The sequence below is a fragment of the Crinia signifera genome, chromosome 2, assembly GCF_055691185.1.
Source record: "Crinia signifera chromosome 2, ASM5569118v1, whole genome shotgun sequence".
In the NCBI taxonomy this organism is placed as follows: Eukaryota; Metazoa; Chordata; class Amphibia; order Anura; family Myobatrachidae; genus Crinia; species Crinia signifera.
Genome location: NC_139218.1, coordinates 310,036,212 through 310,324,569, shown reverse-complemented (window position 1 = coordinate 310,324,569; position 288,358 = coordinate 310,036,212). Strand labels below are relative to the sequence as shown.

Here is a 288,358-nt window from a genome sequence, read left to right as displayed (position 1 = left end):
TTAAAACACCTCAGTATAACTTAGTGGCCCTCGGACTTCATTGAATTTTTTTATGTGGCCCACTCGGTCTTAAAGGTTGAAGACACCTGGTTTAAACTTTTTTCCAATTCTGCCGGTCACTGTCCCCCACCGCAATCTAGTGCTTCTACACAGCTCTACGCTACTCCAACGGACACCGCCAGCGCTCCCACCGGCACAGTCACCCCAAACTGTTGTTGCCAAAAGAGTTCCCTTCCCCACCCGCCCACCGATTGCATTTGAGCGATGGCATGTGGTGAGAAACCACATGCCATCGCTCATGCAATTCGATAAATATTATGTGCAGCACATATCTATCAATGCAATATGCAACACGGGGCATGTGCATCGTGTCAGGGGACCCATTCTATGTGCATACAATCCTACGATTTATCGCACAGATGCGACTGAAATTGAAGGATTGTGTGCAATATCGTTGCCCATACACTATGGCGATATTGCATACAAGATCACTGCCCAACCCATGTGGTTCACAGAAGCTAACAACAACCAATATATTACTGAGATCTTCAATGGGTGCAATTAATCTAGAGATGTTGTACTTCAGGAATCTATAGTTCTACAGATATACACATAAAAACAGGAAAACATTCCATACTGTGATACTATGGGGGTTATTCTGATTCTCAAATCTAACTCTCTCTGCACATGTTACATCAGCCCCACCTGCATTGCATATGACTTTGTCCATTAGGGAGTGATTGTGCCTTTTTCCGAGTGAATCAGAATAACCCACTATGAATCCACTTTTCATAATAGGAACTCATACTAGAAAGAGTAGCCTACTAGGCAAAGTAGACTAACTCGCATCATAAGGAGAGGCCCATGCCCTGTTGAATTCAGGTCTTACTGATCCTTCTCTCCTCCTCCAACTTCTGCCCTCATAAATCTCACCAGTGCTATGTTGTGGATAGATGGAATAGAAATGTATTTATTAATTCCAGACAAACATCCAATAAAACCATGCGCGGATTTAGGGGGGGGGGGGGGGGCACCCGGGCATGTGCCCCCCCCCCTGTAATTTCTGACACTTTTTATTTTTTTTCAACTTTAACTCCCACCTGCCGCCAGAGAGCATTTACAGCCGGGCAGAGAGCAGAGAGCTGCCCGGCAAGATCAAGAGGACAATGCAGCAGCCCTAGCTCTCGTCCTCCTGTCTCCTGGCTATTTTAAAACTTGCGCTGCTGCAGCAGCCTGTTGGGTCCGCAAACCAATCGGACCTCGTTCGCGGTCCGGCAGCCAATCAGGAGACACCACTCCTGATTGGCTGTCGGACCGCAAGCGAGCTACAATTGGCTTGTGGACCCGGCAGGCAGCAGCGCAAGTTTTAAAATAGCCGGGAGTGAGGAGGACAGGACCTAGGGCTGCTGCAGCACTAATCCAGAAATCCATCTGTTCTCTGCCCCTGTGCCCGCTATGCTGCACAAATACTGGGTGCCCACTATGCTGCACCAATACTGGGTGCCCCCTATGCTGCACCAATACTGGGTGCCAGTGTGCCCACCCCCGCACCGCATACACACTCACCAGGAGTCCAGGACCCACTATTCCTTTCTGCATAAGCATCATTGGCCTGGACAAAAACATTTTTTCCCACATGCCAACACGCATGGAATCCCACTTGGCAATGAGCATGGAATCCCACATGGCAATGAGCATGGAATCCCACATGGAAATGCGCATGGAACCCCTGGCAACGAGCATGAAGGTAAGCAGCACTTATGTAGCATAATTTGTAATTGGCATTATGGTGTTTGGCATAATACGTAATGGACATATTGGTGTAATCTGTGTAGCATTATGTGAATTTTGGCTTCATCTGTGTTGCATCATGTGTAAGTGGCGGGTATAATGAGGTCTACTATTTTCTTGCATAATGTGTAGAAGTTGTATATGGTGTGGTACACTACACTCAAGATTACGCCCCCTTTTGAGTGGCCCCACCCCCTTTTTCGGCGCTTCACTATTAACGCCAAGGTAGGCCTGCATACTTTCAATGCCAGGGCCTATTTTTAATCCCATTCCCACCCTCTATCTGCTCTACTCCCCTCTCTCTCTCTGCTCTCCTCCTCTCTCTCTCTCTGCTCTCTGAGCGTGCACACTGGCACCACTAACACCCCCCCTCCCCTATCTTGGTGCCCCCCCTGAAATTTTTTCCTGGATCCGCCCCTGAATAAAACGTTGGCATCCTGACTGCTGTCAGAAGATCGGCGATGGAAATTTGGATGAATCAGGATGCCAAAGCTGGCTTGCAGCAGGCGTCGCAATGAGAAACTATGTGGGGATCCGGAGCAGGTGGGGTTAGGCCAGGGTTGCCTACCTGACCCTCTCCTTCAGGGAGAAAATGCTCTGTTCCTGGACTTCCCTAGTAATGTATGATTGCCATCACCTGTGGTGAAACGTCTTTCTTATAAATTACCCAGCTCCCCACAGGTGATGGCAATCATACAGTACCAGGGAAGTCCATTTTCTCCCAGAAGGAGAGGGTCAGGTAGGCGACCCTGGGTTAGGTTAAGGCACTAGTGGGAGTACTTAGGGATAGTGAATTGGAAAGTTAGGGTTAGGCTGCTGGGAGGTTTAGGCACCTACATGGGGGGATAGGTTTTATGGCGGGGTGTGGAAGTTAGAATTAGGCAGTAGCGGTCAAGGTTAGGGTCAGGCTGCAGGGAGGGAGGGTTACAGATAGACTGCTACAAGGGAGGGTTAGGGGTGTCAGGGAGAGGGTTAAGACCCCCATACACTATGCGATTTTGGGACGATTTTATCCGATTTCGGCACTTTGTGCCGATAATCGGGTGAAATCGGCCCAAAATCGCAGGTGTGTGATATCTGATCCGATCCGATGCGCGGTCCCGTGCGCATCGGACCGGATCAGGGAGGTCGGACGGTCAGTACATACGATCACGTTCGACCTCCCTGTATGCATACACCGGGGGAGCAGTGGGGCGGGCAGCGGGTCCCTGAGTGCTAAGCTGGCGGCGCCGGGGAGTGCTGACCTGGCCGGACGGTGATTATTATAGTCAGAGGCGTAACTACTTTTTTTGCGCCCCCCCGCCGGACATTTCGAGCGCCCCCCCCCCCCCGAAATATTAACCCCCTCCTTACCCGTCCCCATTGCCGCCGGCGCTTCTGCCTCTAACCCGACACACAGATCTGTGTCGGGTGACGGGCGGTCCCCGGCTCCGGCTGCAGTGCTAATATAATAACAGACACTCGGAAAATGGCTGCCCCCATACAGCATTATGGGGCGCCCACACCTGCCTAGCGCCTCCCGGCCACCGCGGGGGCTGCGGGACTATAGTTACGCCACTGATTATAGATATCAGCACAGCAGCGCTGCAGGACGGGATGCGCAGTGGCGGGTATTAGATTTTTAAATTCCTGTCAAATGACTAGCCGTTCTCTGATTGGCTGAGCTCTCAGCCAGCCAATCAGAGAACGGCCAGTCATTTGACAGGTATTTTAAAATCTAATACCCACCACTGCGCGTCCCGTCATCTATAATCATCACCGCCCGGCCAGGTCAGCACTCCCCGGCGCCGCCAGCTTAGCACTCAGGGACCCGCTGCCCGCCCCACTGCTCCCCCTGATAAGAGCACCGCCGCCCCCTGACCCTCACCGCCCGCCCAGTGGCCCCCGACATGTGATAAATCGCAAGCGATTTATCACATGTCAAATTTGGCTCATCAAGTGCCAAATTGTGTGTGAGCCTCCCGGGGAGCTCCCGGGCGGCTCACAGGAGAATTGGGTCCGACTTGTCCTAAGGACAAGTCAGCCTAATGTATGGGGCCTTTAAGGTGCGTACACACGGGGGGGAGATATATTGCTAGCAATATATTGCTTGCAATATATTGCTGAGCAATATATTGCTCAGTGTCTCTTTTTTCAACAAGCGACCAGAGATGGTCGCTGTTGAAAACGAACCTCTGCTGGGGGAGCCGCAGAGGTAATTAGCTGGTCGCAGGAGCAAGCTCCTGCGACCAGCGATTACAATGGGGCAGAAAACGGGAGCGCGCACCCGTAGATTTATCCCCGGGGCACACTCCCAATCACTGGCAATATGGTCGCCTGCGACCATATTCCCAGCGATTATAGCACCTATCTCCCCCGTGTGTACACAGCAATAGTATACTTATCTGACCTCTGTCGAGATTCCCTCCTTCGGGATGCCGGTGTGTTTATTCTGATTGCTTATTCGGGAATGCCTGGCTTTTATCGTATTACTGCCTTGTTTGTTCACTTTGCATGTATGGTCCAATCTAACCTTGTTATAATAAAGATGTTCACTATAACACTAATGCATACCTCCCAACATGACCCTCTCCAGGAGGGACACAATGCTCTGTTTCTGGACTTTCCTCAGAATGTATGATTGCCATCATCTGTGCTGAACAGGGTAATTGATAAGAAAGGTGTCTCACGACAGGTGATTGCAGTTATTCATTCAAAGGGAAGTGCTGGAGCAGAGCATTGTGTCCCTCCTGGAGAGGGTCATGCTGTGAGGTATGCTAATTCAGCACAGGTTCTTATAATAATTCTGATAACCTTGGCATATGTATCCTGTATTAAGGCTGGCTACTAATGCTGTCTTTACAGGGACACACAAATAATTACAAGTCTCAAAACATAAAAAGTAGCAATAATAACATATATCTATTGTGGAGTCTGTATTAGGATTCAGCTACTGCAGGCCTGCACTACACATTGCTTAACACTTGCTGTAATTAAGGGGTAATTGACAGGTCACAGATAAACGGCATATAAATTGTCAGTTCATTGCCTGAGCCCTGCAGGAGGCCCTGGCTCACCACTCAGAAGTGATGAGGAAATGATCGTGTTGCCATAAAATATGGGAGACAATAGACAGAGAGCACTGTGACACAATGTCAGTTCCCTGTGCGCCGCATGAGACATTGTTATTTGCATCAAACTGAGCGTAATGTAAGGCTGTCATTAGACCCCATGTTTCAGGAATGATTCCAATTAGTATTATTATGTGTAATTGGAAAAAGCAGTGTCTCCTCCACATTAAGGCAGTAATTTAATAATGGTCAAAGTGGATTTATGAGATTTTATCAGCCGGAAACACTCACTTAAACCAGTGGGGGTTTGTCCAATAACTGCCTGATTCAGATTCAGTTTGATTCAATTATCCCCTAAAAGTGAAACCTGAGTAAGTTAATTTCTGTAAATCTATGGGCAGACGCATAAAGAAACCATAACGGTTTTCAGAGCCAAGAACTGTACAATGGCAATCATTATATCACTAGATGTCCTGGTGTAGATTCTTGCCTGTCCCTTTGAAAAAAGAAAACTCCCAATATAGTGCATGAGGCAATTATTCAAATTAAAGTATTAATATGTAATTTCATTTTTTGTGTTACACCCCTCTCATCATTTCTAATTAAAAGTTCACATAACCAGACAGTGGGGGAAGAGTCGTTGGTACTTGTTTCCTTGCACGGCGCCCATCTCGTTGATTGTATGCTTTAAGTTTAAGGCACTTAAGGCATACAATCAACGCGATGGACCCGTTTTTGTGTCAATCACCAGCTAATTTGCCGATGAAAGACAAAATCGGGTTGATCGCGTTTTTTTAAAGTGAAAATCGGTTTGATTGCGTCGGTCGCAGCCCATTATAATGGCCCGCGATGCGATCAACCCGATTTTACATAGGTGACAATGTGAAATGGGCCAATATGGCCCATTTCACATTGAATATGGTTAAAAATGATGTTTAATGCCCCCTCCCATTGTTAACGCCACCCCACTATTGACGCCAACCTGAAGCGTGGCGAGCACAGCGAACCCGCGTGGGGCGGCGGTACGCGTCCTCCGACCTTTTCATACCCCTACTATCCACGTCGGCGTATCCGCGAGGGGACGCGGATACCTGTGAAGCCCACGAGGGGACGTGGATGCCTGTGAAGGTATCCGCGTGCACTCGCCGCGCTCGCCACCCTATATGAAATCAACTCCACGCCGACGTGGATAGTAGGGGTATGAAAAGGTCGGAGGACGCGTACCGCCGCCCCTCGCGGGCTCGCTGCGCTCGCCACGCTTCGGGTTGGCGTCAATAGTGGGGTGGCGTTAACAATGGGGGGGGGGGGGCATTTGAAACATGAGGGGGGGTTTAGTATTAAATTGGGGGTTTTTGAGGCTTTTTACATTGAAATCAATGTAAAATCGGGTCTCAGGGACCATTTTACATTGATTCCAATGTAAAAATCGGGTCGATCGCATCGCATGCGATTTGGTTGGCATGCGATGCGATCGACCCGATTTTTCCGACCCGATGGATACAATCAAAATCGGTGGTGCCGTGCTAGGAAACAAGTACCGAGTCATCTATAAGCAGGACAATGTCTGGCTTGTCCTGTGGCAGACAATATTAATTTAATGTATATTTTGTGTTACATTTAAATGGATACAAGTTTCAAGAAATATAGAGGAGCAGATATAAAACAAAAAATAGTGATTTATTTTTCTATTATTATAATGTCTTGAAACAGATTATTGAGTATGGGTTGCCTGTGTTTTCTGATAATTTCACCATCATACAGACCCTAAAGGAGCATACACACGGTACAATTTTGACTAATGGTGCGTAAACGCGGGGGCAATTATAGCAAATATCACTGGCAATATGGTCGCTGAGCGACCATATTGCCAGTGATTGGAGTGTGCACCAGCGATAAATCGCCATGTGCGCGCTCCCGTTTTCATCGCCTGAATGTTCGCTGGTCGGAGGAGCATGCTAAGGGTAGTATTCAATGTTTTATCCCCTTGCCAGCCGCTCGCCCTATTCAACGTTCCGGGGGAATCCTCGCCATCGCAGGACGGCGAGGATTCCCCCAAACAGTGAGACACACGGCTAATTCAGCAAACCTGCTGTATTTAGCCGCGAGTCTCGCTGCTTCTGCAGCCGCATACGCCGATTCCCCCTCGCTCCGTTTTTTGAGCAAACCCCCACTGGTTTAAGTGAATTGGCGTATGAGGGGGGTGAGTTGAATACTGACAGGGCAAGCGGTGATAGCGAGCAGGAAGCCCTGCTTGCTGTCACTGCTCGCCCACGGCATTCATTGCCCACGACATTGAATAGATCCCTATGTTTTCGACCAATATGGACTATATAGGCCAGGGCTGGGCAACACCGGCCCTCCAGATGTTGATGAACTACACATCCCAGGATGCTTTGCATTAGTTTTGCTATGTGGCCATGCTGAAACTGATGCAAGGCATGCTGGGATGTGTAGTTCATCAACATCTGGAGGGCCAGTGTTGCCCAGCCCTGATATAGGCATATGTTGGTGACAGTGATGGCTCTAGAATTTTCTTCTGGGGGGGCGGTTTACTGTTTAATCTTGACTCTCCCCGCCTCCAGTCTGACTCCTTCTCTTCCAAGTCCTGACTTCTCCCCTTCCCCGTTTCTACAGGAGCCTCAGAGGACCCTATATCAGTGGTTTCCTCACTTTTATAAATCACAGTGCCCTAGAATATCAGAATTTGATTTACGGCACCCCTAGGCCAAAAGTTTCTTATTGATACATTTTGAAAAAATATATTAAATTAAGTAAATTGTGCTTAAGGGGGAAATTTACTAAAGGAAATTTGTAAAAAAAATAGGTGTATTTGTATCCAGAAATACACTTATTTTTGACATTTACTATCCCGAAAATACGGCAATTCATATTGGTATTGATGTGCTATCAATACGAATACAAATTGCCGTATTTTCGGGATAGTAAATGTCAAAAATAAGTGTATTTCTGGATACAAATACACCTATTTTTTTACAAATTTCTTTAGTAAATTTCCCCCTAAATGTCATCCTTAGTGTTACGTATGTGGTGAGGGAGAGGATTAGCTTATGTTTGTACACATATTTTATAATCGGAAGCCCCAAACAATAGTTTTACTTATTATACTGACCAATTTGAATTACTCTTGGACCACCAACCTGAGGCACCCCTGCAAATGTCCCAAGGCACCCCAGGGGGCCACGGCACACAGTTTAGGAACCACTGCCCTATATTCGATCTATATCGAAAACACTGTACAGCGGGTGATGCATTTCCCCCATATATACTTTCCTAATGAACAAAATAAAAGTGGACCATCTGACTTATTTATTGAGACAATACAGCCAGGGGCAGAACTCTGGGAGGCAATGGAGTCATCTGCCGCCGGGCTCCTGCTCCCAAGGGGGCATCTCTCCACCCCTGTGAGTTTGAATCAGTTAATTGAAGGTTGTTGATATCACTTCTGTGGCTGACTCCTCCTCCTCCTAGCAGGACCATAGATGTCACACTCTCTTTATTCTAAACATAATATCTATAACATACATACACACATGCATGCATATATTTATATAAGATGGTGTGTGTGTGTGTGTGTGTGTGTGTGTTGGGGGGGCACCAATATTTATCTTGCCTCCGGGCAACTGGGACAAACTTACGCCACTGAATACAGCAGATTTATACAGCGATAATCTGTGCAGCGGGTGCACTTCCCCTTGCAGAACACATGCACACAGACGTGAGCAGCGCAGGCAGGAGCGGTGCACGGTAAGGCTAACATACGTGTCCCCAACCTCCATATACGGTATACTGCACACCCAGCAATGCCAACATACATGTACCCAGCCACATGCAATGCATTACTGTACCCATATACACAGCAATGCTAACATATATGTTCCCTACCCCCATATACTGTATACTGCACAAACACACGCACAGCAGTGCTAACATACATGTACCCAGCCACATGCACTCATGTCCCCTACCCCCATATACTGTATACTGCACACACTTCCTTCCATAGGCCTGCGCACAATGGGGGTTATTCTGGTCATTCGCAAGGACTGTACATTTGCGCGGGGATCGATATTTGGTATATGCGCAGCCGCATTTCTGCGCATGTGCATATGCCGGGTGTGTGCGGTCACAGTGAACAGACTGAAGGCGTGGGTGTGGGTGGATAGTCGCACCCTTGGAAATGCCCAGTGTTTCATGGGCATTCCCCTGAAAACGCTGGGCATTCCCATGGCACGGGGACGTGGGCACCAGGGGCGGGCAGCTGACATCACCGGATGTCAGCTGCCTGCCCACTTCCTTCTGAATGCCCACGCACATCTACGGTTACCTCAGAGTAAATTTGCAGCCTTGCGAATCAACCAGAATAACCCCCATTGAGTGTTAGGCGTGCACAGGCACACCGTCATCCATATTAGTTTTTTTTATTTTATTTGCATGTACTGTTACATAGAGTAAATAGAGGATTTAAACTGAAATAGGCAGGAGAGTATGATGTGGTTGAGAGATGTTTATATTGTAGCGAGTGACAATAGACAATGGTAGACACGCCTGATTGGCGGAGTTAGATACACCCAACGGGTTGGTGTTAGACATAACGGTCATAACGGTGGTGCTAGACACACAACTTTGACGGCGCACCCCCTAATGACTCTAATCCTCCTATGACTCTGCAATACATACTATGATACCTACAGATGTACCGGGTGTCATCTTTGCTGGCGATCCGCCAGCAGCATGCTGCTGGCGGATCGCCAGCAACACGGCGCCGCCATCTGACTGTGACACGCGTGCATCCCCCTCGCACGCGTGTCACAGTATCCGGGCGACAGGGCGGCAAGGCGGACGCATTACTGTCCGCCTCCCGCTCGAGGGGCAGGGGGGGGACCCGAGGAGGCTACGGGGGGGTGCGGTCGCCCGGTGTGGGCACCGGGCGACCGAGGGCAGAACCGTTGGAAGAGGACACGCGCGCACCTCGTGCGCACGCGTCCCCTTCCGGCATACAGATGGTGGCGGGGCAGGGGATGGCCATGGCGACGCCATCGCCATCACCTGCAAAGATGAGACCCGACCCATCTGTAGATCACACCTAGCTCTAGTCGATGCCACACGCTTTAAGGCAGATCAAATACTGTATGTACTGTGAGTGCCTACTCTCTACGAAAGCAGCTGCTGGGAAGTTGCACCCCCTGGGTGCCCCTCTCAATCCGGTTCTGTATCATCCTTCACTGTCATTATTCAAAAAAAGAATGAAGTAGTCCACTTTGCAAACATTGATCTATACTTCCTGAACTCCTTAGACATGCTTTTCCTATCGTCAAGCTTCCGAAACAGTAGCAATGCCTTGCTATAGCTGATTTCTCTATATATTTTCCACTGGAAAATGATTGCCTGAATGCCTCAAACAAAAAGAATACTTTCAATGAACCTAAAGTGGGGCCATTAGCTTCAATTATGTCAATGGAATATACAAATCAATGGCAGAATATTGTACTTTTAAACGAAACAGTGCTAATATGATGTATTTGATTATATACACATCTTACTTACTCATTGCACTCATTAACTGATCACTCAAGAGGCAATTTGTATCCTTTACAATGGCCTCATTTTCTTTTAGCTTTTTACATCTTGGTCTCCTCACTTATGTACAGCAGTGGTTCCTACCTCAGTGTAGGAGGGGGGCTGATGATGGCCAATATGGCCAATTCAGCCCATAGAAGCCGTCTTGGGCTGCACAGTAAGGCAGGGAGTGGCTTCCTATAGGAAGTCAGTTCTCTGGCTATCGCAGCCCAGGCTGGCAGTCCCGAAGGGAAAAAACAATAGGAAGTCATTGCCAGTCGCCAGAGCCGGATTAACAATGGGGCTGATGGAGCTACAGCTCCAGGCCCACTCTCTAAATAGGCGCATTTTATAGCTGAGGGTCAGGGCTTTCCAACAAGCATGGCCCCGCGTTGCTAGCCCCCCGGGAACCGGAGATACCGCCAGGCAAAGCTGGAACGTTTTCCCCATAGGATAACATGAGACCTGCTTATTCCGACCCCCACCTGGTTCCAACGGCATTACAGAAGCTCGAGGTTGATCTCAGTCTAACTCAATTTGATACCAGGTTGGTCCATATGGGTTCATTGGTTCTAGAGATATTGCGGGTAAACCGATTTTTTCATGTTTGAAATGTCATTTCATGGCTGTTCATGTTGTTTGAGGACAGATTTCTCAGGAACCAAATGGCCCAGTTTCACAGGACCAAAATCATTTGAAAATCATTCGAAGCCCACATGTAAATGGGTCAGTTGGTTCCGAAGATAATGCTGGTTAACTACCCCTAATGTTTAAGGGGGGGGGGGGGTTAGTTTTCTCTCCTCACACCAGAAAATGCAGGAACTAGGCTGGTGTAATAGGGGCCAGCCCGGGTAAATCCCTGCATTTTCTGGTGTGAAAGGGGTATTATTTCAAATAGCCGGGACCTGCATTGCTCTGAATACAGCGGGACAGCCCCCTGCTCTCTGCCTGGCTGTCAATGGCTGTCATTTCTGCCCAGCGGCGGCTGTTCTCCAGTTACCGCAAGCATGTATTCCCCCTTGGCAATGAGCATGCAATCCCACATGGCCATGAGCATGTAACCCCTGGCAATGAGCATATACGTAAGCAGCACTTATGTAGCATAATTTTTAATAGGCATTATGGTGTTTGGCATAATACTTAATGGACATTATGGTGTGTGGCTTAACATGTAATGGGCATTATGGTGTAATTTTTAATGCGCACCTTTGGCGCGCAATGCCCGTTTATGAAGCATATTGTGCATTATTGCTTAATCTGTTTGGTATAGTGTGTATTTTGGCTCAATCCATGTGGCAAAATTTTGCCTTAATCTGTGTGGCATAACGTGAATTTTGGCTCAGTCGGTGTGAATTGTTGCTCATTCCATGTGACATAATGTCTAAGAGGCAAGTACAATATAAAGGGGTTACTCTTTTGTTGCATGATTTGTATAAGGGGTATATGGGGTCCGGTATGATATGCTGGTGGTCGGAATCCCGGCGGTCAAAATACCGATGCCGGAATCCCGACCTCCGCAATGCCGACAAGGGGGGCTGTGGATCGCTCCTCCTTGCGGGGGACACCCATAAAGGGACAAAGTGCATTGCAGTGGTCGGGATTCTGGCATCGGTATTTTGACCGCTGGGATTCCGACCACCGGCATCCCGGTATATGGTGTGGTAAACTTAGATGACCACATAAAAGGTGCTGAAATGTTGTCTATCAAGTTTTGTCTTTCAGTATTCTTTTTATTACTGGAGTGCCGCCTCACCCCGCAAGTATCTTAGGATTTTAGGACATCGGCATCCTGCGGGTGCACCTTTTGGAGGGCACCCGCCAATATATCTCCCTGCATTTTTCCTATGCCAGCCCCCTGCCTTTTCCAGGCATATATAATTAGTTGAAAGTATTTACACAAATAGAGACCCATGAGCAGACCGCCCAACCAGAACACTGGTCACGCCCCCCACATTATTAAGTGCTGGCCACAACCCCTATTATTGCGCATAATAGGCCCTTGATAATTTTCAGCTCCAGGCCCATTTAGACCTTAATCTGGCTCTGCATGGGGCTCTGCCCACATACCTTTTCACTTAAAAAAACCCCAAAAAAACATGCAGCCAAATGTACTAACTAGCCTCTTAGGGGACAGACTTGTGTGTTTGTGTTGTGACAGAGGTGTGTATGTGTGTAAAGTGACAGAGGTGTGTATGTGTGTAAAGTGACAGAGGTGTGTACGGTTTCTGTGTGTTTGTGTAAAATAAGTATATTTTTAAATGAAGTATACAGTATTGGCCCAATGTACTGGCCTCTGAGTTCACTGGCTGTTTGGGGTGCTGGCTGAAACTGAGGTTTTTTTTAAAAGGGCAATTATTTACAACTAGGTGATTCATCACGCCCTACGGGCGCTCTTCACACCGGCGTAAGGGGCTACGCCCCTTAATTTGTGAACATTTGTATTGTGAGAAATATGGTTAGAATTGTATGAAAGATGCCCTGTATTGCAGCTTCTGGCAGTGGGTGAGGGTCCAGCGTGGCAGCACAGGAGTACCGGACGGTGGCCCTGAGTCAGTGTCTCCTCCTACTGGGTGGGAGTTAGGGTGCATGAGAGCAGGAGGCTGGGATATGAGGCATGATAGGGGTATGTGGGCAACACAGCGTCAGCGATTACCCAGTGGTGGAAGTTACGGTTCAGGAGAGCAGGAAGCTGGGTAGTGATAGGGGTGTGTGGGCATACGGGGGACTAAAGAGGGTGGTGGACACTGTGCAGCTTCTGCCAGTGGGTGAGGGTCCAGCGTGGCAGCACAGAAATACAGGAGTCAGTGTCTCCTCCGACTGGGTAGGAGTTAGGGTGCATGAGAGCAGGAGGCTGGGCGGTAAAGCATGATAGGGGAATGTGGGCAACACAGGGTGAGCGGGTCTCCACTGGCGGAAGTTACGGGGCAGGAGAACAGGAGGCAGGGCAGTGTCCTCCCACATTGATGGCAAAAGTATTCAACATCGGCCATAAACCATCGATTATTTGAAAATCATTGATGGTCGATGGGCATCCCTAGAACTGGAGGAGGGTGGGGGACAGTATGCAGCTCCCGGCAGTGGGTGAGCGTCTCCTCCCACTGGGAGGGAGTGAGCGTGCATGAGAGCAGGAGGCTGTATAATAGTGGTATGTGGGCAAGACATTGATAAAAGTTGTGGCGCTGGTGCAGAGGGCAGTGGGGAAACCTGCAGTGCGGCAGCCAGGGCCGGATTTCCCACCTAGGGGCGGTACCTGCTTGTGGTGGTACAGGATCCCCCATTGTCACGGGGGTACGTGAAATGCGGGAGCGGGGGCCGCGGTGGTCCGCTGGGGGGTGGAATTGCCGGAAGGGGGTCTGGGGGGTCTGCAAATTGCGGGAGGGGGGGTGGTGTGTGGGGATCCGCGGTTAGCGGGAGGGGGCGGGGGTCCGCAAATCGTGGGCAGGGGCGCGGGGGGGCTTGAATCGTGGGAAGGGGGGTCCGCAAATTGCGGGAGGGGGGTTGTCGGGGTCCGTGAATTGCGGGAGGGGCGCGTGGGGTGCCGTGAGTCAAGGGGGGGTGGTGCGGGGGTCTGTGAATCACGGGAGGGGTCATGAATCGCAGGAGGGGGGGTCGTGGGGGGGCTGCGAATCGCAGGAGGGGGGGTGTGGGGGGTTGCCGTGAATTGCATGAGGGGGGCGTGAATCAAGGGAGGGTGGGCGCAGGGGGGTGGTGCGGGGGTCCGTGAATCGCGGGAGGGGGCATGAATCGCGGGAGGGGGGGTCGTGGGGGGTTCCGAATCGCAGGAAGGGGGGTATGGGGTGTGCCGTGAATTGCGTGAGGGGGGCATGAATGGCGGGAGGGGGGGTCCCCGAATGTGTGAATTACGGGGCGGTGGCAAATCGCGAGAGGTGCCGAGGGGGCCCGCAAATCGCGGGAGGGGGGCGCTACGGGGGGTTTCAAGAATCACGGGAGGGGGGGTCGTGGGGGGTTGCGAATCGCAGGAAGGGGGGTGTGGGGGGTGCCGTGAATTGCTTGAGGGGGGCATGAATCGCGGGAGGTGGGGTCCCCGAATGTGTGAATTAGGGGGCGGTCGCAAATCGCGAGAAGTGCCGAGGGGGCCCGCAAATCGCGAGAGGGGGGCGCTACGGGGGGTTCCGTGAATCGCGGGAGGGGGCGGCGCGAATTGCGGGAGGGGGGTCGCAAATCACAGTAGGGGGGGTGGTGCCGTGAATCGCGGGAGGGGGGGTCGCGGGGGGCCCTTTTAATGCCGGGAGGGGGGGTCGCAGGGGTCCGGCGAATCGCGGGAGGGGAGGATGCAGGGGTCCTGCGAATCGCGGGAGGGGGCTCGCGGGAGGGAGGGGTCGCTGGGGTCCCACGATTTGCGGGAGGGTCGCGGGGGTCCCGCGTTTCGCGGGAGGGGGTGGTCGCGGAGGTCCAGCGAATCGCGGGAGGGGGTGGTCGGGTCTGGGACGGATATTAGACAGCACTTACATCGACAGCCATTACATCGACACCATTAGTTCGACAGCTCAATAGGTCGACATGGTTTTAGGTCGACATACCATTAGGTCAACATGTCATTATGTCGACAGCTCATTAGGTCGACAGCTCATTAGGTCGACAGCTCATTAGGTCGACATGTTTTTAGGTCGACACTGCCATTAGGTCGACAGAGTCTACGTCGACAGTCAAAAGGTCGACATGGTTTTTTTCACTGTTTTTTTGGCCGAAATGTCGACACAGTCGACATGGACACAGTTTGAAGTGTACCGCAGCCGCTCGCTATGCTTCGGGCACGGTGCCTCGCTGCGCTCGGCACACTATTTTATTCTCCCACCACGCCCTAGTGCAGGGGCGGATCCAGGATAAAATGACAGGGGGGGCACCATGATAAAAGAGGGTTTAGGTGGGGGAGGGGCGGTGTTAGTGGTGCCAGTGTACATGCTAAGAGAGCGGCAGAGAGAGGGTGGGAAAGGGATTAAAAATAGGCCCTGGCATTTAAAGTACGCAGGCCCACCATGGCAACAAAAGTGAAGGATGTAGTTGTGCGCGCGCCGAAGGCGTGCTCCGGAAAATTGTGTGTGGCCACACAACAGGGGGCGTGTCCTTGAGTGTAGTGTACCACACCATATACAACTTCTACACATTATGCAACAAAATACTAGACCCCATTATACTTACCCCTTACACATGATGCCAAATGGAATGAGCCAAAATTCACATAATGCCACACGGATTGAGCCAAAATTCACATAATGCCACACGGATTGAGCCAAAATTCACATAATCCCAAAATTCAAATAGTGCCACATGGATTGTGTCAAAATTCAAATAATACCACACGGATTGAGCCAAAATTCACATAATGATAAATGGATTGAGCCAAAATAAACATAATGCCATATGGATTGTGTCAAAATTCATATAATGCCACACGGATTGAGCCAAAATTCACATAATGCCACACGGATTGAGCCAAAATTCACATAATGCCACACGTATTGAGCCAAAATTCACATAATGCCACACGGATTGTGACAAAATTCACATAATGCCACACGGATTGAGCCAGAATTCACATAATGCCACACAGATTAAGCCAAAATTCACAATACATTTCATAACAGGAACATTGTCCACCAAAGGCGCGCATTAAACATTTACACCATAATGTCCATTACACGTTAAGTTACACGCCATTATGTCCATTATGTATTATGTCAAACACCATAATGCCTATTAAAAATTATGCTACATAAGTGCTGCTTATCTACATGCTCATTGCCAAGGGTTCCATGCTCATTGCCAGAGGTTCCATGCTCATTGCCATGTGGGATTACATGCTCATTGTCAAGGGGAATACATGCTCGCGGTAAATGGGGGACAGCCACCGCCAGGCAGAAGTGATAGCCACTGACAGTGGCAGAGCCTGGCTGTATTCAGAGCACTGCAGGTCCCGGCTATTTGAAATAATACCCCTTTCACACCAGAAAATGCATTCCCAGGTTGGCCCCTTTTACACCAGCCTAGTCCCTGCATTTTCTGGTGTGAGAAGGGAGAGAAAACCACCCCTCCCCCCCTTTAACCAGTTATCTTATTTAACCGGCTATATCTTCGGAACCAACTGATTTACATGAGACAAGTATCATATTGAAGAACTTTTGAGTGGGCTTTGAATGATTTTGGTCCAGTGAAACTGGAACGTTTGGTTCCGGAGTAATCTGCCCTCAAAGAACATGAACAGCCATGAAATTACATTTAAAAAAAAAAAAATTAGTTTACACTAAATATTTCTGGAACCGATTGACCGATATGGACCAGCCTGGTATCATATGGAAGGCCCAGCGATCTGGAATTGAATGAGATCAGCCACAAGCTTCTGTGATGCCAGGGGGGGAACTGACAGCCGTCGGAACTGGGTGGGGGTCGTAATTGACGGGTCCCATATTATCCTATGGGGAAAAAAAGTTACAGCTTTGCCAGGCGATATCTCTGGTTCCCGGGGGGCTAGAAACACGGGGCTAGGCTCGTTGGAAAGCCCTGGCCCTCAGCTACAAAATGAAATGACAGGGGGGGCACGTGCCCGAGTGCCCCCCCCCCCTGAATCCGCCACTGCCCTAGTGGATAGTAGGGCATGAAATACCGCCTGTCCCTTAATTTGTGAACATTTGTATTGTGAGAAATATGGTTAGAATTGTATGAAAGATGCCCTGTATTGCAGCTTCTGGCAGTGGGTGAGGGTCCAGCGTGGCAGCACAGGAGTACCGGACGGTGGCCCTGAGTCAGTGTCTCCTCCTACTGGGTGGGAGTTAGGGTGCATGAGAGCAGGAGGCTGGGATATGAGGCATGATAGGGGTATGTGGGCAACACAGCGTCAGCGATTACCCAGTGGTGGAAGTTACGGTTCAGGAGAGCAGGAAGCTGGGTAGTGATAGGGGTGTGTGGGCATACGGGGGACTAAAGAGGGTGGTGGACACTGTGCAGCTTCTGCCAGTGGGTGAGGGTCCAGCGTGGCAGCACAGAAATACAGGAGTCAGTGTCTCCTCCGACTGGGTGGGAGTTAGGGTGCATGAGAGCAGGAGGCTGGGCGGTAAAGCATGATAGGGAATGTGGGTAACACAGGTGAGCGGGTCTCCACTGGCGGAAGTTACGGGGCAGGAGAACAGGAGGCAGGGCAGTGTCCTCCCACATTGATGGCAAAAGTATTCAACTTCGGCCATAAACCATCGATTATTTGAAAATCATTGATGGTCGATGGGCATCCCTAGAACTGGAGGAGGGTGGGGGACAGTATGCAGCTCCCGGCAGTGGGTGAGCGTCTCCTCCCACTGGGAGGGAGTGAGCGTGCATGAGAGCAGGAGGCTGTATAATAGTGGTATGTGGGCAAGACATTGATAAAAGTTGTGGCGCTGGTGCAGAGGGCAGTGGGGAAACCTGCAGTGCGGCAACCAGGGCCGGATTTCCCACCTAGGGGCGGTACCTGCTTGTGGTGGTACAGGATCCCCCATTGTCACGGGGGTACGTGAAAATGCGGGAGCGGGGGCCGCGGTGGTCCGCTGGGGGGTGGAATTGCCGGAAGGGGGTCTGGGGGGTCTGCAAATTGCGGGAGGGGGGTGGGTGTGTGGGAACCGCGGTTAGCGGGAGGGGGCGGGGGTCCGCAATCGTGGGCAGGGGCGCGGGGGGCTTGAATCGTGGGAAGGGGGGTCCGCAAATTGCGGGAGGGGAGTTGTCGGGGTTAGTGAATTGCGGGAGGGGGGGTTGCGGAGGTCCGTGAATTGCGGGAGGGGCGGCGTGGGGTGCCGTGAGTCAAGGGGGGGTGGTGTGCGGGGGTCCGTGAATCACGGGAGGGGTCATGAATCGCAGGAGGGGGGGGTCGTGGGGGGCTGCGAATCGCAGGAGGTGGGGTGTGGGGGTTGCCGTGAATTGCATGAGGGGGGCGTGAATCAAGGGAGGGTGGGCGCAGGGGGGTGGTGCGGGGGTCCGTGAATCGCGGGAGGGGGCATGAATCGCGGGAGGGGGGGTCGTGGGGGGTTCCGAATCGCAGGAAGGGGGTATGGGTGTACCGTGAATTGCGTGAGGGGGGCATGAATCGCGGGAGGGGGGGTCCCCGAATGTGTGAATTACGGGGCGGTGGCAAATCGCGAGAGGTGCCGAGGGGGCCCGCAAATCGCGGGAGGGGGGCGCTACGGGGGGTTTCGTGAATCACGGGAGGGGGGGTCGTGGGGGTTGCGAATCGCAGGAAGGGGGGTGTGGGGGGTGCGTGAATTGCGTGAGGGGGGCATGAATCGCGGGAGGTGGGGTCCCCGAATGTGTGAATTAGGGGGCAGTCGCAAATCGCGAGAAGTGCCGAGGGGGCCCGCAAATCGCGGGAGGGGGGCGCTACGGGGGTTTCCGTGAATCGTGGGAGGGGGCGGCGCGAATTGCGGGAGGGGGGTCGCAAATCACAGTAGGGGGGGGGTGCCGTGAATCGCGGGAGGGGGGGTCGCGGGGGGCCCTTTTAATGCCGGGAGGGGGGGTCGCAGGGGTCCGGCGAATCGCGGGAGGGAGGATGCAGGGGTCCTGCGAATCGCGGGAGGGGCTCGCGGGAGGGAGGGGTCGCTGGGGTCCCGCGATTTGCGGGAGGGTCACGGGGGTCCCGCGTTTCGCGGGAGGGGGTGGTCGCTGAGGTCCAGCGAATCGCGGGAGGGGGTGGTCGGGTCTGGGACGGATATTAGACAGCACTTACATCGACAGCCATTACATCGACACCATTAGTTCGACAGCTCAATAGGTCGACAGCTCATTAGGTCGACAGCTTATTAGGTCGACAGCTCATTAGGTCGACATGTTTTTAGGTCAACACTGCCATTAGGTCGACAGAGTCTACGTCGACAGTCAAAAGGTCGACATGGTTTTTTCACAGTTTTTTTGGCCGAAATGTCGACACAGTCGACATGGACACAGTTTAATGTGTACCGCAGCCGCTCGCTATGCTTCGGGCACGGTGCCTCGCTGCGCTCGGCACACTATTTTATTCTCCCAACACGCCCTAGTGGATAGTAGGGCATGAAATACCGCCTGTCGGCACATGTCGGCTCAATAAACAGTGAAAAAACCCATGTCGACCTTTTACCTGTCGACATAGACACTGTCGACCTAATGGCAGTGTCGACCTAAAAACATGTCGACCTAATGAGCTATCGACCTAATGAGCTGTCGACCTAATGAGCTGTCGACATAATGACATGTCGACCTAATGGTATGTCGACCTAAAACCATGTCGACCTATTGAGCTGTCGAACTAATGGTGTCGATGTAATGGCTGTCGATGTAAGTGCTGTCTAACAATAGTCCGGATACCGGGGTGGTCGCGGGGGTCCCGCGAATCGCGGGTGGGGGGTCGCAGGGGTCCCGCGAATCGCGGGAGGGGGGGTTCGCGGGGGTCCGCGAATCACGGGAGGGGGGGTCCCGCGACTCGCGGGAGGGTGGAAAGCGGGGGTCCCGCGAATGGCGGGAGGGGGGGTGCGGGGTCCCGCGAATGGCGGGAGGGGGGGTCACGGGGTCCCGCAAATCGCGGAGGGGGAGTCGCGGGGGTCCCGCGAATCGCGGGAGGGGGGGTCGCGGGGGTCCCGCGAATCGCGGGAGGGGGGTCGCGCGATTCGCGGGAGGGGGGGGCGCGGGGGTCCCGCGATTCGCGGGAGGGGGGGTCGCGGGGGTCCCGCGAATCGCGGGAGGGGGGGTCGCAGGGGGGTCCCACAAATCGCGGGAGGGGGGGGGTCGCGGGGGGTCCCGCGAATCGCAGGAGGGGGGTCGCGGGGGTCCTGGCAGAGGGTAGGGATGTGCAGGAGTAATGGTGGATGGTGGCTGTGGAGTAATGGTGGATGGTGGGCGTGTACTGTAGCCCTGGCTGGGCGGGGGGAGGTGATGTCAAGGGGGTGGAACGTTAGACACATGAAAGTGAAACTGTTCTACACAGGAACGTTCTCCACAGGGGTTGAGTGACAGATCTGGCTAAATATATAAGAGATGCATGGTTTTACCTTGTAAATGTTTGCCTCTTTAAAAGAACTCAGAGGCCAGTACATTGGGCCAATATACTTAATTTAAAAAACACACAGAAACAGTACACACCTGTCACATTACACAAACACACACCTGTCACTTTACACAAATACAGATACACACCTCTGTCACAACAACACAAACACACATGCCTTTCTGTCCCTTAACACAAACATAAATGAACACCTATTCCACAAAAAAACACAGCCCCCACCCTCCACAAACAAATTACCATTTAGCGTATACCCAGGCAGCCTGGCAGCAGTGACCGGCGCAGCGTCTCCTGGGACAGGCAGCCAGACACAGAACAAGAGCACCGGGCGGAAAGCAGAAGAGAGACCCGCCCGGCCCCGGATAGTAAAGGGGAGCAGCAGCAGAGCATGTGCCAGTGCCTGGTGACTGAACGGCTCGGCACAGCACCGCCCCCCACCCCCGGCAATACAAGTCAGTAGACGAGCTGTGCAGCGGTTGCACAGCTCGTCCACCTTTAAAAACTTAAATGTGCTATAAGCGGCACCTCACCTATAGAAGTGCCATGGTTCAGGGATGAGCTTTCTGCCTTTATGAAAGCTTCCCCTGTCACTGAGACAGCACCACTGTGTCCAATCACAGCTGCCTCAGTGATAGGGGTGTTCTTTCATATAGGCAGAAAAGCACTCCCTGTCACCGAGGCACTGCTATAGGTGCCGCCTATACACATTTTTTTAAATGCGCTTTTACAGCTCGGTTCCCCGCCCACTGCCCGCCCCTGTGTCAGTTCATTTAATATGGACAGCGGGAGGCACCGCTCTTGGTGCCTCCTTAGCTAATAAAAAAAAAAAAACGAGTAAAAGTGATTCTAATAATACAAAGCATATACTTATGACACATAATATGTGTCATAAGTTTTTTCTTTGTATTGTGTTATTATATTAAACATAAATGACTCTCTGCCTCCCCTGCCTCCCCTGACTGCACGTCCCTGGTTAACTGCACGATAAAACACGAAAAACATATATATACATTACAAAAGAAATAACACTTGCAAATTTGATAAAATATGGACACGGTGGGTACAGTCAGAGTATTATAGGAATGACAAATAAAATAGTAAACCCACATGATTTAAAAAGGAAAATATATATATATATATATATATCTGGTGCTCCGACAAGCAGGGGGGGGGGGGGGGGGGGCGGGGGAGCGGCACTCAGCGGTCTTCAGCAATAGTAAATCACAGCAAGATGCATCTTGCTGTGATTTACTATTGCTGAAGACCGCTGAGTGCCGCTCCCCCCCCCCCCGCGCGCGCTTGTCGGAGCACCAGATATATTGTGGCTGCAAGGCCTCCTGGAGGTGGCACCAGGGCATCTACCTTCGGTAAATTGGAGTGCCGGATCATCCTTGTAATATATATATATATATATACAAAGCAAGGTCCCAGGAGATCCAAGAACAGACACGGCACTGCAGCTTCTGATGAAAACAATACTTTGTTTATTTGCCTCGAGGCAAATAAACAAAGTATTGTTTTCATCAGAAGCTGCAGTGCCGTGTCTGTTCTTGGATCTCCTGGGACCTTGCTTTGTATGTATTTCTACAAAGGCACGCAGCCTACGTTGTACCATTGGTGATAGTGCCGGTCCAGTTGGATATATATATATATATATATATATATATATATATATATATACACACACATTAGGAAAAAAATAACACTTGCAAATTTGATAAAATATGGACACGGTGGATACAGTCAGAGTACTATAGGAATGGCAAATAAAATAGTAAAACCACATGTTTAAAAAAAAATATATATATATATATATATATATATATAGAAAGGTGCATGGGCGGCACTCGGAATAAACAACTCACACTTGATGATACACCCGCCTCAAGTGTGAGTTGTTTATTCCGAGTGCCGCCCATGCACCTTTCTACATTTGGTCTCCACGCCAGGAGTATCCAGGGAAGGCACCGGGCAAGTTGTTTGGTGAGAGGAGTGCATTCCCATCCTTGCTTGTATATATATATATATATATATATAGAAAAAAAGGGGGGGATCAGGGTGCGCTGAAGAACAATAAATGTCACTTAAAAAGTTGTATGTTTAATACAAAATATAAAAAGTACACGTGTATATTCTGTACAATAAAACACCCTTCTCAGGGGTATTACAATCATGCAAATATGCAAACATGTACAATACAACAATTGGTGAACTTTGATAGATTTTGCTCAAATTGGAGAATTTCAGAAACGCAGATACAAGGCCCAACGCGTTTCGTCTAGACAAGACTCCATCAGGGGCAGTAGACACTATGGAAATTCAATGTAATAAATACCATAGGGATCACGTATCTCAGAAACAGTCCAGAAAAATGCTTCCGGCAATCCGAAAAAATGAATGAATAAATGAAAATTATTCCTAGTTTGCTTTAGCCAATTCAGGACAATTAGCAGCAATAATATCCTCCAAGCAAATTTTAGTAAATGCAGGAGCAGTCACACGCAGCAGAGGTTCACCAATGCGATTAACCATACCTCCCAACATATGTGAAGGTGAAAAGGGGACACTAGCGCGGCAGAGCAATGCGATCCCCCGAAAAGGGGCATGGCCTATTAAAGGGTGTGACCTCATGGGATGATGTGTCCTCAGGCCCACCCTTCTGCGATAATGAATAGATGCTGTACGGATGCACACAGCGTCTATACCCTTCAGGCTGGGGGGGACTTCCAACTGCCCCCCCCCCCCGTCCTGCCGCAGGACACTGGCGGCCCTGGGTAGGGGGCAGGACCTCCCCAAAATACTGGGGTGGTCCCACGAAAAACAGGACAGTTGGGAGGTATGGATTACCCCCTCCTTCAATACATGGAGAGCCAAAGGCCTAGATTTGGCCAGTAAGGTTTTTGACCCAGGGAAATATGAACTACCCCATTCCCATATGTTCATGTACAGTACCTTCAAACAAGACACTTTATAAACACCATTAAACCTAACTTACTTTAGTGCACATAAAATCCATAGACTCACTTTTTATGTTTAGTTTGGATACGCCATATATGCTGAAACACCTATATCAGATGATCCTAGAAAATTGTTGTGATGGTCATCCACAATGGACAGTGCTACTAAATAAATGGAAAGCAGATATGCCATCTATTGAAACCTTGGACAATATCGTATGTATGCACTATACCACTATGAAGTTGTTAAATTCTATTTATATCCAATAGATGTACCTGACAACCATGCATAGAGCTTACACCCTATCATTGGAGACACATAGTATTGGAAAAAATGGGATACTGCAACGAACTGGAACTCCCAGGGCAGATCTCTCACACTGTATGTGGGACTGTTACAAATTAAGGAGAATTTGGAGCAAAATCATCATTTATATTAACGATATGTTCTCTATGAACTTATGTTTTCATTCCTCGGCATTGATGGGACTCAACTTTTAAAAATGGCCAATGGATAAGATCCATAGAACCGCAATTCCTCTACTATTAATTATAACAGTCGCAAGAAAATGTATCCTGATTTTTTTGGATGAAAAAATCCGCTCCACAACTGCTGAACGTTAAACAAAAACTGCTACAGGTCCTTTACCTCGAGAGAAAGTGTGCGAGACTAGACTTGCGAGATGGGTGCCGTAAATTCTACCAGAAATGGACATTGTTCATTAATACTCTCGATGTTGATATTTAAACACATATAATTTCCACTTTTGAAAATTTGTTGGTTTAATGTAACTTGCTAAGAAATTTCAGAACCTATCTATATGATAATTGCTTCCCCCCCACGATTCCTTACCCTGTCTGTCTTTGTAATGTCTATATTTTGTCTATATTTTTGTTGTCTTCAGTTCTATTTAGAAATTTGTTCTTTGCTAAATATATATGCATATGTCATGTACTATCACCTGATTAACCAAATTGTATATCCAGTATATCACGTGATAGTAGAAGCCTGTTGTCTCTACTTGTGATGTGTAATATTGATCACATGTGCATAACGGACTCTTTCTATACTTGTTTGTATTAATAATATTTCAATAAAGATGATTGAAAAAAAAAAAAGCATAGCGGCCATTTTGTAACTATGACACCATTATGACATCACAGAGGCTCTGTGACACAGGGACTCCATCATCTGAGACTCTGCAGTTGTCAGGAGAAGAAGCATATTTTATGCTCACTTGCTATATCGCTTATATTTTAATTTTCCTGTACCTCTGGAGATATTATGGGCTGTCTGTGCAGCAAACTGTGCGTCCCTGCACCCAGCAGGAAGGTAAGTGCGCTGTTATATTTATGGGTTGTACATCACACTTAAAGAGGATTATCACAGGCCGCAATAGGGGGGAGCTCGCCCGATATTGGGTGTTTCTGTGCAGATTGGGAGGTGATTTGTCCAGTTTTGTAGGCCTAAATATGGGGGGTAGGTATAATTTTGATTGACTGGTAACTATATCTAGTAACTTATAAAATATGAATGTTTCACCTTGTATGTAGTATTAGAGGTACATGGGTAGGTGATGTTCCCTGTATGTAACATTAGGGTACATGGGTGGGTGACACTCCCTGTATGTAGCATTAGGGGTACATGGGTAGGTGATGTTCCCTGTATGTAGCATTAGGGGTACATGGGTGGGTGATATTATGTACCTCTCCTGTACCCTCCCCTGCACAATTCCCAGGCAGCAGTGTATTATAATGTGGACATGTTGTGTAGTAACACTCACGTTTTACCATTAGCCTCACAGGCTCTCACATTATCAGCACTGAAGCGTCATCTCACCTCCTTGCTGGGCTTTGTAGTTCGGCAGCACTTCTGCTGCTGACATAAACGTAGGTTACTCTGCCAGTAGCTGCCTTCTGCCCATGCTCCTCCTGCCTGACTGTAACTGCCACTAACTGCCCATGCGCCTTAGTGGTGACCCTCCTAGCAGAGTCTACCTCACCGTGAAGAGAAGGGGGATCCACCAACAGTCTGCTCTGTTAAAGCACCCCTGGGAGGTGGCGTGGAGAAGGCGACCTGGGGGCGTGAAAATGTGATGCATCATCATAGCCCTGCCCCCTGCTATTACCAACATTGCAAAGTATGGGCGGGGTTATGATTAAGTGGTTTAATGTGAATCGTGTCATTGCCCCACCCACTTTGCAGGGGTAAGGAGGGCTTAGCGGACTTAGTGGGGAAGTGCTGGCAGGAGGGGCAAGGCATTGCGGGTGACTGGCCTGCTGTCCTGGGGGCAATTTATGGGAGCCTCCTGGTCTATCTGGAAGAGTAGACGAGTATAATTTTTGCCTCTTTGCCTTATTATCTCATGTCTATCCATGTGTTCTGTGAGCTCAGATAGGTCTGCATTGCATGTATTGTGAATTCCCCACTGTACAAGAGTTACTGCTCCCTCCCTGCAGTTCTGCAAATGTAACTATTCTCCTTTTGGCATGCTGCCAATTATCTGCCAATCACCTGGGAGCTCAGATTGCAGCAGCTGCTGTGACAGTAGCCCGGCCTGTGCTCTGTATAAAATATGTGGAGAACATTATAGGGATGCCATCGACCAGGTTTATGTCCGATGTTGAATACTTTTGCTATAGATGGGGGAGAACCAGATGGTTTCTCTCCATCGATGGCACAGGAAAACCGATGTTTTGCTTTTGTTTATTTTTTCAAAAGATCCCAGGACATGGAGCATAGCTCTGCCCCTGACATCTGCAAAACCCCGCCCCTGTGTTTTGATTGGGGCACAGGCCAACCAGTGAAACACAATGGATGACCATCGATAGGTAAAAATATCGATGGACATCCATTGCATAGTTTAACACTATCGATGGCCAGTTGCACTATTGACATCAATGGCAACCATCAATGGCAATCGCAACCATGGCCATCCCTAGTACAGTACTGGTAATAACGTCATCACTTATAGCTGCTCTGATTTTAAAATTCGTGCATACATACCTACCAACATATCCCATTCCTGGGCTTCCCCCTGATAGTATTACTTGTGCATACATACCTACCAACATATCCTATTCCTGGGCTTCCCCCTGATACTATTACTCGTGCATACATACCTACCAACATGTCCTATTCCTGGGCTTCCCTCTGATATTATTACTCGTGCATACATACCTACCAACATATCCCATTCCTGGGCTTCCCTCTGATATTATTACTCGTGCATACATACCTACCAACATGTTCTATTCCTGGGCTTCCCTCTGATATTATTACTTGTGCATACATACCTACCAACATATCCTATTCCTGGGCTTCCCCCTGATAGTATTACTTGTGCATACATACCTACCAACATATCCTATTCCTGGGCTTCCCCCTGATACTATTACTCGTGCATACATACCTACCAACGTGTCCCATTCCTGGGCTTCCCTCTGATATTATTACTTGTGCATACATACCTACCAACATGTCCTATTCCTGGGCTTCCCTCTGATATTATTACTCGTGCATACATACCTACCAACGTGTCCCATTCCTGGGCTTCCCTCTGATATTATTACTCGTGCATACATACCTACCAACATGTTCTATTCCTGGGCTTCCCTCTGATATTATTACTTGTGCATACATACCTACCAACATATCCTATTCCTGGGCTTCCCCCTGATAGTATTACTTGTGCATACATACCTACCAACATATCCTATTCCTGGGCTTCCCCCTGATACTATTACTCGTGCATACATACTTACCAACGTGTCCCATTCCTGGGGTTCCCTCTGATATTATTACTTGTGCATACATACCTACCAACATGTTCTATTCCTGGGCTTCCCTCTGATATTATTAATCGTGCATACATACCTACCAACATGTCCTGTTCCTGGGCTTCCCTCTGATATTATTACTCGTGCATACATACCTACCAACATGTCCCATTCCTGGGCTTCCCTCTAATATAATTACTCGTGCATACATACCTACCAACATGTCCTATTCCTGGGCTTCCCTCTGATATTATTACTCGTGCGTACATACCTACCAACGTGTCCCATTCCTGGGCTTCCCTCTGATATTATTACTTGTGCATACATACCTACCAACATGTCCCATTCCTGGGCTTCCCTCTGATATTATTACTCAAACATACCTACCAACATGTCCCATTCCTGGGCTTCCCTCTGATATTATTACTCGTGCATACCTACCAACATGTACCATTCCTGGGCTTCCCTCTGATACTATGATTGCTATATATACATACATACCTACCAACATATCCCATTCCTGGGCTTCCCTCTGATACTATGATTGCTATATATGCATACATACCTACCAACATGTCCCATTCCTGCGCTTCCCTCTGATATTATTACTCGTGCGTGCATACATACCTACCAACGTGTCCCATTCCTGGGCTTCCCCCTGATATTATTACTTGTGCATACATACCTACCAACATGTCCTATTCCTGGGCTTCCCTCTGATATTATTACTCTTGCATACATACCTACCAACATGTCCAATTCCAGGGCTTCCCTCTGATATTATTACTCGTGCATACATACCTACCAACGTGTCCCATTCCTGGGCTTCCCTCTGATATTATTACTCGTGCATACCTACCAACATGTACCATTCCTGGGCTTCCCTCTGATACTATGATTGCTATATATACTTACATACCTACCAACATATCCCATTCCTGGGCTTCCCTCTGATATTATTGCTCGTGCATACATACCTACCACCATGTCCCATTCCTGGGCTTCCCTCTGATATTATTACTCGTGCATACATACCTACCAAAATGTCCTATTCCTGGGCTTCCCTCTGATATTATTACTCTTGCATACATACCTACCAACATGTCCAATTCCAGGGCTTCCCTCTGATATTATTACTCGTGCATACATACCTACCAACGTGTCCCATTCCTGGGCTTCCCTCTGATATTATTACTCGTGCATACATACCTACCAACGTGTCCCATTCCTGGGCTTCCCTCTGATATTATTACTTGTGCATACATACCTACCAACATGTCCCATTCCTGTGCTTCCCTCTGATATTATTACTCGTGCGTACATACCTACCAACATGTCCCATTCCTGGGCTTCCCTCTGATACTATTACTTTTGCATACATACCTACCAACGTGTCCTATTCCTGGGCTTTCCTCTGATATTATTACTTGTGCATACATACCTACCAACGTGTCCCATTCCTGGGCTTCCCTCTGATATTATTACTCGTGCATACATACCTACCAACGTGTCCCATTCCTGGGCTTCCCTCTGATATTATTACTCGTGCGTACATACCTACCAACATGTCCCATTCCTGGGCTTCCCTCTGATATTATTACTCGTGCATACCTACCAACATGTACCATTCCTGGGCTTCCCTCTGATACTATGATTGCTATATATACATACATACCTACCAACATATCCCATTCCTGGGCTACCCTCTGATATTATTACTCGTGCATACATACCTACCACCATGTCCCATTCCTGGGCTTCCCTCTGATACTATGATTGCTATATATATATACATACATACCTACCAACATGTCCAATTCCTGGGCTTCCCTCTGATATTATTACTCGTGCATACATATCTACCACCATGTCCCATTCCTGGGCTTCCCTCTGATATTATTACTCGTGCATACCTACCAACATGTACCATTCCTGGGCTTCCCTCTGATACTATGATTGCTATATATACTTACATACCTACCAACATATACCATTCCTGGGCTTCCCTCTGATATTATTGCTCGTGCATACATACCTACCACCATGTCCCATTCCTGGGCTTCCCTCTGATATTATTACTCGTGCATACATACCTACCAAAATGTCCTATTCCTGGGCTTCCCTCTGATATTATTACTCTTGCATACATACCTACCAACATGTCCAATTCCAGGGCTTCCCTCTGATATTATTACTCGTGCATACATACCTACCAACGTGTCCCATTCCTGGGCTTCCCTCTGATATTATTACTCGTGCATACATACCTACCAACGTGTCCCATTCCTGGGCTTCCCTCTGATATTATTACTTGTGCATACATACCTACCAACATGTCCCATTCCTGTGCTTCCCTCTGATATTATTACTCGTGCGTACATACCTACCAACATGTCCCATTCCTGGGCTTCCCTCTGATACTATTACTTTTGCATATATACCTACCAACGTGTCCTATTCCTGGGCTTTCCTCTGATATTATTACTTGTGCATACATACCTACCAACGTGTCCCATTCCTGGGCTTCCCTCTGATATTATTACTCGTGCATACATACCTACCAACGTGTCCCATTCCTGGGCTTCCCTCTGATATTATTACTCGTGCGTACATACCTACCAACATGTCCCATTCCTGGGCTTCCCTCTGATATTATTACTCGTGCATACCTACCAACATGTACCATTCCTGGGCTTCCCTCTGATACTATGATTGCTATATATACATACATACCTACCAACATATCCCATTCCTGGGCTTCCCTCTGATATTATTACTCGTGCATACATACCTACCACCATGTCCCATTCCTGGGCTTCCCTCTGATACTATGATTGCTATATATATATACATACATACCTACCAACATGTCCAATTCCTGGGCTTCCCTCTGATATTATTACTCGTGCATACATATCTACCACCATGTCCCATTCCTGGGCTTCCCTCTGATACTATGATTGCTATATCATAGCAATCGGCTTGCCCACCCTCCTTCCAAAACTGCCACCCCCAGACTCTCCGGGTGGACCAAACAGAGGTAGAAGGAATGTTCAAGAGGGTCAACCCTAGGAAAGCTGGAGGCCCAGACGGAGTGTCTCCATCTGCCCTCAAGACCTGTGCAACACAGCTCGCCCCTATCTTTACCAGGATTTTAAACACTTCACTAGAAATGTGCAAGGTCCCCACCTGCTTAAAAGGCTCAATTATCGTCCCGGTACCCAAGAGCTCAACTGTGAAAGACCTCAATGACTACAGGCCGATTGCACTAACATCAGTGGTCATGAAAGTGCTTGAACGTATGATGCTGAACCACCTGAGAGTTGTTACAAATGCTCACCTCGACCCCCTGCAGTTCGCCTACCGCGCAAACAGAAGTGTCGAGGATGCAGTCAACCTAGGGCTGCACCACATTCTACAGCACCTGGACAGTCCAGGCACCTATGCAAGGATACTATTTGTTGATTTCAGCTCGGCATTCAACACTATCATCCCTCACATCCTCGAGCCAAAACTCCGTTCACTAGGAGTCCCAGAACCTACATGCTCCTGGATCACTGACTGAAAGGAAACAGGCGGTGAAAGCAGGCGCATTCATGTCAAACACATGCACAATTAGCACCGGTGCCCCTCAAGGATGTGTCCTCTCCCCCCTGCTCTTCTCCCTCTACACAAACGACTGCACCTCAGCAGAACAGTCAGTAAAAATTATAAAATTTGCAGATGACACAACGGATATCGGCCTAATCATGGATGGAAACGAGTATACAGACGAGAGGTGGATCGGCTAACTAAATGGTGTAGCGGAAACAACCTTGACCTCAACCCCCTCAAAACAGTGGAGATGGTGGTGGACTTCAGAAGGAAACCAAATGCCATGCACCCACTCATAATATCTGACAGAGTAGTGTCGAGGGTCGACTACTTCAAATTCCTAGGAACAAAGATTTCCTGCGACCTCAAATGGGGTCCCAACATCATTACAACTGTCAAGAAGGCTCAGCAGCGGTTGTTCTTCCTGAGGCAACTCAAGAAATTCAACATCCCGCAGGAGCTGCTGCTCATCTTCTACACTGCCATAGTAGAGTCTGTCCTTTGCTTCTCGATCACAATTTGGTTCGGAGGAGCAACCGAGAATGACAGACGAAGGTTGCAAAAAGTGGTGAGGATGGCAGAAAAGATCATTGGGGCGGAGCTCCCCACTGTCCAAGAACTATACCTAGCCAGGGTCAATAAGCATGCAGGAAAGATCTTGGCGGACAAGCTACACCCTGGCCACAACCTGTTTGAACCCCTTCCATCAGGCAGACGTTTTAGGTCCATCCCAGCAAAGACGACAAGAACTACAAAAGGCTACTTCCCAATAGCTGTCCACCAACTAAACCATATTGAACGTACCAAATACTAAATACGAACTCGAACTGTTCTAGATATATGTGAAATGTATGTGATGTATGTTTATGCCTCTCTTCCCACCCCCTTTGTGTTCCCTGATTGTTGCTGCACTGTTACCACAAAAAATTTCAAGCATACGCAAGTATACCTGGCCAATAAAGATGATTCTGATTCTGATATATACATACATACCTACCAACATGTCCTATTCCTGGGCTTCCCTCTGATACTATGATTGCTATATATACATACATACCTACCAATATGTCCCATTCCTGGGCTTCCCTCTGATATTAGGATTGCTGTCACCTGTGTTGAACTAGTTACTTGCTAAGAAAGCTGTTGTCAATCATAAATTAAGAGCAGGGATGGCGATCGATTAATAATCATCGATGGTTTATGGATGATGTAGAATTTTTTGATGGGGTAGACCCGATGGTTTCCCTTTATCAATGGGGTAAACCCGATGATTTCCCTTTATCGATGGTGCATATATCAATGGTGTCTATTTATATAAATATGCCAGTTACAGCTGGCTCCATTGACCTGATCTGTTCTATTGCTTCCATGGTAGAAAGTGCTTGCACTGTGGAGAGTTATGTAGTTACAGCTCATGATGTCTCTTCCTCTGCTCCTTACAGCCAAGCAAGTCTGCGAGGCTTAAGAAGGGAGCGGCAAAGCACCCCACCAGTGTGCAGCCCCCCACCAGCGAGCAGACCCCCGTGTCTAATGTGTCTGGTGAACGCCCCACTGAGCTGGATACTACTCTGGTCACAGAGGACGTGGCAGCAGTCGTGGCAGAGATCATGGAGTACCTGATCAGTGAAGGTAAGCTTCCCCCAGGTGCAGAGGCATAACTAGTATATATGTGATAAGCTGGGAGTTCTGTGACAGGCTGGTAACTAGTATATATGTAATAGGCTGGGAGTTCTGTGACAGGCTGGTAACTAGTATACAGAGGCGTAACTAGAACTCTGTGGGCCCCATAGCAAAATCTTGAAAGGGCCCCCGTCCACCCTTTCTCCATCCTTTGCCACTACAATACCCCTTAGTAGTTTAGAAGAGAGAGGGGAGATAGAGAGTTTCATGGAAAAAAGAAAGAAAGAGAGAGTGTATCAGGGAAAATGAGAGAAAGGGATGAGAGGGATAGAGAGGACATCAGAGGGAAAGTTTCAGGAGGTAGGGAAGTGCAAGAAAGAAAGTGGCATAGGTATATGGGTAGAGGGGAAGGGGGCACAGTCAGATGAGTGGAGGAGAAGGGGGCACAGTCAGATGGGTGGAAGGGAAGGGGGCACAGATGTACAGAGAAAGGGGCATAGAATGACTTGTGAAGGGGTCACAGACAGATGGCTGAATCATGCTTGTAATAAGTGTTCAGCTGAAAGACCATTAGGCATTATGCAAACAGATATCATATTAAGGCATTTAATTGACTAAAATACAGCAGATTAAAAATCCCTGTACAGCCACTTACTGTAGTTCCGCACATTAAGGGTACAGTGGTCAATGCTGGCCACAGCATCCCCACCACAGCCCTGGACACATCAGGCAGCAGCAACTGCCAGGAGACTGCAGCCTCCAGACACTACTAAACCCGGAAGCACGCTGCGGGTCACAGCGGCACCGGGATAGACATGCATCGCGGCCTCAGACTTTCTTCCCTCCGCATATGCCGCACAGCACTGAACGCTGCAAGCGGTTCCCGGGAGAGGACAACTTCCGGCCTGCGGAAGTGGTTTGCAAAACCCAGAGCCCAGAAGCTCGCCAGGGAAGATGAGATTGCGGGACATGGAGGCAGCGAGTGATTGGGTGCAGGGGGAGCTGCGGGCCCCTGGATCAGCAAGGGCCCCATAGCAGCTGCACCCCCTGCACCCTCGGTAGTTACGCCACTGCTAGTATATATGTAATAGGCTGGGAGTTCTGTGACAGGCTGGTAACTAGTATATATATATATATATATATATATGTAATAGGCTGGGAGTTCTATGACAGGCAGGTTACTAGTATATATGTAATAGGCTGGGAGATCTGTGACAGGCAGGTAACTAGTATATATGTAATAGGCTGGGAGTTCTGTGACAGGCTGGTAACTAGTATATATGTGATAAGCTGGGAGTTCTGTGACAGGCTGGTAACTAGTATATATGTATTAGGCTGGGAGTTCTGTGACAGGCTGGTAACTAGTATATATATATATATATATATATATATATATATATGTAATAGGCTGGGAGTTCTGTGACAGGCAGGTTACTAGTATATATGTAATAGGCTGGGAGATCTGTGACAGGCAGGTAACTAGTATATATGTAATAGGCTGGGAGTTCTGTGACAGGCTGGTAACTAGTATATATGTGATAAGCTGGGAGTTCTGTGACAGGCTGGTAACTAGTATATATGTAATAAGCTGGGAGTTCTGTGACAGGCTTGTAACTAGTATATATGTAATTGACAGGCTGGTAACTAGTATAGATGTAATCGACTGGGAGTTCTGTGACAGGCTGATAACTAGGATATATGTAATAATCTGGGAGATCTGTGACAGGCTGGTAACTAATATACAGTAGGAGCAAGTTTCATCTTTGCTCCTTTGGCCATGGCTAGCCATGGCTATTCTATTGTTCTCAGCTGCAATACGTATTGTATTGCAGTTGAGAACAATAGATTAGCCATGGCTAGCCATGGCTAGCCCTGCCCAAAGGAGCAAAGATGAAACTTGCTCCTACTGTATATGTAATAGGCTGGGAGTTCTGTGACAGGCTGGTAACAAGTATATATGTAATAGGCTGGGAGTTTTGTGACAGGCTGGTAACTAGTATATATGTAATTGATAGGCTTTTAACTAGTATATATGTAATAAACTGGGAGTTCTGTGACAGGCTGGTAACTAGTATAATGTAATAAGTTGGGAGTTCTGTGACAGGCAGGTAACTAATATATATGTAATATCCTGGAAGTTCTGTGACGGGCAGGTAACTAGTATATATGTAATAGGCTGGGAGTTCTCTGACAGGCAGGTAACTAGTATATATGTAATAATCTGGGAGTTCTGTGACAGGCAGGTAACTAGTATATATGTAATTGACAGGCTGGTAACTAGTATAGATGTAATCGACTGGGAGTTCTGTGACAGGCTGATAACTAGTATATATGTAATAATCTGGGAGATCTGTGACAGGCTGGTAACTAGTATATATGTAATAGGCTGGGAGTTCTGTGACAGGCTGGTAACTAGTATATATGTAATAGGCTGGGAGTTCTGTGACAGGCAGGTAACTAGTATATATGTAATTAACAGGCTGGTAACTAGTATATATGTAATAAACTGGGAGTTCTGTGACAGGCTGGTAACTAGTGTAATGTAATAAGTTGGGAGTTCTGTGACAGGCAGGTAACTAATATATATGTAATATCCTGGAAGTTCTGTGACGGGCAGGTAACTAGTATATATGTAACAGGCTGGGAGTTCTCTGACAGGCAGGTAACTAGTATATATGTAATAATCTGGGAGTTCTGTGACAGGCAGGTAACTAGTATATATGTAATAGGCTGGGAGTTATGTGACAGGCTGGTAACTAGTATATATGTAATAAGCTGGGAGTTCTGTGACAGGCAGGTAACTAATATATATGAAAAAAGCTGGGAGTTCTGTGACAGACTGGTAACTAGTATATACTGTATGTTATAGGCTGGGAGGTCTCTGACAGGCAGGTAACTAGTATATATGTAATAGGCTGGGAGATCTGTGACAGGCAGGTAACTACTATATATGTAATAGGCTGGGAGATCTGTGATAGGCTGGTAACTAGTATATATGTAATAAGCTGGGAGTTCTGTGACAGGCAGATAACTAGTATATATGTAATAGGCTGGGAGTTCTGTGACAGGGTGGTAACTAGTATATATGTAATAGGCTGGGAGATCTGTGACAGGCTGGTAACTAGTATATTTGTAATAAGCTGGGAGTTCTGTGATAGGCAGGTAACCATAGGCGTGCGCAGCACATTTTATTAGGGGGTGCACCATCAAAGGGGTGTGCCTAGCACCACATCTTAAACATGTATAACACCGCCCATTGGGTGTGTCTAACAGCACCAATCAGGCGTGTCTACCATCATCTATTGGTACTTGCTACAATATAAAATGTCTCTCAGTATAATAATACATGCAAATAAAGTAAAAAAATATATGGATGACATGTAGTGATATGACAATGGTCTGGTACAAGTAACAATGCAAAACACACATAACTGATTGATGGGCGCTTCTTTCAATGGAATACAGTTCTAAAAAGCAAAAGTCTTTGGTAAAAGGTATTGCTGGTAGGGAGGTGTTCTTAAGGGTGGGCACAGCATTAGGGGGTGCCTGTGCACCCATAAGACTCAATGTGCGCACACCTATGCAGGTAACTAGTATATATGTAATAGGCTGCGAGATCTGTGACAGGCAGGTAACTAGTATATATATATATATGTAATAAGCTGGGAGTTCTGTGACAGGCTGGTAACTAGTATATATGTAATAGGCTGGGAGATCTGTGACAGGCAGGTAACTAGTATATATGTAATAGGCTGGGAGTTCTGTGACAGACAGGTAACTAGTATATATGTAATAGGCTGGGAGTTCTGTGACAGGCAGGTAACTAGTATATATGTAATAGGCTGGGAGTTATGTGACAGGCTGGTAACTAGTATATATGTAATAGGCTGGGAGATCTGTGACAGGCAGGTAACTAGTATATATGTAATAGGCTGGGAGATCTGTGACAGGCAGGTAACTAGTATATATGTAATAGGCTGGGAGATCTGTGACAGGCAGGTAACTAGTATATATGTAATAGGCTGGGAGATCTGTGACAGGCTGGTAACTAGTATATTTGTAATAAGCTAGGAGATCTGTGACAGGCAGGTAACTAGTATATATGTAATAGGCAGGGAGTTATGGGACAGGCAGGTAACGAGTATATATGTAATAGGCATAGGCGTGCGCACAGGGGGTGCCGGGGGTGCCCAGGCACCTCCTAATGACCGGCACCCCCCGCACTATTGTAGCACCCACTTTTGAGCGGCAGCAGCAGTGACAATACTGGCTGCTGACCAGTTCTGCGACCACATATTGTAGTCCCCAGTGCACAGGGCCGACTGCTGGAGGGAGGGCGCCCGCACGTATATGGTATTTAACATGTAAATAAAGCAGCGCCGCGGATCCCATTAGCGGCCGCACTTTTCTTTCGGCACCTTTGAAAACAAAACCTGTTACCGCGATTTCCGGGATATAGGAGGAGAAGGTAATTAAGCAGGGGCTGCTGCTGCAGAGCACTAGCGCTTCAATCAGGCAGCCGCCGACCGTCCCCACGTCCCTCAGCCCTTACCAGTCGCCCCCCCCCCAGGGGTCAGCTGATCAAACATCGGTGCTGCCGAGCCAGCAGCTCCGAGTCCCTGTGAGCAGCAGTAGCATCCCGGCCAGCATGAGCAATAAGTAGCAGCAGCAGCGGGGAGCAGTAACCCCCCCACCAATGGTAAGATGCACTTTAATGTGGGCAGTGGGGTGAAAGGTGTCGTAGTAGTGGCTGCCTGGGGGAGGGGGTTATATGTATTTATGACAAAGGCTACACACACACACATGTATTTGGTGACGTTGGTACTCAGAAAGTTGGCATCGTGATAGTCAGAATCACACTGTGTGTATGCCATTTCTTAGAGGTACATCCTGGTTGTACTCAATGCAGTCAGGCTGCTGGGAAGCATATGAGATGCCATGTACACACTCTCACCTGAATGACCAGGGTTAATTGTTGGTGGTAGGTGGGTGATGGGCATTATGGTGTGTGGCATTTTGTGTAATGTTCATTACTGTGCTTGACATTAGTGTAATGGGCATTACAGTGTGTGGCATTATGTATAATGGGCATTACAGTGTAAATTTTTGCAGTGCGCCTACGGTGCGCACTGTCCCTATTTCTGGTGTGTGTGTGTGGGGGGGAGGAGAATGATTCATTCTGAAGTGCACATACAAAAATAAGTCACTGTTTATTTAATTTGCATTGGTGCCCAATAGGCGTTGATAGAGACACCCAGTAGGCTGTGATGGACACACCCAGTAGGTGGTTATAGACACGCCTAGTAGGTGTGATAGACACACCCCTCCAGTGGTGCACCCCCTAAAAAAATGGGCTGCGCACGCCTATGGTAATAGGCTGGGAGTTATGTGACAGGCTGGTAACGAGTATATATGTAATAGGCTGGGAGATATGTGACAGGCAGGTAACTAGTATATATGTAATAGGCAGGGAGTTCTGTGACAGGCAGGTAACTAGTATATATGTAATAGGCTGGGAGTTCTGTGACAGGCTGGTAACTAGTATATATGTAATAGGCTGGGAGTTATGTGACAGGCAGGTAACTAGTATATATGTAATATAGGCGGGGAGTTCTGTGACAGGCAGGTAACTAGTATATATGTAATAGGCTGGGAGTTCTGTGACAGGCTGGTAACTAGTATATATGTAATAGGCTAGGAGTTATGTGACAGGCTGGTAACTAGTATATATGTAATAAGCTGGGAGTTCTGTGAGGGGACAGGAGCTTGTTATCTCACCAGCCTGATTCTGCCTTATACATTATTCTGCTTTATATCTACAGAGGAGATTGCGCCTCCGAACAGAACTCGCAGCCTGTTAGATATAGCCAATAAACAGCATGGGGTACATTTACTATAATAACGAGCTGATGTTGTCCATAGCAACTTCTCTCTATCATTTTATAGCCTGCAAGAGTGAGGTGAAGAGGTGTGAGGAGTCCCCAGTGTCCATGATGACGGATGACACCGTATCATCTTATGACATCTCCAATAGCAGCAGCAGTGGCTATTATAACCTGGCGGACCGGTCATCATCCTCATCAGACACCAGCAGCACCAGCTCTGAATCCTCTGATTCCTCCTCAGATACCTCAGATACCACCAGTGACTCCTCGGTCAGGTAGGTTGCCGGCACAATACTCGTGTCCTCCCAGCTCTGGTCTCTGGGGTGGATTTCAGGTCTCTTGTCTTACACACATGCCGTGATGTAGAAACGTTATCTCCATATCTGCTGCAGCTGGGGCTGCTACACAAGTTCTACCACACTGAGCGCTGATGGGCTGGTATTCTACTTGTATGACATACACGTATATATCATGATACTAATGAGTGTAACAATATAAGAAGAGCAATGCTACAGGAGAAATGAAGTCATGTAAATTATATACGTAGCGATATTATCAGTGATCTGAATGATGCTAGATCGCTCAGCGCACAGCGCACAGCGCTCAGCACACAGCGCTCAGGACTGCACCAGTGCTCTGCGTTGAACGATCTGTCACTGCCCACGTTCTCAAAAGAGAGAACACAGGTGATGACTAGATTATTACTGCATGTAGTATCTATATCTCCCAGCGAGAGCGACGCACGGGGCCACACATTACTATCGCTATGGGCCCTACATACAGTGATGTGTGCTTCATTTCTAGGCAATCTAGTCAGATCACTTAGAAAATAGGCCCAAATCTCTGGGTGTGTAGCCCCATTAGAGGGATCTCACATCACTGTACGCTGGGCTTTCTGTATGGGGCCGCCCTTGTCATGTCACACCCACAGTATCAGCGCTCTTATTGGTCCAAAGAGGACTCACACAGAGAAATGTAGTCAGTAAGGGCCACTAACATGGTGCAGGTGCTAGATAGCAGCAGGCCAGGGAATAATGAGAGGACTTGTACATGGCAAACGTTTGTGTCTTTACAATAACAGTCACTGATCAAAGTTTGTTTTTATAGGACGGTCATCTACAAGACACGTATTCATGTTGGCTTCCTATGGCAGGAGTGGCAGGAGGAGGAGGAATGAATGCCGAGGGTTGACATTTAACCTGGAAATCAGACTCACTGAGCCCTAAACATCACCTATCCCATAACCTGGGAACTTGTTTTGAAAAGTTTTGTTGATTTGACTTGTGTCAGTTACTGCATTAAACTTGATCATTATAAGTTTGTGCAACTGTTAAAGCCAGTCCCGTTGACGGCTATTCTCCCAAGCTAGTCCTGTTGACGGCTATTCCCCCTACCCAAGCCAGTCCCGTTGACGGCTAATCCCCCTACACAAGCCAGTCCCGTTGACGGCTATTCCCCCTACCCAAGCCAGTCCCGTTGACGGCTAATCCCTCTACCCCCAATCTCTGTCTTCACAACTCCCTCTCTCCATATCCAGCAAGTTTGAAACATCACTTTGCTCTCACTTTCTATAGAGTAATTTGGTCGCTGAGCGGCCTCTATATGAATCTGTTGTGAACAATAAAAAGCAAGACAAGCCAATCAGTGTCTGATGTGTTATTTCCCACTAATGTCAATGTTTCCCATTGTACTACTGTACTGGTCTGACCCATGTTCATGTGTTAACCCTTTGAGGGCCAAGTGAATTTGTCAAAATAGGTGTAAAATTGCCAAACAAACATTTATCTCCATCATAATGACCTGTAATGTTTGCCTTATATACAGTAGGAAACAATCTTTTTTTACTCACATTTTTATTTTAATCTATATAACAAATGTGACTGACACTGGTATTTTTAAAGGATATTTTGCACATCTCTCTCAGAGATGTTGGCACTCAAATTATTAAATAGCTGTGATAAAATATATGGTAGGTTGGTGCAGTACTGTGGGCTATAAGGATCTGTGCAGCTACACCATACTATTTTTTGGAAAACCGGGAGGGGAGCTCCGGTAGGATGTAAGAGGGGTGTGATGGAGGTGGGGCTTATGGTAATGTCCCGCACTGGGGGAGTGGCCTGCGCAAACACGTCATCTTGGCCATGTTCGCTGCCGGGCCATGCCAGTATTACAATATGCATCATTTGGTCCCCACAGACCCACCACAAAGGGTGGATACGGGAGACTGTCAGCATTCCAGGGGTATATAAATATTTAATAAGAAGAGAGCGTTTAAAAATATAAAGCCAATTTATAAAAAAAAAACATATTTAACAATTAAAAAAATACACAACATATAATGAAGAAAATTACATATACATAATTATATATAATAATAATAATAATAATAAAGAGGTGTATCACTTTAAAAACACATGTACATCAAAACTGCAACTCTGCTGTTTAAGCATAAAGGTCTGCACTTTATATTTCAGGAGGATAGATCTGCACCTATTGGATACCTCAGTTGTGTAGTCTCCAATGTTCCACACAATCTCCCTTGTGGGATTATAATTGCATTGAAATTGGAAGCAACTGTATAGTCATCGGAGGAACCAATGCCAGATTAAGCCTTCAGGGGACCCGGGGTACTTTAGACAGGGGGGCCCCCTTGCACTTGTCATTACTGGCCGCAAACTGCATGGGAGAATATTACACTGTCAAAACACAGAGTAAAGGCAGAATAAACTTGGTCAATCGGTAACTGCGGGGGAGATCAGAGCCGGATTAACAATGGGCCTGATGGAGCTATAGCTCCAGGCCCACTCTCCAAATAGGCCCATTTTGTAGCTGAGGTTCAGCGCTTTCCAACAAGACCAGCCCCGCGTCGCTAGCCCCCCGGGAACCGGAGATACCGCCAGGCAAACCTGGAACGTTTTCCCCATAGGATAACATGGGACCCGCTAATTCCGACCTCCACCCGGTTCCAACGGCTGCCAGTTCCCCCTACAGCATCACAGAAACTCGAGGTTGATCTCAGTCGAACACAAATTGCTGGCCCTTCAATCTAATACCTGATCCATATGGGTTCATTGGTTCTAGAGATATTGCAGGTAAAACTATTTGTTTTTCATTTCTGAAATGTAATTTCATGGCTGTTCATGTTGTTTGAGGACAGATTTCTCTGGAACCAAACGGCCCAGTTTTACTGGACCAAAATCATTCAAAGGCTACATGTAAATGGGTCAGTTGGTTCCGAAGATATAGCTGGTTGTTTAAAAGGGGGCGGGGGTGGTTTTCTCTCCCCCTCACACCAGAAAATGCACGGACTAGGCTGTTGTAAAAGGGGCCAGTCCAAGAATATCCCTGCATGATCCTGGGACCATATTCCCTGCATTTTCTGGTATGAAAGGGGTATTATTTCAAATAGCCGGGACATGCAGTGCTCTGAATACAGTCGGGCAGCCCCCTGCTCTCTGCCCGGCTGTTAATGGCTGTCATTTCTGCCCGGCGATGACTGTCCCCCAGTTACCGCGAGCATGTATTCCCCCTTGGCAATGAGCATGTAATCCCACATGGCAAAGAGCATGGAACCCCTGGCAATGAGCATGGAACCCCTGGCAATGAGCATGTAGGTAAGCAACATTTATGTAGCATCATTTTTAATAGGCATTATGGTGTTTGGCATAATACGTAATGGAGATTATGGTGTGAGGCTTAACATGTAATGGGCATTATGGTGTAAATTTTTAATGTGCGCCTTTGGCGCGCAATGCCCCTATTTATGAAGCATATTGTGCATTATTGCTCAATCTGTTTGGTATAGTGCAGGCATGTCCAAACTATGGCCCTCCAGCTGTGAAACTACAAGTCCCATCATGCATTTCCACAATTTTGCAATTAGGGAATGCTAAAACTACTGTATGTCAAGGCATTCTGGGACGTGTAGTTTCACAACAGCTGGAGGGCCACTGTTTGGACATGCCCGGTATAGTGTGTATTTTGGCTCAATCCATGTGGCAAAATGTGAATTTTGCCTTAATCTGTGTGGCATAACGTGAATTTTGACTCAATCTGTGTGCCATAGTGGGAATTTTTGCTCAATCGGTGTGAATTTTGTCTCATTCCATGTGGCATAATGTGTAAGAAGCAAGTACAGTATAAGTTACTATTGTGTTGCATGATTTGTATAAGGGGTATATGGTGTGGTAAATTTAGGTTACCACATAAAAGGTGCTGACATATTGTCTACCAAGTTTCGGTTTTCAGTATTTTTTTATGACAGGAGTGCCGCCTGACCCCGCAAGTATCTTAGGACATCTGCGTCCTGCGGGTGCACCTTTGGAGTGCACCCACCAATATATCTCCCTGCATTTTTCTTATGCCAGACCCCTGCCTTTTCCAGGCATATATAATTAGTTGAACGTATTTACACAAATAGAGACACATCCATGAGCAAACCACCAAACAGAACACTGGTCACGCCCCCCACATTATTAGGTGCGGGCCGCAACCCCTATTATTGCGCATAATAGGCCCTTGATCATTTTCAGCTCCAGGCCCATTTAGACCTTAATCTGGCTCTGCCAGTCGCAGTGAAGCCAGTGCAGTCCCACGGGCCGCATCTGGCTTCCTAGTGCTAAGCTGGGTGTTTGCAGCTTATAGGTAAAATCTGGCACTGGTTCTATGTAATTATAAACACTGATGTTGACAACAGCCAAAATGCTAAGACTAAACATTGAACAAAAAAGATATACTGTGGAAAAGGGCCATTACAGTATCAGACTCATTAACTAATCATTCAATGGGGCACTTTTGTATCCTTTACAGTGGCCCCATTTTCTTTAGCTTTTTACATCTTGCTTGGTCTCATACAGTAGGTCACTATGGGCCGGATTCATGTTGGATCGTCCCTGGCGTAATTGCACCGGGGACCGATGGGGCTACTCTGCGCATGGCCAATTATACGCATGTGAATGCCTCCGGCAACTATCACAGTCATCAAGTGGAGGACAGGGGCTGCCGCTTGGGGATGCCCAGTGTTTCATGGCCATGTAAATGCCACATGACTAAGGTGGTTTTTGGGTAACTCCATGGGCATGTGACACCTATCTGCTGCTCAAATAGTATCATGGGCCTATGGCACCCACCTTCCCCTGAATACCACCTAGGACCCTTGGCACCTACCTGCCGCCCAAAAACCACATTGGGACCGTGATACCAACCTTTTGGCCGAATCCCACCTTTGACCTGTGGCAGCTACCTGTCAGCCATATCCCACCCTGGGCCTTTGGCACCGCCCTGCTGCCTGAATCCTACTTTGCTCCTTTGAAACCTCCCTGCTGCCTGAACCCCAGCTTGGGCTTGTGGCAAAAAAACACTTAAATCTTACAATAGGCCAATGACATCTACCTGCAACCCTGAATACCACCATGGGCCTGTGATACCTACCTGCCACCTCAAACCCACCTTGGGCCTGTGGCACCTACCTGTCACACTATCACCTTGGGCTCATGAAATCTATCCAAATACCAAACTGGTCCTTTGGCACATACCTGCTATGTGAATTCCACCTTGGTATTTTGCACATACCTAAAGTACCACCCAATTTCCACCTTGAGCCTGAGGCAACTACTTGCCATTCAAATACCTCCATGGACCTGTGACTCCTTCCTGCTGCCTGAATACCACCTTGGACATGTGACACCTATTTGCCACCGAATACCCCCATGGCACCTTCCTGCTACAAATAAATACCACACTGGTCCTGTGGCACCTACCTGCCAAGCAAATACTACCATGGGTCTGTGACCCCTACCTGCCACTCCAATCCCACATTAGGCCTGTAGAACCTACTGTACCTGCCATGCTAATAACTCCATGGACCTTTGACACCTACCCAAATCCCACCTCGGGCCTGTGGCACCTACCTGCTGCCTCAATCCGACCTTGGCACTACATACCACCCGATTTACACCTTGGGCCTGTGGCACCTACCTGCTGCGTGAATTCCTTCTTGGGCCTGTGGCAGCTACCTACCACCAAAATCAAAACTTTGGGCCTATGGCACCTACTTGTCAGCTGACTCCCTCTATGGGCCTTTTGCTTTTTCCTGCCACCTAATTACCATCTTGAGTCTGTTGCACTGACCTGTTCTCCAAAAACACCTTTAAAACCACGTCACCGACCATCTCGCCATATCCCACCTTGGGCGCTTGACACCTACATGCCACCCATTCTTCACCTTGGGCCTTTGTCACTTCCCTACCATGTGAATCCAACCTTGGGCCTCTGACATCTATCTTCTGCCCGAATTCCTCCTTGGGCATGTTGCACCTACCTGTTAATCGAATCTCACCTTTCACCTTTAAAACCTCACCTACCTGCCTCCTAATTTTCTCTTTGGGCCTTTCGTACCTCCTGAATCACACCGTCGGCCTTTGAAATCTATCTGCTGCCCGAATCTCTCATTAGGCCTGTGGCACCTACCTGCCACCCATATCCCACATGGGCCTTTGACACCTGCCTGCCACCCAAATCTCACCTTTGGTGTTTGACACACAACTACCTGCTGCCCGAATCCCACCTTGGACATGTTGCACCTTCCTACTACCCGATTTTCACTTTGGGTATGTGCCACCTGAATACAACCTGGGGCCTTTGATACCAACCTGCTACCCAAATCCTACCTTGTGCCATTGATAACTAAATGCTGCCCAAATCCCACCTCAAGCCTGTGACACCTACCTTCCACCTGAATCCCACATTGGGTCTTTGATACCTGACTGCCACTCAAATACCACTTAGGCCCTGTGACACATATCTGCTTGCGATCTACTGCTGCTTAACAAGCCAAACTGAATTAGGCCCTATGATTCCTTACCTCTCCTGATCCATACTGTTATTTTCATTTTTAACTCAGCAGCTTTAGGATGATGTATGAAGTAATTGTCTCTGAAAACCTCATCTCACAGACATTAAAAGCCAATGAACTCCTTAGGGGAAAAGAGTGGATGTGGTGTGGATAGCAACTAATTGAACAGTTTATCTTATTTATATAAATATCAATATTTGGCAACAGTACTGTACATTATATTTACTAGGCATTTTTAAAACCATAATTTCAAAACCTGGGGCAGGATTTTATCAAAAAATCTGTCAATAAACTAAAATGTTTACATGTTGATTTATATATGTATAAATATACAGAGTAGTTCTTCACCCTGTCTAAACGTGAAGAGCATGGCATCTATGGATAGACAAACCATGCAACCATATTATCACCCTTTTGCTTTCATAAGCCATGAAAAGTAGGTCGGGGAAATGGAAAAAACGATTAAGAGTGTTCATGATAAAGTGATTTAGATTGAGTTGTATCATTGAGTAATGCAGGCGCTGGACTGATGCCATTTCAGGATTGGCATAAGAGAGGTTTTACAGTGCTATCTGAAATAGCTACTTGAAAATCTTATATTCCCTGAACACAACTGAAATGCTTTCAGTGTTGAAGTAGCTTTAATGTTATCAGATGCATCCCGCTTATTCTCATCTTGTGAAAATTACATGTTCGTTAATGGCCACAGATACTGGAATGAGGCTTTAAAAGTATTGCTCTCCAGGGTGATTGGGGTAAGACAGAATCAGAACACCACCCCCTTTTAACTCCTTTACATCTAGGTGACGGGCAAAGTTTGACAAAGATTACTAATTAGGTTATAGTGGTACTAGCGCTGTTCTTCTTCCACTTTATGGATTTAAATGTCCTCAAAAGTACACTGTCCTGTGTTTAGATTGTAAAAAAACACTCCACCTCTCTATTCTGGGGTGGCTGCTCCTTTTCCTGTAGGTTCCTGTTCCTGGGAACCTTATGTATTGGATCTGAAATAAAGTGTGAGAAGGGCGCCTCCTAGTGTAGTATTATAAATTTTCAATTACCCTTCACCACAGGTAAAGACACACGGCACCCCAATGTTAAAAGATTTACCATATTAAGTGGCCTTCCACAACTTTTTATGAGCTTATTTCGAATGATTTTCCCAGGGTATTGTCAGGATTTTCTCCCGTTCCAAATGTCTCCTTAGGACCTCCTCTCCCCAATGATCCACACCGCAATGTCAATCAACATATAATTAGAGGAGAAGAGAGGAAAACAGACTAGTGTAATACAATTAACACTTTTAATAGTCACCGCAAATGACACAATTTATAACTTGTACAATATAAAAAAGAATATGAGGCTTATCTGGTGGTGATTTTCTCAACCATCCTCTATAGTCTGGAGTAGATCCCCTGAACGCGTTTCATCCTTTTTGGACTTCTTCAGGAGGAGGCGCCCTTCTCACCCTTTGTCAGCGCAGGCGGTTTTTGTGTTCCCGGCTGTGACCGTGGTGGACCAGTGGAGGGCGCTGGAGAGCCAAAGGCAGAAGGTTTAATGTAGGACATACACGGGGAGATCAGGGCACAGCGAACCAGAGAGTTGACGGAGACCAGGAACAGGGGCGCGGAGTCTAACCTGCCAGCGGTATTCACCAGGGAGCCCCGCAAGGAACTTTGGACTTAGCTGCGTCTGACAGGCAGGTCGCGGCCCCCTGCCCTGGTCCTCTGGACGCAGGCAAGGGCGATGATACTTGAGAGTATAGCAAAGGAGATGCAATCTGTGGACTGCAGAGGACTGCACGGGATGTCGACAAATGGTGTTGACAGTGGTACCGACGACTGGTGGATGGCTCAGGTATATGCTGGAGCAATAGGACGTGGATGGTAAGTCTCTATAGAACACAGCAGAGGAGTGTCGACACTGGAGTCGACGGAGCCTGTCGGTAGTTCAGGACAAGATGGAGAATGTCGCTGAAGGCTTGGAAGCCAATGATGGTAATGGTGAGGCACCGGTTACTCGACTGAAGAGGTGGAAAAGGCAGGAGTCTTCTGGAGATGAACGGAACCAGGTAAGTATCGCAGGTGCAGGTAACGCTGGAGTGAGACACAGGGGAGCCTGGAGATCTCGGAGTCTTGGGAACTTCTCTGTCACAGGAGAATACTGAGAGCAGGTAAGCAATTGTTCAAGACAAGGAAGGAAGGCCGCAGGCCGGATTTATCCCCCTTGCTTGTCTGTGATTGGCTGCCTGCTGCAGCACCAATCAACACTGGGGAGTGGAGCACACACCGTGATTCAGGTACAGGTGTGCGGGTCAGAGGTGAAGTGAATGGACAGCGGGGATTGGTCTGGGGAATCAGCTGACTGTGAGTGTCATGGCGGGAACGGCGTGCACTCTGCAGGGAACCATGGCAACGGCCCGCGGGGACACTGGGGACATCACGCCAGATATCAGAAGCCCTGCGGATGACAGGCCTTTCATGCAACACAGACCATCGAGAGGGTAATGACCGATGTTTCCGATGGTGAGATCTGCGGTTTGTGACACCCTTTATTTCAAAGATTACTAATTGTCCAGCTGTAGGTGCAGATTTTATTTCTCAACCTATAACATTAAATAGTTTTCTGAACTCTGAATCTAACCCCCCACTGCGGGATACAGTGCTGCGCATATAGAACAACTGGGGGTGTTTGGAATACATAATAATATCCATGTGGTTGATCGGGGTATGGATCATTGAGTCGACCCTAGTTAGGTCAATAGTTCAACCCTATATCTTCGTCATAGTCAACAGAATGAAAAGGAAAACATGGAAATGTAGACAGGTACAAAAGATTGACACATGAACGAAGTCAACATGGAAATGTTCAAGACAAAAAATGGTTGACAAGTTTTTTTGGTGCAATTTTGTTTGATAACTCAACTGTGACCCCAATTGTCAGGACCTGGGGCTCCGTAGACGCACCTACCGGCAGTGGTGCGGTGGCCACATGGACGCCCCAGACCTCCGCTACGTACAGGAGCCGTGGGATGGGTCGGGGGAACAGCCGCACGGCAGAGACATCCTCCGCAGCTTCCGGACGCCGGGCGTCGGGGGTTGCTAGGCAACCAGCCCGACGCGCTGCTTCCGGCGGTAGTGATAGAGCTCCCGGCGCGTTGCCAGGCAACGGCAGACGCCGGGCGATGCAAACCTGAGTCCTGACTGTTTCTAAGCAGTCAGGACACCGGACGCTTGGCGCCCTTTCTCCGTGCGCCAATCACTTCATGAGAGGCTTGGCTCAGGTGCCTCTCTTTCATTGGTCCCGCTCCCTCAGCGATCTGAGAATGTTCTCAGACGCCGGTGATAGATTCCTGTTGCTTGCGGGTCAGCTGTCTCTGTTACAGGCAGCCATCTCTGGTGAACACTCGGCAGTACCCACTCGGTCCGGACACCCACATCTCTTACACCCTCCTGGGTGCCGTGAGTTATCCTGGGCTACCGCCGAGTAGCATTATTACTCTTTTGTGTGCCCTGTTGGAGGTGGGCCTTGTTCCTCCTTATTGGTTGTTTATGTATCCCTGTATGTTAGTTGTGGGGTCACAACTCTCATTTGTGGTATATTAGTCTCACAGGTATTTTGGGACTTGGATCACTTACGTTTTGCGACGGTGTCTCAATATTACGTTGCCTGGTTATTTGTGCTTGGTATCTTTGCTTTATATTGTTTTAGGATACCCCGAGGGACCCGGCCTTAGGTCTCAGAATAGTTCATCATCTCAGGTTCCTGGGGGCCTCTGCCTTAGGGCTAGTTAGGTATTATCCCCTTGTTCTCTTCTAGCTTTGGTACTCGCGTTGTCTCCTCTCAAGACCAGGTGGCATCGGGGTTGGAGCCTGACTAACGGGCTCCTTCGATCGCGGCTATTATTGGCGAAGCCTAGTACCGCACGCGTCCGCCAAAGCTATTCAGAAACAACGGAGGTAGGGGTGGCAGGAAGGGTCCCAGGAACCTAACACCAATACGTGTACCACTTCCCCTAGCTTGGCTTAATTCAGCATGCTTAAAGCAAGGTTCCTCACCCTGCTGCTGCCCTCTGCTCAGGTTACTATTCTCAATCAGGGCCTCCGACAGGGGGGTGCGAGGGGTACAACTGTCCTGGGCCCCAGCCTCTGGATGGCCGCCCCCCTCCTTTCTCACCAGAACCATTCTGCCATCCCCTCTGCCGCTGCAGTTACCAGGGAGCAAGACCTTCCACACTTTGGGGGTTGCTACCTATAGCGGGTCAGGTCCGGGGAGATGGAGGAGCAGCGGCACCCATCTGTTTAGATAGGGAGCAGCGGCGCCCAGCTAGAGGGTATCAGCCACCCCGGCCCGGAGAGAGTAGCAGCTCCTTGCTGGCTAGAGGGGTAGCAGTGGGTCGCCTGGGCCTGCCAGGAGAGGATCAGCAGTGTGCATGGCCGGGGAAAGGAGGAGCAGTGGCACCCAGCCATCCGGGGAAATGGAGGCCAGCTGAGATCTTCCTCTACTCTCCTACTCAACTTACCCCTTCACCTCATCTCACGTCCCATCACCTTACTCTCGTCCCGTCACTACACACCCTCTTGCCCCCATTACACTGGGTAGCTGGAGGTGATTTGGGGGCAGGAGATGGGTAGCTGGAGGTAGTATAGGGACAGGAGATGGGTAGCTGGAGGTGGTATAGGGACAGGAGATGGGTAGCTAGAGGTGGTATGGGGACAGGAGATGGGTAGCTAGAGGTGGTATGGGGACAGGAGATGGGTAGCTGGAGGTGGTATAGGGGCAGGAGATGGGTAGCTGGAGGTGGCATAGGGGTAGGACATGGGTAGCTCATCTCCTTCCTAGCCTGAAAACATCTAATCCTGTTTTGGGGATTTTGCGCTCGGTGCGGGGGGAGTCTACAAGGGAAGGGAGGGAGGGGGTTTGCCCACTCGGTGGCCGGCACCCTGCCCTAAAAAAAATCAGAGAGTGAACATTAGTAATATTGTGTATCACCACTTGAATATATAACCTGCACTGATCGATGCGTAAGTCCAATGGTAGATTTCTTAAAGCCACTTGAAATGTCCTGGTTAGCACTTGAGGTTTTTCCCTGATGGTGGTGGATGCCAAAGGCCAAATCCGGGGAACCTCGCTGTTGTGTGTATTGATGTCCAGGAAATTGAAGGCAAAGGAGTTCCAGATGGATAGGACTGAGACCAGAAGAATGAGCAGGTAAAACGCAATCCTCTATCAAGGGCGAAGAACAGTCACAAACATGGGTAATTAGTACGTGTTGGGCAATTAGTACGGTGGAGGGGAGAGATACCCACTCTACCCCCGTGTCTGTCACCAGGCCGGAGTCACAGCGGCGTTACCTTACTGCCCACTAAGAAGCACTTTCTTATTTAAACCTAAATACAAGCAACCTTGAGTGATAGCACGGTGCGATTCATATGTATATATTTGCAAATGTTATCTCAACACTATTGTGAGTCCGATACTTGATTCACCCCAGTCCCAATGTGGTTTCATTTATTATAAAGGAAAGTGAAATAGTATCAAGACAGTCACTATTGTTACAAATTGTATCTACATATGTTGTTACTTTCTAACCTGTGAGTCCCTCTTGAGAAAGACGCATCAGTTCATACATAAAATCAGTGATATATAATAAACTGAAGTGACATTGTACTCTCGCCACCAAGGATTTCTTATCCTTTTTTAAGACACCCTTTCATCTTTCATATCTTCTTCACATTTCTTACTGTGTTTTTTTTTTTAAATATCAAAGAACTTTTAATCAAACATTAAATAAAAGTACATTTTTATTGATTCTTCTCTTTGGTGCACCTACCACAGATGCTTTTTCTGTCTCCATTTTTTGACATTATAATTCTTGTCTAAAGGTATCACGCCGCCACAGATATTATTATACACACATTGATGTGCATATAAGAGAATAAGGAGGTTTCTAACGATATATACATCAGACTTTCAGTACAACTGATGATATTCTTCTCCTGTTTACATTATCCTTATACCAGTTGATCTAATGAAAATATACTGGTACTAGGTGATTCATCGCACCCTACGGGCGCTCTTCACACCGGTGTAAGTGGCTGCACCCCCTTAATTTGTGAACTTTTGTATTGTGAGAAATATGGTTAGAATTGTATGAAAGATGGCCTGTATTGCAACTTGAGTTATAGGTGAAATGTGTTAGAGAGCATATGATTTAGAAGGGGGTGTGCATTGTTTTGTTTAATTAAAAAGCGGTTACAGAGTCCTGAGCATTGATCCATTGGCCGCCAAGATAAAGGAATAATCCTGACATCAAGGGAATTTCGGTACAAGGCACACAGTATAAGTTGTCACTCTTTGCGGACAATGTACTACTGACCTTGTCCTCTCCCTCAACCTCACTTCCCCATTTAAAAGATGAGTTGCAGGCCTATGGCGGATGTCTGGACATAAGCTCAATGGTATGAAATCAGAGGCCCTGGCATTGCATCTATCCCCTGATGTACGGAGGTTCTTAGAGCTTAACTTTGACTACACATGGAGACCACAGGGCATTAAATACTTAGGCATTCAAATTACTAAATCATTAGACCAATTGTACAAGGCCAACTACATCCCCCTTTTGCAAACTATTAAGAATGATCTAAGTAGGTGGGCCCCTTTATATATATCCTGGATAGGACGTATCAACTCTATTAAAATGAACATTTTGACCAGGCTGCTTTATCTGTTTCAGACAATACCATTAGTGGTTCCTTACCCTTTCCTTTGCTCAGTTCAGTCTCTATGTGGCACTTTTGTGTGGGCAAATAAAAAGCCTAGTCTCCGTAGGACATGCCTGGCTAAGACATCACTTAGCGGAGGTCTAGGACTCCCCATTTTTGAACATCACTATTATTCCTCCCAAATGAGTCACATTATTTCATGGCATGCAAAGGAGGGATCTAAAAAATGGGTGACCCTTGAGAATGATCTGATCGGACTCCAAAAAGCTAGTTTTCTCCCTTGGCTTCCCCCGGCTCTGAGGCCAGCCTCTGTACATGATGTCCCATGTGTTAAAGCTATCCTCACCATATGGGATAAACTTAACAAACGGAGGGGTTTAGCACCCTATCCATCCCCAATGACTCCCCTTTGGCGACACCCCCATTTTCAACTGGGATGTATGAGTAGTTATATGCACCCTTGGGTTGCACGTGGGATTACATGATTTCTACACATATTGGGTGATTTTGCCATCAGAACTTCTCAGATTTATGTGAGAAGTACAAATTGGAGACAACACACAATTTTGAATATATACAATTGAAAATTTTCATCCAAACTTCCTATAAGACACAAAAGCCGCAGCCAATGACAATAGCTCCAGAGGCGTAACTAGAACTTTGTGGGCCCCATAGCAAAATTTATAATGGGGCCCCCCTTGAAATGCTCATTACACATTGTGACACACTGTAATGCCCATCACACATGATGCCGCCATCGTGATGCCCTTAACATATTATGCTGCATACCATAATGATTATTACACATTATACCAGACACCATAATGCCTATTACACATTATACCACACACCGTTATGTCCATTACATATTACACCACACACTGTAATGCCTATTACATATTATGCCACATAAGTTCTGCTTATCTAGATGCTTGTTGCCAGGGGTTATTTGCTCGATGACAGGGAATATTGCTCCTTGCCAAGAGTCACATGCTTCTTTCCAGGGGCTTCATGATCTCTGCCAAAGGGGGAAGGGGGTTTACAAACTCATTGCACAGGGGGATTACCATCTAGTGGCCATGGCGGTTTACAAGCTCATTGTCAGGGGGAATTACTTTGTGCCTCTCCAAATTGACAAATATAGATGTATATGTGCACACACACAGATTATATATATATATCTATATATATATAGATATATATATATATCTATATATATATAGAGATATATATATATATAGAGATATATATATATATATATAGATATATATATATATATATATATATATACGCACTGTAGACAATATTCTGCCATCCCTTCCCTAAAGGTGCATACACACTGGCAATTACAGGGAGGAAGGTTGTGCCACAGATATGGTTGAGGGGTTTTGAACTGTGAGGGGAGAGAAAGTTTGCAGAAGCTCTGTGGAGGAGGAGGTTGTGGATTGTGGGGAGTGAGCTGGAGTGGGGAAATTATGTGAGGGAAAGAGAGTAGGAATAGCAGAGAAGGGAGAGGAGGAGGAATAGAGGGAGATGGGAGAGGAGGAATAGAGGGAGATGGGAGAGCAGGAATAGTGGGAGATAGGAGAAGAGGAGGAATAGTGGGAGACAGGAAAGGAGGAATAATGGGAGACGGGAGAGGAGGGATAGTGGGAGACAGGAGAGAGGAAGAATACTGGGAGACACGAGAGCAGGAGAGATTAGGAATAGCAGGAGACGGGAGAGGAGGAGGAATAATGGGAGATGGGAGGAGGAATAGTGGGAGATGGGAGAGGAGGAGGAATAGTGGAAGATGGGAGAGAGGAGGAATAGTGGGAGATGGGGGAGATGAGGAATAGTGGGAGATGGGGGAGGAGGAATAGTGGGAGACCGGAGAGAGGAGGAATAGTGGGAAATGGGGGAGAGGAGGAATAGTGGGAGATGGGAGAGAGGGGGAATAATGGGAGATGGGAGAGCAGGAGAGAGTAGGAATAGCAGGAGACTGGAGAGGAGGAATAGTGGGAGACGGGAGAGGAGGAATAGCGGGAGACAGGAAAGAGGAAGAATACTGGGAGATGGGAGAGCAGGAGAGAGTAGGAATATTGGGAGACGGGAGAGAGGAGGAATAGTCGGAGATGGGAGAGAGGAGGAATAGTTGGAGACTGGAGAGGAGAAATAGTGGGTAACTGGGGAGGCTGCTCTCTCACATTCAGCGCAGGGGCCAAGTGTCTGCACCCTTAATAGGGAGTGTGCGTCCGGGTGGGATCTGGCAATGAGGGTTTAGGCCTGGTGAGCAGTGTACAGCAGTGAAGCCTGGTGAGCAGCAGTGTACAGGCCTGTGAGCAGTGTGAGCAGTGAGGGTATTGGCCTGGTGAGCAGAGGGTCAGGTGAGCAGTGTACCTGTAAGCTGGATCACGTTGCAGGCTCCTGCCCGTCGCGTGCTTGTACTGCGGATCCCGCAGCTGGCTGCTGTTCCCTGCCGTGACGACTGCTGCCTTCCCACGTGGGCCGTCTGTCTGGTCCTCTCCGGGGGCACACTAGTGTGGGCGCCTCAGTGTTGCCGCACTCAGTGGCCTCCCCCGGTCCTTGCTGCTGCTGGCTGGATGAAGGGGGGGGGGGTTTGGTTCCTTCCGCCCGCTGTGCTCCCGCCGGCTGTCTCTCCCTGTGCTTTTTGGGACTCCCTTTGCGGCACACACCTCGCCGCTGCCAGGCCCCTCTCTCTCCGCGCTCTACTTCCTGGCTCCACGCGGCCAGTCTCACTTCCTCCCCGCCGGCTTTCTCCGTGCCCACTGCACGCCTCACGTCAGATCTCCTCCACCTGTCCATCAACAAGGGGTCAGCTGAAGGGCGCTGCTGCACTTCACGGCGACAGTCATGCGCCTCCTGCGTGTCCCACCATGGCTGCCGGGTGCTCCTCTTTGGTAGGTTGGTTGCTTAGCAACCACCTAACGCTGGCTGCTCAAAGTGTCATACCGGCATATACCGCCCCATTTCGAGCACTGTATATATATATATATATATATATATATATATATATATATATATATATATATATATATACACACACACAGTAGATATATATATACTTATATATATATATACTGTAGATATATATATACTGTAGATATATATATAAATATGTAAGTGTACAGTAGATGGGCTCTTAGATGGGGGCATACAGCCTAGATATCACGGTGAGCCTGGATGCTGAGGAGGAGAGGGAGGTGAGAGGACGGAGGACCTGATACAGGGGAGCGGGGTGAGGGGGACCCTGCCTGGATGCTGGGGAGGAGGGGGAGGTGAGAGGACGGAGGAGTACCTGATACAGGGGAGCGGGGGGAGGAGTGAGGAGCCGCACATCACTATCCCCGTTCTGGCGCCGATGACAGCCTTATAGCTGGTCAGGCACAGTCAGCGTCATCTGGCAGCAGCTGCAGGTTAGGAAATGCAGGGAGAGCGCGCTGCGGCTGGTAGCGCCGGCCCACGCACTGCGCACCACAGTCTCTCCCTGTTTGGCTGCCTTCTCCTGCCCTGTGACGTCACCCCCCTCCTTTCCGGCCTGGCTCCTAGTCCTTCCGCACGCTGGTCGCTGCATCTCCTTGCCTGGCTCCTGCCTCCTACTGTATGGCGCGCAGCTACCCCCAGGCTCTATAATAAAGTAATGAAACTACCGAGGGTGCAGGGGACTGCTTGCTCTCCACCGGGCCCCCCCAGCCGCCGGGCCCCATAGCAGCTGCATCCCCTGCACCCACGGTAGTTCCGCCACTGAATAGCTCTGAACGTGTAGGATCCATTTCTGTTCTCTACTCTGTTTTAAATGCCCAACCTGACCAACACAAAGAATCTTTTAATAGGGCATGGGAAACCGATCTGGGGATTAGTATGGAGGACGAAGATTCGGCAGATATTCGACAACGGGTAGCTAAAACTTCTGTTAACACAAATATCAAAGAAAACTCTTTTAAGGTTTACTCACGCTGGTACCTGGTCCCTGAGAATTTACACTCCTTTTTTCCAACAACTCCAGACCTCTGCTGGCGGAATTGTGGGAACAAGGGAACCTTTATACATATTTGGTGGGAATGCCCTCTGATTTCTGCATATCGGGATGAGGTCCTATCTCTGGTTGGCAGTGTGATCAACTTCACATACCCTAAAGTACCGATATACATTTTACTGTGCAAACCATTAAGTGGGCTACCTAAACCCCAGGATAAATTTTGTCTCCATATTTTTAATGCAGCTAAACTCCTCATTGCTACACAGTGGAAACAGCCTTCTGCTCCTCCGATGCCAGCTTTCATAAATAAAATTTGGTCCTTAGCATAACTGGAATATATTATCTGCTTTTGAGATATTTTTAGAACATTTGAAATGACATTGTATTCTATATATTATATATTTCTTTGGAGTGTCTTCTCTACTTTATATGTTAAAAAAGCAATAAAAAATAGTTTCTTAAAAAAAAAAAAAATTACTCCTCTTAGTGCCTATCTGTAACCAATATTATTCTGGTACTATCTTTATTTTTCTACTAAATTTGTGACTCGGTGGCTGTTAATCATAATCCCCCCCCTCCCCTTCCTTTTCACTGTTTACAAAAAAAGAAAAGAAATGCACCAATGGATATGGATCTTTATTTTCATAACTATGCATACAGAAATATATCGGTTTTTTGGACTCTTTTATTGTTATTTCAACATACATGCATACTGCATCGTAATGTTTTCATTGTCAAACTTTCCTATGGTGTATATAAATAAAGAGATTTAAAAAAAAAGCGGTTACAGAGAAAGATGTACATTGATAGTGTGGAGGGTACAGTGACATTTGTGGGTGTGGGGGGTGTGTGCGTGTTGTTTAGGTGTGTGTATGTGCAATAGTATAGTTGGGTGTTTTTGAGTCAGCGGCTCCCCACTGGCGGAGGTCACGACACAGGAAAACAGGAGGGTGAGGGTCCAGCGTGGCAGTGAGTCAGTGTCTGCTCTTACTGGGTGGGAGTTAGGGTGCATGAGAGCAGGAGGCTGGGCGGTAAAGCATGATAGGGGAATGTGGGCAACACAGGGTGAGCGGGTCCCCACTGGCGGAAGTTACGGGGCAGGAGAACAGGAGGCAGGGCAGTGATAGGGTTGTGTGGGCATGAGGGGTAGTAAAGGTTTTTGGCTGTTGCAGAGAAGGGATGGCCATTGGTGCAGACGCCATCTATCGTTGGCATTGATGGCGATTTTGCACCCTGCCATCGATAGTAGTAAAATATTACTTGGATAACCATCGATTGTTGTAGCTATTGATGGTCATCCATTATATCTGACTGAATAGGCCATGGGTCAATCAGAACTCGGTGGCGGGACTTCCGGGTGTGGGGGCGGAGCTATGCTCCGTGTTCCGGCACCTTAAGAAAATTAGAAACTTGATCGGTTCTCCTTTGCCATTGATGTAGGGAAACCATCTGGTCCTCCCACATGGATGGCAAAAGTATTCAACATCGGCCATAAACAATAGATGATTTGAAATCATTGATGGTCGATGGGCATCCCTAGAATTGGAGGAGGGTGGGGGACAGTATGCAGCTCCCGGCAGTGGGTGAGCGTCTCCTCCCACTGGGAGGGAGTGAGGGTGCATGAGAGCAGGAGGCTGTATAATAGTGGTATGTGGGCAAGACATTGATAAAAGTTGTGGCGCTGGTGCAGAGGACCGTGGGGATACTTCTGGCTTCTGCCAGTGGGGGAACCTGCGGCGCGACAGCCAGGGCCGGTTTCCCACCTAGGGGTGGCACCTTCTTGTGGTGGTACAGGATCCCCCAATCTGATAAGCTTGCCTAAAGAAGTGAGTTTTCAGGGAACGCTTGAAGAAATATGTATGTCCTATAAATTAAACTGTTTTTAATCATATTAACCCTTTCAGTGCCAACATCTCTGTGAGAGATGTTTCAATTATTAGCTAAAAACGCCAGTGTCGCTAACATTTGTTATATAAATTAAAAAATGTGTAAAACAAGATTATATTTCCTATATAAGGTAAGCAATACAGCCCTATTTTGACAAATTAATTTAGCACTCAAAAGGTTAATTGCCTCATTAAACTGAAGACATGGATATCAAGGGCTTGATTCAGGGATGGACACAGATTTTACAGCAGCTCCATCTTTGGACAAAAGCTGCATAAGGGAGTCTGGTTTAGATAGAATCCTCCTGCATACTTGTTTGGTCCACAGCTACATCAATTAACATAGGCCATCTGAGCAACCCCCAGGTTACACAGGTTGGCCAGGCTGTTCAGGCCATAAAATCTGCATCCATCTGGCAGTGGTGGCTGTACTCCTCTTCTTTGCTGACATGTTCCGATAGCTCTGGTCCCTCTCGGGCCGGTGGCACACTTAACTCAGCAGCAGCGGTGCTGCAAAAAGTAAAAAAACACCTGACAGTGTAGCAGACAGGAGAACACCTTTCCTGCCCAGCACTCCCCTGCAATGCTTTCTCCACAGCGCTGGTTGTGTAGTTCTCAAACATGCTAAAAGCCACAGTTTACATACATCTGATATAAAGCTAAGGAAATCCTGTCATGGTTTTGGTGCAAATCAAAGCATTCTTCTTTTCTACACTTTAAGTATATTTTTAGATGAATACATCTAAATTATGCATGCAGTTTCCTGTACTAATGAACTCAGATATTTTGATTACAGAAAAATAAGATGCACTTGACTGATTGATTTTCCATCTTATTAAGCATTTGTTCTTACCCATTTCTCTTCAGAGAACATTGGTTTATGTCAATGTTCCATTGCCTTTCTACCAGTGTAAAAACAGTGTTTCCCAAAGGTCTTTGCACACCCAACAACTCATGTTTTCAGGATTTATATATGTGGAGAGAGGTAGGATAATTATGCATGCAGCCAAGCAGTAGTCACAGAAGTGGAACTGGGGAAGGCAATGTAATCAGCTTATGCTGGGCTCCTGCTCCAAAGGTTTAATTGACAGCCATCACAATAGCTTCCGTGACTGACTCCTTCTAGTCCCTGCAAAATGACACACACTCTTTATTATAAACATACACTTTGCAAGTATTATACCCAGTGTTAGAGTCCATGACTTCTCAGTACTAGAAGTAGACACCTTACTGATTGAGCTATTTGCTCCTGCATAGAAAACATGAGAATGCTAACTACAGTATATGAAGTTACTACACTGTATAGATCTGCCTAGTAGCAAGGGCTGGATTAGTGTTTTGGGGGCCCATGATTTTCTACATTTGACATGCTAATGTCTATTCTTTGTATTGTACAGTTCAACAAATGGGGGGGGGGGGGGGCTAAAGACCAACATTTGGGATACAGGGATTGACCCTCATTCAGATGTGGTTGGAGTTGCTATTGCCAGTGGTGTAACTACAGAGGGTGCAGGGGATGCAACTCCTATGGACACTGGGGACATGAGGGCCCAGCAGGCTATCCCCTGCACCCGCTTAATTTTGTTTTAAATAGAAAAGCGTGGGTTACAGAGAGTGGCAGTGCCATTGTCTTGTATCCCCCCTTCAGTGGCAGTAGGGTACCAGTTGCTGCACAAGACACACCACTACCTGTGCCACGCAATGGATAAGAAACATGGCACTGATGCACAAAAGACCTGGTGCTGCCCCTGCCCAGGGGACTGTGGCCATCACTTGTGAGTGGGATACCCAGCACCAAAGCTGCCCAGGATACCCGGGGTCACTGCTGGTGAGTGGGAAACCCAGCTCCAAAGCTGCCAAGGAGACCTGAGCCCACTGCTGGTGAGTGGGAGACCTGGAGCCTAAGCTGCCCAGAAGATCTGGGGCCTCCGCTGGTGAGTGGAAGACCCAGTGCCGAAGCTGCCCAGCAGATCTCGTGCACCAAAAGCTGTCGAGGAGACCTAGTGCCGAAGCTGCACAGGGAAACCAGGGTAACCGCTGGTGAATGGGAGATCTGGTGCAGAAGCTGGATCTCCCAGTGAAAGACACAGAGCCACAGCTGGCCAGGTGACCCGGGTCCGCTACTGGTGAGAGGAAAACCTAGCACCAAAGCTGCCAAGAAGACCTGGGGCTGCTGCTGGTGAGTGGGAGGCCTAGCACTGACAGATGTACCTAGGCCGCTTATACTGGGGTGGAGGAGGGGGATTATGAAGAAAAATAGTGATCCCTTTCGCCCCATCTCTCATCTTTTTCTTTCACCCTGTCTCTATCATCTTTTTCTCTCCATCCATCTCTTTCATTGTTTTCTTTCCTTCCATCTCTTTATTTTCTTTCCCTCTTTCGCCGTTTTCTCTCCCATTTTTCTTCCAAGCTCTTTTCTCAGAGAACTTTGCCCCAGGAAATGTCTCCAGTCCCAGGAGAGGTATCTGGTCTTGTGCCTAGGAAGGGCAGCTGATTTTGTAACCCAATGAGGGCTGTATAATTCTCTTTCTCAAGGAAGGGCATCTGAGCCTCTAGTTCCAAGAAGAATGTATGAGTTGCCATCCCCAGGAGGGGATTCCAGTGCCTCTGCTCCAGGGAAGATTTCCTGTGTCAAAGTCCCAGAAGGGATTCACAATGCCTTGGATACAAACATGTGTTCATGTTTGTCACTTCCTGAGAACAATTTTAAGTTTAAGTGCCCCCCAGTCTTATTTCTGTTCTATCTATACAGCCAAGTGTAAAAAACCTTTCCGTCACGTGGTTCCAAAAAGGAATCCTCATCTGATTATCTGCTCTCTCCATCTGTTTTCAATGGAGACATGGATTAGTTTTATGCCTTGGCACAATAATATATTGCCAATGTGGATTCAGGATCCCTGCCTTCACTTTCTTCTGCCAATGTAGTGAGTTTTTTTCTTTTGACCTTTAGGGGTAAAGGTGCCCACAGACGCTACAATTGTACTGTGCTATGCGTTTTTGACTGTACAATGGTTCGATACAATTTTTCTTCCAGCTTGCTATGAGATGTGCACTTGGATGCATGTGATGAACCCATGTTTGTAATGTTAAATTTCAGATGTAGTCTAAAAAGTACGTGCAGCACGTACTTTTTTAGACATACAATATCGGGCTCCCGGGAACATAAACACCATCCAATAATTGTACATAAGATGCAATTTGTGCTTAAAAAGTACAAAACGCATTCGATAATTGATGCATCTGTGGGCACCTTCAGGCTTTGGACTGGACTAACCCGCTCGTAGAGACCCCAGTGATCTAATTTTAGAATATCTCTCAGTTTTCACTGAAGAACTACAAAGGTTTGTTCCAAAAGCATCAAGGTCTGTACAATGAGTGCTTCTCTGGGTATTTAATTTCTTTGGATTTATTGTCCATTTCTGGTACTGTTGTCAAGAAGAAAATTTTGGTTCTGACTCTAGACCTGGACTCTGATCCTGTATTGGATGAAGCAAATAATTATGTTATCTGGCCCAGAATTGCAGTTGCTGTAATTCCCTACACTCCAACTAAGTACATCTCTGCAAGGATTCATCCAGTGTGTAAAATACAAGCTTTACCAAGTTCATCCTGCAAACTCCAGTGTTACCTACTTAAACAGCTGACTGCAAACATCTGCACAGTACCTGGTAAGTGTCACTCTGAGTTTGCTAATTCAGTTTCTGTGTACCTGCTTAATGGTTCCATGCTCAGACCACGAGTCATCCAGTTCTGCAGAGTATTATCAGTTATTGTGACAAAGAACCTTCTCAATCCTTGTAGATATCCAGCCATCTGTTTATTGCTACCGACCCGGCTATCCTTGTGACCTGCACCTGCTAAAACTCTCGTCTGATTACTGCACCTTCCAAAGCAGACCAGTACCTGTATAAGAAGCCTGGACAGAGGGCCGCAACCAATGTGTCGGGCCCAGTGAAGCCCAAATCCCGCTAGGAGGGGTCACTGGTGAAAACCACCCACACTGTTAGACTCTATGCCTCTGCTCAAGTAAAGCCAAATTCACTAATTGGTGGCGTTCTTGCTTACTAATTGTGACAATCTGTGAACAATGTCATAAATGTCAGAAATATATCAAGTCGGCTGTGCAACACAACTGATGGCCAAAATATATTTAAAGATATATCGGCAGTGTTCTGTGTGTACAGGTGATCCGCTGCCTCTGTGCAGCTGCTGCAGGAGCAGCCAGTGATTGACAGCTCATTGGGCCCAGGTTTAATGTCAATCACAATGGACCGGGCAGTGTATTTGGAGAACACACTGCCCGATCCATCTGTAGATATATCTGCAGACCAATTGATCTGCAGATGAGTTTGAAGAAACTCAGGAGCCCGAGGTGTGCTCCCTACCACCAGTGCTGTGCCTAAACATGTGCAAAGGGGGCCGTGCGATCGAAGTGGGCCATCTCCCGAAGGAGACGGGCCCCGTTTTTCCCCCAACCCCTCTCAACCATAAGGCCGAAGAGGGGAAAATAGGGAACGGTGGGTCCTCTTCGCCGAAGCTTAGAGAGACCCTCATTCCTCAACTCCCGAAAGGGTTAGGACGGTGGGTCCTCCGCACCCGAAGGTTTGGAGAGACCCTCAGTAGACTTCCCTCCGCCTTGTGGCTCGGGGTCGTCCTCGGGGGGGCACGAAGCTCTCCCCAAAAGGCGAGACCTTCGGCACATTGGGGAAATGGAAGGCCCGAAAGGCTCAACCACACTACCCAAAAAAACATAACAAAACTACAAAAAACAAGTAACGTGAAAAGTGATGAACGTGAGAGGGGAAGAGAAATAAATAATAAAGATACCCTAGCCAGAAGGCCAGGGTGGGGGTGTGAAAATTGTCCTACCCCATCCAAAAGGACGGGGTAAGGACGTGAAGCGCTACCTGAAGGGAAGTGTGCAGTGCAAGTGCCATACCAGTGCATGGTGATTTTGGGATCACCCGTGCATGTTCGGCACCCCGAGTTTCCCCGGGGGCACAGTGCAGCCTCGGACTCCAAGCAACCGACCAATCAGCGTCCGACCAAGGTTTCTCTGTTCCCATTGTAGGGCATTTTCCAGCCCCTGGCATGGGAATGGGTACTCCACTGGGCTTTTCGACTGACTCCCTTAGCAATCTACTCAGTCTCAGTGTTTTTCCGATCCCAAGGTTAAGGTACTAAGCTGGGCCTTTCGCGGTCTTCCCATCAGAGGCTACAAACCTCTGGAACAGGAGCCATCTACTCAGTCCCAGCCTTTCTCCGCTCCTTGCTAATGGATACTAGACTGAGCCTTTTGCTGTCTCATCCTTCGGGGGCTACGAACCCCGTCAAGAGAGTCAAACTACTAGGCCCAGTGTTTCTCCCCCCCTCTTACCAGTGGATTTATGGAAACAACACCTCCTACCAAAGGCAGAGGTGAAGGTACTCAGCCAGACTTTTCACCACTCCCAGGCAAAAAAGAGGGGTCCCACACCCTCCGCCCATCAGAGCAGTTACTCAGTCCAGCCTTTCTCTATTCTCTGCCAGAGGCCAGTCCATACCCACTGATAAGAACAGATACTACACTTGATCTTAGCCAAAAGGTAATCTACTAGTGTGTACCTAGCTTAAGGGTGCCTTGAGGTCTGAGTTGGGAGCCTTTGCCCTAGGCCAGGGGTTCCCAAACTTTTTTGACTCACAGCACCCTGACGCATCAGAATTTTTTTCTCGGCACCCTTAGGCTATAGGTTTCTCATTGAGAAATTCAGAAACAAATATTAAATTAAATAAATTGTGTTTATATCTCATCCTTAGGATCAGTTATGTTGTAATGGACAAAATGTACTTCTGTTTGTCCATAATTTTACTATTATATTGGATATAAAGAACTTGAATTGGTCCTGGACCATCAACCCAGGGCACCCCTGCAAGTCCCCAAAGGCACCCCAGGGTGCCACGGCACACAGTTTGGGAACCACTGCCCTAGGCATTTACCCAGGGCAGGAGCATTTGCCTATTAGTGGTGGCCACTGGAGGGCGGCTGTGACTTGCAGGAAGGAAGCAGTAGGATTACCTCTCTTCACTGATCTCTATCCACACTCCCTCCCGTCCTCTTCGCTCCAGGATTAGTAGGATTAGCAGTAGGATTACCTCTCTTCACTGATCTCTATCCACACTCCCTCCCGTCCTCTTCGCTCCATCGCTGACCGCCGACTGACCTCTCACCGAATCACCTCCTCCCACTCCCGTGTCCAAGATTTCTCTCGCGCTGCCCCCCTGCACTGGAACAACCTCCCACCACCCATCAGGCTATCTGATTCCCTTACCTCCTTCAAGCGCTCCCTCAAAACCCACTTTTTTCGACTAGCCTATCCCTCCTCCTAACCTCTTTTGATCCTCCTATCCTGCCTCCGTTCCCCTCCGTTCCTACTTATCCTATTGTATTTCGTTCGTCCACCCACCTATTTTTGGTATGTTAACTCTTATGAGCAGGGCCCTCCTTCCTCACGTACTCACCCTACCTCATTACCTCACCTGTGCTCCTGTCCTGTTCTTCCCTTCCTCTACTTCATCTTCAGTCTCCTTGACAATTTTGACACCTACTTCTGAACTGATGCTGATTTTAGTTCTACCAGCTATACCCCTATTTATACTGTATCTTTCAACACACCCTGTACGTTACCTTGTAATTTGTTTTTTTTTGTTTGCTATGTACGGCGCTGCGGACACTTTGCGGCGCCTTATAAATAAACGTACTACTAGAAGGTGCCGACCCCTGTGAGGAGCAGGAAAGACATAGTAGTCCGCCCATTAATCATACCAGCGGCCAGTAAAGGGTAAGCTCCCTCACACTACTAGCACCCCCTGCCGCGGCTAGAATGCCTTGCATTGGCTGTGCGTTTACCTATATTGCCTTTCCGTAGGGCTGACTCTGCTCTTACTCTACTGAGGTGGGAGCCAACCCCAGCTTAAAATCATGGCAGTGCAAGCATTAAGAAAAGCTATAGGTTCTGAATTTGAAACCAATATATCTTTAGATGTCAATAGACATCGTCCACCACTAGAATACTTATACAAAAAGAGGGTTTGGGAAAAAAGAACTTTAATAATTATTATAGTCAAGTCTCATCTCACGCAATGTTCCTTCTTCCTAGTCCCCACAGCCTTGTTTAGTTCCCTGCTCCGTTCTCCTTTGGACGTTCACTTTCCACGCTTGCACTCAGTCTGATGATGATATAATCAACAGCAACAATCTATCCGACCGCTATACAAGGCCTGGCCAACCTGCTGTGGGCGGCTCTGTTCAGCATGCATTGCCACAGTTTGCTATTATAGAATGTTAAAAGTGTGGCAAAGCATGCTGGGATGTGTAGTTTCCCAACATCTAGACATCCAAAGTTGTGCATTGCCTGCGCTATACAAACCCAGGCTAAAGTCACATGTGCAGTGACGTCCGGAGGTGCCGGGTCACATGACAGCTACGAGGCGTTGCATCCAGCTGTCCGTTCAGCGCTTTCTGGGTCCCGCCGCCGTCTACTACTGCTCACATGTCATAGGAAACAGTTTCCGGGAGGACTATGTGCATCTGCTTTCTCCTTCCCTCATAGCCCATGAGCCGGTCACACAGCTGGGGTCTTGGACTTGGAAGACACGGGAAGTGACAGAGTGAGGAGCAGCGGGAGTTATACACACAGTGCAGCCGGGGTAAAAACCGCACCACCTGTCTCTCCCACTGACCCCTCCCTGCTGGCTACAGCCACCTAATGCGTATGACCCTGAACCCAGTGTACACTGACACTTACTGTAGCATGAGCACGCCATGTATCTCCTGGAGGCAGCACCACTTACGCTGTGCTAGTTTCCTGCGTACACACAGGCGGTGATTGCTGCAGGTCTGACCCTTCTGACAGCAGCATTTCCTGGATGTGGTAATTTACCACATGTAACAAAAGCACTGAGAGGTGTCTGTCACACACTCCATGCTCTACGTTACATTTATTTTGTGTATAAATGCAGTTATATTAATACAAATAAAATGAAAGCCTCAGAGTAGTTGCTTTAGAATTGGAAGAAAATATTTCACTGTACATGTAAATTTTTTTGTCACCGCAGCCATCTAATATGTGTTTCTGTCTGTCCTTGTACCCAGTTCTTTGCCCCATGCAGTCCCTTCTTCACTTGCCTTCCGGGGCTCTCCCAGCCACCTCTCTGCGGAGGGTCCGATGTCTTTTCAACCAATTACTGAACTACCGTGGTATCACTCCACACCCAGTTTTACTCAAGAGCCACACCACATCTACAGGTACGATAGAGAACCAGCATGCTCTAACAACAGAAAACACGCACTAAGGTTCATTCATTCCAATAATAATAACAAAAATGAACAAATCCGAGCTTGTCACCAGTTTAGTAAATATTTACTGGTAAGGCATGTTTTTCGTTCTTCAGTAGTGTATCTAGCAGAGAACAGAACATTGAAACATGGGACTTTCCTGTAAGAATTATCTAAATCTGTGCCAAGCTCTGATTTATTTATTATTACAACACTGTACTTTTGTTTTGAAATCTAATAACGTACCCACACTTGTAACTATCTTTACATGTATCACTGCACTGTGTGTGGCACAATTACTTTTAAAGAAACATTAATTCAAGTGATATTTTTCTTATACCATATTCTCATTGCTGCCCCTGCAAAATCCTGGGTATTTGTTCCCGGGTTATTAGCTGCACCATTCACACTGCTTTCCTGGTCTGCCCTGCCAACAAGTGAGGAATCTATGACTAGCTTTTATTGGCTGTTGAAAAAGCAGCTTTGATTGTCCATACAGGCACCATTCTTCCTCCAGTTGAGATCACGCATCCTGGAGTTCTGCTTATGAAGTGCTTTAAGTTTGTTCACAACCTGTTGCTGGGTTTTATGAATGCCACAGGCAGACAGTATATTTTGATATGTTTTAGTACACTGTCAAATCCTTGACAGTGCCAGTCACTTGCTTCTTTATTTCCTCCTCCCCTCTCACAGCCAGCGGCTCCAGCACCTCCTCATCCCTCCAGTGCACCATGTCTCATCTCCTCTCTGCAGCATTAAATGGATGTCACCTGATTTTACTCCCCAATCAGCTTGCTTTTTCACATCCTGTGTGAAAAACCCGGGTCGTTCCTGTTCACACTGGCAGACACCCGGGTAATTCACAGGGATAACCCTGCAAAAAACCCATGTGTACTTCCCGGGGCATTAAACCCGGGATTTTCACCCACACCCGTTCACACTGAGACAGGACACGGGAAATTACTGCTTGCCCTGGCAAAAACCCGGGTTTTAGCGGCAGTGAGAGCGGGGTATTATGTGAGCATCGAAATTTAAGGCCTGATTTATACCTGTTTGCTAGGCCCGCCTTGCCGAATGTCCCCCCGCTGATCAAATCCTCTCTGTAACATGCAAGGGGATATGTAGGCTAACACATCCAATCGCATGCGGCCACAGATCACCGAAAAGGGGGCGAACACTGACATCATGTGACGGTCAGCCACCTGCCCCAAGCAGGCATAGACAAGCGTGCTTCAGCAGGGGTAAACCCAGCATTTTTATGGCAACGTCCATAAAACGCTTGGCGTTCTACTGCTCCTGGAGCGAACGGGCCGGTGAGTGTGAAACTCCCCAAAGCCATTCGCTCCCCTGAATTGTCCCCTTAATCTGTGTGATCGCCAGTTAAAAAATATATATATACTTCTAGTGCTCTAAAGGATTTTTTTTTTTAGTTCCTAAACTATATCATCTTTAGGTATATTTGTGCACATATACCGTATATACTCGAGTATAAGCCGAGTTTTTCAGCCTTCTTTTTAGCTGAAAAAGCCCCCACTCGGCTTATACTCGAGTCAGTGCGTCCAGCCATCCATTTCAATGCCCCGGCTCCACTTTGAACACAGGCGCGGCTACGGCAACATGGCCGCTGGCCTCCTACACTATACATGTCCTCAGTGCAGGAGGCCGGCGGCCATGTTGCCGTAGCCGCGCCTTTGTTCAAAGTGGAGCCGGGCAGCGAAGTGGACGGCAGGGCAATGGCGGCGGCCGTGTACCAGTGGAGCAGTCAGCGGCGCACACCAAACCCCCTGGAATCGGAAGCTGGAGGAGGTAAGGGGCGGTTGCTCCCTCCCCCCTCCGTGTGTGGTGTCCCAGGGGTGAGCATGGGGATCAGCCTGTGGTGTCCCAGCCTGAGCAGCCTGTGTTGTCCCAGCCTGAGGTGTATTGTGCAGGGGGAGCCACCTGTGGTGTCCTGCTATTAGGCAGGGGGAGCTGCCTGTGGTGTCCCAGCCTGAGCAGCCTGTGTTGTCCCAGCCTGAGGTGTATTGTGCAGGGGGAGCCACCTGTGGTGTCCTGCTATTAGGCAGGGGGAGCTGCCTGTGGTGTCCCAGCCTGAGCAGCCTGTGTTATCCCAAGGTGTATTGTGCAGGGGGAGCCACCTGTGGTGTCCTGCTATTAGGCAGGGGGAGCAGCCTGTGGTGTCCTGCTATTAGGCAGGGGGAGCAGCCTGTGGTGTCCTGCTATTAGGCAGGGGGAGCAGCCTGTGGTGTCCTGCTATTAGGCAGGGGGAGCAGCCTGTGGTGTCCTGCTATTAGGCAGGGGGAGCAGCCTGTGGTGTCCTGCTATTAGGCAGGGGGAGCAGCCTGTGGTGTCCTGCTATTAGGCAGGGGGAGCAGCCTGTGGTGTCCTGCTATTAGGCAGGGGGAGCAGCCTGTGGTGTCCTGCTATTAGGCAGGGGGAGCAGCCTGTGGTGTCCTGCTATTAGGCAGGGGGAGCAGCCTGTGGTGTCCTGCTATTAGGCAGGGGGAGCAGCCTGTGGTGTCATGCTATTATTATACAGGGAAATGTACCATTGCTGCATTTCCCACCCTAGGCTTATACTCGGGTCAATAAGTTTTCCCAGCTTTTTGTGGTAAAATTAGGTGCCTCGGCTTATATTCGGGTCGGCTTATACTCGAGTATATACGGTAATTGAATCCTTTGATTGCCAACATCTCTGTGAGAGATGTTCAAATGATCCACTAAAAATGTAGCATTTGTTATATAAATTCAAATAAAAAAGGTTGTATGAAAATAGATTATATTTCCTATATAAGGTAAACGTTACAGGTCATTATGACCCCCCCCCCCAAAAAAAATGTTTACTTGACAATTTTCACACCAAATGTTGACAAATTCACTTGGCACTCAAAGGGTTAATGATTTATGTGCCCAAGTAAGTACTACTGTATGTTGGCAGCTGTGGAATGACAATTTACAACTGTCACTCTCATTACCACCTGGGCATGTCATTTTCTCCTTCATCCACTAGGTGTCACTGGAGTTACACTGGGGAATAGAAGGCGACCGCAGGGAGCATGGGCACTTTAAAATAATTAATACATGTGACCAACTCCTCCCCTTCTACTTCCCCTCCCAGGCAGTCTTAGATCGTGCCCAAAAGGGAGCAGGTCACATTTGGCTCATCTCCTGGGCTTTTTTAATATTAGGGCATAAAGCAGCAAGTTTGCCTTTGAGGACAGGCAGATAGTTGCTGCTACTATCTGCCTGCGACGTGGGAGCCTGCCGGAGGGAGCCGGCTGCTGCTCATAGGGTTTGCGCCCGGCTCCCTGGCTGACAGAGACCACCGTCTCTGGAGCTGTAACGGGCGCCGCTCTCACGCAGCGTGCACCCGATCCTCCCCCAGCCCCACCGCCGACGGCATGGCCGCAGCACTGTGAGTATTACCCTGCCTTCCTATTAGAGGAAGGTCAGGGACACAAACGGCGGTGCAGCAGAGGGTTTTTTAAACCTGGCGCCATTATGGGTGACGGAGCTGCCAGGCGGGGGGCGGAGTTACCGCGCGGTACTTCCCAGCAGCCTTGGCATACCCCAGCGTTCCTGCAAGTCGCGGCGGCCATCTTGGACATTTGGCGCCGTTTGAACACGCTGCTGGAGGCTCCATAGTTGCGCTGCAGATCTATCCTGACTGCAGCTGGGCGATTCCTGTCCCCTGGTGACCGTCCTGCTGAACGCTCTATCCGGTCTGTGAGTTACAGCGGGGATTAGAGCTAGGTGAAGACAGATTGGGCTGTGTCTCAAAATTAGAGCTATAGCGCTCTTAGGTATATGCCATAGCGCTGTACAAAGCTCTGTGACAGCTCTTTACTTTCACTGTCTCTCCCTTCCAGCATAATATATTGCTGCCTATCCTATACCTACTTTCTGTAATCAGTTTGCTAGTGTGTGGTGATTGCTGGGTGTTCTGTTGAACCATGGCAGGGGGTAACTCCAAAAAGGTTACTTGCAAGAAGTGTGCAGTTAAATTTACACCTTCTCAGGAGGGAGACTCTGTATGTGATAAATGCGCTGCTTTACCCCCAGCTCCAGAGTCCCCCGTGCATACCCCTGTTTGGGCATCACAATTAGCTGATGTGATGTCTCATTTAGCTGGTGAGCTCTCTGCTGCTCAAAAGGACAGAGAAACTTCCAGAACTCAACAGGCTTCCTTGACTTCTGCTGTGCAGAGTCTAACAAGGGCCTTGACACCAGCAGATGGCGCCATTGCTTCATCTTCTAGGCAAAATCCCCCTCCCTTACTCAGAAAAAGGGTATTACAGCCCTCTGGGGATGCTGGAGATTATGATGATATGCCTGATCTGGAGGAAGGCGAGTTTGCCTTTCCAGATAATGGTGATGATGATGATGATGACGATGTGGAACCTGAGCCTCAGGTGTTAGGCACACAGGAGCCGGCATCAGCCACTCCGGGTCTGGAAGACCTTATACATATGGTAAAGGTTGCCTGCAAGGTGTCAGATGACACAGATATCCCTGCTCGTCCTTCTTTCTTTGGGAAGAGACAAAGGCAGTCACCCACCTTCCCCCCAGCAGAGGAGTTGGATGAACATATTTTGCAGGCTTGGAATCATCCTGATAAAAAATTCCAGGTACCTCAGAGGTTCCTGGCTGCTTATCCTCTTCCACCAGACGGTAGAAAGAAGGTAGAGATACCTCCTGTAGTGGACTCTTCAGTCTCACGTTTGTCCAAAAAGACGGTTCTCCCGGTTCCGGGTGCAACCACTCTTAAGGATACTTCTGACCGAAAGTTGGAAGTAACTCTTAAGAACATTTTCTCAGCAGCTGGAATTATTCAGCGTCCGGCCCAGGTCGGGTGCTGGGTAAACAAAGCCATGGGGGTATGGGCTTCTCAGATCCTAACAGAGGTCCGTGAGGGCTCTGACCCTGCTTCTATTGTTCAGCTGGCTGAACAGATCCAGGAGGCATCCAATTATTTAATAGAGGCCTCTTCTGACGTCTGCATGGTTGCAGCCAGGGTTTCGGCCTTATCTATTTCAGCTCGCAGAGCTCTCTGGTTGCGCCAGTGGCAGGCTGACGCAGAGTCCAAGCGTGCTGTGGAGGCCCTGGCGTTCAATGGAGAGGTTCTTTTCGGGCCAGAGCTCGACAAGTGGATCTCCCAAGCAACTGGGGGTAAGTCCCACTTCCTTCCCTCAGCGGCTCCTCCAGCTACACGCAGGACCCCTCAAAGGCCCTCCTTTCGGTCCTTTCGGCCTTCGACCAGATTCAGAGGTCGTTCCAGAGGCGGAGCCCCATCTAGAGGCTCCAGAGGGAGAGGCAGAGGCGCCTCGGCAGCCGTCCAGGAGCCCAAGTCCTCCAAGCCAGCCGCATGACTGTCCACGGTCTCATCTGGGGGATCCCAGAGTCGGGGCTCGACTGCTGTCCTTCTGTCACATCTGGCTGCAGTCTTGTCAGGACTTGTGGGTAAGGGATCTGGTAACCCAGGGCTACAAGATCCATTTCAAATTAGTCCCCCCAAACAGGTTTTTCAAGACCGGTCTCCCAGTCTCAGGAGACAAGGCGCAACTCCTGTTGTCAGCAATAAACAAGCTGCGGACAACGGCAGTTGTGATTCCAGTACCCGAGGAGCAGCGTACTCAGGGATACTACTCCAGTCTCTTCCTGGTGCCGAAGCCGGACGGCTCGGTAAGACCTATATTAAATCTAAAGGATTTGAATCCGTTTTTAAAGGCGGTCAAATTCAAGATGGAGTCCCTGCAGTCGGTGATTCAGGGACTGGAACAGGGAGAGTTCCTGGTATCTTTGGATATCAGGGATGCATACCTGCACATTCCCATCTGGCCCCCTCACCAGGCCTTCCTCCGGTTCGCCATACAGGAACATCATTGGCAGTTCCAGGCCCTGCCATTCGGCCTCTCATCGGCCCCCAGGGTCTTCACCAAGGTGATGGCGGTGATGATGGAGGTCCTCAGGGCTCAGGGAATCACCATTATCCCCTACTTGGACGATCTTCTTCTGAAGAATCGCTCGAGGGAGGCTCTGTTGTCCAACATTCGGGTCACTCAGGAGACTCTCATCAGGCATGGGTGGATTCTGAACTTTGCAAAGTCTCAGCTACAGCCGTCCCAACGCCTTCTTTTTTTGGGGATGATTCTCGACACCCAGCAAATGAAGGTTTTTCTACCGCCCGACAAGGTTCAGTCCCTGCAGGTCCTGGTCAGGTCGGTCTTGCGACGGCCACAGGTAACGGTGCACCTTTGCACCAGACTCTTGGGGAAGATGGTGTCCTCCTTCGAGGCGGTACAATATGGCCGCTTCCACTCGCGCCCATTCCAGTTGTCGCTCCTTCACCAGTGGTCGGGGTCTCACCTGCATCTTCAGCAGCGGGTGACCCTGTCTCCTCGAGCCCGTCTGTCTCTGTTGTGGTGGCTCAACTCCGAAAACCTGCAAAGGGGCAGGAGGTTCGGCATATGGGAGTGGACTCTCCTCACCACAGACGCCAGCCTTCGGGGCTGGGGGGCGGTAACACTGGAACACCAGTTCCAGGGGTTATGGACGAGGCAGGAGAGCTTACTCTCCATCAATGTGCTCGAACTCAGAGCGGTCTACTATGCTCTCTTGCAGGCGGGAAACCTGCTGCGGAGCAGGGCAATCAGAGTTCAGTCCGACAACGCCACAGCCGTCGCCTACATCAACAAGCAGGGCGGCACTCGGAGCAAAGCGGCGATGAAGGAAGTAAGCAGGATCATCCTCTGGGCTCAGAACCATGCTCAGGCCCTGTCAGCGGTGTTCATCCCCGGAGTAGACAATTGGGAGGCCGACTTTCTAAGTCGGCAGCATGCCCACCAGGGGGAGTGGTGCCTCAATCCTCAGGTATTTCAGTCCCTAGTACATCGTTGGGGCTGTCCGCAGGCGGATCTGATGGCGTCCCGCCACAACTTCCAGCTCCCAACGTACTTTGCGCGGACCCGAGATCCTCAGGCCGCAGGAGTAGACGCCCTGGTCGCCCCTTGGCCGTTCCGGTTCGTTTACCTCTTTCCTCCCTTTCCGCTGATACCTCGGGTATTACAGCGCATTCGCAGGGAGGGGGTAACAGCGCTTCTGATAGCGCCGGATTGGCCACGGCGCTCGTGGTACACCAACCTGACGGATCTTCTAGTCGACGAACCGTGGCCGCTACCTCTTCAGGAAGACCTCCTCAGTCAGGGTCCCTTCATCTACCCAGATTTAGGACGTCTACATTTGACGGCGTGGCTGCTGAGAGGTCCATCTTGAGACATGCAGGTATTCCGAGGGCTGTGATACCTACCATGATGAGGGCCAGGAAGGAAGTCACCTCCAAACACTATCATCGTATTTGGAGATCCTATGTGGCGTGGTGCGAAAGACGCAGAGTACCTGCTACTCTGTTCAAAAAGGCTAGATTGCTCCTGTTTTTACAGGAGGGGTTTAACTCCGGACTTAAACTGAATACACTTAAAGTGCAGGTTTCAGCACTTTCAGTTTTTTTCCAGAAGCGTATAGCGCTCATTCCGGAAGTCCACACCTTTTTCCAGGGGGTGCTGAGGCTTCAGCCCCCTATCCGCCCACCTACGGCTCCCTGGGACCTTGAGTTGGTCCTCAGGTATTTGAGGTCTTCAACATTTGAACCATTAGAGGAGGTAGATCTTCGTTACCTCACATGGAAGGTGGTTCTTCTTTTGGCTCTGGCCTCGGCCAGACGCGTTTCTGAATTGGGAGCGCTTTCTTGTCGCTCTCCATTCCTCCAGTTTCACTCGGACAGAGCGGAGCTCCGTACCAGTCTTTCCTTCCTTCCAAAGGTGGTCTCAGCGTTTCACGCAAACCAACCCATTGTGGTTCCAGCTTTTGCAGAGGCTTCATCTGAGGATAGGTCTTTGGATGTGGTAAGGGCTTTGCGAATTTATGTTTCTCGCACAGCCTCTCTTCGCAGGACGGATGTCCTGTTTGTTACCTACGACCCAGTGCGCCGTGGATGGCCAGCGTCAAAGCAAACACTGGCCAGATGGATACGTCTGACAATTCGTCAGGCATACCTTGCTGAGGCTCAAACGCCTCCGGCTAACATAGGTGCGCACTCCACCAGATCGGTGGGTCCTTCATGGGCGGCTGCCCGTGGGGTCTCCCTGCAACAGCTCTGTCGGGCTGCGACATGGTCAGGTCGTCATACCTTTGCGCGCTTTTATAGGTTTGACACCTTTGCGGCTCCAGCTTCTCAGTTTGGCCGCTCTGTTTTAAGGGGATCTCAGCGCTCACCCACCCGGGTTGAAAGCTCTGGGACGTCCCCAGTGTAACTCCAGTGACACCTAGTGGATGAAGGAGAAAGAGGGATTTTGTACTTACCGTAAATCCTTTTCTCCGAGTCCACAGGTGTCACTGGACGCCCACCTCAGCGCTGTTCTCCACCTGTTTCGTTCAGTGTTAGGTTCCTATTGGGTAACCTCTGGAGTTTTCCCTTGTCAGGGTCAGTTAACATGTTTATTACACACCGGTCTTGTCTGGTTTGACTCTGTGTGTCTGTTGTTTGTTTCATTTATTCTTATATATATATCTATATATATCTTTTTCCACTATACGTGTTGAATGATGTTATGTTGTGATGAACCTCCTCTCGGATGTGTGTTGTATCTCTCTGCTCCCTTTCGGGCACGATCTTTATGACTGCCTGGGAGGGGAAGTAGAAGGGGAGGAGTTGGTCACATGTATTAATTATTTTAAAGTGCCCATGCTCCCTGCGGTCGCCTTCTATTCCCCAGTGTAACTCCAGTGACACCTGTGGACTCGGAGAAAAGGATTTACGGTAAGTACAAAATCCCTCTTTTCCTTTGCTCTGCCTTACGTTGTTTCAGTAAGGAGTATTTTGTCTCCTGTATTGTTTACGATAAACCTCTGACATTAATAGTTTAACTGACTGTAGGTTACAATTACTAAAAAAGGAAAAAGCAGAGGTGTTACCCAGAGCTGGTTGAGTGCTATGAAGAATCCCCTACACTTTTTTTTTTTCTTTTTAAAAGTTGTAGTAAATGTGCCCTCGTCTTAGTTCCAAACTTGCTGCCTTTGTAAAAATTTGACAAATTCATAGATACGTTTATTACTGTTACTAGATGTAAAAAAGGTTTTGGTTCAGTCACATCGAAATATATGTGGTATGTTTTAAGCAACATTCCTTTATTTCCACCTATGTTGTTCTATGGCCATCAAACACTAGACATAGTAGTACCACCGCAATTGTCAATATATTATCCAATAATAATTATTGCAGTGACAACGCATTTGTGCTCTTGTTCCTTTCTGTACAGTATATGATTTTTTTTCCCCTGTTGTATATAACGGAACAACTAACAAATTTACATATTTTCTATGACTGCCCTTCAATGTTTGTTCAAAAAGTCTGAAATCGTATTAATGGATGTAAGCTAAATATTACGCGAATATTTTGTCTGTATTTTGTGTAATATTAGTTTAGAAAAGAAATGAATAATATACACAAGTGCGTATTTTCTTGTTCTATCAAACGATCGTCAAAATAAATGCAGGAAAAATATGTCATACTTTGTATTGTTTGAAAGTTTGCTTTTTATTTTTGATATAGCAGATACAAATATAAATACATATGTATATTAATTTCTGAATGTGCGTGTATATTTTTTATTATTATTACACGTATGAAAAACATATGTAAAGATATAAAAGGCTGAATACTCCTCACCCCTTTATGGTGAATTACCGCTCCTGACCACTAGAGGCCACGAGTGGTGAAGACAGAGATTGGGGGTAGGGGTAAACAGGGATTAGCCATAATTTAAAAAAAAAAACAACGGTACTCTTTACCTAGAAGGGCGCCCATCGGATGCACTAAAAATCGGGTGCGACGCGATGGCCGCGATTTCCCATAGGGACCAATGTTAAAAATGAGATTGGACCCGATTTTAGTGTTCAATGCCTCAATGCCCGCGATTTTTACATAGGAAACAATGTTAAATGGGCCACAGAGCCCTAATAGTCACCGTGAACTCTGAAATGGCCCCCACAATTGTTAACGCCACCCCACGATCAACGTCACCCCGAAGCGTGGCGAGCGGCGGAGGTACGCGTCCTCCGACCTTTTCATGCCCTACTATCCACGTCGGCGTGGAGTTGAGAATAGAATAGTGTGGCGAGCGCAGCGAGCCACCGAGGCCCGAAGCGTGGCGAGCGCACGCGGATACCTTCACAGTTATACGCGTCCCCTCGCGGGCTTCACAGGTGTCCGTGGCGAAAAGCGGACACCTGTGAAGCCCGCGAGGGGACGCGTTTACCTTTGAAGGTATCCGCGTCCCCTCGCGGGGCTCGCTGCGCTCGCCACGCTTCGGGCCTCGGTGGCTCGCTGCGCTCGCCACACTATTCTATTCTCAACTCCACGCCGACGTGGATAGTAGGGCATGAAAAGGTCGGAGGACGCGTACCGCCGCCCCTCGCAGGCTCGCTGCGCTCGCCACGCTTCGGGTTGACGTTGATCGTGGGGTGGCGTTAACAATTGTGGGGGCCATTTCAGAGTTCACGGTGACTATTAGGGCTCTGTGGCCCATTTAACATTGATTCCTATGGCCAAATCGCGGGCATTGAGGCATTTAACATTAAAATCGCGGTCAATCACCGTTTTTAACATTGATCCCTATGGGAAAATCACGGTCATCGCGGGCACCCGTTTTTAATGTACCCGCGATTTACCCGCGATGGCCGCGATTTTTTACCCCCGACGCCCGCGATTTCAATCGCGGGCGCCCTTCTAGGTAAAGAGTACCAAAAAAACATATTAAAAATACAGTTGAACGATTCATACTGTAGTAAACCATTTGAAAATCATTATATGCATCAATCATGGATGCTTAAAACACATTTCAGAAACATTAAATATAAACGTTCCCAATATACGGGATATGAGTCGTGCTATAAATGACTCCGTGAAGTCCGATGTCCAGGTTTCCGTCTAAATGTCCACCCTGGGCATACCATCATCCTCCTCCTGCCAGGTAAGGCCAACAGGGACATGATACTTATAGATCATCCTATAAAAAAACAAACTTTAATCAGTGAATGTTATTATAGAAACACAAACCTTTGCCATGTGCAAATCACATCATTATTCCCTGGTCTGCTGCTATCTAGCATCTGCACCATATCAGTGGCCCTTACTGACTACATTTATCTTTGTGAAGCCTCTTTGGACCAATCACAGCACTGATGCTGTGGGTGTGACATGACAAGGACGGCCCCATACAGGGAGTACAATGTACAGTGATGTGGGATCCCTCTAATGGGGCGACACACCAAGCGATTTTTGGCCTATTTTCTAAGCAATCTGACCAGAGCACTTAGAATGAAGACACATCGCTGTTTGTGTAGGGCCCATAGCTATAGTGATGCGTGACCCCGTGTGTCACTATTGCCGGGAGATGTAGGTACTGCATGCAGTATTAATCAGTCATCATGGGTACAAATAAGAAATATAATTTGTCTGTAAAATACCAGAACCTACCAAATCAGCAATGGATATCTATACCAGGTTGAACTAGATGGACGCAAGTCTTTTTTCAGCCTTACCTACTATGTAACTATGTAACTATCACCCGTGTTCTCTCTATTGAGAATGGGGCAGTGAGAGTTCGCTCAGCGAACAGCGATGGTGCAGTGCCGGGTGCTGAGCGATCTAACCAGATCGCTTAGAATGAAGCACATATCGCTGTGTGTATAGGGCCCATAGCAATAGTGGTGCGCGGCCCTGTGCGTCGCTATCGCCGGGAGATGTAGGTACTGCATGCAGTATTAATCTAGTCATCACCCGTGTTCTCTCTATTGAGAACGGGGCAGTGACAGATCGCTCAGTACACCGCACTGGTGCAGCGATGTGTGCTGAGTGATCTAGCATCGCTCAGATTGCTGACAATATCGCTACGTGTGTAGGCCCCATCATTGACATGACTTCATTTCTCCCACTGTAGCATTTCTCTTATTTCTCTTATTATATTGTTCCACTTATTAGTATAATGATATATACGTGTATGTCATACTAGTAGAATACCATCCAATCAGCGCTCTGTGTGATAGAACTTCTGTAGCGGCCCCAGCTGTAGGAAGATATGGAGATACCATTTCTACATAACAGCATGTATGTAAAGGTGCCCATACATGGTGCTATGCGATGCGCTCTCCCACGGGCATCTCATCGCACAGTACCAAAAGTATGTGCTGCACTTACTTTTTGGACTGCCTTCTGATCATATCACATGCAAATTGCATGTATTGCGATGCGATCCAGCCCATAACGGGTGCGATCATTGCACCGTGTATGGGCATGTTAAGAGAAGAGACCTGAAATCTACCCCAGAGACCTGAGCAGGGAAGATGCGCCTATTCTGCCGGCAACATACCCGAAAGTTGAGTCTCTACTGTTCACTTCTTCCCAAGTCCCAGAAGAGGCACTGCTGCTGCTGCTGCTGTAAGGTGAGGGTGTTTCACACAGATGCATGATCTCACTGCAGTAGCTGGTGCTGGTATCATCTGTGGGTGTTTCACTTTCCACCAAGTCCAACAGCTCAGGACAGTAACTGCGGCTGGTATCAGTGGTCTCAAGAGATTTTTTATCATCTGAAAATGAGAGACAGAATGTGATTGGTTGCTGTTGTTTTCATTGTAGTAAATGTACCCTGTACTGTCTATGGGCTCCACAATAACGCAAATTCTTTTTAATACGAAAATGTTAACTAAATATTTGTCCATGTTGCCATGACTAAAATTCATGTATCATTTTTCGTCAGGACAGCACATTTTTCGAGAGATTGATTTTTTGGATTATTTCAGTAGTAGTAATGTATTTTATACAGCTCTACCCATCGTCTCTGGCCCTAGATTTACTTACTTTCGCTGCGGCTGCGCAACATTAACATTTTTCATTAAAAAATGACTGTAATCTTGAATTGATATTCACAGAAAATAAATGAACCTGCTGTGAAGGAAATAACATTTGTGTTGCACTTGTTTGATACCTAGATTACTAACTAGTGACAGGTATACAATGCATTCTGGGTATGGGTAATTGGGTCAACCAGCATTAGGTTGACATGCATTGGGTCAGCCACTGAAGGTTGACATGGCCTTAGGTCGACAGGGTCATTAGGTCGAAACTAGCATTAGGTCGACAGTGAAAGGTTGACATGGGTTTTTCATCCCAGTCGACATGCTTCAGATACGGTGCCTTGTTACTCTCGGCACACTATTCTGTTCTCCCTCCACAACCTAGTGGATGGTAGGGCATGAAATACTGCCTGTCAGCGCAAAAAAAGGTAAAAACCCATTTTGACCTTTTGACTATCGACAGTCCCCATGTCGACTCTAGTGACCCTGTTGATGTAACCCCATGTCGACCTTGGGAACTGTCGATCTAAACCCATCTTGACCTTCAGTGGTCAACTCCGTGCATGTTGACCTTATGACTGTCGAGCTAACGACTAAAACTAAGTTCTCAGTATATACGTTAGAGACAGTTGCACAGTACCAGTTGTGTAATGGACTTTATTCTCTGTATATGTCGCTGACCATTGCACAGTACCACTTGTGTAACCATGTGCAATGGATGTAATTCTCAGTATATATGTTTCTGACAATTGCACAGTGCCACTTCTGAAATCATGTACAATGGGTGTAATTCTCAGTATCTGTCACTGACAATTGCACAGTGCTATTTCTGTAATTATGTGCAATGGGTGTTATTCTCAGTATATACGTTACTGACAATTGCACAGTACCAGTTGTGTAATCATGTGTAATGGTTGTTGTTCTCTCTTTGGCCCTTATTCAGTTCTGATTGCAGTACAAATTTGTTTGGAAAATGGGCAAAACCTTGTACACTGCAGGAGAGGCAGATGTAACATGTGCAGAGAGAGTTAAATTTGGGTGGGGTGTGTTGAAAATTAAATGTAAATTGCCGTGCAAATATAATGCAGCCAGTATTTACCCTGCACAAAAACAAAATAACTCACACAAATCTAATACAGTGGTGTAAATGGGACATGCCGTGTCCCTCTACACGGGACTTCAACCCAGGTCCTGACCTGGGTAGAACACGGCTAGGACCTGGGTAGAGGGTGGTGTAAATGGTTACGCCCGGTCATCCAACCTGGCTCCCATTTACATCAATGGGGGACGTACAACCTGCGGACCGCAGCATCCGCAGGTTGGACGGCGGGGGGGGGGGCACATACAGCATGCACTGCTGTCTGCTATACTGTGCAAGACTCTCCCGGACAAGGGCTGGGGGGTGCACAGGGGCTGGGGGCAGCCCAGCAGATTACCTTAGTGCTGGGCTTGCCCCAGCGCATCGGTCCGGGTCCCGGTGGCGGCGTTCGGTGCTTGGAGGTGATGTCATCTCCAAGCGGCGGCTCAGGAACCGCCTGCACCGGGAGGGGTGCGGTGTAAAAGGGACCAGACCCCGAGTCGCACCCGGCTTGAAGCTGGGTCCAAAATCCCGGGTGTGACTCTGCATTTTTGGTATAAAAGGGGTATAACTCTCTCTGCACATGTTACATCTGCCCCACCTGCAGTGCACATGATTTTGCCCATTTTCCAAACAAATTGGTACTGCAATCAGATCTGGATAAAGGCCTATATGTAGCTGACAATTGCACAGTACCTCTTCTGTAACCATGTGCGATGGATGTACTTCTCAGTATATTTTGCTGACAATTGCACAGTACCACTTCATGTATTCAGGATTAAATGCTCAAATGATCACTACCAAGGCCAGAGTAACAATGGGGCGGGTGCTTGAAGCTGGGTCCAAAATCCCGGGTGTGACTCTGCATTTTTGGTATAAAAGGGGTATAACTCTCTCTGCACATGTTACATCTGCCCCACCTGCAGTGCACATGATTTTGCCCATTTTCCAAACAAATTGGTACTGCAATCAGATCTGGATAAAGGCCTATATGTAGCTGACAATTGCACAGTACCTCTTCTGTAACCATGTGCGATGGATGTACTTCTCAGTATATTTTGCTGACAATTGCACAGTACCACTTCATGTATTCAGGATTAAATGCTCAAATGATCACTACCAAGGCCAGAGTAACAATGGGGCGGGTGGAGTATACAGCATTACAGAAGTGGTACTGTGCAGCTGTCAGTGGCACTTACTGAGAATTACACCCATTATACATGTTTACAAAAGTGGTACTGTGTAATGTATAGGAGAATATAGTAAACAGCTGCTGTGGTTCTATCTCCCAGCTCAGCTTCTGCAGATATCACCAACATTGTAACTATGGGAGACAGCCACAGAGATGAACCCTTTCTGTGACCGTTGCACAAGGATCTCACAGCCTCTATTCATAGGACCAGGGGCCAATATATATGGGATACGGTCATTGGTTCACCAGCAAGTTGTTAGACAGTCATTAGGTTGACATGGGTTAGGTTGACCGTCAAAAGGTCGAAATGGGATTTTTCACTGCTTTTTTGAGCCGACATGTGACGACAGGCGGTATTTCATGCCCTACCATCCACTAGGGCGTGGTGGTAGAATAAAATGGTGTGCCGAGCGTAGCCAAGCACCGCACGCAAAGCACGGGGAGCGAAGCGGTGCACTTTAACCTGTGTCTATGTCGAAGGTGTCGACATTCGGGTAAAAAAAAAACAGGGAAAAACCCAATGTCGACCTTTTGACTGTCGACCGAACCCATGTTGACCTAGACTCATGTCGACCTAGACACATGTCGACATAAATGCATGTTGACCTAATGACTGTCTTACAACTTGCTGGTGACCAACTACACCCATATATAGCATGCCCCTATATACACAGTCACAATATACAGAGCACCGCCAATACCACAGTACAGCACAGCACACAGCAGCAGTGTGCTCCTATATGCACAGTCACTATATACAGAGCACAGCCAATACCACATTACAGCACACAGCGGCGTAACCCTATTATGTAGTGCTTCACAAAAAAAAACATGAAAATTAGGATGCATATAATTTTGTATTATGAAGACGACAAATGAAATGTACAGACTACGCTAAAACAGAACAGTCAAAAGGAAACTTGTAAACAAAGGGTAAGCAAAAAGCTTATAGACTAGATTTAGAATAGATCCTTCATATGCAGATTCACTGTCACACCCCATATACTAAAGGGGATATAATAAGGAAGGAGGGGGTTATGTCTGGCCAATAGGTTCCGCTCCTTTGCAGCTCTGCAGTGCAGCTATTCCATTCATTGGCTTCTCTTTTCCACCCAGGTAAGAAACCCTTGGCCATGGACAATGCATTCGTGTTTTGCTTTCTCTCACCTAACTTGCTGTAAAACAGAAAGTTGCTGAAGTTCTTTTGGAAGCTCAGAGCAGATCTCAGTGCTGCCCAAATCATCCGCTGCTCCTTGGCTATACGTATTTAAATACCCATCAACCAATAATGTAAAATCAGCTAACATGGCATCCATCATTGCTAGGCGCAGAGCCAAGAGGTGTAAGACTTCCAAAGCCAATACTTTCAGCAAATGTGGAGACATTGGACGATCAAGCCATATATTGGGATTATCCTTTATTTTTTTTAAACATTAAATTTCTATTGAGAAAATGCTGTCCACACATACAATTTTTTAAAGGGGGGGGGGGGGGGAGAAGAAAAGAAAAAGGAGGGGATGGTGGGGAAGGGATAGAAGATACAATATTGCCAACATGTTTGTAGCAAGTTACGAATAAAAGAACATTCTCATAGGCAAGTAACATTGTGAAATACATGCCGGAAGCTGAACAAATACAAATTTTGTCTAACACAGATGAAGTAAGGTATGGGATTATCCTTTATTAAAGTTTGCTTTTAAGTCAGGAATGAAACTTGTGAAGACGGCATGTAGAGATGTCGAGTCAAACATTCCTTAAGTGAACATGTATGATTAGAAAGGAAGCTCCCAGTTTCCATGAAGAACAGGTATACATCTCCTACCTGTGTATCAAAGACATTGCTAAGAACCACCCCATATTGGTGGGACAAGACATTCCCCCAGCCAGCGACAGTCATAGACCACCTTTAGAATGGTTTTGTCTTCAAAGACCATTTGTAGCCCATTTCTGAAAACTCCAGGCCCCAAGAGAAGAACATCAAAAAGATAAACACCTTTTCGTAGCCACCTGCAGCCAGCACAACTTTCCATGGCGACACAAGTTTAGTCCCACCGCAACTAAGCTCAGGATCAACTGCAAACAACCGCACCCTCCTAAAGACATTTTATCATAAATCCCCAATATGATATTGATGTTAATAATAGCATAGGAGCAAAAAAAAATAAAAAATTCTGCGATTTTAGTGATTTATGTTTTTTTGGCAAAAAAATACAGATCCGAAACACGAAAAGGGTGGTGTTTTGGAACAGATCAAGATCCAAAACACTTCCCGAGATACAGGGGGTTATGCAATCTGGGATCACGGCTGGCGATCCCCGTCGACAGCAGAGATCCTGGCCCGTTTGCGGTCAAATCGACTGCATAACGACTAACGGGATTCAATGTGAGGATGAAAGGGAGCGTGGCCGCGAAAACAGCAGTGGATTGTCGATATGCGGCCGGGATTGCGACAATCCACGGCCGTTATCGGCAGAACGGGTCCGACAGCTCCTGAAGTCGGGCCCGTTCTGCCGTGATCCTGCATCAATGCTGTCGTTAAACACAGCATTGAATAGGGAGCCATCGCTATTCGGAAATAGCGGCGGCACATTGCATACCCCCCACAGACCCAAAATTCGAAAAGTGCCCGTGCACATAACTAGACATAACTAGGGAGACAGGAATAAGTTGCAACAGGGGACAGGACACTGATGCAATTATCAGGATGGCAGTTATATATTTTAAGAAAAACACATGAGGAGAGAGCCCTGCTCGTGAGAGCTTACATTCTAGAGGACTTATCACATTCATGCAGTACTGATGTATGCAACAGGATTTTCAGAATCCAAGAGTAGATCCTCCAGCTAGAGTTTGGGAATGATGCTCTGATGCTGCTACTAAGAGCCACCTTTGATAAATCCGTTGAGATGGCGAAACGCGTCAGTTGTTGCCCTATCCCCTTTTAATTGAACTGTTCCAGACCAGCCTTGGACCCTATTTGGACCTACCTAACCGTGGACATTTTACACCATCCTGAAGGATACCAGCACCATCTTTGGGAGTACCAGCTTTGGGTGTCTCCCCTACTCTGGACGGTGACTCGGCCCAACTCCAACTCGGGCCTTGAGTCCCAGGGAGAGAAACCATACACCCCAACTACATGTCTTCAGGTGGACGGTAACCCAATTCATTGTTTGCATTTGCACTTTATATGGTCCTGACCCCAGGCTTAATAGGAACGTACAGTCCCACATTACAATTTGATTCCCCAGGAATAGCCCTTTGCATTTATACCAGCATCCCTTGGTCTTATTATTGAATAAAATGTATTGTTTTTAAACTGTACAATCAGTCCAATCCTTACCATTTATGTTATTTTAACTCCTTTTAATCCATTTTTTAGCCAGCGCTGCTACCCTTTCTTCTTTTTGTGTACTGTATATTTCGGGCCTGACAAACACGACATAAATCAGCAGCTGCTAGTGATCCAACACAGGTCACAGCGCCACCTACCCGATCCCCCTTCCTTGTGGAGGATTACAACTCATTCTTCAGCTTCTGCATTCAGGGAAACAGCAGCTGAAGTTGACGCAGTTGTGTCCTTTGGGAGCAGAGTCAGGGCATGTAGAATCCAGTTGAAAGCATTTTCTGCACCAACAGTTTTGCGTCAAATGAATTCCTGGAGATAGAAGTCCAGATTTTGGTGCGCAGTGCCCCTTTGACGTTTGTTACGCCACTTACAAGATCCCCAAAGGCGTTCAATGTTTTGGGTATGAACCCCAGTCTCCGGATCAACAAAATTATATCGGTGGTTTACTCGTGCATGGTGGTACCCCACCTGCTCCAGCTGTTGAGTGTTATATGCACACCAGCAATCCGAATATATAGTCGTCCCCGGATCTATATATTTGTTGATGGAGGCCATCAAGGTGCTGGCGTCACGTCTGTCCACAGGCGTTCTAAAACACTCACCGGTGTCTCTGTATATCCCTCCTAACAACCACTGTTGAGGCAGCACGCGTCCAACATGACTTTTTCTCTGTACAAACAGACTCTCGTCCACCTCAACTATTTTTCCCGGACCGCCAATCCGGCGTTGGGGCTGCGACATTAAGTCCATGGTGCAGGCCTCCCGCATAAGGGTATTGTACAGCATGGTGGTTTTATTCGACAACTTTAGTTGTTGCTCACAAAACGATATGCTTGTGAGCTCCTCCGTCGATGAATAAATAAAACGGATGAGGGTAAGAAAATGGTATACGACACCCCGGGATCCAATGTGCCGCACGGAGACTGATCTTCTTATGGCAGGTTTTAATGTGGCAGCGCCACATGCACTCCTTCATACTCAAGCGCATGGGGTGTCCATTAACACAGGTTTGTGTCAGTGGCAGCAAATGGTGTTGCTGAAAAAAGCCACCGACTCCACCTCCACACATACAGATATACAATAGATGCACACTGGGGAAAGTGGTGGACAAGGACAGAAGAGACATGGTGGACTTATTTTGACTGAGCATAGCACTCAAGCAGCCTTCAGCGGTGCCATTTGGTCATTGCACAGTCAGGTAGGTAACAAGTATACAGTGACAGCACAGATACATAGAAGACGGGGGACACATATTTTGCTAAGCTGCACAGCTCCTAGGCAGCCATCAGCAGCGCCATCTTGTTCATAGTTACTTTCAGTTTAGGGTTTTCCAGCGTTTCCAGAGGACTTGGTTGGGGCCGCGGCTGATGAGTGAGCCAGAGTGCGGGGAGGGAGGGAAGGCCGAAGGCTGAGCCTTCGTTAAGTTGCAGGCCCATCACCTTATCTCTTACTCTGATGGTTTTCATGGGCCTCTTGCCGCATCCATCGCACATGCACAGACCCGCACCATCGTTACCAAATTTTCTCATTAACGTGCAAACCAGAATCAGGCCTAAAATTGGTTGGCAGTCTGCAATAGCCTATGGTCATACCTCCCAACATGACCCATTCCAGGAGGGACACATTCCTGGGCTTTCCTCTTAATGTATGATTGCCAGCACCTGTTTCAAACAGGTTAATTGATATGAAAGGTGTTTCAACACATTTGATGGTGATCATAAGTTTAGAGGGAAGTTCAGAAATAGATCATTCTGTCTCTTATGTAGAGAACCATGTTGGGAGGTATGCTATGGTGAAGTTATAGGGCATAATAGGTTTGCACTCTCTAGGACACGGGTAGCCAAATCCAGTTCTGCAGAGCTATCGCATTTCACAGACCACCTAGCTGGTTCACAGGTGTATTCATTATTTACTGACACCACAGGTGGAGCTTATTTCTTCACTTATGATTCTGTAAGGAGACCAGGAACACATTAACTGTTTAGTGTTGGTAGCAGTCAAGGACTGGAGTTGGTCACAACTTCTCTAGGGCTTTGTTTTCTAAAATCGATTCATACCCTTCATATTTACAGGACAAAAATAGCAGTCACTGAAGTGATTTTTTGGCTCACACCACATCATAGGTATGCCAAAATGAAGTCCTTTTCGATTGCCGTTATTACCAATGCAGAGTAATTACAAACAGGTTTTACAAACTTTGTGAGGCACCCAATTCTTGTCTTGATGGCTTACTGTATGTGATGTCCAAAAAAAAGCCCAATATGTTTTTGTTTTTTTACGAATACAGTTATAATTTTTCTTTCTTTTGCAACTCTATATTTGCTACAAACATATAAAAATACATCAGGGTTGTTCGTACACCATCTCCGAAATGAACTAATTATAATTATAAAAATGTTTTGTTTCACAATTCAGCCCAATTGGCTAAATGGTTATGGTGGGACAGTGAGAGGGTCGAACAAAGGAACAGGAGGTTATAACTGCATTACTCTGACATCTCAGTGGCTCTGTAAGCTGGGAGGAGGCGTGGCTGTGGTCTGAGAATGTCCCAGCAGGCTCAGCCGTGAACCGCTGACTGATAACATGATACCATGTTATCACCAATACATTTTTTGGGGGTTATTGTTGAAAGAAGGTATTTGGTAAAAGAGCAAAACTTTGTCAGTTTTGTTAACTAAAGTGACCTAGACTAGGAAGGTGCTTCAAATGGAGAAAATAATTTGAATTTTATAATTTTTCATTCATTTAAAAATTGAAGCCATGGTACTCTTTACCTAGAACGGCGCCCGCGATTGGCATCGCGGGCAAAAAATCGCGGTCATTGTATGCACATAAAAAAACGGGTGCGACGCGATGCCCGCGATTTTCCCATAGGGATCAATGTTAAAAGTCAGATTGGACGCGATTTTAGTGTTAAATGCCTCAATGCCCGCGATTTTTACATAGGAAACAATGTTAAATGGGCCACAGAGCCCTAATAGTCCCCCTGAAGTCTTAAATGGCCCCCACAATTTTTAACGCCACCCCACGATCAACGTGAACCTGAAGCGTGGCGAGCGCAGCGGTAAGCGTCCTCCGACCTTTTCATACCCCCACTATCCACGTCGGCGTGGAGTTGAGAATAGAATAGTGTGGCGAGCGCAGCGAGGCGAGCGCAGCAGGATACCTGTGAAGCCTGCGAAGGGACGCGTTTACCTGTGAAGGTATCCGCATCCCCTCGCGGCGCTCGCCACGCTTCGGGCTCGGTGGCTCGCTGCGCTCGCCACACTATTCTATTCTCAACTCCCCGCCGACGTGGATAGTGGGGGTATGAAAAGGTCGGAGGACGCGTACCGCTGCGCTCACCACGCTTCGGGTTCACGTTCATCGTGGGGTGGCGTTAACAATTGTGGGGGCCATTTCAGACTTTAGGGTGACTATTTGGGCTCTGTGGCCCATTTAACATGGTTTCCTATGGAAAAATCGCGGGCATTGAACACTAAAATCGCGTCCAATCTGACTTTTAACATTGATCCCTATGGGAAATCGCGGGCATCGCATCGCACCCGTTTTTTAGTGCATACGATGGTCGCGATGGGCGCCGTTCTAGGTAAAGAGTACCGAAGCCATTTCAGCTATAGCAGAGATCTAATGCAAAAATTAGGGCCTGTGAATACTGGCAAACCGATCTTAAATCCTTGGCAAGATTTTAAATTTCTTGTGTTGTCAGTATTTTGTGACACACAAAGCATCTCCAACCACATCTGAATAACACTGTATGTAATAGAGAATGTGGCTGCCCTGCATGTAGTCTTTTGCTCTATTCCAAATAAAAATAGTATTGTTGCTTTGAAGGTTGAGGATATGAATGCAATTTCCTGTTCTCTTTCATAGCCCTTTTTCTAAAGATGTTAGAGTCATGGTGGATACCAAGATAATTGCTAATTTTTAATGGTTATATAAAACATTAGATTTAAATGAGGTGAAGCATAAACTTTTGCAGTACAAAGATCATAGGCATATTCAGCATAGAGCAGTGGCTGGTGGCCACATACAATGGAATAGAAATATTAGTTTAAGGTTTTATCTAACCTGAAATAAGGAAGTATGGTTCACTTCACTCATCATGGTGCAGGGTGCTCAAAGTAAAACATTTCCAGTACAGTATTTAAAACAAATGTTGTTGTTTTTTTAATCCAAAACCCACAATTATCCATGATGGTTCTTTTAAAACTATCATGAGGTTTTTTTAATCTTTAGTAAAGTTTATTATATGCTGACTTGATTTGTATCTGTTCAAAGCATAGTCTAGTCCAAAGTCTGGTCCTATAGATTCTGAGATGCTTATTTATTTACATCAGCAAAGAAGAATGACTGTATGTAATTAATGTTCTATCATACTTGCCTTGCATAAAAAAGCATGGTACTCTTTACCTAGAACGGCGCCCATCGGGGTGATCGCGGGATCGCGGGCAGTACATAAACGGCCGCGACGCGATGCCCGCGATCACCGCGATTTTCCCATAGGGAACAATGTTAAAAAGCCAGATTGACCGCGATTTTGCATTCAATGCCTCAATGCCCGCGATTTTACCATAGGAATCAATGTTAAATGGGCTACAGAGCCCAAATAGGCTCAATTAACCCTTAAATGTCACCCCAATTTTTTGACGCCACCCCACGATCCACGCCAACCCGAAGCGTGGCGAGCGCAGCGAGCCCGCGAGGGGCGGCGGTATGCGTCCTCCGACCTTTTCATGCCCTACTATCCACGTCGGCGTGGAGTTGAGAATAGAATAGTGTGGCGAGCGCAGCGAGCCCCGCGAGGGGACGCGGATACCTTCACAGTTATACGCGTTCCCTCGCGGACTTCACAGGTGTCCGTGGCGACGCCGACACCTGTGAAGCCCGCGAAGGGACGCGTTTACCTGTGAAGGTATCCGCGTCCCCTCGCGGGGCTCGCTGCGCTCGCGGGGCTCGCTGCGCTCGCCACGCTTCGGGCTCGGTGGCTCCACGTCGGCGTGGAGTTGAGAATAGAATAGTGTGGCGAGCGCAGCGAGCCCCGCGAGGGGACGCGGATACCTTCACAGTTATACGCGTTCCCTCGCGGACTTCACAGGTGTCCGTGGCGACGCCGACACCTGTGAAGCCCGCGAAGGGACGCGTTTACCTGTGAAGGTATCCGCGTCCCCTCGCGGGGCTCGCTGCGCTCGCCACGCTTCGGGCTCGGTGGCTCGCTGCGCTCGCCACACTATTCTATTCTCAACTCCACGCCGACGTGGATAGTAGGGCATGAAAAGGTCGGAGGACGCGTACCGCCGCCCCTCGCGGGCTCGCTGCGCTCGCCACGCTTCGGGTTGGCGTGGATCGTGGGGTGGCGTAAAAAAATTGGGGTGACATTTAAGGGTTAATTGGGTCTATTTGGGCTCTGTAGCCCATTTAACATTGATTCCTATGGGAAAATCGCGGGCATTGAGGCATTTTACATTAAAATCGCGGTCAATTAGGCTTTTTAACATTGTTCCCTATGGGAAAATCGCGGTCATCGCGGGTACACGATTTTGATGTACCCGCGATATGCCCGCGATGACCGCGATTTTTTACCCCCGACGCCCGCGATTCTGATCGCGGGCGCCGTTCTAGGTAAAGAGTACCAAAAGCATTTCAGAGAAATTGTGAAGGTGAAACACCCAAATCAAGTGGCACTTAATACAAACCAACAATGTAAATAAAAATAAATGAATTCATTAAACAACATAAATTATACACATATATAAACCTCCTGTGGATAGCAAAACAACATGTATTAATAAGTATATTAGACAATTTAAAATAATTTAAATATAAAATATTAGCTCATTGTGCAGATCAATTTCTGGTGCTCACCATTTGTAGGTATCCTCGTCCGTTCACAATATTGAAATAGGAGCAGAAAAGTATAACATATATTATTGTTTAGAACAGAACCTTGTGTTGTTTGGAGAAGCCGTATGTCCGTGATCCCGGACTGCTGCAGCTGTACCGACCGCTGATACCAAGGTCAAGTCTCTTCACGAACAGTGTTCATATCCTGGGAGCTTTCAAGTGTGGTCCCGCTTGCGACTTACTGGTTGTTGCGGCTGCAGTTGGGAGCGGTGATGTTAGCGGCTGTCAATCAATCCTTAGGACACATTTCAGGCAGCTTTTGCAAACAGATTGTGAAGGTGACACCCATAAGCGCAGACACATATGGCTACATCTAAGAAGCCTGTGTCATAAAACAACTTACAGCCAAATGCACATATGCCCCAAAGCAGTTAGTAAGATCTAAAAAATTTGTTGAAGAAAAAAACACTGATGGAAGTCAGAACTTGTTTGTGTTCTGTTTTCCAAGGTTTTTTTTAAATAAGTGGCCACGAGAAATGTTATTTAAAATTCATGTAGCCATATGGATCATTGGGGCAGAAGTATTAAGCTTTAACAAGAGATAAATGCAAAGGTGATAAGGAGAGATAAACGTCCAGCCAATCAGCTCCTTACTGACTTTTTTCAAACACAGCCTGTAACATGGCAGTTAGCAGGTGATTGGCTGGACGTTTATCTCTTTATCACCCTTGCATTTATCTCTTGTTAAGGCTTAATACATCTGCCCCATTGTGCCTTACAACCAATGCAGGGCAATGGCAATGATGATTCCATTTGAATTAAAATATTTCTGAATTATTTTCTTAGCAGGTTATACAGCTGCATAATATGGGTGACTCTTCAGGGAGTCCGCGATATTGACACTATTTTAGGGTGTAAGTATAAGAAACAATGCAGCATAATGGGGGTATGGTACAATTAGGGAGATTGCTAGACTATTCAGGGAGACATGGAGATTGCTGATATTTCAGGGAGTCATGCAGGTAGGCAACAATTATCCCTTTCACATGGCAAATGCCGGATCGCACCTGGGATTTGGACTCGGGTCTGTCAAGGGAGAGACCTGGCATTAGCCCCTACAGCCCCCACAGTGACCCAGCAATAAGACGGGAAGCTGACATGAAAAAAGGAGGCAGCGCTTGGAGGTGACACTGCCTCCTCTCTATAGTGTGAACACGACCCAGGTGTTTTGACCCAGTGTAACTGTTTACACTGCCCTGCAACCTGGGCCCGACCCAGGAAAAATCCTTCTTTTAACCTGGGTTGGAATGCCGGGTTGCTAGCCCTTTAATACAGTACAGAGACCCGTATCGACCAGGCAACAACCTGGGTCGGACCTGGGTTATTTGTGCGGTGTGAAATAGTGTTATATGTAATTACCCCAAATGGGTTAAAAATGATATTCCTTGGGTAATGGACGATTGTGCTGCCGAGACACAGCTGGGCATGCTTATGAATCTATATGCATGCCCAGTTGTGTCTCGGTAGCGTGACCGTCCATTACCCCCAAGAATTTCATTTAATTGCATATATAATCTATATATAGATTCTATGTGCATGCCTGGCTGTGTGTTACAGTACTGTAGTGTACAAGGACCTGACGCAGTGCAGTGTGTCAGGCCCTTGTATATAACACACTTCCCTGCGTGATGCCCCGGGTCCCGCCTCCAAGTCCGCCCGCTTCTCCAGTAGAGTAAACTAGTTGCTGCGCCATCTCGGCAGCGCGCAGTCTGTACTATACTATAGGCTCTTGGAAAAAAAAATTGCACAGACTGTCACTATATCATCTTGAAATACTGACACAAATAGCTGCCTGGACGTCATTATGAATGGCTATGAATGGCTTTACCACATACAGCCTGGCAGCCATTGATGATGATTACCATGCATGGCTGTGTGCGGTACAAATTTTGAACCACACACAGCCATACATTGCAATCTTCATCATCAATGGTTGCCAGGTTGTGTACCGTACTTGCATCAATTTCTGGGGGTACAGTGTTTATTACAATCATATGATTTCCTTTCTTCAAGTGGGTAACGTTGGCTATATAAATATATTTTTTGAGGTAAAAAGTCCCCTGACCCCTGCTTTACTGGCTCTCTATCCAATACAGGCAGTGACGTAACTATTATTTGTGAGAGCCCCCCCCCCTGGAAATTTTGGCCGCCCCCCACCCCCTTAAATTATAGCCCACCTCCAGCCTTCCACCGTGCTACTTACCGTCACCGCCGCTGGGACTCGCAGATCTACTTCTTTTTTTGTCTGCAGTCCCGGGCGGCTCTCCTCCTGGCAGGCTTAATGAAAATGACCCACAAAAAATGGCCGCCCCCTAACAGCAGACCGTTTTTGAGGATGCTAGAGGCGGCTAACGCCTCCTCAAAAAGTTTCTGCTTTAGGGGGGCGGCCATTTTTTGAGGGTTGTCTTCATTAACAAACCTGCCAGGAGGAGAGCCGGCTGGGACCGCAGACAAGAGATAAGTAGATCTGCGGGGCCCAGCAGCAGCGGCGAACAGAGGGGCCCCAGCAGCAGTGTAGCGCATGATAGCCCCGCAGACCCCCGATGCCCACACTTAATCAGCGCCTTCCCGCGACAGCGGGGTCTGCGGGGCTATTGTTACGCCACTGAATACAGAATCTAGTTCAAACTAAAGTTATAAAAGAATATTGGCTATGTAATACACCATACAATACCACTTGTGTCAAATATAAACATTTATTACCACATATCAATACATGTAATAATCATGAAAAACATAAAAAGTTAATTGTTACTAATGTAACTACATATATTGTTCTCCTTATACATAGTATTGTTACTGCTGATAGAAAGGGTTACTTTACTGTATTGCTGTAGATATGTTTATAGCACAGTTCCCTTGAGCATTGGAAATATGTTGATTACTATAATATAAACTAGCTTGCTCATGTGTACTCTGGTGTACGTGGCCACCAATGACATGTGGTGAGGTGAGCCAGAGCCTTTCCTATAATACTCCAGTATAAGCCAGAGTTTTGACTATATAAAGTATATGAAAAATACAAAGAAGATGTTATAGATATCTTCTTTATATTGTTCGAATCGTTTTTATAGTCAAAACTCTGGAGGCAGTGGCTCACCTGCCTATATTGTTTGCACATCTCTAATCAAATCTCACCAACTGTCTAGCAGTATATGCAATTGCTCCACACACCCAGGATGATGCTGTATTCTGCCCTGTGGAGGTATAATACTCCAATACTATGAGCTGATCGATTGAAAATGTACAGAGGTGTTTCAGGTGGAGAGTGCATGGAAGGTTTAAGGGTCAAATGCAACTTGTTGTTTCTCCAATCTTAGCTGTACATGTTCCATTTGCGTTGGTGCAGGTTTTGAGCTGCCAGGATCACTGATGTGAATTGCTGGTAGTTGCTCTCTGCAATTGGTGATCACTGCCTACTTCTGGGCTGCCCCTGTCCTACAAATTGTGCTCCTTCACTCAATCAGATTACCCATTAACATCCATTGCTTTAAACTTTGCCACAAACGCTCTGTTCACACTAGTTCACTAGACCACTGACTGCACTGACTGCCCTGTCTGCCAGCCTGAACTATCGTCAGATCTCCTGCGCTGGTGCAGGCTGGCGAACAGGAGGGCCATCTGACTGACCCAATTAGCAAGGCGTCCCTGCTTGTCTCCGCTTCAGGAAGATGGGCAGGGCGAGTGGGGGCTGCGGGGGGGGGGGAGCGGGAGCAGCAGGGAGCCGACGAATGGCATCGTTGGGCTCCCACAGAACGGGGTGCGCTAGCGTCTCGTGCTGGAGTGCTGGAGCGCCCTCTTCTGTCAGATGGCGCACAGCGGTGATTGGCAATTCTATCACCAGGAGCAGCTACATTGCGAGCTGCTCCATCTGTACCTCCTCATTTCCTATGAATCTCCTAATAACCCCCCTTCCTACTCTAGCCTTTAGAATGTAAGCTCTTGTGAGCATGACCTCCTGTCCTCTTGTTTCAATCACCTTAGGCAAACCCTTTAAGTTGATAGTATGCTTGTGACTATTCCTACACATGTAATTATCTATACAGTATATGTAATTTTGTTACTTTGTTTATCCGGATTAGTATCTTTACTCTTAAGGAGCCCATACACGCTGCAATGCGGGCTGTGCGATGCGTGGTTGGAGGTGCGCGCTCCTGCGGCACCTCATCGCACAGTACAAAAAGTATGTGCTTGCACATTCTTTTTGTAATTAGTTTTCATCACATTGCATCGCATTGCATGCACAACGCATGCACAGGGCATGCAATGCGATGTGATGCATGCTAGTTAAGCACGGAACGCACGCCCGGATCAGGATGTGTATGGGCGTCATTATTCAGATCTGAGCTCAGTACAAATTTGTTCTGGAAATGGGCAAATCCATATGCACTGCAGGTGTGGCAGATGTAACATGTGCAGAGAGTTAGATTGGTACTTGTGTATTTGGCGGCGCCCATCGCATCGCATACCATAACACATACGATGGTATGCGATGCGACGCGATATCGTACGATAGTGCACGATGGCATACAATTTTGAAATTGTATGCCATTGTACATGGCATACGATGCCATAGGATGCGATGCGATGCGATTAAACATTGTATAAGCACCCTAATGGGGGCTTATACTATGTTAAGCACCCAAATGGGTGCTTACAATGTTAAATGCACCCCCACGCCACCCCCCACTATAAACGTGAACCCGAAGCGTGGCGAGCGCAGCGAGCCCGCGAGGGGCGGCGGTACGCGTCCTACGACCTTTTCATACCCCCACTATCCACGTCGGCGTGGAGTTGAGAATAGAATAGTGTGGCGAGCCCGAAGCGTGGCGAGCGCACGCGGATACCTTCATAGGTAAACGCGTCCCCTCGCGGGCTTCACAGGTGTCCGCGTCGCCACGGACACCTGTGAAGCCCGCGAGGGGACGCGTATAACTGTGAAGGTATCCGCGTCCCCTCGCGGGGCTCGCTGCGCTCGCCACGCTTCGGGCTCGGTGGCTCGCTGCGCTCGCCACACTATTCTATTCTCAACTCCACGCCGACGTGGATAGTGGGGGTATGAAAAGGTCGTAGGACGCGTACCGCCGCCCCTCGCGGGCTCGCTGCGCTCGCCACGCTTCGGGTTCACGTTTATAGTGGGGGGTGGCGTGGGGGTGCATTTAACATTGTTAGCACCCATTTGGGTGCTCAAAAGCACCCTTTAGGGTGCTTATACGATTTTTGGTCGTATAGGGGGTCAAAATCGCGTCGCATCGCATCGCATGCCATCGGGTGCATGGCATGCGATGCGATCTGTTCGTCGTACGACGGACATCGGGGGCGCCGCCAAAATACACAAGTACCGTTAGATTTGTGTAAGTTATTTTGTTTCTGTGCAGGGTAAATATTGGCTGCATTATTTTTACACTGCAATTTAGATTTCAGTTTTAGCACACCCCACCCAAATTTAACTCTATTTGCACAGGTTACATCTGCCCCACCTGCAGTGCACATGGTTTTGCCCATTTTCCGAACAAATTTTTATTGAGCTCAGATCTGAATAAGGCTGCACAATTTAATGATGGCATACACAAAAATGTTAATAACAATAAAAAAAACATTGGATGCTTATGGGGTATACACCTGTTGTGATGTGTGCTAAGCGATGTAAGCTAGGAGATTTCCTTGAACTTCCCAGGTTCTAGATGTCCCTGTACATACATTGCAATGTGTGCTAAGTGATCTGTGCTAAGTCAGTGTTTTGTATGCACTTGCTGGGTGATCTAACTAGATTTTGCCTGCCTGCGTTAAATATTGGAGCCGGCGATGGCAACGTGCGGGACCACGCATCTCCATCACTATGGGGTGTAGACATGGAGCGATTTTAGCCCTGTGTTTGCCCCATAAGGCAAATCTGTAAATGGGGATAGGTGGCTGACGGTCTCATGATAGTTACCAGTTACTGTATTTGTTCCGCTTCTGTTGCATGTCATTTAATTACTTTTTTTTAGCATGAGAATGAAAATAAGTAAAACAAAATAAATACTATGATGTTTTAAAAAACCACTTCACAGTGGCAGCAATGAAATATGTAAGGGATGTAACAAGTCATACGCTGTCAATTATTAAAGCAAACCGTGTGATTAGGGGAAATAATAACTGATGTACTAAGTCTTATCTGTATTTCTGTTTTTGCCTAATAAACTAGTTTCTGTTAAGTGTAGACTTTATTTGTATCTTACACATTGTATTATGCAGGTAGTACTATTAACTGAAATAAGATAACCTATTTTATGACATTTCAGTCCAATATTTGCTTTTATTGAAGAAACAATAAAAATAAAAGCATTAACTTTTTAAAAACTTATTTGGCATTTTTATATCTTTGTATGCCTGCCCCATCCAAAAGGACGAGGTAAGGACGTGAAGCGCTAGCCTAAAGGGAAGTGCGCAGTGTTAGTGCTTACTAGAGCAGGGTGATTTGGGGATCACCCGTGCATGTTTGGCACCCCTGAGTTTCCCCAGGGGCACAGTGCAGCCTCGGACTCCAGGCAGCCAGTCAGTCAGCGTCTGACCAAGTGTTTCTCTGCTCCACCAGCAGGCCCTTTACGGTCCCCCGGCATGGGAATGGATACTCCACCGGGCTTTTCGATGAGTCTCCCCTGCAGAGGCCAAATAGACCAACTGAAGGAGAAGAAAACACCTACTCAGTCCCGACGTTTCCTCTCTCCCAGGGATTGAGTACTAGGCTGGGCTTTTCACTGTCTCTCTGGCTGAGGGAACTGGGAACCCCCGGACCAGAGAGCAATCTACTCGGTCCCAACTTTTCCCGTCTTCCTGGGATTGGATACTAGACTGGGCTTTTTGAGTGACTCTCCCTCAGAGGCTATAGACCCCCGAACAAGAACCCCATCTACTAGGCCAGATGCTTCTCCCCTCCCTACCAGTGGGAGAGTATGTACCCCCCCCCCCCCCCACGGCAGGGTGTAGATACTCAGCCAGACCTTACACCCGCCCAGAACATGAAGTACTCTAAGCCTCAGCTCAGTAGCAAGGTGGTTTGGTCCAGCTTTTCTCTATTCTCTGCCAGGGGGGCGGTCCAGACCCAACTGATAAGAACAGATACTACACTTGATCTTAGCCAAAAGGCCGAGAAGTATGACAGGTAGCCTAGTATAACAAGTAAGGTAGGGATTTTACCAAGAGAGTCTGTGGGATCAAAAATAAACAGTAGTAGGTCAGGGTTCCAGGGAGTTTGGGAGAATAGAGAAGTGGGGAGTATAAAGAATTAAAGTGGAAAATTATTGGGCGGGAAAATAGGAAAGGGGGTATAGAAGGGGAAACAAGATGGGGGGGGGGGGAACCCCCAAGTAATTAGGCTTGTCCAGGAAGGGTCGCACTATATAGCATGTACCATGGTGTGCATACAGTATGTAACTTGTCCACTGTATTATTCTGGAGGCTAGTGATGAATTCCATTTTGGCCACAAACCAAACATGATTAACAAGTTCCTTGTGAGTCGGAAGGGAGGGTCGTTTCCAGGATCTAGCAATCTGGTATTTAGCCGCACAGCTAATGTGCAGCAGCAATTTATTCTCCTGTTTGGATAACTAGCAAACCAGGGCACACAAGAGCATCATGGCCGAGGAGAGGGGAGGACAGTGTGGGATGACAGAGGCTACAAGTGTGTGGACAGTTGACCAGAAAGAAGTTAATTTAGGGCATGTCCATCATATCTGAAAAAAAGATCCTATCTGGCCACATTGCCGCCAACATAAATCAGAGGTAGGTGGGTAAATTTTATGTAGTCGTTCTGGGACTAGGCACCAACAGGTATACACTATGTAGGAATTCTTCTTAATGGAGACGCTAATGGAGCACTTGGAGATGTTGAGACGAATCTCCTCCCAGGTATTCTCCCCCAGAGTGGTACCTAGATCCAATTCCCAGGATAGTTTGTGAGTCGCTGAGGCTGGATGATCTTGCAATAGTATAGAGTGATACATGTGGGAGATGGTGCCTCTATCAGTGGGACGAGAAATACAGAGATGTTCAATCGCCATAGGGTTGCAGAGAGAGTTGGAGATGGGAGAGACGTGGCGATGAAGTAGGGTGCTGAATTTTTTATAGCAATGAGCTAGGAATCTGGTCAAGTTGTGATAATGGATGAAGGCAGAATGTAGAGGTGTAATACTGTATAAAATAATGTAAATGCTTCCGTGATTTCAATGTGCATTAGTATAAATTGGCAGCAGAACAGAATTGCACAAATGTTGTAATATGAGTTATAGTATTTATGTTCCCCCTGGTGCAAAGACTTATCACTTGAGAAAGGCAGAGATTCTATATTAGCTTAGACTAATCCTACGAGAAAACCAGTTTACGGTCACAGATTTATCCTCTTAAAATACATTTTATTTTCATGATAATTTGCTTAAGCTTAGTGGTTATTTTTGCAGGTAATGTTCTGTCTGTGCCATCTCTGTAGAACACTGATTTTCTTTCCATAAGATGCTTGTGTCCTTTAAAATCATATCATCAAAGCAAATTCCAGCTAGAAGTGGATTTTTTCTCAGTCTTCTATGCATGACATAGCTAGTTTGTGTATTTAATGAGGAGCCACTTAGTCGAGGATGATAATAATAATAAAAATAATATTTTTTCTTTCTACATTGGCCCATGTCCAAAGTAGCTCTTGAATTATATAGACTATGGGGGTTATGTGAGGTTATGAGCAGTGGCGGCTCCTACCTTAATAAGGGGGGGGGGATGCTGCTGGCCGTGATGCTGGGACACCCTCCCCTCTGCTGCCGATCCTCCTCCTGGTCTCCCCGCCGCTGCAGTCCCATCGTCTGTGTACACTGATGCACTGACCTCTGTACTGCGCATGCAGCCAGCTTCTGTGGAAGTAAAATCATGGTCCCGGTGCCTGTACAATACAGATGACACATGCGCAGTACCAATGTAGGTTCTGCTTCGGTTGCAGCCCATAAGAGGCATCCCATTGGGACTGCCTTGGGTGACTGGCAGGCCAGTGCCGTCTCACAGACAGCATCTAGCTTCACTTAGGCAGAGCACAGTTGTGGATTTTACCTGGGGGGCAATAGTCCTTCAGCGCATAGGTAAAAACCGCCACCGGATATGAGCGTAAGAAACTGCCATAATTTTTTCCATTCATAGCTAAATTTAAAGCAGTAATCTGTTATAAAACAAAACCAACATTCTAATTGGTTGCCGCTTTATACTTAGCAGTGAACTCAACAAAATCAGGTTGGTTCCTTCATGTCAAAACTTATTGCATAATTCCCTTTGAGTTAAAGGGGTGTATCCAATTACCTGTAGTAAATTACTGTGGGTAATTGCCTTGGGCTATCCAATTAGCCAGCGAGGGCTGCAGATGACAAATGCATAGGTTTTTTTGCAGGCATTTTAAATTGTATACCACAGAAAAAAATATATCTGAGAAACTTTGTAAAAATGTACAATATTTTTGCACCTGCGTTTTCATCACTACTACTGGATACCCCTCTGCAAAATGTAAATCAATTGGGCTAGGTAAACCATGCAGTGATATATGTATATATGATTCTAACATTTCTGCAGAATTGTTTAACATATTTTATATATTTTTAATCATTTTACTGTCATTTGCTTTTATATTACAGGTGACACTGTTAATATTGGAGACGTATCTTATACATTGAAAACTCCAAGAAACCCGGAATTGGTACCCCAGAACTATTGTAAGACATTTTTTCTTCTCTGTACCCCAATGTGACACTTTAATTAATCTATAAACCTATGCTCAAAGCAGAACTATTTTTTGTCTTAATTTTGTCTATATAGTAATCACACATTCATATCCGTTTTCATCAACCTACAAATAAAAGTATGTGGATTGTATGGATAATTCCTTATTCTGTAAAGGTTTAATATTCTATTAATAATGCAAATGTTTTAAAATATAATGTGATCTTATGATATTAAGGGTCATTAAGCAGGATTATCTATTGAGCCTAATTACTATTTAGTGATTCTGCCTCTGGGGGTAATTTCACCATTCATCTGGGTTGTCTTAGTTACTGCTAATATAGTACATCTCGGAGAAGTAGGCACAACAGTGAAGATGGTGTCTAATATCTAAAGATTTACTAGAATAATCATTCCCTTTAGCTATATTCTTTTAAGGGTGTATACTCACCTAAATGATTGGCTGTACACACAGCGTTTTAATAAGTGACGAATGAAACTGCACGGCCAACCGGAATTGCATGTGACCCCATGGTAAGTCAAATCCTGATATTGGACATGATTCTTATTCATTCCGTTGTTTGGGGCTCTATTCATGGTATTTTATGCGCATGTGCAGCTCTCCTTTGTGAACGGCTTCGGTGAATTGCATAGTCGCCCATCCATTCATAAGGATTATAAGGATCGGGGCGGGCCGGGGGCGGACAGCAGCAGGGGTCACCCATGGGAACGCCCAATGATTTATCATGTCCCCATGAATGGCTCAGTGGTGTTAAATATAAGTTACATGTACCGTAACTTACTCAGAAAAGATGGGCCCCTCTCGGCTCTGGGTTTATCCCCTTATAAAAAAGGGAACAAAACTTGAGAAAACCTTTTAGGAATATAAGAGAGTGTTGCAGAAGATACAAGTATTTAGGCTGGATGGAAATTTAAAAAAAGATTATCGCATCAGGGTAATATCTTCCACATATGTATCTGTAACTTATAGTTAGAGATAATAGGATCAATGTTTGGCGAATCATACTCTTTTGCTTGAGGACTAATCCAAGCTCCCAAATACTTACACATCAGGGTCCATTGTAGTGGATATTGCTTTTTTAGTAGGGATATGAAAAGTACTAGATGTGTTCCAATTACTAAGCAACCTGGGAAAAGACCCCATTGACTATCCGCAGCATCATTGCCAGAGTCCTCAGCATCCTCTAAAAATAGGACATCATCAGCATATAAAGCTATAGCATCCTCTGTTTCCCAGCCAGGGGGGGGGGGATACAACACTGAGTGTTCCCCCTAGCAAGTGAAAACAAGGCAAGGGGAGCTTGGTCAAGTTTAGATGGTTCATCTTAAGACACACAAGGCAGTATATTAAGCCTCTCGGTCCTTGCACATTTGGACACATGGATGTACACCAGGGGAGGAATTTGTGTCTGTAATTTGAATAATGTCCCAGACACAACTTTGGCTAAAGACACAGACATGGATGCGTCTGACTCAGTCAGGCCCTATTTGGGCAGTGTGGACAGCATACTGTAACCGTTGTGGTTGTGTGTGTGACATTAATCATCATGTCTATTCTAATCTGAATGAAGAGAAGTCTGATGACATAAGAGTGGCATGCAGAGGAGTCTCCATATTGTTCTTGCAGGGGTTCAGTTTGCTGTTCTTTGGGCCATTTTATCATGGTTTTCTGCATTCTTGGTGATTTCTTTTTGGGCAGTGTAATTTCTATTGTTTGACATGTGGTTCTGTTCATTCCTGTATTATGGTGTTTCAATCAATATGTTAAGCTCCATCACTTTTTATTCAAAATTGGTCTTAAAGAATGGAATTGCTTAAAAAAATGTCTTAGGGCCAGATGTACTAAGCTTGAAGAGTGGTAAAATGGAGAGTGATACACCTCCAGCCAATCAGCTACTACCTGCCATGCCACAGGCTGTGTTTGAATATGACAGGTAGGAGCTGATTAGTTGGTGGCTTATCACTCTCCATTTTATCACTTTTCAATGCTTAGTACATCTCGCCATTAATGAATACAGCCCTCATAAACTCTATGGTCTTTTGTCTAGATTTAATTAATCATAGTAAAACACATTCAAACTACTGTATGAATGGTAATAATCTTAAAATAACACATATTCAGTATAGAAGTAAGCTGGATGTGCCTGTTTATAAAGCATTAGTTTAGTTTTTCATTAATTTATTTATTTATCCGAACAACTTTTTTTTGTGGGTTTGTATTTTATCTTCTTCAACTATTTGTACATATTTTTGCTACACCTCTCTGTTCACTGAGTACATACACACTGGCAGATGGTCATACCCCACTATCAACCCCTTCTATTGCATTCCCCTGGTGGGTAGGCCCTTCATGTCCCAGTCTGACACACATACCGCTTTGGTTTGGTTTACAGAGAATATTTGGCCATTCACATCAGTCCAAAAATTGTTCAAACATCAGAAATGGATAAAAAAAATAGATTTTCGAATTATAGCCAGTGGGCTAAGTAACCAGACCAGGACCCAACGGACACTTGATAGAAACATATAATAGAAAACACAAGTTAGGTTGCACAATACTAATAAATAACAATGAAGATACAAATAATAGTACAGACAAAATTTTTTTACAGAAAAATGAAAGAGAAAGGGTCACAGTAATGTGTATTGTGGCTGATGGGACAACCAATGTAATGTTAAATCAGGCACCCTTATAAAAGTATTTATGTATGAAGAAAGCATAACATTTCCCCCACTGGTACTTTCACTAGAAAGGAGATGTACATTAGCTCATCATCCACCAAAATAGCTCCAGTTTCTTTATGTGTACAGTATATTCTCTGAGAATAATAGACCTACTGCATTTAAAAAAATAATAATAATAATAATAATATATATATATATATATATATGTGTTTGTGTTGTGTGGTAAAAAAAAGATATATATATATACAGAGTCTATCACGGCTGCTGGCGGCACTCAAGTAAGGGACTTGACAATATGAAGAAAGGAAACTGGAGCCGCGTACTGTTCGTTGCTAACCGTTTCGGAAAGTTTAATTCCTTCGTCAGAATGAACACAATGTTAAATGATTAAAAGCATGTAACAATAAACACTTTCAAAGTGGGTGTGCCTACCAGATGTCTAAGATTATAAGGCACATGGGAATGTGTTAGCGTGACCTGGGAATCAAGAAAAGCTAGCTTGCAGGGTTGGTCCTCAGAAAGACTCAGGTCATGGTGCGGTGTAAATGGGCAAGCCGGGTCCATGCAATCCAGCACCTTTCACAGGCCGGTTCCAGCTGCCAATCTGAAAGGGATCTCAAGTGGGTTACACCCCAGTTGGATCGGTATACAAAATCCTGGGTGCGACTCGGCCTTTCAATATAAAAAGAGGTATTCGTGTGTCCAGAGGACTAGGTTTTGAAAGCGCAGCACAATTATATATGTTTACTTAAATTTGTTCTCTACTGTAAGATACTGTTTAATAACATAGCTCTAATTGAGTGTGTGAAGTCCAGACTTGATTCACCAGATGTATGTAAAATGAGTGATTATTGTGTTGCAGGAAAAGAGGTTTCTGTTCTTTGTCATTTCATGCTAATGTGCAGGAAGTATAATTCCATAATTGGATCTATTACCATAATACACTGTAAAACTAAACAGGTAATTGAAACGTGTACAGTAAGTGTGTTTTACAAAAGATTAGAAGCCTAGCTGATGAGAGGGATTGCTGCATATTCACTTGGACGCACAAGTCTCTCCTGCACACTCTCCTTGTGAGAGTGGCGGCTTTCTCTGAGAAACAGGATATCACAAAAAGCTGTTACAATGTATGTAGTTTTACCTTGTCACACTCAGTGCATGACCATTTAATAGCTACTGTGTTTATTGAAGAAGACAAAGTGTTATACGTAAATTGGCAAGCATTAAACTTGTACACATGATATATAGAGGTGCTGTCTGTGGTCCTGAAAATATGTTCATTTATCCAGTCTGACACAGTCTGTAGTACGCACAGTAGTGCCCTTATGTTTTAATTTCTGTTTACATTCTGTTGTTTTTCAACATTTAATCCAAATATATTATTTGCATGTGATACATTATGCAGTCAATTATTTCTCTTTTGAAACTTCTTCAGCATGACACGGAAATATACTCTCCACGTATATACAGATATGAATGTATTATTTATTTATTACCAGTTTCTTATATAGCGCACACATATGCCGCAGCACTTTACAGAGGATATTTGAACATTCACATCAGTCCCTGCCCCAGTGGAGCTGTAAGCTCATGTATATCTGTGTATTCTGGTTGATTCACAAGGCTGCGAATTTCACAGCCTTGCAAGTCCACCAGACGCCACCTGCACAGCTGCCCCCCTCGCCCCCACCGCAATCCCCCACACAGTGGCAACCATCCAATGATTTCTCCAGCGCTCGCAGATCTGAGACACCTCTGTGGTTTGCACCAGGGTCCCCGGCTCCTGAGACCAGACGCTGCTGCTTGCAGTGCGCTTCGCAATCCTTCAATCATACCACCACTAGCCAGCACGGCCATCTTAGCACTGCATATGCTCCGGAGCCTGTACAGGGGACAGGACCTGTATCTGCTGCTGCTGGTCTCAGACAGGATCCGCTTAGCCCCTGGCTTCACAGCCCTAGACTCTGTGAGTTACACAGTGGGGACTTGGAAGTTTTCAGGAAAGATAGGCTGTGTAGAAAAATTGTAAGTCATAGCACTCCTGTGTTATATGCCATAGTGCAGTACTAACTTGTGGCATCCTCTCTTTTCTAACTCTCCTGTACAGTTATTTTCTATTTTCCTGTACCCTATTGCTCCGCTATTGTGTACATAGTGTGTATTGTGTGGGGAGTACAATGGCAGGAGGTAGCACAAAAGCATCTCACATGGTGGCATGTAAAAGACGTAACACCAAATTCACCCCTCAATCTGAGGGTACATTTTTCTGTGATAATTAGACAGGACCTCCGGTACTACCACCCAGTAGGACATCCCTGCATGGGCCTTGCAACTTACAGAGGTTATTTCCCATTTATCTTCTGAATTGTCTGCTTGATATGGCGCCTCTTGAAGAAGGCGAGTTTGCCAACCCAAGTCATTTATTAGAGGTACAACCGGTTACAGAACCAGTTTCCCAGGGATTGGAAGATCTTATTGCTATGGTTAAATCAACCTTAAAAGTAGATGATAAGGCCCTATTGTCAGCTTGTCCGCATATGTTTGGTAAAAGACGCAGACAAGCTGCTGCTTTCAGTGTGTCGAAGGAATTGGACCACCATTTGACTTCATCCTGATAAACGTTTTCAGATGTCCAGCAAATTCCTTACTTCATACCCCAACAGCTAGATTCCGGGACGTCTCTTAATCTGGACGTGGCACCAGAGGTTGTGGAAGGGGAGTCGCCTCCACAGCTCACTAGGAGGCTAAGGTGTCCCAAAAACACTCGGCATGACATGCTTTCAGCCAACTTGGGGGCACGTCTGCAACTTTTTTGTGAGGCCTGGTTCCAATCCAGTCAGGATGCTTGGGCCAGAGATTGAGTGGCCTTCGGCTGAAAAATACATTTTCAAAAGGCACCCCCACACCGTTTTTTTTATAACCTGTTTCTCTAGACAAGTGTGCTGTCTAGAGAAAGACTGCTAAAGGCAGGAGTGATAATACCAGTCTCACCCAGCCAGCAATATGCAGGGGTTCTATTCCAGCTTGTTTCTCGTGCCGAAGCCGGACGGCTCGGCACGGCCCATTTTCAACCTCAAGGATCTCAACCCTTTCTTGCAAGTGGTGAAGATGGAATAGTTACACTCTGTAATCACAGATTTGAAACCTGAGGAGTTCTTGGTTTCCCTGGACATCAAGGACACCTACCTACATGTTCCTATTTGGCAAGCATATCCTTCATTTCTGCGTTTTACCATACGAGAACACCATTTCCAGTTTCAGGTACTGACGTTCAGCCTGTCCTTGGTATCCAGGATCTTTACAAAGATACAAGTCTGATACATTGTTGGGGATGCTCCCAAAAAGACTTGATGGTGTCTCTCCACAACCATCAGTTACCCCTGTACTGTGCATGGACTCGGGATCTGGCAGCAGTGGGGGTGGATGCACTCACGTTCCTGTGGTGCTACCAGTTTTTCTACCTCTTCCTTCCATTTCCAATCTTACCATGGATCCCGCAGCGCACTTGCAGATAGGCAGTCACGGTACTTCTCATAGCATCAGACTGGCCGCTTTGGTCCTGGTACACCAGTCTAATGTCTCTTCTCGTGAATGAACCATGGCCTCTGCCGTTGCAAGAGGACCTACTGTCCAAGGGTCCCTTTGTCCATCTGGACTAAGGGTGACTTCATTTAACAGCTTGGCTACTGAAAGGTCCATCCTCAGGAAGGTGGGTATCCCTTCGGCGGTAATTCCCACCATGGTGCGTGCCAGAAAAGAGGGGACTTCTTTTCACTATTACCATATCTGGAGAGCATAAATTTCATGGTGCGAGGTTCACCAGGTCTCACCAATGACATTAAAGTTAGCTTGTCTGCTTCTTTTTCGCTTAGGCTGGACTATCTGCGGGTCTGTGCCTGGGCTCCTTAAAGGTGCAGGTGTCCGCCCTTTCTATTTTCTTTCAGTGAAAATTAGCATTACTGCCTCAAATGCAGACTTCTTTTGGGGAGTTTTGAGAATTCAACTCCCCTTCCGACCTCCCATGGCCCCTTAGGACTTGAATTTAGTGCTTTCGTTCTTACAATCTCCATTGTTCAGTAGACCTCACGTACTTTACCTGGAAGACAGTCCTGCTCCTGGCTCTAGCTTTAGCCAGATGAGTATCAGACTTAAGTGCACTGTCCTGTCGTCCACCATTCTTAATTTTTCCATGAAGATAGGGTGGAATTGTGAACACATGCATCGTTTCTTCCTAAGGTTGTGTTTTTATTTCACATCAATCAACCAATAGTTTTGCCTGCTTTTCCAGACGATTCCACTGACTTCAGGTCTCTGGATGTGGTGCGTGCCTTTAGGGTCTATGTCTCCAGGCCGGCTTCTATACGAAAATCGGACACTGTTTGTTTTGTGTGACTCAGCAAATCCAGGTTGGCCAGCGTCTAAACAAATTTTGGCTAGGGGTCTACACATCACCATTCGTCAGGCATACGTGGTAGCTTCACTAGTGCTGCCTTCCTCTATTACATCGCATTCAACACGATCGGTGGGTCAGTCATGGACAGCTGCCCAAGGGGTTTCTGCTCAACAACTCTGTAGGGCTGCTACTTGGTCTTGCCAGAGTACCTTTATCAAGTTTTACCATTTTGACACCTTTGTAGCCTAGGCTTCTCAGTTTGGCCGTTGAATGTTGGGAGGATCTCAGCGCCTTGAGAAATACAGTGTCATCTACTGGATGAAGAAGATAATGGGATTTGGTACTTACCGTTATATCTTTTTCTCTGATTCCACAGGTGAGTCTGAACGCCCTCCCGGCGCTGCTCTTCTGTGCATTCAGATTAACTTTCTCTTAATTAAAGTTACTCCGGTTGTCTGTTGGAACTCCCTTTTCGTTTGTGTGCATTTTTGTTCTGTTTGAAATTCCTATTCTCACTGTTTAATGTTTCTTCTTGTATGTTGTGATGTTTAACCTCTTCATTGAAGAGTAAGTATGTGCTCCCCCCCGGGCACAATTCCTCAGACTCTTTGCTTGGGAAGGGGAAGTAGAAGGGGAGGAATCAGCCACACTTCTTTAATTTCTTAAAGTGCCCATGCTCCTGGTAGTTGCTTTTCTTTTTCCACTTTGAACTCCAGTGTCATCTGTGGAATCAGAGAAAAGGATTTAATGGTAAGTACAAAATCCCATTTCCAGTTTGAACACACCCCACCCAAATCTAACTCTGCATATGTTACATCAGCCCGACCAGCAGTGCACATGGTTCTGTAAATTAAAGAAGGAGTTTGCTTTTGCAAACCAACCTGAATCACCCCCTTTGTTCCTGTGATATATTTGTCTTGATTATTTGCTGTGTGGCAATATACACTTGTGCCCATTGCCACAGTCACATAAGAAGTGGTGGCAGCCATCTGGATAAAGGTGCCCATACACGTACCAATTACCCGGTACTTTTTGTGCTAAAATAGCATTGCATCGCATGCACAACAATGCTATTTTAGCACATAAAGTACCAGGTAATCGTTACGTGTATTGGCACCTTAAGGGAGAATTCCCCAAGTTTCTGGGAGCCTCTGCCATAATTTCGTAATCTCCCCATACTTGCGCTCTCTCAGTTTTGGTGTATGCCAGATACAACAGAGTTGCATATAAGTTCATTTTGTAGTCATTTTTACCTGCCTTAAGCAGTAGATCTTCACATGACAAATCATCCTCTTCTTACTGTATACAAGCACACCATTATTTTATGCTTTGCTAGTATTGATTTTCTTGATCTTTTTTTTTTTAAAGCATTTTAGTGAACAAGGTAAAAAACCTGTACTACTGACATGTTCATGCTTTCTTATGCATTAATGGTCTATTTAAAATGTTCTTCTTTTTAGTTGCTGATCCACTATGTCAATCAGTAGCGCAGCATCTGAGATGGATAATGCAAAAAGACCTTTTGGGGCAAGACATCTTCCTCATTGGCCCTCCAGGTCCACTCAGGCGAGCTATCGCTATGCAGTATTTGGTATGCTTATTTTATCCCTATTACATTTCTGTCTGTATTATACAGTATTTACAGTTTTAGAAAGATGAAAAGGAAACAATTATGTTGTAAAGTCATTTATTACAGTTTGCAAATGTGTCCACATACATCTAGCCTCCTTGCGCAATAAACAGCCCTTTTAGTGGTGCGACTCGGTAGTGCTGTGTCTTTGCATTAAACTTTTTTCTGTTAAAATGCGTTTCGTGCAATTTCGTATGTATCCGTAGTCACAAACAGGATATCAGCATGCCACATATTTGAATCCGCCAAAGCTGCTTTTGCGTACTTTTCACATCGATTTGCAAATAATACTCATTGTAAGGGAAAAAGTCACATAGATTGTACAGTATGTGGACAAATCTGTATTTCCAGTTATTTGTAAGTCCAATATAATAAGTACAACATTATTTTGCTTTAAAAACATATTAACTTGTTGTAAGCTTCACGCTCTTGGCTCTCTTTGGGATTCAGACTTTGGGTCAATATGCGTTAAGTCAACAGTCAATAGGTCGACCGGTAAAAGGTCAGAGTTTTTCATGATTTTTTATATATATTTTTTTTAACTTTTTTATACTTTACCATTCCAAATCTTAGTCTAAATGGATGATTAAGTGTCCCCAACCATGCGAAGATATGTGGTGCACTAAATGGGTTCCACATGGTTAAATCTAAAAATTGACACAAAAAAACTGTAAAGACTCATGTCGACGTTTTCACGTGTTAACGATTTCCATGTGGTTTCGACCTTGTTCTTGTCTACCTTTTAGGGTCGACCAAGACTGTGTCGATCTAATTTCTGTTGACCCTATGATCCACACCCGTTCTGTTCATATTTTCACCTGGGATAACACGTAAAAACGTATGAACTTTTAGCAGAAGCACATTTTAGATGGAGTGTATCCCCATGATCTTTAGTGTTATGTGATTGACAATACGAGGTGCAGTATTCAATGCCTTTTTGCGAGCTATGACAGCGAGCAGTGCTGCCTGCTCGTTGTCACAGCTCACACGGTCAGTATTTAACTGACCCCCCTGCACACGCCGTTTCCATCTCACTGAGTTTTTACAGCGATGTGGAAACGGTGTGTGAAGCCGCCAAGACAGCAAGGCTCGCAGCTAAATGCAGTGGGCTACCTGCATTAGCCGTGAACCTTGCCATTTGGGGAATCCTCACCGTCCACTGACAGCGAGGATTCCCCCAAATTGAATAGGGTGAGCGGCCGGCTTTATAGTTCTTGCTACTGGGTGCAATTTTAAAATACACAACTAGTTTTTACATTTCTGAACATGGAAGTAAATGTTAAATTCCATTTTATTGGCAATGTATTTCTGGTATTTACAGGAACTAACAAAGCGAGAGGTAGAATATATTGCTCTGTCAAGAGACACTACGGAATCTGACCTCAAACAGAGGAGGGAGATACGGGCTGGAACAGTATTTTACATTGATCAGGCAAGTGTTCACACTTATTTCTTTACAGTAGAGTTGATGGAACGTGGTAGAGGTGTGACTTGTATCAGGTGTATTTGTATTAGCTTAATATACTGACATAGAAGGGCAACATTGAGTGTTTATTGTATATTGAGATACAATGGGTTTAGTGGGTTATACCAGTTGTAAAAAGTATTTGTAAAACAGCATGAATAACTCTTGTGTCATGTACAAAGAAAAAAAGAGATAACAGTCACAAGCAACTAAGAACTGATCATACGCACAGTGACATTTTATCCTATCAATGAAATGATGGCTCATTTGAATTAGGAGTTTCTGAAGTATAGTTTCTGCAGTTTTGAAGCGTTTTTGTTCTTTTATTTGTTTATTTATAAATGAATACCAAAAGAATATTAAACTCCCTGAGCTTGCTTTGGGACCTCTGCATTATAGTTTGACAGATGTACCACCCTGGTGAAACTCCCTAACTGCCACTGTCCCCAAAGCAGGTCGTTAATGTGACATGAGAGAGTCTGATTTTCCCATTGAATGCAGCATCCCTAAAATTGTCAAAAACCCATATTTACATGCCAAATGCAGAGAATTAATTAGAAGTTGATTGAGTAGTGTTATTGGACATCCTGAATCATCCAGAATGTCTGACAGATCTGATCAGCTGCAAGTCAGCCACATTGGACAGTGCATGCTGCTGCCAGCTTGTTTTCCCTGTTCATTCACGGAAGCCACATATTGTGGGACATACCTGCTGGGTGCAGGCTGTCAGATAAAATGACTGTCAATCTGACAGTTCTTTCATCTGACAGTGTATGCCCAACACAACAGTGATCAAGTGATTAGTCTTTTCACAGACTTTTATCTCCCAGCTCTGTGCCTGTCAGTATCTCTCTCTCTCTCTCTCTCTCTCTCTCTCTCTCTCTCTCTCTCTCACTGCATACCTGGTAAGAGATTGTATCTGACTTAATTTATGTCCTTGCCCATAATATTTGGATATATGTTACATTTGTTGCTTTAGGGTTTAAATTGCATATTAACTAATAAACACATTTTTTTATATTGATTTTTTTTTATAATATATTAGTTCATGTACGATTTAGCCCTTTAGTTTATATTGAATAAAAGATCATAACGTATGTAGCCGATCAACTACTAATTTAGACTGACCAGGGCTATTTAGAAAATATTACTTTTGATTTTGCATATATTACATGATTTAATAGTATTATTGCCAGATTGAAAGAACCCTAAAATAAAGCGGCAAACCCAAGAATTTACTGTAACTAACTTGTTAACCAACCAAAATTTAGTTGGTTCTGTTCATGCAGAAATAGCGCTAAAATAAACATCTTCGTCAAAATTCTATCACGAATTTGTAGATGTGTCTTGCTCTACTTTATATTATTCCTGGAATATAAATAGATACTGGCATATGTATTCAAGTGCTGAGCCTGAAATCCAGACAATGGTGGGTTTTCAGCTCAGAATCCTGGGTTATTTTCGCTCTGTATCAACTGTATCTCGACACACCTGGAATTCAATGTTCTGGCTGCGTATTGTTGAAAAATGGCTGGCAAAGCAGGTCTGACTTTTTTAAAGTTGGATCTGTTTTGTCATAATCTGCATTCATTGCTGTTGAAAACGTCAGCATTGAATAGGTGGCAATTGAATACTGAATATATATAGATGACATTTTGACACAGGGATTATATATACTACCAACCAGAGCTCCTATTTTTTTGTGGTTGAAAAAAAGATGTACAGTAGGATTAAAAACATGCATATATTATAGAAGCCTGAGTGTAGTTACAATTAAACACAGCTATCAGTCATCTCTGGATTTTTATGATTGGTAAAGAACTTATCTAAGCTAGGCCTTGGAGGTGCCTAAAACATGGTTAGAATCTGATGGAAAACTGCTTTTCACTCTAGCAGCTAACATCAACATTTTGTGTTCAGAAACAATTTGGTTAAGTTTGTTATAATTCAAAAAGACAATATTTTCATGCAATTACAAGATTTGGATCAACATAGAATTAATATAAAACAAGGGTACTTGTGTAATAACTGGGCGCCCGATTTTATGATCGATTCGGAAAAATTGCATCTCATTGCATGCAACCAAATCTCATTGCATGCAACCAAATCGCATGCGATGCGATCAACGCAATTTTCCATAGGATTCAATGTTAAAATGGTCCTGTTCATTTCCCCACTAGCCAAGTGGGCATAGAGTTGATTTTATATAGCGTGGCGAGTGCAGCGAGCCACCGAGCCCGAAGAGTGGTGAGGGGATGCGGAATACATTTTAAGTAATCAGCGTCCCCTCGTGGGGCTCGCTGCGCTCGCCACGCTATATAAAATCAACTCTATGCCCACTTGAATAGTGGGGAAATGAAGAGGACCATTTTAACATTGAATCCTATGGAAAATCGCATTGATCGCATCACATGCGATTTGGTCGTGATGCGATTTTGCCGAAAATCACATCGCATCGCATCTGATTGTATGCCTTAAGTTAAGGCATACAATCAAATAATCGGGCACCCAGATATTACACAAGTACCGAAACAAGTAATAGCACATATTTCACAAGTTCACAGATTTTCTTCAAATGTGGAGAAATGTTTTCGAGGTTAATGATATTAATTCATGTGGTATCACCTACAGAAATGGAAATGGATAAATAAAACACTGACCCATACCAGCTAATTTAAAAAAAAAACATCTTTATTTAAAGCAGCAGCAGTGGTTGAAGTGTATATTTGGATGTGGGGGTACAGTATGAAAAAGTGAAGGCTGTTGTTAGGTATATGTGCTCTGGAAAAAGGGAGTGTTGTCACTCAAAAGGAGGAGTGTAGTGTATCACACCATATACCATTTATGCACATAACGCACCACAATAGTAGGATTCCTTATACTAGTACTTATGCCCCTTACACATTATGCCATACTGCATAATCCAAAATATTCACATTATGCCATACATAATGAGCTATAATTCACATCATGTCACATGGAATGAACACAGCAATGCACGATGGCTGTCATTGTCTGCCGGCACAGCTTCAGCACTGCACATCGGTTGTGAAGACCCGGCCTGTGACGGGGAACAGACCCTCTCAGATCAGCGGACCCGGGGTTACCACCCCCATAATCCAGCCCGGCCCCTCGCTGCCAGTGTGCCCGACTTCTGGTTACACTGCTTTCCTTTGTCAGGCTGAGCCGGCCCTAGGCATATGGTGGATGCCCATAGGTATCCCAAATACCTAAGCCAATTGCTTGCTTTGCCTATGCCTAGGGTTGGCGTTGAGTCTATTGTTCTAGTATTGTCTAGTATTGTCAAAATCAGCCATAGGCAAAATTTCAAGTAAATATAGTCAATATCGTATGGTTCTGGGCTCTAGAGAATTCAAGGGAAATCGCATCAAAAATGTACACAGCCAAAATTTCACTGTGTGTATGCACCTTTAGGACTTTGTGTTGGTGGATTTTACTGGGTGCTTGTAGTCTTGCAGCCCCTAGGAAAAATCCACCACTGCTCATTTCTCCTGGAATAGAAAGGCTTAGAAACATGTGTACACGCTGTGCTCTTTCAGCGCAAAGACTAAGCAGATTCTACATCCGTGTGCTTACTTTTGTAAAAGACTTACTGCTCCAGAACATAGGGCCTAATTCAAGTTTGATCGTAAGTGGCCGAATTCAGCCGCGTTCCGATGGTGGGGGATTTGCGCATTACATGGTGCATGTAACTGCACTGCGTCAGATGTGGAATTGTCCAGTTGAACGTACACTGCATCCATTCTGGACAATTCAATGAACATAGGCCGGGAATGATGGAATGGGTATACAGTACACACCATACGATTTGTAGGATATATATTTTCCAATTTGGGTTTTAATGAAAAAGTATGTTGTAAAGTGCATACCCAGCTTTATCCCAAAGTATATAAGGTGTATTTCCAAAGCATGCACATTCAGTGTAAGGAAATACTAATATAAGAATCGTTAGTCATCCCTTTCTGAGTGCCTAGAGTGCATTTTAGTTTTACTTTTAATACCAATTGAAAGGCTTTGTTACTGTTAATAAAGGATTATTTGATGGATTATTGAGGTTTATTTTACCATCCCCCTTCCCACCATGACTGTTGGAAAAATGTGAAGGTAAAATTTAAGTCTTTAAGGCACAGAATAATTTGTAATGAAACAGCTGTAATGAGTATTAGATTGGACGCATATTTTCAATTATAATATCCTTTTTCAATACAGTTCAGTTCGTATTGTGTCTGGAGTTGGACAGCATGAAAGCTTCAGAAGAATCTATTTAAAAATAAATTGCTTCATAATGTACCCTTTATCTGCTCAAGGGGCCAAGAAGCTAATTACAAAAATGGAACTGGAGACAGCTCATTATAATGAACCCTTAAAAACAGGATTTTAATTTATGTACAAGTGAATGACAAAAATATTTAAAATACAACAACATTAACTCATCCAATGCTTGATCACTGTGCAAGTCAGGGTTTGAATGCATTCTTTGCTTTAGAATGCTGCATGAAAAGCAGATTCTCTTTTTACTAATGCCAACTATCACTGTTGCTATTGCACACATTCCTACACTCTCTTTGTAAAGAAATCTAAATGTACAACTGTCATTCAGATTCCCAAATCAATCCCAACAAGCCTGAGACTCTAGTGCAAAGTATTTCCTACAAACACCAACATTTCTCAGATACATTTTTTTTTAAATTGGCAACCCTAAAAATAAAATTATTTTGGGATCCAACTTAGTAAGTGCTAAGATATCCTATGTTTGGGTAGATTCCCCCATTAATTAACTTTTTAATTCGGATTCATGCTCCATTTCCTGGTTGGGTAGAGGGGGTGTGTTTAGCATCCCAGAAGTCAACATAGCTGCACTTGAAATCCTGATTCTGGAATCCCAACTGGAGGCCGCAACACCGGTGCCGGAATCCCACATCACTAGAAATACAGAAGCCTGTATCCGACCGTCAGTATTCTGATCATAAGTATGCTGGGGACTGTTAGGCTGCGGGGGGGAACTTGAGTTCGGTTTAGGCACTGGGAATGGGAGTAGGTTAGGTTGTGGGGTGGTAGAGTAAGATTTGTGCACTAACCGGGAGGGATAGACTATGGAGTGGGGGGAGGGTTATGGATTAAGGACTTGGACTCGTGTTGGAATTCAGACCATAGCCATGCCGCCATTTATCTTCTGTCTGCTGGTTTCACCACCACCAACCATCCCATGTATTCAGGTGCAATGACAGCTTTAAAATTAACCAATTACCTTAACTACTATACAAAACTGTGCTTGCTGCTTAAACAAATAAATGCTTCAAGATTGGGACTTAAACTTGTCACTGCTATCCATTTCCACATTTACAAGCTACAGCGGGACTGTGTTCTTTCTCGCCTCCAGAGGATGTCCATCTCCTGGCTACTACATATCTTCTGACAGCAGCGACTTTTGTGTCCCCCAGCAACTGCTTTGTCTTCAGGTCTGAACAACAGGCCCTTGCAGTGCTGTATACTGACATACAGACTCACAGAGCTAAGCTTTACTAGGAGCTGGCTGTAATCACAGGCAAGATCTACTTTCAGGAAGGCTAGCTAAGCAGGAAGGCTAGCTAAGCAGTGAAGAATCTGCTTAGCGAGCCCTTTAACACCCCTTTAACACCTTTTTGCAGATGCAGGTTTCTACTAAAACACGTGGATCAGTGAATAATTTGCCGATCCACATATTTTCCGATATTTCGTTGAGAACACTGGCCCTGCCCGGGGATAAAATAGATTTATCCAGCATGCTTGATATTTGTCGCCGGGCAATAGCGACACACGGGGCAGCGCATTGCTATCACTATGGCCCCTACACACGGAGCAATGTAGGGGCATTTTCTAAGCGATCTATTGAATTATACTGTAGTTCCAATCCATCTCCCGCTTCTTCAGCCCCCTCCCTATAAGCATGCAGAGTGTCAGATATCCTGTAGGAGGCACTCACAAGTGTGACTCTTTCAATATTCCAGAGAAGTAGTTCGCAGGACAGCAGATATCTCTACCATAGTCCCTGCAAGTCTTACTTAGCAAGGCTAATTTCATGAAAAATTTAATTATTTCTTACATGGACCATTAATAATCAGAGCAGTACCGCAATTGATAAAACTTAAGCCGCCCAGCCACTACGCAGACATATCTGAAGCTACAAATCTCTTCAGATTTCACTTGAACTCTCCCAGTTATCTGATCTGATCCTAGGATAATTTTTCACTGTACTCATGTCAGATACATCTGGTCAGACATATGATAAACCCCTGACAGCTTCAGATCAGATGGATCTTTGGTGCAGCACCTAATGGTGCCCATACACTTATGCGATCAGATGCAATGCAACATCACAATGTCCCATCGCTTCTGAGTGCATCTTATGGTGCCAAAAGTTTCTTCTTCCAGCATCCGATGTCGCATTCCATTTACGGTGGCACATTGGTGACTGAAAGATGGCTGTCGGTCGGTGGTGGTGGTGCGGAGCGCTTTGAAGGAGCGCTAGCAGACGGCAGAATTTGAAAAGTTTAGAAACACTGGGCGGCCCTCTGATAGGCTGACAGAGCTCCCTCTCAGCCAATCAGAGGGCTGCCTAGTGTTTTAAACTTTTGTTTCATATTTTGCCGCCTCCGCTGACTCACGACGGCCGCTAGCGCTCCTTCACATTGCCATGCTCCACCGCCGCCTACCGTCAGCACTCCCTCCAGCTTCCTCTGCTGCAAGCGCTCACTCTTTCTGACGATTACATTTGAGCAATTGCATGCAGTTAAAAAACACGTGCGATTGCTCATGCAATGCAATAAATATTATGTGCAGTACCTAATATCTTTTGACGTGATATGCGACCGGCGGGACTGCGCATCGTGTCGGTGGACCCATTCGATGTGCATTCAATTCTTTGATTTATTGCATAGATGCGGTCGAAATAGAAAGATTTGTGTGCAATATCGCTCTAGTGTATGGGCAGCATAAGATTTTTTTGTCAGATCTGAGACTCAGCCGCACATCTGAGATTTCTCTCAGCCAATCATTGGCTGACCATTCATTTGTATGTTTTTTTTTTTTTTTTAAGTTATCCAACCGCTGGCACAGGCATCTTCCCCTGCCCGGCTCCGTGGTTCCCTGCACCACCCCCCTTGCTCCCTCAGCCCGGCTCTCTGCTGTCATCCCCCGGTCCCCTCGCTGGCGTCCGCTGCTCCCCAGCCTGCAGATCCCCAGGAATTGCATGTGATAAATTGCATGCACATTTATGGAGTTCCATTTTTAGCCACATTATTCATATAACAATTTAGTTCTGACCACGGCAATACATTTTCTCACAGTTCCCAATTCAAATGATAACTATTCTTTATACATTATAGGGGGTATTCAATCTGTGCCGATATTTCTTGACAGGGAAAATATCGGCACTCACCTATTCAATGCTGCCGTTAAAAACAGCATTAAAGGTCTGTTTATTTGGAAACAGCTGTGGATTGTCGTATTCCCGGCCGTTTTCTGACAAACTGCAGCCTTTTTCGCCGTTCCAGACTTTTTGACACTTGACAGTCAAAACATTGAATTCCAACTATCGGATCAGACCAAAACGGCCCGGGATTCCGACTGTTGTGACGTTCCGACAGTCGTAATCCTGGATTGAATTCCCCGTGTACCCCGTGTAATAATTTGTGATCAAAAATATTTAATTTCAAGAAATTGCACAGAGTGCTTGTATCCTATATAATAGAAGCCTAAAGCTGCTACTCACCTCTGTGATGTGAGAGCGACCACTAGATGGCATCCGACGGAGCTCTGTTCGGCCACGTGCACACACTGGGTCCCAGCTGCCCTGTCATTTTGACAGACTGGTAACTAGACAGTAAATAAATCTGTGACCAACATTTGGGTGAATTAAACTTTAGTTTGTTCTGCTCGTCTGTGTTTTTTTTCTGATCAACCTTTATAGAAAGCATTTTTTTTCCATTTTAACATGTTATGAGAGTGCAGATGGGAAGTAGGTGTATTGGGATATGGCTGAGTAAATATTTTCTAATTAGCTAGATGCAAATCACATTCTGTGTAGCTTCATGTGTCCACTGTGACTCACTGGAAAGTAATCTCGCTGTATGTCATTAAATGACAATTGACCTTTTAGTTTTCCATTGTCTCGATTGCCTGTTTGATTTCAAATTTTTTTTTTTTTTTTATTGGCATGTGATTTACAGCACTAATTTGGAAAGTATATATATATGTTTTCGTTGCTTGTAATCGCTAAAGTTTATTCTATCATTTCTTAATGCTGATTGGTACACAGAGGTCAATAAAATCATTCTGTAGTTTGACATATGTAACATACATACATACATAAATAGTCAGTGGTATAACAGTGATGTTCTGGGGCACAACTTAATGTAAAAGAGCAGAGGGTCAAAAAAATAAACTATAGACTACTATGTAATGATATTGTACTGTAACTTGGCAGTGAATCCAGAATTATATATTTAGGTTTGCATCCCACCTAGCTGGCTCCATTTTTATATTTTAGTGTTTAAAAAGTGCATGCAGCAAATAGCGTGTTTCCAGATACTGTACAAAACTAACCACGGGACGAAATGTAATTTAATTTAATAGGACCTATATTCTTAGTAGAAGTCCGTAATGTGATTTTCCTTTTTTTTGCCCCAAATTCACTAGGACTTATTTAGAAAGTATATGTGGTCTGTAAACCTGAAAATTTTCGTGCTGTTTTTATCACCAATTATAAATCAGTCATAATAGACGGTTGTTTGTGTCTTATCACTCTGCACACTTCTTATAGGGTGGTATAAGAATTTAAAGGGTAATGTAGTTTGTGTCCTTCAGCTGCTCTAGTTTCCGAACAGCATCCAAAATGATGGGTGTATAACTAGAGTTTATATGTTTTTTTTACCGTGATACAGACATTATATTACAGGGATACTAAAGCAACGATTTATGTTTGATAAATAAATGTCAATATCTTGGTTGTAATAAAGCAGAATATAAATAAGGGGTGTCTGAGCTGCTTGACTTATTGTTAAACTATACACTTTCGATTGATTGACAAGGTTGATTTGAATTTTCCCACGTTAACAATATGGATATATGCTAAGCTGCTTCTAATGTCTCATTAATGTCTGTTTATTTTAAGTGTGCTGTCCGTGCTGCCACAGAAGGACGGATTCTGGTGTTAGAAGGATTGGAAAAGGCAGAGAGGAATGTTTTACCAGTTTTGAATAATTTGTTGGAGAACAGGGAAATGCAACTGGAGGATGGACGGTTCCTTATTTCTGCAGAGCGCTATGATAAACTGCTTCAGGTAAATACCTAGTTTATAAAAATTCTTTACATAAACTAACAAGGAAAGAAGTCAATCAACCATAAAAATCAGTGTCCCGAATTCATAATATGTGACACAGTAGTGTCCCCAATTCATAATATGCAGTGCAGTAGTGTTCTCAATTCATAATATGCAACACCATTGTATCCCCAATTCATAATATGCCACACAACAGTTTCCCGAATTCATAATATGCAACACAGTTGTATCCCCAATTTATAATATGCAACTAAGTAGTGTTCCTAATTCATAATATGTGACACAGCAATGTCCCCAATTCATAATATGCAACTCATGAGTGTCCTCAATTCATAACATGCTACACAAAAGTGGCCCCAATTCATAATATGCCACACAGAAGTGGCCCCAATTTATAATTTGCAACTCAGCAGTGTCCCCAATTCATAATATGCGACATAGCAATGTTCCCAATTCATAATATGCAACTAAGTAGTGTTCCCAATTCATAATATGCGACACAGCAATGTCCCCAATTCATAATATGTAACTCATCAGTGTCCTCAACTCATAATATGCTACACAAAAGTGGCCCCAATTCATAATATGCAACTCAGCAGTGTCCCCAATTCATAAGATGCGACACAGAAGTGTTCCTAATTAATAATATGCCACACAATTGTGTCTCCAATTCATAATCTTCAACACTGCAGTGCCCCCAATTCATACTGTAATATACAACACAGCAGTGCTTTGTTGATAATATACCACACCGTATTCCTCCAATTAACAGTGTGCCACACTGAAATTCTCATATAGTTACATCCCACACCATAATGCCCCTAACTGGTAGTATTCCACACAGGGCCCCATCAGACATGCCCCTTAATATTCCTGTCTTCACAGCTTCTCTCAGCCATGCCCCTATATGCACCAATCCTCAGCGCCCACACAAGCTACTATACAGATCAGCTCAGATCTCCCCCTCATGTCAACCGCTGTATGAAGACTGTAACTAAAAATGAGAGAAGAGGATTAGGTGTCAACTAGGTATCACTTCACTTTTACTCATACGTGGGATTGATATAACATGTGCAGAGAGATATACATTTGGGTGGGGTGTGTTCAAACTGAGGGGCAGATGTATGAACGTTCGTTATGGGGGAGAAGGGGTATCCGTGCACATTATGTGCACTGATACCGCTTCTCCTCCATGTATGAAGGAGCCGGGATGCTATGCTCCCCTGTCCTTATCGGCACTGCTATCTAAATGATAGCAAGCCGAATGTATGAATGGTCCGCATCGCTGACCGTTCCAACCGATGCCGGTTTTGGCTTCGCCAGCATCAGGCTGGCGAAGCTTTATCTAAACAGCAGGGACAGCGCTGTCCCTGCTGTTAGCTCTGGGCTGCGCTGGGGATCTCACGTGAGCAGCGAGATCCCGCACATGCGACGTCGAGCCGGCCGAGGGACAGGAGACACCGCATCAGTGTAAACTGATGCGCTATCTCCAGTAGGGGACATCGCCGGAGGGGGGAGAAGCACTCCCCCGCTTCGGCAGACAAGATGTTAATGCATCTTCCTGCTTCGCTAATTAGGCGAAGCAGGAAGTATTATTGACACGAAGAGTGCCGCTATAATACATCTGCCCCTAAAATCTAAATTGCAGCCAGTATTTACTCTGCACAGAAATAAAATAACTCACCCAAATGTATAGGTCCATACACACTGAGCGGCTTTCCCCCTGCCCCCGGCACCATCATCAGGGAGACTACGGCTTTGCATAGCGCATTGTGTTAACCTTTTGAGCATGAAAAATTACGTTCCTAGTTTAGTTTCACGGTGGCAGATATATTGCATGCGATTTGCATACGATTCAATGTGCGATGCGATTTAGTACCTGTTCATAACCCCACTATCCACTACGGCATGGAGTAAATTTTATATAGTGTGGCGAACGAAGCAAGCCACCGAGCCCGTAGCGTGGTGAGCGTAACGGATTACTTTACATGTATTCCGTGGCGAGCGCAGCGGAATACATGTTAAGTAATCCGCGTCCCCTTGCGGGGCTCGGTGGCTCGCTGCGCTCGCCACACTATATAACATCAACTGGATGCCGTAGTGGATAGTGGGGTTATGAACAGGTACTAAATCGAATCGCACATCAAATTGTATGCAAATCGCATGCAATATATCTGCCATCGTGAAACTAAACAAGTACCAAATTTACTTTAAACACTATTTTTATAGTTAAAAATAATTGTTCATGTTATAAACCAGGAAGTGCAACAAGAGCTATTTGTACAAAATAAGGGCTAATTTAATGTAGCAATTGCCATCTGGAACTTAGGCGTAATTTTATTATATAGGATTAATTACTTTTCTAACACACATGTACATTTAATTGCATTAAGAATGGCTTATCACCTTGTGGAAACTGTTTGTCTTATTTAAAATCATCCATTTGAGGTCCCATTTCAAAATTAATTTAATTATCATTGCTAATGTAAAAGGAAAATTAGCTTAGTTTGTAATATGAGAAGATTGATTTGGCTGTTACACCAAGTGGCTTTCCCCCTGGTTCTGTAAAGCAATATTAAAAATATTGTATTTTTTAAATATGCAATGGTTTATTATAATCCGGCGTTATCAGTTTATTGTATATTCACTTTACTAAATGAGAAGATAAAAGAGAATGATCCACAGTTGGCTGTATAATGTAAGAGAATAGACTAGTATGCATGGTAAGGAGATCACTATTCAGGCAAAAATTATATACTGTACTCTATCATTTTTTATTTAGGTATGCTTTCATAAAACTGGTGACATTTTTCTTAGATGTAAACCCAGGCTTAACCGAGCTCAGTACTGAGGCACTGCACTTATTTCCATTCACACATGGGTGACGACTCCAACATGGGTTATTCCTTGCTTACAGTGGGTGATTATTGACAATGTTATTTGTCAAAACACACAAGAAATAAAGTAATAAAGCGGGGGCAGTCATTGGAACCAGTGATCTAATAGTTTGGTTTGTATTCTTACCAGTTCCATATACTTTAAATATAAATTTAATTTTGTTGCTTTGAAATATGCTGTTAACCAGCGAAGTTAAAAGAAAAGAAAAGTAAAAAATGTAACATTGTGATAACTGATAAAGACTAAAATTATATATAATGTCTCTAAATACTGTTATTATGCCCATTGGGTAGAAGCTGTAATTATAATTCGACCGATAGTATAATTTATAAGATGTTGTCAGTGCGGACGGGTGCGTGGGGCGGTGGTGGATATTCCCGCCCATGGGAACACCCAGTGTTTCATTAGCGTTCCAATGAAAATGCTGGACATTCTTAGTGTTCAATCTAGCACCTTTGATAACCCATGCCATTCCGGTTTCCTGCCTGGGGTATTGATGTCTTCTGTGGTGTTTCTAGCACAGCTCTGGTTTGCATATCTGTGATCATATACAGACCACACTGTGCTAGAAGCACTACAGCAGACAGTGACACCCCAGTCAGGGAAGTGCATCGCTTTTTAAAGATGGCGGGTGCTAGAATGAACACTGCATTTTTATGCTAGTGGGCTGATTGACGCGTGTGCCGGGGGCATTAAGCTGACATCACCAGATGTCAGCTGCCCATCATGTTCCCCTCCAGAACACATGCAAGCCTTAGATTTGAGTGTGCATATTTGAGTGTGCATACCACATAATTCGATGGTCAGAGATGCAAAACATTAATTTGCAGCCGTGCAGGCGAATACGCCCTGCGAAGGTGGGTGACGGCCTGTGTGAACAGCGGGCTAATAAAGACATGCAGCGCTGTGAATTTTGCAGTGCTGCGTGTGAACCAGAATAATTTCCCTTGTCAGATAGCCAGTGGTTTCATGGTGAGAACACTGATTCCTTACAGATCGCACAGCATGCATCGCTTAGCACAGGGCTTCGGTTTCCCCTTTTATATGCCGTATAATTGCATCACATTCTTTACGTATTCCATTAGGTGGATATAGATGACTTAGTGTGTGGCCCTAGTTGAACTGACTACATTATCATTCACTATAATATGTTCTGATTTCCCCAATTAATCTATTTTTGTGGCTTATAGTAGTTCCACTATTCTTCTTCCACAGGCATGCCTTTCCATAGTTTTAGTATTCCCTAATGGTAAATCTGTGGCAAGGTATGATGGTACTTGTTTTCACAACAGCTGGAGGGCCATAGTGTGGACATGCCTGCTCTACCAGATGATATAATCTCCAAGCTCTGCTGTTCCCTGACAATGAATTTTTTTTAGACATAACCTGGGTCATCCTGACCTGGGCCTTTCCTTTTGCATATGCTAAGGCACTGACCGTAGTTGCTGGTCTTAGTAATAAATCTGGTCAATTGAAGGTGCACAGGCCCAGGACTGTCAACCAGGTCATTCCAATCAGATATAAGCAGGACCTGCATCTATGCGCATACACTGTAAAAATAAATATACAGGGTGTAAGTGGAGTACACAAACCACATACTTAACCCTTTTTATTCAGGAGGGCAGGGCATAACAAATCTTCACACAATTTAAGGCAAATATCTGAGTTGTATTTTCTCTATTTTTGATCTGATCTGATGCACTGATTAAACCATAGTTGCCTACCCTCCTGCATTCTGCAGGAGACTCCCTGAAATAGCAGCAATCTCCCTCATTAGTCTAGCAATCTCCCTCATTTCACCTCACCCACATTACACTGTTACAATTTTGGAGAAAAAAGGAAGGAGAGATAGATACATTTACAGTGAATCATCAGCACCATTTCTCAGCACTTTACCAAGTATAGTATATCTTACTAACTGCTGTGTGGCTCATCTACATTTGGATATAAGTTGTTTTAAAAGTTTCCTCTCAGATGTAGCAGTACACACCCACACTTCTAGGTGACACATTCACAATCTCTTTTCACAATCTCTCCATATATGAAAATAGACACGCCCTTTTGGTGGAGCATGACACACCCCCTCAATGGGGCCTGTACAAAATTCTATTTCCAACTATAATCTCCCTGAAACTAGTTTTTAAAAGTAGGCAAGTATGGATTAAACATGCCTATCAGCGTCCATCAATAATCAACGATTCATTGGAGAAAATGGGGAAAATCCCTGATTCGATGATTTTTGGCACCAAGGTGTCAGGGAATTGTGGCAATTGGTTGCTGATGTATGGCCACCTTACATGCGGATAACTCTGTAAAGTGTAAACAATAGAAATATGACATCTTGCATAAATAACCACTACCATACACCAAGTAAATAAGAAAAATTACCTGTATACATTTTTTTATGTCGGGGCAGCACTGCTGGGTGAATAATCTCTGCTGTAAATAAAAACAAATTTTTTTTTATCATCTACCTAAATGCCTCAATATATATTAACTAAATGTGTGGTTTAGTGACCACACATTGCTGCCCCGTTTGCCATGCTTATACCATCTATATTTATATTTTTAAAAAAAAAGTAGTTTATTGCAGTAGAACGTTATAAATCAGTAATAGAAGCTAGCTGTTTATTTTTGGAAACCTCAGTTTTCAGTCTGTCATTATTCAGCCTTCAGCAAATACTGTCTCTTTATTTGCTTTTTTTTTTTTTTATTAGATCAATGTTGCAAATTTAAAAAATCCCTCTGGATTACATTCATATTATATAATATTAAAATAATAATTACTTTAACATTAATTGTTCTTGTTGCAGGCATAATCTAATAGATATAGCTGGTTTCTATGGTTACAGGCTGTGACTGGGAAAAAGTGCATACATTGATTTTCTCTCATATAACGTTTCATAAACAAATTGTGGCAAGCGCGTCCCTCTCAGTTATTCCAAAGATAATTTTCAACTGTGGTAAAAGAAATTGATAGAGGCGCGAGCATTTTAAACCTTTTTTTTCTTTTTCCAACAAACTTGGTATCCGTAGAACAAAAACCTATACAAGAGCAATTACTCTGATATCTTTCTTAATCTAAATGCAATGTACTTTCTACAGACCACATATTACAACACAAACTGTTGCTTCATGTATTGTACAACTTTGCAGCATAAAGTGTGTCTTTGTGTAAGCTTTGTCCATAATATGACAGTTCATGTTTATATAGATATTCACATTTATTTAGGATTGTAAGTCCATTTTGATGCCAAAGGATCTTTACAGAATGTAACTTTTATAATTGCGTTCTCTACCCACACAAGCTTAATGCACCTTTTGTCTTGAACGATAACCCACCCACCACTTCCTTGAAAAACTGCAGTGTTCACATTCTGCTATTTTTCTTCCCAGGAACACAGTAAAGATGAGATGGATGCATGGAAAATTGTTCGTGTTAGTAAAGATTTTCGAGTAATTGCCTTGGGGCTGCCAGTTCCAAAGTATTCTGGCAATCCTCTTGATCCCCCACTGCGCTCCAGATTTCAAGCCAGAGATATTTATTACCTGCCATTTAAGGTAACAAAGGAGGATATATATGTCTCTTCTGTTCATGCATTTTTGTATGTTCTGCATACATGCTAATAAGGTTTGTTGAGTTTTGTGAATTAATTTAAAAAAGTACTTGAGTGTTTCAGCAAACATCGTTTTCTAACTTTTTTTTTACAATTGAAACAAATTAGGAAAGTCACAAAAGTAACACAATTTAGGGTAAGACACTAAGGGGGGTGTTCAATCCGGGATTCTGACTGTCAGAACGTCCCGACAGTAGGAATCCCTGGCCGTTTTCATCTGATCCGACAGTAACTCGACAGTCGGAATTTAATGGTCTGACTCTTGTGTGTCGGAAAGTCTGTTGATTGCCTCAAATGGCTGTGGATTGTCGAAAAACACGCGTGATCTGACAATGCTGTCATTAACGGCAGCATTGAATAGGTGAGTGCTGGTATTTCCGGGAAATATCGACACATTGAATACCCCCCCTGAGAGAGGATGGTTAGGCACTAAGAGGGTAGAACTAAGGTAAGGTTGGGCAGTAAGGATGAGTGATAGGATTAGGCTGCGGAGAGAGGGTTGGGGTTAGGCTGTGTATGTAAAGAGGGTTAGGGCGGCGGGGTGGGGATAAGCATGCTTACCTAAAAGGTGTCAGAATCCTAACCATCGGAATGCTGCTGTCAATCTTGTGACTGCCAGCATCCCAAGTGCCAGGATCGAGGTTCCATCCATAGAAACCAAGTGTTAGGTGCCGTTCTTGTGATTATAGATTCGACAATAGTCTAAAGCAGACATTCCCAACCTTGGTCCTCAAAGCACCCCACTAATGCAGGTTTTAGTGATATTCAGGCTTGAGCACAGGTAACTGTTACTTAGTACTTGAGTTATTTTGATTAAACAATTGGTGCTGAAGCCTGGATATCACTAAAACCTGCACGGTTGGTGTGCCTTGAGGACCATGGTTGGGAATGCCGGGTCTAAAACCACTTTCACACTGGCCAATTTCCTTGACCACCTAAATCGGCGATCATGTGACCCGGTGGAGGGCCACCATTGGCAAGTGCATACACACTTGGCTATGCCGGTGGTGACGAGTAACGGCGCGGAGGGGGGGAACGAATTGGAGGGACATGTTAATGATGTGCTCCTTCGTCTGTACATGCTGAGGAACGTGCTTCTTTCATTGGTCATACTGTAGCATACACATTGGGTGATATTAGGAACAATATCGCTCAGAAGAGCTCAAATGACCTATATCGTTCCAAGTAGGGATGCTAATCCTGGGGCATTTTTTCAATCCTGGGAATCGTGATTGAAAATTGCTCAGTCTCAGGATTCCCAGGATCCCAGTATTGGCATCCCTAAAAGAAAACTGCCCCCTGGCCCCTACATTGATTTACTTGGGGAAGCGGTGGAGCCGGGCAGGTGGCAACAGAGTGGAGGAAGGGGGAGGGTATGACGCTGGAGATGCTTGTGCGCGGCTGGGAGAGGTCGGACGGCGGAGGATTCCAGTGGCAGAGGCACATTGGTGAGGCCTGCGCAGCATGACCTATGACCAAATCACGCTGTGCAGGCCGCATGCCGTGCCGAGAACAGCAGTGCAGCTTCTGAGCAGGTGCTCAGAACGCTGCCTGGCATTACACTGCACATGCGCAGTCTAATCCCAAAATCCTGGGATTGGAGTGTCCAGATATTTTGGGACCAAATCCCGGGATCCCGCAAATCCCAGGATTGGCCACCCTAGTTCCAGGTCAGTCAATGTTATCGTTAACAATTTCCCTTGAACTCCATAATCAAATGATCACGCAAAATATTCTATTTGCATTACAGGTTGAGTATCTGTTATCCAAATTATTCTGAAAACTATACATTCCAGAAGTGGATTTTTTAAAAAAAAAAGCACTAGTGGGGACATCTGTAGCAGCACTACTGAGGACATGATATGTAATTGTAAAAATGTGCAAGAAAATTATTGCTTAGCATTCAAATTCAGTGCCTGAGATACTGTAGTACACAAACTTTGTTTCATGTTTTGAAACCTTGTTTTGTGCTCAAATAAAATATATTTGTGTATTTCATGTGTTTGATGTTCTTAAATACAGAAAAATCCATTATCCAAAATTATTCTGGTCCTGAGCATTTTGGATAAGGGATACTCAATTTCTACCAGTGAACATCTTGTTTTATGAAAATATTGTTATAGTTTGTCCTTATTACTCACACTGTGAACATAGTCAATGACATGGGCCAAATTTGACTGCATGTTCAGACGATGGAGGGGGGGGATGTTAACGACCCACGGGAGCATGCACGATATAGTGGGTATACATTAAACAATATACAACGATAATATTGTTAATAATATCACTATCCTGCATGTTATTCAAAATTATCTTATAGTGTGTACCCAGCTTAAGAGAAGGAAAGGCAGCCATGCTCATCTGAGCTTGCTCTACTAAACTAAATACAAAAATACAACATTTCATTTTGTAAAGTGCAAGAGATTCCTAACTATATTTACAAAGATGTATTTTCAGAATACCCATAGCAGATATAGCTGCTGGGGAAAAGCCACCTATCAGGGCACAGTGCCTTTGTCACATGACATGGGTCAGATTTCTGATTGTGACCAATTTACAGTCCATTGAAAGAATGACCTCTAAATAGTAGCATAGTAATTAAGGCTGAAAAAAGACATTAGTCCATCGAGTTCAACCTATCTAACTTTTAACTACTGACTAAAGTAAGTCATATCTATAGGATTCCCTTAGGGACCAAAAATGTGTCCAGTTTTGATTTAAATTAATTAACAGTAGTTGCTGTAACCACCCCAACCGGCAATGAGTTCCAGAATTTTACTGCTCTAACAGTGAAGAATCCTCTTCTTAATTCAGTATGGATTTCTTTTCCTCGAGCCTCAGTACATGCCCGCGTATCCTAAGTATAGACCTGTTAGTGAATCAAATACAGAAGTTCTCTTCTGTGCCTTTACGTTACTCTTATAGCAGTATTATTTCTCCTTGACATGAGGCTCAAAACTTTTATCAAATGCACAATATTTGTTGCCATGTAATTGCTTCCATCGCAGACAAAGAGAAGGCACTACGACAGTGCCGGTGTGTACTCTATACTTGAAAAATATAACTGTGTTTTTTTTTTGTTTCACCCAAACAGGATCAGCTTCAGAATCTTTATTCGGTGGGAGTAAATGTTCCTGCAGAAAGGTAATTCCTGGGGAAAAAAGAATGGGTACTTGTGTAGTTTCACGGCGCCAGCATGGCGCCGTGCGTCTTAGTCCCCTTGCGGGGCTCGCTTCGCTCGCCCATGCTGCGGGCTCGCTACGCTCGCCACGCTATTTAAAATCAACTCCATGCCAACATGGATAGTGGAGGCATGAACTATCCATGTTGGCATGGAGTTAAGTTACTTTATTTGACATATTTAGTGGCGAGCGTACACCCGGAAGTAGCACGGCGCCATGCTGGCGCCGTGAAACTACACGAGTACCGAAGGATGTTAGTGTTCATAAATGTTTTAGTTCTACTTACAATGGTAACAGTAATTTTATTTTACAGTTAAAAATAAATATGTAACTTTCTGTTAAGGTGCCCACACAGGGTGCGATGGTCAGCTGCGTTTTGAACTTTTTAGTTGCAGTTCACATTGCACCGTGTTTCTTTTGGCTTGCGCTGTGATGCGTGCTCCCGCGCATTACATATCGCAATTTAATAATGTATGCGCATGCAGTACTTTTTGGAGTAGATTGCATCACATCTAGTTCAAATGGCGCTCTTTTAGCGTATGGCATGTTATTTGAACTACAGTAGATGTGATCTAGAACAAAACGCATAAAATGTACTGTGTGTGGGCACCTTTATGCTTCTTTCAGAACAGAAGTAATACTTAGCGGGGTATACAATTCCGGACGCTATTTCCAACGCTGCCATTTCTGATAGCATTGAAGGAGGATTCCACCAAAACAAATCCGACTTTAAAACCAGTCCGATCTGTTTTGTCTGAAATGGCCACAGATTGTCAAATTCTCTGGCGTTTTTTGACAATCTGCGGCCATTTTTGCTGACACGCCCAATGTTTTTTTTACGCTGAGGTACTATCAAGCGGGACATATCAAATCGAATACCTGAGTTGCATACCCCCCTTAAATACTAATAATATGATCATCAAAGACAATTATTGAAGCTGGTACTTTGATACTATCACAGTGAGCATGAGAAATACAGCAGCTTGTCCCTGCACTTGCTATAGATATAATAATGCCTCCAAGTTGATTTTGATGTTCCGTTAATATATAATATTTATATATATATATATAACCTGGCTATATGCTTGTCGACCTTCCAGCCCTGTTGACCTTAGCCATGTGTACCTATTTCATGTGTCGATCTAAGCCATGTCAACTCCCTGTGGACCCTATACACGTCGACCTAATATGGGATGACCCATACTAGTGTGCGCTATATAAATACATGTAAATAATAAGTGACTGAACACAATACTAACTCCAAGACAGTGAAGACTTAATAAAGTTTATATAGTTTCTGGTTGGCATGAGCAACAACCTCTGCGGACAGGGGAAATACTTGTCCTGGCGCTGTCTCCGGCAGTGTAAGTATGGCACCGACCAAATATGCAGGGCTCCCAGTATCCATGCAGCACGTATGGAATGCCATAAAGCCATTGCATTGTTGTAAATGATGGATGTGATGGCTCTCTGTACAGCAGTATGAATTCTACAATGAATAATATCTTTTTTTACGTTCCCACATTCCATGGCCTCTGCTTCTTTCATCTATGCCACATTGCCTGTACCATCCAGAAGTGCTAGGTGCCAATGACTGCGTTATTATTCATGCACATCTGGGATGTGTCTTCATACACAGTTGCGCAAGTTGTGGGAAATAGCTTCTCTTAGCTCATCGGGTCCCAGCCAACTTGGCCGCAATGAGCATCTTTTTCATTCAAATTGTGTGTCTTCTTTGAAACCTGAAAACCTCTTTAAGTGAAAAGAAATGACTTTGCTAGACGGAGTTAATCAATTTTATGTGCATCATCTGTATACCTGTCTGTGATGTGCTACAGTGCAGTGGCTACTACCGCTTTTTCTCTTTCATCCAATCTGGGGGACATTAGACCATGGGTTGCTCAAGGGGACCAAAGCAGCTGGCATTCATTGGACTAATATAACAGTAGCCATTCCCCCCCCCCCTTCCCACTCTGCAACACTTGGTCATCGTTTTGCTTTAAGTACCCAGTGAAAGATGGGCTGTTTTTTAATATCTGCTCTGCAGCCCTGTACCTTTAATGTATGTGCTTTTTTGTAAATTTGGTACCAGGGTCTGGACAAAAAGCTCAAGGGATTCCTCTGCATATCTATTTGGCCCAAGCTAGCTACAGAATGGGTGGCTAGAGTCATGGAGCATTGGTCCTTCAAAAGGTCCCACTTGATCCTTTAGAAACAGTTCAGCTCAACCTTTTAGCCATTTTATCGTTCGCTATGATACACAGCTTGAGGCCTTGACTTGCAGATCACCATTCCTAGTCTTGTACATTCTGCGTGGTTCAGGGCGCCTGCTTGAAAGTTGTGTCATGGGGCCACATTAACCAAATTTTACCAATGTCCAGAAAAGCATACTAGTTTCCGACAGAAGTCTGTTTATATCTGGGAAACACTGTGTTCCCACCATTATGCTCCTTTTTTTCCCGCTGGTTGGTTCTTGCTATTTGCTAGTTACCCATGGTCCATTGTCCCCCAAATGGAATCAGAGAAAAGGAATTAACAGCAAGTACAAAGATCACACTCTTGACTTTGTATATGTTTAAAATAATTCCTGTGCAGTTAAGGTAACAGCTCACTGTCTGTCGTTCACTTTATGATTTGCTCCATGTGCAATGTGAAAAAGATGCAAAAATTTTTGAAAGCGAAGGCATGCTATTCCTTTCCGTCATGCCAGGCGTCGCACACCGCATGGTGTATAGAGGCGCTTCTGCTCAAAGACACCTTCTTAGAGGCACTTCTGCAGAGAAACCTTCTTAGAGGCACTTACAGTATGTGGAAAGGGGCATTCCTTGAGGCACTTTTGCTGAAAAGCGTATTCCCGGAGTCACTTTTGTGGAAAGGCATATTCTTGGAGGCACTTTGGAAGAAAGACTTATTCCTGGAGGCTGTTTTGAAGAAATGCATATTCCTGGAGGCAGTTTGACAGGAAAGGCGATTTCTTCGATGCTTTATATATGGAAAGGTGTATATTTGAAGGCACTTCTGAAGGAAGACGTATTCTTGGGGGCACTTCTATGGCAAGGCACATTCTTATATGCACTTCTGCGGAAATACGGTTTCATGGAGGAATTTCTGCAGAAAGATGTATTCCTGGAGGCATTTCTACAAAAAGTCACACTCCAGAAGGCACTTTGATCACTGGAATAAAGGTAGTTCTGATGTAACCTATTTTAAGACAGAAGTTTATTTAACAAGAACATGATTTAGTAATGGGGTCAGGGTTAGTTGTGTTTTTAGTGATGCTATCACTGTTTCTAACATGAGCTCATGCTGATTTCACTACAAAAGAAATTTGAGACATTATAAAACAGTTCTAGAAATGTTCCTCTTTAGAGCAGTTACTGGTGATGAATTGTGGGATCCATGCAATCAGTATACAGCGATTCTTGCACTCTCAGGACACAACTGTCAATGGGAAAATTCTGACCATAATGTTTAGGGATTTTGTTGAATTCCTGTTGTTGGTTTTAAAAGAACATTAGAAAACAGTCACCTATATTTGATACTCTCTGGTACTAAAAGGAGACTGGAAATCAGATTTAGGATGCCCCTTTTCTTCATTCCAGTGTAATGGAGTTTGCATACCTGCTGCAAGTGATGTGAAAATATGCTAAGGGAAAATGAGGCATCGCAGATCCGAGTGCGGCATCCGGGGATGGAGTATCAGATCATCTGCGACACCGTTGACCAGTTTAGTAACCGATAAATTACTCGGATTAGCCCATGCAGCTCCATAGCCAAGGCCAGGAAGTCTGCAATGGAGGACTCAGACTCTGGCCTTTGCTCTCCAAGAAAATGTGCTGTCCCTGCTGCGGATATAGGGCAATGGCACATACAGTTGTCAAGTTCAATAGGGTTTGGAACAGTCAGTGCCAACAACCATTCATTCATTGCCTCTGCATATCGACACGTCTTTTAGATAGCACCAATAATGGCAGGTGGCACGCATACTGCTTCTCCCCCACATCGACAAGTAAAACATCTACCCGTGAGTGAGAAAATTCTCATTCTAACTGAATATATCTTTGGGTTGTTAGATTAGTTTAGCTCTCTGGTGCTTATCTTATAGACTGCTTCCTAACAGTGGGTATGGAAACATGTCATGTAGAAATGTTTTTTGTTTTTTTTATAAAAGCAAACACATTACAGTAGGAGACCGTGATACAACAAACTGGGTAAACATTATTTCTAAAATTTGCCCTTAAGGTACTTTAGCTTTACTGAGTTTCTACTATGTTAGTTGCACTGAAACTGCAAGTTGCAACTTTTCTTGGGTAAAAAACATTTCTGAACTACTGTATTCAAGTCAGAATATTTCCCTGCATCGTTTGTTATTAGACTTGGGTGATTTGAAAAAAAAAAACAACTATTTTTGTCTTTCAGAATCTCTCAGCTCCTGTCATTTGCTACAACTCTCTGCTCTCAAGAATCTGCCACCCTTGGGCTTCCAGATTTCCCAGCAGACAATTTGGCAGCAGCCATTAGCATTTTGGTAAACCTCTTAATGTTGTCTGTAAATAATTAATCCAAGTCTTGTATTCATACATAATGAATACTATCAGGCAGCTGTCTACACAAACCACATTTTTATGCTATGAATTTTCTATTAGCACATTACTGTGACAACATTCTGGATTTGGGGTTGGTCGAATTAACAATCTATATGTAATGAAAAAACATTTGTGATACATTTTCTTTACATATTGTATTTAGTGTATATGTCTGTGTTTTTGTCATGTAATGCATCGCCTAGCAGGCCTATGCTGTAATCTTTACATGTTCTGTGCATGCTCTGTATGGGGTATATTCAATGCTATGACGGCAAGAAGTGCCGATAGACAGCAATAAGTGCCGATAGCTCACCGTCAGTGTATTCGACTCACTCACCTTCTCTTGCTGTTTCCACCTAGCCTGATACCTGAGGCGAGGTGGAAACGGTGAGTGCGGCCATTAAAACGGTGGGGCTCACCACAAATTGCGTCAGACTCGCTGCATTTGCGGCAAACCTTGCTGCTTAAGGGGATCCTCGCTGTCCTCTCACGGTGAGGATTTGGGCCGCACATTGAATAAGATGAGAGGGTTTGATGGCGAGAATGGCTTGTTTTCGATGAGGAAAAGCCATCCTCGCTGTACAAACCACTTCACCAAAGGAATTGAATACCGCCCCATATCTTGCTCTGTGTCTGTAAAAGCACTCTGACTTGTATTCTACATACACTGGGGCAGATGTATTAATCTGCCTATAATGTTTTGCACATAACGAGTCCTGCTTCTCCAGCATAACGTGGAGAAGCGGGCAAACGTCATATGCAGATGTATTAAGCAGATAAGGAGAGCCGTTATCCCCAGCGTGAACGGCTCTCCTTATCGCCCCCCCCCCCCCCCCACCGGCCGGCTTTCTGGGCATGCGCGAGATCTCGCTAAAACCGCTGGATCTCCAGCGCAGCCCAAGCCAGACGCAGGGCTAGCGTTGTCCCCACAGTGGGGGATAGGACAACGCTAGCCCTGAGCTGGCGAAGCGGCCGGGGTGAATTAACACCTTGAAGGCTGTTAATACATCGCCCCGGCCGTTAATCCCTGAGGGGGATTGTAGGTGACAGCCCCGCCGAACGTAACGCGGCGGGCTGTCACTAGCGCACGTTAGGTGTGCTAGTGATACATTAGGGAAATCGTAATCCCCCCCAGTGAACCAGCGTTAAGTGCATTTTTGCACTTAACGCTGGTTCATACATCTGCCCCATTGTGTGGATTGTTCTGAGCTAACTTAGAAATGTGAATATAACATCTGATTGGTTGCTGTGGATTACATCACATTTTCTCATATACCATTTTTCAAAAATCCTATGCATAATTGATATTATTTGTTTCATAAAACACATTTACTGACTAATGTAGTAATATACATAAATGTAGTCAATTATGGTAGACCAAGAGACAATGAGCCTGATTCAGGAACATATATAATGCAGAGATATATGGAGTTGACCGATTATATGATGAAGTATTTAGCGAAGTCACTTCCAGTGAGGATATATTGATTGACGGTCTGGCAGCTTTAAGGCAGGTAATGGTGAGTGGTGGCAAAAACAGAAGTTTGTTGCAGCCATTTTTGGGTTGTCTCAGCCTAAGACACCAGCATCTCAATTCCCGCAGCCGTTCTGCTCAGCTGTTCGGGTTACTCAGACAGTCTACTATGAATGGATCTGTGACCACTGATGCGTGTTTCTTTGCAGTTGGTTGGATCAGCAAAGCCGCCTGTGACCTTCTCAGTACATATCCAGGCGGGTATAGCATTAGCAGATTTTTGTACATGCACTGCGTATTGGATCACAGCTGCAAATGTATAAGTGTGCATCTTTGAATCGAGTCAAGTGAGGGCTGCCTATAATTAAAATTATAACTACTGCAGTAATAACTAACAAGCATTTAAATATTTGGTTTCCATATTACTTGCTCCTAATAAGATTCCATCTTTAATTTTCATTAATGGTTAATGGGGAGATACTGATGTGTCCACATATATCCACCCTCAATCCAATGCATGTCACGTTATACTGTACATAACACGTGAGCTCCATGTGACTCTGTAGCGCTAGGCATATTTCTTGCTAATTTTTAAGTTAAACTGCAGGACAAAGCGGCATGCCTATATTCTGTGTGTGACTAACACATTGGCATATGAAATGTAACGTTACATGTTTTCTTGAAAACACTAACATTTGGTATGCATATACAGCCGCAGTCACACACAGAATATAGACATGCTGCAAATTGTTTTGATCAGCAGAAGCTGCCTGTGCAACCTATTTTCTCCGTTTTGCAAATAAGATACATTTTAATGGAGAAATGGAGTAGTTCAGTAAAGATGTCAAAATAAAAATCTTTCTCTAGTGGGCGAAACCGTGTACACTGCAGGTGGGGCAAATGTATCATGCAGAGACAGCGTTCTAATGGGTGAGTTATTTTGGTACTCTTTACCTAGAAGGGCGCCAACGATTTTGATCTTGGGCATCGCAAGGTAAAAAATTGCGTCGGTCGCATCGCATGCGACCAAAAAATCGCATGCGATGCAACCGACGCGATTACCGCGATTTCCCATAGGGAACAATGTTAAATGTCCCAATTGACCCGATTTTACATAGGGAACAATGTTAAATGGCCCACAGAGGCCAAATAGGCACCCTGAAGTGTGAAATGGCCCCCCCAATTGTTAACGCCACCCCACGATCAACGTCAACCCGAAGCGTGGCGAGCGCAGCGGTACGCGTCCTACGACCTTTTCATACCCCCACTATCCACGTCGGCGTGGAGTTGAGAATAGAAAGTGTGGCGAGCCACCGAGCCCGAAGCGTGGCGAGCGGACGCGGACACCTGTGAAGGCCGCAAGGGGACGCGGATACCTGTGAAGGTATCCGCGTCCCCTCGCGGTGCTCGCTGCGCTCGCCATGCTTCGGGCTCGGTGGCTCGCCACACTTTCTATTCTCAACTCCACGCCGACGTGGATAGTGGGGGTATGAAAAGGTCGTAGGACGCGTACCGCCGCCCCTCGCGGGCTCGCTGCGCTCGCCACGCTTCGGGTTGACGTTGATCGTGGGGTGGCGTTAACAATTGGGGGGGCCATTTCACACTTCAGGGTGCCTATTTGGCCTCTGTGGGCCATTTAACATTGTTCCCTATGTAAAATCGGGTCAATTGGGACATTTAACATTGTTCCCTATGGGTAATCGCGTCGGTCGATTTTTTTGGTCGCATGCGATGCGACCGACGCGATTTACATTTTAACATGGATTTCTATGTACAATTGCGGGCATCGCATCGGTCGCATGGCATGCGATGCCCGCGATAGGCGCCCTTCTAGGTAAAGAGTACCGTTATTTTATTTATTTTCCGAATAAATACTGGCTGCTTTATTTTTTTACACTGCAAATTACTGTAGATCTTAGTTTGAACAAACCCCACCCAAATTTAAGGGGTAAATGTTCTAAGATGGGAGTTCTATTAAAGATGGGATGTTGCCCAGAGCAACCAATCAGATTCTGTCTATGTTTTAGAAGGTGCAAAATAGATAAGAAGTAAAAACGGATTGGTTGCTATTGTCAACATCCTGGGTGACATTCTATGCTCTGCGATTTCCGTTTTTTTGCGGTAATTAGACCACAAAATGGCGATATCGCATTTTCCCATTAAATCGTTAATTTAATGGGATGCGCTAAGGGACTGAAATCGCATATTATGTGCGTTAAGGTATGCTGAGTAAAATTGCGAGATTAATTCGCATTTTTATCGCATCCAGATGTTTTCGTATAGAAAAGTATACAAGTCGCTTATTTAATGCAATGCGCATTTGCACATCGCATTATTTAGGTGCCTAATTTTTGCACTTATTTCAGACCAGGGTCTGTTTGGCGAATTAGCCAGAACCCTGCACAGATCGCAATGTTCTGTGCAGGGTTCTGCTGTAAAAAATAAAAGAAAGGGTTAAAATAAAAAAAAAACGAGCGCGGGGTCCCCCACCCGAGTATAACCAGCCCCGGGCTCACTGAGCCGGTGCTGGTGACATAAAATCAGGGTCCCCGACAAATAGGGGTCCCCTTGATTTCATGAAACCAGCACCAGGCTCTAGGTCCGGCGCTGGTTCCCAAAATACAGGGGACAAAATGACTAGGGGTCCCCCGTATTTTAAGAACCAGCACCGGACACAACCAGCCAGCAGGGTAATGCCACAGCCGGGGGAAACTTATTATATAAGCTCCCGCAGCCAAAGCATTAACCCCCTGGCTGGTCAGCATGGGCAGGGGTCCTGGGGAAGTGGGGACCCCCCCAATGAAGGGGTCCCCCCCCCTCCAGGACTTACCAGCCCATGCTGATAGTCCGGGGCTGTCCCCGATGCCCCTGGGCGGTGGGCATCGGGCTGATGGCTTGTGTAAAAAAAGACGTAAAACTATTGTTTTATACTGGCGAACTATGAGTCCCAGCAAGCCTACCCCGCATGCTGGGACTTGGAGAACCACAAGTCCCATCATGCGGGGCATTAAAGGGCCCGCTGGCACTTGTAGTTCAGCAGTACAAAAAATAGTTAACAAAATCACACTGACACACTGTAAAATAAAAGTTTAATACATACAAAACACACACACACTGATACTTACCTACCTTGAGCCCGTAGGTCGGTCCCTGGATCCTGGGTCCGTCCTCCGGGGCTCCAGGGCAGAAGAGTCCGGTTCCGGGGCCTTGGTTCTGGTTCCGGGCTGGTCCTGGGGTTCCGGGGCTCCTGGGCTGCAGAATCCGGGGTCCGGGATCTGAGGTAGTCCCCAGGGGTACCTAAGGAAGCAAATCCAACTCACCTGGTCCCCGGCGACGACTTCGGAATCCTCTCCGGTGACAGCGCTGCTCCCATCTGGTACCCGGCTCGCAGGACTTTGACAGGCGCTGAGATGTTTCCTCCTCGGCGTCTCTGCACAGAATGATTTCTTGGCCAATCAGGAGCCGAGAAAGTCGGCTCCTGATTGGCCAGAAATCATTCTAACTAGAGACGCCGAGGAGGAAACATCTCTGCTCTAGATGCGCTGAGATGTTACTTCCTCGGCGTCTGTATTCAGAATGATTTCTGGCCAATCAGGAGCCGACTTTCTCGGCTCCTGATTGGCCAAGAAATCATTCTGTGCAGAGACGCCGAGGAGGAAACATCTCAGCGCCTGTCAAAGTCCTGCGAGCCGGGTACCAGATGGGAGCAGCGCTGTCACCGGAGAGGATTCCGAGGTCGTCGCCGGGGACCAGGTGAGTTGGATTTGCTTCCTTAGGTACCCCTGGGGACTACCTCGGATCCCGGACCCCGGATTCTGCAGCCCAGGAGCCCCGGAACCCCAGGACCAGCCCCGGAACCAGGACCAAGGCCCCGGAACCGGACTCTTCTGCCCTGGAGCCCCGGAGGACGGACCCAGGATCCAGGGACCGACCTACGGGCTCAAGGTAGGTAAGTATCAGTGTGTGTGTGTTTTGTATGTATTAAACTTTTATTTTACAGTGTGTCAGTGTGATTTTGTTAACTATTTTTTGTACTGCTGAACTACAAGTGCCAGCGGGCCCTTTAATGCCCCGCATGCTGGGACTTGTGGTTCTCCAAGTCCCAGCATGCGGGGTAGGCTTGCTGGGACTCATAGTTCGCCAGTATAAAACAATAGTTTTACTTCTTTTTTTACACAAGCCATTAGCCCGATGCCCACCGCCCAGGGGCATCGGGGACAGCCCGGGACTATCAGCATGGGCTGGTAAGTCCTGGAGGGGGGGGACCCCTTCATTGGGGGGGTCCCCACTTCCCCAGGACCCCTGCCCATGCTGACCAGCCAGGGGGTTAATGCTTTGGCCGCGGGAGCTTATATAATAAGTTTCCCCCGGCTGTGGCATTACCCTGCTGGCTGGTTGTGTCCGGTGCTGGTTCTTAAAATACAGGGGACCCCTAGTCACTTTGTCCCCCGTATTTTGGGAACCAGCGCCGGACCTTGAGCCTGGTGCTGGTTTCATGAAATCAAGGGGACCCCTATTTGTCGGGGACCCTGATTTTATGTCACCAGCACCGGCTCAGTGAGCCCGGGGCTGGTTATACTCGGGCGGGGGACCCCGCGCTCGGTTTTTTTTTTTAACTTTGCGCTGTCCTGCAAATGTGCGATTTTCAGACATGAAAATCGCACATTTTCAGGACTAAATACAGCGCACCACTTCGCCGCAAATCGCCACTCTTCGCACTTTTCAGCCTCCAATGCGCATCACATTAAATATGCGCATTTTGACTGAAAAGTGCGATTTGTAAAAGTGCGATTTGCGGCGATGTGGTGCGCGAATAAAACATGCGCATTTAGCGCAAAGCATAGAATGTCACCCCCTATCTTTAATAAAACTTCTTAGTACATTTACCCAGAATTCTCTCTGTACATGTTACATTTGACCCACTTGCGGTGCACATGGTTTTGCCTATTAGAGAAAGATCTGGCATTTGCGATCCATGCTAAGTTAGGCCCAAAGTCGCAAATAAGGCACTCTGCGCTACAGAGTCACACCATGGCATGTGTACGTGGACACATCTTTATGTTGTTTAATATATTTGTTCTCAAAAAATGTTGATTTGTTTATACGTTACCATCTAAAGCATGGGTCTTCAAACTGCGGCCCTCCAGATGTTGTGAAACTACAAATCCCAGCATGCCTTGCCACAGTTTTGCTATAAGGGAGTGTTAATACTGTGGCAAGGCATGCTGGGATTTGTAGTTTCACAACATCTGGAGGGCCGCAGTTTGAAGACCCATGATCTAAAGCATTCTTTTTCAACTGATGTGCCACCAGGCCGCGGGTCATGACGACTCACCATATCGGTGGCAGCTCTGTCGCTGTGTGTAGTGTAGGGGGTGGGCGGCTCGGGCTCGTCGCCGTGTGTGCGCGTGTCGCTGTCCTGTGAAGCCGATGCCAGGCACGTCAAATCAGCCTGTGCATTGCAGGCTCGTCCCGGCACATGTGCAAAGGGCCCCCACGGACGGCGCAGGCTTCTGACGCTGAATTCTTACAAGTCTGGCACCGTGTTTTGAATACCTATGGGGCAGGTGCGTGGAATGACTAAGGAGGGGCATTTGTGTGTGGAATTTCTAAGGGGGAGCTGGTGCTTAGAATAACTAAGGAGGGGCAGGTGTGTGGAATAACTAAGGGGGGGGGGGGTGCATGTGTATCTGGAATTACAATGAGGGACACGTGTGTGTATAATTACAGATATCAACATATATTAAATATAGGTCAATATTTGTTATTATATTTGATTAAAAACTGTTGGTGTGCCTTGGCAATTTTAAAGTCTTGTCTGGTGTGCCGTGAGCTGAAAAAGGTTGAAAATCACTGATCTACAGTAAGATACAAGCTCTGGAGACAGTGAGAACCTTACAGGAGCATTTTGTCCTCTAATGTTTGTAAATAGGCTGACACGTTTGATATCTCTGATTTATTTGTGATGATCTCTCTCCACCTATGGCCATTAAATATGAAGTTGAGCAGCCATAAAGCTGGGGATAGGCTGTTAGGGTTGTTATAATACTAGCTGTTCATATCAAACATTTCAGGGAGAGTTAATGGTGAGTCTAAAAATACATCTGCAAGTATTTAAAAAACGCATTCCTTGTTATGACATTTGAGCTACACTTGTTTATGTAGCAAATGCTATAAATACATTGGTTTGATTTTATTGCGGTCTAGTCTGGCTTTCCAGGAATACCACCCTGGTGTACTTTCATTGAACTCCCTGATGTACTGCAAGTTCTGTGTGTACAGTCTGTCACAATAGCAAACTGTTCATTAGCACAGGGCCCTTGCCTTCATTTTATAGAAGGGATTATGGAAATCAAGGGCTCCTGTATCATTCCTACACCGTCCTACCCTATCAGTGTTGTCTTACTAGAGCCTAATACTGTATATTTGTCTTTTTACCAACTAAGAACGCATTTCCCATGATGTCCTCCCAACGAACTATACAAAGGCTCTATCCGTACAGTGTAATGTTGGGTAAAGAAGGCAGAACTGCTGTTGAAGATACATTAAAGGTAAACGTAGGCATGTCTTTAAATTCAATTAACACATGTCTTCCAATAGGACATGTTTTGATAAAAAAAAAAAAGAGGACATTACCAGGTTTTAAATATTTGTTACTGGGAAATTCCCTATTTTTCAGTTTGAATCAACTGTCTGGTACATTTCTTGTTCTGTATATCTAATGTAAGTATTACTGTCTGTTCCTATGCTCTGGGCCTTTTTAAATTACATGTAAGTTTGTTTAGCATATTACGATGGGATTCAGTGAACAAGGGTACACTGGCATAGCAGCAACATGTCCATGGAAATGACTAAATATTACTGTCGTATAGGTTTCTGAGAACTGATTTTCGTTCAAAGTCAACAATGATGTCCCAACATGAAATCTAATGACAGGTTGTAAATAAGCACAATAATAATAATTAAGGTGATCATCATCACCTATGATTTCTTGGCCAGGCATATGTTTTATTATTGTAGCAATGTTTATTTAGTTGGTGAGATATAATTGGTGTATCTGTTTTTGGTTTAGCAGAATGGGAGCTTGCTTTCAACCTCCTTCTATATACAAGCAACATAAACTAATTTAAGCTATGATTGATTTTTCCTCTTTAGATTTTATTTGTTTGTTTTCTTCCTTTAACAGCATTTTCTGTTATATGATACTATTGTAATGGTTTAAATGCTATTGAAGTTACTTATTGCACTTTATCTCTAAAGCCCCATACATACGGGGCGATTTTGTGTTGTGCGATATAGGTTAGCGCAGATCGCTCAGCACATTGCTATACACACAGGTATTCGGTCACTGGGGAGACAATGTTTAGGTCGGTAGTCACTAGGTTGACCATTAATGGTTGACATTGACAAAAGTTAGACAAAGCTTATGGTTGACCAAATAACGTCATCATGAGTTTTTCAAAATTTTTAAAAAAGATTTTTCATACTTTACTATGCAGGTGAGCATAGATTGGGCATATAATAGTGTGACCGAAGAATGGCGAGTGGAAGTAGTACACTTTTACAGTATCCATGTTGACATAGACACCATAAAACACAAAAAACTCATGTTGACCATGTCTATGTTGACCATAAGCTTGTCAACTTTTTGTCAATGTTCACCTTGAGTATGTCGAACATTTCAATCAGTTATTGGACATTATTGATTATATCTGTATTTTACACTATATTTCATGTTGATTTGTGATATGGTCCCTTGTGGAAAACATTCTACAATTTATATTTCTTCATTATTTTGGTCCTACATGTTCTGCATTATGTTTCAGAGATTTGAGTTGTCTGACTCCGGAAAGCCTCCTGTTTCTCTGAAAATTGTGAAAGTAGAACCAGCAGAAAATTCTGATAGCCCTCAAGCCACAGTCAGCATTCACACTGGTGACAAAGACATCTTAATAGAGGTTAATATTAGGACTTTTCTTGCTATACAATTGATCAGAAGTTGTTATATAATCTGTGAGAAAAAGTAGTCTTTTTCAGAATATTAAGATGCATACCCACAATTTCTTTTCTTGTCTTCACCAAAAAGTTGGTCTTTTATTACTGTATATTTCGCTATATACTGTATGGGTCATTTTTTTAAAAACTGGGAGTAAATCATCATAGAAGGTCATTTTTGAACCTTAACAAAAACATTCTGCCGACTTACTAATTGAAACCCATTTGATGCTGGGAAGTTGCCTTTAACTAGCAATGTAAAAATAAAGATGTCCAGCATTGTGCTACAGAAGTAGGCAGAATGTCCCATTCATGAACAAAAATGTAACCTTTTCCCCAATCCTTGGGCATGGTCTTCTACTGCGTGAGTTCCCGTAAAGGAGGTCCTAGTGGTAAGTGCAGGCACCATAATGGCACAAATCGCTAATGAAGTGGGTGAGATGGTTTAGGGGGCTTTGTCACTGGGGAAATCGGGAGGTCTACCTGAAACTGAGGAGTCTCAACATTTCTGTAGAGTAGTTCTGTATGATTTACACCCTCTCCTTCAGAACAGGTGCTTATCTTTCCTATTTATTAGTATTTGCTCCTAAATATTATTTTTGAACTCACCGGTATTTTGAGTCTGATTCAGATTAGTACTTAAACCCAATTGTGTAGGACCCATTTTGGGTGAACACTTGCATCCTCCCTAGGCTCAACATGATTTACAAACTGCAGCGTTTGGAGGGTGGCAGGTGAAAACACAGGATTTACTGGTGGTTATCTATCTACTGTATCTATCTATCTTACCTGCCTATCACAATAAAGTAGCTGCTGGAAGCTGGGGCTTGTCATGCTGTGGTGTGTTAATCTAAGTTCTAAGTGTTTTTGCGTACAGATTTTTCCTTTAAAAAGCATTTAAATTTTCCGAATAAGATGCAAATTTATGGAAAAAGTTGCGCACAAAGACACAGCACAATATAGCAGAATATAGCTGTGTGTTGACACACATGTATTTTTATTCTAACCTTGCAATGTTCCTACTTAAAGTTCCCAAGTCGTCATGGCCAGTGAAGTATAGTAGGTGAACAATTTGATGCTATTATTCCTCCACAGGTGGCAGCTGGCACCCAGCCTTTGCAGTTGCATTCTGGATCACCGCAGTTCATTAGAACCAGCACCCATGAGCAACTACTGGCAGAGATGATGCAGTCTCATATGGTTAAAGATATGTGTCTGATCGGAGGAAAGGTTTGTTTTATTTACTCTTCCATTAAAATGTTTATAAAAAAAAAAAGAAAAACATATCACATTTATTTTTGTACTATTAAACCTGTAGTATCACACCTCAGGGAACCATCCCATGGAACGCGCAATATCTTTTGCTACAATACTCCAGTTTGTTCTGTTTCATGATTTCCTTATGGCAAATCCATTGGGTCACATGCTTAGAACTAAGATTTAGGTGCTGCAATTGACATTTATATACTGTATCATGCCTGCTAAGCAGTGTTCATCCCCAAGTTTGTAAAATAGTTATTTTTTTCTACAAAAACTGCAAAGAAAACCTTCTACGCTTTTGGTGATGAAAATGTTGTACTCACTCTTACATCAAGCTCCAGGACTTACTAGGAGGCTGCAATAGAAGCCGTGAGATCGGGGCCAGAGCTGACATAACCCGCCTTTCCCTAAAACCCCTGGGCACGCCCGCGTTTTCCCTGGCACTCCCAGAAAACGTCAGTTTACTGCCACAAACACCGGCTTTCTGTCAAGTACGGTCAGCGATCAAAAAAATTTGCAGGATTTTTTTGGCCTCGCACATGCACGCTATGATGCATACGCACGCGCAGTCTATAATGGCCCGGCCTGTGAATTCACATCCGTGTGATTGGGTCTGAATAACCCCCCCTAACCTCAGATTTTGCATCTTATTCTCATCACAGACCAAAGTCGCTGGGCTGAGACTTTACCGCACAGTGATTAGATTTAAATAAGTTTAAAGTCTCAGATGTAGCAAAAAAATATTTTGGAGAAAAGCTGCAGCCACTGCATCATAGTGTTCTTACACAGATTCACTACTTCACACACAGATTTTTGCACATCAAAATTGTAATCTAGCAAAATAGTATTGTCACTTTCAGTTATGTCAAATAAGCTAACATACATGTATTGAGCAAGAAAGACACACAGCAGATTGGCCTGGGATTTGGCGCAGAAAGGGAGGATTTTTATGCAACACCTTGACCAACATCCTTGACATATCTGTATGATTACATATTTACCTCTCTAACCAGACTACATGTAATTATATCTTCAGGGCATTTGTATTTGTCACGTTGACAGTTACTTATGACAGATGAAAGAACTGCTTGTGAAGGGTGTAGAACAGTAGAATGGGATATACTACACATGAAGACAGATAGAAAGGTTCTACATTCTCGTGCTTGTTGTTGGGACCATCACCTTTTACTGTAAACATCTACCAACCATCCCGATTTTAGCAAGACCGTCCTATCTGTTTGGGAAGGTACTTCGTCCCACCTGAGGCCGGGAGTGTACCGCAGTGGGGTGGTAGTTGGGAGTCACTCCTGCCTGCTGAGCAGGGCAGCAGGGACTAGAAGCTGTGCACTGTGTGAGACAGAGGGGCTGGGGGCATGGCCAGCAGCTCACTCAGTGCTGGCCATGCCCCCTTAGTGACAAAAAAATACAGGACCGCATCCCTGTGAGGTCACACCTCCTTGAGTCGAGGTCACGCCCCATTTTCCTTCCAATCTCAGAGGATTCAGTGTTGGGAGGTATGCTGTAAATTCCCAAGATAGGTAACTGTATTAACTCTACAGCAATAAAAAACGTATTCCATTAAGATAATATTGCAGTTCTTTATAACTTTTATAACAAACTCTTTCCCAGGCTTTATGCATATTTGAAAGTGTAATTTGTTAATTAACGCTGTAAATACTTTTACAATTAAAACCAAGTAGATTGAACTCTGGATTCTACATTGATTTCACAGTACTGTACATAACATTGGTAAAAGTGCTTTCTCTTTCTTTTAGGGATGTGGTAAAAGTGTGATTGCCAATGCATTTGCTGAAATGCTTGGTTATGAAGTTGAACCTGTCATGTTGTACCAGGTAATCTTCCCTGTTTAAACATAGTTGCCAACCTAATTACATTGTATTTTCTGACCCAAGGTAAATTGTGCTCTTTGCAACTATCATCCACTTTGCTTTTTAGCACCCTCAAATTATTATTTTTTCTTATCTTATTTCTATTTTTTACCCTACTAAGCAGGCTGTTTGTTAGTGTCCTATAGGCTTCTTTAACTGCTGCCCCAGCAGCTGCAGCACTGGCAACTGGGTCATTGACCTTGGCCAGGCTCCACAGTGCTCACCACGGGAGCTGCAGTATGAAGCAGGTAAGGTGCTGCACACATCATGGCTGTCACTGCCGGTAAGGGAGACCACTGGCGATGCTGGCAGTTGGCAGCCAAGAGAGTCCTATTGGTTCGAACCTGGTGTGCTGCTGTAGAGTCTATTGAAGCTGTCCCTTTTCAGGGGAGATTCTTTTTGGCCTGGAGTTGGACCATATTGTGGCCACAAGCTGTGTCCAAGCCTTCTGTAGCACCCCCCAGTTGCAAACTTCTAATTAACTGTCTTTTTGTATACTCTATTACTCTTCCACCAAGAGCTTCATGTTCAGGGGAAACAGACTTGGTCCACCAGATGACTTGCTCCCAAGCTGGCTTACAAGCATGCTGTTTGAATGTGCAGGCTACCATCTGGGGGTCCAGCTTCTGTTTCTTTCTTAGACATGGATGGTGACCATAACACATGCCTGGGTAAAAGGTGTGGTTTCCCATGGCTTTGCCCTAACCTCTCAGGAGTTTCCTCTAGCCCAGTTTTCCAGCCATTCAGTAGATTTTTCCATGTCCCCTTGTGTTTTCACAAAAGTCATGGAGGTTAGGGCAGCACATTTCTGTTGCAAAGGGGTCAGATTTCTGCCATAGCTGGATGACCTACTACTCCTGGCCCATCACCATATGTGGTCCAGGAGAACATTTGTCTCACAATAGATCTACTCCAGGCTCATGGGTGGTTCATCTGTATGTAAAAATCCACCTTGATTCCAGCTCAGGAGATACAATATTTGGGTGCCTTGCCGGATTCTAGAGTCTAACATGTATTCCTTCCCATGAGCAAACATTGGTCCTTAAAGACAAAAATCCATATATTTTATGGTGCAAGTCTTGATCTACTCTTGCATTGAGGCCCTGGACTCGCTAATTTTTACCTTCAACACGGTGTAATGCTCCCAGTTTCATTTCTGTCCTTTACAAATGGAAATTCTGGCTAGGTGGAACAAGTATTATCCGCATCTCAATTCACAGATGAAAGGTTAATCACTTAATGTTGGCTCCACCTGGACAAGGGCTGCTCTTTTTTGTATCCAGACTGGGTCCTGCTCACCACCGACTCCAGGGGTGGGAGTGGTGATCAGACTTTTCATGGCTGGTGGATGGCTCAAAAGAGTTGGCTACTTCATCAGTATTCTGGAAATCTGATCAGTCAGTCAAATTGCATTCAGATTATGACAGGATGGCACTCAGTTGTTGTACCATGAACAGGTAAGTCGCAGTCTTTAGTGGGAGGAGCATCGTCTTCCTACTCTTTTGGCAATCTACATCTCCATGGTCCAAATTTGGAAGTTAAATTTATAAGCCATCATGACTTTCATTTGGGTGAATGGGCTCTTCACCCAGACGTCTATCAGCTCCTGGTTCTTCTCTGCCTCCTGCCAGATACCAACATGATGGCCTATCAGGATAACTACAAAGTGGGGAGATAACTGCTTGCATACTACAGTTCCAGGAGGAATAAACATAAAGAACATAAATTAACTTTTTTGACCAGGGCCAGAAGAATTTTGGATAACGTATTATTCTGTATTTTGGAATATTTTTATATTTCAATGATGTATCTTGAGGTATCTTGCCTTTATGTTGTACAAACACATCAAACACATGAAATACACACACAAATATATTTTATTTGTGCATAAAACAAGGTTTCAAAACATGAAACAAAGTTTGTGTACTATCTCAGATACTGAATTTAAATGCCAGTCAATCATTTTCTTGCAGATGTATAGTGCCAGTTACATATCATGTCCTCAGTAGTGCTGTTACAAATGTCCCCAGTAGTGCTTTTAGCAGATTGTTTTTTTTCACTTTCTGGAATATTTGGATGAGGGATACCCAACCTGTTTTTCCTCTAAAAAGTACATTCAATAACATTAATTAAAACTTACTATGCTTTGTGTTTTTGTTAACTGGTGGGAGTCTTGTAGCTTTGCCTTCTGTGTGATGTGTTTTTGTTTTTAAGTTTCTAAACTCTTACCGGCTGTTTTGTGATGTTTAGTGGGACTAATTGACATATTTTTCATCCAGCCACAAATATGTAATCACACTGTCAATTCTTCATGTTTCTGAGTACTAGAATGTGAGTTTAACAAGGGGAACATGTGCGTGGTTTAAGAAATATAGAATTGCTTAAAAATAAATATAAGGGACTTTTCTTTTACACTTCCTCAAAAGCAATACAAAGAATAAAATTCTCTGTTGTATAGAAGGCGGGGGGTCACTGAACTATTGTACGGAACCCAGGAAAACAAGCTCATTAAAACCCAGCACTCAGAGACATAACACATCTCTGCGTGAAAGTGTTTCTACCTTCTAAAATAAGCTTCGTAATGTACCATAATGAGGCAAAAATAGATGGTTAAGGTCGTGATCTTTGATTCAAAGGGCATAATAGAAGGGTGGCAGGAATAGCTGAAATGCATTTAATCAATTAACTGGAGATAATTTGCCTCCTCCAAGGGGGGTGTTTAGATATAGGATCAAGCTGTTTAAGGAACATAATGTTTTCTTGCTAATAAGAAAACCCAGTCACTGAGTAACAAATTCAAGTGTTTTTCTGCTGCAGTTTATACATTTAAACATTGCAGAAATATTTTGATGTTAAGAACCGTACAGAAATATTTTAGAACATTATTTTGCAGATTTCAAACCGTTACCATGTAATTAAAATTCCTGTGGTGAATAAGCTGTTTTTTTAGTGCTATTTTGCTACATACAGTATAAGGAAATTTTTGCCGCAGACTATTTGCTCTCTTGGCAACTTTGTTTTGTGTTGTGTTTAATGGCATTTTATTCACTCCTTTGTGAACCTTCACATAACTTCTACTGAAAAGACGATTAAATACTCTACTCATTGGTTATTTTAAGTGGTGGACGTTACCTGTTCAAAGCTGAATGGTGGCCATTCCATTTTGTGAAGCTTGGAGGCAAGTCTTAATCAAACATAATATGGGGCAAAATAAAATGTAAGATTACTATATGATTATAGACCTGATCCATTCTAGAAATCAATTCCACCACACAATGGGCCAGGTGGGGTTAGAGGTGTAATCACTGCTGCTTATATGGAAGCAGCAGTGATGAAGACATCTGATATAGTCACTTCCTGCTTGCATCAATGAGCCATGCTGCGTCCTTGGATGAAGCATTGGATCATCTGTGCCACCGCTGGCTGATTGCGTGACCAATGATTTTGTGCAAGTCGGCCCCCGCAGTTCCTACAAAGATGTCAGGAAGCGTCGGTCTTCTGGTGGAAACGCTGGCCTTGGCAATCATCCATAACAAAAGCAACATGCTTCCATGATGTGCATCCAGTGAGGCAGAACCCTTACTGGTCATGTTAAGAATGGTTCTGAAAGGGGCCACATTCTCGCACGTGGGTAAACACTATTAAACAATTGGGAACATACATTACTGACCCCAACGACATATGTACTGAGTTGATGAACTTCTACAAGTCCTTATACTCAGCGGGCCCTGATAAGGTAGCTGAAAGCGATTCCTTCTTGAAGACAGCTAATTTACCCACACTCTCACAGGAGGAAAGGGATATGCTAGATAGCCCCATTACGGAGGAAGAAGTATGTACCACTATCAAGTCCCTCTCTAACGGCAAAAGTCCGGGCCCAGATGGATTCGGAACTGAATTCTATAAACTGCTACGCTCTGAGATCTCCCCAATCCTGGCCCTTCTCTTCAACCACATCCTGACCTCTAAAACCCTACCGCCTAACTTTAAGGAAGCCAAAATTATAGTCCTCCCGAAGCCTGGAAGGAACCCCTCCCTGGTCGGCTCCTATCGCCCTATCTCCCTCCTAAATCAGGACTTTAAAATCCTAACAAAATTAATGGCCAACCGTCTACAGAAGTGTCTACCACATTTAATTTCATCTGCCCAGCTCGGCTTTGTTAAGGGAAAACAGTCAGTGGTGGGCATTCGTGCAGCTATTGCCACAATAACTCATACCCGACTCCATCAAACCCATGATAATATCCTCCTTAACTTAGATGCCGAAAAGGCCTTTGACCGGATTGCTTGGCCTCATCTTCACAGGATATTGGCTAGTCAACTATTTGGAGAATCCTTTAGGGCTTTCATTACATCTATATACCCAGACCCTAAGGCCCAGGTATTGGTTAACAATGTTGCCTCTCCCACCTTCTCCCTTGAAAGAGGGACACGCCAGGGATACCCCCTCTCCCCACTACTTTCAATTTGGCACTTGAACCACTCCTCCGCTACATCACTTCATCATCTCATATCCAGGGCATAAACATAGGCACCAGAGAGATACTGGTAGTGGCATTCGTGGACGATATCCTCCTTTTCCTTTCCAACCCTAAACACTAGGTCCCCTTCCTTATTGATACAATCAATAGCTTCTCCTCCTTTGCTGGCTTTTCAATCAATCTCCACAAATCTGAAGCTCTCGCCATTTTTGGTCAGGCACGCAACGGATGGTCCACACCTTTCCCTTTTAAATGGGCCACCTCTTCCATCACTTACTTAGGCATTATTCTTCCCCCACACCCACATATCCTATATACACATAACATAGCCCCAGTTATCCAAAAAATTAAAATGGAACTTACCTTATGGCAAAATTTACCTCTTAATTTCATAGGCCGCTGTAATCTTTTTAAGATGGCTAGTTTTCCTAAACTATTATACTACAAATGACCCCAGTCTTACTCACCAAATCTGACCTGTCTTCCCTTAATGCTATGATATCCAAGTTTATCTGGAACTCCCAAAAAACTAGAATTAGCCTTTTCAAGCTAACGCAAACTACTCAGAGAGGTGGAGTTAACCTACCTAATATCAAATATTACAACTTGGCATGTATCCTTCATTTTGCTGTAGATTGGATTGCTAATACTAACATATTTACGGATGTTTCTTTAGACTCCCAGCTCTCCCATCCCCTCTCCCTCAGCTATATTCTACACGCTAAACCATCCCACCTAAAGTCAGCTCAATACGATAACCTCCTCCTCTCTTCCACGATTAACGCATGGAGACGTGCTAGGAAATCATTACACCTACAGTGTTACCGCTCCCTATCTCTACCACTTGTCGGCAATTTGGAGTTCCAGAATGGCGAAACCACCTCTCCTTTCACCACCTGGCGCTCTCATGGCATTCTGTCATTACGACATCTACTAAACACTCTACATACCTAGTTAACCTTTGACAAAGCTGTCTCACGTTATCACCTGTTGCCACACCATAAATTTGCATACTTCCAAGCAACACACTACTTGCAATCCATACTCACCAAATTGCGGCCCCAAGATATCACAAATCCCCTTGATTCCGTCATCCGCACCTGCACACACTCCATATCCACATTATACGCATGCATACGCCCCGAATTGGATCCCGACTCCGATATCCAGGGACTTCACAAATGGTCATCGCAGATCACGACTCTAGAGCCTGAAACCATTTTAGACACATTCTTATTCAACCTCAAACTTATTCCAGCTAGTTCCTATTAGGAGATGTCTTACAAATTTTACACAGGGCTTATTTCCCCCCTAAGCGATGTTACCTGATGGGCACCGCTGACTCTTCTGATTGCCCCAAATGTCACTCCCATGATGCTGACCTACTTCACTGCTTATGGTCCTGCCCACATATACAAGCTTTCTGGAACACCCTACACAACTTTGCCACCTCTTCATTGAAACTGGTTTTTCAGTGTAATGAGGCATGGGAGTTGTTTGGATACATTGCAGACCAATACTCTGTCCCCAAGCATGACAGAAAACTCCTGGTGATCCTGTCTGATGTTGGCAGAAAAGCCATCCTGCAGCAGTGGATACACACCCTGGCACCCTCCTTAGAGATCGTGACGTCTAAGCTGCTCTTCCTATTTACCATGGATTGGCTAGAGACGTCCCTTCATAAGGAATCCATGACCGCAACCCTATTCCAATGCTGGGATAAATATATCCAAATCTTACCACCTAGGACCAAATCGTCAATCCAATTATGCTTCCAGTCCACCTCATGGTATAACCTACAACTCCTCCAGAATAAGACCCCTGTCACCATTTAGACGCCATATTTCCTGTGACCCCCTCTCCATGTGCACTTTTACTCCATATTCTGTTCCTACTCTTTTCTCTCTTTCCCATGTATCCTCTGCTGGATGGCTGGATCGGTCCATGGATGGGTGTATGGCCTGGAACTAAAGCCGGGCTGTTATTAGTTTAGTTAGTTATTTGGATATCTCAAAGTTGATATCTATTAGGTACTATCGAATTAGTATTGTTACTATTTTTGTGGCTTGCATTTTTATCTGAATGCTAAGGCTTTACTAATTATTCTTGGCAAATTATTGCTCAATTTATTGTTTTACCACTACCGAAGTTGCCATGCCATGTTCTTTGTACCATTTTTTCCCCTTACCTATAATATATGTTAACTATTTTTGGAAAATTTTGAAAATTGTGAATTGATCCTCATAAAATACTGTTATATATCTAATTCTGATGTTTATAACAATGTTGATACATGAGGCTCAATAAAACATATTTAAAAAAAAAAAAAAGAATGGTTCTGAAACATACAAAAAGTACTGAACATTGGTACTTAGTACCGAAAATGAAGTCATGTGCTACAACTCCAACCACATGTAAATTAGGCCCAATACTAAAGTCCTGTGATAGAAAATAATACAAATAGCTTGTGTAACATGATATTTCTGCTAAAGAGAAACTACAAATCTGAATTTTAAATGTTAAAACAAGACCATCGTGACAACTCATGGTGATATACATTGCACTGAGAACAAGTGAAATCCTACCAGATGGGATTCTCTTTATTCAGGTGTGTTTAAGACAACAGGAAAATGAGGTATTCTTCAGGGCTACTAAGGTTATCTGACACAGTGTAGTATTGTGGTAGCATTGGTAACAGGACCATTGTAAGTATAACTTGTTACCAGATAGTAAACACCGAAAATATAATACAAGTGAGTGAGTCATTGGGTCAGCCATAATAAGTCAATAGGTTGACATGTAAATAGTAGACACCTGAAAAGGTCAACAGGTACAAAAGGTTGATGCAGTGAAAAGGGGGTGACATGGAAATGACTGACACAAAAAATGGTGGACAGGAGTTTTTTTTTTTTGAGTGGTGGGGGCATTTACCCTATGTGGTGTCGACCATTGGAGCCTGTCAACTTTTAATTCCTGTTGACCTTCCTTTTACATGACCAGTTGTACATGCCGAGTATATGAGGCCGACCTGTTGATGACATATCGTACAAAGCCCAAAAACAGTATTGTTTTTCTACTGGCCAATTATTAATATTACCTAAAAATAGTATCAAATATAATATAGAAAATGTCAAAATAAATCCGCCCCACATTGGCCACTTCTATCAGGCTAGCATTCATTTTTAAAGACCTGTTTTAACCAGAAGGTTTCAAAGTATTCTGCACAATAATGGTAAGAGTTTACGTATGCTTATTTTATGATTATTATTTTATTATTATTATTATTATTATTTTTCATTGCAATGAAGACAAAAATGCTGTTTTTTCTTGAATTGACCTGTGCAGGATATGACAGCCAGGGACTTGCTGCAGCAAAGATACACACTGCCAAACGGAGACACTGCCTGGAGACTATCTCCTCTTATCATGGCTGCTTTGGAAGGGAAGCTTGTAATTCTTGATGGTATCCATCGAGTCAACCCAGGAACTCTAGCTGTGTTGCAAAGGTCAGTAGCCACTAAGTAACAGACGATGCTAGATAAACTACGTCATATAAATGTTGTTACCCTGACTACTGTTATGCTAATAATGTATATGGGAAATAAAACATAAAAATTGGCACTATTAAATGATGTGAGAAATCTTGATTTTGTGAACATTTCCTATATACATATATAATTTATTCTTGTGTTATATTATGTATATATTTATTTGTGTGTGTGTATGTATATGTATATATATGTGTAGATATATATATATAATATAAGCAGAGAGTCCACTACTTTATTAAGTATCCTAGCTTAGATAACAATCAATAGGAGCAGATACATTTAATCCAAAAAATCATTATATTATTACGTGTTTCTTGGCTATATTTATTTGCCACTGAGCTGCCAATTTACTGTAGAGAAATAACATTATGCACATAAAGGTATGTTAAGCTTTGGTAACAGAAAATATATAACAATATAATTCTTAAATCCTGTAATCATGTGAAGTCGTTTTCTGTTTGATCTTTTAAGGTTCATTATAGTTTAACAAGTTAAATTATAGCTCTCTTACATTTTATTTATAAGACGCCACATTTGGTTCGCAGCACCATACATAGGGCACATAATTAGAACAATACAAGGTACACAGGACTAAACATTACAGTAACTGAAGAACAAAAACAGAGCACAGGTAACAATCAGCAGCATAATTCGTAGTACCCAATACAGCTGAGATGTACGGAAGCAGAGGAGCAGTCTGCATGTAACCCAGGGTAAGTAGTCAGTGGTAGAAATTATGAAGGAACAGAAGCAAGAAGAGATGCGGGTAATAATGGTAGATGGGTAAGAAAGCTGTAATTAATGTGCGAGAGAAGACGGCTGTCTGAACAGGAGGGAAGAGGGCCCAGCTCCAAGGAGCTTACAGTCTAGAGCAGGGGTGTCAAACTCAAATTAATCGGGGGGCCGCATCAGCAGTTTGGTCACCGGTTGTATCTGTAGGACTATGTGTCCACTCTTTATTATCATAAATTATTGTCACTGCATCCAATTATTACTGTTTTTTGTAATAATGTAAGTAATAACTAGCAGGGAGATTGGCTGGGGGCCTGGGACAGGGCACAGTGACGTGACGTTAGATCGCCCAGCAGGTGACCTGGGCCTCTGGGTTCGCAGGACTCTCGCTAGAGTTCTGGACTGGTGGTGACAGTGGGACAGATAATGATAATGATAATGACCCTGGACACAGGCAGCCGCACTGCAGATTTGTGGGCTCAGGCTGCGGCTGTGTGCTGCTGGCCTGGCTCTCTGCCTGCCCGGCCACGGACTCTGGACTGGACAGACTGGTCTGGACAACAAGAGACAACACAACTGTGCCCACCCCACTGCCGAACTTACAGTAAATATACGGCACCACAGGCAGGAGGCAGCTCACCGCCGGGCCGGCGTCCATGTCCGACAGGCAGCCGCCGCAGCATGCACGTCACGGTGTCACTGGCACTGCTGTCAGGCGGGCGTGTGTCACACATGGCAGAGCCGTAGCCGCTGCCCGCAGGAGGAGCCAGGGAGGAGTTGGGCACGTCACACAGTGACACTAACAAGTCTGTGTCCACTGTCCTGCCTCCCTCCTCCTCCCAGCGAGAGTTGCGGCAGAGTGACTGTGTCACCCGGCTTCCTCACGTTGTTAGGTATGTCTCTCAGTCTCGAGTCGTCATGTGAGTGTCACTGAATGTGATGTGACACTCACACTGTGATGGCTTCCCGCAGTAATGTAATCGGCGCCAGGCGGGGGTGGGTGGCGGCGGCTGCGCGGGCCACATGACGAGGTCTGGCGGGCCGGATTTGGCCCGCGGGCCTTGTGTTTGACACCCGTGGTCTAGAGTATTTGAGGAGAATTATTAAGTATAAGTTTCATTTACAAAATGATGGTGGACTAGACTTGTTCCGTACATGACAACTATATTTTGTGATATTTTGTTGATTGTAACAGATCTTAGGAAATGTTTTGGCATTTAAAAAAATAAAATAAAAAAAAAACCCTTTTCAGTTCTTTCTTTCTTATTGCTGTGCTGTATCCCAAGCACAGAGAAACTCTGAGAGAATGCCACACAGCAATGAGCTCGACTCTAACTTTGAAGCTGGTATCTTTTATGTACCGAACATCGTTATATATTGTGCTCTTCTTGGGGTATATAGAATAGGTGGGCTTTTAACACGTTATAAATACTTCAGCAGTGGCGTAAGTTTGTCCAATGTACCTGGAGGCAAGATAAATATTTGTGCCCCCCCCCACCACATACACCATCATTTATATATATATGTATGTATGCGCATTATCCTCAGCCAAAAAGCACAAGGATTATCCATTCAACGTGGAGTTTTGAGCTGTTCCGTCACCTGTTTCAAGGCATGCGTGTTCAGTGATTGTGTTTAGATCGATTTCTATTCAGTTTTTTATTTGTTTTATATGTTTTGCATATTATGTTTAAATCAAAGCAACTGTGACGTCTATCGACCTGCTAGGAGAGAGAGTCAGCCACAGAAGCTACGGCTTTCAATGAGCTGATTCAAACTTGCAGGGAAGGAGAGGTGCCCCACTGGGAGCAGGAGCCTGGCGGTAGATGACTCCATTGCCTCCCAGAATTACGCCTTTTCTTCAGTCCACCTTTTAGGACCACTGAAAGTTTTATTTATCCATTTATGTATTTTACAGTATGTTGGGTATAGCTGTATAAAATTGATTGTCTATAACTGTCCAAAATTTATTTGGGCTACAGCTGATCCTTGTTAGGTTGATCCACTTTTGCAATATGTACAGTATATGATTTTTATGTTTAGTTAGTACAATAGGTATTGAAGTGACATTACTTGTTCTTGTTCTGAGATGTTGGGTCAACCGGACTTCATCTTACTACCTTTAAGAATGGTGCGCATGAACACCATTATTTACTCTAATAAGAATATAGAAATATCAGATGATTGTGATGACAGCTACTCATGGTATATATATTTTTTTTAACCTACAATGATAGGTTATACAATTACCCAATTTTAAGTTTTCATTCTCTTCCTGTTTGTCTTCATAGGCTGATCCATGACAGAGAGCTGACTTTGTATGACGGTACCAGGCTACTTAGAGGTGATCGATATCTGCAATTAAAAAATGACTTACAACTTTCAGATAAAGAACTGCAAGAAAGGTAATTACAGAAATAAAATAGATGAGAACGGGCCCGATTCAGACCTATTCGCTGGGCTGGGAGTATTCGGAGCACAGTGAGCAGGTAGAGGCCGATCTGCGCAGCCTCGCACGAGTGAAATCCCACCCACGTGCACGGCTGCGAATGCAGGGGGAAATCCATACGGAATCACTCACCATAGAATGGATTTCCCCCTTGTTCGCAAGCACAGAGTAGATCTATACTTACTTACATAACTCCTAAAAACACATATATAAGGAATAACATTATCTATCCAGTGCGGCCGGCAAAACCTTGTTTTGTCCTAGATCTAGACTTACTCGGCCCTGCAAAGGCCATGTGGAGAAGGAGGCTGCTGATGACATCAGCGGCCCTCCCTCCCAACGGCCGAGGAATATCTCCATTTTCCAGGGGCACTGACAGAAAATGCTGAGAAACTGCCCCCAAATCAATCGCCCTGCGTACGGACAGTGAAGGTCTGAATTGTGCCCAAAATACCAAGGACTGTATCTAGTATTCTGGGCCCAGGCACATGTTGCAGTATGTTGCCACCACATCAACTGCAGATCATGCAGATTCATTGCACATTTATTGTTGCCCACTATGACTATCTCTGCCTGATATTGACTAGAGCTGGGTTTCGCATAGCGCATGCTTGTAATTTGTTTTTGAAGCATCATAGGTAATAGAGATTTGGTATGGCTTTTTTTTCTCTACCCATATTTTAATTGGTTTGGCTGTCAATGGTCTATCTGCATGGCTGGAAAGAGAATGGGACGTGAAAACTACTGGTGACCACATGAATCCACGTGTCTCTAATATAGGTTTATAGTGAATTTCGAATTGCTTCATACTGGGTTTAAGTATTAGAATAATTAGCTCAGAGATATTCGTATATAATCGGATAATGTCCTCTATATAACATGGTCTGGTTCATTTAAGAAGTTACACCTGATTAAAGCTCCTCATTTGCTGACTGGAGAAGAGGAACATCAGAGTGATCTTCAGCTGTATCTTTCTGCATATAGATTACTTCCCAATTCTAAGCATTTACTATACTCTGCATCCTTATATACTCTGCATCCTTATCTACTCTGCATCCTTATCTACTCTGCATCCTTATATACTCTGCATCCTTATATACTCTGCATCCTTATCTACTCTGCATCCTTATCTACTCTGCATCCTTATCTACTCTGCATCCTTATCTACTCTGCATCCTTATCTACTCTGCATCCTTATCTACTCTGCATCCTTATCTACTCTGCATCCTTATCTACTCTGCATCCTTATCTACAGTATTGCCCGTTCTTGCTTTACAGTCAATCTATCTTTAGGATTATATGATGCTTTATTTATACTTGATGAATTGCAGCATCTCATTTCTCCGGCTGTCTCTGTAATTATGCAGATTTTATAACTTTCATGTATTTACCTCTATTAGCTTTTGTGGGATATCCAATTACTTGCTGTCATAGACACCTGCTGCATAATCCCCGAAAAGCAGCCGTCGGAGCCGTGATAACATATAGGATTGGGAGCTTCTTCCATATCCCATGTGTTATCATCAGTCGCAGGAGATATACTATGAAATGAAGAAGTTGCTGGTAGCATCCAATCAGCTTTTAAATTCCAGCACAACTTGTAAAATTAATTTACAAAATGATTGGCTGCTATGGGCATCTACTCCACTTTATCTTTCTAATTTGATAAATCTCCAACTGACTGCAATAAATAATGTGAAATGTACATGGCGGCTGTGGCACTAACTAGTGTTGGGATGCTAAGACAGGATTTACTGTTAAGGCCCCCATCCACTAGGTCAAGGTATCGCACGCGGAGGGTTATTCTGGTTCACACTGGCAAATTCCTTCTGAAACTTGTGCATAGAGAGTTAGATTTGGTGGGGTTTTACTTCAAAGTGAAATCTATTTTTTTCTATGTTAATTTGTATTGCAGTTTTGTTATTCATCTAAATGTGTGTCACTTGTGTATCTGACCGGTAAGGCTCCTCCATCTGAATTAGGTCATATATCCACGTTGTTTGCCACTATTCATTCCTACTGACTACTGATACAAAGTACCTAGCAATTAGTAGATCGGAGCTGGTCATTACTGGTGATCTCTTGGTGACCTTTAAGATGATGATGGATTAATGATAGTGGGCAGGGTATTTATTCCAAACGTGCAGGAGTATAATTACTAAAGTGCAGGTGTATAGAATTGAAGATGTTTCCCATAGAATCCATGTGGTAGATCTGTGGTTCTCAAACTGCGGGTCCTTATCCCAAAGTGGGTCATGACCATCTCAGAATGGGGTTGTGATGCTATGTTGCTGACCATCAGGCTGATGATTTCTTTTATTTCTCAGTCATCAAGGAATCTGAAAAATCTGTTGAGTTCTCTGTTATTTAAGACTCCTCCCATCACTGGCTTAGAGATCTGTGGAGTCGCAAGGCAGACTTCTTGCCTTCCTCTGCCTCCCCCTCCCCCTGTCATCCACTGCCTCCCATGCTGCCGTGCATTTGCAATCTGCTAATTACACATGTGTGGAGGACATTCTGCTGTAACTTGGGGTCCTTTAATAATTTGTATTGTCTGACAGGGTCCCAGAGCAAAATAGTTTGAGAATCCCTGTTTCTAGATAAATGATATGTAGAATATGATTGTTAGCTATGAGAAACATCTTCCCTTCTAAAATCCTGCACTTTAATAAATAAACCCTTCAGGGTCTGTCCTCCTAAAACAGAATTCAAGTTCCTCCTACCGATCTTGATGTTTATTTTTATAAAACATAATTTCATTAGTACTGTACATAGCAGTACATAGGCCTTTATTCAGATCTGATTGCAGTACAAATGTGTTCTCAAAATGGGCAAAACCATGTGCACTGTAGGTGGGGCCGATGTAACATATATAGAGAAAGTTGCGGTCCATACCCACTGAGCATTTTTGCCCAGCATGTATGGACAGCGATGATCACTATAATCGCTGGGGGGGGGGGGAGTGGATTTCCCCCCTGCCTGGGGGCTGCAGCAGGGAGAGAAAAAGTGGAGCGCTATAAATTGGATCAATATGGTATTCAAAGAATATATAAGTGGTTTTATTTGCTTAATAATATGTGGATTTAAAGCCACTTAACTTGATGGGTATAAAATATTTTACACAATAATATTACATAAAGACATATTTGAGCAAAATACAAAAAGATTTAAAAATGCAATTATTTGTAAAGAATAATATAATTATTAAGCAAATAAAACCACTTATATATTCTTTGAATACCATATTGATCCAATTTATAGCGCTCCACTTTTTCTCTTTTTTTCTCTATACTTATTTAGGGGTGTGACACCCCCTAGCAGGAGCCGCTTGGCATAAACACCCTATCAGGCGCTTGTATAGTCTTAGCCGTAAGGCTATTAGTTCACCTTGCACACCTGCAGCAGGGGGAGGACAGCTTTCCATAGCGCAGTGTTATGGAAAGCTGTCCACAAGGCCGCTCATCTGCTGATAATACAAACAGATAAACGGCTTTCCCGGCTCTCTTCGCCAGGCCGTGCACACTGGGCGACTTTCATGCTGAAAGCCACTCAAATGAGAAAACTGAGCGGCTTCCAAGTCAAAGTTGCCCGGTGTATATGGGCCTTTAGACTTGTGTGAGTTATTTTGTTTCTGTGCAGGGTTAATATTGGCTGCATTATTTTTACACTGCACTTTAGATTTCAGTTTCAACACAACCCACCCAAATTTAACTCTCTCTGCACATTTACATCTGCCCCACCTGCAGTGCACATGGTTTTGCCCATTTTGAGAACAAATTTGTACTGCGATCAGATCTGAATAAGGGCCATAGTTCTGTTTTACAGTTTGATGCACATTTTGTCTTACTTGTGTCTTCAATTTCTCTTTATGCACAAATGGACTTACTAGAAATGTAATGTATTAGACCCCTTGCCAAGCCAGACAGATCTCTGTACTCATTTACTTTACTTGCACTTAAGTAGAAATACTTATCCGTTGACTTGACACTCAGGGGGAAATTTACTAAAGGAAATGTGTAAAAAATAGGTGTAAAAATAGGTGTATTTGTACCCAGAAATACACTTATTTTTGACATTTTCTATCCCGAAAATATGGCAATTCGTATTGATAGCACATCAATACGAATTGCCATATTTTCGGGATAGAAAATGTCAAAAATAAGTGTATTTCTGGGTACAAATACACCTATTTTTACACCTATTTTTTACACATTTCCTTTAGCAAATTTCCCCCTCATGATCAGCTCTGCTGTATCTGTTATAGTGCAGGATCTACTTTCTCCTTATTTCTCCGCTATGTCCACAAATAGGTATTTGCGAGGTCACACTGCCCCTTGCAGGATGCGTAGACCTGCAGATCTCATTTGAAAAGTATCCCTATTAATTAGTTTGCCTCAGTGTGACAACCTAAACAACATATGAATTGTTTTCTTGATCATTCTGGGAAAGTTGTCGTAAATTTGCAGAATGGTGAAAATGAAATGCGTGACCCTGTTTTCTTTAACAGGCATATCACATCACATTCAGCCTAAAACTACATTGTAATAATCGTTGCGTTGTTCAGCTTTCTAAGTTCATTTTGGCTGTCTATTTAAAATAGAGCTTCCAACCTTAAAAAGGTTATCATGTGCATGTCACAACATGTCAAAATATATTTTCTTCAACATGAGGACATACTTCTAAATATTAAAAATATATTTGATACTGTACTTAAAAGGTACCATGCTTCAGTCCACTGCATACCTCCCAACAGTCCCGATTACAGCGGGACAGTCCCGATTATCAGGGCCTGTCCCGCTGTCCCTCCCGCGGCCGGCAGTGTCCCGCGGTGAGGGGGGGCTGTTGGGAGTCCCCCCTGTAGGCTGCTAAGCAGCGGGGAATAAACGCTGTGAGCATGCACACCGCGTCTATTCCCGTAGCCAGGGGGCTGGGGGCATGGCTAGAGGCTCACAGAGCCTCTGGGTCATGCCCCCATAGTGGCAAAATGGTGGCGTGGCCTGTGTAGCCTCGCGGGAGAGCCCCGAGTATAGGCCATGCCCCCGAATTAGGCCCCGCCCCCGCTTCCGACTGGTCCTAAGTTGGGAGGTATGTCACTGACAACTTAAAGTTAAGGGTTATAAGGCTTTTCAATTAAAACACAGAAACATGCATAAAATGGGAGTGAATCATGTCATATTTAAAATGGGTGAATACTCACCCTACTGTATCTTATATATACACGCAGGCATGTCCAAACTGTGGCCCTCCAGCTGTTGTGAAACTACATGCCCCAGCATGCCTTGCCATAGTTTTAGCATTTCCTAATAGCAAAACTATGGCAAGGCATTATGGGGCTTGTAGTTTCACAACAGCTGGAGGGCCATAGTTTGGACATGCCTGATATACAGTATATGTCTAGTGTCCGTGTGTACCCAAAACACTACCATCTGCTGGCAGCAAGTGAAACTACATCTAATAGCTTTTGAAGCATTAGCTTTGAGCGGGCTTACTAGTTAGTAATATTTACCTTAGATACTAAAAACTGTTGATTATTCTCGTTTTTATGGAAGGTGGTAGGAAATACAATATGTTCTTGTTTTTTTGGGGGGGAAACTGTATTTACTTGAAAATATTTTGTTTGTAGGTATTATTGGTTTTGTGGCCTTATCATATCACAACCTCCATTTCTCTGTCTGCTATGCCTATGTGCAATACATTAAAATTGGGTACTGCCTTCTGTTTTAGGCAGCTGATGACTTTCAGCATGGGGGCAGACATATGCAAGTTTTTTTTTTTTTTTTAACCAGTGGGTGTAACAGAAAATTGGGCATGGTAAAACATGTTGTAGGTGTGGCATAAATAGCTGTTGAAGTACTGTATATTAAAAATTGTTATAACAAAGCGCTAAATTAATTTACGTCACCCCATCTAATTAAGCTGGGACTATTCTACTGGCCGATACACAATACAAGGCCCACTATAGCAACTCTTGAATAATGCAGGAACCATTCCACTCCATATGTAATAAAAATATTTAAAAAATTACATACTCAGACACATGGGAGTTGCAGAGTCTTCATCTGAATTTGGCTTCCAGTGAGAGCAATCAAGTGCCAGAGCTTGCAACCAGCTCAGTGACACTCTAGTAACACACCCAGAAGATGGACCATCTTCATCCGCCTTAATTGCCACCTCCCAGTCACCATCCAGGAATTCACCATACAGTACATGTCCTCCACTGTGCATCTAAATCTGTACTGCAACTATGTACAAACACAATCAGGAAGTGTGGATAGACAAATAACATTGTTCCACTAAGTCCTGCATAGAATTAGACCCTGTGTCCCCTCTTTGAATTCTGCCCAATGTGGACATTTTGGGCATGATTCTAATCCCATTGTGCGATCGCATTGGGGAACGATGTTTGGCATCTTTCGAGGGCATGCAGTTGACATAACCTGTGCTACTACTGTGGGCAACAGTGGGCATTATGTATAAGCCATGCTACTATTGTGGGCAACTATGGTCATTATGTGTGACATGCACTACTACTGTGTGTATTATGTATATATGAGGCTCTACTGCTGTGGGTATTATGTGTATAATCGCCATTACTACTTTAGGCATTGTGTGTAAGGGGTCGCTACTACCATGGGCATTATGTATATAACTGGACCTACTACTGTGGACTGTGTGTGTAATATTGTGGACTGTGTAAGTAGCGCTTCTTTTGTGGGCATTATTTGTATAATTGGTGCTACTACTTTTAGCATTATGTGTGTAATTGGCATTGCTACTGTGGGCATTATGTGTAAGGGGTGCTACTATGGTCTTCATTATGTTAGAAGCACAACTACTATTCACATTTTGTACGTAAGCAGTGCCGCTACTGTGTGTGTAAGCAGCGCTACTACTATGGGCATTATGTGTAAGCGGCGCTACCACTATGGGCATTATGTGTAAGCGGCGCTACCACTATGGGCATTATGTGTAAGCGGCGCTACCACTATGGGCATTATGTGTAAGCGGCGCTACCACTATGGGCATTATGTGTAAGCGGCGCTACCACTATGGGCATTATGTGTAAGCGGCGCTACCACTATGGGCATTATGTGTAAGCGGCACCAATACTATTGGCATTATGTGTAAGCAGCCCTACTACTGTTGCTATTATGTGTAAAGGGCGCTACAACTGTGGGCATTATGTGTGTAAAGGGCACTACTACTGTGGTCCTTATGTGTGTAAGTGGCACTATTAATGTGGGTATTATATGTGTAAGCATCAGTTTTACTGGGGGCATTATGGAGGTTATTCTGTCCGTTTAGCAGCTGTGCATGCGCATAAACTTTTTTATGTATGGCGAATTGCTTATTTGGCAGCCCTTTCGCACCTAGCAGGGCATCAATGAGGGGTTGTGCCCATGAAATCGATCAGCATTTCATGGACGTTCCCATAAAAATGCTGGGCATTCCCATGAAATTGCTCCTGTGAGGCACATTTCCTGTACACGGACGCCGCAGATCTAAGACACTAGAGAGGTGTCTTAGGTCTGCGAGCGCTGTAGAAATCATTCTAATGATTTTGCCCCCGCACACAAGGCTGTGAATGGAACACCCTAGCACCGGCCCTGCCACTACCCTTTCTGTGAAGTAATTTTTCCTCAAGTTTCCCCTTAACCTCTCACCTTCCAGTTTCAGTGCATGTCCTTGTGTTGTAATACTTATAAAAGTAAGGACAGTGGATATTAACAATGTGAAGTTCACGTTTACCAATTTCTTGAATGAGATAAATTCTGCACTCTCTCCTGTTTTATGACATTTTTTTTTATCTGAATAGGTTCATCTTTCCCATCCACCCCTCTTTCAGAATAGTAGCCCTTGCAGAACCACCGGTGATTGGGGGTAATACTCAAAAGTGGTTGGGCCCAGAGCTTCTCACTATGTTCATGTATCATGAGGTTAAACCATCCACCAGGAAAGAGGAGAGTCAGATAATGATGGAGATGGTAAGTAATACTTAACACTTTTTTTTCACCTACTCAAATTTCACAAGAAACTAGACAAAGGGGGTTTTAAAGCACTTTATGTGCACACATCTAACCTTAATTAGGTTGAAAGATAATTATACTGCAGTGTTATTGTGTATTTTGTAGCAATGTATTGCCCTGATCTCTTATTTTCTGAGAGGGGTGTATCTTAAGCATCAGGGACATGAAGAATAAAAATATTTCTGTACTTTATACATTCGATTGCACTTATTATTGGACAACTCATTCTTTATTTTATGTATTTGGAGGGTGCTTCCCCTGAGCTGCAGTTCTGGGGAACAGGTTGCTTAGATGATTTGTTTACTCTCATCCATTCCAGCTTTTAACCCATATGCTCGCATCCACACCCACTGGTGCGCTAAGTGCTCTCATCGACACCAGCTTCTTCCCCATGTGATCCTGTCCACACCCGCTTATGCCTAATATGCTCCCATCCATACTGTTTTATAACTCACATGCTCTCTTCCTCACCAGCATGTGCCCCACCTAATTCCATCCACAACCGCTTGGGCCCCACATGCTCCCTTTCTCACAAGATTATGTCCCACATGCTGTCATTCTCACTAGCTCATGAATCACATGCTTACCAGCCTGTGTTCCATATGCCCTTTCTCAGGTGCTTGTGCCTCGCATGCCTACTATCACATTGTGTACCTCTTGTAACATAGTAATTAAGGCTGAAAAAAGACGTTAGTCCATCGAGTTCAACCTATTAATACGTCTTTCTCTTCAGTCTGAAATCTGTACCAATATGGCTGGAATAGTCTCTTGACATGACTTTATTAATGGCTTCAATGCAAAAATGACATAGTCACTATAATAGTGTTCATTGACAGTATGGCTTGGAGAAAGTGGCGTAGTGTTCCCAGAACACCCTGCATTATTGGGACTATGAATTCAAATGAACATATTTCATTTGTAAATAAAATACAAATATACAGAATATAAACACCTTGATGCAGCAACTATTACTAGAAAATATAGTCAGTGATTATTACAGAGAGATGTTGCAGTGACATACTGTATAAGTATGCTTTTTGTTCTTTAGAATTGGGTATCATTTTCCCCCCTAGGTACCAAATCTATCAAAGGAGGCGGTGGAGCAACTGTTGACATTAACTCACAAGTTTCGTGACACAAAAGACCCCACAGTGAGTCATATGTTTTTATATCATATTTATTTTGGACAGAATTGTCATTTCTGTGTGGATGGGTTCTGAAGCTATAATGTATAGATTTTTATGTACAACATTGCTGTATTTGCAAAAAAACAGCCAATCTAGGTGCGCCAGGTCCCGTGAGCTTCTCTAACATTGCAAGCATCTTTTTTTCCTTTTTTTTTAATCCATAATTTGTCTTAGTCTTGACTCAAGTTGGCTAGGATGTACATGGAGACTGTGCTCAGTAATTTGATGTGACATTTTTGTGTCTGCGTGCGACTGAGTCTATGCAAAGTGCTACAAAGTGGACGCCACAGCTTTTTTTCCATGCCAAGTTCCATTGTGGTTCGTATATAGACTCAGTGGCACCTCATTCTCATTGTAGCTTGGGCAGCTAAATCGTTTGCACACCCCTCATTATGGGTCTGGATTTTATATTTTGGATACATTTTTACTTTGGTGTGTAACTTTGTTTTGATGGCTTTCAAAGGGCTTGCTAATTTTGAACTGCCCCATCAACTAAATAGCTGAGTGGCTTATGCTCTAAACCAGAGATTCACAAACTTGGCACCCTAGCTGTCCGGGTTTTAAAAATAACCATGTTTGCCCACAGGTGAACCTCAGTTAGTTTTATTTAATCATCTATGCTCAGCCCTGCAGTGGTGTAAATTCATCCATATAGCCCAGAGGCAAGATATAAGCTGGTGCCCCCCCCTCTAGATAGCTATAGAGAGGGAGAATGAGATAGGGAGAGCAATGGAGAGAAAGAGAGGAGGAGAATGATAGGGAATCATGGAGAAAGAGAGAAACAAGTGTCAGAGTGAGAGAGAATGTCAGGGAGGGAGGGGGAGTCAGGGAAAGTGAGGATATGAAAGGGTAAAGCGAGAGAGTGTCAGAGTAAGAAAGAGAGTGGGTCAGAGGAGAGGGTGCCTGAGTTTGAGAGTGAAAGAGAAGAGGGTGGTGAGATACAGCGTCATGGATAGAGAGATTGGTGGGTGAGAGCGTGGGAGGAGAGAAGTGGTTAAATAAAGATGGGTGACAGAGGGTGTCAGGAATAGATAGGGGGAGGGTGTCAGATGGAAAGAGTGGGGGTGAGAGTGAGGGAAGATAGAAAGGAGGGTGGGTGAGAGATGTCAGTGGTAGAGAGAGGTGAGAGATTGTAAGGAATAGAGTGAGGGGGGGTCATATATATAGAGAGTGGGTGAGGCAAAGAATGAAGGGGGTCAGGCAGAGAGAGAGGTGAGAGGGGGGGCTCAGGCAGAGAGATAGAGGGGTAAGGTAGAGAGAGAGAGACAGAGAGGGGCTTAAGGCAGAGAGAGAGGGATGAGGGATCAAGCATATAGAGAGGGTGGTGAGGCAGAGAACGAGGGGGGTGACAGAGGTGGGTCAGTTAGGTAACATGCATGTATAGCTCCCGGCCACCAGCAGCCCCCCTGACCTTAGCGACACCGCTGGAGCCGCGGTGCTGGAATCCGCACGACCTTTCATGCCTCTGCTGCCGTCCAGGCCTCATGGCGTGCACGCCGTCCCTTCATGGAGCCCGGGATGCAGTTTTGAAGTTACACTGGATAACCGCTAGCTCTGCAGCGCCGGCAGCTGTCTATCACCGCTTAGGCGGTGATAGACAGCTGCCAGTGCTGCAGAGCTAGCGGCCTTGAGGGGCTGTCACGGGGGGGGGCGCACTGAGCTAGCCCCGGCGCTAGCATAACAATCTCAGGCTTGATGTCCCCCCCCCTTCAGGGGGTGGGGGGGGCGGCGGAAGCGGGGAGTGTGTGAGAGCCGAGGTCTGCTGAGGGGAGTGGGATGGACGGACGGGCTTGGTTAGTAGTGCCGCTCATTAGGTATGCAAGGGGCAGGTCCTATTGAGTGGGGACCGGCGCAGCGTACAAGTACAGCAAGGTACTTTGCGCTGGGGCACTTTTGCTCACAGGGGCTGAGGAAACTCCGGCTGGACTCCCAGGAGGCAATGGAGGCAGTACCCCCTTTAAGGCTGGCGCCCGGCGGCAGATGACTCCATTGCCTCCGGGAGTTCCGCCACTGCAGCCATGAGTAACATTAAAACCTGGATGTTTAGGGTGCCTTGAGGACCGAGTTTGGGAATCTCTGCTCTATTGCTTAAAATTGCAACAACTCTGGATTTATATATAAAAATCGTTTACCCTAATGACTAAAAAGTAAGGACAGAACAATAAACAGAAAAAAAAAATTCTGCATAAATAACTTTTTCTGATTGATTTCATTTTAGCAAATGTATTAATATTAATGATAATCTCTTTTGATCTGGAAATTTCACAGATGGTGTTACACAGTATAAGTTCTTCTGGTCTTTTGGTTTTTCTCTATTTCATTTTTTATAGTACTGTATATGATAAAGGCGATTTTGTGGTTTGTCTAAGTGCAGTAAATTCCACATTTACATTAGTGAATGGAGTGTGTTCTTTTGATACTAGAACAGAGAAGTGGAAAGAATGGAAAATGAAGTGTACAGACATATGTAATTCATTAGGTACACAGTGCTCCAAAAAATAGGATTTTAAAAATAGCTGTGGAAATAAGTGTTGGAGCAGATTAAAGTGGTGTCTGTCTGAGCTTATTTTAGGTTGTTTCAGTGCACAAAACTGAAAAAATAAGTTTGTGCTCAATTTCCAGTCATGTGCTTCCAGGTCCTTCCAGCATTGTAACATTGACGTCTGTTGTAACACCTGCTTTTGGCTTGATTTTTGGTTATTTTTAATATTTTTTGGTAAAGTATCAAATACCATGTTAAAAGTAAAAGAATGAAAAAGGTTTTCCCTAGCTTTTTCCCCTTATTTGTTTTGTTACACAGACTGTTTATAGTCAACCTAATTTCTTAAGCTAATTCACCCTATTGATGTAATACATTTACTTACACTTATCTATTATTTTTGGTGTGTGCCCTTGTCCTGACATCCTTCATTTTTTATTTTTTTTCCTTAAAAAACAAAAGCTGCACATTACATTTTTCTCTATTTATATATAAAGGAACATACTACAGTACACTGTATATGTAATAAGGTCTGAGTTTGTTGGAGTTGCCAGATGCCGACATTACTGTTTTTTTTAAAGCATCCATCATTTATAAGACAAAACCTTGCCTTGTGAATGGTTGCCTCTTTAAAAATGTCCACGTTCGGTTGGCATCTTGCACCTATGGCAATCTCGGACTGTAGTACATACTGCCACTGGTCTCCTGAACTGGAGATAGAACATGTTTTTAAGCTTTCTCTCCCGATGTGCTGCAATTGCGCGATCCCGTTCAGATGAAAAGCCAAATAGACAGTGCAGCAATGACTATTTAGTGCAGATTGAATGTAGATAGTATGAATTGTATGTAAATAGAACATGATTTTGGAAAGATTGCATAGCAATCAAATCTTAGTCGAATAGCAGAGGAATCTCACCGTGTATACATAGCATGACTCAAAAAACTGAATAAGATTTTTTCGTATAACGTCCAACTAGTAAAACCATGCTGTTTGATCCTGTAAGTTGGTTGATTTAAGATATTCCCCAACTTTTTTTGTTTTGTTTTGTTAACAGAGTTTCCATTACTTTCCCTACTACTGATGTAAAGCTCACTGGTCTGTAGTTAATTGCTTCTTCCTTGCTTCAACTTTTGTGCAATGTTGTAACATTCATTCTTTTCCAGTCCTCTGGAATTGCACCTGTAGCTAATGACTGATTGAATAATTATATTAATAATGCTACCAACATATATTTTAGCTCTTTTAGTATCCTTGGATATATCCTATATATGGCCCCACATTACTGGGCAGTAGGCAAGGCACGGAGCCTTGTATTGAAATGTTGTTCTTTTTACCCACATTTGTGACTTACTTGCACACAGTGGGGTGATAAGGGGGGTTATTCTAATCCACTCTTTCTGACAAAATCCTTCTTAGATGGACAAAACCATGTGCACTGCAGGGGGGCCAGATGTAACATGTGCAGAGAGAATTAGATTTGGGTGAGTTATTTTGTTTCTGTGCAGGGTAAATACGGACTGCTTTATTTTTACACTGCAAGATAGATCTCACTTTGAAGTCAAACCCCACCCAAATCTAATTATCTCTGCACAAGTAACATCTGCACCACCTGCAGTGCACATGGTTTTGCCCATCTAAGAAGGATTTTGTCAGAAAGAGTGGATTAGAATAAGGCCCAAGGAGAGATAAATGTCCAGCCAATCACCTGCTTACTGACTTTTTTTCAAACACAGCATGTAACATGGCAGTTAGCAGGTGATTGGCTGGACGTTTATCTCTCCTTATCACCCTTGATTTATCTCTTGTTAAAGCTTAATACATCTGCCCCTTTAGTCCTTGTATATGTGCAATGTCATTTTGTCCCATTAGTGATGTGAAAAAGACATATATATATATATTTTTTTTTTTTTAAACAACTTTTTTATTTAGTCAAAGCTTCAAAGCAATATAAAGCACGCTACTGTGTATTAAGATACAATAATCAAGCAAAATACATATATGTAAAGAAAAGGATGCTTGACACGGCTGTCGCAGAGTCTATGGTGTGGCAAATGGGACTGTTAGGCACAATTTCAGCAGTGTAAGAATTTATACAACACTGCTTGATTATATGGTAAATATTTTTATATATTTCTAAATGCTCTACTGTATATATTTTATGGCAGGTACAATCTTTAGCTTCATCTTTGTCAACAAGACAATTACTTCGTATTTGCCGGCGAATTTCTCAGTATCCAGATGAGAGTTTGTATCATGCTATAAACAAGGCCTGTCTCTCAAGGTATGTATGGTTCAACACTACATTTTGTTATAGGTAAAGGTTTTGACTTTAGAAAATTCTAAATCCGTGTAAAATCATTGTTTCATTTATTTAACAAAAAACGTGCAAATGTTTAGAGTATTATAATTATATTTTTATTTATAAGGCACCACAAGTGTTACGCAGTACGCGTACATATAGAACACATTAGAACAGTACAAGGTATACAGAACTATACATAACAGCGACAGAAGAACAAAAACAAAGCACAATTAACAGCAAAAATCTTAGTACACAATACAGAGATATAGGGAAGTGAATGAGAAGAGATGCAGGTATAGGTTGTAGGTGAGTAAAAGAGCTGTAATTGAAATGCAAGAAGAGTGAGAACAGGAGGGAAGAGTGCCCTGCTCTAAGGAGCTTACAATCTAGAGGGTAGAGAGATTGTCATGATACAATAAAGCCATATCTATGGATTATCTTTCCATCCTCTCAGGGGCGTAGCCGGTGGAGCACGGGCTCTGGGCGCCAAGAGTTAATAGGAGGCCAGAGCCGTGCACCGCAAAAGGCATCTGTGCTGCCCGACCGCCCTCTGTGTGCTGCCCACCTGCCAGCTCCGTGTGCCGCCCGCCTGCTCTGTGTGCCGCACTGCCGCCCGCTTGCCCTGTGTGCCGCCCACTGTCTTCTGTGTCCTGACTTCTGCACCGCCCGCCATGGCTCACAATATTGGCTGTATGGGCGGCACAGGAGTCAGGACACACACTCCCTAAGGCTCCACATACTCCTTAGTCTCCCCCCTCCCTCTGCAAAGGGTATATGTAGTAATTATTGACGGGGGGGGGGGGGGGTGAGAGGTGTCAGCCTGCTAAAAATTGGAGGGGGGAAGAGGTGGCGGCCTGCTACAAGTTTGGGAGGAGGTATCCGGCTACAAATGGGGGGCGCGAAACATGCCCTTGCTCCGGGCATCGTGTCACGTAGCTACACCGCTGCATGCACTGTATATACCCTTGGCGTCCACTAGATTCTACTTTCTTGGTCATCTGGTCATCCGTCACTGGATATCATGGGGTGTAGATGGCGCTGCTCAAGATACAGGCACAATTTCTACTTTGCTATTGTTTGAAATGACAAAATCATGTGTTTTCTATATTTACAAGATTTCTATGTGATGATTGCAGTTCAATTGCCATTTTTTCCTATGCTAGACTTAGTTTAAAACGAATGAAAATAAAAGAAGAGGTTTTCAGTGTTTTGTCGCTATTAGTCTATTCTCACTTTGTGTTGTGTTCTACAGTGTTGTCACTTGTGATCTTTCAGTTCTTTTCTCTGAAAAAAAAATAAGGTTGCAGGGAAAAGTCGGTGTTATACTACAAGTGTTCCCAGTGCTAGTTTGAATTGCCTCAAGGCTCTTGTGAACCAGGTAGCAAAAAAGAAAGGGGAGATGTAGCGCTCAATTTAATGATTGGAACAATTGTACCAATAAAAATGTATATATATTTAACTAACAGACATGGTTAATATATGCATAACATTTAAATAGTTAAAATACAATAACAAAGAAATAATGTAATTAAAAAACAAAGATACTGGGACTTGAGTCAATGATGGTGGGATAACCTGCTCTGGACCAACAAAGTCCCAAGATGGAGTCCAATTGTAATCCACAAAACCACTGTGTTGTGAAATGCCGAAGAGATCGCTGGAGGTGTCCCAATCCAATGATGGACTTTGTATTGGCAGGGGGATCCTCTCTAAACTTGGTCCAGGCTTGGAAATAAGTCAAATTGAATGCTGGAGGTGTCCCAGTCCAATGAAGGACTTGTAAATGGAGGGGGACCCTCTCTAAAGTGCGTCTCTGCTTAAGTGGCAATGTGCTCCAATGGGAGGAAGAGGCAATTGCAGGGTCCAGATGAGTAGGCAGGTGAAATACAGCACATTGGATCAGGTCCCAGTTCATACACCAATGCGTTTCGCAGTCTCTTTGGGGACAGCTTTTTCAATGCCTGCTACGCATCTTGCACAACATTGCAACCAAACTGCATTTCCTTCTGTAGAGCTTGCAACCTAGATGGTGCAACCCGCCTGGGTGAAAGAATTGGTACACGCCATCACTGAATTTATGCAGGATAGGTCAAGTAATACATCAGTAGAGTCACAGATGAATGCCGAGCTTTCATCATGATGCACTTTAGATAGGTAGGCATTTGGTTTAAAGAGCAATTGCTGGAACAGATTCTGATGCAGAGTAGTTGGAAATATTGTAGACTAAGTACCTGGCAGTGCTTGGGTTTGGTTCTACATTTAGCATAACTTGCACCTAATCTTTGTTTTGTTTTAGCTTAACCGCTTACCATGCCCATTAGGGCGGAGTGAAAAAACTGAAATTGAGAAATTCAAAATCGGCTAGTGTGGGAAAGTTGTGACTTGACTTGAATAAGAAACGTGCAAAAGCATTTTGATCTGAGTCAACATCTTCTGTTCTGGCAAGAGGCCTGAAGTTTCACTTTTTTGGTGAAAATGACGAAAACTATGAAGATGCTCCGATCTAGTTAAAATTATGTCAGGATGTCTTAGAGTGGTTCATTAATATACTTTAGTATAGTAAAAAACAGTACGAGCTTGTCCTAGTGCAAAGTGACTGACTTTGGTGGGAGAAAAAATCCCTAATAATTGACCCATTTTCATGGTCACAATTGTGAATATTGTGTGTTTTCTCTTGAACGTGTTTATAATAGAAGAAGCACAAATACTCTAAATGGAATTTCGGTGACACTTGTGAAATATAACACTGCATAATAGCCCTTAATCAGACCTGATCGCAGTACAAATTTGTTCTCAAAATGGGCAAAACAAATGCTGCATTGCAGGTGGGGCAGATGTAACATGCTGAGAGAGTTAAATTTGGGTGGGGTGTGTTGAAACTGAAATCTAAATTACAGTGCAAAAATAATGCAGCCGGTATTTACCTTGCACAGAAACAAAATAACTCACACAAATCTAAAGGTGGCTATACATCTACAGATCGATTGTCAGATTGGGCCGGTTGGAACAAACAGCTGGTAATATCTGAATGACAGTTTTTCAGCATTTCAAAGCAAATGGTCAACTGTCATTTGCTCTCATCTTTTACCAGGATTTTGTTCCAACCAGACAGATCTGACAATAAATCTGTAGATGTATGGCCACCTTAAATCTCTCTGCACATGTTACATCTGCCCCACCTGCAGTCCAGCATTTTTTTGCCCATTTTGAGAACAAATTTGTACTGCGATCAGGTCTGATTAAGGGCCATTATGCAGTGTTATATTTTACACAGTGTCACTGAAATACATGAAACTGGATTTATGCTGCTCTCTTTGCAATGCATATACAAAGATAGACAATCCTGTGTATATAAATAAGAAATAACTGTTGCAGTCTGTTATTGAAAAACAGTAACTGTTACAATAAGTATTACAAGTAAGTGTAAACTGTCTAATGTATCATTTTACATATCACTTCTGTTTATTGACAGAAAAACAGTGTTGCATCCCCTATACTGGGAACATGATTGGGTTGCATTACAGCATATAATTATGCCAAAGATAAGCAAATATATTAACTGTTAAATACGTTGAAGTGTATTATGATGTAATAAATTGTAAGCTTGCAGCAGGGCCCTCTAACCCCCAAGTCTGTCTGTCATTACCCAGTTTGTTTTATCACTGTCTACTATTGTAAAGCGTAAAGGAATCTGCTGAGCTATATAAGAAACTGTAAATAAATAAATACATCTAATGTTTAGGGGAAAAAAACAAGAACATTGATTCAAAAAATAACAGGTTAATCATTCTGAGTGGTGTCCAGCAGTACATATATGCCAATCACTGTGTTCATTTCTAGGCAGCAGGGCCGTCTTAACAGCAGTGTGGGCAAAGCAATGCACTGGGGCCCTTACCCATTCTCCCCTCCTAGGGGTGGGGGGTGGTATCAGCATCAGCTTTGATGTCCCATGGGTGGCAGGGGGTGCTATATATTCTATTCAACATGTAGGACCTGGAGCAGTAACTTCTGCTAATTACTCCTTTACTGCACAGGTGGTTGGAGGGTGAACACTAACGTGTGGAAGGGGGCACTGAGCTGTATGAAGGGTCCCTTGTAAATGACTTCCAGGGAGGTAGGGGGTGTTTTATACACAGGGGACGGTTGGATAATGGAGTGGGCTTAATATTCGTCATTTTCCGGTGGAAGGGCAGCTTGTTTGACTGCAGATATCGCCATTATCTGGAAATAGATTTCTTAGCCTAGTATAAAAACCTAGAGTCCCAACTTTCAGGAGGTGCTGGGAACTTGGGTATCAGAGATCTGGAGCCAGAGCAATCCATTGACAAAAATATAAAACTACACCAGACGTTTGGAGCTGGAGCAGACACCGGCTGCTGGAAGGCTGATATCTCTGGTTCTGGGCATGATAGAGACAAGCCGCTAGTGTCAGAGAGAACCTGAGAAATATGACTGGAAATTGTAATTAACAGGTCGGATGTGGACTGCTGTATGAAGTTGGATATCTGCAGTTTCCCAGGGCCGATTTTCTAAATTTTGGTATCCCTGGAAAAAGGGGATCCTCAGCTATCAACATACAGCCCTTATACGCCGGGGGCCCCTGGGCAAGTGCCCATTAAGCCCATACAAAAAGACAGCCCTGCTAGGCAGGATTGATCAGCAATACTTATTACAGCATAATGCACTTTAATGTATTTAACTGTTAATATATTGGCTTATCTTTGGCATAATTATATGCTGTAATGCAGCTGCAGGTGGGGCAGATGTAACATGTGCAGAGGGAGTTAATGTGGCCATACATCTACAGATTTATTGTCCGATCTGTCTGTTTGGAACAAAATACTGGTAATGGATGAGAGCACTTTGCTTTGAAATGCTGGAAAACTGCCAAAAACTGTCATTCAGATATTACCAGGTATTTGTTCCAACCAGCCAGATCTGACAATCGATCTGTAGATGTATGGCCACCTTTAGATTTGTGTTGAGTTATTTTGTTTCTGTGCAGGGTAAATACCTGCTGCAATTTAGATTTCAGTTTCAACACACCCCACCCAAATTTAACTCTCTCAGCACGTTACATCTACCCCACCTGCAATGCAGCATTTGTTTTGCCCATTTTGAGAACAAATTTGTACTGCGATCAGGTCTGATTAAGGGCTATTATGCAGTGTTATATTTCACACAGTGTCAATGAAATTCCATTTAGAGTATTTGTGCTTCTTCTATTATAAACACGTTCAGGAGAAAACACACAATATTCACAATTGTGACCATGAAAATGGGTCAATTATTAGGGATTTTTTCTCCCGCCAGTCAGTCACTTTGCACTAGGACAAGCTCGTACTGTTTTTTACTATGCTAAAGTATATTAATGAACCACTCTAAGACATCCTGACATAATTATAACTAGATCGGAGCATCTTCATAGGTTTCGTCATTTTCACCTAAAAAGTGAAACTTTAGGCCTCTTGCCAGAACAGAAGATGTTGACTCAGATCAAAATGCTTTTGCACGTTTCTTATTCAGGTCAAGTCACAACTTTTCCACACTAGCCGATTTTGAATTTCTCAATTTCAGTTTTTTCACTCCGCCCTAATGCCCATGCTGTGACCGGCATACACCTGTCTGTGGTAGGCTCCTGCATCTGAGTAAAAAATTTTTTTCTTAAACCCCATTTCCTCTACCCCCTTTATGTTATGCAACTCTACCATATCTTGCATATCTGACCCATGTTGTGCAGTGGCCAAACCACTTTTTAGGCCCCCGGGACTCCAGTGTTGTCTGGATTGCGGGTGTTATGTCTCTAGGTTATGCAAGCTTTCCTGACCCACTTTATGTAGTGGCTGGACCCCTTTTTGGCCACCTGGGACCCCCACAAGGTGCTAGGGATGTCTTACCTCCACAATATATTTTTGCACAGATTGTAAGTCATATGTGTACAAGTTTGGTGTATATTGCTCCAGGCATTCCAGAGTTATGCTGGATACCTTGCTTCCCTGACCCACTTTGTGTAGTGGCCTGACCCCTTTTTGGGCCCCCCACGGGAATTCTATGGGTTTTTTACCCCCACAGTTTTTTTCCCAGATTGTAAGTCATGTGTGTACAAAGTCTGATGTAAATTGCTCTAGGCATTCCAGAGTTATGCTGGAACATACACACATACGTCCATTTTTAAAAATATGTTTATATAAAGCTGGAGTGCCCTGCGTTGCCTGGGATTTTAAGAATGTTTGTTTACAAAAATCAATTTAAATATGAAACACACAGTATAATCTTCCCTTTGTTTTCAAAACAATAGAACATTACAAAAGTCATTTCTGAAGTAATATTGGCAACAATCGAAGTTTTAAACATACAACTTCCGATCAAGAAGCATAGTTTGGTATAGTCAGAGAGCTGAGAATGTTGGCAGAGCCTGCTAAAGCTCTCTTTGATAATAAACATTTAGATCATGACAACACATGCTCCGAGGCCCTACCCATATGCCGTGAGGCACCTCAATGAGCGTACAGCAAAAATTGTGTTATTTTTTTTTTTTTAAACTTGTTGTCATTTTTAAGTTGCTTCGGCTATGTTTTAATACGCTCGTATGTAAAATTTCATGATCATGGCTTGTAAACTGTGGATTTTTATAGAAGGACAGAAGGACAAATTTTCGCATTTATTTATTAGATAAATAGCAAACAATTACTTAGAGGAATGCAGAATACTTACAGTGGAATGGAATCACTGTAATCGGATCCTTGCTGAGAAGCCTGGCACCAGAAGAATTAGAAGTGTAGACACTGGCAACAAATATGCATGTTCTCTCAGTAGACTGAAGGGTGGTAGCAGAACTTCGGATACCTAGAAGCATACAGCAATCATTCAAGAATAGCACTCAGCTGATGAGATTAGTCTTTGAAGAGATCACAACTTAACACAGGTCTGTGAATGATGTATAGCAGGACTGACTGGAACTTGGAGCATTCTCAGCAGGTCTGGCTAGCACTGGAGAAGTACAGAAGCTTTAGAATACAGTTCTGAATGGTGTTCAGTAGAACAGTTTGTAGCTTAAAACTACAATGATGCACAAGAGGTTGTGTATAGCTCTCATCAATACTGACTAGAGCTGGAGAAATACACAATTTTGCACAGTTCTGAATAGTGTTGAGTAGGACCCTTTGGAACTTGAAGCATTCACAGAAGACTCACGACAGTGATCAGCAGTGCTGGAGAAACATACACCAAATGATTGAACACACTGAACTGTGAACACACTGAACTTCGTGACTGTGATCACACAGACAAGATCTAGCAGGCAGGATACAGCAGAGGTTGTTCTTCCAAAGTACAGTATAGTAGATGCATGAAATGTTGACTGGAATTTGTTGAGCAGCAGTCATCTGTTCTTCGCAAGATGGCGGCACTGGCTCCACATGAAGAAAATAGTCTTTTTTAGGGTAGAATAAAGAGAGGAGGATGATTGTGTGCAGTGTCTGCCTGGGCCCTCTTCTTTTTAGTGCAGACCAATATACTCTGGACACTAGAGTCACCAGGAGACCTTAGGGTTGTGCTTGAGCCTAGAACGTATGTGCAGATCTTCGAGAAAATGGCCACTGTGCCATTTTTCTTGGTTGATTTTCCAACTGTGCATGTGCAAAATGCTGGGAAGAGGTTTTCGCTCTGGCCCTCTGGAGGGTAAGAATTGTAGAAGTGAGTGCAAAGTGTGCAGTGTGGACACACGTTGTACATAATGTACGCCAGTGAGTCTTTATTATTGTGGCTTGGCACATGTCTTGACTGTCTAGGTCAGTAGTTACCAACCTAGGGTACTTTTCAGACTGGTTGGGGTGCTTGAAAATAATATTGTAGTGGTGAAAGAAGACTTGATCATGAGTAAGCTGAGGGACAACACCCAGAGAAATGCATTGAGCCCACTGCCTGTCACTTGCTCCACTGAACATTAATTTATCTGTACAGCATTTTGGGACCATGCTCCTACAGTATCTTTCCCGACTGAAAGAGAGCTTAACTTGGAGGACATCAGTGCCTAATCATCTTTGGACAATAATTAGCACTCAAAGATCTGTCACTTAGTGGATTGCTATCAGGATCTGGTCAAACATACAGCTGGGAAAAGGCCCTAGTCCTGACTTTTATGTAAATTGGAAGCAATAGTCACTTTTAATTTTATTAATTATACTGTATGGTTGGTATTACTGGATATCAATTGTATTATATTATTGTTAGGTGATAAATTGTTTAACCCCTTCCCGACATTTGACGTACATTTACGTCATGGTCGGGAAGTACTTCCCGACACATGGCATAAATGTACGTCATGCCATTTAACTGCCACCGCGTCTATAGACGCGGTGACAGTTTAAACATGTCTGCTGTCCCTGACAGCAGACATGTCCCTGCATGCCCAGGGGGGGCTGCGATGCTGCCCCCCCGTCGGCGATCGCTGTGATTGGCTGTTCAGTGTGAACAGCCATTCACAGCGTTTTCTGTGTCACCGGCGAATAACGTTCGCCGGTGACACAGGGATCGGAGGTGATTGGTGCTGTAAAGTACAGCACCAATCACCGCGGGGTGTAAGGGTGACACTGGTGTCACCCCACCTCACCCCGCCCGCCCCCAAAGGCCGTGATTGGTTCGTCGGACCGACGAACCAATCACAGCCATGGAGGGGGGTTTAAACTAACGGTGACTGCACTGCAGACGCCATTCCGGTCTGGAATTGCGAGCAGTGCGGTCACCGTGCCTAGCTGCCGCAGTATACTGACCTGATCCTTGCAAAATACTTACCTGATCACTGCCTGGATCTTGCTACTTCTTGTGACTTCCTGTGCTGTGTTGTGCTGTGTTGTGCTGCTGCAGTGTCATCGAGTTATAGATAGAGAGATAGAGAGAGAGAGATAGAGAGAGATAGAGAGGGCTAGTGACAGAGAGTGCTATATTTTGTGCTGCTGCAGTGTGATAGAGTTATAGATAGAGAGATAGAGAGAGATAGAGAGATAGTGACAGATTGTGCTATATATTTTTTATATAACTGACTGCTGCCCCCCCCTTTTGTGCTGATCAGTATAAATTAACTGATCAGCAACTTTTTGGGGGCGCAGGTTTTTTTTTTTTATATATATATATACCTGTCAGTGCTGCTGCTGCAGTGTCATAGAGTGATAGATAGTGAGAGATAGAGAGATAGAGAGAGATAGTGACAGGGAGTGATAGAGACTGCTATATTTTGTGTCTGCTGCCCCCCTTTTGTGCACCCCCAGCAACTTTTTGGGGGTGCAGGGGTTATTTTTCATATATATAACTGTCAGTGCTGCTGCTGCAGTGTCATAGAGTGATAGATAGTGAGAGATAGAGAGATAGAGAGTGATAGTGACAGAGAGTGATAGAGAGTGCTATATTTTGTGTCTGCTGCCCCCGCCTTTTGTGCTGATCACTATATCTGAGGTGATCAGCAACTTTTTGGGGGTGCAGAGGTTTTTTTTTTTATATATACCTGTCAGTTGCTGCCAGTTGCACTGTCAGTTGCACCAAAGGTTGTGCACCTGCTGCCCCTCACTGGTAATCAGTGTCGCATCACTGATCACCTTTTTTTTTTTTTTGAGGGTGCTGTGGGGTCTTTTTTTAATTTTTTTTTTTACACACACTGTGATTTTGTGGGTGTCCTGTGGCCACTGTGCGCTGATCAGTGACGTACATCACTGATCAGCTTTTTCGGCACAGGGTTGATCTATTTTTTTTTTTTTGATCAAATTCCTGTTGCCTTTGAGCGCTGTTCAGTGACGGACGTTACTGACCAACATCTGTGCTCAATTTTTGGCGCAGGACCTTTTTTTTTTTTTTTTTTTTAACCCCTTCAATTTTTTTTTTTTTTTATTGGGATCAAATTCCTGTATAAAGTATTTTTTTTTCTGCACTACATACACACTACACACTACATACCCCCCGGGTTGAAATAAAGTTTGTACCCCCCCCTACACTATACACGTGTTGAAACATTTCACTACCAGTAACACAAAAATAAAAATGTCATCCCAAATGTCATCCCAAATGTCATCCCAGTCATCCAGAAGAAGGTATTCAGCGGAGGAGGCATATGCCATGCTTGCCTCTGACTCTGACACAGCCAGTGAGGCAAGCGGGGAATTTGAAGGATTCGTCTTAAGCTCCTCTTCCTCCTCTGGTGATGAGGGACCCCCTCAAAGACGCCCCCGTAGAGCAGCTGAGACCCCCCCCCAATAATTGATCTCGTATGGACCCCACCACCAGACAATTTTGAGCCCCAGGTTCCTGAGTTTTTGGCCATGCCAGGAATCCAATTTGATTCCACAGGTCTCAGAGAAATTGACTTTTTCAAATTATTTTTCTCTGATGATTTTATAAATTTAATGGTGGACCAAACTAATTTATATGCCCAGCAGTTTATTGCTCAAAACCCCACGTCATCATTTGCTAGGTGGACCCCTGTAGATGCAGTAGAGATGATGACGTTTTGGGGACTGGTGTTTCATATGGGCATAGTAAAAAAGCCAGAAATTAGGCAATATTGGAGTACAGATGTTCTGTACAGCACCCCATTTTACCGTATGGCCATGACTCGGGCTCGTTTTGAGATGATCCTTAAATTTTTGCATTACAACGATAATGCACAGTGCCCACCCAGAGATGATCCCACCTTTGACCGGCTATTCAAAGTCAGGCCGGTCATTGATCATTTCAGTGCCAAATTTGCAGAGATGTACATCCCTGAAAAATTTATTTGTATTGACGAGTCCCTTATACATTTTAAAGGAAGGGTTAAATTCCGCCAGTACCTTCCCAGTAAGAGGGCAAGGTATGGCATAAAAATGTATAAGCTGTGTGAAAGCACCTCAGGGTACACCCACATGTTTAGGGTATATGAAGGGAAGGATTCAAGAATTGAACCGCCAGAATGCCCCCCCTCCCTCGTAGGTGTTAGTGGAAAAATTGTCTGGGATTTAGTGCACCCCTTCCTTGATAAAGGTTATCACCTCTATGTGGATAACTTTTACACTAGCATCCCCCTGTTTAAGGCCCTTGGTTCAAGAGGTACAGCAGCTTGCGGTACTGTGCGCAAGAACCAAAGAGGCCTCCCAAAAACGCACATTGCCCAAGTAATGAGAAGGGGTGAAAGCAGGGGAATATGCACCGAAAATATGTTGTTGGTCAAATATAAGGACAAGAGGGATGTCCTTATACTGACAACAATTCACGGAGACAGTACCACCTCCGTCCCTGTACGAGGTACCAGTACCCACACCTCAAAACCTAATTGTATCCTGGATTACAATAGGTACATGGGCGGAGTGGATCTTTCAGATCAGGTACTGAAGCCGTACAGTGCCCTGCGGAAAACAAAAATCTGGTACAAGAAGCTGGCCGTGTATATCATCCAGATGGCACTGTATAACGCTTACGTGCTATTCCGTTCTACCGGCCAGAGGGGGACATTTATGCACTTTCAAGAGGAAGTCATAAAGGGCCTAATATTTGGGAACCAGCAGGCAGAGGGCCCCAGTACTTCTAGTACTGGCCCCCGTATTGTACCAGGGCAGCATTTTCCTGATGAAATCCCCTCCACTGGAAAAAAGGGCAGGACACAAAAAAGGTGCAAAGTTTGCTATAAAAAGGGAATAAGAAAGCAAACTATTTTCCAGTGTGACACTTGCCCCGACAAACCCGGCCTATGTATAAAGGAGTGTTTTAAAATATACCACACATCTATGGATTATTAGGTTCATAATTTCACCGTGCTTCGGGGGTCTTGCTAATGCCACATAGCACCCACCATTCATTCCACCAGAATCTGAGCCGCAAAATCCAAAAATCACTCCTTCCCTTCTGAGTCCTGCCATGCACCCAACTGGTATTTTTTGGTCACATGTGAGGCATTGCCGTACTCGGGAGAAATTGGGGCACAGATTTTGGGGTGCTTTTTCTTCTTCATACCTTCTGAAAATGAAAAATTTTGAGCCAGAACTGCATTTTTGTGTAAAAAAATGTAATTTTTCATTTTCACTGCCCAGTTGTATCAAAATTGGTGAAACCCCTGGGGGTTTGAAATGTACACTATACCCCTAGATGAATTCCCTGAGGGGTGTAGTTTGCAAAATGGGGTCACTTGTGGGGGGGTTCCACTGTATTGGTGCTTTGGGGGTCTTGCTAATGCGACATAGCACCCACCAACATTCCACCAGAATTTGTGCTGCAAAATCCAAATATCACTCCTTCCCTTCTGAGTCCTGCCACTTTTTGGTCACACATGAGGCATTGCCGTACTCGGGAGAAATTGGGGCACAGATTTTGGGGTGCTTTGTCTCCTTCATTCCTTGTGAAAATGAAAAATTTTGAGCCAGAACTGCATTTTTGTGTTAAAAAATGTAATTTTTCATTTGCACAGCCCAGTTGTATCAAAATTGGTGAAACCCCTGGGGGTATGAAATGTACACTATACCCCTAGATGAATTCCCTGAGGGGTATAGTTTGCAAAATGGGGTCACTTGTGGGGGGGTTCCACTGTATTGGTGCTTGGGGGGTCTTGCTAATGCGACATAGCACCCACCAGCATTCCACCAGAATCTGAGCTGCAAAATCCAAAAATCACTCCTTCCCTTCTGAGTCCTGCCATGCACCCAAATGGTATTTTTTGGTCACATGTGAGGCATTGCCGTACTCGGGAGAAATTGGGGCACAGATTTTGGGGTGCTTTGTCTCCTTCATTCCTTGTGAAAATGAAAAATTTTGAACCAGAACTGCATTTTTGTGTAAAAAATTTAATTTTTCATTTGCACAGCCCAGTTGTATCAAAATTGGTGAAACCCCTGGGGGTATGAAATGTACACTATACCCCTAGATGAATTCCCTGAGGGGTGTAGTTTGCAAAATGGGGTCACTTGTGGGGGGGTTCCACTGTATTGGTGCTTGGGGGGTCTTGCTAATGCGACATAGCACCCACCAACATTCCACCAGAATCTGAGCTGCAAAATCCCAAAATCACTCCTTCCCTTCTGAGTCCTGCCATGCACCCAAATGGTATTTTTTGGTCACATGTGAGGCATTGCCGTACTCGGGAGAAATTGGGGCACAGATTTTGAGGTGCTTTGTCTCCTTCATTCCTTGTGAAAATGAAAAATTTTGAGCCAGAACTGCATTTTTGTGTAAAAAATGTAATTTTTCATTTGCACAGCCCAGTTGTATCAAAATTGGTGAAACCCCTGGGGGTATGAAATGTACACTATACCCCTAGATGAATTCCCTGAGGGGTGTAGGTTGCAAAATGGGGTCACTTGTGGGGGGGTTCCACTGTATTGGTGCTTGGGGGGTCTTGCTAATGCGACATAGCACCCACCAACATTCCACCAGAATCTGAGCTGCAAAATCCCAAAATCACTCCTTCCCTTCTGAGTCCTGCCATGCACCCAAATGGTATTTTTTGGTCACATGTGAGGCATTGCCGTACTCGGGAGAAATTGGGGCACAGATTTTGAGGTGCTTTGTCTCCTTCATTCCTTGTGAAAATGAAAAATTTTGAGCCAGAACTGCATTTTTGTGTAAAAAATGTAATTTTTCATTTGCACAGCCCAGTTGTATCAAAATTGGTGAAACCCCTGGGGGTATGAAATGTACACTATACCCCTAGATGAATTCCCTGAGGGGTGTAGTTTGCAAAATGGGGTCACTTGTGGGGGGGTTCCACTGTATTGGTGCTTGGGGGGTCTTGCTAATGTGACATAGCACCCACCAACATTCCACCAGAATCTGAGCTGCAAAAGACAAAAATCACTCCTTCCCTTCTGAGTCCTGCCATGCACCCAAATGGTATTTTTTGGTCACATGTGAGGCATTGCCGTACTCGGGAGAAATTGGGGCACAGATTTTGGGGTGCTTTGTCTCCTTCATTCCTTGTGAAAATGAAAAATTTTGAGCCAGAACTGCATTTTTGTGTAAAAAATTTAATTTTTCATTTTCACTGCCCAGTTGTACCACAATTGGTGAAACCCCTGGGGGTTTGAAATGTACACTATACCCCTAGATGAATTCCCTGAGGGGTGTAGTTTGCAAAATGGGGTCACTTGTGGGGGGGTTCCTAACTTTTAGCATCTTATGGTGCCTAGAAACCTACATGGTGCCTAAAAAATAATCTCATAAAAAGGAGGCTCCAAAATCAAGTAGGTGCTCCTTCTATTATGAAGCCTGTAGTTTGGTCAACGTGCACACTAGGGCCACATATAGGATATTTATGAAAACAAAAGAATTGGGGGTATCAATTTTTAGTCACATTTCTCTAGTAAAATCTACGGTGTTCCTTAGAAAAATGTATTAAAATTGCAAATCTGCAAAAAAAATGAAATTTTGAAATTTCACCTACACTTTGTTTTAATTCCTGTGAAACACCTAAAGGGTTAACAAACTTCCAAAATGCTGTTTTGAATACTGTGAGGGGTGCAGTTTTTGAAATGGCATCATTTATGGGGGTGTCTCACATACAAGTCCCTCAAAGTCACATCAGAACTGAACTGGTCCCTAAAAAAATCAGTGTTTGAAATTTTCTTGAAAATTTGAGAATTTGCTATTCAAATTGTAAGCCTCCTAGTGTCCAAAAAAATTAAAAGGAAGTTGAAATAATGATGGAAACATAAAGTAGACATATGGTCTATGTTAGTTATTAACTATTTTGAGTGGTATGATTATTTGTCTCACAAGCAGAAAATTTAACATTTTGCAAATTGCTAAATTTTCCATTTTTTTACGACATTTTGGTATTTTTCACAAAAAAACACAGACTGTATCGACCCAAATTTACCACTAATTTGAAGTACAATGTGTCACGAGAAAACAATCTCAAAATCACTGGGATAAGTAAAAGCAAAAAAAAGTTATCCCCACTTAAGTGATACATGTCAGATTTGAAAAAAAGGGCTCTGTCAGGAAGGCAAAAACATGCTGTGTCAGGAAGGGGTTAAATAAAGAAACCATCTAATATTTTTTGTTCAGCCAGCGCTGGTATTATCACTTATCACGCTTTGAAGCTATTTCATAGTCATGCTTCCAGTTGCGGACCATTCAGATGCAGTTTGATGCCCGTTGGTATTGTATGAATCCTATCTTAAGTGTTTCACTTATCAGATACAACTCACCAGTCCCTGCTGTGTTAGCAAAGCTGATTTAATCTGGTACATGGTTGAACTGGCAATGTTCCATAGTGACCACAGATGCCAGTCTTAAGGTTTGGGATGCAGTGATGCAGGTTCTTCTAATCCAAGGCAGAGGCAAGATACCAAAAAACATCTTGGAGATAAAGGACAATCACCTCGATCTCATTAAGACACTCAAGATGCAGTTGGACAATACCACAGCTGTGGCGTACATTATCCACCAATGTGGAACGTAGAGCTCCAGGGTAATGGTGGAAACAGATCTTTTTATGGGCTGAAAAGAATATGCCAAAGATTGGCATTGCTTATCCCAAATGTAAACAACTGGGAAGAAATTTTTCTAAGTCTGTACGTAGTCCATCCCAGGTATTTCTCCGTTCATCTGGAGATCTTTGACATTCTTGTGGACTCATAGGGTCTGCTAAAGGTGGATATGATGGCCACCTATGGTACATGCACAATCATTGGAAACTTCGCACATCAGAGCTTCTGTATATATATATATATATATATATATATATATATATATATATATATATATATTTATATTTATAGTCGTGCGGCCCGGCACTCACTCCAATGGGGTAGCTGTCCTGGTGTGAAGCATGTAGGAAAGGAAGAGACTGGCACTCCGGGGTCTTTGCAAAGATTATATTCAAAACCTGAAAAATCACCAACGTTTCGGGGCAGTTCCCCTTTGACAAGGTGCAGGTTCTCACCCTGCACCTTGACAAAGGGTCACTGCCCTGAAATGTTGGTGATTTTTCATGTTTTGAATATAATCTTTGCAAAGAACCCGGAGTGCCAGTCTCTTCCATTCCTATATATATTTTTGTTTATATATATATATATATATATATATATATATATATATATATATATATATATATATATATATATATATATTTATTTATTGCCTTCTTGTATATATAACTTTGTAGCTACTGTATGTTCGTGTTTATATGGTTTATCATTGCTTATTAATGTAATTTCTCCTTAATGTTTTGTAGATTTTTACCCACTCTGGCTAGATCAGCTTTACAGAAAAACTTAATGGATTCTGGCATAGAGGAAATCAGCGCAGAGCTGGAAAGGGTGCAAAACAAAGATTACAGCTGTAAGAATGGTTATTTTATTTATTGATTACTGTATTCTATTTTAACTAAAGATTATTGCATTGTATTATCAAGCTTTGCATCATGGACTAAAAATCCTGCAGTACCTTGTGTTGTTGGATGGTGGAGTTTGTTAAACATCTACATATCTGTATTTGTTTTACAAGCATTACAATATGAAAACACCTGCATTCATGTGCAGGTCCTTATATGCAACATGGAGCATTATGGGGTTGCTCCAAGGTAGGTAGCTCTTAGTTTAGATACATTTAATTAGGAGCCATTATCATGTGGCTCTTTGCTGGTTAATCGTAGACCCAGATTAGGGCAACAGTGGTGTGGGTTGCGGTGCCCCTGGATTGGTTGGGCTGGATGGCTCTAGTGTGGCACACCTTTTCATTCTATTAACACTTAGCAGTTACTAATTTCTCACTAGCACTATTTCTTTAATATTGAAATTATTTGTTTCACTTACTGTATATATCTTCGGGTTCCTAACACAAAGATATAGCGCTAGGGACCCCCAATACACAGAGAAGCCTTGACAACGGCTTGGGGGCTTATTCATACATTTGCGCAAATATATATAACCAAGATCTCTGAATTCTGTTACCATATAGGATTTATATCTTGTTACATGCAGGGTGCTGGAGGGAAACCAAGTGTGTCTTTCTTACTCAGAATGACCCCTTCCTTGCGAGCACCTGAGTGATGTCACAAAAAAACTGAGCATCTGCCAGTCTATATAAGCATTAAATTATGTAACAAATTGGGTACTTTAATGTGACCTTGTTTTGCTGTAAGATGACTTTTGTACATAGCATTGCTATTGGGCTAATAAAATGCATTTCCACCCTCATACTGTTTATTCATACGGTAACCCCTTGTTTGCACAGGTGAGGTGAAATCTGGCATCCTGAGGATCGGCAGTGTTACTGTACCTGTATATCATCCTGATGAGAAGATTAAAGTACCAGACGTTGTATTCTATGACAACACACAGGTGCGTCATGCACCTCTTGGTCCTGGATGTTTGTGCACAACTAGAGTGGTTCTATAGACATGCACTGAGCACAGTAATCATTAGGAATGGAAAATACTTGTGTCTTCTTTCAACTTCTGACTTATTTCAGATTGTTGATACAGAATATGGTGAAACCCCTTAAAGCCAGTCAGATTGCCCCCTGGAACAACAGCTGGCCACGGAGGATAATATCTGTGAATGCCCGAGGGTTTCTTGCAATATGCTACCGTTTTTTCCTAAGGAATACTTTGCACAGCAAATATGTAACAAAATGCTTTCTCTATACATTAAAGGCCAACAGTGGGTTTTCCTCATTGATGGGATTCTTGCAGTGAAGGCCTCTGTGTAGAAGCCAGTACAGTCGAGCATACAGTACATTATAGGCAGTTGGTCAATTTGTACACACAATGTGTCAGCACACAGACATACTTATCTTTGTTGGTTGTCTTGTAGCATTTGATTTCTTTTGAAATGCAAATTAATTTATCTTTACTTGATCACAGAAGCATAATAAAATGTTCACAGCTAATAATAATGTCAAGCGATATTTCTCAGCAGAATAGGTGATAGCTTATTTAATGGTATACAGAGAAAATAGCAGAGATTGGCCTGACAATTATTATTTTGCTAAGGATTTTTGCTGACCTACTTCCACATGACCTGTTTCTTTTTTTTCTCCACTGAAAGCTTCACTTGGCTGGAGAAAACACGAAGAGGGGGGAGGTGGGGACATACAAAAACACTGCATCAGTCAGAGACAGACTACTCATTTCCAATATGTATGCATGCATCTAAGCCTAGTAATTTGTTTATCTGAGCATGAGATTGTCCTCAAGGTAATACAACAATCAGCAATGAAAGGGAAGTGGGTCACTTCACATTTATACAGCATCTTACTACTTATAATTAATGACACATTTTTATAATATAGGGGAAAAAAAAAAAGCAGTGAAAATAGTGTCACCTTAAATGAGTATTTCGATACTTTTGGGGCCAACGTGTGAACTGCAGCTTATTTGAGATATACTTAATTACTTTCAATCAACAGGAGAAAAGGAAAACACGATGGAAATACAGAAAGCAGTAACCTTGATTTACAAGGCATCCCGCGATTTCCCACCTATTATTACACTATGATTGGTCATTTATGCACATTACCAATGTCTTCTTTGAACTACAATATTACATCATTTAATTGTTACTTCATTACATGAGAATGGGAGGTTGTTAGCGTTTTCACCAAATGACGAAATTACAGATTAGGTTTTTTATCAAAGCTTGAAAACAGATAAAATACTCAGAATTTATATATCAGACCCAGCTTAAGAAATGACAGTAAAAAGCTGATTGGTCAGTGCTGTATCTATCTCCAAACTTTGATAAATCTACCCAATAGTGCGTCCTACTCCCTTTCTGTAAGCAACCCAACCAATCATATTTGACATGTTGGTACTTGTGTATTTTGGCGGCGCCCATCGCATCGCATACCATAACACATACGATGGTATGCGATGCGACGCGATATCGTACGATAGTGCACGATGGCATACAATTTTGAAATTGTATGCCATTGTACATGGCATACGATGCCATAGGATGCGATGCGATGCGATTAAACATTGTATAAGCACCCTAATGGGTGCTTATACTATGTTAAGCACCCAAATGGGTGCTTACAATGTTAAATGCACCCCCACACCACCCCCCACTATAAACGTGAACCCGAAGCGTGGCGAGCGCAGCGGTACGCGTCCTACGACCTTTTCATACCCCCACTATCCACGTCGGCGTGGAGTTGAGAATAGAATAGTGTGGCGAGCGCAGCGAGCCACCGAGCCCGAAGCGTGGCGAGCGCAGCGAGCCCCGCGAGGGGACGCGGATACCTTCACAGGTAAACGCGTCCCCTCGCGGGCTTCACAGGTGTCCGCATCGCCACGGACACCTGTGAAGCCCGCGAGGGGACGCGTATAACTGTGAAGGTATCCGCGTCCCCTCGCGGGGCTCGCTACGCTCGCCACGCTTCGGGCTCGGTGGCTCGCTGCGCTCGCCACACTATTCTATTCTCAACTCCACGCCGACGTGGATAGTGGGGGTATGAAAAGGTCGTAGGACGCGTACCGCCGCCCCTCGCGGGCTCGCTGCGCTCGCCACGCTTCGGGTTCACGTTTATAGTGGGGGGTGGCGTGGGGGTGCATTTAACATTGTTAGCACCCATTTGGGTGCTCAAAAGCACCCTTTAGGGTGCTTATACGATTTTTGGTCGTATAGGGGGTCAAAATCGCGTCGCATCGCATCGCATGCCATCGGGTGCATGGCATACGATGCGATGCGATCTGTTCGTCGTACGACGGACATCGGGGGCGCCGCCAAAAAACACAAGTACCGACATGTTTAATCAAATATGTTGAAATTGGATTTCATTTTCAAATTCCGGGAAAGAGATCATGCATATTTTATTGTCAGGACAGTTTTAGTAAAAAGCCACGATTCTAGCTTTAGAGTAAATTGCTTCAGAACACTTTCCAATTAGGTTATTATTGGATTCTTGATAGCTCAACATAATTATATAATGTTATAGTGGAAAGTTGTGGAATACCCCACCCCCTCTGTGGCAATTAACCAATATTACGTTTCCATAACTACAAATAAGATATTTGTTTTGGCATGTCATGTCAGTTTTCTAAAGCACAAAGAATAGTGTATTTTATTATGCAGCATATGGAATGTGGGTAGTAATGATGGTTATCACTTATTAATCCAGTCATGTGAGCAGTCTAGCGATATCTCATAATAAATAGATAAGAAGAGATCACCATAAAAAGGAGGAGGTACTGGAAATGAGAGGAGATTATTTAATTAAATTTATATGCCACATGGAAAGTAACATTATATAGGTGACTTTTTTCATTCTATAGCAAGAAATGTGTGGTCCTCAGTGGCAATTTCCCTTTTCTTCCCATCTGTCCCATCCTCAAGAAACCATCTTTTGATAATGTCTATTTCCAAATTCCTCCCCATTTTTGTACTCCCCTTTGCTTCCAGTTTATTTGGGCATCGTCTATGCAACTACAGTATCTCACCCACATTCTTTCCACTCATTTGTTTCTTGCCTCTCTGCCATCAGACTTTCACCCTGTACTTTCCACTGAAACTGCTGTGAATAATGTAACCAATGGTCTACTCTTGCATGATGGTCCATTTCTCCTTATTCTTCTTGGTCCATCTTCAGCTCTAAGTGCAATTCACCACCACCTTCTACTTGACATCCTTCATTTCCCTGGCATTTGTTATATTGTTTATTCCTGGTTCATGCAATATCTTTCTGAGCAGTCTTTCAGTGTCTCTTCTCTGCTGTCTGTGTGGGTTGACCACTGTTCTTGACCCTCCGTTTTCTCTCTTTATTCTTCTTTTCTTTGCACACGTATTTACCCCCTTGGCCTCCACTATCACCTCTGTACTTAAGACACATCTCTTTTTTCCTGATCTCTCTCCTTTTCTCTTATTCCAAAATTTCAGCTGCTTCTCATCCATCGCTACTTTGATATATCAGTAATACCTAAAGCTGAGTATGCCCAAAATGTCCTCGCCATCATCTCCGCTTTCTAGTTTTACAACCCCTCCATTGTGGTTGACAATATCACAGTCTTCATTGTTCCACAAGCCTGCTGTCTTGGAGTCATTTTTGACTGTTTCCCAGCTTCTAGTTCCTTAAACTATCTTATTACCTCCTACAGTACTTCCAAAAATTGCCACTATATGATCCTTTCTCACACAAAATGTTACAAAAACCTTTCACCACTGCTAATGCTTTCCCTTCATACATCTCCTACCGGTCATTGATAAACACAAACCTCCTAATCTCTTGGGTCTGCTTCTGAGCTATGCATTTTTCCTGGTAATCACCTTTTACTTCTACCTCAAAGACTTCTCCCGTGCTGCTTCCCACTTACGGATCTCATTTCTCTGTCTGGTAGCACTGGTTCCATGCTTACACCTTGTCCAATGAGCTATTTTTTTTGCAGTACCCTCACACTTTATACTGTAACCAGTCTAATTTATTGTCTCATATTTTTGCCTCCTTTGTAAACCTTGTCTTTATAGGTTCTCTTTTAGGTGCAATTGTGTTAGATAATATTTTTAACTGCGTATTGTGCTACTTTACAAACATAAAGATGAGACATGATAGCACAAAAGCAAAGTTCTAATTAAGCAGTGTGTTTTGTAATTACAGCACATCAGAGTTATGGAGGACATGCTGAAAGATTTTTTGCTTGGTGAACACCTTTTGCTGGTTGGAAATCAGGTAGGTTGGGTATTATGTATATTTTATGGAGGTCGTGGAGTTCCTCTTTTTAGAACAGTTCGTCATTCTTAAAGCTACATCAGACACATTCCTATGTTTCTGAGCGGTAATATACAATTCTTCTGCTTCCGATAGCCAGTGGGTGCTGTGCTGACCATGTTTCTTACATAATGCCATTTAGGTGCATATACAACTGGAAAGATGTTTTTTTTATAATTTTACTTTTTTACCAAAACAAATTGAAGTTACTTATAGCTATATAATAAACGACATGTTATGTATGTTTGTCCTTTATTCACGGCCAGAGTTTTGTACCTAACTACACCAAATTTGTCATTGTGGTATAGTTTTCCCAGGATAAGTTTTTTTTTCTTTTCTAGAATCCGGGCCATGTAGTCTCTGTATTAAAATTTTAGGCTGTGTTGAAACAAGTTTTCTCAAGATGTCTCCCAGTGCTGAAAACTGTACTGATTTGAAGGCATAGGCTAATATGTGCCAGTGGGGGCAGGCAGAGCTCCAAGGGGAGACCAGTGATCGGAGGATCAACTATCACCCTACACCTGCCCTGACGGTTACTAGCCATGGTCTCCAAAGTGGGTCCGCAGAGATTTTTGTTTGGCAATGTTTTTTGTTCTGCAATGATGCCATGCAGGGCCAGATGTCTGGCGTGAGTGAACAGGCTGATCCTGTGGAGCTCTGCTTGTGTCAGGTGTCTTTTTTTGCTAACAATGCATCTTAATTGCAGCACAATGCAACTAGGACAAATGAGCAGTCCGTACTGATTTAAATACGACACTTGTATATTGTGTGTGACTGAGGGGTCTCTTTAGCAAACCAATATTTTCCTTACTGTAGGTACCTTATACTGTATATATTTGCATCATAGTGAAATGCAGCATGTTTAAAGTCCTGCCATGGTTTTAATCTAAGAACTGCAGTTCTTGCAGCATGAGCATATTGTTCAATTTCTGTTGCTGATGGAAAATCTATGGATCTTGAAGCTGCAGTTTGGAGAGCATTGGCTAACAAGGTTTTGTTTTGCCACTGGGGTACCATGGACCAAGTTGTAGCAAAAGACTTGAGGAACTGTGGAAGACTGTAGCTGAAGACAAAGACTGTGATTTTTTTTTTGTCAAAAATCGCAGCGCCCGCCCGCATCACTGGTGCATCCTGCGATGCAAATCCCTGGCATTCTCCATGGCAAGATGTGCATGACGATACCCTGGGACCTAGTCAGCGTCCCATGCTGATCCCAAGCCAGTCCCACGCTGCATGGGCACCGCTATGACACTTGCCGTCAGATTCCTCCAATGATTTCTCTCTGACCTTGTTACTTTGACCTGTGCACTTGATCACATGATCAAGGTGTGCACAGGTACTTCCTGGGGTAATTGATGCTGCACCCAGTGTTCTATGAACTGTCCATACCTGAACTGTTAACCAAGCCCTGACAGTTTGTTCAAGGCCCATGGACCCGGCACGTCAACAGAATGTGGGGCTAGCGGCTTTACAAGATGGCTTATCCCAGATGGAGACCCAGTAAGCGACACAGCAACAGGTAATAACATATCTACAAGATGTTTCTACCCACCTGGACAGCCTTCAGCAGTCTCTCCTTAATCCGGCTCCTGTGGTGGCTACTCTCTACTCTCACCTCCATTTGTGGACTCCACAGAAATATGATGGGAATCCCAAACACTGCTAGTGTTTCCTCAATCAGTGTGAGGTCCAGTTCGACTTATTTCCACAGAATTTCCCAACACCCTGGGTCAAGGTGTTATATATTATTCCCCTGCTTACCGGCTCTGCACTAGAGTTGGTTTCTCAATTATGGGAGAGATCTGATTCTCTTCTGGCGGACTATGAAGGTTTCATCGCTGCTCTTTCGAAGAATCTTCGATGAACCAGGGCGACCTGCCTCTGCAGCCACTGAAATCTTTAGAGTGAAGCAAGGGTCACGATCTATGGGTTAATATGTCATCCAATTTCAGACTCTGATGTCTGAACTCCAGTGGAACAACGACGCGCTGAAAGCAGCCTTCTGGCTTGGCGTGTCTGATCCTGTCAAAGATGCTTTAGCAACTCGTGACTTACCCATCAAGCTAGAGGACTTGATCTCTCTGTGTATTAAGATGGATCTGCATCTTCGGGAATAAAAAAATCAAATTAAAGAAAGGGCCTCCCAAGGTCCCGTCTTCTTCCATGCCCCAGTCTCTACCATGTCTGGTGTCACCAGCCCTGGAAGAACCTATGCAGCTAGGAAGATCCCATCTGACACCAGAGGAACATGCTAGGAGACAACAAAACAATCTATGTCTTTATTGTGCCGCTCCCGGCCATTTCCATCAATCCTGTCCCGAGAGGCTGGGAAACGGCAAGGCTTGACCTGTAGAGGAGGAGTTAGGTTAGGTCAGTTTATCAAAACTTCTCCAGCTCATGATTTGGTCTTGCCCATGACCATACAGTCCCAGTCCGGTCCCCAAGTGTTTTCTGCTCTGATCGATTCTGGAGCTGCCGGGAACTTCATTGCTTTAGATGTGGTTAAGAAGTTCAACTTACCTGTAGTCTCATTGGACTTGCATCCTTCCTAACTGCAGTGGATGGGAGAAAGATCATTGGCAGTGATGACACTCACTGTACCAGTCCCATCGGGTCGGGGTCCTACATAAGGAAATCATGGAATTCCTTATAATTACTAAAATATCCTATAGTATTGTGCTGGGTATGCCCTGGCTATGGGTACATAATCCCTGTATCAACTGGACAACATTACAAATAAAAGAATGGAGCAGCGTGTCTTAAAAACTCTGTCTGTCCAATGTGGTCTCACTCCGTTATTCAGAGCCTCAGACTCTTCCAGGGTTACCCAAGGAATATCAAAAATTCCAAGACGTCTTCAGTGAGAAAGCTACCAATCAGTTACCTCCTCATCGCAAGTGGGACTGTTCCATAAACTTGCCTCCTGGTAAAACCACTCTTAGGGGTTGTACTGTCAGTCCCAGAGACCCAAGCCGTGTCCGAATATATCCAGGATAATCTTCTGAAAGGGCTCACAGGACCCTCCATGTCACCAGCTAGTGCTGGATTCTTTTTCGTTAAAAATAAAGATGGCAGGCTGTGTCCATGTATAGACTACAGGGGATTAAAAAAGATCATGGAAAAGAACAGCTATCCACTTCCCCTCATCACGGAACTCTTTGATCAGGTCCGAGGTGCCAAAGTATTTACCAAGTTGGATCTCAGCGGGGCCTATAATCTCATCAGGATCCTTGAAGGATATTAGTGAAAAACAGCATTTAATACCAGAGACGGGCACTATGAGTATCTGGTCATGCCCTGCGGCCTAAGCAATGCCGCAGCAGTTTTACTTTGTCAACTAAATATTCCTTGATCTGCCATACAAAGTCCTAGTAGTCTACCTGGATGATATTCTTATTTTCTCCCAGATTCTTCAGTCCCTCCGAGATCATGATAAAGAGTTGTTGTCATGCCTCTTGCAAAACAAGTTACATGCCAAACTATCCAAATGTACATTCCCATCAATACCTTTTCTGGGGTATGTAATTTCAGGCACGAATGGATCCGTAAAAATTGGAAGCCAAAACTCTACGATCTGTTTCAAGTTTTATTGGCTTAGCAAACTATTACAGAAAGTTCATTAAAGGGTTCTCAACCCTCATCGCCCCAATTACAGCATTTACCCATAAAAGTGGTCCAAATAAGTTTTTTCTGCCTTCCAGTTCCTAAAGAAATCCTTTTTTACTGCACCAATATTTCAGCAACCAGGTATCGACAGACCCTTTATATTGGAGGTCGATGCCTCTAATGTACGCGTGGGGGCCAGTTCTCTCACAAGCTGCTAAAGATGGGAAAATGCATCCGTGCGGGTTCTTTTCCCGTAAGTTCCTTCGGGCAGAAAATAACTAATAATTCGGGGATCAAGAGCTGCTAGCCCTAAAACTGGTCTTGGAGGGGGTCTGGATGCTTGACAAAAATATGGCCGCATCCAGTATATCAGGCATGTCCAAACTATGGCCCTCCAACTGTTGTGAAACTACAAGTCCCATCATGCCTTGCCACAGTTTTGCTATTAGGGAATGCCTAAACTATGGCAAGGCATGCTGGGATGTGTAGTTTCACAACAGTTGGAGGGCCATAGTTTGGACATGCCTGCAGTATATCATAGACTGGAAGGGATATGGTCCCGAGGACAAAAGCTGCATAAATCATGGTGATGTACACGCCCATTGCTTAATTGCTCAGTTCCATCAGGAAAATACAGGCAAACCCAAAAGGTGTTCGGTGCCCACCAAGGAGGGGTACTGTCCGAAATCACGGCCCGCTTCCTCATCTGTAACCATGTCCACGTCTTTTACCCTTACACTGGTGCATCCTGAAACGCAAGTCCCTGTTCAGCACTGTCCCCAGGCATTCTCTGTGGAAAGATGTGCATGACATTCCCTGGGGCCTAGTCGGCATCCCACGATGATCCCAAGCCAGTCCCATGCTGCATGGGTGCCACCGTGACACTTGCAGTCACAGGTCTGATTCCTACAATGATTTCCCTGTGACCTTGTTACTCTGACCTGCTGCACTTGATCATGTGATCAAGGTGTGCACAGGTACTTCCTGGGGTAATTGATGCTGCGACTTGCAGCCAATCACAGACAGGCAGAGGGGTTATAGGTCAGGCCTCTGGCACTTCCTCCTTGCCTTGCACAACTTGTCTAATCCCTGAGTACTCCCCAGAAGTCAGCGTACTAGGCTCCAGGTTCTCTTTCCCAGAGTTACATGTGAAGTGCACCTGTGATCTTCTGCTGATTATACAAGAGCTCCCTGGTTAACCATTCATCTGTCAGGTTACCCTTCCAGATAATAACATCCATAGCTTCCAGGAGAAGAAGTCTGAGCTTATCCATCTTCCACCAGCAGAGACCACCTTGGTTACAAGCCATATACCATCATTGACTCCCTAGTGAACACAGGCGTTGACTTTCAAAAGTCTACACCAGGCATGTCCAAAGTCAGGCCCGGGGGCCAATTGTGGCCCGTGTTGTCATTTCAAGTGGCCCGCAGCCTCCAGCTGGAAGCGGGCAGAGCATAATATGTGGGAAGCACAGCACAGGACACTAATGGTGGGGCCCCAGCGAGTGCGCCTTTATCTTGTTTTCTGCTGCAGTGAGGAGGTGCTGGCTGCCACAGTCAGATGTGTTTGGCATCCTATCCCTGCTGCTGCAATCGTATATCACCCTACTCCACAATCACAGTGACAGCTGTGTTTGGGGAGAGGGGCAGCAAGGGGGAAGCTTGCTCCCGTACCATGCAGAGTGGAGGAGGGCGGCAGCGGGAGCCCAAGTATCTCCTTTCCTTGCAGTTCCTGCTTTGCCTCTCCTTCCTCTGGCACATACAAGGGGCTGGGAAACATACAGAGAAGGGAGGGGGCAGATTAGGGGACATACAGTGAAGGAGGGTCAGGCTGGGGGACATACAGTGAATGGAGGCAGTGATGGCCATTCAGAGAAGGGGGAGCAGGGGAAGGCTGGGGGACATACAATGAATGGAGGCACTGATGGACATTAAGATAAGGGAGCAGACTGGGGGACAGAGTGAAGGAGGGGCAGGCTGGGGGACATACAGTAAAGGAGGGGCAGGCTGGGGGACATACAGTGAATGGGGGCAGGCTGGGGGAAATACAGTGAAGGGGCAGACTGGGAGACAGAGTGAATGGGGGCAGAATGGGGGACCATTCTGATGTGATTACTGATTCAAAGAATGTCAGGCTGGATGGTCGGCCCCCACACATTTACACTTCACCAATCTGGCCCTCGTCGCAAAAAGTTTGGACACCCCTGGTCTACACAGTTTATCCACAGCACCCAGGCTGTCAACGTCCATCTCGGCTCCCAGGTTGTCGGCACCCATCTAGGCTCCTAGGTGGTCGACGTGCACCTCAGCTCCCAGGCCATCAACATTCTTTGGCACCCAGGCCATTGACATCACTCTGGCTCCCAGGCCATTGACATCACTCCGGCTCCCAGGCCATTGACATCTTTTTGGCTCCAAAGCTGACCTAGTCTACAACTCCCAAGCCGACACAGTCGACAGTTCCCCAAGACCACTCAGTCCAATGCTCCCAGGCCGACACAGTCTCAAGTTCACCAGCACTACCCTTCACTAACCATTCCTCAGTGATTGGCCAGTTAAGTGTGGGAATTCTGTCAGAGGGCCGCGACCTGTCCACCGAATGCAGTGAAGTCCAAACCTCCTTGCGGGGGTCCCTGGTGAATACCGTTGGTGGGGTTAGACTCAGTGCCTCTGTTCTTCAGTGCCCAGTGTTCTATGAACTGTCCATACCTCAAGCCTCCCGTGTTCCAGTTCCCTGACCCTTCCACTGGCTCACTGCTGCTACAGCTGTACCCGAGCCCTGACAGTGATTAAATATTATAGGACCAAAGACGATAGCCGTGGAGTTGAAGAAACGAGAACTGTAGCTTTAATATAGTAGCAATAATAACTGCGGCTTAAAGACTCTAGAACTGTGGCTTTAAGCTGAGGACTCAAGAACTGTGACTTTGAACACTGTAATAATAAAGACTGTGGTTTGAAGACTGTAGAAACAGAACTGTTGCTTGATTTGTAATTGCACACTGCGGCTTGAACTGTAGAAGAACAATGCAGCTTTTTGGCTGTAGACTCAGGAACTGTGGCTATGAAGACTGTAGTAAAAGTGCGGCTGGAAAGCTGTAGCAACAGGACTGCGGCTTAAGGCAATAGTAAGGATACTGTGACTTTAAGGCTATAGGCTCAGGAACTGTGGCTTTGAAGACTGTAGGCTCAAGTAGGTGAAACACTGTCAAATCCAGGTTAATACCCTGCAATGGGTTTCACCATACTGTCGTTTGGCTGGGATGCAAAATTGTTATTCTTTATCGGAGCCATTTTGAAGATTAGTCACATATAATGGATGGTGCCATTATTAAACTGAACCTAAGTGTTGGGTTTAGATTTTTTTTTTTAAGTTTCAATTAAAAAGGCTATGTTCCATATGTCTGTTGGCACTTTATACCAAAATGCAATATTGCAGTATTGCTACTTTTTGTTATAGCTGATTCAAACACAGAGAGACATATATGGGATATACAACATAGCTTTTAATATAGGCACATTGAGTGCATCAACCAGATTAAATACTTAAACAGGTCAATCCCGTGTAAAGGCCATTTCTGTGCTTTGCCTACAAAATGTATGATAATGCATACAATTTAGAGGGCAAATACACACGTCTGCATGTCTGTTCACTGGGAGGATACATAAATAATACATTTATTAATGGTTAGAATTTAAAGGAATGTTCAAGTGAAATGTAGAAAATCTATTCAGAAAGAAAATATTGTACTACAATAATTATGAGTGTAGCATTCATCAAACAATAATATGAATATGAAATACAGTTTCTAAACTCATTTCATGGCTTTTTGCAGTTGTGTTCTGTGATGGAATACATAATGACAGCAAAGGCAAAATTCATCCACTAATGGGTATCACGGCTTACAAAAATATATATATATTTTTTTTACATAATTGTATTTGCTTTTTCTTCTTGTAATAAGGTACCATTATTTTCAAAAATAATTTCTTCCTATATCTAGGCCTCATAAGAATTACAAATGTGCTCCAAAAAAAGGTGGTGGTATTCAGGGGCAGATGTATTAAACCTGGTGAAGAAATAAAGTGGAAGGTGATAACGCACCAGCCAATCAATTCCTAAAGGAGTTGATTGGCTCAAATCAGGTATGTATGCTGTCCCCTCAGGTCCGAAGCGCGGTATCGCATGTGATCCTGCCACCATGGGAGATCGCAGTAGTGTACGGCCAGCATAAATGTCATGTTTCAAACATAACTGATTGTGCATTATCACCTTCTACTTTATCTCCACTTTATCTCTTTACCATATTTAATACGTCTGCCCCTCAGTACCCTGAGTACCACCAGCAGTTGGGTATACTCCTGTTACACTGAGGCAAAAACAAGGGTTTTTGCCTCGCGGACCCGATTCAGCATTGCTGTATAAGTGTGGTAGGGCAGTGTAAAATGTTAGTCAATGCAACCTGGGACCGGTTCACTGCAATGGAAAAGTGGCACTGGGAGATGCTCTCATCTCCCAGCACCAGCCCAGGACCCGCCCCTTGTGACGTCACACACGTGACCACCTGGCATTATAGCGGGTTGGGAGGCAAACGGAAAGGGGTCACAAGCTGGGTTGCACCCGGCTTCAAGCCGGGTCTAAAATCCCAGGTGCATCATGGTTTTCTGGTATAAAGAGGTATTAGTTATACAAAGCAAACACTAGAACACAATATATAAATAGAAGTAAACAAGGTTAAGCAAAATAATGAAGATCAGTTTTGATTATACAGTATATGTAATAATGGTACAGCTACAGGTGTGATTTACACACAAAAAAAATTAAATAGTTGTATAAAAGATGAAATCACCTTGATCAAGGAAACTGGTCACTTAAAAACAAAGCCTTATTTGGGTGTCATGTCACCTACACAACTATATAACCTTCCATAGTTATATAGATTTATTGAAAAAAAATTCTATCATAATTTGTTTTCTTTTTGACTTATCTTAATAACTTTTGTAGTGCGAATTGTTTGCTTTTTATATCTGTTATGTTTTGTATGAACTTGTTTACATTTATATGAAGAATTTAAGTAAAAATTAATGGTTCTTTTCTATACTAACAGGGAGTCGGAAAAAACAAGATAGTTGATAGATTTCTGCATTTACTAAACAGGCCACGGGAATATTTGCAGTTACACAGGTAAGTACAAAAAGCATTGATATGGGTATGTGTTATCTACTGTAAATGTATGCGGTATCATCAGATGCATTCCCCTATGGAATATAACAGCCACAACAAATAAGTGTACCAAAGGATGGGTTAATACACTACTGTGTATACCCTTGGGAGCGCTTAATCAGAGTTGCTGACTCAATAGGAGCAGCTGCTTGAGTGGGGAGGGTCAGTCCCCACACAAAATATAGGAAAAAAGACAACACAAACAGCAGCGCTCACAATCAAAGATGAGTGAATCCGATTTCAAAATTCATATAACAATTTATTAAAAAAAACAATATTAAAATTAATTCATATATAGCAGCATGTTTTTTGACATATAATTGATCAAGGATGCCTTGACAAAGCTGACGTTTGGACAGCGAAACGCGTTGGTATTGCTGGTGCCAGATCCTGGATAATATTTTGGAGGTTCCACCTGCTCAATCGTCTGACCACCATCCTTCCCAACCAAATATTGGAAGTCTACGGCTCAATTCAATCATCCAACTTAACCTGGACACCCGGCCACGAGGTTGAAGGTAGGCTATCATAACATCAGCCACTCCCTCTGTGTGCCTACAGGATTACAAATCGCCGTTTATCGGACTCCACCTTATTATTGGGACTATCACTTAGTGTGGACAGTGCGGGTTCTATTAATCCTCCAACCCCGGACGGGGATACCCCGTTACACGTGAGATCTGGTCACCAGTTATTGTTTTTATACAACAAACCTTTTTTTTTATATTTATTCACCAATTATAAATTTTTCTGTAACAGTGTACACTTGAATAACATCAATTATATGTCATAAAACATGCTGCTATATATGAATTAATTTTAATATTGTTTTTTTAATAAATTGTTATATGAATTTTGAAATCTGATTCACTCATCTTTGATTGTGAGCGCTGCTTTTTGTGTTGTCTTTTTTACAACAAATAAGTGTAGTCATACCTTCTTCAGCTCGATGCATACTGTACAGTATGATAATTTGCCTTGTCGTATGAATGACCATTTTTCCTTGTACATCTATGGCCTGATTATGAGTGGTTCTGCAAAGTGACTGTAGTTTAAACCTTTCTGATTTTCCACCTTATGCTAATGCGAGGGATGTAGTCAGGATGCAGATGGTTACAATACCGATCACAGCATCACAGCATCCCAGCACAAAGTCAGTCAGTATTAGGGTTAGGCTGCTAGAGAAGGTTAAAGTTAGGGGTAGGGTAAGAGTTTCAGTAATTACTGAAAAGTGTGTGTATGCTGACCATTTGGATGATGCTATCTGTATTTTGCCTGTCGATATCCTTTTCCTAACCGTAATTCAAGTATCCAGTCAACTTATATGGGGTATGTGTGCAAGCAGCGGAAGTGTGCGTACCAGCACTTGCAGCAACCAAGCCCTTCCTCCAGTGGCTAACTTTGCTGTTCCGTCATCAATAGTGAGGATACTTACCATCTGGATTATTCGATGTCACGCCCGAGGCTTGGTTGGAACCAGAAGCCATGGGTGTAGGACCTGACTAAATAGAGAACTATGGGAGCTTTAAGGCATGAACCAGAATATGGTAATAGGTAGGATTGTCCAAGGGTGTGACCAAAATAAAAAGTAAGTATTTTATTAAGCACTTGTAAAAACAGGAATCAATATTAACTGAAAGTCTTAGAGATGATTATTTGCAAACAAGCATACAATTGTTGCAAACAATATGCAGCAACTAGAAACAGTAGTACAGTGTAACTGTAAGTCTTTAGCTCAGTCGTACCAAGTAGAGTTTTACCAGATGTGGAACCGGAAACAGCAGAAGCTGGTGACGGGATCCCATCTGGGATAACAACAACAATGATAAATGACAGAATGTCGGTGGTGGAACATCGTTGAAGCTTGGGATCGATGGTGAAACACCGATTGTGAATGATTGTCACTGTAGGCTAACTGGGAAGCTATTGAGACGCTGAGGAGGTCAGCTGGAACCAATGGAAAGTTGACATAAAATGATAAGGATCCAATGTTGGACCGATGGTGTCTGATTGTCACTGTATACCAGCTGGGAAGCTGTTAGGAGGCTCTGTACATGGCTGGAACTGATTAGAAGTTGCAGTGGACAATGATGTACCTATGTTGTACCAATGGTGACTGATTGGGACTGGAGACTAGCAGAGAAGCTGAATCGATGGTGCAACTGATTGCTGAGTCAGTAGTGCGACTGGATAGCTGATTCAATGGTGTGTCTGGACAGCATGGCTAAAGTTTGATGCTGGTGGGTAACTAGTGCTAGGAATCAGCTGGAGCTGAAGGAGTTATTTCCAGCAACACTGGAAGGAGCCAGACTGTGCAGTTGGATGCAATTAGCCAGAATCTGTGCAAGGAAGGTTTTCCTCAGGAGCAGATGCACAAGTACAGTAGCAGCTAGGCTGTGGACAACATTGAACTGGCAGTTTGGTAATCACTACTACAGCATCCTTGTAGCAGCCAGTGTGCGGTAGTTAGCAAGACAGGAGGATGCTCAGGATTGGCTGTGAACAAACAGGTGACTGGAATGGCCATGGCTACTCCCACGTCCAAGGAAGGCAGGAAAGAGTGTTTGTATAGCACATGGTTGTAGCCTATGATAATGGTGGTGGCATAGAAGCCACAGGAGACTGGGGCTGATAGGCAGATATGACAGACAGGGATTGTTGCAGCATTAGGTGACCTCTGGAGAGACTGTGGGGAAGCTGTGCTGTGGACTGCATGCAAATAGTGCTGAATAAATTCACACCCGGAGCACAGTGACAGTCTAGAGCAGTGGTCGCCAACCCGTCGCTCGCGAGCTACTGGTAGCTCGCGGTAGCGATCCGGATGGCTCGACCACTCTGCGCCCGCCTTCCCGTCCCTCCATCGCCCGCCGCCTTCCACAATCCCCTGAGACAGACGCTAGAGGTAATATATCACCTCTAGCGCCTGACAGCGTGCACAGCGCTAGGCGCTCCCGGCACTTCCGGGTAGCGCTGCAGCGCTATGCTCACTATCAGATGCTAGAGGTGATATTACCTCCTGCTTCTGCTGTCCCCCCCCCCCCCCCCCCCCCCCGCTCAGCTGCCCATCCAGTCATCTCTGCAAACGGACACTCCGCTTCCCCACAGCTATTCTGCTCCCCCCACAGGCCACGGTGCCCGGACAGTGCACTCCGCTCCCCCCGCAGCAAGAGGTTAAAACAGCCGCTGCCCAGACCAGCAGACAGGCATCAATGACAGCTGCTGGGCATCCTCCCTCTGTCACTGTAAGTGTGTGCACTACATGTTTGGTGTCACATGTGTATGTCTGTGTTCTATATATGTGTGTGCATTTATGCATGTATATATGTATGTATTCTATGTGTTTGTATGCATGTGCTGTGTGTGTATATATATGTATGTGTGTAGTACCATAAAAGTTAAATACGTTTTGAGGAGCATTTTTTTTATGTTTTTAGAATTTAGATAATGAAAGGTGCAAGGTTGGTGAGGGGGACGGAAAGGTACAGGGGGGACAGAGAGAGGCAGGGGGTACAAAGAGGTGAAAGAGTAATGGGTGGACAGAGACATGCAAGGGTTACTAGGGGATGGAGAAGTGCAGGGGGGGAAAGAGAGGTGCAAGGGGGATGGGGGCTGAAGGGGTGCAGGGTGGACAGTGATGTGCAAGGGTGATGGGAGTACGGAGAGGTGATGGGGTGACATAGTCGTCCCACCTCGACATGCCGTAATCTGATCAATACTGTATTGTGTTAAAAAATGTCTCAATGGTCCATAGAGAAATATTTCAACACAATAAAGTATTGATTTTGATTACACCAGACTCCAGAGATCTATATCCCCCATGCCACCATAGTGGAAAAAATGGGGGACATGGCCTCGCAGGAGTACCACGGTAGTAGGTCATGCCCCTAATTTCGGGCAGATGTCCCTTCTCTAACTCCAGTGTTGGGAGGTATGTATGCGGCATATTGGACATTGCAGTGTGTGGCATATTGTGTCGGGGGCATTGTGGTATGTGGCATACTGTGTCGGGCATTACAGTGGGTGGCATAATGTGGAAAGGGCATTTTTTGTTTATTAGGCAGATTTCTTTTTTTTTTTTTTTTACTTTAGTAGCTCTTCAGGCAGTTTATGTTGTCTCGAGTAGCTCAGGCCCCAAAAAAGGTTGGAGACCACTGGTCTAGAGAGACCACTTTAGAGATAAATATAGATGTCTTGTTACCTAGATCACGACATTCGGGACTTTGTTCCTTAATTCTTCCTCCAGTGGTCTGAATTTATGGTAATGTGCGCTTACCTTCCAAAATATATCAAGTTTCAAAATTAATTTGCCTCCATCATCTGCTGGCCATTATTATTCCTATATTAATATTGTTTTTCATTATTGTCTATATGTATTATATAAGTATGCAGTTACTTTAGTAAAATATATTTGAAAGATTGTGTTGGGTATAGTAAGCAAGGGATTGCGACCATTTTCAGCAGATTAGCTCTTCCGAAAAAAGGATTGGCAGCCTAGGAAGAAGGAAGCAGGCACCAGGCGTTTGTGCTGTCCTTCACCCCTTCCGGGAAACCGTGTTTTCCCTGACCAAATAAATTATGGGTCAAGAAGTCAGCACAGATTTAACATTTTGGCTTCTCAATAAAATAGATCACTCTACATCCTCCTATATTAAATCTCTACTGAAGCACCTCAATAGTGCAGCCAAAGCTGTTATTCCAGTTCCCTGGAGATCTCCATGTCCCCCATCCATAGTGGAATGGTTCACAATACTCAAGTTTTACATGTCCATGGATGACTTGTCATTATCTGGATCTCCTAATTATAACATGTTTAGTGCTATACGGACACATTGGATCCTCTTTAAAGACTCTCCCTCCTATTTAAGATACACTAGTACATGTGTCTACTTCGAAAGACTCAAATTTAGCTAGGAAATGTTCTCCCTTCCTTTCCCTCTTCTCTTTATATTTTCAGATTCTTCTTTTTGTGTATTGCTTTTATATTTGTTTGTATGTAATGTATATGGAAGTCTTTAATTTCTATGTTGATATATATAGATGTATCTTTAATCAACTTTTTCCTTTGCCTGATATGCCGACATACTGTACGTTCCCTGTTAGTGTACTGATATTGAAAGCTTCTTCATATTTGTTGGCGCTTCATATTTTTTTGTTCTTTTGTAAAATGACTTCAATAAAAACATTAATGGAAAAAAAAAAAGTATAATGGGAGTCGTTCCTATGATTTAAAGTTTTCCATGAAAATATGCAGCCAGTATAGATTATTTAGATTGCGTGACAATAAAATTCCCAAATATGGGATATATTGTTTGGGCCATTGAAGAGGAAATCAATGTGTACAATGAGGAAGTCTCGCTGCTGTTTCAAGTACAGTAACATAACTATTGATTTTTCTAGATTAATGTGTAATTCTTATATTAAACTAAAAATAGAGAAATTCTGTTACACATTAGGGAGAGAATGTTCTGGATTACCAATATAGAGGAGAATATCATTGGCAAATGAGAAACATTGTCATTTATAATTTCATATGCTGATACAGCCATGGTTGCACACAGAATATTGGCATGCCGCATATGTCCTGAGCAGAAGCTGCTTGTGTGTCCTATTTGCACCTCTTTGTGAATAAGACATACATAAGGAAAATGTTGCACGCAAAGACACACTGCGCTACAGAGTAATTGCATATCTTGACTAGAAGGGCTGTTTACTGCGCAAGGATGCTCGATGTATGTGGTCGCCTAGGAAACTAATAAAAGGGCTCCTAAAATTGTGTTTGGACTTCCTAGGAAAACTTAGCAGTAAAGATTTAGTCACAATCTTGAGTGGTTTCGTATACTGGATTTGACAGGGCATGTTATTTTATAACGAGACATGCTTTGGAATAGTATTTAATATTATTTTTACATTATAAGTGATGGCTTTGTAAACCAGCACTTAGCAAGCAGAATATGTACAGCTTAGAGAAAAGTCACATAGATGATATGATAGAGGGCAGTATTTTATTTAGACCTTATAGAGGAGGAAGGAAGATTTAAAAATAAGAGCCTATTTATAGACTTTAGTGTTCAATCTAGCACCCTCCATCTTAGAATACCAATGCAGTTCCTCTTCCTTGCCTGGGTTGTCACTGTCTGCTGTGTTTCTAGCACAGGTCTGGTTTGCATATCAGTGCTGATATACAGACCACACTGTGCTAGAAGCACTACAGCAGACAGCAACACCTCAGGCAGGGAAGAGAAACTGCATGGGTTTTCAAAGATGGCAAGTGAACACTAGGCTTTAGATTTAGATTAGCTATTTTTAAGAAGTAAAAAATATATGTAAAAGTCTGCCCTTCTGCGGGCGTGGCTTTGCCAAACATGGAGTACTGTAGGCAGCATCTTCTGTGAGCTCCCTCCATATATCCTATATTATATCCTGTGCTGCTGCTGCTACCGAGGACTCTGACCCCTATAACAGGTGTGTGATATCCTGCATATTGTCCTATTTCCCCGCTGGAGTACCTACATATCTATTGGGCTGCCGGTTTGAGAAACTTCACAGCTGCGGCCAGCTCCTGCATCGGGACCCAGACGCCGCTGGTCTTTCACTGCACTGCCGATAATCCTATCATAGCGCCTCTTCCCACGGTGCCTCAGCGGGTTAAGGTGATAAGCGGTGGTGGCTCTCTGTGTTGAGCGGTGAGAATGGGAAGCTGACTCTTCAGGTAGGGCTGCCGTGGTCCGCGTGGAGGGTGCTGCCGCCATCTTGCCAGTGTGTGTACTGGGCTGAGGTGTTCGTGTTCAACTGCTGCTATACAGCTGAGACCCGCTGTGACTACTAACCTCTTCCCTATATTAAAATTCCGGATTCCTGCTGTACTCATGGAAGTACTAAGTATTGAGTGCAGACACCGTTTTCCCTGATTGGATGCCAAATGACTGCCTTGGCCCGGGCGCCGGAAACCCTAGTTTCGGCCCTGCTAAGGAAATCTACTCTAAGGCACCCTCAAATATTGATTATAAAATTTCTGCCCCTCAATCTCCGTAAATACTGGTGGCTGCAATGAGATCCTGGAGGTCGTCTGCCCATGTTAGTGTGTTGCCATATGCATGCTTTCATAGCTCTCTTGTTCTAACTGGCGTTAGGGTTATTAGACTCGTCATCCTTCTCCAAGGAACCGAGAGCTGGCCGGATTAATGCTTTGATTTGTGTTGTAAACCTAAACCAAGATGATACCTATATGTTTCGATGTTTCCCTTATTACTTAAGGGTTCTATATATCCTGCTTTAATAATATGCACTGGATTATGATTTGAGCTATCCTATTCTCACACTACATATTCTGTCCCTTTTGGTATTTGCTATATAGATGTCAATATTCTTGTACCCAATATTCGATGTACCCTTTTCTACATGGTTATGCTCTGGGTGTAGTTATGTAGCTCGGTACTTGTGTACTTTCACGGCTCCCATCGCATGCCATATGTAGTGGCATGCGATGGGATGCGATATTTGCCGTTTTTAAGCAATTTTTTAAAAATCGCATGCGATTTTTAACAGAAATGCATCCAAAAGCATTGAAATTAGTATCAAACATGTTCAATGGCCCCCAAATGTAATTTTTTAGGTTGTACCACCCCCACTATCAACGCAAACCCAAAGCGTGGCGAGCGCAACGAGCCCGCGCGGGGTGGCGGTACGCGTCCTACGACCTTTTCATACCCCCACTATCCACGTCGGCGTGGAGTTGAGAATAGAAAGTGTGGCGAGCCCGAAGCGTGGCGAGGGGACGCAGACACCTGTGAAGCCCGCGAGGGGACGCGGATACCTATGAAGGTATCCGTGTCCCCTCGCTGCGCTCGCCACGCTTCGGTGGCTTGCTGTGCTCGCCACACTTTCTATTCTCAACTCCACGCTGACGTGGATAGTGGGGGTATGAAAAGGTCGTAGGACGCGTACCGCCGCCCCTCGCGGGCTCGTTGCGCTCGCCACGCTTCGGGTTCGATTGTACACAAGTACCTGTAGCTCTATTGCCAAATGTGTGTGTTGCATTACTATATCCAGGGGTAGAACCAAACTTAGCCGAACCTAAGGTCATATATTATAGCCCCCCTATATTCTTTATCAATATCCTGTGTTTTATAATTGTGGTGTGTGTGTTTGTGTGCGTGGGTGGGTGGGGGGGGGGTGTATGAGCATAGATATATAGTATAGTTAATAGGGGGGGTTATGGGCTGTTCTCGATCCAGGTATACCTAGGATGGGGTTAGGTCATACCGGGTGGGGTTTTTTAGGGAGGTTTGTTTTGAGTTTTTTATTATTATTATTATTATTACTATTATGCTTTCCATATATTATATATTTATCCTGGTGTGATTTTTGGTTTGTAGTGCATCAAGTGGCTTTAGCAGTAAAACTACAGTATATGGCTGTTGTTATATACTTAGTATTCTCAATGTATGGCTGTACTCGTATGGTGCCTATGGATACTGTGTGAGATTGTCCCTTTTGGGGCATATCTCACCCTCAGACCATGCTCAACATTCTTGTTATACTGTATCCTATACTGTATTGTGACACTGTGTTATTATGACTGACGTACACCTTGGTGCCCAGCATTCAATGGTTTATTCCATTTGGGGTATGAATATACTTGTTTTGGTGTGTTGGTTTGTCTTTGAAAATAAAAAAAAATTATCGAATAATAAAAAAACAAAAATTCTGAGCTTCCCCTCGGATGCAGCAGGGTGCCTAGTAGTATCACCTCCTACAAATACAGTAACCAACAATGAAAAAGCAGGAACCTTGCACTTCCTATTGCGGTATCTTAAGGCTTATTTATGCAGATAGATTCTATAATCAAGTTATTTTTCCTCCTTTGGAGTCCTCCTTCAGAATTCTGAAGTTATGTTGGGCTCCCATCTGAGGTTGCAAGAGATTTTTGTTTGAAGGTCTCTACCCATGACACCACTCTGTTGGAAATTACCAGTGGGACCTTGACATTTGGTTTTCTCCTGAAGTCTACTATCATCTGGACTGTTTTGATGGAGTTTAGGTCCAGGTTGTTTTTCTGCCGCACCTCTGTGAAAGTCTGTCCACTTCCTTTCTGTATGCAGACTCATCTGCCTCCTTGATTAGGCCGATGATGGTGGTGTCATCAGCAAATTTTATGATTTTTACTGACTGGTCACTTGAAATGCAGTCATTAGTGTAGAGGGAGAAGAGCAGGGGGGAAAGGACACATCCCTGGGAAGCACCAGTGCTGATCGTACGAATGGCGGATGTGAAGGCTCAGGCTTTCACCACCTGTTTCCGTGCCGTCAGGAAGTCCACAATCCAGGAGCAGGTAGATTATGGAACTCCTTGGCAGAGAAGTTTGGGCTTTAGGATAGCGGGGGCAATTGTGTTAAATGCAGAGCTGAAGTCAATGAATAGGACCCTCGCGTAGGTGCCTGGATGATCCAGGTGTTCCAGGATATAATGCAGCCCTAGGTTAACTGCATCCTCAACAGTACTGTTTGCTCGGTAGGCGAACTGCATGGGGTCGAGATGGGTGTTTGTCACCTCCCTCAGATGGTTCAATACCAGTCTTTCGAATGCCTTCATGACCACTGATGTTAGCGCAACTGGCCTGTAGTCATTTAGATCCTTCACAGCAAACTTCTTGGGAACCGGAATAATAATTGAGCGTTTGAAGCAGTCGGGGACCCTACTCGTTTCCAGTGAGGTGTTGAAGATTCGTGCAAGCTGCATTGCACAGATCTTAAGGGTAGATGGCGACACTCCATCAGGACCTGCAGCCTTCCTAAGTCTGACCCTTTTGAACAAAGCTTCTACCTCCCCCTGGTCCATCTGCAAGACCTCAGAGTGTCGGTCAGAGTGGTGTGGCGGTGGAGCCGCCTTACTATGGTCGAGAGGAGGGGGGGGTATGAGGCCTGGGCTCCTTTGTAAAATCTGCAGTAAAACTCGTTCAGCTCCTCAGCCAGTTCCTGGAGCATTGGAGTTGGGCTTGGGGTTTTCTTGTAGCTGGTAATAACTTGCAAACTTTTCCAGACTGCTGCAGGGTCATTGGCTGAGAGGTTGTTTGTCAGCTTGCTGGCGTATCGCTTCTTAGCCTGATTTCACGTGTCAGGATGTTCCTGGCCTCTTTGTACTGTGCCCTATCCCCACCACTGTAGGCCTCCTCCTTGGCCCGGCGGAGCTTCCTTAGCTGACTGCCGAACCACGGCTTATTGTTATTAAAGGATCAAACTGTTTTGGATGGTACACACAGATCCTCGCAGAAACTGACATAGATGTCACAATGTCTGCTAGTTCGTTCAGGTCAGTCACAGAAGCTTCGAAAACCCTCCAGTCCGTGCAATCGAAACAAGCCTGAAGCTCTAGTTTTGTCTCACTTGACCAGCTTTTAACTGACCTGACAGTGGCCTTTGCTGACTTTAGCTTCTGAGTATACGTTGGGAGGAGGTGGACCAAGCAGTGGTCCGAAAGTCCCAGGGCTGCTCGTGGGATGGATCGGTAGGTAGACTTTATAGCGGTGTAGCATGTGTTGAAGGTACAAGGTACAAGGTACAACAGGCACTGCCACAACCTAGGTTGAACTGGGCTCCCAGTCTAATTTATTCAGAGACATCAACAGAAGGAATGGAGTCAAAGTAGTGGGCCTCCAAATATTAAAACATTGGGATAAAGAGGTTGCGGAGTTCATTTCAAATATTGTGGCAGAGACAGCATCTCCCCAGATGTAATGTTAAGGATCCATACCAGGTTTTGGGAGCAGTAGCAGAATCCCAAGTGTGTAATCAGCAGACCCTGGGATTTCCTGATATAAGGATTTCCAGGCAGAGTTGGCTTGCTCTTGATGGTGGATTAGCCACCCAAGCGATAGGCCTGGGGTGGGCTATTGTAGGGACCATTGGAGCCTTTCAAGAGTCTGAGATTGCTTGTATGCTACTACCGTGTTTCCCCGATATTTAGACCTACCCCGAAAATAAGCCCTCCCCCGAAAATAAGCTCTATTAAAATTTGCCTAAAACGGAGTGCAGGCATTAAATTGTACCCCATCGCCACCCACGCTAAACCCCCCCCCCCCCCCCCCTCACCTCTGCGTTGCTGTATCGTACAGGCTTCGACTGAAGCCGTTTTAGTTCCCAGTCCCAGGGATGCACTGCGGGCAGCGCGTGATGTCACCGCGCACATCATGCGGCTGCAGCAGGGAGCAGTGGCGCAGCCAATAAGAAGAAGTGGAAAGTTGGTGAGCAGGACTCTTAATTCATATTGAAAGGGGAAATGGGGGCTGTTTAAAAGGACTGGGGGCGTGTTAAAGGAGGACTGGGGTCATTGAAAGGAGGAATGGGGCTGTTTAAAAGGACTGGGGACATGTCATTAAAGGAGGACTGGGGGCATGTTATTAATATAAGACCTACCCCGAAAATAAGCCCTATTGTCTTTTTTGTTGAGAAAAAAAAAATAAGACAGTGTCTTATTTTCGGGGAAACACGGTATCTGTAATTATGATCGCATATGGAATCAACCTGGTATGCTGTGACCTGCTGTTGAAAATAAACATCAAAGTCATCATCCGAGTCCCAGTGTTTGTGATCCTTGTCACAATATATTGAGCAATATCTAAGTGGAGAAATCCAATTATCTTTGCTAAAAGGGCGTAGCTGCAAAGTATCCTCATACACAGGGAATGCTACAGACTGTTGTTCTGTCATTGCTCTGTAATTTGTGTCATTTTTTTTTGTGCTGAACTCATTACCACTTTGTTTCTGTGAAAATTGTCTTTTTAAATGACTATTTCCAGATCACTCAAAATCAAATGAACGGCTAATTAGCTTTTTTATGTTCCTACAATTTTCTCACTGAGCAAATTATATTTATTCTTGAGATCTGTTATATCCTCACAGATGAGCATCGTTACAAAATCTAGTTACTGTTGTTATAAATAAGATCAATTAAAATAACCCTTTGAGCGCTAATGGATTTTTACTGCAATTACTCTTAATTAAAATGTCAGTTGAAAGCAATACGGTTGCTTACTCTGAAAACCAGCACTTTCCTTGTCAAGCTTACTAGTTATCTTAACATCTGATCTGCAGCAAACAGGAGCTCATGCTTATTTATTTGCTATGTGACACTTGTATATTGCTTGATAGAGTGACTAAAGGTGCCCACACACTAGAACGATTTTTTGACCGATTGTCCGAAAATCGGCCGATATCGATCCGATGCGCGCTCCCGTGGATCTTTAGCTGAATCTTCTGATCTTACGTGCTGCACAAAAGATCAGAAGATTTAACAAAAGATCCATAGGAACGCACACAGGATCTTAAGAAAAATCTTTGGTAAAGATGTGCGCTTGCCTGAAATCTTTGGTCCAGGGCGGACCAAAGATTTGAAGGCTAATTTATGCGCACATCTTAAGATCGCAGATCTTTCTAGTGTGTGGGCACCTTATGTCTGCATAAAGAACACAGCAAAACTTATACAGATTCAGCGGTTCAGTTATACACATATTTACAATTGTCAATTAAATCAGCATAATCTCCTTTTGTAAATAAAGCCACCCATCCAATTGACTAATTGTTTCCACGGATTGCATGAAAAGTGGCACATCACTTGTCCTTTTCCTGCAATTGTGGTGTGAGGCAGTTTCCCGTGTGCATTGCAATTGCAGATCTCTGTGGCTGCCACAAGGATCTATTGGACTCTGCCGCCATGAATGGGATTGTATATGATACTATGCAATAGGACCACATACGATAGGACCACATCCTGCCGACCGGGTTATTTGGCTGGGCATCATCTCCGAGGTACCGCACGTAATAACTTGCATTATTGCATGGAGGCCTTTAGATACATTTGCAGCAAAAAAAAACACCCAATACAAGCAAAGTCTCACAGGGCCTGGAGTACTAAGAGGGGCTGTTTGGCATGACTACAGCAATGATTTATGAGGACACAGCTGTAAAACAATCTTCTAATCTAGGCAAAATAGCTTGTAGGTTGATAAACTGTATGTTATTGGAAGGTAAATGTAAGTGACAATGAGGTTTAAGGAGAGGATGTATGTGATGATGGGGGATCGGGAGTCGCATGTTAAAATTGTATACATTTAGAGATATTGAGCTATTATTGCTTTATGCCCTTGATATGGATATAATATGGTCATCCTATGGATGACCATTAAGGTTACAAAATCAACAATGGTCTTTGCCCGATGTGAGATACTTTTAACTTTGACAAGAAATAACCTAAGAATTTCCCGCCATTGAAGGTTTTTTTCCCCCTGCCAAAACACTGAGCAGAGATCTGCACCAGACACCAGCAATGCCCTACCCCAGAGTGTGATTGGCCTGCTGGCCAATGGGTGAAAGAATAAGGGTGCCCATCGGTGGGTGGAACCATCAATGGTCTTCCTTAACATAGTTTGCTACCATCGGTGGCCACCCAAATTCGTGTCCTTAATGGTGGGCACATCAATGGCCATCCTTACCCTCCTCTGTAGCCAGTAGTACAGTATTTATCCAATTAATTACTGTGCATAGCAGTCCACAGAAATTTTTCAGTCACTCAATCAAAATCCTATGGACCACCCTATTAAGTGCTGCTGGGAGATCCAAAAAGATTAAGATTAATCAGTCACTCTGTCTTTGTCATCAGAAGGTCATTAAGCACACTTTCCAGGACTAGATCTGGATGCTACAGATGGAGTGCCGCTCATTCTTGCAGGGGCTGGCACTTCCATCGCCAGTTCCCCGTGGAGATGGAGCTCCCCGCCACGTCTGCCGCCTCCCCCACCACCATCGCAGGTCCCCACCGCCGCCCTGAAACCCCCCCCCCCCTTACCCTGCCCTGAAGTGTAGATGGGCAGGGTCCCACCGCCCAGCCACCCCGAGAGACTGGGACGTGCGTGCGCGTGAGATGCATATGTGTCCCAGTCTGATGGAGTACCTCTCATCCTACTCTCGCCAGCGGGGACGTTCTGGTGAGAGCTGAGCAAGGAGAGGGGCTCCATCGGGTGGATCTACTGATTCTTTACTGGAATGGGTCATTATTAATCTGGATTGATAGAGGTTTTCAAGTTGAGTTACAGCCACACTTCCTGAACTCATATAAGGGGTAACCTTTCAGCTTTGTAGCTCCAAATCTACGGAACTCTCTTCCCCGCACATTGGCGAGAGGCCACCCACTGTAGAATCATTCACATAGATTCAAGACTTTTCTGTTCTTTCGAACATTTTACTAATATTCACTGTTCAGCTTGATTTGGTTTTGTGCTGTAAAGTACTTTGAGTCCTACTGGGAGAAAAGTTATCCAAAAATGATGGTTTTGTTTATAAAGTAATGCAGTAGAGCACAACATGAAAAATTAGTGTTGATGGAAATATTTTGCTGCAAGTGATCGATTCTTTTGGTTATGTTGTGTTTGTTATATGGATGAGTCCTCATACCTGTAGCCTCAATACGCTGTGTGACTGTCTGAATCTGTATACGAAGTGCTATGATGCTTTCTTTCTTACCATGGCCTTTAATCAGATCTGATTGCAGTACAAATTTGTTTGGAAAATGGGCAAAACCATGTGCACTGCAGGTGGGGTAGATGTAACGTGTGTATGTGTGTATGTATACAGTCCTACACAGATAAACAATGCAAGTGTTGCATATCAAAGTAATCAGCACAGTCCCCTGGTGTGTCCTGCACTTATTTCAGCCGGGGGGCTCCTTAATAATTCCAGTAAATATTCGCGGGCAGCACACAAAATTCATATTACACCACATGGTATGAGGAGAACAGAGACTCTCTCTGTCTCTCCTCCAAGCAGCCTCCATCCACACGGCACACACTGCCTGGGACCCCGCCTCCTGCATGCTTCCCGAGATCCCGCCTCCTTCAGCCCTGCACAGCCTGTAGATCAGCCAATCACAGAACCTTTGGCATCTTCCTAGCACACTACGGGACAGCTGAGCCATCGCTTGGCTGCCCTGCACTGCTGTGCGGCGCCAACGGCTCAGCTGTAACGCAATTGAAATCCCATCCCGTAGTTTGCCCACCCCTGCACTAGGTTGTATATCTTTGTAAGACTGAGCTTGAATTCATAGCAGAATGGACTTTGGTGTGGGAAAAAGCAGCAGTCGCTGCACCATAGCACTTAGTATACAGACTCAGACTTAGAAGTGTTGCATACAGTATCACATGACTCAGCGAAGTCCCCTGGTGGACCCTAATTGCATCACATTGTGACCAAGAAGCATTTTTGATGAGAAAGGCACCTGGTGCTAGCAGTCTCACATAAGACCTAGCACTCTAAAATAACTTTTTTTGAGTCGTTTAGTTGAAGAAAACCGTACTGAGAGTGAACTGAAACTAACAAGTAAAGATTTAGTAAGTGATTAATTGACAGCTGTCTACATTAATAGATACAGTATATGGACGCTGAAGAGTCCACCTTATCAAGCCGGGTCATGTTGATTAGTAGTCTGTACTGGGAACTTGATAGACAACTGTATGATTTATGGTCCCATTAGCAATGGAACCCCTTCACCCACTATACCTATGCCCATGATGAGACTGGCGGAGGAGTGGTTGATAGATTGAAAAATGTTTTTGCAGCTTGAAAAGCCTGGGGTACTTCATAAAAGTCTAATGAAGCTTGAGAGCATTTTCCAGAGGGTAGCAGCTGCCAGTGATCATGGATGGAAAAGTGGGAAGCAGGGAGAAGATGAGGATGCAGTCATTGGCAGATGAAGAAAGTAAGAGCGTGTGTGTGTGAGGAAAAAGGCTGGAGATGAAGGAAGTTGACAGAATTGTGTCTTTACTTATGAGAAGGGCAGGGTGCCAGTGGAGTGACTGGCAGGGGGGGCATTAGGGCAAAAACTGTGCTAGAGGAAAAGGAGAGGGGATATATTTAAAAGAAGTTATGTGGACAGATGGGAAATGTGTTGTTTTTGGAAAATATAATGTACTATTAAGCCCGCTCGAAGCAAATGCTTTGAAAGATTGTCTGATACCTTGTGATTGTTTCTGTGTTTGTACATGTGTGAGCAGGGCAGCCGAGAGGTATGTCGGGCCCCGGTAAAATGTTGGGGCGGGGCCTAATTACAGAAGGTGTGTCACCTCCACAATTAGGCCACACCCCAAAAATGTTTGGGGGTGTGTGTGAAAAAAAACATTCTAAAGTGGAGGGGGGAGTGTTATTGTCCCCCCTCCCACAGCAGCAGCAGCAGCAGCACACACCTACAGCTGTAGGTGTGTGCTGCTGCTGCTGCTAGGGAGGGATGGAGGGGAAGGTTGGTTGAACCAGGGCCCCTGCCGGGCCCCTCCAGCAAGCCTGGGCCCGGGCAATTAGTACCCCCTCCCCCCCCCTCTCAGCTGCCCTGTGTGTGAGAGAGAAAGAGATGTAGATTCACTCACTACCAACAGATAGCAGTGTTTTGGAGACAGACACTAGACCTATATATAGATGATGTTTGTGCTACAAGTTGTTGCAGACCCTGATAGACATAACTGCTTAAACATAGCGGAACATATACTGTAGATCTATAAGAATATCATTCTCTGAGGAGCCTGGCATGTTTCAGTGTAATTGGACATTAATACACAAGTCAGAGAAGAAAACTTCACTGATAGTGTGGTAGGCTATTTATATAAAGTATATTACTATCTACTTTATATACAGTACATGCTCTAGTGCTAATGAACTTTTATAGGAATTTGGGGTACTTGTGTATTTCGGCGGCGCCCATCGCATCGCATACCATAACGTATATGACGCGATATCGTACGATAGTGCACGATGGCATACAATTTTGAAATTGTATGCCATTGTACATGGCATACAATGCCATACGATGCAATTAAACATTGTATAAGCACCCTAATGGGTGCTTATACAATGTTAAGCACCCTAATGGGTGCTTACAATGTTAAATGCACCCCCACGCCACCCCCCCACTATAAACGTGAACCCAAAGCGTGGCGAGCGGCGGCAGTACGCGTCCTACGACCTTTTCATACCCCCACTATCCACGTTGGCATGGAGTTGAGAATAGAATAGTGTGGTGAGCGCAGCAAGCCACCGAGCCCGAAGCGTGGCAGGCGGACGCGGATACCTGTGAAGCCCGCGAAGGGACGCGTTTACCTGTGAAGGTATCTGCGTCCCCTCGCGGGGCTCGCCACGCTTCGGGCTCGGTGGCTCGCTGCGCTCGCCACACTATTCTATTCTCAACTCCACGCCGACGTGGATAGTGGGGGTATGAAAAGGTCATAGGACGCGTACAGACGCCCCTCGCGGGCTCGCAGCGCTCGCCACGCTTCGGGTTCACGTTTATAGTGGGGGGTGGCGTGGGGGTGCATTTAACATTGTAAGCACCCATTAGGGTGCTTATAAGATTTTTTTATCGTATAGGGGGTCAAAATCGCGTCGCATCGCATGCCATCGGGTCCATGGCATGCGATGCAATGCGATACGTTCATCGTACGATGGACATCGGGGGCGCCGCCAAAATACACAAGTACCGAATTTTGTTATTTCCATAATTTGCTTAGGTACTTGTGTATTATCACGGTGCCCACGATGTTCATCGTACTGCATCGCATGCAATATTGCGGCATGCGATGCAATGCGTTTTTTAATTGTACAAGCACCCTGATGGGTGCTTACAATGTTAAATGCACCCCCATTGTCAACGCCACCCCCACTATCAACGCCAACCCAAAGCGCGGCGAGCGCAGCGGTACACGTCCTCCGACCTTTTCATACCCCCACTATCCACGCCGGCGTTGGATTTTATTTTAGATAGTGTGGCGAGCGGATGCGGAATACATGTAAAGTAATACGCGTCCCCTCGCGGGGCACGCTGCGCTTGCCACACTATCTAAAATCTACTTCATGCTGACGTGGATAGTGGGGGTATGAAAAGGTCAGAGAATGCGTACTGCCGCCCCCCGCGGGCGCGCTGCACTCGCCACGCTTCGGGTTGGCATTGATAGTGGGTGTCGCGTTGACAATGGGGGTGCATTTAACATTGCAAGCACCCATCAAGGTGCTTGTATAAATAAAAATCGCATTGCATGCCATTTGCTGGCATGCGATGCGATATTTAATTGTACATTCCGGGTCATTTAATGCGAATATCTAATCGCATACCACTAAATAAGGTATGCGATGCGATGAGCGCCATGATAATACACAAGTACCTTTGCTTAAGTACTAAGGAGCAGTTTTAATACTGTAGAGTAGATTTACCCTCTCACATTAATGCTTTCAAAGTATGGAATTATTCTCTCATATAATGAACATGCTTTCTCCTCCCAACTGATTACTTCCTCCCACTTCATCTTCAAAATGTTACTTATGCTAATCCCCTCTTTCCTTATGTGCTTTTTGTTTGCTCACTTAAAGATATGTTTTTATCTCATCTTACTTAAGTTCTATTTGTGACTTTTCTGCCACAAATCGCGTGGTCACAATTTACAACGGTGGGCATGTGTGTACACACCAGCTTCTATAGCAGCACTCTGCGTACTTCCTAAAAAGCGCATTTAAATGTGTACTCTGTAATTCAATAAATGCAGCTTTTGTATATAATTTGATAACACTAGATATTCTGTTTGTAAAACGTGCTAAAGGTTTATAAAATAAACTCAGTCCCCGCAATAAATGCGCTTATTAGAAAGTATATTGTTTTTTTATTTGTTTGTATGACACTTTGAATATATTAAAAATAATCATAGTTTTTATTGCTATGTACTTTTTCACTACTAGCAATTGCATATACTTTTTATTTGTATATTTCTGGTTTTGAATTATCTGTGTTTAGCGTCGACCTTTTATTAAATGAAGCAACATCTTATTTTCACGTTCACATTTTCCAGGTCACCAGACAGGTGCACTCATTACTGACTGACACATTTTAAATGATCCCCAGGTGAAGCTATTTTTTTCACTTGATTCTGTGAGACCTGCAAAACATGCACTGTGTGGGGTCCTGATAACCGACTGATAACCTGCGCTATAGAGTGATACATCAAACATCTGTTGCGCTGTATAATATTTTTTATAGCCTATAAGAAATGTATTTATGATTTAAATGCTATACTTTAATGGTTAATTTTAATCATACAAACTGCTCTTCGGTTTATTCCTTATTTCAGTTGTAAGTAATAAAATATTTTCGACTTTTTATGTTGGAGTCTGCTGGAATTTTTTTCCCATTATTCTGGCAGTTTTTTTGCTCTTCTTTGGACGCATTGTTCTCATTTTATTTCTATACAGATGTTAATAATTTATGTCTCTTCTTCGTTCTATATATAATCTAACAAGCTTGCCCCAGCAAGGTGGATGATAGAACAGGATTAAAGGAAAGTAGAACATAATGTTCTTTTCCCTGTCTCGGTTCTGTCTTTCAGTTTAGAAATGTGCTCTTTGCACTATTACCTCTCCAATTATCTCTTTGTGAGAATCAGACTTTCCTCCACTCAACTGTCAGAACAAGGCTGGCTGTTAAATGGAATCAATAGACTGTTTTTTAGGCCTTAGGTAGAATTTCCCAAACCCTGTCATTACAGTCCAGTTATTAAGGATATCAATGCTTGAGCATCTTAGTCTATTTGATTTTTTTATCTGGATGCAAGCATGGATAGCCTTAAAATCTAGACTGTAACGGAGGAGTTTGGGCAACTCTCGCCTAAGGTATATACCAATATATCCAGTGATTTTGCTTAGACTCCTTTCAGTCATAAGCAAAAATCTGGGAATTTGCAGGGCATGATGGGTCTACCTGGACTCTGCTTATGTATGTCAGGGCAGTCCCGGAACTACAACCCTGCAATTGATCCAGGGTTTTTCCTAGGACTTGCAAACCATATCAGTGCCACGCCTTGTGTGGAAAGTATGACCTGGGTCTTGATGACCCGGTTCATGCATAAAAGGAATATAATGGAATGAACAGTATCGCTTGGAGATGACATCTGCTCCAAGTATCCACTGTTAGATGAAAGACCCGGGTCAGTGGAAGGCCCAGTTCCGGGGTAAAGGGTGACAACCCGGGAATAATTGGGTACATCACATTGGTGTGAACGGAGGTAAATACTTCCTGTCTTCAACCTGTGTCCTGTGCTTAGGGTCCGAGCTGAGTTAGGTTTAGATCTGAAAGGGGTATTATCGAGAGCCCATGTTTTTCATGTCATGTTTTTTTTGCTATTTTTCCCTATGATCAATAGTTTTGATGCCCTTGGCTATTCTATTCCTTCTTAATGTACCTTTATGGACTTTATCACAATCATTGTCTTTGGTATTTTTTGCAATATCCTACAATAAATACACCGTTACATAAGAAAAAGAAAATGTGTACAGTAAGTAATTTAGAGAAATTTGGAGAAAAGTGTAAATACCTTACCTTTTTATTTATTATCATTGGAACTATTTTTTCAGCTAATCTATTAGTCCATTGCTTCTACAGAATAGCACACCAACAGGGAATCTGGTAAAGTGTGAGCTACTTCTAAATTCTGTGTAATCTGAGACATTAGACGTTGCTGCAGACAGATTTAAAAACAACTTTAGTCTTTCAGCTGTTATTTTGAGCCTGCATCGGCTGGAATGCCAGGGTTGTAGATATGTTGATGTACTCCAAACCACTGGTTTTAAAGCATCAAAACTGTTTATTAGAGATTACATAATAAAGCCGTTAGATTTCCTTTTCCTTGCTGGAAGTCAAGTGCATTTTTGTTGTTATTTCTGTAACAGATTTTAGGTGCAGTCAGCCAAGTCTGTATTCTTAAATTGAATGTCAAATATAAATACAGATGGACAAGAATCTCTTTAGAATTAAAGCCTAATATGTTATGTGCGATCATTCCCCATCTGTTTGTTGAGCGCTGTGCCAAGAAGTAGATTGGAAACATGAAGCACTCAATATTTGTGCTGTAGGTTTGGTCCCTGCGGAAAATACACATTACGCATTGTACAATTTATTAATTTTACTTCTGGGTTCATTATGTAAAAGCTAATTGAAGAAATGGCAGCAGAACTGAGGCTTATCTATGACTTTTTAGCTACAATGATTGTTTGTGTTAATTCATTTTCTTTATGTTATATAAAGTCTAATCTTGCTTTTATAAAGTTTTAGGTCTTTAGACATATTCTACAACACATGGGCCCTTATTCACATTGCCACGTTCGCATGCAAATTCGCATGTTTCATCTTTCTGCTCCCATTGCGCATGTGCAGCAAACGCAATGCGCACGTGCAAGTTGAGAAAACACTATTTGCAAGCAATCTTCTGAGTAGTTTTAGCCGTCCGAACGAGTGCTGTGGGCGTTAGCATGGGCGCGACCTTTATAATGAGGAAAACTGGGCGTACACATGGGCGCACACATGGGCGTTCACTGTGAGTGGTGGGTTTGCTTTCGCATGAGTGCAAGAGGGATTGTTCCCCACAAACTCAAAAGCTTTCGCAAGCTCAAAGCAGGTTTTCAGTTTCGAACACCATACTTTTGTCATTGCTCATTCGTACGGACCAAACACACGCACGGAATGGCTAAATCAAAGGGTCAATCAATGGCACCTGCACACCATTGACACCAATACATGGTTGATTTCGGGAGAAAATTAACTCAGCACAACTTCTGATTGCATACCAACAGCAATCAAGTGTTAGCAGATACAAACTTGTTATGTTGGTAAGGTGAACTGGAAAATAAATGCTGACATACAGATACCTCCTTCCTCATCTAGCCTCCGTAAGTTATAAGTCACGGCACACTGGGCACATGAGAGTTTCCAGCTCCAGTGCAAATCCATTAGCTCTGGGTGTATTTTTTCCCCAAAAAATTCAATTTATTCTCAATACGATGGTACTAAGATGGACAGTCACAGCTTAGTATTAGATACACCAAGTGTATGTTCTGTGCGCGAGTGCAGCTGTATCTGTATACCAAATGCTACATTACACCATCCTTCCCCACCATTGTGGTAAGCTGATGCTGCATCCTTTCACAGCTGAAATCACCAATTTCAATCAGAAATTGGCTTCATTAACATCTAAGCTACCGCTGCAGCTTCCATGGAAGCCAGGACATTAATTATGGTGGTGTGACCCTTGCATCACATGGTGGTTGCCGTGTGTCTGTGTGGCATGGTGTGTATGAGGGGTACTACTGTGTTATGGAAATTGCTGCACTATATTAGAAACTGTTAATAAACAAAATAAATACTGTTTGTTAAAAAAAATTGATCTTGTCTTTTTTGAATATTAACATCAGGGTTTCAACGCCAATTGTATTTTAATTGATAGCATATTTGGGCACACATTTTGATATAAATGTGTAGTTACAAAAGGGCCTGGGTGATCATTGATAATCAGATTTAAATGTTTTTTATTTATATTTGATATTTCTCTCTACAGGGATACAACTGTACAGAGCCTTACACTGCAGCCATCTGTGAAGGAGGGGATTATAGTATATGAAGACTCACCTCTGGTTAGTATCCTTTGTTTTTTTAAAGGATTATTACACCAAAACATTAATAGTGTACCTGAGTAAAAAATGTCATCCTTAAAATCAGCATGGATCGCAAAAGCAGAATCTTGTTTCTAAAAGGCAAAACCATGTGCACTGCAGGTGGGGCAGATGTAACATGCAGATGGAGTTAGATATTGTTGGGTTGTGCTTTAAAATAAAATTTAAAAAGCAGTGTAAAAATAAAGCAGCCCCTGCACAGAAACAAAATCATTCACCCAAATCTAACTCTCTCTACACATTTGCCCCAACAGCGGTGCAGCATTGTTTTGTCCAGTAGAAAAATGTGCTTTTGCAATCCTTGCTGAATCAGGCCCTTATTTAGATTTAAAGGTATTGTTTCCTGTCTGCATTTACTGTTGCTGTGGTACTTGTGCAGTTTCGAGGCGGCCGTTAATTAGTTAGCGTAGCGTCCCTGTCAGAATCAGCGTAGTGTTCCCATGGCCAGCGTAGTTCGCGTCCCTATCAGAATCAGCATAGTGTTCCCGCGGATCGCTTAAGTAGTTAGCGTAGTGACTAGAGCGTGTTCCCGCGGCTGCTTAAGTAGTTAGCGTAGTCAGTCAGGCATCCCTCTCAGTATCAGCTTCGTGTTCCCGCCCGTTTTCGGGCTAGCCGGAGCTTACGTAGTTAGTGTAGTCAGTCAGCGTTACCCAATTAGCGTAGTCAGTCCGCGCTTATTACATTGTTTGACCATTACATGAGTGGAAGAGATCAATTTAAGGGTAACATTTAATTAAACAAGGTTTGCATAAATCACACATGTACATTTTTGTGCTTGTTTTTAGGTTAAAGCTGTTAAAAAAGGTCACATTCTGGTTATTGATGAGGCAGACAAAGCACCCACAAATGTCACCTGTATCTTAAAATCTTTGGTAGAAAGTGGAGAGATGATTCTGTCAGATGGAAGGAGACTTGTAGCAAGTAAGTTTAATATGAATTCTATAACTTTTGCTAGTATATTGAAGATCAGAGTAATTCACTAATTATGTATGCATTTCATAATGGCAAATGGGACTAATTGTGGGATGCAATTTCACCTGAGTTCGCCCAGGGCCGGCGCTACCCACTCAGCAGAGGATGCAGAGCAGGGAGGCGTCGGGTAAGAGAAGCGTTCTCTCTCCCTGCTCTCCATCCTCTGCTGCCGTCCTGTTGTTGTTCCAGGCTGCTGCTGCTGCACCTGTCACACTATGTAAGCACAGGCAGCAGCAGCACAGGCATCATTCAGCACCTCCAGTCACCCCCGGGAAAGGGGCGAGGCTACCGTGGGAAAGGGGCAGAGCTACCACAGGAAGGGGGCAGAGCCACATGAGTCCTGACCACAGCCGGGAGAAAAAGGGAGGAAGAATGAGGAGAGGAGGAGATCTGTGCAGCCAGACTTCAGGCAGGTAGCAGGACAATACCGCACTGGACCCCTGGCACCTAACAAAAATAATGAGCTGGGATAAGCACGGGGGAGGGGGGGTTGTATAGCGGCCAAGGAGTCATATGCTAGAGGTCCCGTGCACCTCTAGCATCTGTCATGGGCAATGAGCATGTAACCCCCTTGACAATGAAAGGAGTACCGTCCCCTTCTGACAACGAGCATATAAGCCCATTGACAATGAGCATATAACCCACCCTGGGTAACAAGCATGTAATTTCCCCCCTGGACAATAAGAATGTAACTCCCCCCTTGGCAACTACTGTAACATATCATCCCACATGGCAATGATCATGTAACTCTGGTAACAAGCATATAACGAGCACGTCGGTAAGCGGGACTTATGTGGCATAATATGTAATAGGCAGCACGGTGTTTGGTATAATATATAATAGGGAGTAAGGTATGTAGTATAATATATAATATGCATTACGGTGTGCGGAATAATGTGCAATAGGTATTACAGTGTGGAGCATAATGTGTAATGGGCATTACGATGTGTGGCATAATGTATAATGGCATTACGGTTTGGGGCAGAATGTGTAATGGGCATATTGGTGTCTAACATAATGTGTAATGGGCATTACAGTGTAGCATAATGTGTTACAGGCGTTACCATTTGTGGCATAATGTGCAATGGGTATTAAGATGTACATTTTTGGTGTCCCTCTTTTTAGTGAGCAAGTGTGTGTGTGGGGTCCACCAACTCTTTTTCTATCACAGTGCGAAATGTCTAGTTACATCACTGCTGTTACTGGCAACATTATGTGTATGAGGCGCTACTACAGGCATTATACACCCTTTTTTATTCAGTATGCGCCTTCGCCATATCTCTTTGTAAAGTATGGGAGGAAGCTAATTTATCTTTGGCAGGAGGGCGCCGAACACCCTAGCACCGGCCCTGAGTTCGCCATAGGTGTGGGATGCTGGCTGAACTTAGATGTTTTTTGGCATTTATTTGCAAGGCATTGTACATCTCCGTAGAACTCTGAGTGTAATACATATTGCCGTATTTGTTTGTTTTTTGTGTCTTGGGATATTATATATTTTTGTGTGTATACACTATATGGACAAAAGCATTTGGATGCACTGACTATTACACCAACAGGGACTGTAAAGATGCTTTATACGAATGCATATACGATAACAAGGAGTTGGTCCCCCTTTTGCAGCTATAACAGCTTCCACTCTTCTTAGAAGCCTATTCATAAGATTTTGAGTGTGTCTGTGGGAATTTTCTGCCCATTCAGTCTGTAGAGCATTTAGGAAATCAGGCACTGATGTTGGACAAGAAGGCCTGGCTCACATTCTCTTCCAACTCATCCCAAAGGTACTCTATTGGTATGAGGTCAGGGCTCTCTGGACCAGTCAAATTCTTCCACATCAGACTTATCCAAGTATGTAAATCTAGTTTTTACTGTATGTACTGGTACAGAGTCATGTTGGAATAGAAAAGGTCTTTCCCCAAACTGTTGCCTCAAAGTTTGAAGCATACATAGCATTGTTCACAATGTGTTAACATGCTGAAGCATTAAGATTGCCCTTCACTGAAGATAAGGGGCCTAGCCCAAACCATGAAAAACAGCCCCATATCATTATCCCTCCTCCAAAATTCAAAATTAGCATAATGCAGTCTTACAGGTAACGTTCTTCCGGCATCCACCAAACACAGACTCGCCCATCTGACTACCAGTGAAGCTTGATTTATCACTCTACACAATAACACGTTTCCAGTGCTCCACATTCAAGTGTCGGTGTGGTTTGCACCACTTCATTTGACTCTTGGCATTGGGCTTGGTGATGTGAGACTTGCATGCAGCTGCTTGGCCATGGAAATCCTATTAAGATAGGTACTATATTATTATCCTATTAAGGGAAACCGATTACGGTCCTGCCACACAGTCTTTGTGCTTACATTAATACCAAGTTAATAAGTTTGGAACTCTTCAGCTATGAAATCTACAGAGCGTTGCCGACTTTCACGTACTGTGCTCCTTAACAGTCATTGACCCCACTCCACAGAAAGTCCGCACCTTTTGCCACTTTAGCCGTCAGTGTGGTGCTCACTCCAATGGAGTAGATCCAATCAGGGGCAGAACTACCGTGGGTGCAGGGGATGCAGCTGCTATGGGGCCCGGCGGGTTGGGGGGCCCGAGGCACAGCAAGCAATCCCCTGCACAGTTTTGTATGATTTTATTATTAATATTAGAGTACTGACTGACTGACTGAGTATCGATCCGGGCAGGAGCCGTATAGCACCAAGCGGCTGTGGGAGCAGGTCATCATAGAGCGCCGAGCGGGAGTGAACATAATAGAGCGCCGAGCGGGAGCGGGTCATAGTAGCGCAATGAGCGGCGGGGGGAGAAGATTAGAAGAGTAGTGCGCAATGCAGTAGCTGGGGTAGCGTAGCGCGATGGACAGAGAGAGCCGAGCCGGAGCAGCGTGCTGGGTGGAGGGATTGGTGCCGCAAGGGAAGTAGTGAAGCTGATGTATTACTTCGTCTGCCAGAGCCCCAGGAGCCTTCTTGGTATATTAACTAAGCGCTGCATGTCAAGCCCGGCGCCTGCTTGCTCTGAAGAGAGAGACAGGCTGAAGATGTCCAGAAGTCTGCAGTATTAGTGAGTCCTGCATCTGCTGGTGAGCTGGGCAACATGTGGCTACTAGTCCTTAATAAGTGTAGCATATGCTATTGTTAAGATGATTTATTTACAGAATAGTATATCAAATATTTGTTTAATATCTGTTTTTTAGTATATAGAGAAGTAGCCATGTGAATGTTTCCTGCGACACGGCATACTGTGCCAGGCTGTGACTATTCGCTCCATTAGGATTTAAAGAAGCAATCACCGGCTGTGAATAGTCACAGCCCAGCGTAGCATGCTGCATCGCAGGAAACATTCATAGGGCTACTTCTGTATATATTAGAAACATACCGGTATATAAAAAATAAAAAATCACCACATGGCAAATATTCAACAAATACAAGTGACTGGAAATGCATATGGAATGTAATTCACTTGCAGCTTGACTTACAGGAAGCCAGAATCCCTAGTAAGTGCCTAACCCTAAACCCCTCTCCCTTCAGCTAACCCCCCCCCCCCCCGATCTTCCTCCCTCCTATCCCCTGTTTTCATGGAGTGCAGGGGGGCCCCTTTCAAAATGTTGCTATGGGGCCCACCAAGGTCTAGTTACGCCTCTGGATCCAATACACAACAGAAGTAAAGAAGAGGGCACTCACCGTTGAGATGAAAATTCTTAGAAGAGTTTAATGTATATAAGGCATGTTAACATTTCGATCCATACCTGGATCTTTGTCAAAACATCAGCACAAGGTACAGAGTGATCCTTTCAGTGGTGTGGCTGTAGTGAAAGGATCACTCTGTAGCTTGTGCTGTATATCACTCTGTACCATATATATATATATATATATATATACAGTGGTCGAAGTGGGGCGGTATACGGGGGTATGGCATACCCCCACTTTAATCTGAAGATAAAAAAAAAAAGTTTTTTCCCCCCCTCAGGATGCTCTCTGAACACTCAGCAGCGCATATTGTGCTTTTGTAATACCCCTGTACAACGGGGCAGTCTGGCAGGGGACGTTGATGGACAGGGGGGTGTCCGAAGGTGCGCACTATATTCACTCTTTACTTTTCCATACCCCCACTTCAAAATTTCCATACCCCCACTTCAAAATTTCCACTTCGACCACTGTATATATATATATATATATATATATATATATATATATATATATATATATATATATATATATATATATATATATATATATATATATATGGAAAAACATTATTCGGTCTGTTTTTCCTTGTTATTCATCCATTTATTTAAGATTTTATTATAAATTAGGTCTTTGGTCATTTTTTCCCATATCAGGACATCACACTATTAAGTAAGTAAATGATTTATGATTGGCAGAACAGCAAGTCAAAAGTCACTTCCATGCCTTATTTGTTGTCACAATTAATAGGAAGAGACTTACAGGTTAAAAGGTCTGTTGGCACAATTGTAAGTGCTCTTCTGTTGCTCATACTAACCTGTGTGGGGTAGGGATGCCAAACCCGGGATCAGGATCGGCATTTTTGTCTGGGTTTTGAATCCCGGGATAGGTCTCTCCAATCCCGGGATTTCGAGATTGAAATGCACATGCACATTTTCTACCTTATCAGCTGCGCAGTGCTGAGCACCAGTGGTGCATATCTCAGGTGCTGCCCAGCAACAAGCTGTGTGGCTGTGTGTGATGTCAGTGGTCACGTTGCGCAGCCATGCACTGTCCTGACCCTGCCGCATCTGCCCGAAGTCAACTGGCAGGCTGGCTTTCTCCCCTCACCACCGCGCCTTGGAGTCCACGTTGCGCGACCTCCCCCATCTCCTCTTCAACCCTGCTGACAGGTCTGACCAGAGTCCCCGCGCCTCCTCCCCCGCTCGCTGCTGTGTACATGGCCTGGCTACCAGCAGTCTTCCTGCTCCTCCCAAACAGGTAATGAGCTGCTGCAGTTGGCACGGCATCCCTTTACACATTTCCCTCACATATCTGTAGGCCGATCCCAGGAATCCCGGGATTGACAGGTTTTCAATCCCGAATCCCGGGATTGAAAAAAATGGCCGGGGTTTGGCCTCCCTAGTGTGGGGGCTCGCTGAAGCTTCAATTTCTAGCCAAGGCTTTGATTTCTGTTCCTTCCTCTTATCCCTCTATTATCAGGTCACATGTCTAGGCTTTGTTTCAGTGATGTTCCCAACTATCCGTCAATCTTTTGATCGACTTCAGATTTAATCAGTAATCTTTCTGCAGTGCTACTGAATTAATTGATGTGAAACCCGAGGATTACTCTGTAATAATTAATTCAATGTGTGTGATCTCTGGTTTCAGTGTGTAACATCAACAATATTCTAAAGGAGTGGATGTTGCATTCATTACCAAGCCAGTACTAAAATATGTCCTTGTTGAATAATAATTCAAATGTTGTTTTTCTTGGGAAGATTTCACTGTAATCTGCTTGGAACATCGAGTTGGCAAATGGAGGGATTCAATCATTTACTGATAATGGGATGTTAGCAGAGTCTGTACTAATTAACTTTAATCTCCACATTCACTGATCTGTCCTAAGAACAGTCTGCTTTCTTTGGTGAGCTATATTTAGAATTCAGGCAATTCCTGTTTTGTACCATTGCTTTTACGAAGGATGAAAAATATCACTAAGCATGACAATGTGTCTCTGTTGAGTAGGAGCTCTAATAGTTTTATTTTATCATTTTTTTTCCAACTGGTAAGTAATTATATTTAATTTATCTCTACTATATTAGACAACAGATGATACTCTCCCCAGTTCATGGCCTGTAGGAGCAGTCTACAGTCCAAGCACATAAACACACTCAAGTGCATTTTGTCTAAAGCCAATTAATACCCCATTTACACCAAATTGCCGTGTTGCAGCTGCAGCCGCCACCCCCGTCACGAGCAGTTCCCACAGCACTTGGAGATTACATCATCTCCAAGCGCCGGGAACGCTGCGCTGGGCCCAGGATCATCAAGCTGGGGGCACCCAGCTTGACGGTAAACTGCTGGGCTGCCCCCAGCCCACGTGCATCCACCCAGCCCTCGCACGCACACAGGCATTCATTCACCTCCTCCCTGCCTCCGCCGCATTCTACAGAGTACAGCAGCGGAGGCTGTGTGTAAACGCCCCCCCCTCCCCCGTCCAACCTGGTTGGGATTACCCCTATTGATGTAAACGGGAGCCCGGTTGGTCAACCCGGTGTACCCGTTTACACTGCCCTCTACCCAGGTCCTAGCCGTGTTCAACCTAGGTCAGGACCTGGGTAGAAGTCCTGTGTAAAGGAACACGGCTTGACCCATTTACACCGCTGCTGACCCGGGTATTTGTGGTGGTGTAAAAGGGGTATTACCTACCAGTCCATTTTTGCAGTGTGGGTGGGTTCCCGGAGCACCTGGAGTGAACAGGAGAGGAGCATGCCAACTCCAGAGTAGAACACATGGACCCAGTATTGTGAGCCTAAAAACCAACAAAAATGTGCTGTTGGCCTTCAAAGAAGACTTATTGATTTATTACAATGATGTATTACATGCTTTCATAGTAATTTTTTATTCATTGTTTGCAGAACTAGATTTATCATTTGTATATAGATACAAGGTTTACATGAGTTCTTCTTACCACTAGAAAACGATTTATGCATTTTACAATGAGTACCCATCCATCTTTCTATTCATTACAGAGCGCATAAATAAAAAATATTCTGCACCTTTTCCCCCAGATCCATCGGAACACACGAGAAGGGACAATGTGATCGCTATTCATCCTGATTTCAGAATGATTGTACTGGCAAACAGACCTGGATTCCCTTTCTTGGGAAATGATTTTTTTGGTGCTTTGGGTAAGTAGTAGATCTAAACAATCAATGATACATTTATAAACAGTCAGCAAAGTGTCTGTAGTGATTCAGAAGTTTTGTTCTTAGCACTAAAAGCTTTCACGAACAGTTTGCCAATAAAGAATAATTGTTATGATTTAAAAGCTTTATAATGGGAACTTATACCTACAGTAGCTTGCTGTTGTAATAGTGACATCCAACAATCTCAATATAAAAGCTGTTTATATGCATTGAAATAGCACTGGACATAGATCCATTATAGTACATACTAAATAATCACATAACGTGTGTTGCCCTGGATATATGCAACTCACAGGAATCTACTTTTTAGTCCTATGAAAAATTGAATAAGATGAAAATGCCATTTGGTACACTGTTGTTAGAATGTGTACACAATAATGCCTCTATATTACATTTATATTTTTGGGAATTCATTTAGTTTTAAATACTCTTTTTTACTGAGTGAAATATTTTATTTGTTAACAGGTATTTATATTTATTATTCATTTTATTTATAGTTTCTTATATAGCGCAGCAGATTCCGTTGCGCTTTACAATAGTAGACAGTGATAAAACAAACTGGGTAACAGACAGACTTGGAGGTAAGAGGGCCCTGCTGCAAGCTTACAATCTATAGGAACATAGGAGGGAAACACAAGGACAGGCACCAGTAAGAGCATAGCAGTCCCACCAAGTTACAGGTCCAGAAGGGAAGCTATATAATACATAAGTGCCTCAGAGGGTTATGCGTGTAGAACTTAAATATGATAGGCTTTCCTGATGAGGTGAGTTTTCAGGGAACGCTTGTAAGTTTGGAGGCTAGTGGAGAGTCTTATTGTGCGTGGAAGGGCAGTATACAGGGTGGGGGAAGCCCAATACAAGTCCTGTAAAAGGGAATGGGAGCTAGTGATCCGTGCAGAAGAGAGACGCAGATCTTGTGTAGAGCGGAGTGGTCGAGATGGGAGATATTTTGTGATAAGTAAAGAGATATATGCTGGTGTAGTATGGTTACTAGCTTTATATGTGAGTAGAAATATTTTATATTGAATACAGTAGAATATGGGCAACCATTGGAGGAACTCTCAGCAGATCGGCAGACTATGAACGTCTTGCTAGGAAGATTACTGTATATAATGCGTACATATTCCTCAGCCATTTACAGTGAATATTTGGTTATTCACATCAGTCCCTGCCCCAGTGGAGATTAAAACACTGTTCTATTTATGCTTCCATGTGTTCATGCTTACAGTATATTTATCATAATTAGACTTTACTTAAAATCCCCATCCCCACACATATAGACAATACCTAAAAAAAAACCTATACAATCACTTCTACTGAGCAATGCACTCATAACATAGCCATACACATCTCGCCAAGCTGCACTATACACCAGGTCATCAAAAGTTGCAGCACGGCGGCTGTGCATAGAATTGAATGAGGCATGCGTGCTTATGGTCACACACACATTCCCCTTGCGTGCGTGGCTACATCTGGATCAATGTTCCCTCTAATATTACGAAGGCTGTGTGCGGCAAAAGATTTTGGCTGTGCAACTTTGGAAGGAAATTTTAATTTTTTTGCGTCACATATATAACTGGAAAATGACGTTCAGCATTTGTGTTAACTTTACTTCGAAATGATATTAAACATTTAAACATTCAAAACACAGCACACAATGTAGTTAATGGGTGAAACACACATTAATTGAGTCCACAACTGCAAAAAGGGACCACTGCTGCTTTGTGCGCTCTGTTGTAATGTCTGTGCGCACGCTCGTCGAGTTGTGTGCGCACAGCTTAGAGGGAACACTGATCTGGATGCAAGAATAGAATCACAAGATGTCGTCTCCAGATGGGACAGAAAACAAAAGGGGTGCATGGTACAAACGATGATGCAGCTTTCCATACTGTGTCTGACATGTGCACAGAAATTTTAATGCTGTGCCACGCTGTAAGCCAAGATATAAAAGGACACGTCTAAATGCCCAAGTGTCAAACACTACATGTTTATGAGGGTAGAAGATATATTCCTTAGGATTGCATAGTAATGGTTCCATAGCAAACGCATTGATCATTTCAAATATGTTCAAGGGGAGGAGGCCTGGACTGCACACCCTAGCTGCTCATAATGGGACGTGCTATATAGCTGAGAGTTAGTATTTCAACATAGAAACAGGAGAGCAAGTGCACCATAAACCATTGAACCATTTTTAAATAATATATGAGGTTTTTGGCATAGTATTGGCCTATAATATAAACCTGCCCACCACAGGCTGACTTTGTTGGACTGGTCTTTAATATTATAGGGGTTCTCCTCTGGGGTGCTGTGCACCCCCAAACTGCCCCATCCAAATCACCCCAGGGCACCACGCAAATGAAAAGATAAAGTGAAGTAGAGTGTTAGGAAGGTGAAAATGGCTGCTTGGTGTAAAGTGTGTAAAAGTGATACATAGATAAAAACAATAAAACAAAGAGTGGTATACAGTCGGTAGGTCAACACATGTTAGGTCGATCACTCAAGATCAACATTGCTTGGTGACTGAAGGTCAACATTGACACATGAAATAGGTCTATGTTGCTAAGGTCAACACCAGCAATAGGTCGACAATGGTAAAAATGTCAAAATGTCGACATGAGTTTTAAAAAAAAATTGAGCCAACATATGTTGACAGGCGGTATTTCATACCCTACCAACCACTACGGTGTGGTGGGAGATTAAAATAGTGTTGGCGGAGTGCAGCGAGGCACCGTGCCCAACGCATAGCGAGCCATGCGAGGTGACGCGGTACACTTTGATGGTGTCCATGTCGGGACAAAAAAAAGTGAAAATTCATGTAAACCTTTTGACTGTTGACCTTGCTGTTGTTGACCTAATGCTTGTGTCAATCTTCCAATCCTGTCGACCTTAGCCATTTTGACCTATTTCATGTGTCAACCTAAGCCATGTGGACCTTCACTGTCGACACAATGCATGTCGGCCTAATATGTGTCGGCCTAATAACCCATACCCCAAAGTGTGTTATAAATGGTGATGCTCCAAAGCATTCCAGAAAGAGCAATAACCCATACCCCAAAAGCTCAGCCCACGTCTGACTTGCTATATATCCGTAATGATCTTACCTATAATTTGGCTGTACCATTAACGAGTGGAGGGCAGGCTCATACTATTGGCCAGTACTATGCCAAGAACCACATATATATTATATATTTTAATGGTGCGCCTTCTCTCCTGTTTCTAGTCATCATTTATGGAAAATATATGCAAAAAAACAAACATGAGTTTACTAGGATGCAAAGCGGCAGTTGCAGAAACATTAATTCATATGGTCAAAAACACCAAATAAAAAGGGAAGGTCTAATTTGGAAACAAAATTGGAAATAAGATTGGATGGACTTGGGCATTATACCCCAAACAATGGATCTTAATAATCCTCCCTGCAAAGATTCAGTGGAGTAAATGTACTAAAGCTACTAGGAATGAAAATAGGTGATATTGTGCATAGCAAACAATCAGATTCTGTCTGTCATATTCTAGGCTGCAATAGGGAAATGATAGATAGAATCTGATTTACCCCGTGTATAATGTATGGAATTATTTCATATGTAACCATCACCAAAGACCAACATAAACATACGTGTCCATTTCATTTTTCCGATCTTTTTTTTGTTCACCGCAGCCTATCAACCAGATTGATTTTGCCATGTCAGTGATTGCCTCTTTAAAAAAATGGGAAACCGCCCAAAATCTCTCACTCTATGATTCTCATACCCTATTACATTTGGCCCCTGGTCTCTCTGCTGAGTTACTATTTGATTTTACATGTCTAGGCTTTCATGGTTTTGAGTCTCTCTGTGACATAGTCTTCTGAGATTCCAGTACTGGGTTTCAGCTTCAAGCTCCTGGGTTCAGGTGCTTGACTTGAGTTCATCCCAACTGCTTCCATAGGCTTTGAGGAGGATTCCATTTCCTCAAACTATGTGATCTGTAGACCAAAAGCCTTTTACTGCTTACAGTTCGACTCCAGTCCTCGTTCTCCCTAAATGAGCAGAAATCCTATAAATTCTCCACCTTTCAGCTTCTTAGTAGATTCAGCTAGATTCCAGGACCTTGATACAGATCATCCAGAAACTCAAACACTAGTAGGCCTTCTCCACAGCAGAATTGTATTGCATACTTTTCATATGACTCCACTGGTCTGCTGCTCTTCTTTCTCACTGGATCTTTTCCAGTGACAGCATTATAATGTTAGATGGTGCAGAGAGGACCTATTGTTTTTCAGTGAAACAGGGATGTCATGCCACACAATTAGTTCTGAGGCTTGCCTGTTCAGACACTCCGGGAGGGTCTTGATGGCAGGGCTTCAGGTGCCTCCAGTGCAGCAGGGGAGAGCACTTGGTGTCCTTTTAGTTGCGCGAGATTGGCTCCTGCCAGGCAGGACCGGCTGCTGGTGTCATCATGTTGATTTTAGTCACATGACCATTCTGGCCAATTAGGTCCAAACCTGAAGGCTCCAGGTTATATAAGGGTACTTTCTATTAGACCAGTCACCAGTGCAAATATTGTTTCACAGCTTGTCTGTGCATGCAAGTTCTTTGAGCTCCTCTTTGTGATCTAGCAGACCTGTTTGGCTGTTCAGCTTGGATTTAACTCCATTCTATTCCTTCTGTTTTATCTCCGGTTCCGTTATCACCTCCATAGTCCATACATCTTCAGTATTTCTGGTCCTGTCTATCTGTTAAATCTCCAGTTCCATTATCACCTTCAGAGTCCGTACATCTTCAGCAATTCCGCTCCAGTCCGTCTAGTTATTATCCTGTTCCTTCTTTTCTTTCACTGGTGTTGTGCTTAGCAAGTTCCAGTCCAGTCTCCCTGGTTAGCCTCTAAAACACGAAGATCAAATTAGAGTTTGCCAAACAACATCTAAAAAAAGCCTTTACAGTTCTGGAACCAACATCCTATGGACAGATGAGACAATGATCAACTTGTACCAGAGTGATGGGGAAAAAAGAGTATTGAGATGTATTCTCATAATCCAAAACATACCTCCTCATCAGTGAAGCATGGTGGTGGTAGTATCATGGAGTAGGCATGGATGGCTGCCAATGCAACTGGTTCCCTTGTATTTTTTGATAATGTGACTGAAGGGCAGGATGAATTCTGAAGGGCAATAGTATCTGCTCATATTCAGTCAAATGCTTTAGAACTCATTGGCCAGCACTTCACAGTGCAGATGGACAATGCCCCAAAGCATACTGCAAAAACAACCAAAGAGTTTTGTTTTAGGCAAATAAGTGGAATGTTATGCAATGGCCAAATCAATCACCTGACCTGTGATGGATTTCACTTGATGAAGACATAACTGAAGGGAAAATGCCCCAAGAACAAGCAGGAACTGAAGACATCTGCATTAGAGGCCCAGCAGAGTATCACCAGCATCTGGTGATGTCTATGTGTTCCAGACTTCAGGCTGTAATTGACTGCAAAGGATTTGCAACAAAGTATTAAAAAGTGAAAGTTTGATTTAGGATTGTTTGGTTTGTCCCATTACTTTTGGTCCCTTAAAAAGTGGGAGGCAAACATAGAAACCGTTGTTATTCCTACACCGTTCACCTGATTTTTGGATGTAACTACCCTCAAACTAAAGCTGAAAGTCTGCAGTTAAAGGACAAAGGGTTAATTTCAAATCCATTGTGGTGGTGTTTAGATCCCAAAATATGAGAATTAAGTCGCTGTACCACTATTTCTGAACCTGACTGATATATATATATATATATATATATGTATGTATGTATGTATGTATGTATGTATGTGAACTGTTTCAAATTTTTTTTTTTTCCGTTCTACAGGGGATATTTTCAGCTGCCATGCAGTGGATAATCCAGTGCCTCAGTCTGAGCTTGCCATGCTAAGGCAATATGGACCAAATGTGCCTGATGCTGTGTTACATAAACTTATAGCTGCCTTTGGAGAGTTAAGGACTATGGCAGACCAAGGAATTATTTCATATCCTTACTCGACCAGAGAAGTTGTAAATATTGTGAAACATTTACAGGTAAGGTTTGGTTTTGGATTTTAAAATTGTATTCCTAAAGTTCTATCTAATAATGCATGAATGTACAGAAGTACATCCTAAAAACAAAAATGTTTTGATTTACAAGGAGTAGATGTATGCTACGCTATGGGAGAGAAGTGGTATCAGCGCATGTTATGCTATGCGCTGTCCCTGTCTGCGGTGAGTGCCGGCTGCGGGGCTGCGCAGGAGATCTCGAATGAGTAACGTGTTATTGCGCATGCCTAATGGAGCAGGCCCGGCAAGAAGACCTAGCACCTCAGTGCTAAGCTGATTTGCTGTGTACCAGGGGCGGATCCAGGATAAAACGACAGGGGGGGCACCATGATAAAAAAGGGTTTGGGTGGGAGAGGGGTGGTGTTAGTGGTGCCAGTGTACATGCTAAGAGAGCAGCAGGAGAGGGTGGGAATGGAATTAAAAATAGGCCCTGGCATTTAAAGTACGCAGGCCCACGATGGCGACAAAAGTGAAGGATGTAGTTGTGCACGCGCCAAAGGCGCGCTCCAGAAAAGGGTGTGTGGCCACTCAACAGGGGGCGTGTCAACACCATATACAACTTCTACACATTATGCAACAAAATACTAGACCCCATTATACTTGCCCCTTACACATGATGCCAAATGGAATGAGCCAAAATTGACATAATGCCACATGGATTGAGACAAAATTCAAATAATGCCACATGGATTGTGTCAAAATTCACATAATGCCACATGAATTGAGCCAAAATTTACATAATAACACACACGGATTGAGCCAAAATTCACATAATGCCAAATGGATTATGTCAAAATTCACATAATGCCACACGGATTGAGCCAAATGCATAAAATGCCATACGGATTGATCCAAAATTCACATAATGCCACACGGATTGAGCCAAAATTCACATAATGCCACAAGGATTGGGAAAAAATTCACATAATGCCACACGGATTGAGCCAAAATTCCCATAATGCCACATGGATTGAGCCAAAATTCACATAATGCCACACGGATTGAGACAAAATTCACAATACACTTCATAAACAGGGACATTGTCCACCAAAGGCTTGCATTAAACATTTACACCATAATGTCCATTACACCTTAAGTTACACGCCATTATGTCCATTATGTGTTATGCCAAACACCATAATGCCTGTTAAAAATTATGCTACATAAGTGCTGCTTCTCTACATGCTCATTGCCAAGGGTTCCATGCTCATTGCCAGAGGTTCCATGCTCGTTGCCATGTGGGATTACATGCTCATTGCCAAGGGGGAATACATGCTCGTGGTAAATGGGGGACAGCCGCCGCCAGGCAGAAGTGATAGCCACTGACAGTGGCAGAGCCTGGCTGTATTCAGAGCACTGCAGGTCCCGGCTATTTGAAATAATACCCTTTTCACACCAGAAAATGCATTCCCAGGTTGGCCCCTTTTACACCAGCCTAGTCCCTGCATTTTCTGGTGTGAGGGGGAGAGAAAACCACCCCTCCCCCCTTTAACCAGTTATCTCATTTAACCGGCTATATCTTCGGAACCAACTGACCCATTTACATGAGACAAGTATTATATTGAAGAACTTTTGAGTCGGCTTTGAATGATTTTGGTCCAGTGAAACTGGAACGTTTGGTTCCAGAGTAATCTGCCCTCAAAGAACATGAACAGCCATGAAATTACATTTCAAAAATAAAAAAATCGGTTTACACGCAATATCTCTGGAACCGATTGACCGATTTGGACCAGCCTGGTATCATATTGAAGGCCCAGCGATTTGGAATTGAATGAAATCAACCACAAGCTTCTGTGATGCCAGGGCGGGAACTGGCATCCGTCAGAACCGGGTGGAGGTCCGGAATTGACGGGTCCCATATTATTCTATGGGGAAAAAACGTTACAGGTTTGCCAGGTGATATCTCCGGTTCCCGGGGGGCTAGAGACACGGGGCTGGGCTAGTTGGAAAGCCCTGGTCCTCCGCTACAAAATAAATGACAGGGGGGGCACGTGCCCGGGTGCCCCCCCCTGAATCCGCCACTGCTGTGTACTCAAAGGGGGATTATCTCAGGGGGGAGGTTTCGCTCTCCTCTCCGGCAGTCAAGATGTTCTTACATCGTTTTGGTATTTCTTCTTGCTTCCCCATAGTAGCGATATGTGCAACTATAATTAATTTACTCTCTGGGTCCTATATTTATTAAAGCTAAATTGTACTCTGTTCAGACCAAATGTATGGATATATGTTTCCCAACATAAAACTTTCTTTTCATTTTCAAATATCAGCTTCGACATGGATTGATCCAACCTGCATTATATTCTATTATATTTCATTGTAGAACAAATTCTATAAAGAAACTCTAAATTTTCTCCAGAAAATTATTACTATTATTATTATAATTAATAATAATACATTTTATTTAAAAGGCTCAACACGTGTTTTGTAGCGCTGTACAAAGGACATACAATAGAACAGTACAGGGAGACAGAACTTAACATTGCAGTAAATAAGCAACAAAAATCGAATACAGGTACCAAAGAGCACCACAATGCAATACAGACTACAGCTTAGATGTAAGTAGCAAGGGAGTAATGAGCATACAACTGTCACACTTGAGTTCTGTTATGTGGTGGACATAGTTGTGGTTCTAATTGTAGACCTATTTTATAATTGTCAGCCACCAGCTTTGGTGTTTTCTATCACTTAATAAACATACTGTAAATAATTTTTTTTATCCTGGACCACCAGCTCGAGGCCCCCTTTTGAGTGTCCCGAGGCACTTCAGGGTGCCTAGGCGCACAGATTGGGAACCACTGATCTAGTGGAAGAATAATAAAAATGACAGCAGATTTCAATTTGTTCATGTGCTGCTAGCTGGTATACATTGGATGTAGCAGCAGATGAGGAGGAACAGCAGGAAGAGGAAGGTGGAGAAAGTTGCAGGGAAGTAGAGTAATACAAGTGACGTCTACACCACACCTGGGCTTGAAGACAGGGGTGTTCCAGATAAGAGTGAACCTAGGACAGGATACATAAGGATAGTATTCCATAGCATGGCAGTCCCACCAGATTCCAAGACAGTACTGATGGGGTGCAATTATATATGAAAGTTATATATGAAAGTTACTAGAGGTTATGTGGGGGTTCTCAAATATAATAATTTTGCCTGAAGGGATGAGTTTTCCGGGAACGCTTGAAAATTTGGAGGTTATAGGTTTTATTGCGCAAGGTGATCAAATCTTGATGAATGTGAGCCTTTAGCTATTATGGCAGTTGTGTATTAATAGTATTAGTCAAGGTTCTGTCTTTCTGATTTAGATGCTGTCAATGTTTATTAATAGTATCCTGCAGACTTTTGAAGTAAGTTACAGTTAAGGGGAATGGGCAAAAAGCAAATGCTTGTATTGAATAATTTTAAAAGTTGCCTGCAACTGGAAAAGAAGATTAATGAAAGATACCATACCTCCCAACTGTCACGATTACAGCGGGACAGTCCCGATTTTGGGTCCTGTCCCGCTGTCCCACCCGCGGCAGGCATTGTCCCGCTGCGGGGGGTGGCAGTTGGCGAGACCCCCCAATCTAATAGAATAGACGCTGTGCGCATGCGCACAGCGTCTATTCTCGTATGAAAATGAGGTCACGGCTAATTAGCATAAGCTGCACCCTCATTTGCATATGCCCGCCCCCTTTTTCGGGCGCTGCGCGAGTGTCCCTATTTCATTTAATCAGAAGTTGGGAGGTATGAGATACAAATTGGTCACCTTTAATCTATAAATTGTACTCACCAGTGGTTTTACGGGGTGTAAAAATCAATGTGCCAACATTACTTATATGTTAGATATGCTGACATGCAGCCTGCAGGAAATTCATAGTGACAGTTTTATTTTTGTAGACATAGTTGTTGTGAATCATAACTTATTGTAAGTAGGAAATGTGTATTTCATTTGCCTATTTTTATTTTAAATCGTATTTTAATATTGACAAGCTTTTCAGAAATGACAGTATTACAGTATTTGCAGGGAGCTGAAAAGTGCTGTTCCACAGTAAGATATATGATTTGTATATAACACTGTCAAATTTAATAGAGGAAATTCAGGAAGAATATACCGCAGGAAAAAAAAACACTACAGATTTCAAAAATATATACTGTATAAACAAAATGCAAGCAGAAAGTGTGCAGAGAATAGAATGAGAATTGTTTAATGGTCTATATTTATTAATATTGACCATATAGGTCTGAGGTAAAACCGGGGTAGGGGGTGTCCTCTCCTGGGGTAGATGGGCACCTTCATACACAGCAGCCAGGAAAACAGCACACCAGTCCAGAGATTCTACAGTAACCTAACCGTGGCTGGTTTTATTTGTGCAATACATAAAACAAAGCATAATACAAATCTAGCCCGTCTGGGCTCTAGCTAAACTTAAATTTCACTACCTCAGAGTGATAGGTCCTAATGCCCCTACCACAAATGCACATTACTCACAGCCAGTAAGTCACAGTCCTGCTGCCTTTTTCCCCAGTTTGTGAGACTCTGAGCCAATTTCTGACACAGCTTATATCAGCCTCTACAGGGGCAAGCCGAATTAGCCTGCTCTTAGGCTGATAGCCTAAAAACCTAAAATGGGCCTTGTGGATGGTGAACCCTTCCTCTCATCAACCATCCAACCCCAGGACCCTATACCGGTTCTTATAAAGAGCCCAATGGCTCACAACAGAACCAGAACATCTCCTTGGGTTTTTAAAACACATATGTCAGAAACCTGGGGGAAATATACCTGCCTTCCCTCACTATACCAGTTACCCTATACAAGGTCGCGTGAATGTTTGTTATTGCTTAGTGGTACTAACATTCAATCTGGCTTCTCCTTTATTGCTACTGTCCCTGATGTCATTCTAGGTTACCAAGCTATACATTTGTGAAAACGCGATCCAAATTCATCCAGTAGTTTTTGAGTGATGCCAAAATGAACAGATAGACAACCCCCCCCCCCCCCCCCCACACACACACACAAAATTGTCTCCATAGTTCAGAACTCTTAAAAGACTCTTTGAAAGTATATTATGTTTTATTTTTAATGTACATTACAAACACAACCTACAGTTTTACTATATCTATAGATATGTGGACATATGTTAAATATGCATGAAATTGTTGTATCATTCCTATAACATTTATTAGCAAATATTATTTATAAACTGGACAGGTGTTCAGTGAAAAGCTTGTGGTTAGGCAATTATAAACATTGTGGTCAATTAACTACAATGGGAGTTCTGTTGAACATCAGCATTGCATACAAATCTAATCAGACTCTAGGTCTTTTGGAAGAAGGCCTAATACCTGTGTCACATTTAAAGTGAACTTATTGCCCACCTACTATGGATGAAACAAGTTTTGTGTGTCCAAATATTTGTTATCCTATCAAAGAACATCAAAAGTGGGCAGGTAAGCATGATGTCATGATGACACGAGGTAGTCGTGCAAAGCTCCTCTGGGAATGTTTTGGAAGGCCAGGAAATCTTTATGGGGCCCCTTGGGAACTGATGGGCCCTAAGCAGGTGCCTAGGTGTCCTTGTGGAAAATCTGCCTCTGGCTGCAGTAATCCTAGTTCTTGTGGCTGGTCGGATGCCATGGTGACAGGCAGCACTGTCCTCAGCTGCAGTGAAACAGATCCTGCTTTATTTGAATGGAAAACTCACCAATCTAGTGTTCCATTAGATGTTAGCAGAAGCTGATAGTGAGGGACTCTGGTGTGCTGGGTCATGGCAGCAAAAGCTAGCAGCTGGTCTTCACCATGAATGTTGACTTGATACTGAAATGAGACAGCTCAGACCTGACCCCTCTCAAATATGTCCTCCTTATTATATATATCCTCTAACTCTAGCCTAATCTGTGCTTCCAACTGGGTCTCTTCTCTTGTCACAGAAGCTAAAGGATTTTAATGGATCTTGGCTGCCTAATGGAGTAGACTACCCAGAATAGATGTGCAGATTCTTACTTGCCGGTGCTTTTCGCCAGGGATGCCCCAAGAGAATATTAATTTCCTTTTCAGGGTTCCTGGTCCCAAAGGGATGACACCAGGATTGTAGATGTATCCAGAGATTAGGCACCCATCTCCAAAGCTTTGGGCCTCCCAGAATGCATTGTGCCTCTCCCCTATAACCCCGCCTCCATTCACAGAGCATCAGTGTTATGTTGGTGCCTGCAGGAGCAAGTGCACCATTTTTTCTCTCCAGCTTTTTCTTTTTTTTTTGAATTTTTGGGAATGAGAACCAGAACCCATTTTTTTGTGTGTTGAAAGTTAATTAGTAGGTTCTTATATATTGTTATTTTCCTGTCATATTGTTTCAATTGTCACCCATTTGATTGTAGTTCAAACTTTTCTCCTGCAATAACACATTTTTTAAAAAGGAAATATATTGGCTTCAAAAACCAAAATAATAAATATCCTAGATATATTTAGGCTGACACAAATATGCATGTTTTATTGGTTTCCCATTCTGCTGTTACCTCAGCCTTATTACAGATTTGAATACAAAGTGACCAGAGGGCATTTTTATCCTATTAAGTTTAATTTGATTTATCCGAGTTGAAGAAATAAATCAGATGTCTCCATTAAAGTAGAATTTCTCTTGTTCCTAAGTAGAGACAATTATGATTCTGTCCTGCTTCATATAAACATCCAGTTAACTGCTCAGTGTTTCTTTCAGAGTCATATAATATCACAATTTACAAAACAGTTGAAGCATAATTCTCCTAGATATTGTTCTGATTGTATTTTTTTATTTGTGTATTCTTTCTCCAACCAGAAATTTCCCAATGAGGGGCTGGCAAATGTTGTCCGTAATGTCTTTGATTTTGATTCTTACAACCAAGAAATGCGTGAGATTTTAATGAACGCCTTACATAAGCATGGGATCCCAATTGGCGCCAAGCCAACCAACGTCCAACTTGCTAAGGAGTAAGAATATGTTTTATATGCTTAGTATATTAATATGAAATACAAAATAAGGTAAAATGTACATTGGAGAAATAAATAAAAGCAAATTATTGTGTTTTCAATAAACAAGTTTTTTTTTTTGCTTTTCTGCTTCTTCGTTAATAAAAAAATATCTGAAATATCTGCTTTTTGCATTCAAGGAAACCTGTAATACATACAAAATGACCTTGTACAAGATTATAATTTAGATTGCTTTATTTGGTACTCTTTACCTAGAACGGCGCCCGCGATTAGAATCGCGGGCGTCGGGGGTAAAAAATCGCGGGTACATCAAAATCGTGTACCCGCGATGACCGCGATTTTCCCATAGGGAACAATGTTAAAAAGCCTGATTGACCGCGATTTTACTTTAAAATGCCTCAATGCCCGCGATTTTCACATAGGAATCAATGTTAAATGGGCTACAGAGCCCAAATAGGCACAATTAACCCTTAAATGTCACCCCAATTTTTGTACGCCACCCCACGATCCACGCCAACCCGAAGCGTGGCGAGCGCAGCGGTACGCGTCCTCCAACCTTTTCATGCCCTACTATCCACGTCGGCGTGGAGTTGAGAATAGAATAGTGTGGCGAGCGGACGCGGATACCTTCACAGTTATACGCGTCCCCTCGCGGGCTTCACAGGTATCCGTGGCGAAAAGCGGACACCTGTGAAGCCCGCGAGGGGACGCGTTTACCTGTGAAGGTATCCGCGGCCCCTCGCGGGGCGCGCTGCGCTCGCCACGCTTCGGGCTCGGTGGCTCGCTACGCTCGCCACACTATTCTATTCTCAACTCCACGCCGACGTGGATAGTAGGGCATGAAAAGGTCGGAGGACGCGTACCGCCGCCCCTCGCGGGGCTCGCTGCGCTCGCCACGCTTCGGGTTGGCGTGGATCGTGGGGTGGCGTACAAAAATTGGGAGGACATTTAAGGGTTAATTCTGCCTATTTGGGCTGTGTAGCCCATTTAACATTGATTCCTATGGGAAAATCGCGGGCATTGAGGCATTGAATGCAAAATCGCGGTCAATCAGGCTTTTTAACATTGTTCCCTATGGGAAAATCGCGGGCATCGCGTCGCGGCCGTTTATGTACTGCCCGCGATCACCGCGATGGGCGCCGTTCTAGGTAAAGAGTACCCTTTATTTATATAAATTAATTTGCTGGAAGTATTGAGGCCCCATACACTATGCGATTTTGGGCCGATTTCATCCGATTTCGGCACTTTGGGATGATAACGGGTGAAATCGACCCAAAATCGCAGGTGTTTGACATCTAATCTGATCCAATGCGCAGTCCCGTGCGCATCAGACCGGATCAGGGAGGTCAGACGGTCAGCACATAAGATCACGTCCGACCTCCCTGTATATATGCCTGACCGGGGGGGCAGTGAGGCGGGTGGTGATCATCATCTGCGGGACACCGAGGTGTGCAGCGGGCGGCGAGTGCTTTCACTAGCGGGCGTTGCAGTGGCGGGTATCAGATTTTTAAAATAACCTGTCAAATAACTGGCCTTCTCTGATTGGCTGAGAGACCTCTCAGCCAATCAGAGAACTGCCAGTCATTTGACAGGTTATTTTAAAAATGTAATACCCGCCACTGCACTGCCCATCCCGCTGATGATATCTGTGATCACCGCCCGGCCAGGTCCGCACTCGCCGCCCGCCGCACGCCCCGGCGTCCCGCAGATGATGATCACCGCCCAACCCCTTCTCCTCACCGCCCGCTGCAGCTCCCCGTTACATGTAATAAATCGCAAGCGATTTATCACATGTAAAAAATGTCCCATCAAGTTTTAAATTGTATGTCAGCCTCCCGGGGAGCTGCCAGGTGGCTCACAGGAGAATTGGGTCCGAGTTGTCCTAAGGACAAGTCGGCCTAATGTAAGGACAAGTCGGCCTTTAGTTACAGCAGCCCTTTACAGGTGACATCTCTTCATTATAAACATTCAAGCATTGAAGACATTTGCTGGATTCTGATATCCATGAGAACAGTTTCAGCGTTGGAATGCTGAGACTTTAATTGAAATCAGAAAGTTTTACTTGTCTAATAGTAATTTGTGTATGCAAATTATACAATTTGTAAATTACAATTGCTTTTGCTACTTAACCCTTTGAGTGCCAAGTGAATATGTGTAAAAATTGATATACAAACATTTTTATTCATCATAATGACCTGTAATGTTACCTTATATAGGAAATATAATCTTTTTTGACACATTTTTTATTTGAATTTATATAACAAATAAGGGGCGACTCTGGCATTTTTAGTTGATATTTTGAATATCTCACAGAGATGGTGGCACTCAAAGAGTTAATGATCTTTAAATATATAGCATGTATTATTTATTTTGTAATAAATCTATTATGCCACACTATGAGCTAGGTTGTTTTTACCTGGAGACATGGATATTTATTTCCACTTGTATAAGTAACTTCAAGTGCAGGAACCTGTTGCTACAAAAAGTGGTCGGAAATCATCTGTTTATATGTAAATCCTTGCTAAAATCTGCTGCTGCGATTTGCAACAATGGAGAGAGATCATATTAAATCATTGTTATTAGTGGAGTAGATTTTATTGCCACCGATTTTACTGTAGTTGAATAATTAGAAAGCTCTTTACCAATTAAGATAATTGTTGTATTTAGCATTATGCTTTCAACAATGTATGCCCTTCTTCATTGATTTTATCGTGACCTACTGTACAAATGCCATCTGAGCATCCATTTCTTATTTACATTTGTATTTGCTTCCATTTTATTGTTAGTAATGCTGTAAAGAGTAAAACATGTGTACATTCAGAACACAAGGATCTAATCACATTGTAATGTATTACCTTAGTCAATGCGAAGGTTGTATCTGCACTAAGCGAGATGAGCATGACCTGAGAGTATATATATTGATGCACTGAATCCATATTTTTGGATTCAGTAAATTACATTGGCAAGTATTCAATGCCGGTGCGAGCGGCCGGCGAGGGGGTTAAACTGCGAGGATCACAGAAAACCAGTGATCCTCGCAGTTTAACCCCCGCGCCGGCCGCTCGCACTATGCACTGTTCCGGGGGAATCCTCGCAGTCACAGAACGGCAAGGATTCCCCTAAACTGCGAGAGCCGCGGCTAGTGCAGCAAACTCGCTGTAATTAGCCTCGATTCTCGCAGTTTTTGGAGGCACATACGCAAATTCCCCCTCGCTCAAAAAACGGAGCAAGGGGGAATTTGCGAATGAGGGGGGTCAGTTGAATACTGACAGGGTGAGCGGTGACTGCGAGCAAAAAGTCCTGCTCGCAGTCACCGCTCGCCCACGGCATTGAATATATGCCTAAATCTTTTTACGATAAGTCTGTTGATTGCTGAGCTGAACTAGAATTGATAGCTGTGTTAACTACAGTATATGCTAAAGTCTCAGGGAACCTAGAATGCAGATGTGTCTCTTTTAATTACTGGAATTTGAGGAACCAAAATCTGAAAACCTTTAGGGGCGTATGATGAATACTGTATGATACATATTTTTTCACATAATTTTTTGAAGCGAAATTGACCATTTGTGCAATACTTACCAATTCTACTACGTTACACTATGGAACTTCTTCCAGGGTCCGGTCCCCATCAGCCAATGCGCATGTGTCACCGGATGCTCTCCCTCTGAAAAAAAAAGCTAATAAATAGCTCATAGGCAACTACATGGTAACACCATCTGGAGATCGCTTCACAATACGGATACCGTCTGAATGGTGGCGCAATCCACCAATATTACATATGGGGAGATACTAAATATTTGCTGGTTCCGCAACAAAATGGCATTTTTTGGGGGGTATATCTGCACATATTTAATGATAAATAGGGGCTTTAGTATTCTGTTGCATCAATAAGAATGGATGCAGTATAATCTGTTTCTATATCTAGTTATTTACACAGGTGTACAGTATATACAGTAAGTGTATGTACACGCACATGATATTCTGAAAACATGCACCTTTTTTTAATGCTGAATTGTATAATGTTGGATTATTTTGTAGAAATGAAATGTAGTGATCAAGCTGCATGTATTACTTATGTATGACCACATAGCGTTTTCAAATGTTAATTCAGGATGAACAAATCCCTTGTGTTTTCTGCATTGTTTTCTTCCAGAAAGGTCATGAGGTAATGAATTCAGTGATTTTAAAGTTTAAGTTGTTTCTTTTGATTGAGAGATATATATATATATATATATATATATATATATATATATATATATATATATATATATATATAGATAGTCTGAGTAATATTCAATTATTAAGGGAGAACATTTATAAACCTAGTGATAGACAGCGTAGGATGACTTTAGGAAACATCACCATTAGGTGAAATTGTCCATGATTAATTTCCTGGACATTTTATGTTTAGTAGCAGTATTTAATGAAAAAATATTGATGGCATCATGACCAGTGAAGCAAGTTAAATTATTTATTTGGAAATATGAGATATATGTTATATATTTAAAGTTATTTTATTCTAAATGAATATCCGTGCATTATTTTGGCAAAGATCAGCTATTGGGTAAGAAGGGCAAAGGAAAATGGTATAGCCATTAATGATGGACACATTTTAAAAAGTTCCAAAGCTGGAAATAATTTTCTCACTTGAGATTCTATGAAGATATCATAAAAAACATGCCCTGTTAGGGCTCCCTAAATCTCCGTACACGCAGAGCAATATATTGCGGTGTCCCATTTTCATCAGCGACCAGAGATGGTCGCTGATTAAATGAGACACTGCCAGGGGAAGCCGCAGGTGGGAAGAGCTGATTCCCGGGGGGAAGCCACTGGTTGCAGTCTTTCCAAACACATGGGGATATTGTCACTCAGCGACCATATCCCCGGCGATAATGGCAGAAATCGCACCGTGTTTTGGGGCTTATGAACTGAACTTAGTAACCTCTGAATTAAACATTAAACTTAAACAAGCTCTGCTAAATCAAAGGATGTCTATATCTTTAATGATTGTTACATTTTATTTTTAAAAATAAATCCACACTTCAAGTATGTTTCTCTTTCAGTTGTTAGTGTTTAGTCTTTAAGCTTCCCGAATCCGTTTTCCACTGTGAGGGCGGGGCAGAAGTCTGGGAGGCAATGGAGTCATCTGCCATTGGGCTCCTGCTCCCAAGGGGGCACCTCTCCTCCCCTGCAAGTTTAAATCAGTTAATTGAAAGCCATTGATATCCCATCTGTATCTGAGTTCTGAAATATATGTGTTCTCTCACTCTCTCTCTATATATGTGTATGTGTGTGTGTGTGTGTGTATAAAACACGTATATTGTGTGTGTTAGGGGGCACCAAAACAGTATGTATCTTGCCTTCGGGTAACTGTGACGAACTTACGCCACTGTGTGAGGGTGCAGTAAAATGTATATAGATTTATAATGTGTTTCCATCTGTCTTCAGTGACTCAGCTTATTGCCTGGTCGTTGTAGGGGGCAACACATCGCAAATGACTGGTCACTCCCTGGACGGACCCGTGTCCAATTCCTGGGTGCGACCTGGCATTTGCAATGTGAAAGGGGTATCAGTGGATGACTGAACAGGACCGCTGAGCCGAAATGATAAGATAAGAACATTTATGTGGACATTGTACCAGATTCAACCAGATTCAACTTTTCTTGTATTTCCAAGATTAATGTATATCTTTAACTCCTATTATTAAAATTTTATTATAATTTGTTATTATATACAGATATAGTGGGAGACATCTTTGCAGGGGATGGCGGAAGAGTCGCCATCCGCCATCCCCCACCAGCCGCCATAAGGGGATGCGCGCACGAGATGCGCGCGTGTCCCTTTACAACGGGGCTCCCCCCGGGTCGCCACTGCCTCGCCGACGGTCGCCCCGGGTCCTCGCCGCCTTGCCGCACCCCCCCCAACCCTGTCCGTCTCCCTGAAGCGGAGACGGACAGGGTTCCCATCCCCCCGCTGGCGGGAAACTGGGACGCACGTGTGTGAGACGCATGCGCGTCCCAGTCTCTAACGCCGGCACTCGCCAGTGCAAGGGATCTGGCGAGCGCCGCCCAAAGATGTCTCCCGCTCCATCTGTATGTATGTATATGGATATATATATATCCATATACATATCCTGATGACGAGATTAAATCTCGAAAAATCTTGAACCTGTGTGGTCTCCAGTTATTTCAAGTCATCACCGCCATTACACCAATTTATATTTGCCAACCCTGCTTGGGCTAGAGCTTGGGAAGGCACCAGGCGCATATCACATATTGGAAACAAAGGAGTGCCGGCTATTCGACTATATATATATATATATATATATATATATATATATATACATACATACACGTATATATATATACACACATATATATACACATATATGTAATTTTTTTCCAATTATTATTGGAGCTTGTTTTAGGGGCAACCAGATTCAGTTGCACCATTTGCGTTGATGCCCTATGCATGTGCTTATTTTGCTTAATAGTTAATCCAGACCTTCCTGTCTGCTTAGTTGCATTTGGCATTATCTACACAAATTAAACTTCGCACCAGCAACCTTGTAGGGCTGCTGGCTAATATCATGATCTTGAGGGGGAAATTTAAGTGTATTACCCAGTGCTAACTTTAACCCCTTTGTTGTGGAGGATAAGTGGAATTCGTTCTCCCATATACCCCCACAGTGCGGAGTATGAGCTTCACACAACCGCGAGTAAAGCCTCTCCAAAATGCTGTTCAAGCTACTGTACTGTCAGTAAACAGGAAAATATACAATTCAAATCATACTTTTTTTTACTGTTTAAGAAAAACATTGTATTTTCAGAATATACTGCACTATTATATTATATAATATACTGCCGGGCGGTGAAACCCCGCACGGCCAGGAAGCCGTGCCGCACACAGCATTTAATAATGGACACAAATGTGTCCATTCACACGGGACAGCCACGGCCCGGCTGACCCTTTTTGTTGCTGAGGGTTTTCTCAACCATGGCTGCAGCCATTTTTCAACATAAGTGAACAATTTTTCTAAATAAGAATCAGTGAAATTGATGTTGGAATGTATTGTTCACTTATGTTGAAAAATGGCTGCAGCCATGGTTGAGAAAACCCTCAGCAACAAAAAGGGTTAAGTGAAGTCTGCATTGGACTAAATATGAGTCAATAATAAATATTGCAACATGGTTTTTAAGTATATTTAATTCTCAGAATATTGAGTCCATCCAGAATTAATATTGTACACAGCTAGCTGCTTGCATGCCCTATGCCCAATATACAGGTATATGTACTTTAATTGTCATAAGGACTTTCAATTGTTTTCCATCACAGTAGTACATTTTGTACTGTGTCGTGTGGATTTCATCCCTATGACTCCACATTAACTGAACTGGAAAAAGTGATTTTCAAAGCTATGAATCATAGGAGTGTGAAGAATAGCATTCACAGGTCTGAACACCAAGACCCCTGACTTACAAATCCAATTAGATCATACACTGTACAGATGCAACCTCACAATAAATGTCTCTTTTCCTTTGAGTGACAGCAAATTGACTTAATGATTAACTAATTTACTTTTAATGATTGCAGTTATGATATACATAAGTTTTAACTTCAGAATTTCACATATGGTATAAGCCCAATAATAGGCGACTGTATCCATCCTCTTACTACAGGGTGACCAGTTGTATACAGTATATCACATTTACTTTTTCATCCTACAGGTTGCCACTTCCAGACAGTAGCTTTGTTGGCCATTGGACCATGACTCAGTCTGGGAACGATCGTCGTAAACTTCTGTGTCCAACAGAAACACATCAACTTATTATAAAGGTTATTTAAGTTTTAATTTTGAACTAATTTTTAGTTTGCCATAAAAGGCATAGTAGCGTAATATATAATTCTGGATACATTTTTCCTGTTATGTAAGTATGTGCCTGTAGTCATCATAGCAAAGATTGTATAGCAGTCGAATCTTAAGTCGAATAGCAAGGGAATCTCACTGTGTGTACACACCATTACTGAGGTGGCAACTGAAGTGTCACCATGCTCTAATCCAGGGGTTCTCACACAGTTTACATTTTCCAGGTCACCTGGCAGGTGCACAGGTGCATTCATTATTCACTGACACATTTTAAAAGATCCACAGGTGGAGCTAAGTATTTCACTTGTGAGTCTGTGAGGAGACCTGCAAAACATACACATGTGTGGGGGGTCCTGAGGACCGAGTTTGAGAACCTGTGCTCTTATCTCACACAGGATACCCCTGACCTTTGTGTATTAGTGGTGTACACTTGAATAGACAAATGCAGTCTATAATTTAACCAACCTGCCAACACTGATGCCGTAGCTTTTTTCATTATGAAAACACCCGTCATTTATTCTTAAAGAGAATGTGGTCATTGATTGAGCCATTGGGTTGTTCATTTATTGGCCTTCTATTCTTGATTTAATTCCATTTATGACATGATCTGTGCATTTATTCAGTCATAATTGTGTTTGATTCATTAAATAAAATATTTTTGCTTTTTCTACATGTACAATATATACGTGGAGGTCACCTGGGCTAATATAACCAACACCAGCAGTGGTGTTGGTCCTTATGGTTATTCTTTATAAATTGAGAATTTTTTTTGTTCCTAAATAATTTGGAAGCTATATAGAGTATAACAGAATTTAATGCTGTGTTTGTCCCAATGCAGGGTCCGGTATACATAAATGTACAGGGATATCCATTGGAGCGTTGTGAATCCCGATCCCTAAGCTTCACAGAAGAGATGTCTCACTGGCGCATTCCTATAAGTGAAGTGAATATTGTGTGTGACGTTGTCGTATCTTCAGGTATATTCAATGTTCCAATACTCCAATGTACCAAGCTGTTGATTTTACTATTGGAAGCTCAGTGAGTCCTTTTGGAGAAAGTGCGCTATATAAATAAAACTTACTTACAAATGTCAACATTTTTACAGTACAGGCATTAATTAGTTGGAACTAATTTATTTTTAATGTAAATCTGGTATCTGAGTTACAGAATGACTCTAATCAAATTAAAACAAAACACAAAATAAACAGCGCTATTGGACTAAAACAAAATACAAATGTATTAATTTTATGTTAAAACATTTGAATGTTTATTAACATGAAAAAGATAGAAATATTCACTGTCCGGTAAGACAAGCAATTCTATAAAATCACATTTAATGTGACATAGACAAAACAAAAAATTACTAAAACTAATTAGCAGCAGAGCTCTAAATTAGGCTAATGTTAGCTGTAAACAGATTATCTTAGTATATGGCATGCAGAATTGATAAATTATAGAGGCTTTATCAAAGCTTTAGATGTTTCCTTAGTAAAACTCTGCTAGATAGAAAAGGTTTTTTTGGCCGATCTGAACTTAATAGAGCATAGATGTTAGTTTGTAGCAGCGTTTGAATATAAGGTTAAGCACAATGTTTCTTTTTTAAGCAAAGTGGTGTTAGAAAGCTGAAGTAATTTGTATGTCCTTCCAAACAAGCAGTGAATTTATAAGCTCAATGAGGCAGCATTTCAATAGCCATTCATGCAGGTTAGCCATAAAAAAAGCATTACACTTAAGCTTTGCTCCGGCTGACTCCTGGGATTTGTAGTCCACCTGTGGGTTAAAACCTGGCACACCAAGGGCTGGTTCCCAGCTATGGTGCTTCCTATTGATGCAGCCTTCTCTGGAACTTCAAGCTCTGGTATAAAGATCTCCCGGTCAGTGGTGGCCGTAAGTATTGAAAGAATCCTCAATGACGCGTTTCCCCGCCTCCTCTTTGTCAGCGGCCTTTGTCTGATATCAGTTTTGCGTCTTTGTTTGCTTAGAGTGTAATTGATACCTGTGATTAATGCTTTGGCACAGCTAAGTTGTAAAGACTGCGATAAAGAGATTTGAGTATAGGTGTATGCAGGGCTATTTTTGTGCAGGCTCCAGCAGGAACTGTGGCCCTTATTCTAGTTCACTCTTTCTGACAAAATATTCCTCAGATGGACAAAATCATGTGCACTGCAGGTGAGACAGGTGTTACTTGTGCAGAGATAATTAGATTTGGGTGGGGTTTTACACCTGCCTCACCTGCAGTGCACATGGTTTTGTCCATCTGAGGAATATTTTGTCAGAAAGAGTGAACTAGAATAAGGGCCACAGTTCCTGCTGGAGCCTGCACAAAAATAGCCCTGGGTGTATGTGGACACATCTGTATTAATGTCAGGTAAGTTAGGGCTTATCCCTACCTACTAAAATGTTACCATGGGTCCCAGCAGAGAAAGTATTTGGCATGTTTTTTTGCAGCATGTGGCCTATTTAAAAAGGATAATGACTGAACAGCTGAAAATGGAGACAGTAGCAAATAATATAAAAAATATTATAAAAAGTTCAGTCGCCACCCAGTTTTGCTGGGGCACTGACTAATCCACAGTGATAATTTTTTTTGCACAGTATGCAGTAAGAGAGAAGCTTTGTTATTTCTGCTTGATTCAACTATACCTATAAAAAAAAAGCTGTAAGTTATAAACAGGACCTGGTGAGCCAATAGGCTATTCAGGCAGCAGCCTGGAGCGCTGGGTCCTAGGTGGACACATCGCTCCATGCTGCTACCCTGCTGGTATACAGTGTTACCGCCAGCGCCTGTGACACTGTATGACAGGCAGCTGTTATTTCCGGATGGGCAGAGAATGGGCTTCCTCCTCACCAGCCTGTAACTGTACAGCCAGACAGCAGCAGCATCTTTCCTCCTCCCGTCCTCATCATTGTGCGGTTAGTCCTCCTCCCACTCCCTGCACGTGTCTGCAACAAGCCTGGTGACGGCCCGGCTCCGTCAGACTATAAACAGGGAGGTACAGTACAGTGGTTTGTGTTATGTGGCCTCCATGCTGTCCCCGGCTCTTTATTTCTACCTAACCTCACCAACTCTGCCAGGCTGAAGATGAGTGCTGTGAGGAGTGTTGCAGTCTGCCCACATATAATAGAGGAACAGCCCCAACAGCCACAACCAAGCCTAAACAAAAATAGCTAAAGGTGGATTTATCTTATATTGGGTGAGATATACTAAGCCTAGAAAAGTAATAAAATAGAGAGTGATAAACAACCAATCAGTTCCAAAATGTCATTTTTTTAAACTCACCCAGTAACGTGATAGTTTGGAGCTAATTAGCTAATGCTTTATCGCTCTCCACTTTATTACTTTTAGGGCGGGATGTACTAAGTAAAAATTGTGGTAAAACACCTTTTTTGGGAGGGTTTACCGCTTTTTTATATGTACTAATACGCAGCCGCTTCATCATCTCCACAGGTGCCGACACCCTATAGAAGCCTATGGGCTTCTATCGTCACCCACCGCAGACTCCTACATCCCTCCCCGTCCTCCATGAAACTCCTCCTACCCTTAGCATATGTCACATCCGGATGTCCTTCCGGCTGCAGGGGGGAGGAGGAGGAGGCGCGGGGGACAGCCACGCTGAGCTGGGATGTGACGGAGACCCCCCCACACCACATCAAATCACAGGTATCGCGAGGGGCCTCCGTCACCGCACTGCGATACTAGGCACATATGTTAATACATATACTCTATACTCTGGCATCAGTGTGGTTGGGCGGCGATGTATTTTAATACATTCTGCCCTTAAAGCAGTACATCTGTCTCATTGTGGGGGTTCATTTGGTTCACTCCTTCTGGCAAATTCCTTCTCAAATGGACAAACCCATGTGCACTGCAGGTGGGGTAGATGTTACTTGTGCAGAGAAAGTTAGATATGGGTGTGGTTTTACTTCAAAGTGAGATCTATATTGCAGTGTCAAAATAAAGTATTTTACCTGCACAAAAAACAAATAACTCACCCAAATCTAATTTTCTCTGCACATTTTACATCTGCCCCCCTGCAGTGCACATGGTTTTGTCCATTTAAGAAGGAATTTTCCAGAAGGAGTGAACCAGAATAACCCTCTGTGTTTGGTGGTGGGGGAGTGGTTGGGAAGGAGTTATAGGAATAAATATATAAGGGACAAGAAGCGGTGATAGGCATAAGCATATATAGAGTAGAGGGTGGTTGGGATAATAGCCATAGGGATAAAAAGGGTTCAGTGGGGATATATGGAATGGAGGGGAGGATAGACAAAAGGATATATGGAATGTATAAGGGGGTAAGAGACATAAGGAAATAAGGGGCAGATTGGCCCACCGGGATGGCATTTTTGGGGACGCGATTACTTTTAGAGAGGAAGGCATGGATGTAAGAAGCATAAAAGGCATTGGGGGAAACTTACTAAGATGTGTATTTGTACTTCACATGTGATGTTGCTATGGGCAACAATCAGAAGCTACTTCTTATTTATTTAGTAACCTCTAGAACAGTGATTTTTCAACCAGTGTGCAGCGGCCAGTTCACAGGTGTGCCGCGGGACAGCGGGTCACGGCGACTCACCAGGACAAGGGGGGGGGGAGCAGGCGAATCGTCTTTAGCACGATGTTGACCTATAGAGCTGAGGCAGGGACGTGCCTGTGCGCATTAGGTCATCCTATGCGTTGCAGGCACCAGGCGCGTCCTGGCGCATGCGCAGAAGGCCGCCACAGACGGGACTGTCGGAGCAATTTTACAAGTGCGCAATGTATGTTTTGAATACCTGTCCTGGAGGTAAAGGAGGGGCATTTGTGTGTGGCATTTTTAAGGGGAGCATGTGCTTGGAATAATAAAGGAGGGGCAGGTATGTGGAATAATTACTGGGGGGGGGGGCAGGTGTTGAATAACTAAGGGGGGGGCAGGTGTGTGGCATTACAATGAAGGATAATTACGCTGTGGGGGCAGGTGTGCATAATTGCAATGGGGACATGTGTGTATAATTACGCTGTGGGGGCAGGTGTGCGTAATTACATTACTTGTCTTATTTTTGATTAAAAACTGTTGGTATTCCTTGCCAATTTTAAAGTCTTGTCCATGTGGCGCGACCTGAAAAAGGTTGAAAATCACTGCTCTAGAAGATAGTAGACAGGATCTGATCACATGTAAAGTAGAATACACATCTTAGTATATTTCCCCCATTGTTTATTAGCATGGGTGACTGGAACCCCTAATCAGACCCTGGTTATACTGGTTGAGTATCCCTTATCCAAAATGCTCGGGACCAGAAGACTTTTGGATAACGGATCATTCCGTATTTTGGAATATTTTAATATTTGAATGAGGTTCTTTTTTTAAATGTTTTATTGAACCTCACATATTGCAGTTAGTACATACAGTAGTAAATAAAGTGTGAGAACATACAATGAGGATCAATGTCACAATTTTAAAATTTTAGTTGGTTTGATACATTTCCTCCTACAGTAAATCTTTTAACACTCTCAGAATCTTTCAAATAAACCAATTAGAACATGATCTGTTTAATGCTAGAATCATATTTGAATAACTTTTTTTTTGCTTCCAGAAAATGATGCGGATACTACTGTCCATGTCACTACATGTAATCCGGTGTCTTTGCACTTTATGAAGATAAATGGGGATAAAGGATACTATGTCGATTTATATGACGTTTTCCCTAGAACCATTGGGAGTGTTTGGCAGCCATATCTGACTGTTGCCCCCCTGGGTCATCCTCTGAGTGGACAGGTCATTGTTCATGAAGAACAAGTAAGTTAAATTGTTTTGTTTTTGTACCAAAAACTTCCACCTCATAGTAATTTTACTCCTTCAGTGCACATGAATTTATAATGCCACTATCATTAATCTAACGCTACATCAATGTAACAAATGATAAATATATCTTAGATGTATCTCTTCTTGCGGAACAAATTCTATTTTTAAGTTCATTTTAATTCAGTACAGCTTTATCCACCCTTTATCAGGTGGGGGATATGCAAGTGTGCATTTCTTTTTCTGATGTATACTGGTGTTTATGTTGAAATTTGTACTGACATTTACAATGGAGCCAATAGAAATTGGAGATACGCATATGTGGTTTTCTCAATCCATTTCCTCGGTTTTCATAATAGGCGAGAGAGATTTTAGTATAATAAACAGGAAGGGAGGAAGGAATTAAGAAAAGGGAAGGATTAGCCCTTACATAACTTTGACATAAGGTATTGAGTAAAGAGCAATATGTGAGTGACAAGACTGCCCAGCAATATCAGAGAGCAGCGTACCTAAAACCAGTGGATTTTTTCCCATGTACCAAACATTAACCATACAAACATATAGAACTAGATTTCAGTATGGCGCTATTTGGTTTAACAGGGATTGTGAAATGCCCACAAACACATATGATATGTTATAGGATCCAAAATGTAAATGTGTTACTCTGTGGTTCTGTAATATCGGTAATGGATAAATCCAGTCCCAATGTCATACAGTGATTCAACAGTCCTTTTTTGGTATGGGATCACATATTGCACTCACATTTCAATAAAAGGTCAAAACATGCAATAAACCACACAGTGTGGCATCCCCATGGAAAACAGCTTGTGTCACATTGTACACTGCATACCCATCCAGATGGTATTGGAAATGGAATGACAATGTAACCAGCAATCACGTAGGGGCATCAAGAGTCACAGGTCCAGTAGTCTATTCAAACAGGGTTTTTTTCATCAAGAGCAAAATTAATCAAGGAACATAGAACACAGAATCGGTGACGAGGAGAGATAGCAAATAAAGGAGAACCTCAGTGACAAGGATTAAGTCTTAGGGGGGTATTCAGTGTTAGCTGATATTTTCGATAGTCAGAAATATCGTCCGGGACCTCAGCTGGGACTCGCCGCTGCAGATCTGACTTGTTTAAAAGTTGTTTCGTCATTATTGGACCTAGCCACTTAATTGTCGAATTAGTGGCCGTTTACGACCAAAAAAACGCTGATTCCCCCATTGATGATGTTTCAAAAAGTCGGAAGATTGTATAGGTCATATGTAAGTTCCAAGTATTACTGGAAGAAAAGTCTGATATTTCCAACAATTGTAAATATGCTCTGGCTTTGAATATCCCCATTGCAGTAGGTGTAAAGATGAAAAAGTTATATGCATCAAAATGCTCAGTTCTCACATATTCCAAACCCCCCACCCACCCTCCCATTTTTGGGTAAAACAAAACAAACTGGTCAGTTTCTTGGCAATTCTGCTCTCAGTGCGAACATTGAAAATATATAGAACCACAAGTCCCAGCATGCGGGGCATTAAAGGGCCCGCTGGAACTTATAGTTCCACAGCAATACAAATAGTTAAATAAACACACTGACATGCAAGAAAAATAAAACTTTATTACATACATAGCCCACACATACAGATACTTACCTATGTTGAGCCCATAGGTAGCTGTCATCCGTCCATTGGTGCGTCCAGAAGAAATCCATAGGGGTACCTGTGTCAGGAAATTATACTTACAAGGGTCCTCCGATGTAGATCTGGTCCTCTTCATTCCATGTAGCATCCCCGGGTCTTGCCAAAACAAAAAATTGCAAACACACGACACCAGCAAACTGTCAGGATGAGATGCAGGATGTGTGTTTACACCCTTCGGCTCCTCCCAAATGCTGCTATTAGCCGCCTTGCAGCCAGTCAGGAGCCATAATGACCCTGTCGACCTAACCCATGTCGACCTTCAGTCATGTCAACATTCATGCATGTTGCCCTTCAGTCATGTCAACATTCATGCCTGTTGCCCTTCAGTCATGTCAACATTCATGCCTGTTGCCCTTCAGTCATGTCGACCTTCATGCATGTTGTGCTAGTGGTGTCGACCTAATGCTTGTCGACCAATGATCCACACCCGAATGCAGCAAGGCATGATGCATTGTCCCATCATATTACTGCAATGTGCAGTGTGTACACACGTTACAATTTGTCAGCTGGCATATCAGGTGTAAACACATTGTTCTGATTGCTGTTCCGCCTGAGAATCCTAGTGGGGACTCACAATGGAATAGATAGAATGATACCCCTTTTACACCAGAGCCGCAACCTGGGTTATTGCTGCTCCAGTCCATGCCGGGGCTTGGTGTGAAAGGGGTAAAAAAAAAAAAACCCGGGTCCTGTTACCCGGTGTCCGACTCGGCAAATGTTCAGGTTCGGACACAGGGTCGTATCCAGGTCCAAAAACCTGGGTGCGACCCGGCAGTTTTGGTGTAAAAGGGGTATAAATGAGGAAACCGGTTCATTTTTACTGTAACTACTCTACTCAACCTTGTAGTAACATTGTTATCCCATATATGGATATCTGTCTCTAAAGTGATAGGGGAACATGGAATATATTCAGCAAAAGGGTCTCATCGGATTAAATTTTTAAATGGGAAAAGTTAATCATTTTTTATTTTATCACAGAAGTGAGAAGAGAGAGAGATATGTGCAGCTTCAATAAAGTGAGATGGGCATTGTAAAGATCTAGTTTACACTCATACATGTCAGCTGGCATACCTGTGAGATGTGGATTGTAGTGGTTCTATAGAATGCTATCCCTGTGTGCCATTTTCAGGATGAGCATCCAATAGCTAATACAGAAGCCGTAGGGTAGGGTTGTAGTATAGCACCACAGTTCCCTTGAGGAGGGGGCCTTTTAAGTCTGAATTTCTTTTATGTAATTTCTTACTGTCTTTATCTCCTGTATGCATGCAGTGAGATTAAGAGCATCAGTCTAAGATTAGATACTTAAATCTAGTATAATTTGACCCTTACATGATTTCTTAACTCAGCCAGTAATAGTAGTTCCAACTCCCTACTGTTATGTTGCTTAATACATCTGTTCAGCGCTTGGCATTCCAAACTTAAGTATCATTAAGTCAGCCAGAGGTTATTACGCTCCCAGTAAACAACATATTATGGCAATACTTTGAAAAAAACTGCCTTCCCCAGCCCTCTTACAGCATTGCAGCTGGCTGCAGCCTGAAATTATATCACTTCCACAACTGTCATATCTTCTTATGCTGCTGGGTTATCTCATACGAGGGTAAAAACACGTCACATGTATAATACACTAATGTACTGTTGTAGACATCCTTGTGTTTGATCTCAAGTAGCTGAAATGAATATGTAGATTGTTAGGATACAGTATGGGAACTTTCTGTGAAACCAAACAATGATAGTTTAATATTGTGATAGTACCAAAGATAATTACAGTTCCCAACTACCACACACATTATTCAATCATTGCAGAAGAGTCCATTCCCACACTATTTTCCTGATGCCATCTATGAAAATATAGCCCCACAGAAAGGCCATTAGGGATGTACAAAATAGGTATTTTTGTGCTCACAGGGTAGTAGGGTCACAAAATAGGCCCTGGAAAGCAGATCCTGTAACAGTCATCTACAGTATCTCAGCTACTTGGTGTCTTTTTTCAAGTGTTATTCTTCACAATGGTTATAGTAACAATAGGGTCAAATGAAAACAAAATTTATGAATTACGTCAGCAGTATGAAGAGCTTTGCAGAATTGGTTGGAACATATATTTTGCCTCAAGGACCGGAGTGATACTAGTGTGCACTGATGAAGACAGCTATGAAACCAAGCATACAGAGCCGTACAACACTGAGGACCTCAGAGGCAGATGTAGGAGTAATAGGTGCTACACCTTTAGTCCCAGCTATTATAATAGATAATGCAGACGCCCACTGCCAGCCTATCAGATCCACAACCTGTGTTGAATTACGCAGTTTGGGTTCACCATTGTGCTGCCAAGGCCAGTAAAAATGGTGACTTATGATGCAGCTGCTGGCTTCAGCATGGCCCTAAAAGGACTGTGACACACCTGCATTTTAGCTGCTCTGCCCAGTTGCCACGACCAAATTACTACAGCTAGTCAATCAGGCTGTGGCTAGCCCCACATTGCGACCGGAGTGGCAGCATTATCATGGCATATGCGCACTGCAGTTACGGTGCAGGTGCTGTATAAAAAAGGCTGTCAACGTCTGACCTTGAATCAAGTCCTGAATGTAGGAGATCACATGCATGTTGTCTTGATCCCGTGTTTTCACATGCATAAGACCCGATTCTTACTTACCAGGAGTATGCTTATATGTTTGGCCGGTCGGCAGTGTGAATTTATCCTGATGGGAAACCTGAGTTCTCTGCGGTTAGCGGATAAGCAGTATCTAGTTCCTCTCAGCTTGTCCATGACCATGTGATCTGCTCTCGTTCAGACAGAATCAGATCCTCACTCGTGTGTCCTCGGGATCCAATCACATAACACTACAGGGGTATATAGGGGGATTCCTGGGATTTAGGAGTTGCCATTGCAACATCAATCTCAGACCTTCCTGTGTTCCTGGAACTCGTGATTGGAGAAATTTCCACAAGTGGCCCAGTGCTGTTCTCAGTCTGAGTCCCGTCATTCCAGGCAGGTTAAGTCACAATCGAGTCCAGTTCAGTCTTCGCATATTCCAGTGTATCCAGTCCGTTTCATTCTTCATGTCTTCAAGTTTATCCAGTCCAGTTAATTCTTCATGTATTCACGTGTTTCCAGTTCAGCCAGTACAGTTCAGATCTTCTTTGTCCTTCTCTGTTCTTTCCAGGTCTCCCAGCCAGAGCACTGTAACCTGTATACTGGTAGCAGTGCCCCCTTGCCGGGTTCCCAGGCAAAGACCACTAGTGTGTTAGACTTTACGTCTCAGTGTTGGGTGTCCGTCAACCAACTGGTATAGACACAGATTCTCCAGTCTATGCTTAAAAGCTACATTAGACTTTGCTCCTGCTCAAACCTCAACAATCAGTTGGCTCCAAAACAACTTAGCAGTGTGGCACGTCTTTTGTGTGTATTTGGGACAATTGTCTAATCAATGAACATTCAGAATTGTTTTTTCCAAACATTTTATGAATCAATTTGTACTTCACCTACAGTGCCTCCATGATTCATTATAAATTCATAAATAATATGAATTTAGAAACATTTAATGGTGTTCAAATCAGCATGTACTTTACTATCCCAAAGACCATAACTTACTGTAGTACACAACTATGATACATAAAGAGTTGAGTGCAAATTGGCAGTAATTGCAGAAGCCAATGCCTTTCTTGCTGTACTGGAAGATAGTGTGTAACACTTATTTTTGTTTGCTTACAGAGTAATGTCATTCTTCTGCTGGACACTGGTAGTGGGGCACTTCGGCGTATAATACTTTCACAAGAAGATGAAGAACCACCTAAAAAATCAACCTGGTGGGGTAGCAAGGAATCACAGGTAAACTTTTTTTTTTATCTCTTCCTTAGTATTACCCAGGCTTAGGTCCATGCTGCTCACCCTGTCTGCTTTACACAGGTCAAACAGACATGAAAATGTAAAGCTTTGGAACCTTACAATGGCTTCATTTTAGTTCATTTAATACAACATGTACTGTAGTATAGCAATGTGTTACATTTTCTTTATTAATCATGCATATTTGCACGTGCTTGCAAGATATTTTTACACATAGGTTACACCTTCTCATTCGTACATGGGATCAGATTCTCATTCTCAAACTACTGTAAGTCTATGATGCACTCAATTCTGGATTGTTCCAGAACAAAAGAAGACATAGAAAACAAAAAAATGAAATGGTATATTAAAGCACCAATGCATTTAAATGCATGATTGTTGCTATTTTTCAGTATATCCCAAAGATATCAAACCAATTACACTTACATTTTGATGACTTTTAAGGGCTTAATGTAATAGCATCTGAGTTCTGGAGGTGCAGGACTTTTGTGCGAGTCTTCCCATTTATTTTTAAAGCAGCAATCATTTACAAGGCAAAACGAGGTTGGTCTTGCTGTGTACATATTTTTAAAATACAGAAAAACTTGCACAAAAGTCCTGCACCTCCAGAACTCGGAGGCTATTGCATTAAGCCATTAAAGCAGGCATTCCCAACCACGGTTCTGAAGGCACACCAACAGTGCAGGTTTTAGCGATATCCAGGCTTCAGCACAGATGGTTTAATCAGAATCACTAAGGTAGTAATTAAGTCACCTGTGCTCAAGCCTGGATATCTCTAAAACTTGCACTGTTATGCTGTGTACACACGGGGGCGATAGGGGCTATAATCGCTGGGAATATGGTCGCAGGTGACCATATTGCCAGTGATGGAAGTGTGCCCCGGCGATAAATCGCCGGGTGCGCGCTCCCGTTTTCTGCCCCATTGTAATCGCTAACAGCTAATTACCTCTGCGGCTCCCCTAGCAGAGGTTCCTTTTCATCAGCGACCATCTCTGGTCGCTGATGCAAAGGAGACACTGGGCAATATATTGCTAGCAATATATCTCCCCCCGTGTGTACACACTTTAAGTGTGCATTGAGGACCGTGGTTGGGAATGCCTGCATTAAAGTAATTAGAACGATGTTTACTTGATAGATTCATTCCAGGTAGTAATACATTCAATTATATGACTGAATCCACTTAACCTAGAAAAAGAAAGTAGATGTACTACACTCTTTATGTTCCCAAGGACAAGATAATGTAGACCATGAATGCTCAGCCTCTTTTATTTTGTTTCTCTTAAATAACTACAATTGAAACTACTGTGTATTTGGGCATATTAAAAGCAGATGCATTTCTTTTAGGAAAGCTACAAAATGTGCAAAGAATTTTCTCACAAAAATTGGCTGGTGTTTTTTAAGGAAAATGGGTAGGTATACGTTACCAATGTAATAATCCCAGTGCCCTTTGTAAGAATATGTGCTGTGATGCTCTGTATTGTTATTTTACAGTAACTCTATCAATGTCCTTGACGTACTAGAAGGTACTGCACATGCAATCTCATTGCCAATCAACCTCCAGTCTGTTTTGCTTGTGGCAGAGGACAGGTGGCTCTTGATTGAGAGTAAGACTAACAAGTAAGTTCCACTACCTATCCTTTTTTTGGTGTATTGTGCAAATACTTTTTTCCTAAAAATGTTTTAATAACAGTGTCATGAAGTACGATGGTAAACAAACTTGGTTTCTCTGAAGAGGAGGCAAGTCAATAAGTGTAAACGGTACTTGTTTCCTAGCACGGCCACCACGATTTCTATCGTGGTGGTCGTGTCGGAAAAAATCATGTCGGTCGCGTCGGGTGCATACCAAAACGCACACGACGCGACCGACGCGATGTACCTGATTTCTCCATAGGCTTCAATGTTAAAATAATTTAACATTGAAGGCTATGCAGAAATCGGGTACATCGTGTCCATAGGCTTCAATGTTAAATTATTTTAACATTGAAGCCTAATGAGAAATCGGGTCCATCGTGTCCATAGGCTTCAATGTTAAATTTTTTCAACATTGAAACTGAGTCCATTTAACATAGTAAAAAATGGTAAAAGGGCCAATATGGGCCATTTCTCATTGGGTATGGCCCTGTCATGTGTGTAAAAAATAATGGCCCCCCATTGTGGCCGCCACCCCCACGATTGACGCGAACCCGAAGCGTGGCGAGCGCAGCGAGCCCGCGAGGGGCGGCGGTGCGCGTCCTCCGACCTTTTCATTCCCCTACTATCCACGTCGGCGTGGAGTTGAGAATAGATTAGTGTGGCGAGCGCAGCGAGCCACCGAGCCCGAAGCGTGGCGAGCGGACGCTGATACCTTCACAGATCCCTGCGTCCCCTCGCGGGCTTCACAGGTATCAGCGCATACATCAGGGCATACATGAAAATCCTATGCAGGGCTGAAGCTAGCATTTTCGTCACCTGGTGGGCAAGGCAGTTATTTGTCTTAATACCAGCTTCCCATTTCCTGCACAAACATATGGGCACCACATCTAGCACCCACTGCATGCCCTCCCGCCCTATCTTAGTTGCAGCCCTGACCATACTGTTCTCAGAACCATGCATATTTAGAATTTCATCTACTCCAAAAATAGCTGCTATGATTTTTGAACAGTTGAACTATTCCTTGATCTAGCAGGAGCTGGGCTAACCTTTCCTTTCTACATATTATATGTACTCTGGCTATGTGACAGTGTCTGATTGTCCTCTATCCATATCTGCAGGAAGTTTCTCCTCACCACGCCATTGCACATGGAAGCTGAGAATGCAGCAGTTTGTCAGCTACATGCGCTGCATGAGGAAGCAGCCAGCACAGGTTTTGGCATTAAAACAGGTATTAAAGAAAGTGCATATCGGTCGCGCAGTGAAAAGGGCATTTTATGCTATATTAAAACTTCCTGTAAAACTGATAGTTATATTTACATATATATTTACCTGTAAGCAAAATCCTACACCGCTGCAAACTAGCTATGAAATTGCTAATCATCGCAAGTGAAGCAGTTGCCCAGAAAAGAATTTTGATGTCCATCAATCAGAGCCATCCTGAAATCCTCAGCAACTGCGTACACTTACGAAGCATTAGCCCCTTCAGAGGAACTCTGCCCACTGCCCAGACCCACATCACCTCCTTCCACCTGGCTGTGTGTGGCGTGACCTTGGTAACGTCACGCCGCACAAAGCTCCCCGAAAAAAACAGTCGGGAGCACTCCCTAAAAAAAAAAAAAAACACTGGAGGGGTTAGTGCAGAAAGGAGGAACATTGGCTTCCCAAGTGAGTGGTCATGCAGACTGGCCACAGCAGTAGCAATTCCTGGCATCATGTTTCTCTACATACATGATCGCAGCTAAAGGTAGAAACATTCCCCCGAATACGTCTGTGAGACGGCTGCATTTTTTCTGCCACTACCCATTGCCTCCCCTAAACAGTCCTGTCATTCACTCGTTTGCATTTAATCCTCACTGCTAGCTGCATTTCAGAAACACCTTTGGGTGTGTACAGCGCACAGTCTACCAATAATTGCTCAGCTGTCTAAACATCGGAATTGCATACAAATCGGCTTCAGGCACATAGGGGGTTATTCTAGTCCATTCTTTCTGACAAAATCCTTCTTAGATGGACAAAACCATGTGCACTGCGGGTGGGGCAGATGTAACTTGTGCAGAGAGAATTAGATTTGTGTGGGGTTTTTCTTCAAAGTGAGATCTATATTGAAGTGTAAAATCATGCAGTCAGTATTTTCCCTGCACAGAAACAAAATAACTCACCCAAATCTAATTCTCTCTGCACATGTTACATCTGCCCCCCTGCAGTGCACATGGTTTTGTCCATCTAAGAAGGATTTTGTCAGAAAGAATGAACTAGAATAAACCCCATAGTGTGTACATTCTAATAATAGATATAACAATTTCTTTACCTTTTTTTATTGCAAGATTTTCGTAAGATTGCTTTCTGTTAAATGATCCTACAATGTGCTGTGTTTGTGATGTACAGATACTGTATTTTTAGGAACATTTTACACATGGGCCTTTATTCAGATCTGATTGCAGTACAAATTTGTTTGGAAAATGGGCAAAACCATGTGCACTGCAGGTGGGGCAGAAGTAACATGTGCAGAGAGAGTTACATTTGGGTGGGGTGAGTTGAAACTGAAATCTAAATTGCAGTGTAAAAATAAGGCAGCCAGTATTTACCCTGCACAGAAGCAAAATAACTCACACAAATCTAACTATCTCTGCACATATTACATCTGCCCCACCTGCAGTGCACATGGTTTTGTCCATTTTTCAAAAAATTTGTACTGCGATCAGATCTGAATAAAGGCAATGATGCGATGTGAACTACCGATATGGACTATATAGTCCATATCCGTAGAAAACATAGTACACATTGCCCCATATGCGTATACAGCTTGCGATTCTGATGTGCGCCCCTGCGGGGTTGGTGTCGCAAGAAAAAACAGACTGTGCAAGCAGTACAATTTTGACTACAAAGTGTACAATCTATAGTACTGTATAGAACAAAAGTGTACAGACAAAATTGTGCATAGCCATATCATACATAGTCAGAATTGCACCATGTGTATGATCTTTAACTTGGCATTAATTGGGGAGAAGAGAAATGAGATAACAAGAATACTTCAGCCTAATGCTTCTTTTACTTGCCTCAGACTCTGAGCCCTGCAGCCTGGATGCCATTTCCAGTGACCAGCTTCCTGCCGAGAACCTGAGTGCAGCCATTGGACAGAGGATCAACTCCCCCAATAGGATTTTTTCTAATGAGAACAACTATGCCTCAGTAGTCGTGGGCTTTCCAGATCTGATTGTAAGTGCCTTGAAAATAACAGATTTAGGTTCAAAATGAATGTCAGTTAATTGAACTTGGATGTACTGTATATCGCCATCTACTGCAGGAGTGGCCAAACCTGTCCTCAAGATATACCAACAGTGCATGTTTTTAAAGCAGGATTAGGAAAGAGAGATTGTCACGTGTAATTCGCACCTGAAGAAAAGGAATTAATAAAATATAACTTTTATTTTCTTTATTTTAAGAACTGCGACATATAAAATACATATAAGGGTAAGACAAGGTAGGTATAAAAATGGGGAATGACCCCGCGTAGTGGATCCCAACTGTGCTGTTTCCAGCTGATTGGCACAATTAAGTAGAAAAGTGTTGTTTGTGGTATAAACACCTTATATACTTGGCTAATTTATTTGCCGTGGGTGTCCACTACCATTCACTTCTGCTTACAACAATATTATTCGATGTCACTGTACAGATATTGAACACAGGGAACCTTCACTGCACGAGCGCACGTGTAGTCAGTGTCCGGCGCGGCTCTTTCCAACACTTCAGGGAGAAGCCGGCGGACAGACTACACTGACACAGAGGCGCCAGTGCACGCGGCGTCCAGCGCGGCTCTCTCCCACTACCTAGGGAGAAGTCGGCGTTGGACACGATACTACAGGGATCAGCACTGATAGAGATATTCCCGTGTGCTGTCCCAAACATTGTGGCACCTAATGTCCATTAGTGCATGCACACAGGTTACTTTTAGTGGTTAACCCCCGGCGATATAAATAGCCGATTACTCCAGAGGCAAACACCACTTGATTCAACAACTGTTCCCTGTGTTCAATATATGTACAGTGACATTGAATAATATTGTTGTAAGCAGAAGTAAATGGTAGTGGACACCCACAGCAAATAAATTAGCCAAGTATATAAGGTGTTTATACCACAACCAACACTTGTCTGCTTAATTGTGCCAATCAGCTGGAAACAGCACATTTTATATATATATATATATATATATATATATATATATATATATATATATATATATATATATAAATTCCAGGCAGTTCCGCACCTATCACCAAAAGAGTCACCACGGCGGTGCTCACTCCAAGGATAAATATCCAAACAATAAAGAGCAAAAAGAAGAGGGCACTCACCAATTGTAGAATGTAGTTTGAAGAGAAAAATTTATTTATGCTTACATGACAGGGCTAACGTTTCGGTCTTATTCAGACCTTTGTCAAAGCCAAGCAATACAGAGAGCAGGTCCTTCCACCATGAACACCCCTATATATATATATATTTCTCCGCCCTGTCAATAATTGAAAACAAAGGAAACATTGATTAATGCGCCTAGCCGATCTGAAACTAAGTACACACACTTCACAACAGATAAATTGGGGATAGAGGTGATCCACTACGCGGGGTCATTCCCCATTTTTATTCCTACCTTGTCTTATCCTTATATGTGTTTTATATGTTGCAGTTCTTAAAATAAAGAAAATAAAAGTTATATTTTATAAATTCCTTTTCTTCAGGTGTGCCTTACACATGACAATCTCTCTTTCCTCCTCTTGTAATATTTCTATTGTCCATAGGCAGCACACCCCACAGTGAATACTGTCCTTACCATAATAAAGGGGTCCAATAAGTGTAATAATTCCTACCTGCCAGGGCGATTGGCAAAACCACCTTTTGTTGCTCATGTTTTTAAAGCAACCTGTGGATCTATAGTATGAATGCAGCATGTTTGAAAATGTGACAGTTAGTAATGACTACAGCTGTGCACCAGCTAGGTGATTTGGAAAACGTGGACCGTTGGTAGATCTCGAGGACCTGTTTGCCCACCACTGATCTACTGCTTTCTCTCTGCTCGTATTGGCCGCAAAAGAGAAACTTGTGGTTGTCAAATAGAAAAGTGTAGGACCCTTTCATTACCAGCTTCAGAAATTCTAAAATGGTCAGGTGTTGTGGTAGTGACTCGCCATTATATGTGTTAGGCTCAGTACACACTATGCGGATTCACTGACCACCAGATCCACCGACAAAGCAGTTGACTTGATAAGTATACTAATCTGCTGCTTGATAGTATGTCTTGGTAGATGGGCAGTTATAATTCACAATATATTTGAATAACTTAACTTTCTGTAAAGTAGTTCTGTAATGAGAAAGTTCTTATTCCTAATACAAGAACAAAGAGAGTCATTCCATAAATATGTTCATGTAGGCAGCAGGGCAGGAAAGTGGCTGATGCATTTCATCCACAGCTGGGCTTCACCAAGTGGAGCTGCCCCTACTTGTACATTGCCTACATTACAATGACCAGTTACTTCCTTTAAGTTGCAAGTACACTCTGGAGCATACACAGTATGAGAGCACACAAGATACACTCCGCAACATGGCCTTACAGTACTTTCAGTTTTGCATGTTTATTCTATAGTGGGTAAAAATACCTTTGGTCATGGTACAATAGAAGAATTATAACTGTATGTATTTCTTAAAGCTTTTTTTATATTCTCATGTAAATAGGAACGGTCAGATTCTGTCTATAATAATACTTTCATACATATGATTTCAAATGTTCAAAGTAAATGACACAATCCTGAATGATTAGAATGTATGATGGGATGCGGTCAACAGTAATTAAGTCTACCACTATTGCTAGACAGGCCACATATGGAGACATGAAAAGGTTGACATGCCTTTTGTTGACATGGTCAAAAGGTCGACATTTCTTCAAAAAAAGGTGTTATTTAATACTTTACTATCCACGTGAACATACTGTAGAGCATGGCGAGCAAAGAGGTACACATGTGCGGTGTCCTTTTCAACACAAAATATGTGATAAACGCATGTCGACCTTTTCCATGTCAACTTATTGCTTGTGTTGACCCATGTGACTACGTCGACCTTTTCTTGTGTCAACCTATGGCCTATCAACTTTATTACTCTGCCCTATTTCCCATACCCTGTATGATTACATGTTTATAGCATGTGTCGTGGACATGTAAAATAACTGTATTAAACACTGACTCCTGTATTGATTATAGTCACCAAGTAAGGTGTACAGCTGGAAGAGGAAGTCCTCCCTGGGCAGCCACGGAGCTCTCTCTACTGATCAGTTTTTCCAGCCAGGACGAGCTAAATTTGGAAGCGTGAAAAACAGCAATTGTGTGAATTTACTAGCGGCTAACCAGGTAGTCCGAGCCCTACCATCTGCAGATGTGCCTTTAAAAGAGATTTATCCCAAAGGTAAGTCTTACCATTGCCATTTTCCGGTACTCTATCATTATTATTATTATCATTACCAGTTTTGTATATAGTGCACACATATTCCGCAGGGATTCACAGAGAATATTTTGGCCATACACATCAGTCCCTGATCCCCAGTGGAGCCTACACTTTATATTCCATACTACACACCACTTACATATGCTTGATCTGTGATGCAAAACTAAAGGTGGCCATACACACGCAGATTTATCTGCAGATCTGTCTGGTTGGAACAAGAACATGGTTATGGATGAGAGCAAATGACAGTTGACCATTTGCTTGGAAATGCTGGAAAACTGACAAACTGTCACTCATCTATAACCATGTTTTTGTTCCAACCAGCCAGATCTGAAGATAAATCTTACTAGTGTATGGGCACCTTAAGCATCTTGATGTGGAAATTATCAATGTTTCTACAGAGATTTAGAAATGAGGGATCATTGCTTGAAAAATTAACGCTGGAGACTAATATAAGCATTTAACAGTATAAGGGCTTACAATAGGTTGCTCATCCAAAAATATACTCAGAATGATAAATTGAAAAATGCTCTACCATAATATTTGTCGTAATTGCTGTCACTAAATATTTCACCTAGAAAGCTTTTGAGAACAGTTACTATGATTGCAATGCTTTCCATCATTTCATCTGAAATTAGCTCAGACTGGCAGAAACTAAGTTTGCCCTAGCTTATGTCCGATCAATCTGTGCTAAATGGAATACACATCTCGCTGAAAACAGGGCTTTAGATGGGGCCACTCTCATTGTGGCCGCAGGTTTCTGGCAGATTGCGATCTGGCGGGCAGGGACGGGATATGGATGTGCAAGCACCTCAAACGCTTGCACCAAGAATGGGGCATGCAAGCCCCATTGTGGTATAAGGGTCAGCAGACGGCACGATGAGTAATGAGAGTGGCTCCATCTGTACTTTTTGGGGATTTCACTTGGCCTGCCTTAGGCAGGCGTAAACAATGCCCTATAAGCTGCGGATCCTTCCCGACTTATTGGGGTTAAGCTAATTAGATAACCCAGAGTGAGCCTATTACTCGCGATCTGGGGTAATGGGATATCCCTCCTAGAATTTAACACCAGAAAGGAACCCTTTGGTTTAATTGAATATGTGTGGCATGTGTTTTTAAGTATTTATTTTTTTAGGTTTCTAATTTTGAATCATTTTGCTCTATGCCTATAACTAGCAATATGATTTTTCTTATATACATTTGAACTGAATTGAATTCTTTTGCTGTATGAGTTCCCATAACAACTGCTGGAATCATTTTAAATTAGATTTTCAACCTTTCTATAAATAAGCTCTTCCTTATGTTACCTTTCAGTCTTTCTTCACCTAGGTCCAAAAAGTGTTCCCGTCTCTAAAAATCCTCTGTAATAAACCTGCCTTCCTGACCTGCTATTAATACTTTCGGACATAGTTGAACATTTCTATAATATTACAGCTCTTCATACGCCCTTCAAGTCTTTCCTGCTAAATTTTTCTATGCTGCCCAAGTTTTTTTTAAAACATTCAAGCTATGATCATAATAGTAGTGATCATAATAGTAGTGATATACAGTAACTTCCATCTTTCTCATACTGACACCTCTTCCTATACAGGGAATGGTATGTAATCCCGGCAGTCAAAATCCTGATGCCGAAATCCAGACCACCAAAATCCCGACAAGAGGGGACGTGGATCGCCCCCCCTTGTGGGCTCGCTGCGCTCGCCACGCAGCGGGCCCAGTGCCTTGTTAGGCTCGGCACACTAATTTATTCTCCCTCTATGGGTGTCGTGGACACCCACATAGGGAAAAAGTGCCGGGATTCCTGTGTCGAGATTTTGACCGCCGGGATTGTGACTGCATCCCCCTATACAACCTAGTGATAGCCATGATCAGCAGTGACTGTAAAATCACTATGAAAAGAGAGGAGAGAGACATGTCCTAGTACAGTAGAACAATCTCAGTGTCTCTCTCACAGCTGGAGCCCAGTAGCCATGCTCTCCAATGTTTTTTTTTTTTTTACTAAGATGGGAGTTCTATTGAAGATGGGATGGGCAACCAATCAGAATCTATCTTCCAGGTGCTAAATAAATAATAAGTAGATTCTGATTGGTTACTATGAACATCATCCCATCTTCGATAGAACTCCCATCTTAGTAAATAAACCCCAATGTCTCTGGGGGATACTGCACTGACCCAACCAGCTCCTGTACAGCTGCCTGTAACATGGAAATATAGTGCTAGATCTTAAATATTACAATTAAAAAAATGAAAAACAAAAGTAATGTTTAAAAATAAAGCATACTCGGTGAACCTGCAGGTTATTTTCTTTTATTAAATTCTGTGTTTCTAGAACACTGTGTTTCTGTCAGGTACCTAATACCATGGACTGCTCTTAAGGTGAAACCTATATTAAATTTAGTGATAGAAAATCTTGGTTCAGCTTGATCTTACATGGGCTCTCGGTGACAAGCTGGGGTGATCTCAACTTCAGCCCAGCCAGCCTGGATTTACACCGACAGCCTGAGCTAATCTCTTTACGAAGATGTGACAAGCATCTGACAGCTGGATCAGAGATCAGCAGAGCTTGTAACCATGTACAAGCTCATCTGATGTAATCTTTTATCTGGGCTATGGTAAGCTGTGCAGTTTTTATGCCTTGACAGATGTGATTGGATCTCGCTAATAAATAGATATCACTAGCTGTGATGATGTCATCTGGCACCATCTAGTGTTTACCTGCATTTTTCTCCTCCATATTAGAAGTTGCACAGCACAATAATTCTCCTCTTACCAATGTCAGACAAGGAGGAAGATGATATTTAACTTAAAATCCTAGGATGGCCAGGGTTCACTGTGGGTATTGGAAAATCTAGTTCAAGGGTGAATTTGTTCCACAGCCCTAAGTAGGCTTACAACCTATACCTACCACTAATTGTCCAGACATTGAAAATGGTACAGTATGTTTAAAAATAGGGGTTCTATTGAAAAGTTGCTGATTTGCTTATTGTGAAGTCTCATTATATTGATTGTGCAAAGGAAGGATACATGAACATTAGCATCACCGTCATGTCAAAATCGGTTTGCCACTCGTTGTCATAAGCGTGCGCTGCCCATTTTCTTAGGGGGTGCACCATTTGGGGGCGTGTACATCACCGCCTACTGGGCATCAATGAAAACTACTGTAAATAGAAGGGGACTTATTTATGAATCAAACCCCCCCACCACCACCACCACCACCACCACACACACACACACATACTAGTAACAGGGACAGTGTGTGCCGAAAGTACTGCAAAAATTTATACTGTAATGCCCATTACACATAATGCCACGTGCCATGTACAATAGTGTCCATTACACATAATGCCACACACCATAATGCCCATCACATATAATGCCACACACCATAATGCCCATCACATATAATGCCATACACCGTAATGCCCATTACACATTATGCCACCCAACATAATGCCAATTATACATAATGCCACACACAGTAATTCCCATGCCACATAATTGCACACACCATAATGCCCATTACACATTATGCCAGGGTTTGACAAATTTTTCTTAAATAGGGTCAACAGGGACAGTGCACGGCGAAGCCGCGCGCCAAAAATTTACACTGTAATTCCTATTACATATCACATACCCAGTACTTAGTATACTAAATGCCATAATGCCCAATACATGTTATGCCACACACTGTAATGTCCAATACACGTTATACTAAACACTGTAATGCCAATTACAGACCACACACTGTAATGCCCATGACAAATTGCGCACACACCATCATGTCCATTACACATTACGCCACACACCGTGATGAGCATTAAACGTTGTACCTCACACTGTGATGCCCATTACACCTCACACCGTGATGCCCATTACGCCTCACACCATGATGCCCATTACACATTGCACTTCATACCCTGATGCCCATTAAACTTTGCGCTTCATACCCTGATGCCCACTACACATTGCGCTTCATACCCTGATGCCCATTATGCATTGCGCTTCATACCATGTGCCCATTACACATTGTGCTTCATACCCTGATGCCCATTAAACTTTGTGCTTCATACCCTGATGCCCATTACACATTGTGCTTCATACCCTGATGCCCATTACGCATTGCGCTTCATACCCTGATGCCCACTACACCTCACACTGTGATGCTCATTAAACATTTTGCCACACATGATGCCCATTACACAGTGTGAACATGGCATAAATGGGGCAGAGGACTGGGCCCACTGGGACAGGCTGAACACATCCCATATCTCCCTCCCTGACCCCCTCCTCATATCCCAATTCACCTACTTTATCTTTGCTGGTCCCCTTGTGATAGGCACATTGCGATTGCGGGAGCCGGGCAGGATGAGGTGAGGTTTGCTGTGGCGGACGGCTGGCTCTGGTCTCTTTACTGCAGCCTGCCCAGGCCCGGCGCAGGCTGCACAATCACAGACAGCATAATAGTCAGCCGTCACAGCCCGCACTTCACCGGTGGCTGTGACGGACTCGGGGAGCAGTGCTGGTGCGGATCCAAAATGGAGATCCGATCCCCACCTCCCCCCCCCACACGCAACATTAACAACAAGCGGACTTTAGTAAACAAAAAAAGAATAAGGACGTAAATGTCGGCAATCGTGCGGGGGGTGATTAGGAGGTGCCTGTGCACCCCTGGCACCCCCCGTGCGCACGCCTATGCTCGTTGTACAGTATAACACTAATTTTCTAGAGCTAATAATGCTAAGCAGTGTATTAATATTTTTAGGTATTGATTATTTCACCTTGTTAGCTCTGTACCCTCAACAAAACTTTACTTGATGTATTTAATGATTCCTTTACTTAAAATCTGTTCAGAAAGCTTGTATCGTTATTGTATTATCAATACATTCGTCTTTATTCAAAGTCAGTCTGAAATGCAATTTTTCACATTACGCCTGTGCAGATTTTTGACAAATCTGTCTTTTTTCCAGTCTCAAACATGAGACTGCGAATCTGCAAGTAGGGGGCTGAGACCAGTGCTTGAATGAACGTGGTTTAGCAGGAGTGTGGGATACAGGCAGTTAGCAAACAAAGCACAGTAAGGGGGAGCACAGTAAGCCATTTTAATCACGCAGAATGTGACTAAAACGGCTGCTAAAAAAGTCTCAGAGGATGCCTGAGTTGCGTGTGCTCTGACCCTAGTGCATGTGTAAAGTTGGTAATGATGTTATGTCTGTGTGCAATTTGTTGCAACTGCTGAAATCATCTCGATTTATGTAAAAAGTTACTTTGCATTGTGCAACACATTCATTCTTCACATATTAAGACTGCTTTAGATATAACTGGGGTGTGAAAACCTCATGTACATTATATAGTGTGTGTGTATATATAGGTGTGTCCTCATACAATATTGCTGAAGTCATAAGTGCCATATACTGGGCGACTCGGCCTGCACCGACCATCTTTTTCACCAGAATATGCATCTTGGTTGCAATGGTTGTGACAGAATTGCTTCACTAGACCGCACTTAATATATCGTTTGATATGCAACACTTGGTACATCTGTATGCAAATGAGTCTGAAGCTGTACATGAAGTGATATAATGCATGAAGTGATAAAATGCATATTTCATGCAAGGTTATGTTAAACTTAATCTGCAATGGTGTGCATAATTAAAAGTAATTCCTCCGTGGCTAAAGGAGTTTCCCAGTGCCTCTTGTACAGATTCAGGGGTGTTTCGCTGTGTCTGTGGTGCAAATTCGATGCATTTTTATAAAAGTAGTTATGCTACAAGGCTTGGCGTTGCTCATGCCAGGTGTCTCATGCAGCATGGGTGTTTAAGAGTAAGGACCTTATTCTAGTCCATACACTCCCCTGTGCGTTCACACAGGGGAGAGATGGTTTCGGACAGGATAGGAAACAGACAGTTGTAGTAAATGGAGTGCATTCTATGGAGGGACATGTTACCAGTGGAGTACCCCAGGGATCTGTAATTGGACCAGTGCTCTTTAATATCTTTGTTAGTGACATTGCAAATGGTATTGAAGGGAAAGTATGCCTTTTTGCAGATGACACAAATATATGCCACAGAATAGACACACCAGGAGGGGTAAATCAAATGACTGATGATCTAAGTAAACTTGCGAATTGGTCAAGAGCATGGCAACTACAGTTTAATGCTAAAAAATGCAAAATTATGCACTTGGGACTCAAAAATCCAAAGGCTCAATATAGTATCAAGGGTACTATAATGGAAACTACTGAGGAGGAAAGATCTAGGAGTCACTATTTCAAGTGACTTAAAGGCAGGAAAGCAATGTAGCAAAGCAATGAGGAAGGCTAGTAAGATGCTTGGTTGCATAGGGAGAGGAATCAGTAGCAGGAAAAAATACGTAATAATGCCACTGTATAGGTCATTGGTACGACCTCATCTGGAATACTGTGTCCAGTTCTGGAGACCATATCTTCAGAAGGATATAAATACATTAGAGAGTGTACAAAGAAGGGCAACTAAAATGGTGCATGGCCTACATCACAAAACTTACCTGGTTAGACTAAAAGATCTTAACATGTATAGTTTGGAGCAGAGAAGGGAAAGGGGGGACATGATAGAAATCTTCAAATATATCAAGGGCTTTAACATAGTACAGGTGGGAAATTTTCTTCAAAGGAAAAGAAGTAATAGAACACGAGAACATGCACTGAAACTGGATAAAGGTAGGTTCAGGGGAAATGTTAGAAAGAATTACTTCACAGAAAGGGTAGTGGATAAGTGGAATAGCCTCCCATCAGAGGTGGTAGAGGCTAAGTCAGTAGAACAATTTAAACATGCTTGGGATAGGCATATGAATATCCTTACAAAGAAATAAGGATTAAAAAGGGTTGAGATTACCTGAAGGATAAAAAAGGGGCAGACTAGATGGGCCAAATGGTTCTTATCTGCCATCAAATTCTATGTTTCTATGACTGCGCATACACATGTATGCGCATGTGCAGCCACTTGGGGTGTGTGTGGGCAATTTGGCGATGACATGGGCAGGTAGCTGATGTCAGCGGATGAGGTGTCTTAGAACTGTGAGTGCTTGCAAAATTATTTAGATGGTAGGCGACCATCATTTGATTTTGTCCCCGCAGGAAAGGCTGCTAATAGATGTTTATGCTAAACATCTTTGTCAGCCTTAATTTGCAAAAAAAAAATGCTCGCGAAGAGTAAGAGATCTGGTGCTGGTGCATTTATACACCGTTGGAAGGGCACTTCGCACTCAAACAATTTAGAGTTAGCAATTTCCCTGGAACTTCCTGGTGTCTAGATCGCCCATACACATGTTGAGATTTGTGCAAAAAAAAAAAAGGTTATTTTAAATAGTAGATTGCTATCACTGTTGCTGACTGCATGCACACATATCACAATAGCTATAGGGTGTACCCACGGAGCGTATTGTGCTTAATTACTAAGCAAGACAGGTCGCTTAGAAAATAGCCTAATATTGCAACATGTGTATGCCCCTTTAGTCTTCTTATACAGTAATTGGAATTTCCAATATAAAGCACAGGATACTGCCACTGAAGATTAGTCATTCTTCATTTAGTACATTTATGAACAGTGTGAATTTGAGGTGACAAATTAATTTAGCATAGTGTGTGTGAAGTATGTTGAGATGAAGAAAACTTATTTTTGGTTGTGTGACTCATTTATGAACTGTGAAGCAGCTTTTTCTGTGACCGCATTATTCATAAAAACACATGGAATCATGTTTATTGGAAGATGATAACAAAGCTCCAAAATGTTCCAGATTTTGCATATTAAATATCCCTTGTAATGAGAAGGTACTTTGACAGTTTTAGAGATGGTGCAGAACTCTCTGGAGGCTTAATTAATGTGCACTGTGGGCTAATGTGTAGTAGACCATATATAGTTTACAGCAGCTTTCATGGCATTACATCATTATTATGCCACCATGGTGTCTCGGCACATACAGTGGGGATCGAAAGTTTGGGCGCCCCAGGCAAAAATTCATTTTAATGTGCAAAAAGAAGCCAAGGAAAGATTGAAAAACCTCCAAAAGGCATCAGATTACAGATCAGACATTCTTATATGTCAAAAACAATTTTTTATTTTATTTCCATCATTTACACTTTCAAAATAACAGAAAACAAAAAATGGTGAATTTTTGTTTTAGAAAAAATCTTTTTAAAGTGTCAGCCAAGGGAATTTGTCTAAAGGGAATGCCAAGTGCCAAGGGAATTTGTCTAAATAGGTGTGAAAATTGGCACCCAACCTTTTTTTTTATTAACCCTTTGAGTGCCAACGTTGCTGTGATAGATCCTAAAAAATATCTATTAAAATATGCCAGCGCTGCTCACAGCGACTGTTCTTTTTTTGGGTGCAATATTTAACTAAACTTCAATTAATTGACTTGGCTGTTCTTGTTTTTATACTAAAAGAACAGTAGCTGTGAGCGACGCTGGCATTTTTAGCAGATATATCGCTCAGGTTAAACACAGCCTGTAACATGGTAGATAGGAGCTGATTGGTTTATGCTTTATCACTCTCCAAATCTATTTTACAGTGTGGATTGTTTGGGGCAATTCAATTGTATTTTTGGATGTTTTTTTCAGTGCTTTAATTAATGGGCAGCCAAAAGAACAATATCGTTGTTGCTCTGATTTGGGCGTGATTTCCATGGGCTCCCATTACTTTTACTGCTTGTTATGCCTTGTGTACAGCGGCTAAACTTGACTAAAGTACTGGTTAGCAGGCCCAAACCACCATTTTGACACCCAAAACACAGACTTTTTGCCGGTTTCTGCTCACCACCTCAGGAGGGTGCAGTATTCACACGTATTGGCGCTCACACCGTGCCGTGTAAATAAACAGATATACCGATCTCAAATGAGGGGGCGGGGCTAAAGTGTCAAAAATCGCGTCATTTAGCCTGCCCCCTCGGCGGGGATTGGCAAATCGGGTCATTTTCCAGCATGGGGAGGGGCTTAATATGTCACGCTCAAGCCCCGCCCCCCGAACTTCTACTGAAAGTCTCCTCTCCGGGCTTCTCCAGGAGAGGAGATTTAAAAAGTCGGCAACCCTGGTATAAACAGCACATCACCCACCCCCTAATGTCAGCACTTTTGGTTACTCTGTGACAAGTACAAACTGCAGTACTAGAACATGCAATATTCATAGCCATGCAACTGTGGGTTTTTTTCTATAATGTTCAATGTAATTGAAAATACTTTTATAAACCAGCAGCATACAGATTAAATATAAAGCAGGAAAAAAAGAATCATAAACCATAATCTGTATACATAAATGCATTCATACATAAATGCATTCATACCCCGTCCATACACATAGTAGAGACATAACATTTTGACTGGACAATTTTAAAGGATATACAAACCATTTTGAAGCATACTGTGAGCTTGTCCCATGCATATGTAATGAGCGGGGACCCAGCACAGTGCATATTTAATGAGTGAGTTCCTGCCCCATGCATATGTAATGAGGGGGACCTGCTCATTAAATATAGACGGGGCGGGAACAGGCTCATCCAATATGTAGTGCACTGGGTCACCCCTCAATAGATATGTACAGGACTGGCCCAGCTCAGCGTTCACTTCTGCCTGGGTCACCTCTCAGTTCAGCCAGCGGCACCCACCACAGACCACACTGGCACTGCTCCCCCAAGCCACCGCAGGGTCTTCCACATATGTAGCTATGCCACTGGAAGCCTTCTTTTAAAATAAAACCTCAAAATCTGAATCATCATTACCAGTGTTAAATAAATGTCCAACATCCTTTTATAATTGACTTCATTTTCTGAATCATCATTCTTTTGCCTGCTCCAACTGAGTTTCGTGCTGAATGATTTCTGCCTCTGCAGCCAGCAATCATTTACACATTTCCCCGTACAAAAGGAGAAAGAACATATTTTCATGCTTGGTTATACCCATGTTTTACATGGTACCAGCTGTGCGGCAGTATTAATACAATATACAGATTAGTGTAGCTGCGCTTATCTAAGCTACAGTTATTCACATCCGTGACTCGTTGGTTGCTGTGCATGCACACAGTCACGTGCGTATATTCACACTGGTGACTCTTTCGCTTTGCATTGTGCGATTTTGAGTGCGAATAGCAGTAATGTGGTGCGATTTGCATCTGTGTGCGATCTGTTTCTATACAAATATGAAATCTCCTAACATGCAACTTCTAATGTGGCTTTCTGGATTTGTATAGGATATACCATTTATTCTCATTAAAGAAGAAAAAACGTACTCACACTAATTTTTCACAGGTGGTAGTAACTGGGAGCGCAATCAGTGCATGCAGTGAAGTCAAAGAAAGACTCTTTCCTTTTGTGACAGATTTCATGATTTATTATAGCATAATGGCTTTGTACAGTTAACCTGTCTCATTTGCATTCATTACTACAGCTCTTGGAAAGTTGCCTTTTGGAAAATTTCCCTTTGAATATGACCTATAGATTTAATTTGTCAACATTTAAGGCACTAGCAAGCACGCGTGTGAAGGGCGTCTTCATTCATCAAGACTTTTTTTTTTTTCACCTTTTGTTGACAATCTTTCATCCATAGTAAAAAATTGCAGCTCCCTTTTTTTTTTTCTTCTGCCTGATGATATTGGCAAATACTTTGTATTTCATCTGTTGTTGCTTCATAGATGTTCTTTGAAAATGTATAAAGTTGAGAGTAATAATTGACCAACCAATCGGCTCCTGTCACTTTTCAAATCCAGCTTGTAACATGGCAGTTAGGAGCTTATTGTTTGGTACTTTTTCTCTCTCCAAGGCTTAGTTCACCTCACCCATGGACAGATAACTTTTGCCTCCTCATAAAATGGTAGCACAAGTTTAGAAACTGTCCAGTGGCATCTGTTCTGCCATTTATTTCCCTTTCAGATGTATTTAGTGTAAATACAGATAGCCTGCTCTGCCTTTGGTCCTTCACTTTTCAATATTGTATTCTAATTGTTGCCAGACTGCTACTCCACTTGGCCTATCGTGTACAATTCGGCTATATTTTCTCTTGTCTGTAGTGTTTATCTGCTGTGGCTCTGTTACCAAATTCAGCTTTTTTTGTAGCTTTCCTGGTGAATGCTACCATCTTAAGTTCCATACACACAGGGCTGGTGCAAGGGTTCTTGGCACCCTATGCAGAACGTCTGCCAACGCCCCGCCCCTCCTCCCCTCTTCCCCATATTACTCCTTTTCTTGTAAGTCATGTGAAAGTGCATTGACTTAATAAATCTCATATATTAAAGGTTTAGATTTATTAAACCGCCACATGTATACACACAGCCATACCCTGCCTCTGTCATCCGTTTACTGCCTCAATACATACATACATACATCCACACACATATACATACATACATACAAATAAACCCCCTCCCCCAGGCAGCCAGTACTACGAATACCACACCCCACATCAAATGAGCATCTTACCGTGGTCATGGGGGGGGGGGGGGGAGGTAACTGCTCCCTGCCGCTTCTACTAGCTCATGATACAGCTGAGCTTGCCGGGATGACCCACTGCTGCTGGCAGGGAAGGGGGCACTGCTCCCTGTTGGTTCTGCAGCTTCCGACTCTGCAGCGACCATGTTCGATGCTGACTCTGAGGGGCGGGGGCAGCTGGTGAGGGATGACGAGTGGATGGGTGCCGGGCGGCTGCTGCCTGATTGATATAACTATACAACTAGCGCTCAGATGCTCTCCCGCCTCCTTCATCCGCTGAAACTTCTTTTTTTAAGGTGACAAGAGAAAAGTAGCGGCCGCTCAAGGGACCCGCGGTGCTGCTACATTTAAATGCTCAATAATTAAGGGGCGCCCTCCAGCGGCCAGAGCCCTAGGCAGCAGCCTAAAGCTGCCTAGTGGTAGCGCCGGCCCTGCATACACACTGGATGATTTTGCCCAGCGTATATGGACCGCGATGAGTGCTGCCATCACTGGGGGTAAAGTCACTCAGTGCATACACAATGAGCGGCTTTCCCCCTGCCCGGCACTGTCAGTGGGGAATGTACGGCTTTGCATAGCACAGCACTATGCAAAACTGTCCACAAAGCCGCTTATCTGCTGGTAATACCAGCAGATGAACGGCGTTCCCAGCGATGATGCAGGAGCGCGCATCACCGCTCATTGCCGGGCCATACACACTGGGTGGCTTTGCGCTGAAAGCCGCTCAAAACACCAAGCTTGAGCGGCTTTCAGCTCAAAATCGCCCAGTGTGTATGGGTCTTTGGTTACACTAAAACTCACTGAATCTATCATTGTTTCACTGACTTACTGAGCCATTTCTGCAATCGGATCCGATATGATTTCCCGGCGGTCGGGATCCCGGCGGTCGGAATCCCGACACTGGAATCCCGACCGCCGAAATCCCGACAAGGGGGGGACATGGATCACCCCCCCTTGCGGGCTCGCTGCGCTCGCCACGCAGCGGGCCCGGTGCCTCGCTACGCTCGGCATGCTATTTTATTCTCCCTCTATGGGTGTCGTGGACACCCACGGAGGGAGAAAGTTTCGGGATTTCGGCGGTCGGGATTCCAGTGTCGGGATTCCGACCGCCGGGATCCCGACCGCCGGGAAATTAACCGCATCCCCTGCAATCATGTGAGTAATCACTGACATGATCTGAGTGCAACACATCCATTTTTCCTCTCCGATCACTAGCATAACTGCCACTCCACACCGTTAACCCTTTGAGTTCCAAAGTTGCTGTGAGAGATCCTCAAAATATCTGTTAAAAATGTCAGCATCGCTCACAGCGGCTGTTCTTTTAGTGTACGTAAATACAAATACAGCCAAGTCAGTTAATTAAAGTTAAATATTACACCTAAAAACAAAACAGTCGCTGTGAGCGACGCTGGCATTTTTAGCGGATATTTTGAGGATCTCTTAAAGCAACATTGGCATTCAAAGGGTTAATGCACCCGAGGTGCCATACCACTGAAAACATCACAGCATTTCCGCAAAAAAAAATGCACATAATAAAATTAGGGAGCATCATGTCTAAAAAACTTTGTTTTAAAGCTATAATTTATGAATCTGAAGTTGTTAAATTAATATTTTTATTAAAATGTTTTGTCCGGTCTCTGTGAATTTAAATTTTTTCTTGATGAGAGGGGTCATTCATAGTCTAGTGACAGCTATTTTAATGTAGTCTATAAATAAATCAATTTACGTCAACAAGGCTGAAAGAATGCCACAAATTATATACAGTGTGCTTTTGTCAGGCTTCCCAACTCATACCATGCAAATTTCCCATTACACTACAGTATATAGGACTTTACTTGTTAGTCAAAAACAGCCCCTTTCGTAATTAGAATCCTCATGTCAATGTAGCCTTCTCTGATTGTTTACTTGTTGTAAATAATTTATTATTTTCATAAGAGCACTGCAAAACTGATTTGCAATCATCTGCAATATTGAGATACAGAATTGTTTTTCAATAACTTATTTTTTTTTGAATTGCAGATGCTGCACTTCCATATTCATCTGCATATTTAGAAGTTACAGATCTTAATTCAAAGAAATTGAAATATATTCCAGTTCCCAGGTAAGGATTGCTTGTAATTGAAGTGTAGCACCTTGGATATAATTTCTAGTAGGTACAGTTGCTGTTGCTGTCAGTGTAGTAGCATGCATGTACTTAGTACAGAAACAAAATTTTGATGTAACATTAAGGGCTTGGTTTAAGGTTACAAAGAAATAGTAAAAAGGAGCAATTTGCTCCTGGAACAAGGGGTACAAATTATTTTAATTATTTATTTATGCTTTTTATTTTTTTGCATATTGTGATAATACTTGCTACTCCAGTAACAATGGTGTGGCAGCCCCCACGGTGGCTGGGGGGGAGCTATCGCCGGCAGAGTTTGCTGGGCATGCCATAAATACCCAAGCTGCTGCTGCAGAAGGGAGAGAAGGCAATAACACGGCAGCGCACTTCCATTCCCATGATTTTCGAGTATTTCAGGGGCCGTGCCGAATGACACAAAGTGCCCACCCTCTCAAGAAAATCTGTTGCTGTGCTGAGAGTAGTGTAATGACTGAGGAAGTGTTTGCCTGTCTCTCTCTCTCTCTAGATCCTCCTCCGCTCTCCCTGTCTCCCTCTGGCTCTCCTCTCTAACACCTTACCCTCACTCTCTCCATCTCTCTCTTCACCCCCCCCCCCCCCTTCTTTCTCGCACTGGCTCTCTCCCCCACACACTCTCCATCTCTCTCCTCTTTCTTTCCCTCTCCCCATCAATGTATCTATGTCTCTTTCCCGATCTCCCTCTATATCCCCCACCCTCACTCTCTCCATCTATCTCTCCTCTTTCTCTCCCCCTCTACCCACACACACTCTCTACGTTTTTTTCTTCTTTCCCTCCTGCTACTCCTCCATCTCTTTCTCCCCCTAGCCCTTCACTCTTTCTTGCTTTATGAACTCTCTCACTTTACACTGTCTCTCTCCCTAACACTGTCTCATCCCCGACACTGTCTCTCTAATCCTCACACTTTCTCTTCTTGACATTTTCTCTCTTTGACACTCTCATGCTCTCTGTGACACTCTTTTTCACTGAAGCTCTCTCTCCCTGACACTAACTTTGTCTCCCTGATGCTGTCTCCCCCTGATTCTCTCTCACCCTGACACTCTCTCTTCCGCAATGCTCTCTCCCTGACTCTCTCTCCCTGACAATCTCTCTCTCTCTCTCTCTTTCTGACACTATTTATCTCCCTTCCTCTTACTCTCTTTCCCTGGCATTATATATATGTCCCTCTCTCTCTGACAGTGCCTTTCCCCGACTCGCCTCTCTCTCTCTCTCTGACACTGTCTGTCACTCTCTCTCTTTCCCCCACTTTCTCCATGGGCACTCTCTCTTGTTTCATTCTCTCTCCCTGAAATAGCACCTTGCTCTCTCTTCCTCCTTGATGCTGCCTTTCTGACTCTCACTCTCTCACCCTAATGGTACCTTTATTTCCCCTCTCTATGACCCCCCCTATTTCACTCTCTCTACCTCTCTTTCTCACTCCTCTCTCTATCTTTATTTGCCTAACATCCTCTTTGTCTTTTAATCCCCTAACTCTCACTTTTTATCTCCCCTAAATGGCAACTATAGCAACAATAGGGGAAGGGGGGGGGGGGGCCTTCAATATTTTGCTGTGGACCCATGAGGTTCTATTTGTGCCCCTGGCAATGTGCATTTAACTCCTGAAAAAGAGCATGTAACCCCTGGCAATGAGAAAGAAACCCCTGACACCAAAGATACTTTTTTGCCTGGGTGGTTAAAAGGGGGTTTGAAGCTACGCCATTGTTCTGCTCCTTTATGTAACAAAGTAATGCTGGGCAATTTTGGTTTAATAATGAAATTTAGAATTAAACCTGCACACTTTCTACCTGTT

At 44.0% G+C, this 288,358-nt stretch overlaps 2 protein-coding genes and 1 pseudogene across 2 annotated transcripts in view; 2 read left to right on the top strand and 1 right to left on the bottom strand.

Moving 5' to 3' along the window:
• Positions 1–39,920, top strand: part of LOC146059084 (uncharacterized) — a 73,222-nt gene extending 33,302 nt beyond the window's left edge. The window contains exons 2-4 of the mRNA XM_083171208.1: positions 32,204–32,390; positions 38,328–38,541; positions 39,374–39,920. Of these exons, the coding sequence (XP_083027334.1) occupies positions 32,369–32,390; positions 38,328–38,541; positions 39,374–39,443 (306 nt within the window). The 5' untranslated portion in view covers positions 32,204–32,368 and the 3' untranslated portion in view covers positions 39,444–39,920. The remainder of the gene's footprint in view (positions 1–32,203; positions 32,391–38,327; positions 38,542–39,373) is intronic.
• Positions 39,921–65,190: 25,270 nt separating this feature from the next.
• On the top strand, positions 65,191–245,677 carry VWA8 (von Willebrand factor A domain containing 8). The gene is made up of 27 exons (XM_083168923.1): positions 65,191–65,395; positions 65,841–65,993; positions 100,098–100,175; positions 108,742–108,872; positions 110,233–110,343; positions 119,549–119,716; positions 126,011–126,175; positions 129,326–129,375; positions 133,833–133,941; positions 141,920–142,024; positions 143,300–143,431; positions 144,564–144,698; positions 146,504–146,581; positions 154,444–154,604; positions 157,673–157,786; positions 165,647–165,815; positions 166,931–167,008; positions 171,690–171,805; positions 188,016–188,122; positions 189,017–189,123; positions 193,376–193,447; positions 202,201–202,277; positions 224,719–224,794; positions 225,619–225,754; positions 232,548–232,667; positions 238,514–238,719; positions 245,522–245,677. Exons 2-27 carry the CDS (start codon positions 65,852–65,854, stop codon positions 245,675–245,677), a joined length of 3,099 nt encoding a protein of 1,032 aa, XP_083025049.1. The 5' UTR covers positions 65,191–65,395; positions 65,841–65,851.
• On the bottom strand, positions 97,454–97,592 carry LOC146060904 (U2 spliceosomal RNA; annotated as a pseudogene).
• Positions 245,678–288,358: the final 42,681 nt, after the last annotated feature.

What these genes read in the sequence shown, in the direction of transcription:
- VWA8 (XM_083168923.1), top strand. Translation starts at nt 65,852, where the DNA reads ATGCAGTCCCTTCTTCACTTGCCTTCCGGGGCTCTCCCAGCCACCTCT. An exon ending in TATTCTATGACAACACACAG is followed by an intron (nt 189,124 to 193,375) that starts GTGCGTCATGCA and finishes TTGTAATTACAG; the next exon opens with CACATCAGAGTTATGGAGGA. An exon ending in TATATGAAGACTCACCTCTG is followed by an intron (nt 224,795 to 225,618) that starts GTTAGTATCCTT and finishes GCTTGTTTTTAG; the next exon opens with GTTAAAGCTGTTAAAAAAGG.